General features: G+C 33.3%; 22 protein-coding genes and 3 pseudogenes across 34 annotated transcripts; 15 read left to right on the top strand and 10 right to left on the bottom strand.

Annotated features, from left to right (window-relative positions):
• Nucleotides 1–82: 82 nt before the first annotated feature.
• Nucleotides 83–1,200, bottom strand: LOC136414360 (uncharacterized). The gene has a single exon (XM_066398337.1). The coding sequence runs from the start codon at nucleotides 1,198–1,200 to the stop codon at nucleotides 106–108; it is 1,095 nt and encodes a 364-aa protein (XP_066254434.1). The 3' UTR covers nucleotides 83–105.
• Nucleotides 1,181–4,243, bottom strand: Dcps (Decapping enzyme, scavenger). The gene is made up of 4 exons (XM_066398338.1): nucleotides 3,852–4,243; nucleotides 3,652–3,797; nucleotides 3,291–3,512; nucleotides 1,181–1,474 (listed from the first exon to the last, which is right to left on the bottom strand). The coding sequence occupies exons 1-4, from the start codon at nucleotides 4,189–4,191 to the stop codon at nucleotides 1,181–1,183; spliced, it is 1,002 nt and encodes a 333-aa protein (XP_066254435.1). The 5' UTR covers nucleotides 4,192–4,243.
• Nucleotides 4,244–5,197: 954 nt separating this feature from the next.
• Sec24CD (Secretory 24CD) lies at nucleotides 5,198–10,701 on the top strand. The gene is made up of 2 exons (XM_066398100.1): nucleotides 5,198–5,740; nucleotides 7,021–10,701. The coding sequence occupies exons 1-2, from the start codon at nucleotides 5,320–5,322 to the stop codon at nucleotides 10,083–10,085; spliced, it is 3,486 nt and encodes a 1,161-aa protein (XP_066254197.1). The 5' UTR covers nucleotides 5,198–5,319; the 3' UTR covers nucleotides 10,086–10,701.
• A 1,958-nt stretch (nucleotides 10,702–12,659) lies between these two features.
• LOC136414381 (uncharacterized) lies at nucleotides 12,660–17,737 on the bottom strand. 3 transcript variants are annotated; one of them, XR_010752541.1, is made up of 4 exons: nucleotides 17,353–17,737; nucleotides 16,971–17,295; nucleotides 13,156–13,386; nucleotides 12,660–12,946 (listed from the first exon to the last, which is right to left on the bottom strand). XR_010752541.1 is itself a non-coding variant. In XM_066398368.1 (3 exons), exons 1-3 carry the CDS (start codon nucleotides 17,360–17,362, stop codon nucleotides 13,380–13,382), a joined length of 342 nt encoding a protein of 113 aa, XP_066254465.1. In that variant the 5' UTR covers nucleotides 17,363–17,737; the 3' UTR covers nucleotides 12,660–13,379. The 3 variants fall into 3 exon arrangements, 2 of the variants coding, with proteins under 2 accessions (XP_066254465.1, XP_066254464.1); XM_066398368.1 differs by having other exon boundaries at nucleotides 12,660–13,386; XM_066398367.1 differs by lacking the exons at nucleotides 12,660–12,946; nucleotides 13,156–13,386 and adding an exon at nucleotides 13,908–14,095.
• A 1,904-nt stretch (nucleotides 17,738–19,641) lies between these two features.
• LOC136414505 (polyribonucleotide nucleotidyltransferase 1, mitochondrial-like) lies at nucleotides 19,642–27,262 on the top strand (annotated as a pseudogene).
• Nucleotides 27,263–27,475: 213 nt separating this feature from the next.
• Nucleotides 27,476–31,159, top strand: NC2alpha (negative cofactor 2 alpha). The gene is made up of 5 exons (XM_066398414.1): nucleotides 27,476–27,634; nucleotides 27,701–27,773; nucleotides 29,374–29,511; nucleotides 29,901–30,059; nucleotides 30,336–31,159. Exons 1-5 carry the CDS (start codon nucleotides 27,593–27,595, stop codon nucleotides 30,698–30,700), a joined length of 777 nt encoding a protein of 258 aa, XP_066254511.1. The 5' UTR covers nucleotides 27,476–27,592; the 3' UTR covers nucleotides 30,701–31,159.
• Nucleotides 31,160–46,328: 15,169 nt separating this feature from the next.
• LOC136414407 (histone-lysine N-methyltransferase SETMAR-like) lies at nucleotides 46,329–47,441 on the top strand (annotated as a pseudogene).
• Nucleotides 47,442–52,434: 4,993 nt separating this feature from the next.
• On the top strand, nucleotides 52,435–53,646 carry LOC136414507 (jerky protein homolog-like). The gene is made up of 4 exons (XM_066398554.1): nucleotides 52,435–52,719; nucleotides 52,762–53,019; nucleotides 53,093–53,578; nucleotides 53,623–53,646. The coding sequence occupies exons 1-4, from the start codon at nucleotides 52,435–52,437 to the stop codon at nucleotides 53,644–53,646; spliced, it is 1,053 nt and encodes a 350-aa protein (XP_066254651.1).
• A 2,113-nt stretch (nucleotides 53,647–55,759) lies between these two features.
• LOC136414508 (serine/threonine-protein kinase Genghis Khan-like) lies at nucleotides 55,760–60,065 on the bottom strand. Its single transcript, XM_066398555.1, has 11 exons — nucleotides 60,043–60,065; nucleotides 59,539–59,692; nucleotides 59,327–59,481; nucleotides 59,252–59,282; nucleotides 59,027–59,200; nucleotides 58,785–58,965; nucleotides 58,091–58,279; nucleotides 57,686–57,871; nucleotides 57,523–57,631; nucleotides 57,292–57,463; nucleotides 55,760–55,975 (listed from the first exon to the last, which is right to left on the bottom strand). The coding sequence occupies exons 1-10, from the start codon at nucleotides 60,063–60,065 to the stop codon at nucleotides 57,376–57,378; spliced, it is 1,290 nt and encodes a 429-aa protein (XP_066254652.1). The 3' UTR covers nucleotides 55,760–55,975; nucleotides 57,292–57,375.
• A 1,571-nt stretch (nucleotides 60,066–61,636) lies between these two features.
• On the bottom strand, nucleotides 61,637–68,190 carry csul (protein arginine N-methyltransferase 5). The gene is made up of 11 exons (XM_066398193.1): nucleotides 68,037–68,190; nucleotides 64,572–64,816; nucleotides 64,307–64,515; nucleotides 64,076–64,246; nucleotides 63,787–64,022; nucleotides 63,102–63,168; nucleotides 62,884–63,048; nucleotides 62,665–62,821; nucleotides 62,299–62,498; nucleotides 62,009–62,239; nucleotides 61,637–61,885 (listed from the first exon to the last, which is right to left on the bottom strand). Exons 2-11 carry the CDS (start codon nucleotides 64,810–64,812, stop codon nucleotides 61,697–61,699), a joined length of 1,866 nt encoding a protein of 621 aa, XP_066254290.1. The 5' UTR covers nucleotides 64,813–64,816; nucleotides 68,037–68,190; the 3' UTR covers nucleotides 61,637–61,696.
• Nucleotides 68,191–69,379: 1,189 nt separating this feature from the next.
• Nucleotides 69,380–72,487, top strand: Pex3 (peroxin 3). Its single transcript, XM_066398391.1, has 5 exons — nucleotides 69,380–69,618; nucleotides 70,175–70,425; nucleotides 70,595–70,801; nucleotides 71,418–71,597; nucleotides 72,057–72,487. Exons 1-5 carry the CDS (start codon nucleotides 69,540–69,542, stop codon nucleotides 72,381–72,383), a joined length of 1,044 nt encoding a protein of 347 aa, XP_066254488.1. The 5' UTR covers nucleotides 69,380–69,539; the 3' UTR covers nucleotides 72,384–72,487.
• A 520-nt stretch (nucleotides 72,488–73,007) lies between these two features.
• Nucleotides 73,008–89,790, bottom strand: Socs36E (Suppressor of cytokine signaling at 36E). 2 transcript variants are annotated; one of them, XM_066398194.1, is made up of 7 exons: nucleotides 89,533–89,790; nucleotides 79,011–79,274; nucleotides 78,719–78,958; nucleotides 78,277–78,472; nucleotides 77,928–78,098; nucleotides 77,691–77,869; nucleotides 73,008–76,843 (listed from the first exon to the last, which is right to left on the bottom strand). In XM_066398194.1, the coding sequence occupies exons 2-7, from the start codon at nucleotides 79,213–79,215 to the stop codon at nucleotides 76,365–76,367; spliced, it is 1,470 nt and encodes a 489-aa protein (XP_066254291.1). In that variant the 5' UTR covers nucleotides 79,216–79,274; nucleotides 89,533–89,790; the 3' UTR covers nucleotides 73,008–76,364. The 2 variants fall into 2 exon arrangements, with proteins under 2 accessions (XP_066254291.1, XP_066254292.1); XM_066398195.1 differs by having other exon boundaries at nucleotides 77,928–78,095; nucleotides 89,533–89,789.
• A 684-nt stretch (nucleotides 89,791–90,474) lies between these two features.
• On the top strand, nucleotides 90,475–115,186 carry LOC136414267 (calcineurin-binding protein cabin-1-like). Of its 2 annotated transcripts, XM_066398183.1 has the most exons (22): nucleotides 90,475–90,626; nucleotides 90,689–90,834; nucleotides 91,414–91,647; nucleotides 91,702–91,803; nucleotides 91,860–92,068; nucleotides 92,139–92,361; nucleotides 92,419–92,700; nucleotides 93,778–94,045; nucleotides 94,937–95,202; nucleotides 95,256–95,817; nucleotides 95,877–96,207; nucleotides 96,277–96,422; nucleotides 101,496–101,665; nucleotides 101,787–102,084; nucleotides 102,143–102,476; nucleotides 102,534–102,726; nucleotides 103,064–103,311; nucleotides 103,380–103,957; nucleotides 105,274–106,178; nucleotides 108,667–110,655; nucleotides 113,468–113,547; nucleotides 114,452–114,582. In XM_066398183.1, the coding sequence occupies exons 2-21, from the start codon at nucleotides 90,760–90,762 to the stop codon at nucleotides 113,522–113,524; spliced, it is 7,470 nt and encodes a 2,489-aa protein (XP_066254280.1). In that variant the 5' UTR covers nucleotides 90,475–90,626; nucleotides 90,689–90,759; the 3' UTR covers nucleotides 113,525–113,547; nucleotides 114,452–114,582. The 2 variants fall into 2 exon arrangements, with proteins under 2 accessions (XP_066254280.1, XP_066254278.1); XM_066398181.1 differs by lacking the exon at nucleotides 113,468–113,547 and having other exon boundaries at nucleotides 90,476–90,626; nucleotides 114,452–115,186.
• Nucleotides 115,187–117,449: 2,263 nt separating this feature from the next.
• LOC136414285 (zinc finger protein Paris-like) lies at nucleotides 117,450–123,743 on the bottom strand. 2 transcript variants are annotated; one of them, XM_066398207.1, is made up of 9 exons: nucleotides 123,576–123,743; nucleotides 123,131–123,382; nucleotides 120,525–120,750; nucleotides 120,221–120,341; nucleotides 120,041–120,153; nucleotides 119,154–119,325; nucleotides 118,936–119,097; nucleotides 118,714–118,881; nucleotides 117,450–117,648 (listed from the first exon to the last, which is right to left on the bottom strand). In XM_066398207.1, the coding sequence occupies exons 2-9, from the start codon at nucleotides 123,272–123,274 to the stop codon at nucleotides 117,558–117,560; spliced, it is 1,197 nt and encodes a 398-aa protein (XP_066254304.1). In that variant the 5' UTR covers nucleotides 123,275–123,382; nucleotides 123,576–123,743; the 3' UTR covers nucleotides 117,450–117,557. The 2 variants fall into 2 exon arrangements, with proteins under 2 accessions (XP_066254304.1, XP_066254303.1); XM_066398206.1 differs by having other exon boundaries at nucleotides 123,131–123,399.
• A 760-nt stretch (nucleotides 123,744–124,503) lies between these two features.
• LOC136414276 (proteasome assembly chaperone 2) lies at nucleotides 124,504–125,290 on the top strand. Its single transcript, XM_066398196.1, has one exon. It carries the CDS (start codon nucleotides 124,525–124,527, stop codon nucleotides 125,248–125,250), a length of 726 nt encoding a protein of 241 aa, XP_066254293.1. The 5' UTR covers nucleotides 124,504–124,524; the 3' UTR covers nucleotides 125,251–125,290.
• A 516-nt stretch (nucleotides 125,291–125,806) lies between these two features.
• On the bottom strand, nucleotides 125,807–145,835 carry LOC136414271 (condensin complex subunit 3-like). The gene is made up of 16 exons (XM_066398190.1): nucleotides 145,470–145,835; nucleotides 142,837–143,052; nucleotides 140,478–140,615; nucleotides 138,260–138,382; nucleotides 137,444–137,581; nucleotides 137,178–137,392; nucleotides 136,926–137,123; nucleotides 135,654–135,844; nucleotides 134,901–135,028; nucleotides 134,606–134,845; nucleotides 133,471–133,638; nucleotides 133,052–133,273; nucleotides 132,038–132,158; nucleotides 126,523–126,731; nucleotides 126,267–126,434; nucleotides 125,807–126,125 (listed from the first exon to the last, which is right to left on the bottom strand). The coding sequence occupies exons 1-16, from the start codon at nucleotides 145,596–145,598 to the stop codon at nucleotides 125,970–125,972; spliced, it is 2,760 nt and encodes a 919-aa protein (XP_066254287.1). The 5' UTR covers nucleotides 145,599–145,835; the 3' UTR covers nucleotides 125,807–125,969.
• A 660-nt stretch (nucleotides 145,836–146,495) lies between these two features.
• Nucleotides 146,496–151,542, top strand: lin (protein lines homolog). 2 transcript variants are annotated; one of them, XM_066398191.1, is made up of 2 exons: nucleotides 146,496–146,749; nucleotides 146,885–151,542. In XM_066398191.1, exon 2 carries the CDS (start codon nucleotides 146,915–146,917, stop codon nucleotides 149,072–149,074), a length of 2,160 nt encoding a protein of 719 aa, XP_066254288.1. In that variant the 5' UTR covers nucleotides 146,496–146,749; nucleotides 146,885–146,914; the 3' UTR covers nucleotides 149,075–151,542. The 2 variants fall into 2 exon arrangements, with proteins under 2 accessions (XP_066254288.1, XP_066254289.1); XM_066398192.1 differs by having other exon boundaries at nucleotides 146,496–146,669.
• Nucleotides 151,543–153,309: 1,767 nt separating this feature from the next.
• Nucleotides 153,310–214,071, top strand: gek (serine/threonine-protein kinase gek). Of its 6 annotated transcripts, XR_010752535.1 has the most exons (34): nucleotides 153,310–153,685; nucleotides 176,863–177,162; nucleotides 177,232–177,488; nucleotides 177,541–177,704; nucleotides 177,767–177,917; nucleotides 180,139–180,193; nucleotides 180,287–180,492; nucleotides 180,572–180,780; nucleotides 180,877–181,000; nucleotides 181,057–181,207; nucleotides 181,335–181,549; nucleotides 181,784–181,932; nucleotides 182,084–182,210; nucleotides 182,265–182,378; nucleotides 182,492–182,641; nucleotides 182,831–183,041; nucleotides 183,710–183,884; nucleotides 184,013–184,116; nucleotides 192,059–192,103; nucleotides 196,408–196,610; nucleotides 196,675–196,876; nucleotides 197,502–197,594; nucleotides 197,761–197,954; nucleotides 199,034–199,271; nucleotides 199,395–199,504; nucleotides 201,493–201,666; nucleotides 201,728–201,908; nucleotides 202,413–202,601; nucleotides 202,838–203,023; nucleotides 203,078–203,186; nucleotides 203,246–203,417; nucleotides 204,734–204,970; nucleotides 208,369–208,450; nucleotides 212,400–214,071. XR_010752535.1 is itself a non-coding variant. In XM_066398184.1 (33 exons), exons 2-33 carry the CDS (start codon nucleotides 176,919–176,921, stop codon nucleotides 212,514–212,516), a joined length of 5,256 nt encoding a protein of 1,751 aa, XP_066254281.1. In that variant the 5' UTR covers nucleotides 153,311–153,685; nucleotides 176,863–176,918; the 3' UTR covers nucleotides 212,517–214,071. The 6 variants fall into 6 exon arrangements, 5 of the variants coding, with proteins under 5 accessions (XP_066254284.1, XP_066254285.1, XP_066254281.1 ...); XM_066398184.1 differs by lacking the exon at nucleotides 208,369–208,450 and having other exon boundaries at nucleotides 153,311–153,685; XM_066398185.1 differs by lacking the exons at nucleotides 153,310–153,685; nucleotides 208,369–208,450 and adding an exon at nucleotides 172,993–173,013.
• Nucleotides 158,084–159,810, top strand: LOC136414264 (tigger transposable element-derived protein 6-like). Its single transcript, XM_066398176.1, has one exon. The coding sequence runs from the start codon at nucleotides 158,472–158,474 to the stop codon at nucleotides 159,783–159,785; it is 1,314 nt and encodes a 437-aa protein (XP_066254273.1). The 5' UTR covers nucleotides 158,084–158,471; the 3' UTR covers nucleotides 159,786–159,810.
• Nucleotides 161,029–162,605, top strand: LOC136414509 (piggyBac transposable element-derived protein 3-like). Its single transcript, XM_066398557.1, has 2 exons — nucleotides 161,029–162,211; nucleotides 162,568–162,605. The coding sequence occupies exons 1-2, from the start codon at nucleotides 161,029–161,031 to the stop codon at nucleotides 162,603–162,605; spliced, it is 1,221 nt and encodes a 406-aa protein (XP_066254654.1).
• LOC136414510 (piggyBac transposable element-derived protein 4-like) lies at nucleotides 165,592–166,973 on the top strand (annotated as a pseudogene).
• A 1,375-nt stretch (nucleotides 214,072–215,446) lies between the features above and the next one.
• On the bottom strand, nucleotides 215,447–220,458 carry LOC136414388 (uncharacterized). 2 transcript variants are annotated; one of them, XM_066398377.1, is made up of 5 exons: nucleotides 220,003–220,458; nucleotides 219,622–219,946; nucleotides 216,442–216,494; nucleotides 215,943–216,173; nucleotides 215,447–215,733 (listed from the first exon to the last, which is right to left on the bottom strand). In XM_066398377.1, exons 1-5 carry the CDS (start codon nucleotides 220,010–220,012, stop codon nucleotides 215,726–215,728), a joined length of 627 nt encoding a protein of 208 aa, XP_066254474.1. In that variant the 5' UTR covers nucleotides 220,013–220,458; the 3' UTR covers nucleotides 215,447–215,725. The 2 variants fall into 2 exon arrangements, with proteins under 2 accessions (XP_066254474.1, XP_066254473.1); XM_066398376.1 differs by having other exon boundaries at nucleotides 215,447–216,173.
• A 1,109-nt stretch (nucleotides 220,459–221,567) lies between these two features.
• LOC136414511 (uncharacterized) lies at nucleotides 221,568–226,442 on the top strand. The gene is made up of 6 exons (XM_066398558.1): nucleotides 221,568–221,659; nucleotides 222,092–222,321; nucleotides 223,637–223,789; nucleotides 224,030–224,176; nucleotides 225,083–225,204; nucleotides 225,819–226,442. Exons 1-6 carry the CDS (start codon nucleotides 221,568–221,570, stop codon nucleotides 225,828–225,830), a joined length of 756 nt encoding a protein of 251 aa, XP_066254655.1. The 3' UTR covers nucleotides 225,831–226,442.
• A 3,340-nt stretch (nucleotides 226,443–229,782) lies between these two features.
• LOC136414424 (uncharacterized) lies at nucleotides 229,783–233,536 on the bottom strand. Its single transcript, XM_066398427.1, has 3 exons — nucleotides 233,150–233,536; nucleotides 232,766–233,093; nucleotides 229,783–229,898 (listed from the first exon to the last, which is right to left on the bottom strand). The coding sequence occupies exons 1-3, from the start codon at nucleotides 233,157–233,159 to the stop codon at nucleotides 229,847–229,849; spliced, it is 390 nt and encodes a 129-aa protein (XP_066254524.1). The 5' UTR covers nucleotides 233,160–233,536; the 3' UTR covers nucleotides 229,783–229,846.
• A 967-nt stretch (nucleotides 233,537–234,503) lies between these two features.
• LOC136414438 (uncharacterized) lies at nucleotides 234,504–237,956 on the top strand. The gene is made up of 3 exons (XM_066398448.1): nucleotides 234,504–234,579; nucleotides 234,636–234,960; nucleotides 237,828–237,956. The coding sequence occupies exons 1-3, from the start codon at nucleotides 234,570–234,572 to the stop codon at nucleotides 237,877–237,879; spliced, it is 387 nt and encodes a 128-aa protein (XP_066254545.1). The 5' UTR covers nucleotides 234,504–234,569; the 3' UTR covers nucleotides 237,880–237,956.
• Nucleotides 237,957–240,299: the final 2,343 nt, after the last annotated feature.

Raw genomic sequence — 240,299 nt, forward strand, 5'->3', positions numbered from 1 at the left:
CAAAAAAAGATATAGTCGATAAATTTTCAAATGAACATCCTGTATAATAAGAGCAATAAGGGGGGAATATAACCAAAAATAATTTTCAAATTAGATACTGTCACTTTATTCATACATAAACAAATAGGATACCAAAAAACCATTGGACTTTGCGAACTCAGCAGGAAAGAGCTCATGACATTTATATAAATGTTTTAACACTTCCAGCATCATATTTTTCGAGACATCGACCAACTCGACAGTCTGGTCATTCAACCACTGTTCCAACACTTCATGTTTCTCGCTTTCGAGAAACTTAAACAATGCTTTAGCCACCTCCACCTCTTTATCTAATGCGTCTTTGTCACTAAAACTAATTTTAAGTTGTTTCTCTAAAACCCACAACAGCAGAAAATTGCTGGCACCATTCGACTTTCTATACCGAAAGACTGTCCGCAAGGAGTTAAATAAGCTATTTCGGAAGAGATTTGCAATTGTCACAAACACATCTGACAAACCTTTTGTCTGAATAACGGTTCCTCCAGTGTCAGTAATTGTTACTGTATTAAACCACAACCTTAGAGTGGAACTTTGACTATGAATCCCTAACCAATTAAGGCAAAATTTACAAGCCACAACTTCGTTTTTCGACAGAAAATTTTTTATACTATTCTTGCTAAGATGCATGTAACAGGCAGTATAAAAGAAGTCATTTGCAGTGGGTTCCAAATCGTTAGCTTGTATTTGATTTGAGGCATGTGCATGACAGAACCATTCACCTTGGTCTAGAGTTTCAGGTAGGGGCAAAACTCTACGAAATGTTAAAGTAGACGAACATAAATTTCTTTGGCAATTAACGCAGGCAATAGTGTAAGAAATGTTAGGTTGAATATCGTTAAAACGTTCAGATTTGTCGCTACTTGAAGTGTTTTCGATAAGTTCAGTTTTAAAGCTGCCCGAATTTGAGTGGGAAGTGAAGAATCTAAAAGAGATGTACTTTTTTGAGATTTTCAATGACGACAAGGTTGAAGCCTCTGCCTTAAAGTCTTGCAAACACGTCGAAAACTGCTTATTACCACTTAAACTTACACTAAAATTGTTTTCACTTAAGCTAATGCTGGTTGTTTCAGGACAATCCTCCTTCAAAACAATAAAAACGTTGGCGCTTCTCAGCTTAGGTCTTAGTTCAATAACCACTGAGCTATACAACCGATTTTCCATTCTGCTTTTTCAATATACCTTTTTCTTCAAATTTAGAAAACCACCCATCGTTTTCTCGCACAACAAAAGGAATTGTCACTTTCTGATAATAATCAGACATTAGTTCTAAGTTGCTGATCACAGTGGCTAAAAGGTGTGCTCTTTCAGCTAGGATTCCTGGTGCCTCGTGTCGTAAATAGGTGAAATGAACGTGCAGATGGTAGAAAGACGGTTGATAGTGTAGATAAATTCGTAGTTGGGAGCTGTCCAGATCGTATTTTGTTTGGATTGCTTCCTGGAATAAAAAAAGGTTTCATGAAATTACCAGAAATGTTTTGTTTCTAAGCTAAAATATGCAATAATAGAAAGTATTTTAATTCAAAAAAATTATAATAATTTTTTTTCATTTCAATTAAATTTATGCAATTCAATCGTTATTCAACAAAATTTAATTATACATATACAGGAGGTCCGTTTCTGCAACTTAACCATAGGGATCTCGGTTATTATAAGAGACACAAAGTCGGTTAAATTGGGGTAAAATTGCGTCTTAGGGTGGACAAAAATATGCCACTGAAAAATTTAAAGATTTTTCAAAGGTCGCCGAAATTTTTGGAAAAAACTGAAATATTGATTTTTTTGTTTTTATTTTTTTAGCGAAAACGGATAGAGTTGGATATTTTTAACCAGTACATTATTAGGACACTTTTTCAAAAAGAATTTGAAAATATTACTAGAATTTTCAAGGCATTCTTTGTTTAAAAGTTACGACACCCAACTTTGTTATTCCTTATGGCCGCCATATTGGATTTTTGCATTTTTGGATTAAGCTATTTTTTCTGATTTAAATGATGTGCGACACAATATGATTCAGATTAAAATTAAAGATGAAAATGAAAGGAAAAGAATTTGCATAATGTGCTATGGAATCAATATGGCGAAAAAAAAACTAGATATCAGTACCTCATTAAAGGGATTCGTCTAAATTGCGCAAAAATGTCTATTTCTAATGAAGAGAAACATGATATACTGGAACTTTATTATTATGTCACACATGGTTTAAATCAGAAAAAATAGCTGAATACAAAAATGTAAAAAATCCAATATGACGGCCATAAGAAATAACAAAGTTGAGTGTCGTAGCTTTTAAATAATGTTTTGAGAATTCTGGTAACATTTTTAAATTCCTCGTGAAAAAGTGTCCTAATAATGTATTGGTTAAAAATTTACAACTCTATCGGTTTTCACTAAAAAAATAAAAACAAAAAATCAAAATTTCAGTTTTTTCCAAAAATCTTGGCAACTTTTGAAAAATTTTAAAGTTTCTCATCAGCATATTTTTATCTTCCCGAAGACGCAACTTTACCCCAATTTTACTAAGTTCATATCTTTTATAATAACCGAGATCTCCATGGTTAAAATGCAGAAATGGGCACCCTGTATAATATTTTACAAACTTATTTTATTGGCTAAAACATTTTGCAATTTATCCTTAAATAGGTCTGCAATTAATAGATGGATTAATAGAAGGAAAAATCCAAATGTTTTCTAAACATACTATATTTTCACAAAATGTTTAAAATTTTTCATTAAATAATTGTTAGTTAAGTTTGTTAATATTGAACAAGCTATAATAAACAGTTTCAACAAGGTTATGCAGATTGATTTTTAGCATATGGGACATAGCATAAGATAACCCAAACTTGCTTTTATAAAATACTGCTGGTTTAGAAAATACTCCAGGAATATCCCAAAAAAAGGAGGGGAGATTATTTACAAATCATCAATTTCCCATAACAATATGTTAGTATCTATGTATAGGTCTATTGGTTCTCAGATTGACAGAGTTGCTTGAAGGTAACTCTGCATCTATATTATACTCAAATAATGCATCAATACATTGTTTTTTTCTTATTAGTGGTCAATTCTTACTAAATAATTTGTTTTGATTCTTTCAATATCAGATTAAGATAGACTATGTGCTTAAAATATTATTATTATGAATATTTTGAAAATATTTTTGTTTTTATTTTCCCAACTACAGAGCTACAAATGAGAATTCACACAACATTCAACATTTACGACGCAACAGTTAAAAAATCTTTACTTACCTTTGTTTTTGTTTGGATATTCTTAAGCAATGGAAGATGATCACCAGTTAAATCACGTAAGGACTTCAGGTCTCTTCTATTGCATATTGCTAAGAAATATAAAGTATCAAGTTCTCCATTCCACTTGAGGTCAGGAACTGTTACAAAACCATCTACAGGGTCAGCATCTTCAATAAGAATCCTATCACTCTCTGACTTATGCTCTAATATGTTGTAAACCCACTAAAATAAAAATTGGCAACAATAGGAACAATGATCGAACTAAGAAATTATGATTATACAAATTTGCATAAATTGCATCCATACAATATATGAAATATTGGAAAATTAATTATAACTAAAAATATAAATGGGTACTTACTTGAAGATCAAATTTGTCCTTTGTAATATGAGGCAAAATTACACTGTTATAAATCTCAGGTGTTTCATCCACCATATAACTTTGCTGTATAGAATATTTGAGAATATGTTTATCTGTGGCGGGATGAATTATAGTTGTTTTTATAGCTAAAAATGTAACTAAGCCTTAATAACTGTTGAATCAGATACATTTCTACTCACTGTTTAATTCAGGTACTGGAAAGTACTTATAATCTCCATATGCATCATTATGGAAAACTTTAGACAATAGGCTCCGTTCTGTAAAATATTCACTCTCAGGAATTAAATTTTCCCCCGCAAAAGCAGTTTTTTCCAGTATCACCAATGCGTTTCCCTTCTTAGATTCGAAGGTTCCTTGTAAGCAAACCGTTTTTCGTGTAGTATTATTATGTAAAATCGTTTTTAGTTTAAAGGCAGATAAGTCTTTGAGAGAACAATGGATAGAATCTGATGAATTCTCATCTAATTTCTGCCTTTTGTTCGGTATAGCATCACCGTTTTCAACTTCAACAGCGGCCATTGTTTTGAGGTTGCACGTTTAGAAAATATTCATTAATATAGCCGCAGAAAAGAAAAGCTTTATGCAACTGTCCTGAAGTTAGTGTAAAACGTTCTAGTCCCATTTTCCCGAAAGATGGGGATTTCTACATTTTTCGAAATAATAAGAATGGGTGTGTCAACAATGAAATTGAGAATATCCAAAAAGTTTCGTACCATGAAAAGAGAAATTGACGTGATATTGAAAGATAGCATTGCCCCAAGTTCGAAAAATAAATTTAATTGCAAGTATCTACAGATCATACGTCGTCTATCCGGGATTTATCGGCAACAAAACCAGTAAAGTTTTTTTATTGTCCATTAACGGCATTTTTTGAAATTAATCTTCTAATTTTTATTTTAGATAATAGAGATCATTTTCACATAGTTAAACATGCTAATCAAGAAGATCCCATCTGATCAAAGTTTTATGACATCCAAGTTTTATTTAGGCATAATTAAAAAATAATGTGCTTAGAATGAAATAATTAAAATTATATGTATATAGAAAGTCTGGACCCGTATTCTGCGTATATATTTATTACTATTTTTGATAGTCCGGATGGACTTACCATGGATCTACTTTCATCGGGAACAACAAAAAAATCACTTACAAAAGTAACACAATAAACAAAACAAAAAAAACAGAACCGGCGGAATTCTTTTTGAAATTGCTATTATCAATACGTCACCACACCAAAATTAATTTGAATAGATTTTAAGTTTTTCATAAAATTGTTATTAACCGCTACCAGAACCAGACTTACTTGGGAAAAAACGACCAGACAAAATGGAAATGCAATCTATATTATCATTGTCACTACCATTAATCTTAATTAACAACTATTGTAAATGTAGTTGAGGAGCACAATTTGTACTAAAAACAGAACCTCTAGAACCCATACCATTTCCTCTCATACCAAAAAAATTGCAATAAGAAAGCCCCTTTGTAATTGTTTACGTTTTAAAGGTTCTGTCATCTTTGACAGTGATAGTTCCCATTTTCCCTTATGTGTAACCTTACGTGGCACGAATGAGTTGTTCCTGTTCTAGTTGAATTTTTGTTAACAGCAGAAAGAAAGGTTTAAGTGGCGTTTTTCTGCGGGAAATTATGAATTCCACGCACCTACCGCCTCCCCAAAACAGCTTCAATCCTCCATCCAACGGGTTCCCGTCTAGGCCCAACCCCAACGTCCCAATTGGACCCCCAACAAAAAATGGTCCACCACCAGTGAGTTCTCCCAGTCCCAATTTTGGGTCATCTAATGCACCCCCTGGCCAAGACATGGCCAGAGGCACTCTTGCTGGGAACCCATCTGTACTGCACACTTATCTACCTAATATTCCACAACAAAATGGACAACAGTTTATAAAAGGGAATGCGCCTCCACTACCACAATCACCATATTTAGGAAATAATGAACATTTAGCAAATAACCCTTCACCCCAAGCTAGGCCTGGATTAGGTCCACCAGGTCCACAACCTTCTCAGTTTATTGGAGGAGGTCCACAGATGGTACCACAAAAACCCGGTAAGTAGATTTACTACTTACTTTTGATAAGTAGTTTAATCCTTATAGTTATAAGTGGAGGAGAGAAGTTAATTCTTAGTCTTAATTTTGCAATTATATTCATCTTTTATTATTTGTTTTATCTTTTGGTTTAATGCTCAATTTAATTTTTTAGCCATTCACTTCAGTTTAATAACCACCAAGCAAACATCCATTTTGCAATTTCATTAATTTCTTCATATCTATTATATCTAATTTTGTATGAATGCTAAAAATTCCAAACTTCCACTATTTCTCTTAAAAAATAAATCTTCTGTTCAAGTAAACTCCAGGTTTTAGTGCCTAACAGGTAGTTTTTGTAAATACTTTTTTTATTGAGGCAAATGGTGTAGTTTAATGTCAGTAGAGGTATTAGATCTTAAAGTAATTATTCTTATCCACTTCAAATTCATTTTTATTTCATTTAATTTCTAACTTTTAATTTTGAATTCACCACAGTTTGATTAAATTGTGAGAAATTGTGATTTTGTCGAAAATACTTTAGATACCAAATGAATTCATTTCATAATAAATTTTCCTCTATGTTTCATTATCTTATCTCATTGTGTTTATTATAAATTTGTATTAGGTTAATTTAATATAATTAAATATTTTTCTTTTTTGATTAAAATTCTCAAAAAAATCTTTGATTTTTTTATTAAAACTTAACTTCATTACAATTTAACCAACTTGGGTTTTTGGAGTTTCAAATAATTTTCGACAAATTTAACTAATAAAATTTATGGATAGAAAAATTCCTACTATAATTATGTATTTTTTCATTAAAATTTAATGTTATAGATGTAGATAGCCTTGTATTTAAATATAGAATCTAATTTTGTATTGTTTTATAAATCTTATTGATGGACTCTAATGTTACACTCTTAACTGAGAAGTATTATATTTTTTAATTTATTTCCAAAAGATATTATAGAAACTAAATTTTGCTGTTTTCAATTCCATTTAGGAATAATCAAATCAGGTCTTAATTGACCTGGTCCATATTCAATTGCATAGGATATTTTTGATGCTATTTCCTTAATATATACATTTTAATTTATATATTAATAATAACTATTATTACTAATATATATTACTAATAACTAACACTAATTAATAATTTTGGTTTAATTATTGTAGAAAAATTTGTACTTAAAAGTCTTACTTTTTGTCTGAGCAGAAATATTCACACACAAAAATATGGAAGTTTTCCTTAAACTTTTTTTTAACCATATACAATTTATTCTTTGTTTTATTCACAGGGCAATACCCAAATGCAAGCACACCATCAAGTTTGCCACCCCAGATGCCCCAGAAACCAATACAGCAACAACCTCAAATGCCACCGCTTCCTCAACAAGGTGTGCCTCCACGAACTGGTCAAATCCCATCATCCCTAGCGGGCCAACATGTTCCTGGCATGCCACCAATGCCTGGTCAGCCTCCCTCAATGCCAGTGATAATACCACCTGGGTCACAAATACTACCAGGACCTCCAATTCAAAACAACATGCAATCTAGACCTCCTATGCCAGGACAGATGTTACCACCTCAAAGTCATATACCGGCACAAGGACAAATACCACATGTTCAAGGTCAACTGCCACCTCACCAAGGTCAAATGCCACCTCATCAAGGCCAAATACCACCTAATCAAGGTCAAATACCACCTCACCAAGGTCAAATGCCACCTTTGCCTAGTCAGATGCCCCCTCAAGGTCAAATGCCTCCTCTTTCCAATCGCATGCCTCCATTAGTGGGTCAAGGTCCCCCAATGCAACCAGGACATATTGATTCAACCAGTCACATGGCTAATCAGATGCAAAACATGTCTTTAAGTGGAGCGAGGCCTGGCCCTCAAATGCCTCCACCTCTGAATAACCAGAATTACATGCAGCAACAACAGAGGCCCATGCAGCAAGGACCTCCAGGATATCCTCCGATGGGACAACCAGGGATTGCTGGAGGTTATTCTCAGCCTGCTCAGCAACAGAAGCGATTAGATCCCGATCAGATGCCTAGCCCTATACAGGTAATCCAGGACGATCAAAAGACCAGGAGCGGGGTGTTTGTGACAAATCAGAAAGGACTTGTGCCTCCATTGGTTACCACTAATTTTGTGGTACAAGATCAAGGAAACGCCAGTCCTAGGTACATACGTTCCACCATGTACAATGTGCCGATTTCCCAGGATATTATGAAGCAAACCGCGGTTCCTTTTAGTTTGGTTATTAGCCCCATGGCCCGCTTGGAAAAAGACGAGTATCAGCCTCCAATAGTTAATTTTGGGGAGCTCGGGCCTGTGCGGTGTATTAGATGTAAAGCCTACATGTGCCCTTTCATGCAGTTCATTGATTCTGGTAGACGATTTCAGTGTTTGTTTTGCAAAGCCACCACTGATGTCCCTGCTGAGTATTTTCAGCATTTAGACCATACTGGCCAACGCCTGGACAAATATGAACGGCCAGAATTAGTGCTTGGTACTTACGAATTTGTGGCAACGGCTGATTACTGCCGAAATAACATGTTGCCCAAACCCCCGGCCGTGATCTTCCTTATAGACGTCTCATATAACAACATCAAATCTGGCCTTGTGTCCCTTATATGCTCTAGAATGAAGGAAATTATCCAAAACTTACCTGTAGATCAAGGTCAGGACAAGAGCAATATGAGAGTAGGTTTCATCACATACAACAGCTCCGTGCACTTTTACAATATAAAGGGTACCTTGGCCGGGCCTCAAATGATGGTCGTCGGAGACACTCAAGAAATGTTCATGCCCCTTTTAGATGGATTCTTATCCACTCCTCAAGAGTCTGAGGCTGTAATCGATGCTTTAATGGAGCAGATTCCCACAATGTTTGCGGAGACTAAGGAAACCGAGATTGTACTATTGCCTGCCATTTTAGCAGGACTGGAAGCTTTGAAAGCTTCAGAAACTGTTGGAAAATTAATGGTGTTTCACTCAACTTTACCCACCGCAGAATGTCCGGGTAAACTGAGAAATAGGGACGATAGAAAACTGCTGGGAACTGACAAAGAAAAGACAGTTTTGACTCCCCAGACTCAAGCATACAATCAGCTTGGACAGGACTGCGTGGCTTCTGGTTGCTCTGTAGATTTCTTCATATTCAACAATTCTTACATAGACCTAGCAACAATCAGTCAAGTTTCCAGACTGACCGGAGGGGAAGTGTTCAAGTACACCTACTTTCAAGCAGACATTGATGGTGATCGATTAGTTAACGACATAATAACCGACATCAGCAGACCTATAGCTTTTGACAGCGTTATGAGAGTTAGGACATCTACCGGAATAAGGCCCACCGATTTCTACGGATACTTCTATATGTCAAACACCACCGATATGGAACTGGCCGCTTTGGATTGCGACAAAGGACTCGCCATTGAAATCAAGCACGACGACAAATTATCTGAAGAGGAAGGAGTATACATTCAAGCAGCTCTGCTGTATACGGCTTGTTCAGGGCAAAGAAGGTTGAGGATTATGAACTTATCCTTGAAGACTTGTTCTCAAATGGCTGATTTGTATAGAAGCTGTGACTTGGACACTTTAATTAATTTTATGGCCAAGCAAGCCACATACCGGCTGCTAGATAGCAGTCCTAAGGCTGTGAAGGATGCATTGGTAAACAGAGGAGCTCAGATTTTGGCCACTTATAGGAAAAACTGCGCTACTCCTAGCAGCGCCGGGCAACTAATACTTCCTGAATGCATGAAACTGCTTCCACTGTATGTTAACTGTCTCTTGAAAAGCGATGCTCTTTCCGGTGGTTCTGACATGACAATCGACGACAGAGCATTCGCCATGCAAGTCGTGTTGACCATGGATGTATTGTCTTCTGTTAATCATTTCTACCCAAGGCTAATACCAGTGCACGAAATTGACTTGTCTACAAACCCACTAGAAACGCCAGCGCCCATTCGTTGCACCGTAGAGAAAATGAACGAGCAAGGAGTGTACATTCTGGATAATGGCATTCATATGTTCCTTTGGGTGGGACTTGGGGCCAGCCCGGAGTTTGTGCAGAATGTCTTTGGGGCGCCTTCAGCGATTCAGATCGATATTGAGAGACCGTCCATTCCAGAGTTGGACAACCCCCTCTCATTGGCAGTACGGAAGATAATAGATGATATAAGGATAGAAAGACATAGATTCATGAGATTGACTATAGTACGGCAAAGGGAGAAACTAGAGCCCGTGTTCAAACACTTCTTAGTGGAGGATCGCGGTACGGACGGTTCGGCGAGCTATGTAGACTTTCTGTGTCATATGCATAAGGAAATTAGGTCGTTGCTAAGCTAGTTTTAAATATTAGTTAAGGAAGGGACAATAGAGGATTAAAACGAATATGTTAGTGGTTGGGCTTATATTTCTGTTATGTGCAAAGATCAACCATCAGGCGAATTTTATCTAGCGTCAAAGACATTAAGTATCTTAGCTGTCTTTCTTTAAGTTGTCTGATATTGCAATTAAAGTGTATGTTTATTAGCAATCACAATATAGGAAATATTGAAATAACTGAAATATTAGGAAAATCTAATTCTAAAATCAAACCCGCCGGTGTCTCTAGGATCTGATTTTTTATAACGAACATTCAATCATATTTATTCCGGTATTGCTTTTCTCTCTGAAAACTACAAACAGAAAAGCAGATGAGACGATCTGCAAACCGCGTTACAATGCCCACAATTCTGTAAATTCGTAAATTTTGTTGTTTTTAAGTTCGTGAGATTTTCGAAGAGACGTAGTAAAGTGATGAAAAGGGTTTAAATTGTAGGTTCTTATTTATACTAGAAATTTGGTTTTTCATTTCCTGAAACTCTTTTCAAGTTAACATCAAGTTTATGTTTATAGTTATATTAGTTATTATGTTTTGTATATATGTACTACTTTTTCTAAAAAACAAATATATTTTATTTTATTGGACTAGTTGATTCTCTTTGTAGATACCTACATCTACTAGAAGAACTTAAATTTTTGCCCTATCAATTCGTCGTTTAATACGATTTCGACTCGTTAGTACTCAATTTCTTAAATTTATTTTTGAGAACAGAAATCCTCTTCGTCGCGACAGAGAAGGTCAAAATCAAATAATGATGATGTCTTTTTCGTCCAGCTTCAGATTTTCTGAGTTAGATACTTTTTTGAAAGTGATTGCTCTAACCCTGCTCGATTCAAAATACTCCGTCCTCCACATATTGAACAGACGCTTTCCAGGAGTGGATTGCTTTTACAAGTTTATTAATTTAATGTTATATAACTTTTGCGATTGTTCTTTGTAGTTTCTTTGAAACTCTACATGTTTCAATCGATGTTTTTTCAGTAACTAAAATAACTAATTACCTAGAGTTACCGTCTCGACGCAATTATTTGCTAAAAAGTGTTCTTTTGGCTGTACAATGCTTTTATTTAAAGAGTGGATATCTCATTATTATTTTCGTTATGAAAAATTGGCCTACATCAAAATAAACGTGGCAAGATACATATATTTGAATTGAGCATGAAAAGCCTTATTTATTGAAATAAAAATATACAGGGTGTTGTATCTATGAAATGTGTTTAAATCAATAAAAATGTTTGGAAAACGCTACATAACGCTCACTATTTTAAAATGTAGTTGAAGTAATCAGTTTTCTTCCTGATCAATATCTGCAATAGTGTAGCCACTCTGTATATATAATGTATGTGGAGATAGAATATAAAAGAGACAAGCCAGAAATGAATATGAAGCAAGTAAAAGCTACAAAATGGAAATTTGTAAACACATCTGCTTTGTGGTAATTTTTTTATTTTATTCTTCTGCCAAAACTTAAAACAAACAACATTAAAACCATAGTAATGCATGCTAAATGCTTAGACATTTAGCCATGAATGCAAGTTTTCCTAAAATTCCATTAACATTTAAGATAAATATGACATTATTTTATACTAAAATGAAAAAAACTGAATTTTCTTTCGTCATAAGTCACAAAAACACGCCATCCTATTTGAAAAAAAAAATTGAAATGATTAAAATTAAAGTTATTGTGAACACTGTAAGTATTTTTGGTATAATGAGTATTCATGCCTGCTAAGGTGAGCTTATATGAAAATTTATCCTAACATCAAAATCTGACTTAAGTTAACTGAGATATTAATTTTTTTATGAAGCATTTGAAATGTCTAAAATTTTTTTTAAAATGTCACAGCTTCGAGTTGCTGCATCCCAAGGTAAAAAATCTAGGAACTAATGTACTCTCAAGAAAGGATTTTAGAATGTCAAGAAAAACAGGTGATCCCATTAAAAAAATATATACTTTATGACTCTCCGCTTTTTTGGGACACTTAAATTTTTCATTTAATTTTTTTACCACTGACTTCTAACAGGTGCACACAGTTAAATTTGTGCAAAATTTGCTTGTGAAATAATTTTTTTATATTTCGTTGGTTTCAGCTCAGGAATATGGGAGTTATGGTTACGTTGTATCCAGGAATGCCTCCAGCCTTGCTGCACAATTCGCAATTGGATAACACAAAAGTGCGTATAAACTTCGGTTTGTTCAGTTAAAAAGATTACATTCTGTGGTATTTAGATGAGACATTCGTCAGCTTTAGATTTAGAAACAGGGTAGGAACTTTAAGTTAAATACACTGACCACCAAGAATAAGGAGTCAACTGTAAAAATAGTTGTAGTTAAAAAAAATTATTATAATTTTTTATTTCATTTTATCTAGGGCTTTCCGCTATAATTAACGCACACTTTTTGTTATTTTATTGAAAAAACATTCTGACAAAAACGGGAAAGTGGTGAATGTAATAAATGCAATTTACGATTTTAACAAGTTTATGAACAAAAATAAAAAAATAAAAAATGAAAAATAAGACAATAATAGCGTGTATGGGCTCTAATTCGTCGAACTTCTGCACGTCGTCGAGATATGCTTTCAATGACGTTTTTCAACATTTGTTGATCGAGCTGTTCCCATTCTTTCAGGCGAATATCTTCGACATGTTGAAGATTTTTGAGTGGCTGACGGTGGAGCAAACGCCGTCCAAGTGTATCCCAAATATGCTCAATGGGATTTAAATCGGGACTCCTTGCTGGCCAATCTATAATCTCAATATTATGGACAGTAAGAAAATTTTGCACTATCCTGGGCGTGTGGGATGTAGCATTATCGTGCTGAAAAACAAATTCTAGACCCATATTTTCAGCAAATGGTTCAACAAGTGGCTCAAGAACTTCGGCGGTGTACCTTTGTGCCGTCATCGGACCTTGTCGAAAAACTACCAAATCAGTGGGGCCATTTAAAGTTATTCCGCCCCAAACCATAATTGAGCCGCCACGAAAAGCTTATTTTTCTTGAACTGTGAAATTTAAAAAGTACTCACCACTTCGTCTACACACTTTAACACGCCCATCAATATGGTTTAGAAGAAATCTAGACTCGTCAGTAAAAATAACATTACTCCATTGATTCATGGTCCAATTTAAGTGTTCTGCAAAGAAGCGCCTCGCTTTACGATGCGCAGGGCTTAAAAGGGGTATTCTAGTTGGCCTTCTTGCATTCATTCCACGTTTGCGAAGTCGATTTCGTGTAGTTTGAGTACTTACTCTAGAACCTGTAGCAATTTTTGAAAAAAGTACTACAATTTTCGGATACTCCTCGATGACAGTAATTTTATAAGGGTTTAAGTAGCTCATAACTAAATTTGCAGAAAAAGAAAATATTAAAAAAAAATAAATTGGGCGTTGATGGGTCAAAATGGAAGGCTTGCAGGAGATTAAACTTTTTCTAGGTATTAGGATATATAGTATTATAACTAGTTTCCATAATTGAATACATATGTATATACCCTCTATTGTTTAGCCCTACATTAAATTAGAATAAACCATTAGTCGTAAATATGGAGAGTCTGTTTATCATCTTGGCTAAAACATGAAATGCAGAGAACGGCTCAAATATCAGTTTTGTCCTAATATAAGTGTGAATAGAATGATTGAGGGTTGCGAGCGTGGGAAGAAGGTGGAATGGTATGTGCTAATTCTTTTGAAGATAAACAGATGCACTCGGGGGTGACCCTGATGCATCTTTGGGTATGTTGGGCATTCGATTCCCGAAAAGGATAGAATAAAATTGTTTGAGGACACGTGCGTGTATTTTATTAAAATAAAACCTACCCGTTCTTTAACAATAGGCAAAAAGAGCAAATTAGTTTAAAGGCTATATTTGCAAATTATTTTAAACATCTTTAATACTTTATTAACTATTAACTACCTTCGGACGATGTATTTGTGTTCGATTCCGGCGACTCGGACGTGCTTTCGTCACTATAAAAAATACAATGATTCATTACACAACACAATATAAACTACAAAACAGGTTGCATTCAAAATAATTAATAAGAGCATCTAACCAATACATTTAGCGAACAAAACTACAGTTAAACATCAATGACACTTATTAAATTTTCATTTCAACTATTTGCATAGGTACATGCTCATAACTGAAAGTTACTACAGTAAAACTCGCTTAATACGAGATCACGGTTATAACGCCCAATTTATAGAACCCTGTTAAAAGTTCCATATAAACACGTGTATTTGTGTTTGGTTATAACGAGGTACCGTTTAGAAGAAACACATTTGTAAGTCCTAATGTGGAAATAACAGCAGTTTGCAGTGTCTCATGCTTAATCATTTTTCTCGAAAACAGTTCATTATCGATTTTAAACCAGACTACCTTTTTTGTGTATTTTTAAACAAACTCTAAAAAGAACTGACCAAATATGCATTTTGTCCACGCACAAAAAAAATTTGCCGCAAAAATTTCTAGGCCACCCCTGGCTATTTGGTTACCATAGCAACTAAAAATAATGTACTCATCAATAGTTGTTGCACCCGTCGGCCACATCTTGTGTACCAACTTTCAATAAAATCGCAAAAGCCCTTTGGATGAAAATAATAGAAATATGTTTTTCCAAACTATCATAAGACGCCCCATATCTTTTTTTATTAAGCATTTTTGGATACACATTAATATAGAATTTCTGGCATAAAATAATCTAATCTACTTTCCATATTAATTTGGCACCATAATTTAGAAACAAATTCAATAATAATTAAGATATCGACACAAAACCCTTCTAATTGATAAGTTTAGATATAAATATGGTCTAAATCAGTTATAGGGCAGTTCTTATAGAGAAATAAGAATGTCAAAACGTTAATTATAATAGTACCAAAACCAAGGGACGTTTTCATTATTTTCTTGCATCGAGGTACATTACACAATTTTCAAAATTTTTCCGGTAGTGGAACAGTGAACTTAGGAAATAGTCAAAAAAATGTTATTAATTGTGCATAACTATCCCGCTCATTCAAAAGTTGAGAATTTAAAGCTAATTAAGTTATGTTCATTGACCCCAAATTGTACTTCCATTTTACAACCTATGGATTAAGGTGTTATGCATTCACTGAAGACTCCCTACCGTAAAATGCAACTTTTAGAAATGATAAAAAAATAGAACTAGGAGAAAAAATCATTATAACACTTGTAGATGCTATTCTGATATCTGCGGCCTGGGAGAAGGTTACTCCTGAAACAATTCAAGGTTGTTCTTCGACATGCAGGTTTTGGAAAAAATAGTACAAATGACAAAAATGATTCTGATGATAAAGACAACATTCTCTTAGCACAACTTAGGCAACTTAACAATACCGCTTCAATATTAACAGATAATGAGCTACTTGAATTCATAAATGTTGATAACAAAGTAGAAACCCGAGAAGACTTAAATGAGGCTGATATTTTCAAAACCATTGTCACTGATATAACTGAAGCAGTAAAAGGGAGTGAAGAGAATGACAATAAAGAAGGGGCAAATGCAATTCCATCATGTATCAAGGCCTTCGAAGCAGTTTCAATAATAAAAAAATTTGTTATTTGTGAAGGTTTTGACGACTAACAATTACTAAATAGCATTTCTTTTATTGACCAAAAACTCGAGAATTTGTTTTGAAAAATGTAAATGTGCAAAACAAAATAAAGTAACTGTTGAGTTATGGACATTTAAGCAATTAAAATCGCCAAAAACTTAATCAATGGTACGACTAAGATAAAGCTTTAGATTTATATTATATTTAGGTTTAAAGTGGGGAAGAGACACTATTCCTGAAATATGATATGCTGTTGACGGTTTTAAGGTGCTTTTAGTAAAGCCATGTGTGTTACATACATATAGGGATGATACAAAATGGTATAGTAGTGTGGTGTGGACTTGCTTTCCAAGCGGTTTAGAGATGAAAAACAGATTATATAAAAGAAACCTATTTGTGTTATATTTTTTATAGCCTACTCCCTATAGTAACAATTTTTTTAAGGTTTTATAATCTTGTGTACAATACACATGTAGATAAGTTGTATTAAATAAAGTATGTAGGTATATATTGTATTAAAAATGTATTAAAAGCAGAATTTTTATACACATGACTTAAAGAAAATTTATTTTTGGATATAACAACCAACGGCTATAACGACCTAATAGCCATGGTCTCTCCAGTATCGTTATAACTAGATTTTACTCTATAATAAAATGAATAAATTAAAAAAAAATAATAATATCATGAATTGAGAGGCAATATGCCAGAATATCTTTTAAGGGAACTGATAAATCAAAATTTGGCAGGAATGAAAAAATTAAGATAAAAAAATATTTAGTTTAAAAAATTAAATAAATTCACTATTGGCAAGCACAAGAAAGAGTTGTGGGGGAGCGAGGGAGGCACGTCTATGATCCCCCAAATTTCTCCACTCTGGTTTCAAATTTTTTTGCCCAACTTATAAGAAAAGAGTGTCTCATTGAACTGTGCACCACTGCAAAATTTCATTAAAATAGGTGAAGGAACATCAAAGTTATTAACAACTTCAACACCCTGTATAGTGAGTATGAAGAGTTGAAGAAAAGTCATATAAGTAAAGTCTAATTACTTTCGCTCAAGGAATCTGTAGTTAGCAAATTGACCTACTAATTTGCAACACCCTCTATATGCCTGCATAAGTACACATACAAACATTGGAAATACAATAGACCAAATACAATAAGCAATCAGTTATGGCAAGTAAATTGGCCTTTCCCTTGGGTCCTTGTATTAAGCAAGTTTTACTGTATATTAAAAATTAAAAATGAGGTAGAATGTTACATACCTTATTAAAATCCTAATTTTTTGAAGTGCCATATCTCGTTCCCTTGTTGAACGAAAATAAATAAGGAACGATGGTTTCCCAAACTTCCGGCTTATTCTAATGCCCTTACTGCCTTCTTCGTCAACTCCATTGAGGTGATATTCGTCGAAAAAAAATGGCGTTATTTGATGATCATCGGGGCGAATGCTGAAGATTTTTGTAGTTATTCGAAGGCAGGCATAGTAAGACTCTTCCCCTATCTGAACTCTAACGCGCTTGACGCTCATGCTTGAAAGTTTCTGTTGTTGAAATTCGATCCAATCTTCGACACAAGTATTCATTTTATCTGAAAATTAAAAAAAAAAGTTTTTTTTTTCACTTTTTATAATTTAGGTATACATACCGTTCCCCATCTTGATTATACTCCAACAAAAAATTGCAAGCAGAAAGCGGTGTCGAGATTGTGTGTGCGTTTGTTTACCGATTGAGATGTCGGTGCACGCTCCAATGCAGTGTGCCCCTAGAGTGAAGGGGTTCGTACTGCGTTATAGTTCCCGGTGGATACACAGAAAAGATCAGTATTCAACCCGACAGAGAAACTGCTCCAGTAGATTAAACAAGCGCTTTTCCTACTAAACCACTTTATTTTGCACTAATTATCACAGTTTAGTATCACTAATACTAAGGGTGACGTTGTGGTACTCTACCTCGAGAGAGTTCAGGGCAGAAAGAGAGATATTTAGGGGTCGTTTTTCTCTTTTAAAGGCTAACAACCCTTTTGGTTCATTTTCTACTGTCACTCGTCAATTGAGACTTCCTGACAGTATCACTTGCCGGTGCAGGTTCTTGGAGTGAACGATCTCTCGAGTGGTGCACCACAGCGGTACGACTTCAGACAACTGATCGAATTGACAGTTGGCAGTCAGTGCAGCTGTTTCGTTTGGCTGGATAAGCGTTTTCGTTTGTTAGTTACGCGAACGTAACTAACAAACGAAACTCGTACAACGGGAACTTTTAATTTGTATATTCAAAACTTAAAATAAATTTATAACTACTGCATACAGAGTATTTGTGTTACTTAACGTTCACCAGGTATTGGATGTGTATTGAGAAAAGAACAGCGCTCAAAAAAAGAGCGTTGGTGATGTGACCAACGGTTTTATAGGACTTCGGAAAAATGTTTCCCGCCGGCTGTTTGAAATCTCCATAGAACCGAAAGGTCGCTCTGGTTCGCAGTGTACTGTCACTGCCACTAACAGACCGGTGTCAATGCACCGTGCTGTTGATTTTGCCACACAGCCAACAAGTTAAAATTTAAAATACCTGTTTCTAAAATCTGTTTACTGTGTTGCATATGTAGTTAGAATTGATTTCCTGTGGCTTAATTATGTCCTCCATAAGGGCTGTATTGTCCAAATGCTGTGACGAAAGAGAAATCTTCTAAAAAAAATATTTCTGTGGTGCACGTAATTTAGGTCAGGTGCTGATTGTGAGTACCTGATTTACCTCCTTACTTGTTCTCTTTTAATTGTTAATAATTAGTTTATTTATAGGTGTATTATAATCTGGTTGTTGTCATAGATAGGTCTGGCAAACCACCAATTATTATTATTTTTTAGAGTATTTGTGAATAGTTACTTTTTGTCAAATTAGTTTATTTAAGTAGTTGTCAAGATTAAATCAAAACAGTTCTTTACTACATTCGCGATCATCAACATCTTTTAATCACAAGGACATTTCTCTTCAAGTTGCTGTGATGCATTAGAAGTTTCTTCAACTTTCTCAGCTTCAGGGGATGATTTAGTGATAAATTGGGCCTTTTTTACATTTACAAGTCTTACCTTTTTCATTGCTTCTTTGCCACAGTCATTTCTTTCTTCTGCTTCTTCATGATTCCTTTTACCATTAACTGGGGCTAAATTTTCACATTAATAACTTTCTTAACTCTAAACCAATAATCTAGCAGTAATACAAATTGATCTCCATCATTTAATTCACTTTCTCGACTTTTACTTAGTTTTGGCAAGATTCTGCCATTGTTGGCTTTGAAGAAGCATGGATTGAGATGCACTTGTGTAGAAGTGTTTTAGAAGTTGTAGAAGAATGTTAAGTCTTACTGAAGTTAGAGTTATTTTATCAGGAGCTACAAGAATGACGGCATGATTGCAAGATACTCTTTTATTAGATATTTATAAACAAAGCTGAGTAGATGTGGATATTGTGCATTTAAATATTATAAATAAACCTTTAAAAGAATTCCTCGTCTTAACAAATGTTTGTGAAATAAAGTGGCTAGTGCGTTCTCCTCGTGGACGTCTAAGGAAAAGATGTTTGATAGGGTCATTGCTGAAAATGAGGCAAAAATATATTACTAAGTACCAACATATTTAGTTTTCTTTTTTAATTGAAAACCTTTAGGAACGTGAATTTAAAAACAATGAATAAGGAAAGACTTTCAGTCAAAGTGAAACTTAAAACAACTTATCACATGAAAGTACTTTCATCCTTTTCTATTAAATGCGCCTAAAGGGAAATCAACTTTCCTGAATAAACAAAACAACAAGATTATCCTCCTTCTTTGCGGTTGGATGGAAACCAACGTTGTCATCGCTGCCTTTCACCATTTTCTTGAATCGCCGTCAATGTGGCAACACTTTGTGGTTATGTGACACGATCCAAGCTTGAACATTTTATGATAAAAATACTTCTTTTCCAATGGATGTCCCATGTAAAACTCTTTCAAATTCACAAAACATGTCTAAGGTACCCTCGAAGATATCTCAATAACACATCCAAAATCCCCCAAACTGCTGTAAATTTCTCCAATGAGTAAATTGACTTTTACATAAAAAAACGCATCAGTTTCAAGCCCTAAGTAACGACGATTAGAAGGAATTTATTACTTTCCTCGGGTCAATATACTCGACTCGCAGATGGATGCGTGGTGGGTTCCATAGGGAACACCGCAGTGATAGTAGTAGTGGTATCAAAAACTAAACCAAGCTCCAGTAACATTCTGCCAATGGTTGTCGATTTTAGGCAAAAATTTGCAGCTGCAGGCCGGATTCCCGCGAATTATGTTAGGCGAGAATAAGGCTTCACTGAGAAAGATATCGACTTCAAGGCTTATTGATACGAGCGTGTGACCATGGTTTTTGGATAATTATTGGTGTGAAACTCAGATATTTTGAAAGCAGGCTATATGTGAGATTATTTACAAAAAAAAACTCACTGCATGTATTCTTTAATTTACCAAACTTCAACTTATGTCTTAAATATACAGGGTGGAGCACCAAGAGTGCCTCAGGGGATTACGTCCTTATCAATGATTTTGGTAGAAAATTGTTTTTAAAACTGTGGAGAATCCAAAAATGTAATAATATACAAGGGGTTCCATTAAAAAAAACACAACTTTGATACTTTTAGGGTTTTTGAGACACCCTGTATAATACGAAAATAATTTTAAAAAGTAGCCATAATTGTCCTCCATATAATCCAAAAGTAAAACTTTTTGAAAGCCTCGTATTTTGGCCCCAATATTCCGTGCTGCATAGCGTGAATAACCTTGTATACAGGGTGTTTTCACATGGGTTGCCTATACCTCAAATGGACCAAATTTTGCATTTTTTGACAAAAACTTACTCTATTTTTTATTTTTAAGCAAAATGTTACTCGAAGAAGTTGCTTAGAATTACTTTGATAGTTAAAATTCAAAATTTCATTTGTTTTTATTTTTAAATTGGTAAATAACTCTTAAGTCGACTAAAGAAATAAGATACTACTAGGAATAATAGATATTGCAACTGTTTATTATATTCGGAAATCACTGAGTTCAACATATTTTTTCAAAAGTGTTTGGAATTTTTCATAAACAGAATGAATAATGCTTTCATTTATTTTTTTTTTAATTATTTTTATTTTATATATTTTTGATGAAATATTTCAATAGCATTATGATAAGAAATACCACCAATACCGCAGCACTTAACTAAGTAAATTCGATGCTTTAAAGCGAGGATTTCTACATCAAAATTAAAGTATAAGTGCAGTTTATTTTTTAAAATGATGACTGTTATGTTTAGAATACCTGTTGAATCCTACTCATCAATTGTTCACAAGCACTTATCTGCCTATGTACAACGTGAGTCACGAGAAACAGATGTTTTTCAACAAAGAACGGCTTTTGTATGTTTTATTTTCTTAATAACCATTAAACTATGCCATTTTATACGCCTAACTACGAAAAATAATATCTGACTAGTGACGGCCATTTTCACGAATACAAAACTGAAGGCGTTCTCGAAAGTTTGCTTTAACTTTTCGCAACGTTTCTGGGTTGATTTCTGCAATTTTTTCACGTATTCCTGTCTTCAGGCCCTCCAATGTTCGGGAGTTTTGCTCATATACCCTTGATTTTAAATATTCCCATAGATAAAAATCGTACATGGAAAGATCAGGCGAGCGCGATGGCCATGAGGTGTCTCCAAAAACGTGAAATTAGACGATTAGGAAATGCAGTATAAACAGCAGCCATGGAAGCCCGCGCTTCCTCGTGTGCGGTTGCCCCATCCTGTTGAAACCATAATTCTACCCTCGTGCGCAAGGTTCGGGTAAGAAAAAAGTTTCAAACATATTCACATGGCAGTTAGAATTAACAGCCACCGTTCTTTCGTTTTCTTAAAAAGAAAGGGTCCAATGATTCCAAACCGTCCAATCCCGCACCAAACAGTAACTTTTGAGCTATGTAGCGATTTCTCACGTACTCCCCGAGGATTATTTGCAGCCCAATAACGCAAGTTTTGTTTATTAACTGCCCCTTCCAGATAAAAATGGGCTTCGTCGCTCATTATGATATTTAATTTTTTTTTAATTAATAAATTTTTTTTTATAGATAAAAAATACCAACTGAAGAAGTGTTGAATACCACTTTCCCCACTTATCTACGATTTACACAGGCCGTGTACTATCCGTTCTAAACACAACCGTTTCCCGTGGCTCACTCTGTAGTAGCAGTATCTTATTTCTTTAGTTGGCTTAAGAGTTATTTATCAATTTAAAAATAAAAATTGAAATTTTGAATTTTTATTATTAAAGTAATTCCAAGTAACTTCTTCAAGTAACATTTTGTTTAAAAATAAGAAATAGAATTAGTTTACTTTTAAGTCAAAATTATGTTTTAAAAGGTTCCGAGCTCCCCGTAAAATATTTTTTTAAATTTCAGGATGAAAGGTGTTTTTGGATCAAGCAAACTACTTTTATGAAGAGTGACTTTTTGTCGAAAAATGCAAAATTTAGTGAATTTGTGGTATAGGCTACCCTATCTGAGGATACCCTGTATAAATATAATTATAATTATGTCGAAATTGAAATTGAAATTTCGAATCCAAAGAGGCAAACTAGTTTATAATGCTTCTCTGTCAGGAGTGCCACAACTTTAGCTTTCTTTTTTAGGTTGTTTGTGGCATACTTGCAGTTGATGGCATTAACAACCCTGATATAATTTCAATAAATGCCGCTTCTGCTGCCTCTCCCTCAGCGATATTTCATAGCATGGTCCTGTAGGAACAGTATATGTAGGCATAATCAATGACGAATTAATAATTAACCCCACTAGAAAAGAGTTGAGCATCTCGAGGCTCAATTTAATATTTCAGTGTTGAAGAAAAAAAACATGGTAGTAATGCTTGAAGGGAATGAAGATAACATCCTCCTAAATTACTTGCAAAAAGTTATTAAAACAAGCACCAGAGAGGCTCAGAATGTGATTAATGAAATTGAAGTATTGCAAAAGCAGTTTGGTAAGCCAAAGAAGGTTATTGCGTCTGGGACGATTTTGAGTGAAGAAATTTCTGAAGCTTTAAGATCGTTCTCTGAAATGAGAGTTAAAGAGGTTTGACAACATTTTTTTCTGGATAAAATAGGAACGGATTTGGCGTTAAATGAAGTGCGCACGAACACATTAGATAAAATCAGATCTTCATTCCCGGATGTGGACTCTAATCGGATAAGAGAGGGCTATAGTAAAGTTGTAAAGCAGATATATATATATATATATATATATATACAGGGTGTCCCACAAGTGTTTCATTATATTTTAGTGGGTAATAGTACATTGAAAAATAATATGACTCCCCATATAAATCATATTCCAATAATGCTTCATTAAGAAGGTACAGGGTGTTAAACTTTACTTAAAAAATCCAACTTTTATTGATATATTCAAAACCGTTTGAGATATGTAAGTGAAATTTGACACGTTTTGAGAGTTAATGTAGACGCATTTATTTATGCAAAAAGGCTATTTTTCATTTTACCAGTGGCGTGCGTAGGGACACCTCTCAGCACATTTTTAAAGAAAAAAATTGTGCGCCACTGCTTTTTATCAAAATAAAAATTATTTTTAGAAGTTTAATTTCATTTAGAAGAGAAATGCTCACTTGACTCTTTTTCGTCCGATGCATCGTTTGCCAGTAAAAAATTGAATACCGTCTACATGCACAAATAGTATGCATATCGGCAAGTTCAACTAATAATAACGATTGACTTAAATCCAGATAGCTGTTAAATCTGTTAAATCCCTCGTGCTATTGCTTTTCGCAATAATCAACAGCAATTTTCCATAAACATTTGGGCCGGAATTTTAGGTGATAACATAATTGGTCCTTATCTGCTCCCACCTCGTCTAACTAGCCATATTTACGAACAATTTTTAAGAAATATTTTACCAGTGCTTTTGGAGGATGTGTCACTAAATGTTAGACAAAGAATGTGGTTTCAACAGGATGGAGCACCTGCGCATTTTTCCCTGCTTGCTCGGCAACATCTTGATCAGGTTTTTCCTAATCACTGGATTGCCCGAGGCACAAATCCACAACACAGCTGGAATATTTCAACGTATCAGAATATCAATGAACAGGCGAGCTAAATTATGTCTTGAACAAAATGGCCACCAATTTGAACAATTTCTGTAATATTACGGCAAATAAATAATATTTAAAACACACTTAATATTATTAAAACCATTTAGAGAATATCGTGCATATAGACGGTATTCAATTTTTTACTGGCAAACGATGCGTCGGACGAAAAAAGTCAAGTAAGTATTTCTCTTCTAAATGAAATTAAACTTACAAAAATAATTTTTATTTTAATAAAAAGCAGTGGCGTACCATTTTTTTCTTTAAAAATGTGCTGAGAGGTGTCCGTATGCACGCCACTGGTCAAATGAAAATGTATACATAATACATGTCTATTTTCTCATCTTTGGAGAAATATCATCCCATTTTGATAAGAATTAAAATTTACTTAATTCACAGAAGAACAAAACTCACTTTTTTACTAAATTTCTTTTTAAATAAAATTATGTTGACATAGCAACCAATAATATTGGGTACTTGACTTATGTGTCAAAGACAGTCAGTAACTTGGTAACCAATTATGACCTTGACAAATTCAGTGCTACTTGAATTTTTCATTAAATATTTAAATATTTTAATTTTTATTGTAAAATAGTTCAGAAGACCCTTGTGTTGCACCTCGCCGAAACGGAAATCTTTCGTGTTTTTCAAAAATGCGAAAATCCAATATGGCGTCCATAAGAAAATCGAAAGTTAGTATTATTTTCACGTAAACTAGTAGGCCTAGGATATTTTTGACCTTTCCATATTGAAGACACTGACGGAAAATATAGAACACCCAAGTTTCAAAATGATTGTATGAAAAATAAATAAGTTATAGACAAAAAAAGAAAATCGACTTTTTTGGTATTTCTTTGATATCTTAGTAATTACATAAGATATTTCAATTTTGCTTTCAGCTTTTTGCAGAACATAAAAATACGAAACTTTTTCTCCATTTAACCAACCTTGTATCTTTAACCGTTTCGAAAATCCCCATAGAATGCGTCGTAAAAGTGACCACCCTGTATATATATATATAACCTGAACTAACTTGATCTTTGACAAGGAGTTAAGATATGATGGAAGAAATCTTGATTAATTGCACAATATATCATGTGAAGTTGATTTGTATAAGCCTCTACATGGATCTGCAGTGTTCACCAGGGGGCAAACTCAAGTTCTATGCACTGTGTTAAGTTTATATTAAGTTTATATGATTTATTTTCCACGATTAATGTGCCCTGATACTGCACCTATGTAGGTATGTGTATATAGTAAATTGCAGCTCTGTTCTCGAAAATCACTGGGTTTTTTTCACCAGATATTTTTAGCAATAGTCACGTTCATTCAAAGAATTCCCAGCGTTAGCGTCCACCCCAGATGGAGGCTGCTTTATGACTGGGATTTGCAGTAATAGTCTTTGTCGGATCTATAATTTCGATCCAATTCATGTATCGCTCAGCCGGCATGACCAATGAAGGTTCAATCGGTTATTCATCTGGACTATGCACGTTAACACAACGAGTAGCCGAGAAGCCGACAATTGCTTCCTAAATTAAAGATACGCATATGAGCGCCGACCTTTAAATTAGTATTTAAGATCTAGAAATTTAGGAAACAGGACATTAAATTACGATAGATATCGGGATGAACATCACAACCACGACACTGTGAGATTCTTCAGCTACGTCGCGCTCCTTCCGGTTCTATAACAAACACTCCGGGCGCGAATTGTCAAGTTAATATTAAGTGCATTACCTTTGTGTATTGTTTAGTAGTACAATAAATAAATTGTAAAGTACGCCCGAGTGTATTGTCCGAGAGTCACGTAATCGTGTAAAATATAATCAAGAGAGTGGTACTCGAGCCAAACTACGAACGAACCCCTATTCCGAACACACTGACTTTGGATTCACACGAGAATGCTATGAGGCTTGATCCTTTAAGTGTTATTACTAGGTAAGCTTCACATGAAAAGTTTAATTTCAATTATAACGGTGTTTTTCTGGTGGTGTTAAAGAAAAAAACAATTCCTGCTTTATGAATTCCCACTTTTTGCCATCAAAGAAACGGGTAGAATAGAGCCGATAAGCAGGTGAGAAATGGGGCACGGGGCTTTAACGAAAAAAAGTCTATTTCCTATAATTCCCAGAGGTTTTCCTTTTGCCATTATACTTACTCCTGAGGTCCCAGAAATCAAACGGTAAATGCATAATTAATTTGAAATAAGTTTTCACAGATTCGCAACAATGCCTTCCATTTTTGTCGACAATATTACACTCGCACTAGCTAGTAGAGATCATTGGAATGGTGGAATTGCACTTAGTTTAGATCAGTTGAGAATAACATTATTCTTTACCAAGGGCTTGAATAAGGGAACGATAATTGAGAAATCCGGCTTTGGAACCTAGGAAAAACTGTTATAGAGACGAAAGTAATCTCAGCTAATTTTACTTCAGAATAGTGTGTAATTCCACTGCTTCAACAACTTCTACTTGTGTGTGGTGTTATTTTTAAAATACATTTAGGAAATAAATCCATGTTTAACTTATAACATATAGAACTTTTGTCATTCCTTGGAATCGTAAGGATTATTGAGATAATTTGACATTTGAAGATTCAAGCTCAATGGCGAGCGAATGCGATGGTAGCCTCGCCCTTAAGGATGGAAGTGTTCCTGTGTGTTCTCTGGCTGCAGGCGTGGCCATTGAGCTCGTTACACGGTACGACAAAGAAAAAAATAATCGAGGGTTATAAAGTCCTTGCCGACATCCTCGGTATCGAGGACTAAATGAGTGAAGTGGATTTTAAAGGCGATTTGCTCAAAATGTTTTAAGGTTTTATTTCAATTTTTGTTTTAGTTGCAGGAATTTCTAAAGACTTTACAACGTTACAGGTCGACATTAAATTACCGGATCTTCTTTTAAAAATCATCAAGAAAGCAATGCAGAAAGCTTCAGATGCCAAAAAGAAGATATTCAGATAATACATCACTACTTAGACAAGCCGTGGAGGGGGAACAAAGATAATTAGCCAGAGCCTTATAAAAGGACAAAATTATTGGGCATGGGAGGAGTCAATATGAAGAAACTTTTTGTTTAAACTGAAGTGCAAGTATCGAAACTCGCAAAAGACACGACTTTCTAGATTTTTGCTCCTAATCAGGCTGCTATCGACAAGGCCAAGGAAATTATAGAGAATCATTTGAGCAGCTAGAAAATGCCAGAACTAGAGTTTGGAGAGATTTATAAAGCACCGATAGTCGATCAATTAAATTATTATAAACTGTAAAGAAGCAGATTTATGCATCAAAACTACCTGCACTTAATTTAGACACCCTATAGGATTATTACTAATTTTAAAATTCATCTTCGTTAGTCTCGTATACATTCCCATAATTTATTTTTTTATTAAATCACAAATAAACTCGTAAGAGTCCGAGGGGCTGTTAAATGTACGCTCTGTATGAACACTTAATTACGTAAAATAATGCTGTCAGAATTCAAATCAACCCTTATTGTGGAAAACGTGAACCGGCTGCCATTGAATAATTGTAAACACCTAAATTCGTTTAAGCGATTGATGTGAAATTCTAACCTAAAACAGGGATTTTATCCTGTCACATTTGTAGTTCCTTGTTACATTACAATTACATATTTATATTTGTCGAAAAAAAAGAGCAAAAAGTTTATTTATTAAAAAGCTCAGTAATCGTTACTTAATTAATTTTACAAAGATATAATAATGCCTTCGAAGAAGAAAAAGTACAATGCCCGTTTCCCGGCCGTAAGTCACTGAATCCCTCATACAAGGAGCTTACTATGAGATACACATTTAACATATCTGTTTTAGGGTCGCATCAAGAAAATAATGCAAACCGATGAAGAAGTGGGTAAAGTAGCACAAGCAGTACCAGTCATAATCTATATCCTTTTTAAAACATTTTCTTGTCTAACTTGTAACTTAAACTAATATCCAAGCTAATATTCCTTCAACTTGCAGCATGTGTCATATTTATATTGCATTATATTCTGTATTTACATGTTTGAACATAGAATACATGTTTTTGAGTGAATTTAAGAAAATGATAGTTGTTTATAAGAGAAGATGCATCTTGATAAACTCCAGTACCTACAGTAGTGTGCACATTTGCAACAATATGTGTAATTTTTCCACTGTTTTTTATGTTTTGTAACAAGTTAAAGTAAGACAGTTAGTTTTTTTCCCTGAATGTGCACTAATGTAAGTATCTGAATGCATGTTGGATTTTGATGTGCATAAGTGTTAGCTAATGTAATGATGTTCTGGTAAATGGTAGAAGTACCCACATGATATGCAGAATATGTTTCTTTTGCTGTCAACATTCTGCAATGAATTTGCTAAAAAATTGGATTTTAAGTAACTTTTGGGCATAAGACTAACATAAATGAGAATGAATATTAATTCCACTTTATTCAAATTATTCTAAACAATTTAGCGAGTAAAAAAAAATAGCTGAATAATTTTTAAACATAATATTGTTTGAAAGTTGAAAAATAACAGATAAATATATAAAATTGATGACTTACTAAAATTGAAAAAACAAAGGGATTCTGTTGATTTTTTTAAGTTGATCTAGGTCAATTATTATTAGTTTTAAGGAAGTGTAAATTCAAAAATTGTGGGAAATGCTATCTTGAATAAGATATACTTATCAGATTCTTTTAGCATTTCAGTAGTCATTGACGAGAAAAATAAGGCAACACAACAATTCCATGTACCACTACATTAAAATTTGGTATTAAATCCAAAAACATGTCTATAGATCTGTTATTTTAAAAATTGCTATATGATTTTTAGTGTAATTTCAAAACCTAGAAAAAGAAGAAAAACAACTTTAAGATTATGACTTAGAAAAATAATATTCTACTGCACTTTTTATTGAAAAAAGTAAGTTTGTCATCTTAAAAATGACAACTGTAAGAAAAAATCTGATAAGTGTGTCTCATTCTGGGCAACATTCCCTATAACTAGCACTTATTTACCTTATTTACCCTTATATACCCAAAACTAACAATAACTCGATTAGATTGATTTAAGAAAGTTGACAAAACTGGGTTGTTGTTAGTAAACAATTAACTTCTTTAAAAACACAGATGGTTTTAAATTGGTTTTCTAAAACTAAAATTCTTTCCCCATATAACTGACTTTGTAGTTGCTAGTCTTCAAGGTCCCTTCACTAAAAATCAAAAACATCTTGTCTTGTATACTACTATGTTCTTGTCATTACAACCTCAAAGTTATGATCATTTTAATAAATATTAATAATTACCCATTTTGTAAGTTGAAAATGATATGATTTATGTTAAAAAAACACTCTATAGTAATTGTCCTTTTTTATTCTCTGAAATGCGTCCTTAGAAGAGAGAAAATTGAAAATATTGTAATACAATTAACAATGAGTGTGAAGTAGCATGAGAATTACCAGCAGTAAAGCCCAGTTCCACAATCTTAGCTTTCATGATTTTTTCCTTAACCCTTTGCACCTAAAGCATTAGAAATGTTCATTGAATCCCTCCTAAAGAAGTCATCAGAAATCACACAAAATCGGAATGCAAAAACGTTAACTCCGTCCCATATGAAACAATGCATTCTTTCAGAGAGCAGATTTGATTTTCTAAAAGGTAAGTAAATTAGTACGGAAAATAATATTTTCATTTAATCTGCAACGGCAGAAAATTGTATCAGCATGGGTTTACCAGAATTAACATCATGTATCTCAATAAACAAATATTTCTGGACGTATGTATTGTTGATTAAAACAAGTTATTCAGGAAAATATCGATAAGTTTTTATTTATTTATTTAATGACCAAATAATAACCAACTGAAAGTTACGTAATCATATTATAATGTTTTGAGCTTTTTCAGCATGCTTATATATAATATAAACTTTTGTCACATTCATTTGAATGTTATCTTTTTGTCAGTCACTGAATTATTTAATTGCACAAGGTTTACTCAGGTTAGTTGAATATTATTAGTTAAATATTTGAGAATTATTTTTCCTTTAGACTTGGTAAAAAATATTCCCGACGCCAGCATACAGGAAGATAATGAAAATAATGCCCTAGCTGAATCTAATGTGGACTTTGGGATTATTCCTGACGATCCTGGAACACCAATTGAACCACCTCCTCCTCCTAAGGAGAGGAGAAAAGATCAAGTTCCAAGTGAGTATTTAATTAAAAGATCATTATTTTAATTTAGAAGCCAAAATCTGATTTTTTATTAGTTGCGTTATACGAACGATAAGTCCAAAGAATAAGAAACTCCGAGCAAAAAGTCACTTTGAGGCCCCCACTTAAGAGGTCACTTTCAGAAAAGTATTATGTAGTAATATAATTTTACTTGCTCTACGTTCGGCCTAAATGAGCCCATTTTTTCAGCATCAAACACCTTGTATATTAATTCTTTAACGGTTTCTCTCATTAGAGGCTCTATTGCAGCATTTTACTCCGAGCAAAGCAGTTCCAAAGCCAGTTCCACAAGTAGAACGCCTGTAATCCAGTTCGGTCCCAATGTTTCAAGGCCGGAAAGTTCTAAATTCAACTTTTCAGTAGACAATTTATTAGCGAATAAAGATAGCCATCAAGAACAGTCGAAACTACACGTCACCATCGCCTCACAGGAACTATCGCGTTCCCAACCAGACTCAAACCCAGCGACCAGAAGTCATTCGATTTCCAAAACTGGATCCTCGTCATTCGAGGTGATGCCCTCTTTAGTGCCACTTTCTGCAAATATGTATGGTCATAGTAGTAGTAGTAGTACAGGCGACAATTTGTGTATAGACGAGGACTATGACAATTAATGAAGAGATTGTAGAGAAACATAAAGGTGAACAGGTAACAAGATCTTTTATTTTATTTTTACCTGATCTCAGTCATCCGTATAATTATTAGAACTACCGCTATACATGCCTACTATTGGTTTGAATCTACTTCTTAATGTTTTTTGAGTTCGAAGCCGAAATGTTATATTTATTATTACTTTTATTTGGTTTGCTTAACAAATTATATTGCGTAGTAATAATCTTTAAACGACATTCAGATGAAAAGTAGGCAAAAGAGATTTTTCATCTGTGTAATTATTCGAAATTATTGTTAATGAAGTTACACTCCTTACTATTTTACGACTTCGAACTCGAAATCATAAGAGATGAATTATGTCATTTTGACATTTTCACTGAAACAAATCTTGTTACGCAGTAATAATCTTTAAGCGAAATTGAAGTGTGTTTATAGAAAAAATAATAAAATATTTTCGTGTATTTCTAGTGAAGTATTTTTTCTACAGTGATGAATAGATATTATCTTATTTATTATATTAGTTGTATAAAATGATAAGTATCAAGTAGGCAAACAAAAAATATTTTTCAGGCTTACATTGTCTTTAATGCGTTCAGATTTTATCATTTGAATGGTGGTATATTCGTGTGAGTACTGAGATTAATTCAAAATCAACTCCAAAAGATGGTATAAGTCAAAGTCAACGTATTCAAATAAATGAATGGAATAACTTACCTATTTTTTCAAGGATTTTCAAGAGAAGGTGTTACAACCGTTGATTTGATGTGTTGTAATTTTGAAAGGAGTGCTTACAATACTCCTACAGCACCACCCCAAACTCATTAATTTTGACGAAAAGCTCTTTCCCACTAGGTTTTTTTGTAATCTGAAAATTACAGAAATTATACGAACTTCTTTCTTTAAAATAAGCAAAAAAATGAAATTTGGTTCTGAGTTTCAATTTCAAATTCAATCATTGGAATAACCGCCAAGCCATGCAAATTTCCGTTATCTGATTTTATTCACTATATACACATATGTGTAAGTAGATATAGAGTTCTGGTTCAATAGCATTAGCGGGTAAATGATGTCCGTTAACTTTATTTTGTGCAGTACGAGAATTCCCCGTGCGCTTTGATGTAATTGGAAAAAAAGAATGTTGATGGAAGATTGGAACCCAGTGCCGTTTTTTTGTTTGGAATTACAATCGCATCCAGGCCGTCGCCGCCAGGTGAGAGGGGGGGGAGCAGATGTGCTATGGGATTTTTGACTCACGTCATGGAGGTTAATAATCAACTGTTTTGAGTTAGAACATTTATTACACATTTCTTGGCTCACTCGGTATAGATAATTGTTTAACTGACGAATCGTGTATATCATGTGTTAGGGAGGTTTTTATTTAATTAAACGCACTCACGTGTTCTCAACAACTTTATTTCGTCTTTTTCGGGAATCGAATGACCCACCATACCAAAGATACATCAGGGTCATCCCGAGTGCATCTATTTATCTTTAAAAAGAATTAACACCCACCATTCCACATTCTCACGCTCGCAACCCTCAATCATTCTCTTCACACTTATGTCAGAACAAACTGATAGGTGAATCGTTTTCTGCATGTTATGTTCCAGCCAAGATGATAAACAGACTCTTTGACGACAAATTATTTATTTTAATTTAATACAGGGCTAAACAATAAAGGATATATATGTACTTAATTATGGGAACTAGTTATAACATATGACAATTTGATATGATACATGCGAAATATTTGTTGCTAATGTGCTCTGTACACATTGGATGTTACATGAACGTCGGCTGTGGAGACCATTCCCAACGGAATTCATCTATATCTATGAGCTGTGGTTGACGTGCAGCGGAGAACTTTTGCAGAATGTTCTCCAGGAAGTCCGTCAAGTTCTTGCCCCTCATATTCATGTCGGAGGGCCCGAAGGCGAGTAGCTTCCAGAAGCCATGAGTCGCAAATTAAACACTGTAATGTACCTATCTTATGAATTAGGATAAATTAACTGATATTCGAGCTTATTTGTATTTCTCATGAAGAATTGTATTTGTTCTGTACTAACTCGGCCTTTAGCCCAACCAATCATACTAACTTAACCTTGGCCCCACAGATAAAGTAATTAAGCCAAGGTCCGGAGTTTTTCCAATAGACATTGCATAGTAATTAGTTTTGTAATCACCCCTCTATTTGATTAGATATATACATAAATACAGCTTGGGGGTAAAAACACGCACTCTTCCCAATAGAATCTCGACCAGAATAGTTGATTATAGTAGTGACTAGTAGAACCAACGTGTTTTTGTTGTCAAAACCTATCTCCCTGGATCGGGGGGGTACATAACAACACTAGAAAAGTCGCTTATTACCACTAACTTATTACTAAGAACGAATGTCACTAAGATTATACTAATTAATATTTACACGAATATATACCGACTATCGTAAATGGTGATAAACGTCTTATGCCAATGATCTCTTTACAATGGTAGAGCGTATGTAAAATTGAATTATAGGATGAGAGACTTGACAATCCGGAGCCAGTCCTCTCAATCTTAACTCTCATTAATTACCATTTTCCCTTCCTACTTTCCATTTCTTTCTTTTCTTTATTCGCTGGCCCCGTTTTGCTCCTCTTGAATGTTAAAAACAAGTGTGTCTCTTATTCCCGGGGTTCCTGGAAGTCATACCATAAAGAATAACAATGAATGCTTTAGGTTGACAGAATAACGAAAAACCAGAACCTCGATCGATTACATAGGGTCCTGCCAATACAAGAAGTCTTTCTGCCTGTCTACTTAGGGGTATTCACTAAATTTATGGTGGCGCTGACATACACATAATCACATCCACAGAGCTTATTGTCGATAATTTCTTCCAGTTCATCGTAGAGGGTGATACCTGCGTTGTAAGGGAGTCTATGTATGTGGTGTACTGCGTGGTTTACCAGCCGTTTGTTTTGCTGCGAGAGAGAATGGTACAGTGCAGGTGTCTCGAACAAATAGTGACCTATTTTAACCCCATCTTTTATGACTACTTTTTTCGCGTGAAACACTGGGCTGGAGTCTGAACTCAAATGAAAGCCTTGTATGTCAATGGCAAGAACTTTCATTTTTGTTGGTATTTAATATGTTTGATGTGAGTGGTTAGGAATCAAGAGAGAGACGACTAACATACGATTGGAAAAATGAGCTCTATTTAAATTACTGTACGAGGTGCGGTTAACCAGTGATAGTACTAATTTTGTTTTATAAAATAAAATTCAGATATACAGATTGCGGCGACGATTAGTGTCTATATCTATGTAATGTGCCGGGTTGGAATAACTATACGCGAGTCAAAAATATAACACTTTATTAACTTCTCGATGATACAAGAGTGGGAGCGAGGCGTAAAGACCCTCTTATGTAAGTGTTTTGTGAAGATGAGTCGTGAAGGTTTCTGCTGGACTTGAGCTTGACTGCCTTTTTGTTGTATAGACATACCCTATTTATATACATGATATCTACTTGGACTTTGCTAAAGTACATTAATAAGGGTAGTTTGAACCTTAAACAGTACTGAGACTTTGAGTCTCAGCTAATTACGATTTGATGGGTTAGTTAGACAAAGGAATTGTGTTTCTACGTAAATATACATTCTAATTAAGTTCTAATATTGTCCTTAGGTTTCCATGAGAAAATAATATAAGTGACAATGTAAGAGGTCAATACATATGTATATAATACAATAATACATATGCGTAACCTGGGGTGCTTTACAATGTTATTGAAATATTCCACCAAAAATGTATATAATAAAAATAATTAAAACAAAAATGAAGACATTATTGATTCTGTTTATGAAAAATTCCAAACACTTTTGAAAAAATATGTTGAACTTGGTGACTTCCGGATGTAATAAGCAGTTGCAATATCTTGCAATTATTCCTAGCAGTATCTTATTTCTTTAGTCGACTTAAGAGTTATTTATCAATTTCAAAATAAAATCAAATGAAAATTTAAATTTCGACTATTAAAGTAGTTCTAAGCAACTTCTTCAAGTAACATTTTGCTTAAAAATAAGAAATAGAGTGAGTTTTTGTCACAAAATGTAAAATTTGCTCTATTTGAGGTATAGGCAACCCCACCTGAAAACACCCCGTATACAAGGCTATTCACGCCATACAGCACGGAATATTGTGGTCAAAATACGAGGTTTTAAAAAAATTTTACTTTTGGGCTATATGGAGGACTATTATGACTATTTTTAAAAATTATTTTCATATTATACAGGGTATCCCAAAAGCCTTAAAATTACAAAATTTGTTTTTTTTAATGGAACCCCTTGTGTATTATTACATTTTTGGATTCTTCGATCAAAATAAGTATACATATATATAATACATACATATACAAGGTGGGACACCAAGAGTGCCTCGGATGATTACGTCCTTATTAATAATTTTGGTCGAAAATTGTTTTTAGAGGTGTATGTAGGACCTTACAAGGTACATTTTAAATATTTTCGTTTATACAGGGCGTGTAAAAAAAGATACACTTCTAACATGTTTTTTTAATAGAACACCCTATATTTTATTACATATTTGGAATTATAAGAAGAAAATAGAACAAGAATATGTTATCAAAAATTAAAATTTCCACGAGGAGAACGCGCTAGGTACTTTACTTTAAGAACATTTGTTAGGACGAGGAACTCTTTTAAAGGTTTATTTATAATATTTAAATGCATAATATCCACATTTACTCAGCTTTGTTGACAGATATCTGATAAAAGAGCATCTTGCAATCGTGCAGTCATTCTTGTAGCTCCTGATAAAATAACTCGAACCTCAATAAGACTTATCAACGTTCTTCTAAAACACTTCCACGCAAGTGTATCTCAATCCATGCTTCTTCAAGGCCAATAATGGCAGAATCTTGACCATACCACATAAAGGTCAAGAAAGTGAATTGAATGATGGAGATCAATTCGCATTATTGCTAGATTATTGGTTTAGAGTTAAGAAAATCATTAACGTGAATATTTAGCCCCAGTTAATGGTAAAAGGAATCATGAAGAAGCAGAAGAAAGAAATGACTGTGGCAAAGAAGCAATGAAAAAGGTAAGACTTGAAAATGTAAAAAAGGTCCAATTTATCACTAAATCATCCCCTGAAGCTGAGGAAGTTGAAGAAACTTCTAATGCATCACAACAATTTGAAGAGAAATATGAAATTTTTCTTTCGTTACAGCATTTGGACAATACAGCCCTTATGGAGGACATAATTGAGCCACAGGAAATCGATACTAACTACGTATGCAACAGAGTGAACAGATCTTAGAAACAGGTATTTTAAATTTTAACTCGTTAGCTGTGTGGCGGAACCAATAGGGTGGTGCACTGTCACCGGTCTGTTAGTGGCAGTGACAGTACAATGCGAACCAGAGCGACCTCTCGGCTCTCTAAAGATTTCAAACAGCCGACGGGAAACATGTTTTCCAGAACGGTTTTCGGCAATACATTTCAGATTTTTCGGCCGAAGTTCTATAAAATCGTTGGTCACATCACCAACGCTCTTTTTTTGAGCGCTGTTCTTTTCTCAATACACATCCAATACCTGGTGAACGTTAAGTAACACAAATACTCTGTATGCAGTAGTTATAAATTTATTTTAAGTTTTGAATATACAAATTAAAAGTTCCCGTTGTACGAGTTTCGTTTGAACGTTCACGTTCGCGTAACTAACAAACGAAAATGCCTAGCCAGCCAAACAAAACAGCTGCACTGACTGCCAACTGTCAATTCGATCAGTTGTCTGTAGTGGTACCGCTGTGGTGCATCACTCGTGTCCTGGTTGTCTACGTGGGGTTTTCAGATCGGCTGTCTAGGAGTGGCTAGGGCGATCAAAACACACGACACAGGATCGTTCACTTATTTTATAACGAAAATAAATATATTGAAATAATAAAGATAACTGACTAAATCAATCAGAATAGTAAACGTTCAGCAGCGACGTGTATAGCACGAAGGTCGGGTCAAGAGTCTGAGGAAGAAGAGAGCTTCCACAGGGCTGTTGCTCCTTTTAAAGGCAACCAACCCTTTCTACACTTCCGGGTACTGTCACCTATCCAGTGTCGCTCGAGTGAGTGTCACTCGTCGGTGCATGTTCCCGGAATCCATAGCTGTAGAGTAAGTAATCCATTACAGTGCTGCTGTCTCCGCCACAATACTCCCCTCCCAGATACGGAGTACCGCCTTACATAACCCCAAAATACAAAATGTCACTTATAACTAGGATGCCTAAAGCTATTACAAATTTTTACATTTGGAAGTTCAACAGGCATAAATAGCGAAAATCTAGCACAAGTTGAATCGTACCCGCTTCTGACTTGGGTTGTGAATAGGGTCCGATTGGGCATAAGAATGATCATGGGAGGTAGGGTCTTGACTTAGGATAAATGCTGGTTTGAGTCGGTCTTTGGAGATATTGACTTCCCGATGGTTGATTGAAATCGAGAAATATTTTTCAGCTCGTCTAACAACAGGGAAGGGACCTTCGTATGGGGGTTGTAGTGGCTTCCTGACTGCGTCGTTACGAACGAAAACATGCGTGCAGTTGTTGATTTCTGGAGCCACAAAGATCTTCCTTTTGCTATGGTGTTTGCTGGGCACTGGTTGTAAAAGTTGCATCCTCTGCTTCAATTGGGAAACGAATGAAGTGGGATCTGTGGAGGACGGAGCGGACTCAAAAAATTCTCCTGGGAGACGCAGGGGGGTGCCATACAGCATCTCTGCTGGCGAGACACCAATTTCGTCTCTCAAGGTGGCGTGTAAACCCATCAGGATGGTAGGCAGGACTTCAGTCCAGCGTTCAGTTGCATAGGCCATTATTGCTGCCTTGAGAGTACGGTGCCACCTTTCCACCTTACCATTGGTCATAGGATGGTATGGGGTGGAACAGGCTCGTGAGCAACCTAGAAGTATGGACAATGCTGCAAAGAGAGAACTTTCGAATTGACGACCTTGGTCGGTGATGATCTTGCGGGGTGTACCAAATCTACAGATCCAATTGTTGTAGAATGTGCTGGCAACCGTGTCGGTCGACATATCTTTCATGGGGAATGCCTTGGCCCAGCATGAAAATCGATCGATACAAGTGAGACAATATACGAAACCATTAGAAGGGGGTAGTGGACCAATTATGTCAATGTTAATGTCTTGGAACCTAGCATCGGGAGTTTGGAATTGTTTCAATGGGGTGACAGTGTGTTTGTGGATTTTAGCCTTCTGACAATTGGTGCAGGCTTTAGACCAGTCACGGATGTCTTTGTTCATGGCAGGCCAAACGAAACGTGAGGTGATGAGCTTAGTAGTTCCTCTAATGCCTGGATGTGAGAGATTGTGAAACTTGCTGAAAATCGTTCTTCTGAGATTTGTTGTGATAAAAGGCCTGATCTTAGAACCACTAACGTCGCAGTAGATCAAAGAATCAGAACCTGGTATGTTACATTGTTTGAGCTGCAGTGAAGTTGCTTTCTGATTTTTGAGGATCTCTTGTAACTCAGTATCGGTGGACTGGTATTGACTTAGAGCTTTGTAATCTATCGCTTGAGGTGTGGATATTGAAGTAATCCTGGAGAGCGTGTCAGCAACAATATTGCTTTTGCCACTGATGTGTCTAATGTCAGTGGAGAATTGCGAGATGAAATCAAGGTGTCTGACTTGCCTTGGAGAAGCTTTATCAGACTTTTGGAAAAAAGCAAAAGTAAGAGGCTTATGATCAGTGAAAATTGCAAAGGATCTGCCTTCTAGGAGATATCGGAAATACTTGACTGCCGAATAGATGGCGAGTAATTCCCGATCGTATGTACTGTAGTTCCTTTGGGTATCTGAGAACTTGCGAGAGAAAAAACTTAGAGGTTTCCAAATGTTTTCTTCAAATTGCTCGATGACCGCTCCCATTGCGTAATCTGATGCATCGACAGTGAGGGAAATTGGGGCTGTGGAGCTAGGATGTACCAAGGCGGTAGCGTTGGCTAAATCCAGCTTGCATTGGTTGAATGCGGCTAATGCCTCCTCCGACCAGACCAATGGAGTTTTGTCATTCCTCTTGCAGTTGTTATGCATTTGGTGCAGAATGCCTTGATGGTGAGCTGCTTTAGGGATGCATTTCCTATAGAAGTTGAGCATGCCAAGAAATCGTCTGAGTTGTGAAACCGTTTGGGGGACAGGAAAGTCGGAGATGACAGCTACTTTTTCGGGAAGAGGTGTGGAACCTTCCGAAGAAACTAAGTAACCAAGGAATTTGACTTGTTTCTCACCGAATACGCACTTGTCAAGGTTGATAGTTAACCCAAATTGTTGCAAACGGGAGAAGACTGATTTGAGATGTTCCTGGTGTTGTGCCTCGTCCTTAGAAGCGATAAGAATATCATCGATGTACGGAAAACAGAAGTCTAGTTCTCCGAGTACTTCGTGAATGAATCTTTGAAAGGACTGGGCTGCGTTTCTCAGACCAAATTGCATCCTGGTGAACTCAAATAAACCGAATGGGGTTATAATTGCTGTTTTGGGGATTGACTCTTCTGCGACTGGGATTTGGTGATAGGCTCGTACCAGATCTAAGGTACTAAAGACCGTTTTCCCTTCTAGGAAATGCGAAAAATCATGGAGATTGGGGATGGGGTACTTGTCAGGCACTGTGGCTGCGTTTAATCGGCGGTAGTCGCCCACCGGTCTCCACTCACCCGGGGCTTTCTTGGTAACCATATGTAAGGGGCTGGCCCAAGGGCTTTTGGAGGGTCGGCAAATACCCATATCGCAGAGGTATTGGAACTCCTGTTTGGCTATCTGGAGTTTGTCAGGGGCTAGGCGTCTGGCTTTGCTAGAAATGGGAGGGCCGTTGGTGAGGATAGTGTGAGCGGCGCTATGTTTAACGTCGCTTGGGACTGGAGAGAATGTGGTGAGCTTTGGGAATTGTTGCAGGATATCGGAGTACTTGCAGGAAGAAGGAATAGTGTGAACCGAATAGGTGCTGAGGTATTCAGCTTTGCCTTTGTAATATACACTAGTTTTTTCGTCTATTACCCTGTTGTGCCTCAAATCGAGCAAGATGCCAAAATGGTGAAGGAAGTCGGCCCCTACAATGGCATGGTCGATGCGAGCGATTATGAATTCCCACGTAAATGATCTACGTAACCCTAAACTAATCGTTAACCGTTTGGTACCGTAGGTGGGTATTCGGGTATTGTTCGCTGCATATAAAGCCTGCTGGGATTGGCCTTGTTGATCCCTGATTGATTTGGGCAACAAGGATACGTCCGCCCCAGAGTCGATTAGAAAAACTAATCCTGTTACAGGATTCCTAATCATTAACCTACGACTGACTAGACTTACGTTACTTGAAAGTGTTAGTGATTGATCAGGGTGACGATTTGGTTGCCCCACGTCGCTGGTCACCTCAGGTGACGCGGGTTCTAGTTTTCCCCCTTGTAGGTGCACGGTTGTACACACTTCTTAGCTTTTGCTTTGAAGGTTGAGTGATACCAACAGTGTCCTGTTTCACTTGGTCCTCGATTGGGTGTTTTGGACCTGCTCCTGGGTCTCCTCCGTATTTTTAATTCCTCTATTTGCCTAGAGAGATGTTGTATAGCCTCCACAATAGCGTTCGTGCTTGAGTCCTGGCTGGTCCGTTTAGCCTCAAGAACGTGGGGCTGCTCAATTTCGGCTATCCTGTCAGCCAAGTTTGCCAATTCATCTAGGGGTATGTTGCTGGTGGTCAAGAAAGCCTGAACAGACTGTGGTAATTTCTGTAACCACAGGGTTCTCAGCCAGTCAGATGGTTCTGACACAGAACCTAGTCTCATCATTTCATTGAGCAGATGAGAGGGTTTTTTATCGCCCAATTCTGCTTGTGAGAGTAATCTCTTGAGCTTCTTCTCCTTTGAATCAGTATATAACGTAATCAACTTTTGCTTGATAGCCTCATACTTGTCACTGGTAGGTGGGCTTCTCATAAAACTTATCACCTGAGTCACAACTTCGTGGTCGAGGGCTGCGATTACGTGATGATACTTCGTCGTGTCGCTGGTAATATGAGCCAGAGCGAATTGGGTTTCTAACTGCCAGAACCATGCCTCGGGTTCCGCCTTCCAAAACGGCGGGGCTCGTAGAGTCACCCTGTCCACATGTGCGGAAGAGGCTGCGGCATCGGACACAGCGGTAGTGCCGGTGCCCTTGTCCATCGACATGTTTTGCCAAGGCTAATTTCCGGGGTTCTGGGTCTGCGTGGGGCGCCTATCACGTCGGGGTCACCAATGTCCTGGTTGTCTACGTGGGGTTTTCAGATCGGCTGTCTAGGAGTGGCTAGGGCGATCAAAACACACGACACAGGATCGTTCACTTATTTTATAACGAAAATAAATATATTGAAATAATAAAGATAACTGACTAAATCAATCAGAATAGTAAACGTTCAGCAGCGACGTGTATAGCACGAAGGTCGGGTCAAGAGTCTGAGGAAGAAGAGAGCTTCCACAGGGCTGTTGCTCCTTTTAAAGGCAACCAACCCTTTCTACACTTCCGGGTACTGTCACCTATCCAGTGTCGCTCGAGTGAGTGTCACTCGTCGGTGCATGTTCCCGGAATCCATAGCTGTAGAGTAAGTAATCCATTACAGTGCTGCTGTCTCCGCCACACTCGAGAGATCGTTCACTCCAAGGACCTGCACCGGCAAGTGATACTGTCAGGAAGTCTCAATTGACGGGTGACAGTAGAAAACGAACCAAAAGGGTTGTTAGCCTTTAAAAGAGAAAAACGACCCCTAAAAATCTCTTTTTCTGCCCTGAACTCTCTCGAGGTAAAGTACCACAACGTCACCCTTAGTATTAGTGATACTAAGCTGTGATAATTAGTGCAAAATAAAGTGGTTTAGTAGGAAAAGCGCTTGTTTAATCTACTGGAGTAGTTTCTCTGTCGGGTTGAATACTGATCCTTCCTGTATGTCTACTGGGAATTACAACGCAGTACGAACCCGTTCACTCCAGGTGCACACTGCATTGGAGCGTTCACACCTCCGTTCATCTCAATCGGTGAACACACGCACACATAACCTCGACACCGCTTTCTGCTTGCAATTTTTTGTTGGAGTATAATCAAGATGGGGAACGGTACGCATACCTAAATTATAAAAAAGTGAAAAAACCTTCTTTTTTTTTAATTTTCAGATAAAATAAGCACATGTATTAAAGATTGGATTGATATTCAAGAACAGAGACTTTCCAACATGAGTATGAAACGAGTTAGAATAGAGACAAATGGGGAGTCATATTATGGCTTCATTCAAATTAACAATATAGTCTTAACCATTGTTCCAGACGATCCACTTATTTTGGGAAACGTGTTAAATGAACCCCCTCTCGAAGTTGTAAATGAAATGGGAAACAAATAGATAAAGATTGTTCAGAGGTTTGGAAGACCCTCAATACATATATATTTTAAATCTACCAAAGAAAGGAAAGTGATCTTAAAAAAACTGAGAATCTTAATAGGGTACGTAACATTCTACATCGTTTTTAATTTTTAATATACAGTAAAACTTGCTTAATACAAGGACCCAAGGGAACAGCCAATTTACTTACCATAACTGATTGCTTTTTGTATCTGATCTATTGTATTAGGTGTACAACTTTGCTTCCGCCGTTTTTTTTCCGAATTTCGCGATTTTATTGTAAAAAACTAACCTTTAGGATCCAAAGTATTGTCCATCGCTGGCCACTACTTTCTCCCATCTTTCGGGCAGCATACGAATCCCGTGTTGAAAAAATTGGACATCTTTTGAAGCGATCCACGATTCTATCCAATTTCTTACTTCTTCATAAGACCGGAAGTGTTGGTCAGCTAGCCCATGTGCCATGGATCGAAACAAGTGATAATCAGAAGGAGCTAGGTCAGGAGAATATGGCGGGTGGGGTAGGACTTCCCATTTCAATGTTTCCAAGTATTTCTTGACCACTTGCGCAACATGGGGTCGAGCATTATCGTGCTGCAAAATCACTTTATCATGTCTCTCGTTGTATTGCAGCCGTTTCTTTTTCAATGCTCGGCTCAAACGCATTAATTGGGTTCGATAAAGAGCACCTGTGATTGTTTCAGTTGGTTGTAACAGCTCATAATATATTACGCCGAGTTGATCCCACCAAATACAGAGCATGATTTTGGAACCATGAATAGACGGTTTGGCCGTCGACGTGGAAGCATGGCCGGGATATCCCCAAGTCTTTTTGCGTTTGGGATTATCGTAATGAACCCATTTCTCGTCCCCAGTCACAATACGATGCAGAAATCCCTTCCGTCTTTGCCTTGCAAGCAACTGTTCACAAGCGAACAGACGCCTGTCAATATCTCTTGGTTTCAACTCGTACGGCACCCAATATCCTTGCTTCTGAATCATTCCCATGTCTTTGAGGCGTTTTGAGATTGTTTGTTGAGTCACTCCCAATGATTGTGCCAATTCTTGTTGACTTTGACACGAGTCTTCGTCAAGTAATGCTTCCAAGTTCGCATCTTGGAAAACCTTCTTTCTTCCACCGCTATGTTGGTCTTCGACGTGAAAATCACCGTTCTTGAAGCGCTGAAACCACTCACGACATGTCCTTTCACTAATAGTGGCTTCCCCATAAGTATCTGAGAGCATTTGATGAGCCTCAGCAGCAGATTTCTTCATATTGAAGCAGAAAAGTAAAACCTCCCGCAAATGACGAGAATTTGGCTTGTACACTGACATTTTCAATTGCGAATAACTTTATGATGAAGACACAAATAGACTAATATTTTTATGAGGTTATGTTAACAGGTGCCCAAGGCTCCTGCATGCCCACATGGGGTTATTTATTTCGATCATTACTTACCGCTACATACATCTATTCAAAAACGGCGGAAGCAAAGTTGTACACCTAATATTTCCAATGTATGTAGGCATATACAGGGTGTTGCAAATTAGTAGGTCAATTTGCTAACTACAGATTCCTTGAGCAAAAGTAATTAGACTTTTTTCTTCAGCTCTTTATACTCACTATATAGGATGTTGAAGTTGTTAAAAAAAAATTGTTAATAACTTTGGTGTTCTTTCATATATTTTAATTAAGTTTAGCAGTGATGCACAGTTCAATGAGATGCACTTTTCTTATAATTTAAGTTTAAAAAAATTTAAACTAGAGTGGAGAAATTTGGAGGATCATAGACTTGTTTGCCCCCTCCCTCTCTCCCACAACTCTTTTTTGTAATTGCCAATAGTGAATGTATTTAATTTTTTAAACTAAATATTCTTTTATCTTAATTTTTTCATTCTTGTCAAATTTTGATTTATCGCTTCCTTTAGAAGATATTCCAACATATTGCCTCTCAATACATGATATTATTATTATTTTTCATTTATTTATTTTATTATACAGTACAATCTAGTTATAACGGTATTGGAGAGACCATGGGTATTAGGTCGTTATAGTTGTTGGTTGTTATATCCAAAAATAAATTTTCTTTAAGTCATGTGTATAAAAGTTCTGCATTTAATACGTTTTTTATGCAATATGCACCTACATATTTTATTTAACACACAACTTATCTACATGTGTATTGCATACAAAATTATAAAGCCTTAAAAAAATTGTTACTATAGGGAGTAGGCTATGAAAAATATAACACAAAGAGGTTTCTTTTATATAATCTATTTTTCAGCTCTAAACTACTTGGAAAGCGAGTCCATATCACACTACTATACCATTTTGTATTATCCCTATATGTATGTAACACACATAGCTTTACTAAAAGCACCTTAAAATCGTCAACAGCATATCATTCAGGAATAGTGTCTCTTCTCCACTTTAAACCTAAATATATTAAATCTAAAGCTTTATCTTAGTCGTACCATTGATTAAGTTTTTGGCGATTTTAATTGCTTAAATGTCCATAACTCAACGGCCCTATAACTGATTTAGACCTATATTCATATCTAAATTTATCAACTAGGAGGATTGTTTTGTGTCGATATCTCAATTATTATTAAATTTATTTCTAAATTATGGTGCCAAATTAATATGGAAAGTAGATTACATTATTTTATGCCAGAAATTCCGATGAAATAAATGTATGTCCAAAAATGCTTAATAAAAAAGATATAGGGCGTCTTATGATAGTTTGGAAAAACATATTTCTATTATTTTCTTCCAAAGGGCTTTAGTGATTTTATTGAAAGTTGGTACACAAGATGTGGCCGACGGTTGCAACAACTATTGATGAGTACATTATTTTTAGTTGCTATGGTAACCAAATAACAGGGGTGGCCTAGAAATTTTTTCGGCAAGTTTTTTTTGTGCGTGGACAAAATGCATATTTGGTCAGTTTTTCTTAGAGTTTGTTTAAAAATACACAAAAAAGGTACTCTGGTTTAAAATCGATAATGAACTGTTTTCGAGAAAAATGATTAAGCATGAGACACTGCAAACTGCTGTTATTTCCACATTAGGACTTACAAATGTGCTCCTTCTAAACGGTACCTCGTTATAAACAAACACAAATACACGTGTTTATATGGAACTTTTAACAGGGTTTTATAAATTGGGCGTTATAACCGTGATCTCGTATTAAGCGAGTTTTACTGTAGTAACTTTCAGTTATGAGCATGTACCTATGTAAATAGTTGAAATGAAAATTTAATATGTGTCATTGATGTTTAACTGTAGTTTTGTTTGCTAAATGTAGTGGTTAGATACTCTTATTAATTATTTCGATTGCAACTTGTTTTGCAGTTTATATTGTGTTGTGTAATGAATTATTGTATTTTTTGTAGTGACTCAAGCACGTCCGAGTCGTCAGAATCCTCAAGTCCCGAAGAGAATTGATCTTTTGCAATCCATTAAAAAATTATATTTTATTAAATGTATTATTATATTATTATATTATATTAAAACATTATACTCAGCAAAAACAAAAGACCTGAAAACCCTAATAAAATAAAAGAAAATACAGTACAATAAAAAATTGCCTAAAATAAATACTTATATCGTTAAAAAAATATTGAATTTATTTAAAACTATAAGTATAGGCTTTGATTTAAAGTAATTTGCTCTTTTTGTCTATATATCCTAATACCTAGGAAAAGTTTAATCTCCTGCAAGCCTTCCATTTTGACCCATTAACACCCAATTTTTTTTCTATAAATTTAGATATAAGCTACTTAAACTTTTATAAAATTACTGTCATCGAGGAGTATCCGAAAATTGTAGTACTTTTTTCAAAAATCGCTATCTTAAATATTGAGTTACGAAGGTGAAAATAAAACGCACTAATTGCTAATGATTTTCTATTTTCTTAATACGCGGTCCTATAGATTTAAAAGAGTGTTTTATTATATCAAGACGTAGAAAAATGAATTAATTTATTAAGCATCGCTCCAGACACACACACATCGAATCTGTGTGTTTATATTAGGTCGTGTAGTATGAAATGAGTAGATTCTCGAAATGCCACATTCAACTGCGAATAACTTCACTCTAAATCTATATTTGAACTTGACTTTTTTATGTGGAAAAGGCACATTCTTCCTCTTTCGATCAGAGTTTAAAATGTTAAAAATGATTGAAAACTTTTATTTTTATAAAAATTTTTGTGCAGCCATGCAAAATAGTGAAATTCGTGTGTTAATGAAATATGAGTTCCACCGTGGAACCACAACAGCTCAGACGGCTCGCAATATTAATGATGTGTTTGGTACTGAAGTTACTTCATAGCAAACAGTATCTCGTTGGTTCATGAAATTTCGTTCAGGCAATTTTGACCTAACAAATGAACCACGTGGACGACCTGAAACTCAAGTGGATAACGATCATCTGAAAGCTGTGGTGGAAGCGAATCCACGTCAAAGTGCAAGCGAATTATCGTTAATATTCAGTGTAACCAAAAAAACAATATTGACTCATTTGGCAGAAATTCGTAAGGTGAAAAAGCTGGACAAGTGGGTACCGCATGAGTTGAGCGACATACAGAAAGAACGACGTCTCGAAGCTTGTGTTTCTTTGTTGTGCCGGTATAATAACGATCCATTTTTGAATCGGATTGTTACTTGTGATGAGAAATGGATCCTATATGACAATACCAGACGTTCATCGCAGTGGTTGGATCAAGATGAACCACCAAAACATTGTGCGAAAAAAAATCTTCATCAAAAGAAGCTTATGGTGTCCGTTTGGTGGTCCAATGCAGGTGTCATCCATCACAGCTTCGTGAAACCTGGTGAATCGATTACGGCTGACGTCTACTGCCGACAACTGACCGAAATGATGAGGCAACTGACGGTTAAGCAGCCAAGATTAGTCAATCGAAGCGCACCGCTATTGTTGCATGACAATGCTCGGCCACACACCGCACAAGTCACCTTGGCCAAGCTACAGGAGTTGGAATTGGAAACTCTTCGTCATCCACCGTATTCACCCGACTTAGCACCCACTGATTACCACTTCTTTCAAAATTTGGATAACTTCTTGGTAGGGAAAACATTCAACTCCGACGAGGCTGTCAAAGCTGCCTTCCAAGAGTTTATCGACTCCCGGCCTGCAGGCTTTTACAGCAGGGGAATCAATGAACTTCCCGTTAAATGGCAGAAGTGTATTGATAATGGTGGTGCATATTTCGATTGACAATAAAAACATTTCATATGAAAAAAAAATGACTAAAGTTTCAATTCAATTCTACTCATTTCATACTACACGACCTAATATATTTAAAGCAGGATTTAGAATTTTGGAAAACTGTTATTTTTACTGACGAAAGTAAATATAACTTGTTTGGCAGTGACGGAAGAATAAATGTTTGGAGAAAATCAAATGAAGAGTTATTATCTCAACATTTAAAAAACACCGTAAAGCACGGAGGAGGAAACGTGATGGTTTGGAGATGTGTAGCTGCCTCTGAAGTCGGGAATTTACATTTCATCGAAGGAAATATGGGCAGATTTATGTATTTAGATATTTTGAAAACAAATCTTGAAGCTAGTAGAGAAAAATTGGACTTAAGTGGTAATTTTAAATTCTATCAAGACAATAATCCTAAGCATTCCGCAAAAATTGTGAAGGAATGGTTGCTTTATCATTGTCCATGAGTTATAAAAACTCCTGCTTAATCACCAGACTTGAACATAATTAAAAATGTCTGGTATAAACTCGACGTAGAAGTTAGAAAATATCATATTTCCAACAAACATGACCTGAAGAGAGTTCTATCAGAAGAATGGGCCAAACTAGATCCAGATTTTTTAAAGAAATTAGTTGAATCAATTCCTAATCGTTTAAAAGAAGTAATTAAAGCTAAAGGTGGAGCTACTCGATATTAGTTCGTAATAGAAATTATGTTTTTGAATATTTTTCTTTATGCATCATTTTGATTGTGATCATCATTTTTTTTATTAAATTACGTTTGCAGGGGAGCCGCACAAGTTAGAATAATTCTTTATATGACTAGTTAATCTTGTATTAATTAAAAATAAGATAATGAAATAAAACAGAAATAAATGTTTCTATTAAAAAAATTAAAACAAAATAATCAGTAAAAATTAGTTGCATTATTTTGACTGTGAGCCACTGTATGTGTATGTATGTAGGCATATACAGGGTGTTGCAAATTAGTAGATCAATCCGTTAATTACAGATTCCTTGAGCGAAAGTAATTAAACTTTACTTATGTGACTTTTTTTTAAATAAAAAATTGAAATAAACCTTTTTTTTAATTTTCAGATAAAATAAGTACATGTATTAAAGATTGGATTGATATTCAAGAACAGAGACTTTCCAACATGAGTACTAGAGTCAGAATAGAAACGAATGGGGAGTCGTATTATGACTCCTTTCAAATGAATAAAGAGAATTTTGTGCTTATACCAGACGACCCTCAAAAATTGGGAACGCATTTAGATGAACCCCGCCTCGTCGGCCTGGACGAGGTGGGGAACAAAGGAATAAAATTCCACTTGCGATTTGGAAGACCCGCAATTGAAATTTTCTTTAAAACCACCAAACAGAGGGATGTCACGTTACAAAAAATAAGGACAATAATAAGGTATGTAACATTCTACCCCATTTTTAATTTTTAATATACAGTAAAACTTGCTTAATACAAGGACCCAAGGGAACGGCCAATTTACTTGCTATAACTAATTGCTTCTTGTATCTGGTCTATTGTTTTTCCCATGTATGTATGTGTATGTATGTAGGCATATATAGGGTGTTGCAAATTAGTAGGTCAATCCGTTAATTACAGATTCCTTGAGCGAAAGTAATTAAACTTTACTTATGTGACTTTTTTTTTAAATAAAAAATTGAAATAAACCTTTTTTTTAATTTTCAGATAAAATAAGTACATGTATTAAAGATTGGATTGATGTTCCAAAACAGCGACATTTAAAGACGGGTAGTAAACGTGTTCGGGTAGAAACGAGCAGCGGAGAGTCCTATTATGGCTCCCTCTGTATTAATAAAAAGTATTTTAATATTGCTCCGGACGATCCTCAAATAGTGAGAACCTACTTAGATGAACCCCGCCTCGATGGCCTGGACGGGGTGGGGGACAAGGCTATACAAATAAATCAAAGATTTGGGAGACCAATGATTAGATTATTTTTTAAATCAAGCAGAGCACGAAACATAATTTTACAAAAATTGAGGATAATAATAAGGTATGTAACATTCTACCTCATTTTTAATTTTTAATATACAGTAAAACTTGCTTAATACAAAGACCCAAGGGAATGGCCAATTTATTTGCCATAATTGATTGCTTATTGCATCTGGTCTATTCTATTTCCAATGTATGTACAGTGTGACCCATTTGTTTTGGGGTCAGTCTGTAAAAAGTTTATTAATTATGCGATTTAGCCCGGATTTTTTTTAATTATAGAGCTTGAAGAACTACACATTTTCAGCAAAATTGGCCTGGTTGATATAAAATTCAAGGCCTACTATGGCAAGCTACTACAAGCAAAATTTTAATAAATCATATTAGCGATTTTTTAAGAAAAAATCTGTGCACGCCACAGGATTGAGCACCCTTCAAAACGGGCCTGTACAAAATTTCATCGAAAAATTTTAGGTAATAACGATTTTGTAGAATAATTAAAAATGCACACCAAGTACTTATTTATTTTCAAAAATTCATAGTTGGCTATGGAAAACAATTGAAGTGTTTATATTAACTGTCAAACACATAAAGTCTAAATCGATATTAGAACTTGTTTGCACTTAATATAAATTAAATTATTAATTATTATAATTATAGAAAATTTAAGTGTAAGAGAAAAAACAGAAATTGTTCGTCTTGTTGGCGACAACGTGCGCTCGGCAGCAGAAGCTGCGGCAGAATTCAACATCAGACATCTAGATAGATCAGTAAGTCGAAGTACTGTGCAACGCATAAATAATACTTTCGATGAAACTGGATCAGTTTCCAAAAATTTGCTTAAAACGAGGCAAAATGGACGTCGTGGACTTTTTCAAAATAACAATCAAATTTTGCAATATTTTAACGACAATCTCCGAAATAATATTAAAACGGCTAGTTTGGACCTTAATATACCCAGAGAAAGTATAAGAAGATGCCTGAGACAAAACAAAATAAAAGCTTTTAAGCCAAAATTTTTGCATACGTTGGAACCAGGAGATGAAGAAAGAAGATTAGAATTTTGCTATTGGCTGCAAGGAAAATATCTAAACAATGATAACTTTTTAAACGAAATTTTATTCACCGATGAAGCCACCTTTACCACAAATGGGGTGGTTTCGAGTCAAAATTGTCGTCACTGGTCAGGTCAAAATCCAGAATTCATCATAAATGCAAGGAGACAATATTCTCAAAAAATTAACGTTTGGTGTGGAATAATATGCGACAGAATAATTGGTCCCTTTTTCTTTGACGGTAATTTGAATGCGGTTGGGTTTTTTAATTTTCTTGAAAATGAGTTTAGGAACGCATTAGATGATTTACCATTAAGGTATCGCCTTAATTTAAAGTTACAGTTAGATGGTAGTCCTATTCATAATGCTCGTTTGATAAAAAACTGGCTAAATGAAAATTTCGAAAACTCTTGGATAGGGCGAAACAGTCCTTTCTGTGAGTGGCCACCGAGATCCCCGGACTTAACCCCGTTAGATTTTTTTCTTTGGGGTTTACTTAAAGAAAAAGTGTATAAGTCAAGACCCCAAAATTTACAAGGACTACAAGCTAGGATAATCCGTGCTTGTGTGGAAATTACTCCACAGCAAATACGAAATGTAATTTTGAACATACGCAAAAGGAATGATAAGTGCATTGGAGAAAATGGTGACTTGGTAGAAGCTGCAAAAATGTAGTTGTTTCTTGTGATGTAATTTTCATTTTTGTTTTGTTTTATTTGTTCTGTATAAGCCTAAGACTATAACTAAATTGTTTAATGTTACAATTTGTTTTTCCATAGCCAACTATGAATTTTTGAAAATAAATAAGTACCTGGTGTGCATTTTTAATTATTCTACAAAATCGTTATTACCTAAAATTTTTCGATGAAATTTTGTACAGGCTCGTTTTGAAGGGTGCTCAATCCAGTGGCGTGCACAGATTTTTTCTAAAAAAATCGCTAATATGATTTATTAAAATTTTGCTTGTAGTAGCTTGCCATAGTAGGCCTTGGATTTTATATCAACCAGGACAATTTTGCTGAAAATGTGTAGTTCTTCAAGCTCTATAATTAAAAAAAAATCCGGGCTAAATCGCACAATTAATAAACTTTTTACAGACTGACCCCAAAACAAATGGATCACACTGTATGTAGGCATATACAGGGTGTTGCAAATTAGTAGGTCAATCCGCTAACTACAGATTCCTTGAGCGAAAGTAATTAGACTTTACTTATGTGACTTTTTTCTTCAGCTCTTCATACTCACTATACAGGGTGTTGAAGTTGTTAATAACTTTGATGTTCCTTCACCTATTTTAAAGAAATTTTGTAGTGATGCACAGTTCGATGAGACACTCTTTTCTTATAATTTGGGTAAAAAAATTTGAAACTAAAGTGGGAAAATTGGGGGGTCATAAACGTGTTTGCCCCCCTCCTCCACAACTGTTTTTTGCACTTGCCAATAGTGAAGTTATTTAATTTTTTAAACTAAATATTCTTTTATCTGAATTTTTTCATTCTTGTCAAATTTTGATTTATTGCTTTTGAAGATATTCCAGCATATTGCCTCTCAATACATATTACAGTAGGCGCTCGTTTATCTGAATACTCCATTATATGAACTATCCAATATAATGAACAATAAAATTTTAACATGATGGGTTCTATAGAATGAACAGCGGCAACCTCGATTATATGAACTTCTGGTAGTTCACCGCAGAGGTTTCGGGAACCCCCGAAAAGGTTTAATAATGTATTATAACGGTATAAAATATGTACTAATAGTAATTTCCACAGCAAGCTATAGAATATAACAGGCTTATTTGATCCGCCGAGTTGCGTTCTGTCGTCAAAATATGAAGCGCAAAGTATTGACATTATCAGACAAAAGTGATATTATAAAGAAGTTGGAAAGCGGTGAAAGTGTCACAAATCTCGCAAAAAAGCATGGTATTGCAAAATCCACTGTTTGTCTTATAAAAAAGAATCGAATTAATATTTTGAATACTTCATCCGAGTGCTATGGTTTGAGTTAAAAAAAAACTTTAAAAACTGGAGAAATGCCTAGAATGGAAAAAAAATTATATGAATGGTTTTGTAAACAGAGATTCAGAAACCTTCCGGTAACAAGTGAGCTATTAAAGATCAAGGCAAAATCATTACATGGGATTTTAAAAGAAAAAGAACACTTTAATGCAAGTGATGGCTGGTTGCAAAAGTTTAAACGTAGATTTGGCATTAGATTTTTGAAAATATACGGTGAAAAACTATCAACGAATCCTGAACTTGTACCTCCATTTCAAGAAAATCTTCGTTCACTTATAGCCAGACTTAATCTTACAGATGCACAAATCTATAATGCAGATGAAGCTGGTCTCTTTTGAAAGTTGCTTCCCGAAAAAACGTTAGTAAGGAGAGATGAAAAAACTGCTCCCGGGAGAAAAAGTGAAAAAGTTACACTTACTTTTCTTGCCTGTACAAACGCTACAGGAGATCATAAAATTAAACCCCTTGTAATAGGGAAAGCAAAACGTCCACGATGTTTTACAAATTTTTCGTTGCCAGTAGACTATGCTTACTCTAAAAAAGGCTGGATGACTTGTACAATATTTGAGAACTGGTTTCATAAATGTTTTGTTCCTCAAGTAAGCTAAAAAGATAACATATGTATATAGAATATGTATTTTATCTTACACCTTTGCATGCACGATTTTTTAGGTTGAAAAATATTTAGATGAAAAGAAATTACCTTTACGAGCCATGCTTTTGTTAGACAATGCTCCTAGTCATCCGATTGCTGAAAAATTATGTTCTAAAGATGGAAATATTTTTGTAAAATATACGCCACCAAATATAACCCCCTTGATTCAACCAATGGATCAGAATGTCATCCGCCTTACAAAACTGTACTATGGATCAAGCTTACTGTCAACTATAGTATCCTCTAAATGTGAAGACATATCAAAAGTTTTGAAAGAGTTAACAATCAAAGATGCTATAATAAGTCTTTCTATAGCTTGGAATAGAGTTGAGGCTGAGACAATAAGAAAATGTTGGAAAAACATTTTAAATTTTCGTGAACATGACGATGATTCGGATTCGGAAAATGATGTTCCTCTTAGTCTTCTCAAAGAAAGATATGAAAACAAATCAGAGGAAACAATTGAAGAAGTTAAAAATTTGCTTACTGAAATTAACAGTCAGGTAAACTAAAAAAATGGATCTTATATGATCATTTTTTCTTGCAGCTGTTATATACCTTCCTATATTGATTGTACTCTATGCTACTTTCTCATAGCAACCTAATAACATGCTATCAATGTTTTACCTAACTATCTATGAAGAATAATCAACTTCAACCAAAGGTCGAAGTTCTGTTTAGTTCCAACTAACCACCCCTAATGCGCTAATTTAGATAAGTTAGATGTCATAGTCTTCCCTATATATATATATCGAGTATGATTATAAGATTAGAATTAGTATTCCGACGGAGGCCTTTTCAAAAACGAGTAGTCTAGAGTGAAGTGTTGCTGAGTCTAAATTCATACCATTTTGAAAACCATCACAAGAAATAAACAAGTTGTTAGTGAGTTACCGAATCAGTGAGCTGTCTTATTCCGGACTAAAACAACCCCGTGGTGCCCACCACGTATAAAATACCGGCTGGTGTCACAACACTACTATAATTAACGTTTTGACGCTCTTAATTATTTATAGGAACTGCCCTATAACTGATTTAGACCTATATTTATATCTAAACTTACCAACTAGGAGGGTTATTTTGTGTCGATATCTTAATTATTATTGAATTTGTTTCTAAATTATGGTGCCAAATTAATATGGAAAGTAGATTACATTATTTTATGCCAGAAATTCTATATAAATGTGTGTCCAAAAATGCTTAATAAAAACGATATAGGGTGTTTTATGATAGTTTGGAAAAACATATTTCTATTATTTTCTTCCAAAGGGCTTTTGTGATTTTATTGAAAGTTGGTACACAAGATGTGGCCGACGGGTGCAACAACTATTGATGAGTACATTATTTTTAGTTGCTATGATAACCAAATAACAGGGGTGGCCTAGAAGTTTTTTCGACAAATTTTTTGTGTGCGTGGACAAAATGCATATTTGGTCAGTTCTTTTTAGAGTTTGTTTAAAAATACACAAAAAAGGTACTCTGGTTTAAAATAGATCATGTACTCTGTAAACTGCTGTTATTTCTCATCAGAACCTATAAATGTGCTCCTTCTAAACGGTACCTCGTTATAACCAAACACAAATACACGTGTTTATATGGAACTTTTAACGGGGTTTTATAAATTGGGCGTTATAACCGTGATCTCGTATTAAGCGAGTTTTACTGTAGTAACTTTCAGTTATGAGCATGTACCTATGTAAATAGTTGAAATGAAAATTTAATATGTGTCATTGATGTTTAACTGTAGTTTTGTTCGCTAAATGTATTGGTTAGATATTCTTATTAATTATTTTGAATGCAACCTGTTTTGCAGTTTATATTGTGTTGTGTAATGAATCATTGTATTTTTTATAGTGATGAAAGCACGTCCGAATCGACGGAATCCTCGAACACAAGTTCCGATGCCAGTTGACCGTTTTGCAATATATTTATGATTGAAAATATTCAAAATTATTTCTAAATATAGGCTTTAATCTAAACTAATTTGCTCTTTTTGTCTATATGTCCTAATACCTAGAAAAAGTTTAATCTCCTGCAAGCCTTCCATTTTGACCCATCAACGCCCAATTTATTTTTTTTTTATATTTTCTTTTTCTGCAAATTTAGATATGAGCTACTTAAACCCTTATAAAATTACTGTTATCGAGGAGTATCCGAAAATTGTAGTACTTTTTTCAAAAATCGCTACAGGTTCTAGAGTAAGTACTCAAACTACACGAAATCGAATTTTCATCAATTTTGAAACTAAATGTTATTTCATAAAATGGCCTGTTTTGACATAAGTGGGATCTTTTTTTAATGCGTGGAAATATTAAAAATGGCCTCTGGTTCGTAAATAAACGTTTGTATTTTTGTTACCCCCTCTATGAATGACTTAAATTTTTTCTCTGGCGCAAGCTGATTTTATTTTAAAACTGTTTTGTTTCTTGTAAAATTTTCACCAGGCATACAGTTTCTCTATAAAAAAATATTTACGATATATTGCGTACATTTTATATGCCGATAAATAGAAATATTTTATCAATCATTTCAGGGACACCCTGTATAACTTCCGTTAAGTGGGCGATGTCACGCCAACGGGTCTGGTCAGTGATGGATTTCATCGAAGTGCATGGACGAATAAATGAAAGTGCTCTAAACTTAAAATGTCAACAGTCTGTTACCTTGATGATGTCTTGTAATGACGACATACTGCCTATGCTAGCAGGATCGGGCGACGGAGACGTATCCGAAGGTCGTGGCAACGCCAGTGGCAGATCGCGGGGACGCGGCGGTGCCGCCCTTTTGGCGCCATTGTAGACGGGCGAAGCTGGCCGCAATGGCATAGGATTTGAGATTTCTAGGTGTGGTCTCGACTTACCCGAAGAAGGAGCTGGAGGTAAAGGTGCTTGTTTCGTGGGCTGAAAATAAAAATATATACAAGATTTCTCTATCGATATTTTATCCGGAGTTTAAAAACTCTATTATGACAATCTAAAACATAAGAATTTCAGGATTTTACTTGAATCATTCGAATCTGGCAAAGAAATAAATAACTGTTAGAGAACGACAGAAACAATAGATCGTACTGTGTACATATACTGTAAACACAATGTTGCAAAATGTCCATATCAAAAATAAAAAAAAAAAATCTGTAAAAATACGACCGGAAATAGATCGGCATCAAAATACAGGATAAAAGTTTGAAACAGGTTTTCAATATTCGCTTGGCAGTTTCTAAAGTTAAAAAAACATTTAGTTCACATTTAAAGAAATTACTGTTCAGTAGCAAAGATAAACGTGACATGACATCTCAGTTAGAGTTGCTAATTTATGGGGTAATAATTGTTTTCGTGTGTTCCAATTTTAATCTGTGTCTTTTCAGGAGGTTATAGGAAATGGCCAAATAAGACGATTTTATAACAAAACATTATTTGAGAAAATCATATTAACCAACTTGTACGGTATCAAGCATTAATTTTTCGTTTTTTTGCAGCTTTTCCACTTTTGAGATATCAACTAGTCTCTAAAGCCAAATAAAAAATGTGCAACATGACATTTTTTAAAGAGTCAGACCCCTTTTTACAACTTCAAACTTTGTGACAGACCCACTGACATTTACTAACAAAAATTTTCAATGCTCTGTTAATTTGAAAATCTCTTTGTTTCCTAATTTTTACAAAATTTTGCGAAATATTCTTGGGTAGATATTATGAAGTTTGTAATACCTACTACTTTTATTTCCAATTCACATGTGCGATTCTGCCCTTGGTGACACAAAGAATTTAAAAATTTAATATTAAATGACAATCTAATTAGCGATCCAAATTTCAAAATTTTTATACTTACCATGTTTTTGGAATATAAACATAACTTTCGAACAGGACATCTCATTCAAGAATACACAGGACGATATCTGTGACTTTCCTTGTATGATTTCAAACATTTCAGATAGCCATATTATGTTACAAATGCTTTTGAAATGATATTTTTGGTTTCTACAAAGAAAAATACGTAGAACAGCTATCTTGGATTTTTGAATTGATCCAAGGAACCCCAAAAATATAGCCTTATTTCGTCCTAGATAAGACATCCTGTACATGAATGTTTGTAAGCGTCTATAACGGTTAATTTGTCAATACGTTGTTAACTTTAACTACAATATAATTTCAAGTATTGGTTAGAGTTTTTGTTTTAGTGGTTTTTCATATTTTTACTGGGTAACCGAGATACTTACCCTGGGCTGAGGCGTAGGTGGTCCATATGAAGCTTGATCGGGAAGTTGGTCGACAAGCCTCGTAGTTAAATCGATCAGTCTTTGTTACTGGATACTATCGCCTGGCCCTACATGGCTAATATGATTAAAATTCGTCGGTGCCGATATCAGCTTAGAACGCCTATCCGTATTTCTATGGAAATAGATAAAAGTAATATTACTTTATAGTTTAAACTGAAGCCAAGTGCTTACGTCCTTGTGGATCGGTTTCCCTCTCTAATTGAAAATCTCCTCCTTGGTTTCCGTACCACTCGCCCTTCTGTATCTAAAGCAACTATGTTCTCCAAATTTAACAGCTCTCCTAGCAAACAGTTTAATTAATTAGATTTGTACATATTATGGATCAGATACGTACTTTGATGGACATTAGACAGATACAGGAGATGCGGTAGGTCGTGCAAGATACACAAAGTGAGACTCCCGCTATCGTTTAAGGGCTTTGCCCTTTTGATATTAAGAGTTTGAACCCATTCTCCGGTCGCGCAATTGAATATGTCTATGTGGGTTTCGCTATAAACTACCAGATGGCCGTCTCTATAACCTAAAAAAGAAACATTCTATTTTATAGCCTTTCGCCTGGGTTGGTCAGGTTCTAAAAGCCCTTAAAATCACCAACAATTTTTTTTTTAATTTCCAAACTTTCAAAGCATCTCAAATCAAATTTCTATAATATCTGTAAAGAAAAGGCAATTAATCACAAAAATAAGGTTTAAGGTTAAATTGTTACAAAGGCGAAAAAATATTTTTAAAAATAACTTACTAATGGCAGTGGGCACCGCGGGATACATAATCTCTCGATCTCGGGACTTGCGACCGTGCTTATCGACGTAAGCAGCCAAAGTTCCGAATACCAACAGGTACTCTCGCCTCGGAAGTTCTATCACTCTCAAGGCGTCCACTGCACTGCAGGTTATGGTGGCGTATAGAGGATTTTCTGGGTGCAGCAGAGCTAAAAGTGCAAAGAGTGTTAAATATGTGACTTACTTAATTATAAGATAAAAGTTTTACTTACAAATACATACAAATTAATATAACATTGAAGCTTGCCGACACATTTTAATATATAAAATAGTGAATCTGAACAAAAGTCAAGAGATGACTTTCACGCAGTTTTAATTACTATATCATGAAACCGTACCAGATTAGTAAAAAAGGCTCTTTACGGGCTATATTATATAGACTCATTGCCTTAAAATAGAGGAAGAAGTAATACTCTCAAGTTTGGTCACATACTTAATTAACACTCTGCATATTATTACTAAACTACTTCGTTTAAATTTCGATAGAGGGAGTATTTTAAAAGTAGATTCAAGGAAAAAAAGGATTTTCATTATTTTTTATATGTGTTCCAGAAAAAATTGCTTTTGAGGACGGAAATCCCTCATAAAACCACCTTTACCTACCAAAACCACAATAGGAGATTTGAAAAAGAAAAAAATCCATTATTCACTCACAAATAAACGAATCTCCGCTCTGAATATTATATACAGTGAAACAGGATAGTGATCCAACACACAGCCGACCATCTGAAAGTATCTGAAGCGCTTGAACGCTAACTGGGATGCCGATTTCGTGTACTCTTTGGTGTCTCGTTCTCGTTCTTGTTATTTCGTAAATAATGATTACTGAGGAATTCTAAAAAATGCACTTCTGCATAGAGAGAAAGCTAATGTTTTGGCACACACTATAATATTACTTGTTTTTTGATGGCAATACACAAACAGAACGTCAAAGGAGCTCGTAGAACAGGGCCAACAGTTAATACTGCACATCCCTTGCTTTCCGTCACTTTAATCCATTCTGTGTCGTCACCGTCTAAAGCTCTTATAGGCACTAATCTCACTTGACGCTGTTTGCCACTAACCACAACCTGAAAGATAAAATGTTACAAAATCGTTTCACATAAGCGACACTGTCATACAATTTCCGATTGTACAGTAAACGGTAATCGACTTAATGTTTCGTAGGATTACTAAGATAGTAATAATGGTAACACTCTAAAAAGGCGCCCAGTATTGGCTGATCTGCTTTATAATACCAAGACTTCACCAAACGAAAATTAACATTAAAATAAAAAAGTTTATTACGGAAACTTTTTAATGTTGCCATACAAGATGTTGGGTTTGCGGAGCTAATTAATTTAATTCCAAGCTATAATACAGATAAGTGACTAGCAATTCAAGAACACTCCACTGCACTGTATCGTACTCCTTTGAAACCCGTTGAAAGAGACCACGTGCTACTTCCCAGCAACCTTTTATAGTATGTGGCCGTGTTTTCTAGAAAGGCCTGATCCTTCTCGAATTCGCCGGATAATGCGGGTAGATCCACGTACCGTCTAGACAGTGGTGGGGAGAGAGAGCTAGAGTGGCGCGAGTGCAGTGAGTGAGAGAGCACGAGACTCACACCCAATAACAGTCTCAACACAAGACGTTAAAGTGGCAAAAAACAAAGAGCCTAAAGTATAACATGCAGTCCAAACTTAAACTAAATATCTCAAAAATTGGGCGTTGGTGGATATATACAGCCTTGGCCAAAATGATTTGCCACCCCTCTCAATTCTTAGAAATTCAATTTTTTTTGACTCTAAGCAATTATTTTGTATTTTATTATTAATCGGTGCGATCACCTGAATAACGTAAATAAAGTATCGTATCATAAACATGCGAGAACAAGTCGCGACACGATTACAGCAACAAACTTGAATTTTACTCGGTCACTCGTAGTGTGCACATCGATTAACAATTATTAGCTTATAGTCGTTTATTCTAAAGAAAACTCTTATTTTTTGACAAAAATGCCAAAAACGAGAGAATTAGATTTAGCAAAACGTATAAAAATTCAATTACTTTTTGAGGAAGGTAAAAACAAAACACAAATGGCAAAAATAGTCAAGTGTCCTCATAGTACTGTTAGATATACATTAAAACGTTATAAAAAATCAAAAAGTCATGAACATTTAAAAAGGAGTGGAAGAAAACGTGCTACAAGTGCAAGAGAAGATCGGCAATTGGTACGCACTTCTTTACAAAATCGGAAAGACACATCTTCTGAGCTGGTTGCAAAATTATTCGGGGGCACTGAGAAAAAAGTTTCTGCCAGAATTGAAGCAGTCTCAGAAGACGGCTTCAATATGTAGGGCTCAAAGCTCAAAGTTGTAAAGCGAGGAAGAAAGCGTGGCTATCAGAAAATAATAAAATTTAACATAAAAATTTCATTGAAGAGGATTGGTCAAACATCATGTGGTCGAACGAGTGTAACTTCGAGGTATATTTATTTCAATTACATTATAGTGATAGAGAAACAAGTAAAATTCCTATTAGTCGTCCTTTAAATATTCAATTATTTTTGTAATAATTTAATGTTTTTGGTACCGCGAGTGCAACCTTTGTTAGACGCAGAATAGGCGAAGAATACAAGCCAGAATGTATCGTATCAACCATAAAACACGGAGGAGGAAGTATAATGGTATGTGGTAGTATGTCGGCATACGGGGTGGGCGAAATCGTTGCGTGTGAGGGCCGAATGGATTCAAAAAAATATATTCAAGTACTGGAAACGGCACTAGAACCGTCTTTCAATAAAATGTTTGGTGACACCAACATGGATGACGTTCGTTTTCAGCAAGACAACGCGCCACGTCACAAAACGCGAACGACAATGAAGTGGTTCTCGGATAATGGGATGGAGGTCATAGATTGGCCTCCTCAGTCGCCGGACCTCAACCCCATTGAACATCTTTGGGCGATACTGAAGCGCAAAATTAGAGAACACTCTATTACATCAAAGGAATCACTAAAAAATGTTTTGATTCGGGAGTGGCATAATATTACTCCACAAGAATGCCGACGTTTAGTCTCAAATTTACCCGAAAGAATCGTCGCTGTTATTAAAGTTCAAGGTTTTTCTACTAAATATTAATGTTTAATGTTTTATTTTAATAAATATTCCTATTTTGATCAACTGGTATTTTCCTTTTATCTGGAATATAAAATAATTTAAAATTATTGAGTTTTAACATAAGTGGCAAATACTTTTGACCAAGGCTGTACCTATTTTAATTTATTGCTTTTTCGAAATATAAAATAACACAAATTGAAGTTAATGAGGTCGTAAACAAGACAAACACTTCCTTATTTCACTATGGATGTAATCAAGCAGTTTCGGAATTTTTTAAATTTCAATATAAAAATTTGATTAGGTAAGGTAGCACCTACCCCATTCTATGGACACACATAAAGGTACGCGTGGATTGTGTAAAGTAACTAAAAGGGAAATAAATAAAAATATTTGTTGTACAAAAAACATTTATTTCAATTATAAAAAAAGAATTATAGCGCTTATAAATTCAAAACTTTCCTGGAAGTCAATGTTTTTTAATACTATACGACCGGCCATTCGGGTTCATTATTGGTGTTTTACATGGTGACTCTAAGCACCATTCATACCATACTTTGTCCACAGATTCTTCACGCCAAAAAGACACTCGCACAACATCGCCTGCTTTCAAGTGAATGGGCGATGCGAGTGGAAAAATTATTGGGAACCATGACACCTAAAATATTATGAAACGATTATTACAACCCAGAAGAACATGAATTCTAAATTTGTTAAAACAATTAGATTTGGTCACTTGAGGATTGAATAATATTAACACAACGCATAAAATAAAACTTACCATATCTGGTGTGTGCGTTTTAGGATTCGTAGACAACGTAATGTTTCCATAAAGTTTTGTTTCAAAAAAACCTGCCAATCCAGTCAGCACCGCTGCTTTGGATATCGGGGGAAAACGAATGGATTTATGTCGTGTATTATTTATCTTTTGACCATTTTTCGGAAAATTAGGATGATTAAAAACAAACAACTCTTCTGTTGGTCCCAGTTGATAATAATTGGCCAAATGCACCTACAAACAAAAACAAACAATTTAAAACTTTTAAATACAAATTTTTTCCATATACATACTATGTATGGTGTTTCATAACACTGTCTTAATGTTTTATCTGGCAACCGATTATTTTTTATTTCATTAAAAATTTTAAGAGATTGTACGGGTGTTATAAACGACGTGTATTGATGAGGAATTGAGATTCCCGTCTCTGGTCTCAAAAAACGTTGAGCGCCATCCAGACATTCTGGAGACAGTTCGTTATCACCAAAAGACCCTGCAACCTCACACTTTAGCCAATTACAAAAAATACATATACCCAGGTGGTCTGAGAAGTCTCCGATCTCAACATGAAAAAATAAATGAATAAAAGAAAACATTTTTTCTATTTTTATTAGGTCTGAAACTTTTTAGACCACCCTCGTATATACTTAAAAAATCACCCAAAAGTTCTGAAATCATGATATCAGCAAGCTGCGGTGCTTGCCAACTTCTCATATCTTCTTTAACTAAAGTCACTTCAGAATTCCACTCATATTTATTACGATGAACCAAAGTGTTCATGGCGTATGGGTTTTTCTCTACGGCATACACTTTGACCTAGGTTAATTGAAAGATGTTACATATAGATAATTTTACGAAAGATAAGGATTTGCACTCACTTCCTTTGATAAGATATTTGACACATTCAAAACCGCTTGAACTAAAGGCCCCCTACCAGCTCCCACTACCATTACTACTGGAACTCGGTTTTCTGACCATTGTTCTAAGACTTCATAAAAGGCTTTCCGATACATGTCGTACTTCACCTGGTCTTTTTCAAATACCTAAATTAAAAGGCCTTGAATGGAAATAAATGTATATCTATTGTTGCCTCTACCTCATAAACTGTGCTTTCCAAATGTTCAGTAAGCGGTTGCAGGGGGTTTTGTAAGTAATCTTCACACCTAAAACATATGATATAAACAAAAATATTTCCTTAAAAGATTCTAAATATCTACCAATTTTATTGCTAATTTCCTTTTTGGGTATATTGTCTTGTCAAACATGTCATCTCTATTCATTCCCTAGGAAAATTGGCAACTGTTTTTAAACGTGGGTTTCAAACAGATTTAACTTGAAATTAACGAAACACTAGTTAGTCAGAGAGTCATTACTACCTGAACTAGCTTTTCTGACCATAATAATTCTAAGACCCTTAAGATAACGAATTAATAGATGAATTTATCCAAGACATGCTTCTGATATTTCAATGCTCACAAGGCATGATCTCTGTGTTCTTAAAAGCTTGACTTTTTTTGGTATCTTCAGAAATATTACCACCAAAAACTGTTCAATCGACGCGTTCTGGTGTCATTTTCTAGTTATCTCATGAACCGACACTTCTATCTGACCACACAATTTGAATTAAGTCAATATCCCTGACTACAGTTTACTAATAACATGCCATAAATACATAATAATATTAGTGATGGTAAAGATGACATTTGTAAATAAAATACATACATAGTTTTATCAATAAAACAAAATACCCAAAATATGTTATTGATTAAACGTCAACTAACCCTTGCACAAATTCTGCAGTAGCATCACAAACGTAGAGCTTTTTTCCTAGAAAATTCATATACTTGACATAGAGACTGGGATCTCCTTCCACGTCCAAGTGGATAATGTACTGCACATCGATTGTCATAAATCTTTTAATAATTTCCTGATGCACCTTCGGTAAAACGGGTTTTCCGTACTGATTTATTAGGAAATAAGAGGCCTTTAACACGAGAGCTTTTACAGGTTCACCAACCTAATTTCCAAAGGAATCGTCATCATAAGAAAAACTTTTCACGTAATTAATACCCATCGATCAAGTTCTTCAGCAGATGGCAGATGTTTAACATCGGGAATTTCAAGAACAAGTCCGACCCTTTTATCGTAATCGCAATAAGTGCGAAATTCATTCCACCAATCCCATGTATCATGTTCGATTTCCCCCATTGGATTGTCTCGTGATATATGAACTAAAGGAATCTAAAATGTTTGTTTATTTATTATTTAAACACTAGTTTTTTCTTATAAAAGACGGCCTACTTGAACCCAAATTGAGTATGCGAACCCGGAAATTAATTTATCATTTATGATTCGAGCCAACTGGATATTTTTAGGTTTAATAAGATCTATTAGGATAGCTGGCAGCCCTAAGTGAGAGGCAAAACCAAGTTCTTTTTCTAGAATTTCTTTACTAATCTGCTTAATTTCGTTTACGTCACTGTCCACATCTAAATTGGTACTTAATTCTCCTAAAATCAATATTGGTATTGTGTCTGGAGAAGCATGCTCTTCAGAAACGACTTACCTACAATCAGCCTACCCCATTCGTTTGCTTTTAACAGTCTGTCGTTTCGTCCGATAACATGTTGAGCATCGGGACCCTCAAAATCTTTAATAAAACTTGGGTGTGTTAGTTGGGTCACAATGAAATGGAAGCAATTATCCAGGGCTTTTTGAAGTGCCATTGTAAGGTCTTCTGGACAGTCGCTGTATACCCCGCAGGACATACGCTTTCGCTTCTCGTCCGATTGATCTAATCCTTCCATTTTTCTGAAATATATTTTAGAGGACTATTTGTAATCCGTTATGGTAACGTGCGTTTAATAAAATGAAACCTACTTAGCGTAGCAAATGCAATTGCGCGTCTGGGATTAAGTAAACAAATATATATTTGTTATTATTTGTTGAAATAAGATTTATTAAAATTTGAACCTATATCAGATATGCGGCTTCTAACGGGTAACCATATGTTTTTTAGTTACATGTTTAACATCGACTTTCATATTGAGTAAAATTTTAAAATTGTTTAGATTTGCTGCAATTACTGGAGAACCATACTGTATATGGGGTCTTATTACCAGTTCATTTCCTGGGTTGGAAAGATTATCAACTATTCCATTAAAATCACTTAGACCCTCTAGGGGTTTTTCTATAGGTCTAGCTCTTAAATATACAACAATTTTGATGAGAATTGTTTTACAAAATATACATATGTAACTCTTTACTTTTTTATTTTTTTATTCCAATAATGGATATACATAATGAAATAACTTCAAAACAGATTTGCTAGGAAATTTCCATTCTGCAACTTTTACTTCCTTAACATTCATTTCTGTCTTTTCTTTACTAATTTTTTTACATAGGAAATTTGATAATTCTGATAGGTGAATTAAATTCAAACATAATTCAACATTTCATTAATCAAATTCTTTTAATTTTAATTATTAATTATTAATTACTAAATTAAATACTGGCACACCAGGTTTCTCAGTAATAAACCACTGGTGAATCATGAAATGGTTTAATATGGATTCTTTTTCTCCTTTGAATCAAGTGAATCACTATGAGCCCAAGTGATGAATATTAGACAGGTGGTAAAGAAGTTAAACAGTTGGGGCCAAGCAGATTTAATAACACAATCCTTATTACTCTTCAAGCCACCAACAAAGTACATAATGATTCAATACATACACCCTTTTCACTAAGTGGTCCACCACGTGTTAAAGTAGAGGATACTGTGACAGACACAAAACAATTGAATACATATATACAGTTAGGTGCAGAACTGAGTCAATACTTATAAAATTCGTATTAATGGTGGCATAAACAAAATATCTAACAAGTATTCAAAGGAAGGCTTTTATTTTCAAAAAGTACATTAACATTAACATTAAAACCATACAAAACATTTGCCGAAAATAAATGGGGTACATCAAATAATCCTAAATAACATTGGTTCAGTTTTGCTCCACTAATATTAACATTGAACACTTTGGTCGACATTGACACTAATATTTGGTCCAGAGACCTTTAGCTTTTTTAACAGCTAGTAGACGTCTTGGCATGCTTTTTGTTAGTGTTTCACAGAAATCAGGTGGAATTTGGTCCCATACTTCTTCTATTCTCTCCCATAAAACTTTAAGTGAAGATGGTGGCGAATCGTAGTCGTCGACCAGATGATATTTCACGTAAGCCCATAGATTCTCAATGGGATTTAGGTCGGGACTTTGTGCCGGCCACTGCAAAACCTGAAATTTTTGGGTACCCAACCATTCCTTCACAGATTTTGCGGTATGCTTGGGGTCGTTGTCTTGTTGGAAAATTACTTTGCTAGTGGGATAAGGCATATTATTAACAGTATCTATTAGGTGATCATTTAAAATGGCTTTATAGATGTGCTGGTTCATTATCCCATCTATTCTCTTCAATGGGCTAACCCCATATCCCGACATACAGCCCCAAGCTTTAATATTTCCTCCCCCATGTTTCACCGTCAGAATGAAATCTTTTAGTTTCATGGATTCTCCCTCTCGTTTCCAGCTCCAATGTCGACCATCTGTTGCATATCTGTTAACTTTAGTTTCATCAGACCAAATAACCTTCATCCAATCCTTCTCGGTCCATGCCTCATATCTTTTTACAAAATCTAGTCGTGCCCTAATATTCTTCTTAGAAAGTAGGGGTTTCTTCTTCTTCTCCACAGCAACAAGTTTGGATTGATGTAAAGCTCGTTGGACTGTCCATTTGCTCACCGATTTCCCAGTATCCCCTCGCAGCAACACGGCTGCTTTGGAGGCCGAAGAGGCTTCACCACTGCCCAAATATCTAATTACTCTTCTAGTATCTTGCACAGACATCTTTTTTGGTTGGCCACCTTTATTTATTTTTAAGGAAATTTTGCACTTATTTTTTACCCTTTGTACTGTGGATTGACTTATATTTAATTGAAATGCGATTTCCCGTGTGGATCTTCCATCAATCAGTGATTTTTCAATTAATTTTCTTTGAAACTTTGAAATCGGCTTCATTGTTTAAAGATTTTGAATTATGATGTTTATTAACGGAGGATATGCGATTAAATGGTTCGTACTCGTCTATATTAGCTGCACACTGCATTTTATGGCGAGTTTCTACTTGTTTGTCGACTAGTTTCTCGATCGTATCGTTTTTGTTCATGGCTGGAATTTGACGGTGCAAAACTGAACCAATGTTATTTAGGATTATTTGATGTACCCCATTTATTTTCGGCAAATGTTTTGTATGGTTTTAATGTTAATGTTAATGTACTTTTTGAAAATAAAAGCCTTCCTTTGAATACTTGTTAGATATTTTGTTTATGCCACCATTAATACGAATTTTATAAGTATTGACTCAGTTCTGCACCTAACTGTATATGGCTCACTATTTACCTCACAATCTAATCATTCACAATTTGACCATCATCAGTTTATAGTTGTCATGGAAATAACTGTCAAACAAAAAGTTACTAACGATTTTATGATTCAAAATGTGTCTTTTTGTATTTAATATTTCGTTCATGTCTAATTTAAGACTGTTCTTTGTAATTTTATAAAATTTAGTAAAATCTAGTAATAAAAAATGAAAGTTCAATCTAGTTAAATCAACACAGTTGGGAGATGCTTATGGCGTACACCCCTTGCATCCTGAAGCAAGATGTTCAGATTATAATATGCTATGTATAATATTATCTCTAATTAAGGGAGACTATATAAACCTGGCAGTGGTTGTTACCTAACTGACTGTTGAAAAACCCCTCCTAAGAGCTAAATCATTAGTATGCTGTTAACTTTTAAATCAATCTACTTTTTCAAGTAGAATTTAAAAAATCAAGCTTCTATAGTAAGTAACTTGATTTTAATGTTAACAACACATATTTACATATACAGATAATTTGATACTAAAAGATGGCAGGTACATAGCGTATTGAGACACAAACCTACAGAGGAGTGAAATATTTATGAAAACTTACCCTTGATGGTTTGAAGCTGGGAGTCTGACGACAGTAATTAGACTTACGTATCTTAATCAGATGAAGAAAATAAGCTGCTTATATATTATATAAATATCGAAAATATTGAATATTGGAAAATCGGCGTTCGCGATTCCTCAACCTCAAAAAATTATTAAATTTCAGGTTATGTTACTAGGGATGGGGCGACACACGTAATATCAATATACGTTAAGAATATATCATTATAACTGTATTAAATTTTTATTGCGAAATATAGAAAATACATATCGAAACGATTTACTTATATTCTATAACTTTACAAAATGAAATATATTTAATCGCAAATTCCATAATAAAAATATCACAAATAGTGGTGACAAATTCATTTGAATCGATCAAAAACAATATAAGGAGCATATATTACACCTGTCGTATATTCAACATAATAGTGAGTCGTAGTGAATTTCTTATTGTACTTAAACATAACGACGTCTTTGAAAATACTTCAAAAATAATTTAATTTCGATTTTAAATTTAATTTAATTACATTAACGATTATATCGACAATTTCAAATTATATTTTTCTTGTGATGTAAAGAACAAATCACTGCTTTGTTTATAGTTATCCTATTCGGTATTCCATTAATCGACATATTTTTTTATATATTTATATATAATATCGACATATATAATCGATGATAGTATCGATATATATATATATAATCGATATGTTTTAATCATATATTTTCTAATTTGTCCATCTTCGGTTATGTTCACAATTAACCTATGTTCGCTTGAGCCCTTTGTATACTCTTTAAGGCTTTTTTGCCTGAAAGCATTAACTCTGGTTTACAATCCATTTTTGACCCGTTCACCATAACGTCAAGGACTTTTTCATCTGTGCGTTTTATTAAATTGTATCGTAGAAATTAAAAATTTCGCTAGTATCCCGTTTTCTTCCAATTTTAAAAATTTTCACGTGGTAAACGAAAAGCAAATTGAAGATACTTCCGCGGGCATGAAATTAATTTCATTATACGATCTCCAGGACAGAGGAATCTGTCTTGCAGTTCCGACGCGGCGGGAAATTTCGCCAGCATTACGAACAATGGGAACGGTAACAACGACAACTAAGTCACACGCCTTAAATTAGCAATTAATTTTCTAATCATTTATTAGATACTGGGCAATGGTTTATCTTAACACATAAAAGAGGTTATAGGATTTGCCTTAGATGAAATAATTTGCGTGCAATAATCAAAACTACGCGCCGAATTTGATTTGTCAAATTATCATTTGTCACTTTATCAGCTGATTAAACAATTGTAAGATTTTTTCCTGGATTCTTATTGGATGAGACCCGAACAACATTGTCAGATTAACAATGTTCATGTTAGTTAAGCTCTACAATTAATTTGTTCAGGTAAAAGGTTAATTTATGCTAAATCAATAATTGTGGCAATTCAATGAGCAGGGTCTAGTAAATTGCTTGAACGCCCATATAGACCCGAATTTTAAAAAATGTCTGTGTTTTCAAAAATCAAAGGATTTTTGTCCAGGAACAGGAATAAGTTTGTAATTGGCGGCATTATAGTAGCGGGTAAGTGGAAGTAAAGCAGGAACATTTCATCCAACAACTAAATGACTTGTTGCCCCATAAGCTTCTCTGTAAATTTTCAAACATTTGCCTTAATTTTTTCCACAATACAGAGTGATCCAGTAGTAATATGACGTAGTTCTGCATCTATATATCTGTCTTTTAATATAATTTCGAAGCTTATTTTCCTTTATTACAGGACGTCTAAACCATGTTCAGCTGAATTTATAAACTCCACACTGAATTCAAATTTGCCATTTACTTTAGTACTTAAAGATAAATTTTCATGAATCTAAAATTCGACCATTTATGTAAATCCCTGGATATGCAGTTATCTCTGAGGCCCCTTTAGACTATCATTGAAGCTAATTCAGTTTTAGGTTTTTAATATTAGGGTTTTAAGCAAACCTGTAGTATAGTGACGTTAACCAGTAAAATCAATCAATGAAGACACATAGTCATGTTCATGAATTTTGATTTTTTAAAAATTTATTTTCAAAATTATAAAAATGGATTTACAGTAATTATCAATTAAATACATTACTACTTCTTTTGACAGGTTCAATATTCTTCACAAGGTATGCACAACATAGATTGCGACAATGGCATGAAAAAGAAGCAATAGAACTTATTGAAAGGAACCGCAAACAAAGCCATTTTGAAAGCATAAATCGAACCTGCAACCAGACAGTAATCAATTTATCCACATCTCTGCTTGAAAAACTGTACCAAACTATTAACACCGATGAAACAATTAATAAATTAAAATCAAATCCTGGGAATAAGTTAGAATTGTGGATTTTGCTGAAGGTAAGAAAGTATTTAGTTGCTACAACTACTACCATTTCTTCAAATGATTGAACTATCAAGAATGGAACTGTCATTTCAATTTGTATTTTTATACCCTTACTATTATATTCATATAAATGTAGCAAATCCATGTCTTAGGTTTTTCTTTAGATTAACACTCTTTTTTTAGAATGAATTGTTTACCAAAGCAGGCTGTATTATATACTCCCTAGTGATATTAGTGATAACTTTAAAATTGCAACTAAATATTGTTGGGGGCTATTTATATAAAGATCCAACAAGTGTGCCTGCAGACATTCAGGAAAAATACCTATCACTATGTGAAAGTTTTCTTAATTCTGGTGTTTGTAAATTGGCCAAATTGATTGAAGAAGAGGTAAGGGAATAACGACTAAGCATATTTTCTGTCATTGTTTTAAATGGAAAAGTCATAAGAAGTTGTGTTGCTTAACGATCCCTCAAAAATATTACAAGTATTAGTTTGGTTTGATTTAACCTGGAAATTGAGTCTACAAAAGAGAGAAGTAATTGTTGAATTAATAGAGTGAGAAATAAAATTGTTGTAGGCCATTTTAAACAACTGACTTCTTTTCATTAATTCAATTCTTGAGTTATACCAAACCTAACCAACACTCATAATGTTACTAAGAGTGTTTAATTAAAACATTTTTTTCTTTTAATTGCCATGGACGCTTAATGTTCGCAAACACTTAAACTGAAATTGCAGTGTTCACATGTATAGAAATCAAACTAATATATCAGCATTAAATAAACAGTACATTTATATTTTTTCTATTAAGATGCATGCAAACTGTTATCAAATAAAATCAAACTTTTATTAATTGATATTTTAATGCATATGAAAAATTTATATTTTTGTAGAAAATTTGGAAATTTAAAAATTTTAATTTGGGAATATCATACTTCTTTTGACTTTTCAGTTAGAAGATTAATCAAATATTAAAGATTTAACCAAAAGAAATCCATTTTAGGTTGTAAAGCTATTAGAAAATGTGGACTTTAAGAAACAAATGAAAATAAGTGATTTAGAGGCAATATTTTGGTCATTACAAAGTAGTTTGGGCGCAAGTGATGGTAATCCAGTAAATGAGTTAAAGAACTATATCTTCTCAGATGATCTGCTCTCTGGAGATGGCGTTTATAATAATATGGTAAGCTTGTAATCCACAGCCACCAAAAATGTATTGTTTTCAAACATAAATTTTTGGTGGTGTGATACAAAATTATCTCATCAAAAACAACGCATGAAAATGTTACTATTTCTACTACAAAACTAAAATTGAATAAGGATGAGTGATTTCTGAAAAAAAGTATTTCTTCTCAATCAAATGTGTCTTACAAGAGATTGGTTTAATAGCATAATATACGTACGCGAAACGCGAGTTACATGTGTAGAACATGACGATTCGTCTCTCACACTGGCCAAGTTATGGAAATCTTTATTTATCCAATTTCAAAGAAAAGAGAAATAAAGAAGCAACTTAAGAAAGTGAGAATGGTCTCATTGAGTACTTAACTCCTTTTTGCGAAAAGAGGACTACATTTTTATCTTTTAACCCCATTAACTGTTCAATTAAAAATAAAAAATAATTATAATTCAAATATTTCAGCTTAGAGACACGGCAGACTTACTAGAAAGCGAAGAAGTGAAATTCCTAATAATTCATAACATTAATACAGGCTTCGTACTTCTTGGAGATCAACTTTCCGAATTTTTCAACCAAAGCACACCAAACTTAACGGAGGTAACCCCGAATGGAGAACCAGACCAATTCCAAAATCCTTTTATGAACAAAAAACCTTTAGCTAAAATACTACCTATCTTAAACGGGCTGTTGTCTAAGCAGTCCTTGCCTCACAATTTGATGCAACACCTGATTACAAACGAGAAGTTACAAACATTGTGCGCTAATGTATATGAAAGTTTGTTGGATTAATTTGTTGACTATATAGTGATTGTTTAAGGGTAATATTTATTGTTTTTAAGTTTTTATATGTACATGATCATAATTATATTTGATATATTTGTGCCGTTATCTTTGTACCTGTGCTATTTAATTTTCACCTTTTACCTACAACATTTAGAAAAAAGAATATCTCGAATACTTTGAGCACATGTGATAATGTAAAGGATTTACGCGCGATACTATTTGAAACGTTGAAAAGAAAACCAATTGTTAGAGGTGTGTTAATCCAAAACGGTAAAAAAGTTTTTTCTAAAATAATGTACAGGGATTAAACTTTTATTATTTACAATTGCTCTGTTTAATGAATAGTTTTTTTTAAACTTAGTTTTAGTATAGTGCTTCAGGACGTTATTCCCAAACAAAAAAATAAGCCTCAAATGTATAGAACATTTTTAATAAACAAATGTCACAGTTACTTTCAGGCTATCAATGAGGGACACTGTCAATGTCAATTTTGCAGCGAAATGCAACCTTTCCCGCAAGTTAATATAGAAACAACTAGGTAATACTAATTATAATAAAAATTTAAATTTAAATATGATAAAAAAGAACCTTGACTTCTCCGTCTTTATTTATAATTAAAATAAAAAAGTGTTATCCTCAGTCTGCACGTCTTTATTCACTTTACGGCTATATAAAAATATACAAGAAAATTATATACAAATTTAAATTAACGCGAATTAAAAAAGCTATTTAAATGTTGCCGAAAACCATCTAGAGTATTACAGATTCATACTGATTCGATAGTAATAATTGCCTAGCTAACTGTACAAGTGGTAAAATGCAACCTAGAATTCCATTTATCCAACTCGATTGGCATTCAGATACTTCCTAAGCCACAAAGAGTATTTCAATTGGTTAATAGTTAAAGCTCTAAAATTTTTGCAATATTGAGGCGATCGGTTGGTAGAGAGCAGAAGAACCCAATTAAATGATATGTTGTCAATATTTGAGGATTAATGTAACTAATTAATTCAAAATTACTAGCCTCATTTGTAACAGCGTACTAGGGTCAGATTTTATTTATTGAGAGCAGATATCCAGTTGATTACACTACCGGCCATAGTTTAGTTAAATGAAAATTTCAGTATAAAACTGGAAATTAATTTAGCAACGCTACATACTTTGCACATGGTTACGTTGTCAGTTGAAGGAAAATTATAAGTTTATTCAAAACACTAAACCGTTTTGGTATGATGTGTTCTTGATGGGTAGGTACGTCAATTAAAATAATGTAAATTAGCTCTTAAATAAATTTCAATAAAAAAATTAAGCCGTTAGTTCTGAATAGAAGATAATTAACAGAAACATTGAATGAATGCAAGGAATTTGCTGCGGTCGGGTGCTGATGAGCAATCTAAACTTAAATTATTTCATTGTTTATTTGTCTGATAAGCGCTGTTAATTTTATTCTGTAAAATTCAAAATTCCTGCATAATATGCTTCACCGCTTTAAGTCAACATTACAGTGAAATGCAAGCGATAAAATAAAGGGCTGCTGTTCCCCGAATGGGTGTATTACGATTGTTTTTTCTTTTTTCAAGATTTTTTTCAAATATTTTCATTAGTACGTATATGCAAGAGCTCTTTGGGGTTGGAAATTGCAAGGCTGTTGTTTGCTTAAGTACAGGTGAATTTTAACTTCTATTACTTCCAAGAAGCAGAATCTCTTCCATGTGTGTGAATTTGATGAAATGGAAATAGTGGTCGGACAATATAAATTTCATTCGATCTACAGTAATGGACAAGTATATAGACAAATGAAAATCTCTTTATAAATTTTATATATACGAAATTTTTAATTCTTTGTTGGAAATGTAAATATTATTGCCTTAAATGCAAATATATTTGTAAGGTTTTTCTTTTTTTATAGACAAACATTTTTTTTCCAAAAATTATTAGTTTTTGCTTGGACAAAAGTATATAGACTCCCACTTTGAATTCAATATTTCATGTCTTAACACATTAATCGCTATTAAAATTACAATGCAGAAGTCTTCTAAGATGTCCAGAGGCCCACAAATAAGTTTAGAAATAAAAAAAAGTTATTGAATTTTTTAATAGTGGTATGTGCCAAGCGGATATTTCAAGAAGGTTGGATGTGAAAAGAAGGGCAGTTTGTGCAATAATCCATAAATACGATCAACAGGGCACCACTGAAGTTTCCCCTCGGAATGGTCGACCTAGGAAACATAACGAAAGGACTGTCAGATTAATAAAAACAATTTCACTTCCAGACCCATTCAAAACACCTAGGCAAACAAAAAATGAAATTTCCACCGAAGGAATCCTCAATGTTTTAACTAAAACTATTAGTCGAAGGTAAGATAAATTAAATTTTTTTGCACGTCGTCTTATTGAAAAACTACTCCTTAGGAAAAAGAATAGGAAGACCCAATTAGAATTTACCAGAAAACACTTAGTTGGACTTTCCACGATTGGAAAGGGGTATATTTTTCTGATGAGTCTAAGTTCAATCTAATGGGATCTGATAAAATCAACTACGTTCGACGTCCTTGTGGTAAAAGGATGGATCCCAAGTACATGTTATCCACTTTTAAACATGGAGGAGGATTTCTGATGGTTTGGGGTTGTTTCTCGGAATTTGGGATGGGTTCGTTGCATAGAATTGAAGGCATTATAGATAAATTAGGTATATAAATATACTCAACAATGTCTAGTTGCCTTATATGGAAGACTATATGCTATTACATTCCATATTTCAATACGAAAATGACCCCAAACGTACCTCAAGTTTGGCAAAACAATTTTTGGTCAATGAAAAAATACGGGTTTTGGAGTGGTCACCACTGTCCTCAGATTTAAATCCTATAAAGAATCTGTGGGACCATGTAAATAAACTAATTCGAAGGAGGAACTATAATAACAAGGATGAACTTTGAACACAATTGAAAGAATCCTGGTAAAATATAGACGTGGGTTACATTAACAAACTTCTGGAATCTATGCCAAGAAGATGCCAGGTTATAGTAGATAACAATGGTTATGTAACAAAATATTAGGGGGAAGTTGTTCCAATAAAACGTTTTTCAATTAGTTTAGTTGATTTATCAAGTAAATATTAATAAATTTATGATTTGTCTATATATTTTTGTCCTTCCGATATTATCCAACTAACTTGTATCTTTCACAGTTGATGATATAAGAAGATATACTTTTAAATTTCTACGTATGTTTTGTCATAGAACTTTATAGTTAAACTAAAGTTTTGGTCAAAGTACCTACAGGAAGATTTTTATACAAAACCCGTTTGCTTATATACTTTTGTTCAATACTGTATGTTTGGCAATCAACACCACAATAATTCGCAGTGAACTCTCACATGCACATATGCCTATTAAAAAAATTTTCAACACATATTCCATGCTGAGAAGTAGCAAAGATTTATGAATATTTTTTGATACTTCGTTCTAGCGCAAATCATCTAATTTACTTCTCACACACCTAGAGTAAATAACGCTATTTTACTTTAAATCTCGAATATTTTCTCTGATTACTATGCGTGTTCATGTATACTTTCTAAACTCGCAGAGTATCTTTTACGTAAATTTTTAGCCATTTATGCACATCAAAAATTGGAAGATTATTCCTTTTAATCTGAATCTTAACCAAGCTTGAACAAAAGCTGTTAGATATGCACGTACCTATCTATCAAAAAACAAAGACACCTGAACAACCTAATTCCTATAAAATCCACCGACAGAGAGAAATGAAGAAAACCCTAAGCAATTGTAACTAACGAACATAACCCTCTGACCTAAGAACGAGCCGCCTACAATCCCAAACTGAGCACCTTAAATAAATTGAATACTAATGATATAATACAACAACAAAATAAAAAAACCTAAAAAATATGAAGGACGTAGGGAAAAACACCTTTAAGATCTTTCAACTAAAGCCGAAATGCAGGCAATAAGAGACGTTGCTAGGTCAAGGAGGCACGTTCCGTACTTCCAACCACTGAACATCATCATCAAATCTCTCCACTCGCACCTTTTGCCTGTAATGGTACTCTTTTAGATACGCTTTTAGGGTTTTGGGCAACTGCAAGTGATTTATATTGTCGTACGTCAGTCGATTGACGATAACCGCTCGCGAGAGATGTTGCAAGGAAAATGTGAAATTCCTATGCAACGGCCACGTAAGCATCGGCTCGAAAAACATACAACTGCTCGGATCTTTGTAATGTTCGATCAGCCCGCACACGGTGTCTGAAGTGTATACTCCGGGATCGTGAGAGTCAAAGCTGAATCGGTGGTTCCATTGCTCAATCCGGGCGTGCAAGGAACGGCCATATTTACGGAACGAAACGCTGAAAAGGAATTCTTCCTGGGCGGAATCCCGCAGAAGGAATGTGCCTTCCGGTTTTCCTTCGAGTAAGCGTTCGGCTTCGTAGCGGTCCATTTTACCTGTAATAAAAACGATGGCTAAACAATTTATATTAATTTTGGAGAAAAAAAATTCAAGTTTGGTAAATTATACCGTGATTGTAAATAAGCCCCCCCCAACTCCGTAACACAATAAGTTGAAACTTGGTATAACGTAATAGGAACCTTACAAATATTATATTTTGACGTCAAAATAAAAAAATGACAAATGACAGTTAGCTCTGGTATTAATTTGAAAAATTTTAATGTTCCTTAGGCCATTTGCTGTTACATACAACAGAATGTGATGAAAAACGGACTATGGCAAAAATTAAAAAAGTCATGTTATGTTTTGGTTTGAATGGTTAATTTAAATTAATTTTTTAAGTTGCGCCTCGATTTGTTTTTGTTCACATTTCTTTAGAGTATGACAACCTTCAAAACTCTTAAAACTTCAGTTATAGCAAATTCTGTTAGTACAGTCAATCCAGAACTAAGCAGAAAGGCCATTATTTAGTTGGAAAGTACTATTAGTGTTATATTACGCCATAACTCGACACGGTTTCCTATGAAGGCGCAGCCGGGAGTTTTCTAGGAGCGGTGGAACTGCACACTATTCTTGGCTAAAATTAACTGAGAATAATAATATCAAGACTTTCACCACTCTAAGAATAATTGAGGGTGAGGCGTTATTTCCTAACCAAATAAAACAAAATAATTCATTTGCATTATTATCCAGAACATGTTAACACTATTACTGTTACGTATTTACGGTATTCTTGGAACGCACATTTGAGAATTCTAACAAATCAGCTTTTTGTGATAATCACAGTTTTATAAATGCGCTATACCTGCCACGAAAATACTTCTATTATCAATTATTACTCACCCCAATAAAAACTACAATTTGTGATGTTTAACAGATCAGGCACGAGGCAGTGAATAAAGTCAACCTGAGTATGGCAGCCCGTGATTGAATCCAAGGGACAGGACCTGAGTTGGACGTGATTTTGAAATAAGGCTCGTAGCGATTCGACATTTAAATCGGGGGGGCAAACCAACTGTAACCTATAAGTAATCGACATGAACTTCGGAAGAGTAATGTTTTGTAAGTTTGAATGGATACCTCCTCGGCGGGGCATGAGATTGTCCGTTTTCCAAGTCGGAGTCCGAACACAACAATTGCCATCTTCTCACCGAACGGAAATTGGCGGGGGGATCCACGCCTTGCTCTATCTCTCGAGCTCTTGCTAACCGGGCGGCTTCGTCACAGTCTTCGTGAATCATTCGCATCCTACTTAAAGCATTTAATCAGACACTCAAAATCTTAAGGCCAAACAATGCTATAAGACACAATAATATAATTCACCTCAGCTATTCTAGAATTAAATAAATCCTATATAAAACAATTTAGCTCAAGATGCAATTAATTTGAAAGTTTAAATTTTATACTGAGAATACACATTATTACTCACCAAGGAGTATCAGCGAAAGGTGCGGTGATAAGAACTCCGGATGGCGTTCCATTTCCACTCAAGGCGGTGCCATAAATTCCTCTAACACCTTCGGCTTGTTCCACCTGAACGTGCGGTACTTCGGGATTGGCCACGGCATTTTGTGGGACGGGTTGAACTGTGTTGTCGTCGTTGGTCGGATTCGCGCTTGTCGCTTCTGCAAGTAATAAAAACTATAATTATGTAAAAGAAAGGGTTAAGTATGTCTGGTCAATTATATTTAGATGTATTTATGAAATTTCCATAAACACAAATATTGTTGAATATGAACTCGTATTTTGCAAATAACTCCAAGGTTAAATATTGCCAAGAGCACAGTACATACTTATTGATCGCTTCAAATTAAAAACACTTAAGGATGTAATTGGTAATGCGAGTTATTAGTAAGTGACTGATAACTTACCCTCCGTCTCAGAAGGCGGGATTTCTTCCACAATATTGCTTGACTGCGCAGCGCTAGTTTCCTCTCTACTAGCTAGAGATAACGAAGAACCATTGTCTTCATCTACACCTTTAAAACAAGTGCATCTGCAACACGACCTACTATCCGGCCCGGAAGACACCATTTCGGATTCCTTCTTGCCCGTACAATTGAATTTAATACTCCATTTGGCGGATTTCTTAACTAAATTAAAACAAACGCCTGAAAAAGTGTTCGCTTAATAAATTTCATTTGCAAATTTGTAACACCCTACTATTAGAATTGGAACTCTGATTGGACTGTGACGCCTTTTTGCTCCTTTTGGCATTGAACTGCAAAGACCTGCCTTTGCGCAGATTTAGGAAGCTGATTTTGCTGCGTTTCTCTTTAGCTTGGGCAGACTCGGAATAGCTGCATTCGCTCTCTTGGGAGAGATCAGTTCTACTACAGGAACACTTGTTTTGGTGATCCGGCTCCATTTGTGGTGGTATCTCTAACCCAGATATACAATAGAACCACGCGGCTGTTACATTATGACCTGTAAAGTCAGTACTTCAAATAAAAATAATCAGAATTAGACTCCTATTAAAAATTCATACCTCGTTAACCGTGAAAACGAAAACAACAAATATTTCCCAGAATTGAATAACGACTAAAACATCTTTAACAAAAACGTGTATATATACAAAAACATAATAGCTTAATTAACTGCCGACCTTTCGTTTTGGAACTCTCAATAAAGACTGACGCTATTTGAGAGATATAACAGGATAATAATGAATGGGTCTATATCTAAAGTGTTTATGAATGAACCGAATGGGTTTAGTACCACAGGAATCAATTAGGTTTTACTATTGCAATAAGGTTTATCGGAATATTTATCTTGTTTGCTTATGCTAGTCGTTTATTATGAACGGATGCTCCGATAACAGAAACAGGTTTGTATTGAGAAAAACTTATGTAATAGAATCACTTTAGGTGATGCAAATTAATGACGGTTGGGTTTTTTGCCAATGTCTTTGTCGTTAGACGATAAATTAATAATGGTTGGAAATTAAAAAATATCGAAATTAAATGTTGATAAAGTTAAACGAAAACGGGTGAGAAAGGTTAACGAGCTACTAAAAATGAATGATATAAAAAACCTGTATTCCATTAAATTTTTCAATCTTCACTCACGAATCATAAAATAAACACTTAATAGTTAATTCTCTATTTGGTTGAATTTAATATTTATCTACAGTTTGGTTTGAATTAATATTAATGAAATATATACATATCTAGATTATTAAAAAAAATCATTTAATTCGTCTCTGAATATGTTAAGACATTACATACATAACAACTCATAAAAGAGATAATGCTCTTGTTGTTCAACCTGCCAATTCTTTCCAAGAACATTAATTTAGCGAATAAAAATGAAAGCGCGTAGTCATGTTAGCATTAATTTAAATTTACACATAACTATTTTAACGCACATGGCAATTAGTATATGTATATAGAACACAGAGACAAAGCTAACAATAAAAATAAATATAATTTGGGCTTTCTTTTAGGAAAGGAAGACATGAACACTTTATTTGAAGACAAGACTGAATGAGGTAAAAATTCAAAAAAATAGATAACAATAATATTCATGTGGTAATCAGAATCAGAATAGAGTAGTGCTAAGAACTCCATGAATCGAAGCAAAATGGCACCAAAGTGCAAAACAAATTAATGAAATAACTGACACTTTAATTAGTATAATTCCCTTTCTCAGCGACATCAATTAATACGTCAAAATATATTTTTGGGCTTATTTGTTTTCATGCACATCAACTAGGACCGAAAAATCGACTCAAAAATCTATAGGGCGATTTGAACGGATTTATTTTGGTGACTGCTTAACACCAAAAACCATGTTCTTTGATCTCTTAGAACACTATACGGCGGTAAATGGTGGTCACTTTGGTTCGGGTTAGCTTCGACATAAATTAATGATTTAAGTAATAAATGGAATCCTAAAGAAAAAATCTAAAGGGTTTAACTCTGACGACGATGCCGGCCACTTTATAGTCCACGTCTTCCCTAACCAAAATTAGGTTAAATATCATACAACACAAAACACCTTTAAACTACCTACAGATAATAAAGTGATATGATCGATATTGGGTATGGGATTTAGAAATGATTTCACACAAGATATTTCAATTTAATCTTGCTTTTATTTAATAGCAGTCAGAAGGCACGTTTGTGTTAACGTCACAGAGACTTCTAACGTACTATACAGGGTGTCCCGGAAAATGTGGGCATGCTTTGGGATACCTAAACAGGGTGTCAAAATAACGTGATAAGTTCCTATAAAAATTTTTTTTACAAACCTTCCCTACCAAGATATAGGCTAGGGAGAAACTTTTTGCAAAGAATTATGTTTCATTCCGATGAAATAAGAAACAATGCTGGGATTTTGTAGCGGATGAAACAATCCCCAATTCGTCGTGCGCGAATATTAGACTACAATGAGCCTATGTTGAACCCACTTCTAAAGTTTTTAATTAAATAATTAAATTATCAATTCTTCATTTCGATTTCGAAAAGGTTTAATTTAATTAAAATTAATTTAACTAATAGGCGTTTTCTGGAAAACGATTCATTTTATCGATGTCAAACAAAAGTTTTTTTTTTAGTTTAAGCTTCAAGCCATCCAAAAATATTTTTCTTATATCTTTATCATACAGGGTGTTAAAAATATGAGTATTAATATGTACAAACTAGTCGGTTCTTGGCGAACTCAAACAACAAAATGGGTTTCAAAGATGCTACTTTAAGGGGCCTTAACTAGTATCTATCATATTAAAAAAATTATCAAATTATATCAAGTACTTTAAAAGTTATTTAATAAAAAATTATTTTTAGGAACGTCTTTTAGAGGCCCATATCTTGGTAAGAAGGGTCTATAGAAATTTTTTTTATAGAAACTTGTCGTGTTATTTTGACACCCTGTATATGTGATTAGCAAATTTATCACCACTCTATATTTCGGAACCAATACTGCAGGCGCTCTTTGATTTATCACCTCGGTCATCTGGTTTTCACATGAGGAAAAGATAAACTTTCAAGTGGTCAAAAATAAAGAAAGAACGTTTTTCACTTGTTTCTGTATAATAGAGAAAGAAACATATATTAAATAAACTTGACTCTTCTGGACAGTAAATTAAAAGAAGACATAAAGATTATTGAATTTTGGACGTGATTGATTTTTACCAGAAATTCAACAATCCAAATAAATCATTTTGTCCTTGAAAATTTATAAAACTATCAAGTTTTATTACAGGTAATGCTATATAAAATTTCCAAAATTGTCCCCAAAATTGAATTTAAAAAAAGTGGATGGTTAAAGAAATAACTTATGATATTTAATCTGTTATATGAATATTCATACAGTGAAATTTTACAATTCACACACATACACTCCAATCATATCAAGTACTTTTAAGAATATCAAAAACGGATCAAAAGGATTATTTGTAGGCACATTTGTGTCATGTTGATGAACTAATACACTAGTCTAAAAAGTTTGGAACTATGAATGTCCAAAGTACAAAATTTGTGACGCATGAAAATCTTCCCAACTAAAGCAAATTCATTCAGCTCAATATAATCTTTTACACATACCTACATGAAAAAACAAACAAAATCCGATTAGCACATAAAAAAGTAGATCTCATTGGCAGGCCAAAAACGAGTTAGTAATTTCAAATCTCACCGCAAAAAAGTGAAAATAAATATGCAAATGAATTATTAAGAGTGTCGTTACCTACGTGGTATGTAACTTATATAGTTATCTATGAATTTGAATTTTACGATAAACATTTATTTTTCACATCGGTTTAATATTTGCCTTTGCCATTTCCAATGTTATTGTATATGTAAATATGTCTTTTTGGTAGGTATACCTAAGGATCAACTAAGCGCGAATAACACAGTAATAAAAATAAACAATAGATAAAACCCGAATCTAAATATTTGTAAATAAGTAAGTCATTTCCGATGTGAAAAATTGCTCTTTTCGACTGTAAAAAGGCACAAGAAATATAGCAAATTATATACAGGAGACCTATTATATTAGAAAAAAAGGTTTTCTAAAATTATGTAGGCAATTTTAAGTAGGTATTTTCTCTAAAATACAAGTCTCATATCTTTATCTCATTTTAACTACTTTTGCGATAACGTAGCCTACAATTTTTCAGGTATTGTCAGTCTGTATGTAATCCCTTTTCAGAGCAGTTATTTATTGTTATATTATGTTTTCTTGCTATAAGTTACAAGTTACAAATTCGTACTTACCTATGGGTATCTAGATTCTGAATCACTACATAATACGCATATACAGGATGTCTTTTTTTTCAACTAAGCCAAAATCAAAATAACGTACTGCACAAAGTAATTAATTACGAATATGGTTTAGGTAGTGCATTTCAATTGGTCGTCACAGAAATGTTTAATTAAAATGCACACTATTCCTGAAAATACCTCGTATTTTTTTAACATTTCATAGAATCCAGAGCAATAATGATATGTAACATATAACAGGTAATCACCCTTATAATGAAACACTCATGTTACAATACACGGAAATTATTATGATACATAGAAATTTTAGTAAGCCTACTTGCGACAGACCGTTTTTATACTAAGCGACGCTTAGGCTCATACTCAAATGAGCGTGACTTCTATTCAAATGTAATATTATAGGAGCCACTCAATTAGTATGAATACTCTGACGTCTTTTTATTGTATTAAATTTTGAACTTTACTTGAGATTTTTAGGGCCAAATTTCTGCTCCATTCTAGGGGTTAATAGGACTTTAAAAATACTAAATTACCTTTAGAAATATTATAAAAACCGGTTAGGTACTTTGGTCTATAAACTTGAAGAAAAAAAAACCAAAATGGAATAAGGTAAAAAAACGCCCTTTAAGGCTGTATGTAAAAAGTGTCCTGTTTTTTTGTAGCAGAACTTTATTTGCGTGTTCTACACCTAAAACCAGTCTTACTTATCTATATGTATAAACTATATTTGAAAAACGCTTTGTTGCCGAAATACAGGTTATTCAAAATTCAGATTTTTAAAAATTTATTTCACCACTGCTTCATTTTTTGGGATATCAAGTTATAATTTTGTACGTATATCACTCTTTTAACTCAAGACAATCGTAATTCGCAAACTGTCGACAATTAGTACAGAGCGCTAGCTTTGTGGTGGTCAAGGTTCGTTTTACTCATCCCAAACTCTTTCTGCGGTCACCACTGTGTCTCTATTTTCTCTATTTTCCGAAGTTTGAACTCATTATTTAATTTAAAAAGTCTTTCTTCTCACAGTATTTCCGCATCAGTCATCGGTTTTCAGTTATTTGCAAAAGTATCTAAGAATGCACATGATACTCCTGTAAGAAGAGCACATGCTTTTGAATTTCCAAATACGTAAAAAATTATAGAAAAAATATTATATTTTTAATAACGTAATGGAATTAGAAAAATCACCCAATTTTTCTGTAATTTGTTACATAATTGAAAATCTAAATTGGAAAACACATGAAGTATATGCATTTCTCGTGAGGAAGTCACGTGCATTCCTAGATAATTTTGCAAATAACTTCAAGCGGTGACAAATACAGGAACAATACATTCGGCAAAAAACTTCCATTTTAAGTTTTGCAAACTACACGGTCAATGATATCCGTCAAAAAAATTCGAGGTGGTAAAAAGAACTTTTACATCTGAAAAAGTTTCACCCTGTACATTTTAACAACAATTTGTAAATTGTTATCATGTAGATCCTAATAAGTAATGTATATGCAAGATTTCAATTTGATTTCTAACTGTTTGGTCGGCTGATTAGGTTTGAAATTTACCGCATACCTAATAAAACCTGACATTAACAGAATTTCTAATAACGCTCATTTTCTAAATTTTTAAATTAGAATAATTTACATGTAATAATATCGATCCAGAACTCACCCACAAATAAAATGAACACTTACACTAATATTTACTTGCTTTTACGTTTTTTGATTTGTATTCCTCTCTAGTCCCATTTTTTAAACATGTATACAATGTCGGATTTCTGGTAAAAATAAATCTCTTCCAGAATTCAACAAACTTTTTGTCTTCTTCTAATTTACTGTCTGGAAGCGTTAAGTTTATTAAATTTATGACTATTTTTCTATTATACAAAAAGAAGTGAAAAACGTTCTTTCTTTATTTTTGACCACTTGAAAGTTTATCTTTTCCTCATGTGAAAATCAGATAGCTGAGTTGATAAATCAAAAAGTGTCTGCAATATTGGTTTGTAAGTATAGAGTGGTGGTAAATTTACTAATCATTAATAGTTTTGTTGGAAGTCTGTGTAACGGTAACACGGACGTGCCTTCTAACTGCGATTAAATAAAAGCAAAATTAAATTGAATATATCTTGTGTAAAATCATCTAAACCTCATATCCAATAGTATGAAATCCTCGTTTCACAATAGAAATACCGTAATTTATTAAGCATATTTTGGTAAATAGGCTTTTGACGTTCAACAATTTTAAATAATCTCAATTTATTTTGAAGCTCGAATGCCGGATTAAAGAAAATATACGATATTTCACTTTACACTGGGTATGAATCCAAACCATTCTTATAATATATAATTTTAGATAAACAACCTTGCAAATTTTTAATAAATCAACGCAGAAACAGGATATAGGTGAAAATGGAAGAATGGTCTGCTGATTTTTGTAAATTGTACAGTTTTGCAGAGAAGCATGGTGTTTTTGAAAAAATTGCCAGACAAAATTATTTTTGAACGAATTTAAAAAATGTGTTCTTTTTTATCTAACTAGTGCATTACTATGTGAGAATACATAGCAAGGAACAAAAACAGAAAATAAATAATCAACTAAAAAAGCACATCAGTGAAAAAATGAAAAAGAAAAATTATTAAGAAAAAGCATATCTATAAGGTGAGCACTATTCTTCTCAAAACTTCTTAGATTGGTACCGAATTGTCTATCTTCCCTAAAAAAATATATCAAAGCTGTTTCAGCGACAGTGTCGTAAAGAAATACACAATATACTATAAATCAAGACAGCATTATAACTAATTACTGTTAGTAGTATGTATTATTATAATCTCTCAATGAGAAAAAGTCAACAATTTTGAAACAAAAAAAAACAAAAAAAATCCATCGCAAAACACAAAAACACTATACGGCCCAGCTGCACCCTGTATAATCTTCCAAAACAGGTGTTGCTGGAACTATGAAAATAATATGGTATGTTCAAACGTATGCGCAGTGCTATTTTGTAGACTATAAATAGTAAAACAACCTAAATAACACGTACCCATAATAATACTTTTTTTGATCAAACGATTTCAATATAAATAAACAAGAATAAAAATATTATTATAAAACACTCACGGTTGTGAATGAGCTCTTGGAACAGTAAAGACACAAATGGGCTTAAGTTCTATGATTAAATAATGATGTCTTCATTGCGCCGATTTATATGGCCAACAAGTCTCAACTTGCTTAATGATTCAAATTGAGGGAAAGTAAAGCGATGATAAAGGAACAGCATGCGGTTATTTTGTCAAACGTAGATAAGAACCAACTAATTATGTAAATATTGCATGATAAACCTGTTTAAAAAAAATTGTTTGCTACTTTTTTGAAATTAATATTGATTGTTTTATTTGAAAGATAATTAACTGTTAACTAATGTTCGCCTACATTGCCAACATGGTGCTACAAATTACTAAAAGCTACCTAGGTACTCAAAATTTATATATGCAAACAAGTCATAAGACTTGATAAGACTTAGCACTTTATAAGGCGGTGGCTCCATTGAGGACCTTCGAAGGGTAATAACTGCATACTTGACTATAATTGTATTAATTTATTTTATTGATTTTATCACCAACTGATTAAAGCAAGGAGCATTTTTAGCAAAGCATCAACATATTCCATTACGACATTAACTTTTTGTTATTTTTCTGAGATTCAGACTCAAATTAGATTTCTAATTTGGGCTAATTTTCAAAAGAAATAAATTTAGATAAATATATGTATATTAAAAAATCAGAAAAAAACTCCATTTGTTAGACATAAATAAGCTATTCTGACATTTAAGTCCTTAATAAATTAACAAATATTGCACTTTAATATAATATATTAGTTACATTTATTCTTTTTTTAAATATTAATGTAGATTCATTTAAATTTTATTTAAGTTTCAATAAAACTTTTTTTATGAATAATAACCATTAAAAGCACTTAAAAACAGCAGCGAGCAAAATCTGAAACAGTTCTGTTAAAGGTTTTCTTTAAAATCAGCAGTAACAAGTGCTACATTGATTCTTTGCTTGTTGAAAATGCTACCTTATGCTATAGTTTTAGTTTTTTGTTTATGTCAAAGAAAAATATTAACGGAAGATTGGCTGCTTTTATGTTGAGAATTCAGCAGCTAAAAGCAGAGTTGTGAAAATATTTAAAAAAAGATATTTTAAAGATTAAAGTGTTTAGACAAAAAGTATCTACAGTGTGTCCAGGTTAAGGATTTAACACTTTCGTAAAACCTTTAGTTCTTAATCGATTTTGACGTTTTTTTTTTGTTAATTAGATATTCAAAATGCGCATTTGTCTAGTGGATACGATCCCTCTTTACCCATAATCATAACCAATTGCGTGCATTTTTATGGGATCAAATTTCGGAAAATAGTATTAGGGTTTTTTTGGGATAAAAACGAAAACAGATTCTTAATTAGAATGACCTAAAACTTACCTGTTCCGATTTTCATTTTTCTACTGTACAGGATTTTCGAGAAAATCAATAAAACATGTTTTTTACGTAAACAAATTTTAAAATTGGCAAAAAAATTTATTTTAACAATAATTAACTAAATTTTGGTATTTTCAATTAACCCCCCAAATTCTTGTATACATTTTTCAATACGTCGACGATTATTTCTCAGTACTTTACTTAGTTGTTGTGGAGTTATGCTCTGACAAGCTTCTCTACTAGTAATACGAGCACAAAACGTAAGATTTTTTTTATTCCAGAATACAAGTTGTTGAAGAACATTGCAATTTTGTTCTTTCAATTATGCCAAAGTGTTTTAAACATTAGACAGATATTTTTAATTCATTACTTTGCTTCCTTTTTCCTTTGCTACCTGCAATATATGCGGTATCCACAAGTTAAGTGTGCTGTGAAAACGAACAATATATTGCTATGGTTACGAACTGTTAGGTACTAACTGTTGGTTTCCTGTTCGTAACATAATCAATTTCACAGAAGTAAAAAGTTCGAAAAATGTCTTATTCGCTGCAAGAAAAAGTAGAAATAATAAGATTAGTTGGTTTCGTTTGGGGAACAATAAAAAATAAAGTTTATGCCACAAGACTCTGGACCCGAGAAGAGCTTTGTGCGCGTATTAGAGAGACTTGTCAGAGCATAACTCCACAACAACTAAGTAAAGTACTGAGAAATAATCGTCGACGTATTGAAAAATGTATACAAGAATTTGGGGGGTTAATTGAAAATACCAAAATTTAGTTAATTATTGTTAAAATAATTTTTTTTGCCAATTTTAAAATTTGTTTACGTAAAAAACATGTTTTATTGTTTTTCTCAAAAATCCTGTACAGTAGAAAAATGAAAATCGGAACAGGTAAGTTTTAGGTCATTTTAATTAAGAATCTGTTTTCGTTTTTATCCCAAAAAAAGCCCTAATAGATTTTCCAAAATTTGATCCCATAAAAATGCATGCAATTGGTTATGATTATGGGTAAAGAGGGATCGTATCCACTAGACGAATGCGCATTTTGAATATCTAATTAACAAAAAAAAAAAACGTCAAAATCGATTAAGAACTAAAGGTTTTACGAAAGTGTTAAATCCTTAACCTGGACACACTGTATATACAATTGAAAATATCATAGATTTCACATTGTTTCTTGATTAAAATTAAGGTGCTTTGTTCCTCTTGCAAAGAAGACCACAAATAATTGCTTTTAGTGAAAAAATGTAGATAAAATCACAATTATTAATTATTTAAATCAGCATAAAGAAGCGCATCTGATAGAATAATAATATGCAGAGAGTCACATACAGTGTACCGTTTGGTGTACCATTATTTAAATTAAAATTTTATATTATATCTGATATTAAATCATCTATAAGAATATTCTTAAATTCTATGTGTATCAATGTACAAAATGGCTATTTTCAATTTGTTTAATAAATTACATGATTCAAAAAAACCATTATCCTACTTGAAAATTCGTATTAAAGCTGAATTACTTGTGTTACTAGTTTTTGAAAAAGACTAATATGTTCTGTGCCATCACATTATTCATGTGATTGATATGAATTAAACATTGAGCTGTACTGACTGCACTTGGTGCTATGGAACTTACTGCTCGGCTGTAAACAAAGTTTAAACGGTTGGTCTGATTTCAATTAAGCTGGATAATCATAAGCTAACTAATCAAGGGGAACAATATAGGAGGCGACGAGATGCCAGTCATAGTAGATTCCATACAATTAAAGAAAATTAGCACAAAAGAAAAATTCCTGACTTCTTCATCCACAGTAAGTCAATGAACTCACAGTTCTCCTTTAATGGGCTTATTGTTCCTTAAATAAGTCTCCTGGCACAGTTATTTTAGAGATTAAACTAGACAAGGAATTCTCGGAAATCGAAATAATTAATGAAATTCTATTTTCAAAATAAGACTATCAAAACAAATTACGTCAGACATACCTTACAGTGGGTTGGGCATCCCTCTGGGCTTCTCTTCCTTAGGACTACTTTGCAAAATACACTGCACTACTGGCTTCCCCAATTAGTCGTCTCATTTAATTTACCTTATTTATTAATGTATATGTTCTAATTTCAGATTTCAGTCTTCAATATTCTTAATGAAGAAACCCGTAATTTCATGTTTTTGGTACGACAGTCGATAGTAGCGAGTAGATATGAGTAGTAGTAAAATGATACAAAATGTATGAATAAAAATAGCACTGAAATAGAAAGAGGAGTGACAATTGATAATGACAGAAGTGTCAAAACTGTCAAAAATTGTTACGCCTCGATGCTGGAAATATTAAAACGCCAAGGCGTAGACGCCGTCATTTTCAGCGTCCTAAGCGCTTCTTGTGTTACGCGACACGACGTAGCTTTAGTATCTCGATCGTGAAAGATTTCTTCACCCCCGAAGTTGCGTAATAAATTAATTCCCACTGTCACAAGTTCCTATAGGATCCGGTTCTGGAACGTTGTTCTATAAGAACCAGTGAGAGTGAAAATTTTTGTCCAATGAAATTGACGAATAAAATTTTTTAACCAATCAATATTCCCAAAAAGTTCGCTCTCTATCTCAAATATCGCTATCAAGACTCAATTCAGACTCACTTTTCATTATTTTGTTAACGGCATGCGGGAGTCAGAATGAAAGTTTTGTCCATGACGATTGGTTAAAAAATTTCATTGGACCAAACTTTTATTTTCACCTTCACATGTTCCCAATGACGTCGACACGATGACGCACTCGTTAAGTAAATAGTTGAAAACAGCACAAGGTGCTGTAAATGGTAATATATTTACCTGATATTTACCGACTATTCGCTGATTTGTTTTCTCTGTATTTATTGCTACTTATTTTTGTTCTATCTTTTTTTTGTATTAAAATTTTCTAAAACAATACTTACAATAGCTGTCCAAGCTTATAATAAATAATTGTAAAATAATTATAAACAATAAAATTAGCATTTATGTAAGTATTTTTTCAATTCTTTATAACTCGTTCAGTTTTTGAACAAGAGGCTGTGCCACTTCTGTTGAAGCTGACACTCTAGGTATGTTCTGTTTCAATGTGCACACTGTTGATCTAATTACAGAATACTCATTCAATCTCCAGGATTTACTCGGCATACATAATATGAGTTTATAATTAGCAAGACCTGTAAGGAAGCAAATTTATTTTCAACTATGCTGAAAATTAAAGCCTTAAACCAAGAGTTATCATCAGATGAAGAGGTTCCAACAATTAGAAGAGAAGCACAGGTTTGTAGTTCACTGTAGTAGGTGCAGTGTATAGTTGGGTCCAGAGTTAGGTATTTAATAAAAATATGTGGATTCCAAGTATAATGTGACGATGGGTTTTTTTAGAGTTTAAGTCTGATATATCTCTCTACATATACCTTTTTTTTCATATTTTAAAAACTGATGAAAAACCTGCCACTAGCCAAAAAGATGTTTATGGTTGATCCTCCTGTGCACATAGGATGACTGTTAAACTTGAAAAAGTTTAAGCATGAGTGTTTTGATTATTTGTAGAGTTAGGAGGTCAGTTCAATTACAGTAAACTTGCAAAAATTTGAATCTCAATAAAGTGCTATTTTGAAATTTGTAAAATTTTAGTTTATTTTCAAAATATCTAAAAAACAATTAAAAAAAATAGCTGTAGTGGCAAATTTATTTGTTTTTTAGTACTCTGTGTAGTTTTTTTTATTGAATACATTTTTTTATCAATTATTAGTTGTGTATACATATTTGATAATGCGAATTTTTAATCAACATTGATGAAATAATATATAGGACTATTTATCAGTAACTTTATACAAATATAAAATTTACTTTCAGGAAGAAATTGCCCTTGAATTGTACAATAATGCCTTGCGTGCTTTGGCTCAAAAAGATTTTGAAAAATCTGCTATGAGTCTCAAATTGCTTCTGGAGGAAAATATTCCACAATTAGAAAATAATGGAGGATTGCCAAAGTCGATGTCAACATTGAAATATTCTTGCTATGTTAATCTTGGTAATATCTATTTAAACCAGGAGAATATAAATGAAGCTTTAGACTGTTTTACTAATGTAATTGTTATTGTTAAATTTCTGTTGATTCTAGAATATAACTAAGTATTTTAGGCATCAGAGTTGGACTCAACCGATGTGACTTTATGGTTTAAAATTGGGAAACTTTCCTTAAGAGTGGATAAATTTAATAAAGCTGCCTATGCATTTTCAAAGGTGTGTAATTTACATTTGAAAACTTTTCATCTTCATTTTCTATTTTGAATATTTAGGGCCTTGAGTGTAGTGAATCCCATTGGCCATGTTTGGACAACTTGATCTCAGTTCTATATGCAATTAGAGACACTATTTCTTGTCTAGTTTATATAGGAAAGGCCTTAACATTAGATGGAGAATATACAAAGGGTGTTGTATTGAGAAAACAAATTTACAGGGACAATCCAGCGACAAAAGAATATTATCAGCTTTATAATCCTGATCAGTGAGTAAGCTCAAAACAATGAGTTTCATATTTAAATTTGTTCTCATCTTATGAAAACCATCCCTTTTAGTATTTATGAACCGTTAGTAGATATTAAAGTGAATAAAGAGGAAGAAGCAGATATTCTTAAGGAAGCAGAGCTGTTATGTGAGAGGGTAACTGAGGTGGAGACAAATTTTGGCCCAAAGCCTTTTAACACCATACCACTACCAAAATCGTTAGAGGAGTACACTTGGGTCTCATTAACTAGGTGCATCATTTATTGTCATCAGTATATTACTGATCATAATATGGTAGGTTTGCATGGTATGAAAATTGCCAACACAAAGTAAAGTTTTAACCTTTTACAGAGTCATTTTACGATTTTTGATACAAGCAAATGTATGAGTCAATCAGGTGAAACCACAGAAGTACTAAAAAATAAAATTATTGACGATGTGCCGATAATCAAAGGTAATAAAAGTAATGAGAAGGAGTCAAACGAGAACGGCATTGAAACTTCAAACGGAAATGAGGAGAAAATGGACACTGAACCAATTTTAGCTGCAGTGGAAAGAAGGTTTTCTCAAACTAGCGAGAATACTGCTGGAAATGAGAATCAAGATACGCCAAGTCAAACAGACAATGATGAGGTGACTCTTTAAATTTTATAGAAATATCCTTTATAATATTCTTTATATTCTGCCAAGTTAAGAGGAAAGGATACTTTATACATGCCTTGTATATCTGAATAATATGGCAGGAAAAGTGTTCAGCTAACAAAGGACTTTTTATTATATATTTAAAATTTTTAAAACATACTAATCATGAAAAGACTGGTTATATTTTTGTATTTTTTGGTGATTTCTCATCGAATTTCTACATACGACCTAACTAAAATTATTTAAACGATATATATGTTAATATATATGCACATAACCCCTGTGCCTCGCCCAGTCCATTTTCTTGAAATTTTTCATATGCATTATTTTACTTATGAAAAGCGTCGAGAAAATAAGTGATAAACAAGTTAGGTACTGCCTACCACCTAAGCCCACTAAAAGTGGAAAATATGACCACATATAAGAGGACATATACAAAAAAAGTTTGATATAACATCATATATCATTGCATCCTGATATGGTTAAATGAAGGGTTAAACAATTTCATACAATTTAAAAAGTAACCCACCCCTTCCTGAGTCGCCATTTACTTCAAATTTAGTAGGAAGTAACTTGAACGAAAGATGTCACTAAAAAAAATACATACTCAAAATTTGGTTGTTCTATATGAAGACATTGCTGAGATACGCTTCTTGTATTTTGAATTTTTGACGACATTTTCTAAGGCCAATATCTCGACAACCATAGGCATAAGAAAAACATTTTATATGAACAATCGACTCGTTTTGAGATCCTTTGCACGCTTCTATTAGTTCATTAGGTTGTGAATCGCCCTATTTAATCCTGTCGATTTTAATAATCACTTGATTCATCTAGTAGTGTAAAGAGAAACGAACATCTTACAGTCAAACTTAAAAAGAAATGTTTCAAAGTCTGCCTCAGCTGACGGCGACATTGATCTCGAAAACTAAGTATACAAGATTATTAATCTGATCGTAAAATGGGTACTATTTCAAAGCGTTATAATCAAGTTCTGTTACAAAGATAATGAACATGCTGTACCATAGAGAACCAAAATAATACTGGATTATAAAAAAATCCTTTCAGGAACAAAATATGGACCTGGACAATGACAACGAGACAGACGGTGACAACCAAGGAGAAAACCTAGACACATCAGATGTTACTCAGCAAAGGAAAAAGGGAAAACGGAAGCGAGATGTGCTTTCAGATCTTCAAATTTGGGGTTGGCACAGCAAACGGAAACCACCGAAAAAGGCAACTAGAGATTTTACAGTTGAAGATGCCCTTAATAGAATTATACCCAAACATTTGTTGAAAACAAAGATAACTAAAAACCAAGTACAACAATGCGGTAAGTAATTGTTTAATTTATTACTTGTAAATTTTATTATTTTGTTTAAGAATGGGAATTTAACGTTCTATGCCGTTTGCAGTCTGCTTGGTTAAAAAACAAAATTTACGTACTTTTCTAAGCATTACTTTTGAAAATTCAAGCAAAAATCCTTTTTAAATCTGGATTTTGAACTGCATTAACAATGACAACTGTCATAATCGTCAAATTCTTGTATCTAACTTAAATTCAACGCAAAGCGGGAATTTTATATTGGTTATCTCTGAAAATGATTATACTGATATAGTATTCTAAACTAAAAACTAACTAGGTGTTCAACCCACCTAATTCTAAAATAAATAAGACAACTTAAGTTTCACATTTCGCCTAGATACTTAGTTGGCATTATTACGAGTGTATCGCTTTGAAGTTAAATCGTTAGATTTGAATATTGCACTAAAATGGCATCAAAACTGAACTAAAGTGAGTTCAATTCAAACCAATCCTATATTATTTTGGAATTGACTTAATATTTTAAATCAGCTTGAATTCTTAATCTTAACGTTTATGACAGTATTTTCAGTTTATTTTTTCAGTAGGTTTGAATTCAATCTGGGTTGAAGGTAACTACATAAACTAATGCTAATAAGAAATTAAAATATCGAAAAATAGATTGGGCATTTCATTTAAAATTAGAATTTTGTTGTAATGGCCAATTTAAATGGTAGTGTACAAAAAATCGATTAATACTTTTTTAAAATGTAATTTAATATCCTATCCCTGACGTGAAAATTTCATTTTAATCAGCGCAAAAACAAAAATTTTTATGGGCAAACCATTTCTCAGAGACTTCTAATATTGTACTCTGTACTAGTATTGAAATTTGTTATGATTCCTCATCATTTTTAATAGGAGAAGAATCGATGAATACAATGGACGTATACAACATGTATATAGAAAATAAGGAACTAAACTTTTTATCCCCTATTCACTCTCCGAAATCAGTTAATTTCGAAGCATATTTCGGTACTGACCGTGAAAGTTTCGACGTGGCCAATTTTTGGATTAAAAAACGCACTGTTGTTGATGCTGTAGTGTTAGTCAAAGAGTTGGTTTTCGAATTAGCTAAATTGTGGAGGAATGAGTGGCCCAAGGAGCTCATACCTTTATACATCAAGGTATTTTACATTTAAGACTCTGTTCCAGTTTGCAACAACTATTATTCTTTTAGGTTTATAAAATGTTTAGAGAGCACTGTGACCAGCCGCAACTGTTTTGTGGTGACCATTCATTTGAGCAAATCAGAGAAGACACTTTGGCAACTCTTCTCTATGGTGAATTACTAACCTTCAGTACAGAACCAGTCGAAACTGTGCACCCCACGATTTTAACCTACTTACAAATTGTGAGTAGTTGGAGTGAGGATTGGAAAGACGAATACTCAATGTTTCTTATCCGCTTTTATTGGCTTCAATCGCACTGCTTCAGGAAAAGCGAAGCAAACGAATTGGCTATTCGAGCGTTGGAAACTATTTTGGACGATATTAACAACAGAGAGAAAAATAGTTCTGAAAAGTTTTCATTCAATGTGCCAAACAGCCTGAAATATGGATTCATATCTAGTGAAGTTATTGAGAAAATTATGAAGCACTTAAATATGATTAATTCACTGGGAAATATTGAGAATTTGTTTAATGCCCAAAAGTATGGTGAAGTGGCCGACGTTTTGAAGCATACCTTTAACTCTGGGAGCTACTCGAAAGTAGGTAGGATGGGAAGACCGGCTCAGTTAGGTATGTAAACTTTTCACCCTTTTTGCATTAAAAATATTTCAAATAAGTTTTTTTTTAAGGTATTTTAATGCATTCGCTATGGTTTACCAACTGGGAGGAATGCTTTATTTGGACAGAGGAATGCTTGAATGAAGCAGTATTAAATTGGGGCAAACCCAATACTGACCAAGACAAATGGGAAAAAATAATCGAGAAATGTCTCGGCATATTCCAGGAAATTATCAAAAAAGAGACAGTCAGTATTATTGATAAGCTTACTGAAGAGAAGCGTTCTCGGTTAGTTGAAAGCTTAGCGAAGATCATTTCTAAGCAATTGAATACCGAAGGAGTGACGAAAATTCCTTTGGGCACAATCACGGGTTGGATTGTGTTGCATTATGTCTTATTAAGGTAGATTAAAATTCCTGAAAACTTGAAACAAAATGACTATTTATACCATCTTTATTTTGCCTGACATAGAGAGGAACAACGCCAATATGCCAATAAGAGGTTAAACCAAACAAAACGAGATAAAATTGATACGACTAAAGAGAACCTTCCAGAAAGTTCTGAGGAAGAATTGCCTCCGTCGATTGCCATTCTTTTCTCAGCTCATGAGTTTTTGGGTAAGTTTGGTTATTTCAGTTTCATTACTTTTCTGGAACCAGGAGACATTGATTTGGATAAAATCCAAATCAGATAAATCGTTGCGTGGAAACATACATGCAAATGCACACGCACACCATTTGTATGAATGTGCGAAACACTCTAGCATCGGTATAACGTTACGAAACGGATAGTCGACTTTAACCAGACCTCGATACATACGATAAAATTCAAGCACACATCAAACAATAGTTTAAATTTATTTGAAATTTTGTTTACCCGATTTAAAGATAATTTACCTCTCTGAAATCTAGAATAACACCTCTACTTATACAGGGTGATTCATTGGGAATGGGACATGGCGAAACCCAAGATAGAGGACACCAAAATATGACGATTGGACGCAACATGCCTTATATCAATGTTGCGCGTTTCAGAGTTACAGGGTGTTAAAAGTTAAAATTTTATTTTAAAATTCCTTAATAACTTTTTGTGTTTTCATAGCATCAACACCAAAATTGGTGTACTTAGGTTTTGTAAGATGCCAAATAAGGATTTTAATCTAATTTTTACGAAATTTCTAGAGGGCGCTAGTTACAACCCACCGCTTCGGTATATTTGGTCATATTTTTTTATGAGTGCAACTAAGGTCAAATTTTATTCAATATATTGAAAGAGCGTATATTTTTACGCAAAAAAGGTATTCTTATTCAATCCCGATATCTCTCTTCGTTTACGAGATTTTTACCTATAAGCTAATTCGTGTCGTACCATTTCAAATCCTCAAAAACGGAGGTGGCTGTGATTCACTTGCATAGCAACGCATTACTTAGCAATTGTTACTTTAGCTTGTCAAAGTAATTAGACTCTTTTCTTGTCATTTGCTCTTTTTAAGTAAAAAATATTAGGTGTACAACTTTGCTTCCGCCGTTTTTTTTCCGAATTTCGCGATTTTATTGTAAAAAACTAATTATACCTTTAGGATCCAAAGTATTGTCCATCGCTGGCCACTACTTTCTCCCATCTTTCGGGCAGCATACGAATCCCGTGTTGAAAAAATTGGACATCTTTTGAAGCGATCCACGATTCTATCCAATTTCTTACTTCTTCATAAGACCGGAAGTGTTGGTCAGCTAGCCCATGTGCCATGGATCGAAACAAGTGATAATCAGAAGGAGCTAGGTCAGGAGAATATGGCGGGTAGGGTAGGACTTCCCATTTCAATGTTTCCAAGTATTTCTTGACCACTTGCGCAACATGGGGTCGAGCATTATCGTGCTGCAAAATCACTTTATCATGTCTCTCGTTGTATTGCAGCCGTTTCTTTTTCAATGCTCGGCTCAAACGCATTAATTGGGTTCGATAAAGAGCACCTGTGATTGTTTCAGTTGGTTGTAACAGCTCATAATATATTACGCCGAGTTGATCCCACCAAATACAGAGCATGATTTTGGAACCATGAATAGACGGTTTGGCCGTCGACGTGGAAGCATGGCCGGGATATCCCCAAGTCTTTTTGCGTTTGGGATTATCGTAATGAACTCATTTCTCGTCCCCAGTCACAATACGATGCAGAAATCCCTTCCGTCTTTGCCTTGCAAGCAACTGTTCACAAGCGAACAGACGCCTGTCAATATCTCTTGGTTTCAACTCGTACGGCACCCAATATCCTTGCTTCTGAATCATTCCCATGTCTTTGAGGCGTTTTGAGATTGTTTGTTGAGTCACTCCCAATGATTGTGCCAATTCTTGTTGACTTTGACACGAGTCTTCGTCAAGTAATGCTTCCAAGTTCGCATCTTGGAAAACCTTCTTTCTTCCACCGCTATGTTGGTCTTCGACGTGAAAATCACCGTTCTTGAAGCGCTGAAACCACTCACGACATGTCCTTTCACTAATAGTGGCTTCCCCATAAGTATCTGAGAGCATTCGATGAGCCTCAGCAGCAGATTTCTTCATATTGAAGCAGAAAAGTAAAACCTCCCGCAAATGACGAGAATTTGGCTCGTACACTGACATTTTCAATCGCGAATAACTTTATGATGAAGACACAAATAGACTAATATTTTTATGAGGTTATGTTAACAGGTGCCCAAGGCTCCTGCATGCCCACATGGGGTTATTTATTTCGATCATTACTTACCGCTACATACATCTATTCAAAAACGGCGGAAGCAAAGTTGTACACCTAATAGTAATTTAAAAGTAAAAATGCCAAGGCATAATGACTTTTCCTTTAGTGAGATGCGCGATATGATTTGTGTTTTTGCTAAAATGCATTTTAACAGTCGTGCTGCAGCACGTAGTTATTTTGAATTATATCCCAACCGACAACAACCCAATCACAAATTATTCAGAAACCTGTACAATCGTTTGGAAGAAACAGGCTCTTTTCGCCCTCAAAGCCAAAACAATGATGCTCGAAGGACTATCCCGGTTGAACAGGAAGAGGAAGTTTTAGTACGAATTGCTGAAAATAAAACATTAAATACACGCCAGTTAAGTGCAACGATGGGAATGAGTCAATCGTCTGTCTGGAGAATTTTACATAAAGAAAAATTCCATCCATATCATTTAACACCCGTTCAAAATTTGTTCGCTGAAGACCGTTCTGCTCGCTTAAGATTTGCCCGATTTTTGCAAGAGAAACAAAACGAAGATCCAAATTTTTTGAACAAAATTTTATTTACTGACGAGGCAACTTTCACACGCCGTGGAATTTTCAACTGGACAAATAGCCATTTATGGGATTCTGAGAATCCAAATGCTGTACGAGAAACACATTTCCAACACGAATTTAAGATAAACATTTGGTGTGGTGTAATAGGTGACTTTTTTATTGGTCCTTTCGAACTTCCAGCCAATTTAAATGGCCTTCGGTATTTAAATTTTTTGCAAGGATAACTTAACGAACTTCTCGATGATGTTCCATTATATTTACGTCAAAATATGTGGTTCATGCAAGACGGAGCGGCTCCACATTTTTCTCTCCAAGTGCGCCAACATTTAAACGATGTTTTTCCACATCGATGGATCGGTCGTGGAAGTGAATTTCCGTGGCCTGCGAGAAGTCCAGACCTCAACCCATTGGACTTCTCAATATGGTTAAGTATGAAAGCAATTGTATACAAAGGGACAATTAATACTCGCGAAGAATTATACCAAAAAATTCAACAAGCAGCTGATGAAATCAAGAATAACGTCGATATGCAATTTAGAATAAAAAGATCTTTGAGAAAAAGGTTAGTAAAGTGCATTGAGGTGGAAGGTGGTTATTTTGAACAGCTGCTTAAATAAAACTTATTTTTCATTTGTTAATGGCTTTTCATTTGTTTAATGCGGCAAAATATTTATTTGAAAATTAATAAAACCTAGTTGAAATGGAACAACACGAATTAGCTTATAGGTAAAAATCTCGTAAACGAAGAGAGATATCGGGATTGAATAAGAATACCTTTTTTGTGTAAAAATATACGCTCTTTCAATATATTGAATAAAATTTGACCTTAGTTGCACTCATAAAAAAATATGACCAAATATACCGAAGCGGTGGGTTGTAACTAGCGCCCTCTAGAAATTTCGTAAAAATTAGATCAAAATCCTTATTTGGCATCTTACAAAACCTAAGTACACCGATTTTGGTGTTTAAAGTTATTAAGGAATTTTAAAATAAAATTTTAACTTTTAACACCCTGTAACTCTGAAACGCGCAACATTGATATAAGGCATGTTGCGTCCAATCGTCATATTTTGGTGTCCTCTATCTTGGGTTTCGCCATGTCCCATTCCCAATGAATCACCCTGTATACAGCGTGTCCTCGAAGTGCGTAGCCAAAATGATACCGCAGATTATTTAAGTAAAAATAAGTCGATTTAACTAAATTTGCCTCAGTCCAAAAGTTGATAATCACAGATTACACTATATCACAGTTACAGGATGTTAAAGTTGAAAAAATAGACCGCATTTTCTTTAATATCTTTCGATTCCTTTGAGCTAATTTCACGAAATTTCGTATCTGAGGGTGTTTTAGAATGCCAAATTCAAATTTATTAACCATTTAGTTGTATTTTCTAGAGGGTACCACAAGCGACCTTTAGAACACATTTAAACCTCTGTAACATTTTTGTGCCATAGTGTATGTCCTCCGTTCTGTTGAAGACACAAATTAAGACGACTATGGAAGGTCTTGTAACCTTCTGCAATTCATAAAAAAATCGAAGGTGGCTTTGAACAAATTCGAAAAAAAATTTCGAACACATACTTTAGATGGGTAATGGTTGTAAGATAATTATAATTATAAATTAAGTCCTATAAATAATTCGTTTGTCATAGCAACCGTGGTTTTTTAATCAATTTAATTACTATTGGAATGGTTTTCCGCGAACAACTCTCGAAGTGTTAAGAATTGCAACAGACATGTAATTCGAAAAATGTTTGTTTTTGAATTCTGCATCGAACTAAATTAAAATATACGGGGGTCCCAATTTAAAATAAGAAAAATAAAACACTTTGAAGTTTGAAAAATGTGACGCTAAATTTTGGAGACCCTGTACAATGTCGATCATCGAAACTTTTTTAATAAAACTATTAAACCATGCTTAATAAGCATCTTGAGTAGTTTCTTTACATAGACATTATCTCTATTTTTTATTATTTTTTCAAGGTAGAGGCGCAAATGTAATTTTTTTCAGTTTTTAATTTTTTTCGCTGATATTATTTAACCGATTTCAACAAAATTTTAGGAATATGTAGACAATTATAGAAAGCATTTAAATGTGAAAAAAAGGGTGTTCCATTAAAAAAAAAAGTTCGGTATCGTCACACTTTTTTGGGACACCCCGTATAATTAGAAATATTTTCCTGGAGTACGTCCTAAGACACAGGTAAAGTATACAAAATATCGAAATCCTACTGTCAATGATAACCGAGCTATAGGAGACGGGAGGTGAAGTGCGCCACCCTGTATAACGTATATGTATATTTCATTTTATTCTCATTTCTATTTTTATTTACTGCCTTAGAATTGGGTGAAATATTCTTAGGCCGATGGAGGTTGTCCATTCATTTTATAATATTCGATGTTGTATTGTAGGTCCCAAAGGGTGGTGTTTAACTAGAGACGGTGAGTTGCTTCATTTTATTTTGGACACCATTCTGGACCGGCTAGACACACCAATTTTTGAAGCGTCTCGGGATAAAATTGATATACATATTGAACAAGCCCTATTTTGTCTTTACTTGTATCCCAGCAAGAAAAATAAGGTGAGGTGATTTACATAGACCTAATGTAACTATCTAATAAAAAAATAGCTGTCTAAGAACAATGGTACTTTCTATGCTAATCCAGTTAGGATCATGATATTATTTTATAATAATGTTCTAGATTTCTCGCCATTTAGTGGACCACGACGTGAACCCAATCCCCTTAACATGGGAGCGTTCATTCCAACTCTACCAATATTACGCCCCCGATAGTCTGCCCGAATTCAATTCTTACAAAAATCAATCAATATCTGCCGATTTGGAACAGCTTTTCAAAAGAATTATCTGCCTTGTTCCTACCGTCACAACTCTACGGGACCAATTGCCTAAAATTACAGATTTTATACAGGGAAAAGTAGAACAATTGCCTGAAACTATAGATTTTCCTGGAAAAGTGAAAGCTATTTACTACTTGTTAGGTAAATATGCAGTATAATATTGATATCCATTACCAACAGTTTCTTTCTGGACAATTAGGAGACTATTATTTCAAAGAAAAGGAATTCACTCGATGCATCGAGTATTATCAACTGGACATATGCATAAATCCGATACGATTGGACTCCTGGGCGGCTTTAGGCTTAAGCTATGCTGCTCAGGTCGAAAACTCACTTAATTACTGCGAAAAACTGAAAAACGAGTCTGATTTTTTCGACAAGGCAAAATCGGCACAGAATTGCTACCGAAAAGCTTTGGAATTGGACTCAGAGAACCTAGTTTTATGGATCGAATGTGGCTCTTTTGAATACCTCGTCCACTCATTCTGTTCACGGCTGATTAAGTTTGAATCTGAAAATTTTAGCATGGAAAAGTGAGAACTACATATATATTATCAAATTGCCTTGCAGGGAATTTGTATATTTTCCAGGTTTGAGTTGTTGGAGACTCAAAAGGACAGTTATCTGGACAGTTCAGGAAGCAGTTTGGAACACGCCATAGCCCTTTACACAATTGATGATTCTAACGAGCAAGATGAAAGGTGGCTACAATACTATATTCTGGGAAAGATTGCCGAAAAAAAGAGGAAGGAACCTTCTGAGTATTTGCAGCATTACTTAACAGTGAGTTGCAAAACAGTTCTCAATTATTAAGTAAACATAAGTATTATAATTTTATCGAAAATAGTTAAATTTATGGAAATATTAGTTGACATGAATGAATATTAGTGCAAAATATGTAGTAATGAAATATTAGTAACTACATACCTATATTTCAGTACTCATTGAAATTCGAAATTTTTAGTGTAGTGGGCATATTGAATATGAAGTAAGTAATCTTTAATCGCTTAGAGCTGAAGCCAAAAAAATGTAAATTTACGTCAGAAATTCTTTATCTTTTACAAGAGCCTTGCTTTATTTATAGAATGAGCACACTGTATGCATCGTTTGTTGCTTTTAGGCGTGCAATTTTTTGAACGAAAATCAAGCCACATACCCTATGAAGATAAATTACAACTCTCCGCAATATTTGTCAGTGGAAGCCTTGGAACTTCATTACAGAGTTCATGCCTCCGTGTTAAAATACCTTGAACTTCACGAAGGTAAGGACATACCGAATACTTTGGGCACATATTTCAAGAAATGCCTCAGTTCAACTGCGAAACGGTACGAAGTTGTTGTACCTTCATCGTCAGCGCTACCAGAACTGTAAGTTCGGAATTTGAAAACGTTGAAATGCTGTGTTTACTCATAAAATTATTTATGAATTTTGCTAGAACACCGGCTCCAATGGAAACCGAAACAACACTCCAACCACCGTCCTCAACCACAACATTCCAGAACCAATATCTCAATTCTTTAAAAAGTCAATCTAATGATGGATCTACCTTGGAAGAGGCTAAAGAAATAGTGAGGGCCTGTTTGGAAGATATTTTGGCAAAAGTCGAAGAAGCAGTTAAGGAAAGCACATCAACTGAATCAACCGTAGTGGTCGAAGGTGAAAAGCAAGGAGATGCCAAAACTCTAAAGAACGACGATACTGAAGACATGGATGTAACCATAATCGAGAACGATGATGTTGTGATGATAATTTCGGATTCAGAAGATGAAGTCGAATGTATTCTAAAAACGCCTATTAATAAAGATGAATTAAAGATGGAAGTTGAAGATCAAAAAGAAGTATCGCATGATGATGTTCAATCTATGTTGGACAAGATGATGGAAGCTACAATGACGGATCCAGATAAACTGGACAATTCGGATACAAATAACAGTGGTGCAGAGCATTTGTTGGCGACGAATAACACTAGTGTTGAGGAGATTGTAAAAAATGACATTGGCCATCAAGTTAAAGGTAATTTATTAATTTTTATTGTTAATTTTCATTGTCCAATATGTTATGTTCAAAAGATAAACCTGTGGGTTCAATTTTTTAGGGGGTTCTTAACAGTTTACACCTAATCTTATTGTTTATGTGAACAGTTGGAATGTAAGTGAAGTAAAACCGCAAAGCATGTTTCATTTGACCTATGCGAAACACAGTAAAATGTGACGTTGCAACTTTCTAGGCAAACATACAGTGCGAAAAATATTTCGTAATTGGGGATACAATAATACTTTGAATTCAAATTTCATATTTGGTGGCATTGTCATGTGTAATTTAACATTTTTCCCTTATTTCAATCGGAAAGAAAAGCTGCCAAAAATGCTTCTTGTCAATTCTCTCGAGTTTGGGGTTAACATACTTTTAAAAGACAATAGGATCTCACCGCATCTGCAATATTTTCTCACATGCAAGTACGTTCTTATAGGTATTTCGACAGTTTTTAGTTCGTACTTTAAAATTAATGAAGATGGGTTATGTTTGATCATTGAAGCTAAAATTTTGCATCTAACTCTATATTTTTAAGTTCGTAATTTTTAACGTTTTCGCAGAAATAAATATAAAAAATACGAAGTAAGTAATAAAATTACAAGATGGAAATTTGCAAGCAAATCTATTTTGCGATCATGCCACTGGTTGCAATTATTATAGATAGATCGAGAACAAAATAAAGTAGATCATTGAAGAAATTAAGCAGAAAATGAGATTTGGTATGGAAATGTGAGTCGACAACAACATATGAAATAAATGGATAACAAAAATTACTCATTTTAACACACAGTTACTGTAAAATTACTTTGTGCATGTGCGTAAATGTGCCTGTTCCATCAGTGCTCATCACTTTTTCTAAGTTTTAATAATAGAATTGATTCACTTTTTAGAACTATGAAAATTGTCATGGAAAAAAAGCTTTATAATTATTTAACTTGTGTTTTTTATAATTATATTAATTACACTAGATTCATTACATTTATTTCTCACAGAAAACAAATATTCTACGCGAATAAGTTTGTATTTTTAGTTTAGAGGATTTGTTAAATTTTTCATTAACTCATATAAATTATTGTCACTGTGTATTGCCAAGTAATTGTATTTTGGATAAATTCAAATGCTTTAAATTAATGTCTGTTTAAATTATTACAAATTGAGAGTGAAAACAATCACCCTTTAGGAGGTAATATATTTCAAGAATGTGTAAGCTCAACACAACATTTCAATTCATCGAACTCTAGTTAGCTCTAATTATATCCCAACATGATTTTAATACATAATCCTTTCAATTGCAGTTACCACACCTCCAACCAAAGAAAGCACTGAAAAAAGTAAAATCATTACAGACCCAACTAATCCTAAACCCAATGGCTGCGAAGTAGATACCGAAAACAAAAAAACAACAGTCGACGAAGAAACTACCAGCTCCTCTTCATCAGACAGCAGCGAGAGCGGCAGCTCCGACTCAGAGAGCGATGATTCTGATAGTTCTTCTAGTTCCTCTTCAAGCGACTCGTCTAACGAACACATGTCCCATAGCGAAACTTCACAATTGGTCGACAAGTGCATACAGGGACTTGAAATTTGTATAACACGACTACCTCAGAACTATAAGGCTCTCTACAGGTTAGCGCACCTATTCTTTAACTATAAAGGACGCAAGGATTATGTGAAGTGTAAACAATTACTTCTTGGGGAGTACAAGTGCAAAAACGAAGTGACGGTAAACGGGTTGTTTTTCGAGAGGAACAGCAAGAATTTCTTTAACGGAATTTGGAGGATACCCTCTACTGAGATTGACAGGCCTGGGTCTCTTGCTGCACATATGAACCGTTGCATCTCGTTAATGCTCCAAGTCCTGAGGAATACAAACGACACCAAAACGTTAATGGAGCTGAGCATGCAGTTACGCAAAGTACCAGATAAGGACAAAATTTACATCCGGGATAGTGATAGGATAAGTTTCTCTGAACAAGCCATGGAGATGTGCGTGCAGAGCTTCCGGGCACAGATTAAGAATATTCCGAATATGCCGAAACCACAAGTGATTAAGCTCCTGCACGACGTATTCAGGGTGTTCCAACGCGTTCAAAAATATCTCGTCAGTAAAGAGCCTGTATTTTCTGGATTGCTTACGGAGATTTACAAGTGCTATGCTGGGGACTCCATTGCTGATAATGCGAATGTGTTAGAATTGGCGGTAAGTAGTTTGGGGTTATTATTTACTAATTATATTATATAGGGTGGTATCCACTTGTAAATTGAATCTAATTCAAATTTTGACTGTCATTTGGATTTAAATATGTATGTTCTATATATTTATGGCGGGTTGTGCATTTTCTTTAAAATTTTTTTGACAATATCGCCTTGCACATAAGAAGAGGTTGTTAGAACGGTGGAATTGCACAGTATTCTTAGTCAAACCTAACCGAAAATAACATTCACCCTCTATTAACGGTCCGTTAACATTTGTTAACGTTTTGATGACAAATCTGTTGCTGCCTTCAGAACCTAGGAAAAAATTATTATAAAAACGAAAAATAATTAGATTGTATGGATTCTGAATATGAAAAATTTGGGAAACACTCTGATAATTTTTCGTATTAATCGTTGAGAAATGATAGTTTTTGAATATACACTGAGTTCCAAAAAAAGTGACTCATCCTATTTTTTTATCAAATTCGAAGCTTATCACTTTTTTATACCAGTTATTCGAATTAAATTATTTTTTCGATGTTTTATAGCCTAACCCGTTCACAATTAATGTAAATGGAAGAAACGGATTTTGTTTTTTTCTTCATGAAAGTTAATGAAAAAATTTAAATTCACGTTCTTTATTATTTTTTTTTAATCACTTTGTGCATCAATATAGCACTTGTGTTAAAAAAATTTAAACTTTGTTAGAAAGTACCTTTTTTGGCAAACATTTTGTTTTTCAATTCATTGTTTTACCTTAAAAATTGTCAAAATCACAGCATTTTTACTGGAACCTTGCATTTAGCAAAGAATCAGAAATTGTCTCCATATCTGACATTTGACACACCTTGTGCTGGTATAGTCGTTATCACAAAAAGTAATTTTGCGACAATGACGTGAAACGAAAAAATGCCTATTATACTTGAACAAACGGTGAAATTGGTTGCTTTAGCGAACGATGGTCGTAGTAAATGATATGTTGCTCGTGCAATAGGAATTTCTTTTACCACAGTGCGTAGAGCTTTTCAAAAGTACGGAGAAACTGGAAACGCAGCTCGAAAGGCGGAGCCCCTGAAAAATAACCCGTAGAGACGAACGGTTTATGAGGCTACAGGTTTTATGTAATCGATTTAGCACTGCAGTGAAGGCGCAGCAAAACTTCCGACAAGTTCGAAGTACTACAGTTAGCAAACAAACTGTTTGTAGACAACTGCAGGAAATAAATCTTAGAGCAAGAAAGCCTGCAAAAGGTCCTAAATTATCTCCAGAACACCGCACAGCGCAAAGAAACTTTGTTGTAACCTATGGACAAGGAAACCTTCATGAATGGTCCCGTGCCTTATTTATGGATAAATTAAGGTTTTATCTTAATATGGTAGATGGCCGAAAGTGAGTGTAGCAAAGATTGGGCGAAAGGTTAAACCAAGAGTTGTTTATGGAGCGCCAGAATTTTAATAGAGGCTCAGTCATGGTTCAGAGTGGTATTTCGATAAACGGGCGGATATCGCTTCATGTTTTCACTCCTAGGCAATCAATGATAGCGCAAATCTACATTGACGACATCTTATAATAGTATGTGTAACCGTATATTGCATTAAGTGGTCCTAATTTTATCCTAATTCATGATAATGCCAGTCCACGTGTATCAGGAATCGTTGGAAACTTCATAGAAACTGCTGGCATCAACACATTACAATGGCTTGCGTAAAGTCTAGGTATGAACCCAATTGAACATCTATGGGATTAATTAGGGCGCAGGGTACGTTCCCGCAATAAGCCTCCAGCAACTATAGAAAAAATGCGTGATGCATTAATTGAAGAGTGGAACATCATACTAGACCAAGTTGTGCTAAATTTAATTTTCAGTATAACAAGATTAGAATCTCTAAAAGTTGCTAGAAGTGGCAATACCCGCCACTGAGTTTATTTTATTTGGTGATTTTGCCTTGTTCACAACATAATTTTTCAGTAAATATGTTAATTAAACTAGTGACTTTTGTATTTACAATAAATTGATTTGGATTGGATTCTTGGCTAAATACAAGGTTCCAGTAAAAATGCTGTGATTTTGACAATTTTAAAAGTAAAATAATGAATTGAAAAACAAAATGTTTGCTAAAAAAGGTACTTTCCAACAATGGTTAAATATTTTTAACACAAGTACTGTACTCATGAACAGAGTGATTAAAAACAAGAGTAAAGAACATGAACCTAAATTTTCCATTAACTTCCATGAAGAAAGAAACAAAATCTGTTTCTTTTATTTACATTAATAGCCAACGGGCTAAACTATAAAACATCGAAAAATTATTGAATTCGGATAACTGGTATAAAAGCTCGAATTTGGTAAAAAATCAGATGAGCCACTTTTTTGGGACTCAGTGTTTTATATCTGTATAGTAATTTGTTGTTAATATGTTGTTATTATATAATATCGATTCGCTAAATTTTAATTTGATTTTATCAATAATGACATATTCACTTGTGTTTAGATGAAATTCTGCCAACAACACAGACCTGTGGAAAAACACCGATCAACAGTCGCTAACAGTCAAAACACCGCATTCGCCGGCAGGGGACCAGGAATAGGTGCCAACCCAGTGCTTCCACCTCCCGGTAATTTAACATCATCACAAAAACTTCTAAAACCACCAGGAATCAGCAGACCCAGAGGACGACCCCCACTACCGAAAGTCCCCGGACAAGCGCGTCAATCACGTGCCAAAAGTCCCAGCGGTAGTTCATACCCCTGGCAAAGCACGATGTTCGGTTCTAATATTAACTATGAGTATTTGAAACACTATCAGGAGGAATTGATTAAGCAGTATAGTCAGAATTTAAATCTTACTCAACTGCAGCAGCTGACTAGTTATTTTAGTTCAGGAAGGGTAAATAGCCCTGGACATAATTTGACCAATCAATTCCTGGCTCAGACGAGTCTTCTTAATTCCAATCTGCTAAGATCCGGGGCATCCGGTGTCGGCAGTGGAATTCCTACAAGCGCTTCATCATTTTTGGATCCAAATTCGCTGCAAAAAGGATTCAACACTGCTCAGGTGCCGTCTTTGGCCAATCTTACTCAAGAACAAATGAAGTTTTTGGAATCCATGTTGCCAAGTCTGGCCAAGCCAGTTTCTAGTGTCGGTTCTAGCACCACGACGCCATTGTCGGTACCCAAAGCAACATCTAGTGCGGGAAGTAAAAGTAACACTACCTTGGCTAGTACCAAAATGCCAGCGAGTAAGTTTAAGGAGCCTCTAAGGTCCAAATCGGGGCCAAGTGAAGTGAATACCGCAAATTTGCTTATGAAAGATCGCCCGAATATTTCAATTATTCCTGTTGGCCTACCGCCTACCACCGCCACTGATTTTGGAGGCAGTCAGAGTATTGCCACTAAGACGGGAGGTGTTGCGGCTTCCATAACTCAGTCTTCAGTCCCTTCAAGTTTTACTTCTTCTACTTCTTCCAGACATAAACCACTAGTTCTTCCCAGTTTCGGTGCAATTAAACATCCTTCAGTAACTCACTCCTTTAGTTCTTCCAAACATTCTTCGACATCCTCAGCACCTCCAAATTACGGAGCAGCTAAACCCGCTATATCATCGACAAAAACATCCACTTTCAGCTCCTCTAAGCACTCTTTGTCGTCATCAGTATCTTCCTCTCCTTTCGGTTCAACGAAGCATCCCTCAGCAGTATCATCGACTTTTAGTTCGATTAAACATCCATCAACAGTAACCACAAATTATAGCTCAACTAAGCAATCAACAACAACAACAATATCTCCCAGTTTTAGCTCAACTAAGCACTCTTCATCGATAGCTCCTAGTTTCTCCTTGAGCAAACAACCACCCACCGCGTCAATTTATTCGAGTTCCGATTTGAATAAACCTAAGCTAAATACTGATGTAAGCCGACCTAAAGCTGCTTACATGCCAACCATCACAAGTGCAAGGACATTCTCCAAGCCCCAGTTCTCAAATACAGTGATGCAAGCCCCTGCTGCGCACACAAGCCCCAAGTCGGTGCATTCTTTGCCCGTTACACCACCTCCTCCACCGCCGGTTTCTAGTCCCTCGTATTTAAAAACTGCAAGTCCTGGGAAGACGCTGCAACAGAAGTTGGCTGAAAAGAAAAAAGAGCAAGAAACGAAACAGTTGATGAAAAATATCGAAGCTGAAGTGTTTAACAGTAAGCTGCCACACCAAACCGCACCGCCTTCTAATATCTTGAAAGGCCTGAATATTCCGAGCATTCCTTCATCGCTAACAGTATCGCCGAGTATGGCGCCTGTTCATCAAGTTCCTCAATTGATTCCGGAAAAACAGTCCAGTTTTCCGAGCTTCTCTACTAGTTCAAGCCGCATGGTAGGCCGTGTAGGAGATATGAAAATTCCCTCCGGACTGAGTGTTTCCCAGACACTGCCGCCTCCAGTATATACGCCTAGGTTTCCTGCTGAGTCCGGAGTGTCTCTAAGTCAAGTGAGTAACGTTATTATTTAGTAGGAATCAATTTATCTGTAAATATAAGGTAATGAGTTACTGTATATTTTTGCTTCTAAGATTAAGAGCCGGTGGATGCTGGCGCAAGTCTAGTTTGACTCAAAAATGAATACCTATCATAGTAAATTGTAGAAGAAAAAAGTTTATTAAATGAACAATTTTTGTCACTGCCTTAGTAATAGGGTAGGATGAGGCACTTGTTCATACTGATTGGCTTTTATGTGCAGAAACATTCCATTATTTCGAAAGGGCAGATAAGTACATCTTCGTGAAGTAGAAGGAATACGGTTTAGTTAAATTGTGGCAAACTTGTGCTATTGGTTACTCAACAAAGATTACCAGTGCCTATAAATATTCGGAAAAAATTACAAGATCTATTTCGGGTCTGTAGACTTCTAGTTCACTCCTATTAACTTTTTTATTTTTCGAACGATGAAATTATTTTTTTAGACTATGTATTATTAAAATTACATAAATATTTGAATTTTAAATTGTACAGTTTGTAGAGGATATGCCAACAAAATGGTAACTCTCTTTATTTTCTCATGTACAAAAGATGGGGAGATTTTACGCATGATGTATCAAAACCTTCAGTGAAATTCGTAAATTACATTACTAATTATTTATTTATTAAATAAAATCATCACATGTAATAATACATTCGCTTTTTCATAAACACCAGCTTTACGATTTACAGTTACAAAATTGAGCATACATATGTTAAAATTATAGAATTTCTTAAATAATCATCTGAGATCAACGCATTTAGTTTTTATTGTCAACATTGATTTATGTGACATTTTAGATCATAAAAGATAACAAAATATTTGAATATTTTTCAAAATGAAGAATTAATACACCAAATTGTCAATATAAATTGTTAAATGGTGATAAAAAATTGAGCGTACACCATATTAATAAACACGCAATTTAATTAAAAATAAATATAAAGTTCAACTTCAATATTCCGTGGAGTTTCCCCGGGAATCTTAATGTCTTGAAGTCGTCATAGCATTGATTGGATTAATTTAAGTGTGCAGTCAGGTGATATTTCCTCCCATGCAGCAAGAATTACATTTTTAAATTCTTTATTTTTGGCTTTTTATTTTGAATTTTAGTTTTTAATAGGTGCCATAGATTTTCGATGGGGCTTATGTCAGGACTCTTTGAGGGAGTTTTCAGTAATTTCGGCACATTATATAATAGTCATTCGCGAACTGTTAACGCCGCACGTTTCGGGTCATTATCTTGCTGAAAATAATAAACCCTTGGAATGTTCATTTTTTTAGCTGAGGCTCTCAAATTTCCCCTTAATATATTTATATAAATATGTCTATCCATTATTTCGTCGGTGAAGTGTAATTTTCCGGTACTGCTGGCCGACGTGCACCCACATAAAATCGCAGACTGTCCACCGCGCTTAACAGTCGCAACAATGTTTTTCAGTTCAGTATTCAGTTTTCTCCATACAATTTGTTTTCCATCCGATTCAAAAAAAATCATTTTGGTTTTGTCAGAAAAAATAACTTGCTTCCAAAAATTCAATGATTTATTAATGTATTCCCGAGCAAAATTTAGTCGCTTGATTCTATTTACTTTAGAAATGTATGGTTTCTTACGAGCTACTCACCCATTATAATTATTTCTTCTAAGTTCTCTGTGGACAGTTTCTGTGGATACTGATTGTCCAATCCTTGAGATGACCTCCGCAGTCAGCTTAGGAACACTCTGTTTGGGATCCCATTTAATTTGACGCACAATAAAACGTTCATCACTAGCACTAAGAATTCTTTTTCTTCCTATCCCGGTATTATTCTTAAGTGTTCCTTCGCATCGAAATTTATCTATAATTTTTTTAATTGTGAAATGCGTTTTACCTGCAATTGTACCCATTTCTCGTATACTCTTTCCTTGTGAAAAAAATTTAACAGTTATTTTCCTTTCGGATTCACTAGTTTCACATCGCTGAGTTTTCACCTTGAAAATTCTTATTAGGCTTTTGACTATTGTATTGAAACCGAATTGCCTATAGGGTGCTGATAAATCCAAATTGTTTATCACTAACATTCCGATCGATTTTTTGCCTTTCTTTAATTTTTTGTTGTTATTTGGTTATGTACGCTCAATTTTGGGTGAGAATATCAAGAATTTTTAAATTATCTTGCCCTATTGACTCCAACATGTTATTTTTATTTTTTTCTTTATTTGGAACATTGATCTTTTGAAAGAAATAATAATTGCTTTAAATTATTTGGCGAAAATATTTATTATGAACAAAATAATAAGACACAATTTATAGCAAATGATCGAGTACGCTCAATTTTGTGATTAACTGTACGACGAACTTAGTTTAAGCTGGAAAAGGTTCTTTTTCGTTTTTAGCCCAAAATGATGTGCAAATTTCACAGAGCTGTAGATAAAGCCCTTTTAAGGCTGTATGGGACGTTTCAGATAAAACAACTTGCTTCGTTTTTTCGGCTGATAAGTTATAAGTTTTTCTCACAAATGCTCCCAAAAACAACGCATAAAAGCTTATTAACTTCTACAGCAAGGCGATAACAGATTATACTTGAAACTTATTAATTAAATCGTTTCATCGAAACTTAATGTCAGGATATAGTACGTTTCGCTATATTGTCCAATCTTGCCAAGTGTTATTTTAAATTCCAATTATTACTGAGCTCATACAGAACATAAAGTTGAATGATCGAAAAGTTAGAATAACACTAGGTAGGTACCTGCGACGTATCAAAAGAACACACATTTACACAAAGTAATATTTCTGTAATAGACACAAAATGCACCTCAACCCCCAAGAAAACCGTACATTTGGAACCCCTCATTCTAAGTTAGAAAAAGATATCGGAATAAGTAAGTGACCCGAATGAATTTGAAATCTTATTAAGTAGTTGCATTGTAGATTGGTTTTCTTAGTTGCACTGCGTTGCAAGGCACTCTAGTGTGTTTGATATAGTTAGTTTTTACTATGGGCCTGAATTATCTATTATGTTTCAGTAGAATATGTGAGTAAATATGCGAGTAATAAGTATTTGTATTTGGTTGGTTTCTAGTTCGTTTCCATACATTTAGTAAAACGTTAAAACATAGAGCTTTGCATGCATGAATCAAACCTCAAGTCTAAACGATATACATAAGTACAAATCTGAAAGTGTGAGCTTCAAAAGTTGTGTTGAATGGGCAGTTCAATGTGTTTATAACAGCGACATTTGGGATAATGATAACTGTGCCCACACTATTTTCTTTTACGGTTATTATAAGTAGGTAAATAGTTACGGTGCATTTTTGCTTTGTAGGCATGAAATGGTAAATTTTTAGTAATCATTGTCAAAAAGGAGGTGCTGGTTAGTATACTTTCTCTTTCATGAAGAGACATACAATTCCAAAGAAGCTTATTTTAGGACTACTTACTGAAATTGATAATTGAATTTGGGCATTAGGCATGCATTAGGCACCTGAAAATGATATTATGTTACGATGGCATAGAGAATTTGAGATTGACACAATTGGATTTATTTTTATGACTGCACCTTTTAAATACAGATCATAGCCCAGCGTATTATTGATATCTATTTATTACACGCTAAAGCTTTACGTACAAGTAATACTAAATCTTCAGAAATTAACTCATTAACAATCATTAAATGGTGCGAGAGCCTCTGCAGAAACACCACTCACAAAATTACTGTAAAAACCTTATTAAACACTGAATGTCTTGAAAACTAAACAAAGTAAATTATTTTCGGATCATTTCTAGATCTCATCCACTAACTCACCCCCCAAAAAGCGTGGCCTCCCTGGAACAAACCGACCTATTTCCGTGGACAGGTCTGTGGAAATCTCTACGGTACGATCTCATTCAAAAAGCAGCCATTCTTTAAATCCCCTCAAAGATTCTAAATCGCAACTAAAGAAAAGATCATCAGAACTGAGCATGTCTCGATTTAAACATGACCCAAGCAGTACAGTCACGAAGACTAATTTGTCCAAAAGCAAATCTAAACATGAAGACGCATATACTACAAAATTAATAGGGAGTTATAAACAAAGACTTATAGAGGCAAGCGAAACTAAATCGCGCAGAGGTGCGTCTGAGGATTTCTCCCATAAAAACAAACATGCAAGAAGAGACAGGGAATCCGAAAAAAGAAGATCCAAAGAATCTTCAAAATCTTATTCGAGACAATTTGCTTCTAGTTCTAGGGCTACACATGCAGAGAAAAATGATTCTTCGGAAAAAAGAAAGCATGAGTCTCAGGCCTTATCGGTGATAAAGAAACTGTCGTCGATTGATATTACTCCATTGCCTTCGCATTCTGCAGATAGCGCGAGGAAAATCGGGCAAAGTGACGACGACGTTATAATTTTAGAGTGAAATAAACGTTGTATTATAAATTAAAGATATTTATTCTTGGGGTGATTATTTTTAATTCTCACGTCAAGGGGGTAGTTGTGCATTAAAGGTCAGAAAGGTCATTGATCCTACATTTCTCATCTTTTTCATTTACATGTTTAGAATTTCATATTTTTTAATAAAATTTAAAATAAAATGTGAAATATATTAATCTAGCAGTTTTTTTTTAACTTTAAATAATAAAATAGGTACGTGCCGTATACCATTACTTCAACATTCAATGACTCTCTAAATTGATCAAATGTTTGTAGTATTATCGAAAATTGATCCTAAATCGAAATGTTGTTCGTCAATATGTATTTATTATTGGTCAAAAACTTTTTGTTCAGTCTTCTATTATAATCCTCAAACACATTCCCATCTTCGTTTTAAACATAAAACATTTAGTTCTTTTTATAATTCTCACAAGATCACTCGATCAATTTTGTGAGTTTCAATCGTGCTATTAAAATAACATATGAATAATAATTAAAAATTTCCCCAACATCTAAAACAGTAAGTAAGAACGAATTTTGATTTTTGTTCACAATTTTGTATGCAATACGATATATTAATACTAATGGCTTTACAGTGAAGTCGAAATCGGAAAATATTAGGAAAGGCTTTCCAAATGAGCTTTAAAAAAGAGCTTCCCACCGTTTTTTAAGTGAAAAATATGGATACTCATTAGGGACTACAAGTAACATTCGAGAAATGAATGTAATCCATCTGAAAGCGGTTGAAAAGAATAAAGCTGGTCGTAAACTAAAACTTTCAAATGCCTACAAACGTGGTATTCTTCGTTCAGGCGAATTTGATAATGCTATTCAAATACAACGGAAGTTTAACAGGTTTGATAATATCGACATTAGCGCAGAAAGGTTCGCCGTGTCTTAAGGGAAGCTGGCTTGGGAGGAAGGGCCAAAGTTAAGAAGCCACTATCAACAGAAAGATATAAAAAAATTGAGATTAACTTTCGCCAAAAAATATTCCCACTACATAGAAAATGATTGATCAAATGTTGTATGATCTGACGAAACGAAAATCAATATATTTAGGTCGGGTGGCACAGAGTGGATGTAGAAAGGGCAAAATGAACAGTTACAGGCAAGATATGTTAAACCAACAATAAAATTTAGGGGTGGTAGTATAATGATATGGGGATGCATCATGTCAAAAGGAGTTGGTTTAATTCAGAAAATAGAAAGAAGAATGACTGTAGTCGACTATATTCGGATTTTAAAACATAGTTTGATAGGAAGCCTTGAAAAGCTCAATAAACGTAAAAAGGGCATCCTTTTTCACTAACATAATAATCCTAAACATACCACTCGTGTGACAAAAATATAGCTTGACAAAAGTAGGTTTAATATCTTGGAATGGCCACTGCAATCTCCTGACTTATACCCCATAGAGAACCTCTGGACTCAGCTGAAGAATTCTGTCACTGATATTATTGCTTCGGTATGCAACACGAAGGAATTGTAGGAGAATGTTTTGACCAACTGGCATTAGATCACACCACAATAATGTAAAAAGTTAGTAGAATGTATACCAAGACGGATCCGCGCTCTAATTGAAGATGGTATACTAAATATTTAGTTAATATTTAGTACTTGTAAATTAATAATATTGATCATAGATAAAAAAAGGAAATGTTTAGTTCTTCTGAGTAAAAAAAAAATGTTCTGTTCATTTTTTTGTAGTTTTTGTTAATTTTACTCTTAAATAGTAATTTAGCAACAATGTTGTTGCAACTTAACTGGTATAACATGTGAAAAACAAATTGATCTATCGTTAGTCACATGCGATTTGATCAATTTCGTGAGTTACTGTATATAGATAGGCTACGAAATACCTATTCATGCTGAAATAGCTCAAAGAATAACTAAATTAGTATTGTCTACACCTGAAAGAACAGCAGAATGAACTCTACTTCACCTCGATTGGTAATGTTCTCAAATACAGAAAATTATTTTCGACAGGTAGAACACTTTATATACCTTTTCTACGACTATGCACGATATAAACGGTAATTAAATTATTAAACAATTTGTGCATAGTTAACATTGCTAACAGTACTAGCACATGTTGTGCTTGGATTATGCACGATTTTATTGTAGGTAGCTACATTTAGACAAAGTCAACAAAACAGTCAATAAGCAACATTCATCAATATCCTCATGTATGGAGAGCTGTGTTCACGCGTCACTCTCACATCTCATAACGTTGCCTTTCGTCTAAAAACGTGGATAGTCTCTCTCTAGAGTGAAAACTATGTTTTGAGTTACAGCAAAGAATATCATGAAAGTTGCCTTTTTCACATGGTTATAGAAAAAAATATTATTGTCATTATAAAAGTATATTTACAAATTGGAAAATTTGATAAATTTGCATGTTTGCAAATCACATTCAGAACGTCCTATATCTCTAGATTTATTCTTTATTGCTCCAGGTACAATTTAAATAATCAGATAAAAACTGCTTCCAGAGATGCTTTCTTTACTTTAACGTTATGATCTTCCTCAAGATGCCTACGCAAAGTGAGTTTCGTACGAAACCTGCAAAAATTACAATTTCAATCTTCAATTTAATGAACTGGAACGGCTATTTATGCGATCAATAAAAAACAATTTTTTGTGTAATCAGGAACCTAGTGAATTTGGCAAAATATTGCCAGATAATAGAGAAAAATAGTTACACATACACAGGATATCCCTGAAATAACTGTACAATGCTTAACCAAAATTTTCTGAACCAAAAATAAGACGTTCTAGGCAGATATACGTATACCCAATGTTGCTTTGTTTTGCTGCCACAAGGTGCCAAAGTTCTTAAATTAATATCGTTTTGTCGAAATAATTGCTAAATTAGTTAATTAATTTTTACTAATTTTGAAACTAAGGACTACTACATAAAATAGTTTGTTTTGACGTGAGCGGATTGATGGATCTTTTTTTAATGCTTGGAAATATTAAAAATAGCTTGTAATTCGTAAAGAAAATTTTGCGTCTTGGTTACCCTCTGTGCGAATGACAATTTTTTCTCTGCCATGAGCTGATTTTATTTTGAAACTTTTTTGTTTCTTGTAAAATTTTCCTCATACGACGACATCAAAACATGCCAATTTATGTAGTAACTTTTAATCCCAAAATTACTAAAAATTGATAAAAGCGTTTAACAATTATTTAAAAAAAACGATATTAACTTGAGAGATTTGGCGCCCTGTAGCAGAAAAACGAAGTAACACTGGATATGGGTAAGTTTGCCTAGAATGCATTATTTTTGGTTTAGGAATTTTTGGTCAAACGTTGTGCAATTATTTCAGATACGCCTTATATAATAAATAAGCGTATTGTACAAGAATCATGTCGCATCCTGAATGATATTGAAGAAGTGGTCCAGAAATCCTTGTCGGCTGATTTCCAGTGTATAATATTATAACAAAAATAGATTCGTACTTTTCATTGGCATAACTATCCCTGCAGCTGCCAGAAGAAAAGTGCCAATGTACTGTTTCTTGTACTGAATAAAGGAGTCAATAATGATCGCTTATTCTAACACCCAGATTATGCAATTGTTTCGACGTGCAAAATTCTATTATCCCCAGTAGTTAAAATTCTTACCGCTTTTTACAGAAATCACAAACGTGTTTAGGGAAATGCACTTTTTGATGCCTTTGCACCGATCCCATCTGAGTAAATTGCTTATCACATATTTTACACGAAAACGGCTTTCGTTGTTCATGAACTATTAAATGCTGTCTTAAATGAGCGGTTTGTAGAAAAGACTTTCTGAAAATTATTTAACCCTCAAACAGACATATCAACGAAGACAAAGAAACATACCCGCAAAAATTGCATAAATAGGATTTAATTCCTCTATGAGATTTTATATGGACACTCAAAGATCTCGGATCATAGAAGCTTTTGTTGCAATCACTGCACTTTAGAGGCTTTTCTCCAGAGTGTTTTCTTTCATGTATCCTCAAGTAATATTGATCAGCAAAACTAAAATCATATAGTTTTATTGTATTCATAAAAAACATAAGTTTTTCTACACAAACCATTGGTCGCAGAGTTTACAAACGTATTTTTTCTCTCGAGGAATTCCTAAGTGGTTACGCCTCGAATGTTTGGCCAAATCCCAAGCCTCTACAAAGGATTTGTTGCAAATAGTACACGTATGAGATTTTGTTGTCATATGAATTTTGATATGCCTTTTTAAGCATTTCATGGCTAGAAGAAAAATATTTGGCTTTACTTATTATACACGGTAGCTCACTCGCAACGTACTGGAAATTTTTGCAACAAAAACAATCCATTAAACAGACCTTTCACACTTAATATGCCAATTTAAATCTATAAGAATATCCATCGTCCAATCGAAACAAAATTCTACCTCAAACGGTTCTGAAGTTACGGCCTTCAAAAAGGTAAAAATTGCCATTTTTCCGACGAGCATATCTTGAAAACTATTAAAAGTCGGAATATATAGGGTGTTTTTGAATAGATGGTAAACATTTTAATGGGTGAATCCTGAGTCAAATTTAAAACGAAAAATTCATATAAAGACATGTCCAAAAATGCTTCGTTTTCCATCTACAGGGTATTAAAAAACACTTTTTTTTTCGTTTTTTTTAATCACTTGTTAATTTTTTATCAAAACTTGTTCAAAAATTTATAAATATCATACCCCGAGTGTTTCCTACAAACGGATTTTTTTGGAATTTGATTTCGTATATGGGGTGATGTGGATTGATGGGTCTTGAGCTCTCATTTATCACATATTATTATATATTGAATCCTGCGTTGAAAGTGAGCAACCTTGCATAAGTCGCAAGGTATTATATTGGGGAAAAGAATATGTTTAAATGACAAATAAGTAAATTAAATGCATTAAGCATTTTTAAAAATTAAAGCTAACAAACGTGTGAGTGTCATTACTACTTACACTGGAAAGTTTTGCTACAAGCATTGCATCTATGCCCGTTTACGTGTATCGATTGATGAATATAAAGGTCGTTTTCATTATTGAATGAGTTTTTGCAAGTATCGCACTCATATCTGTAAAAAGAAATTCCGCTTTTGGTTAAAAATATTTGATAAAATTATCCTGATTCAAACCACCCACCTATAGACAGTGGGACAATTTAAAATGTCTTCGGTATTGTTACTTTGTTCTTCTAATACGATCGAATCTCTAATGGTATCACTGTTTACACTAGGAATAGGTCCCTGTAAGGTATTTGAATCTAAAAGAATAATGTTCAGGTTAGTTACACAGCTCTAAAACAAGTAACACGATTTTGTGTTATTAAGGTTGGAATGGATCAATGCTCTCTGAACTTGACATTTAAAATGAACTTATTTTTCCATTATAAAAAATGTCGCATTCCTACTTTTGTCTATGATTAGATAATTTAAATGAATTTTACCGCAGATATCGTCGCAATTAATCAAATTATCATCAGGCTCACTAATCGTTACATCAATTTGTTGATATTCAATTTCAGAATTCAATTTTCTTGAAAGCGTCTCATCTAACAAAGACTGACAATACACATTCGAGGAAATACAGAGTTGTTTTAACTTGTAGCTTTGTATTACGGCTTCATGACACGTCAAGCACACTTTGTTTGGCAATTCATCTCCTTCAAACACCTAAAACACATTTATTATAAAATTGTCCGTTAATGAAAAATATGGTGTTGACGGAAATGCCAATTGATCATAGAAAAACTACAATTGAGAAAAATATGAAAATTCCACTGAAAAAAAGTACTTCACGGTAGCTTTGAAAATGTAAAGAAGTGTCTGCAATAAGTGCAAGTATGAATACATTTGCATTCATATATCAAAATGAGGAACGTTAAAATATCAACTTATTTAAGACATGGAGTCACATTTCCAGTGCTTAATAAGTCACTATATCATACAGTTACAAATTACTATTGCTGCTTTTGTAATCACAACAGACTACTTATTAAAAAAAAACTATTATTTTGGAAAATCATGAGCATTTCTTAATGAACACGATTATCCATTTCTGTAGACGTGCCACAACTAATGGTATCGTACTTGTTACTAAATTTTTTGCAAAATGGAATTAGAGTATTTTCAATAATCAAAAAGTAGCGTGACACTTAAACGTAAGATATGTATATGCTTAACATTGGCAAAGATAGTGGTCTGAGAAAACACTATAGTCTGTTGTCATTTGTAATTTAGTCACAATTTACTCTTCAATTTTTAAAGATATAGTGTCATATCTTGAACTGTAGTAGGTCAAAAACTTCTGATAATTTAAATAAAACATGTAGGTATAAAAAAAACTAATGTTAACCTGGCTTCAGTCAAACAAAAATTGCATTTTCTATGGTATCCAAGACAAACATTTAAAAATATATGCTGTCAATTAAATTGCAAGGCAGGCATAGTGGAGTAGATGGAATATCTATAAAAATGTTGAAGTTATCATTGCCTGTCTTCGACTACTTGTCCACACTGTAAAATTCTCCATGGAAAATGAATACCCATATTATTGTTTTTTTTTTGCATACTAATATTACCCTTAATATCCCCAATTAAGTCTAAATGAATGCAACCAGTAATTGAGTTTTCAACCAGTATACAAATTCACTTCTAAAAATTACCAATGGTCCAGATTTGACTTTTGATGATGGTAACATATAGTTAACTGTAATAATTAACGTGACCAAAGCATTTGATGGCATGGATATTAAAAAGCTGTTGGCTAAAACACATGACCATAAGAGGAATGCAAATCTCTTTGTGACCCACAGTAGGCTGTCAGAGAAACAGGAGTTAATATGAAAACAAGAGTGTTAAACTGAGCCCCAATGATGTTGATTTGATGTTCCCCAAGGATCAGTTTTTGGCCCTATTCTTTAAATTTTTTTATCTGTGATTTTATTACTTATGTTCAATATTCAAAATATCATATGTATGCAGATAATTTTGCAAACCTACTTAGCATCTCCATTATCATGCCAATGCCAAAAGCAATTGACTTTATTAATAAAGATCTAGCATATATTTGTAGTTGAACTTGAGCAAACTCATTAAGTAATAATCTTAACAAAACCCAGGAAATCTTGTTCTCTAGGCCTCATATTATTATAAATCCACAGACTATAGTGGTGAAAAGCTTAAATTTGTTCATGAGCGATTAAAAACTTTACATGAATGAATATAAGCAATTTTTCCCAGCTAACCTAAGAAACTTCTTGTTGAAAGCTTGGTGTTGTCTATTCCAAATCACTTTGATATTGTATATGGGCCATTTTTCATTTCTTACAATAAATATTAAATTTAGAACTCATGTGAAGGATTTATGTACAACCCACAAAGTAAAGATCAACATATTAGATATGTAATATGTCAATGGATTTAAAAAATTTTATCTCCTTGAGGTACTGGTTTATAAACTAACAACTGTTAAGACTCTTACATATTTAGTGGATTCTTGTTAGACAAAGGATAAAGTCCAAATACTAATCTGCAATTTTCAATTAATATCACTGTACCTTAGCATCAAACTCAATTTTTTAAATGTCAAAATTGTTCATGTTAAATAGTGTACACTAAAGGCCACAATGTTAGAGCTTGCTACCTTTCATATATAACTTTTTTTCCTTTAAGATTTGTTGACTTATTTAAAAATTAATATTGTGAGGTTGATTGAGCCAGCAGTTTACTTGTATTTGATATGTCTCACTTTATTCACTGTTAAAATTATTGAATATAATCACGATCAATAATAGATAAATTTGAAAAATTCTGAGGCTCATCCTGTCAGTCATTTTTGGATATTCAAACAAATGTGGCCTAGTCTTTTAATTGATATGAGTTTTCTTCTCAGTTAAAAATAAAACTTTAATTTCAAAACTGTCCAATTAGCATGTCATGTATATGTTGCTCTTTTTTTCCGATGAAATAAATAGTTATTAGGTTTGTTTTTGAAAAATTCTATTTCATTTACAGAACAACCAGAATATATTCATAAATTTCATCTACCTACCTCTAAAAATTGACAAAACTTTAACATTACTGGGACATTGGTTTTGAATAAATCTCTCAATTCTTCTTTAGTTTTTTCAGTTTTTAGGCAAATTCTACAAACAGAATCAACTTCTAATTTTTCTGCAGTTTTAGCTTCAGCCATTGGATTCTAAATTCTAGCATAGGCTATAGAATTAAAATTTGTCCACATGGAAGTAATCCTGTTTTATATGTGATATGTCGCCTATTTTCTTCCCAACCTTGATAAAGCCTAAAATTTCTTGGAATCTTGGCGAAATACTTGGGATGCTCTATCAAAGATCTTATAAAACTTTTGCTAGTTTGCTGATTTAATATTTAACGATTACTTTGTTGTTAGAAGTATTGGGTGGTTCCACCATACTTATGTAGCTGAAAATAAGCAAACTAACAGAAGTATTTGGCAAGACAGAAGTATCTAGTACCTATATGTTCAGATCCAGAGAATCATAACATGCATGTAGTTAAGTTAAGGTTCTCACAAACCACTACGTGGAATCGAAAAGAAAATTAAATAATTAACAATTAAAATATCTAAATAAATAACAGTATATTGACGGTAAATATAAAATTATAGTACGAAATAGTAAACATAGTAAAAACATATGTTCGGGATTCCCATTCATAATTCTTAAGCTGTCATTAGTGTCACTTGTATAATTGGATACTGTCAATGGCGCCAAATTCAAATTTCAATCCTATCTACACCACATCGCTTAAAAAAAAAAGTTCTATGAAGCGAGTGCTCAAAATTACATTTCAGATGTATTTTTGAGAAAGTCAAAAACCCAGTTTGAATTAACTGAGAGTAGTAAAACAAGAATGCTATAATTTTTGAATAAAAACACGTTAAAGCGCCAAGCATCAGCAGAAAAATTTTCCACAGGAATATTTTTTTACTCTGAAAGTCATTTTTACAATTTTTTTTAGTCATTACAATACAATTACAACTTTTACATTGAATTTCTAATTAAAAGAATAAAATATTGTAGGTTCAGATAGTTCTTAAATTCAAAGTTAGATTTAAACGTTCTTGGTTGATCAAAAATTTAGAAAATAATGCGATGGAGATAGGGTTCAATCTTAAATAAAAATTTTTCCTGACGTCCGAAATCCCTTACAGAGTGGATTGCAAATTGAATTAAAAAGCCATATGTCTAAAACGCTTTATTTTATGTATTGAATTTTAGAAATAAAGCCAGAAAAAAATAAGGTTAGTTTTAAGTTATTTCTTATATGAGGTTAGGATTGTTTATAAAAGTGATTTGTGTTTTTGCTGCGTCTTTTTCAAAATTGGAACTGCATATAAGTAAAAACTAGTGCTTATAATACTTATAATAGTGCTTAAAATACCAATTCATCTACAACAACAAAATGAAGTTACTAAATTTCAACAAAGACCTCGATCTTTCAGGATATACCCTCTTGATACCAAGTATATCTGTAGGAAATGTGCCTCAACTAACCATAGATCTCCTCATAACCACTCTGAAGCTCAAAAATGTCGCCACCCTATGGCACCCAGGAATTGTTCCATTAATTGGACCTGACCCTTTTAACAACAGCCTCAATGTTATATGTTCTGCATGTGAAATGTATGTGAATGAAAACTTCAAATTGGCGGCCCTACAGTTTCGATCCACTATTGAGAAGAAGCTAGTTCTAAAGTTCATAAGTAACTTGGTTGATTGTTTAGTTGAAATGAAGTTAAAGGGAGTCTACATTTTGGCAACCGGGTTTGACTATGAGTTGCACAATATAGAAAACAGAGGCAATTTTTATTTTGCCACAAATGAAAATAATAGTGAACAAGTTATAAAACAAACCTCTGCACAACTATTGAAAACTGACCACAGGGGAAAGTTTAATGTACATGGAGCAGGCTTTGGCATAAAACTGTTTGATTCAATTGGTACAAAGATAAGTGCTTGTATGATAATTAAATATGTATCAGAAGGTGATAACATTAATGATGCCATGTTGTGTTTTTCAACATTGCAGCGGTTTATTGGAATTGATGAGAAAGCTGCTGGAACTATGTCAATTCCTTCATCATGGAACTATGTTTATGGAGCCTTGCCACCTTTGGGTCTATTTTAATTTAAGGATAATAGCCATTATTTAAATTTTAATCTCAATAAAATCCATTATACAGAACCACAGTATTTATTATTTTTGTCTTAAGCAAAAAACTTTCATTCTAGAAAAATGAAACTAATCAAAATAACCAAAAATACACATTGCATTAGCAGAATAACAAATATTATTTTGAAGTCCATATTATAACCAACATAACCAAAGTTATTACTATGACTAGATTTTAGGCATATTTTGAATAGATTACTAAAAAATTGATCAAAGTGTTAACTGATGACTTACTAAAGAAGATACCTTCTTTAAGTAACTTATATAATAATTTTAAGATCAAAACAGGCCAGAAAATATCAAGAAATAAGAAAAAAATATCAACAAGCTTATTTCCAACATAAAACACTTTGTTTCTTTCATTGAAATATAAAATTACACGAGGTAGTTAGTTTATTATGTGTATAAATCATAATAAAACCCACTCCATTAATTTTGGGACATCCTCTATAATAATAAGCATTTTCTTTCTTGTGATCTTTGTATATTATGTATAACAAAAATAGATAGGTAAAAAAACATTTTTTATATACTTCCGTGATAAGACTTTAGATACATAATGAAAGTATTATTTCATTACTTAATAAAAATTCAAGTTTTTTATCTGGACAAATAATGTCATATTTATATTAAATGAACAAATTGTAAGCTAATTGCTCTATATTGAATTACTTTCATACCTTCTCAACATCCTTAAGTTCCTCATCGTCCAGTGAAGCTAACAAAGGATCTTCCACTATTACAGATACATCTTTACTTTCCCGAATACGTTGTGATAATATACTGAGGAATTTGGTAACATTTTTTAAAGTCAGCTTTTCGTTTATGTACTAAAACCATTTCATATTTAATTTTACCAAACACAAAGTAGAACACGCCATGTTTTATTTTATGTTTGGTATTAAATAAATTAATTTGGTCGAGTGAAATCATAAATTAAATTAACAAAAAGCTAATAGAGAAAGGCTTACCTCGCGGGCATCATCTATTATTACGAACATCTCTTCTAAAGCACCTTTATCCTTTGGTAAATCTATCATTAACAAGATTTTTGAATACGAACTGTTCATTTTACATTCTGGATTGTTGTTAATTTTTTGGCATAACGAGAAAGCCAAGTTGCAATGAATAGTTTGGCCCTACAGTAGAATAATCAATAAACAAATATTAAGAACTTTAGGTACTTATTCTTTCTGAGTGTTTTTTTACGTGAAATATGTAATATACCTTTGAAGACACTTTACATAGAGCCAGCAGAAATTTGGTTATATTAAAGATATCAACTCCTGATAAGGGGCTTTTTGGGGGGGCATTCAGTAAAGTCTCTATGGTGGGCAATACCGCTTTTTCTAATTGTTGAGCCCCGTCAGATAGGTGCGGTAGCATTTCCAGTACTTCACCTATATATTGCTTCAGGCAGTCACCTTCAAATTTATCTGGAAAAAAATTATTTGGAATCAATCAGTTTTGAAATATTTAAACAGAGAAGACCGGTCTCTAAGAATGTAAGATCGAGTTATTGCATTATGGCTTAAGCTTTTTTCACCTAAAACCAATCCTTGTAAATCTTAATGTCCATAACAGCAGAATTGCTGTCACAATGACAGAACACTGGCATAAACAAATTTCTTATGAAGTGGTCACTTTTACAGTAACCATCATTGAAATCTCCGAAAACGTGATAGTTATAGGAACGTTCAGTTAGGAAAAAGTTGGACATTTTAATGCTCATTCAAAATCGACATTGAAAATAGATTTATCTATCATGGTATATAAATAAAAAAAGTATTACGCCGCAAAAATTTTCAAACTTAATTTGTCAAACGATGTCACAATGTTTTAGCGATTGGTAATAAAAGTAATAATACAAAAAACAACATTTATCACAAATTAAAAAACTTATGAATTGCCAATAATGCCAAACTTTCTAATGTGAATGCAACACACTATTTGCATCGACATTTATGGAAAAAATGTAATTTATTAAGGATGTTTTTTCAATAAAAATAAGCCGTTTTATGTCAACAAAATATGTTGCATTGACCATGACAAATCTAAAAAGGCTAGAAGAAATTTGTCAATGAAATGCAAAGTGCCATCACAAGAAATGTCAATAATTCAAATTCCATCAAATCCAATTCATCAAAATCGAATTGATACTTTTCGCGATATAAACATTTTGTATATAGGCACGTTGCCATTTTCATTCGAAATATTTCAGAAACCACCAACCTACTGTTAATTCAAAGTACATTGTTAATAAGAATTAAAATACTCGACTTGCTCTTATTATAACCGATCTTCTAATTGTCACAATCTAGACATTCAAATGGTGGTCATTGTAAAGGTGACTACCCTGTACAGGGTGTCTCAAATCAAGGAGCCACTATGGGGATCTCGGAAACCGTTAGAGATACGAGGACGTTTAAATTATGGCAACGTCGTGCATTTTTATGTTGAATAGAATACCATTTCAAAATCTGAAGAATTCCGACTGGTTCTAAAGATATACGAAAAAAACCGAAGCTCTGATAATTTTATTTTACTTCCTTTTGACGTTATTCCCATAAACATTGGAAAATAAATAACAGATTATTAGGACGTAGGTAGCTGTGAAACAAAACATGTTAAATTATAATGGCTGATTTGTTAAAAGAATTATTTATCTACTTTCACTGATTTTTTCATTTTAAAACTTCATTACAACCAATGAAAAATGGTATTTTCAAATTTAGAAAAGCGTAATATAATATGTCACAAATTTATTACTGTTGGATAATGCTTTCTTTCATAAGGCAAAATTTATGAAAGTATCACTTCCATCAGACACATAAATTACTTTTCGATAGATATGTTTGGTCTAGTCCCTCCAGGATTATATATATAAACACACAGGTTCGATGAATGGGTGTCTGGAGCGATGCTTGATAAATTCATTCTTTTTCTACGTTTTGATATAATAAGACACTCTTTTAAAATCTATCGGACCGCGCATATCAGAAAATAGAGAATCATTAGCAATTAGTGCGTTTTCTTTTATCCTCATAACCCAATAATTACTCTTCTAATAGAAATGCGAGAATTGCAGGTCAACAATATTTTAATCAGTATTTCAATCGGGAGAAACCTCATCAAAAGTTATTTTCTAAACTGAATTAAAATTTGATAAAATTTGGAAGTTTTAGTAAACCCATAAATAATTATGGTAATAGAAAAGATTCACAAGATTTTTTTTTAAATGCCGTAAATTTTCAAAGATATAAACATTATATATACAGGGTGTTAGTGAAATAACTTTCGTAAATTTAACCAGTTGTAATGTACCCTTAGGCTACGCCTATGAATTTTCATTACTTTGGTGGTATGTCCAGGATGGCCATATATTGGGAACCCATTATCTTCCAATAAGGGTTACCCTTCATAAAAACTTTCACTTCTTTTCCTCGTCAAGACAAAAGTCTAAAATATCCACATTTTACTAAAATCTCACTATAGCTACAACACCCCCGTAAATCATCTTTCCTTACCATTATCTTGACGTTACGGGTTAAGGATTTAGAAAGTTACCATCTGTGAATTGTCTTGTTAATTGCCTAAAACCGGAGTACGCCTATGGGTACTAACCCCCAGATTTGGTACTTAAGATACCCCGAAGCTGGTAAAAGGACCATAACTATTTTGACCATTACGATTATAATAATATAACTCGACGCTCCCGGAATTTTGTCACTTCCCTCATTAACTCATGGCTCTCTCTATTGAAATGCCAGTTTAATTCCGAGATCTTTAGTTTTGTAAACGATTAAGGGTTGTGTGTGTCATAACGAGTGGAATAAAAATCTACCAAAGTGTTCCCGAGTTTTGTTTCGCGAGTTCCATTACACAGTGATTAAGAACATCATTTTGAACAAAAAAGTTCCTTACAACAAGGATCGTAAATACAACCATTTTCCTGGAAAATCAAAAAAACATTTTCTGAGAATTGGCAACGTCGCCTAGTTTTTATTTCATTTTCACACCTACCTAAGTAGCCGCATGAAGTGGGTTTGCTTTTTACACGTTTTTTTGTAGGTCTAATAGATTTTACAGTACATAATTAATAAAATGCACTAAATTCATGGAATTTAAAAATTGTATGATTCTTATTTTATTATTTTGAAAAGCCATTTACCTTGAAATTATTATTATCATCTTTAATTAGCTTAACATGACACGTTACACATTTTACACCACTCACATCACATTCAAAAACACAAATTTATTATTGTTTTTGGTACATTAAATGTTCTAAATGTTCACCATTTGAGTCCATGCACGCTCTACTCCGGGTACTCCTTATTGAACTCTTTTGAACAAGGTTTAAAATTTGTTCTTCGGCTTCAGAACCAACTTCTCTCTGTCGACCTCGTGCCCTTGATATAAAGAAACAACACTCCCTGTATCCAGAAGATTTTGGGAAACTCGCACAAATGTTTATCGAGCTGGAAGTTTTCTTTCTGGATAAGGATTACCGTAAATGTGCCTAACTTCTTCAGAATTTTGTAACGCCTCTACGTAGATCAAAAGCATGTCATGATACTCGCGTACAGAATACATTGTCACTTAGGTACTGTTAATAAGTCGGAATAAAATCACTTAAAGCTCGCCCAAATTAACTTTGCGGATAATCTGTTACGTGTACCGACAGAAGATGCATTCAACGAGACCGAAATTACACTAAAATATTAAAAGTATGGAAGGACATTCAGTCCATGACAAATTTGAAAAATAAGGGTGGTTTTTGTCTTGTCCCTTCTTGATGGTCACTAATGAGCTGCACATGTCCATGACGCCAGGCATCTTTGTCCAGGATCATATGTCACATAAAATGGGATAAAGTGTAGATGGTTACATAACTCATGTACTATTGAGGTACTATGTCAATCTGTTTACTGCGCATTCCAATGCCTTATCACTTCACCCGCAACGTGGGTGAGCGACCCTCATAAGGGCCATAAAAAACAACCATAACGAAAATAAATTTCTCTTTCTCAGTAACGTTCAGTGCGGCGTTGCCACTTACGTTTTTTTTACCGCTTAAGTTATTAATTAAGTTTTCAATTGCTTTTAGCAATGTTATTGTTGAATAATTTTAAGTTTTTTTTGTTACACGTCAAATAACCAAAATGTGTCAAGTACATTTTTCCACATTTTATTCAAATTTTAAACCTTATCATAGCTTTTCAGTTACCAACTTTGACATTTTTTTTTTTTTAAACTATTAGGCTTTCGACCCCTCTTGTAAGGAATTTTTTTGTTTAAAATGATGTTCTTAATCACTAGTTAAATTTACGAAAGTTATTTCACTAACTCCCTGTATATTATTGAAATTTTTTTCAAAGATAAATAATACCCCCCAAAGGTCTCTTAGACATTTCGAAAGAGAATTGCAAATTTCTAGAATAAGAATATGGCAAACTTTGTGTTCTGATAAATATAAACCATATAAAATCCACACATGCCATGCACTTAGGCCGGGTGACAATATTAGAAGATTGGATTTTTATCATTGGCTTCAGAATAAAATTACTGAAAATAACGGCTTTTTGTCAAATATAATTTGGACCGATGAATGCTCATTCTCGACGAACGGAATCATTGATGGGTTGAAAATTCAAGACAAAATGTAGAAGTTATACCACAAAGGCGAATGTCATTTAATGTCTAGACCGGTATGTGGCGCAATAGAATTCTCAGCCGTATAATACATCTATGACGGCACTTTGGCATCCAAAAGATACTTATAAACTTAAGAACTAATATTACGTCATATTCTGGATCAATGTGAAGACGAACCTTTCATTATTCTACCACAGTTATAGTGGCAACATGACAGTGGTCCTCCACACGATGGACGAGAATTAACAATTTAAACAGGATTTTTCTAAAAAAATGGATCGGAAACCAGGGACCTGTAAGGTGGCTTACTAGAAGTCCTGACTTGAATCCCCTGGATTACTTTCTGTGAGGATACTTTTAAAATAGTTTATACCGTGAAATTCCAAATAATATTAATGAATTACGACTGAATTTAATGAAGGAACTACAACGCTTCCCCATCGATCTATCTATTCAACGTGCGATATTAAAATTATATAAACTGAGTGCAAAATGTATTGAGGCGAATGGCTTTCAATTCGAATGCCTTTTATAATTTTCTTTCATTATTTTGATTATTATTAATAAAAATATATTTTTAAATTTCAATTAAATTAATATTATTATGAATATAAATAAAATTGATAACCTTTTGTTATTTTTTTAATTAACATTTGTCAAATTAGAAAACTACAATAAAATATTCAGGTTCATATTAAAATAAAAAATTGATAATGGTCGCCAAATGACAAAACGATAGAAATAAAGTCTGATTGTGTCATCTTCTTCATCAGAAAAAGAAGCCCTAATAATCTCTCTTTGACTTTCCGATATTAATAGAAATAACGTCAGAAAAAAGCGCAATTGAAATATCAGAGCTTCGGTTTTTTTATATATCTTGGGAACTAGTCCTAATTTTTCAGATTTTTAAACAGCATTTTATTCAGCATAAAAATACACAACTTTGTCATAATTTAAACATCCTCGTATCTCTAACAGTTTCCGAGATACCCATAGTGGCTACTTAATTTGAGACACTCTGTACAGAGGAAGGGATCGAGCAAGGACTCAATAACTTAGCTTAAAACGGATAAATAATACAAACCTTCCTCACACGGATTACACCATTTTAAAATCAGCCTGGAAATTACCATTGGCGATTGTATTCGTTCTCCTAAAACTAATTTGCACAGTCCCTCGCAGGCTTTTAGCTGTATGTCGTATTCCTAAAGAATAGAAAAGAAAAACTTTTCATAAAAAAATAGGGATCAATTTTCGCTTTTGTAAAACTGTAAACGTGAGGCGTTGTTTAATAAATTTATTATTTGCCATCAAACATATGACTACCTTTATATCCATGTCTATCTTTATGTCTACCTATGACCTATGACTACCTTTATGTCCATCCATTATAATAAAGGGTGATCATTAAAAAAACTTCAAGTGAGCGTTGAAATATCGGAAGCATATCTTAGATATATTCAATTATTATTTTTTGTCAGTCAGATGTTTGACAGTAAAAAAGCTTCATCAACGCCCTACATTGTCGGTTCACCACCTACTGCGAGTTTTTTAAATCTTTAATAATTTTCTCTGCATTCAATAAATTTAAAAACAATTAACAAATCTAAACTAAATCATCTGTTATTACTGCTTGTTTTCTGTGGAAATGTCTTTTTACAGAACTTTTCTTTACACTTTCGTATAACTGAAATCGTTTTTAAAAGTAACTAAATAATATATGACTTGAATATATCATAGATTTTCTTGTGTTATGCTTGCGTAAGAGCGATGCGAAGGAATACATGAAAAAAAATTACATTTATTTACCCTCTGTTTGACTGAAATCTTATAAAAGATGCTTGAATAAAGGTTGTTGTAGCAAATTTTAAAAATACATAAAAACATGTATTTTTTAATGTATTTTTGAAAATAAAATGAAATAAAAACTACAGGATTTCCGTAAAATAGCGTCATTAATTTTGTAATTAGCAATTTTATGAAAAACCAACGAAAACAATTTCAAGTAGTCAATGATCAATTAATGACATGATGGGTTTCAAATTAAAAAAATTGACCCAAAAATTGAAGAATCGTACGTATTCGTTCATTTATTTACCTCGTCATCCATTAAATCAGCCAACCCCTGAACCAGCGAACTAAACGAAGTGCCGCCGACAAAGACTTTTTCGTGTTCTTCATTTACGCTGTCACTTAATTGATCGTCTTGTGGAACGGTTAATAGATCATTGCCGTAAATCCATAGTAAATCCGAAACTGCAGCTATGCAAATCAATAAGAGTTGCGTGCAGCATTCTTGTTCTGTTTGGTAGTCTGAAATCTGAAAAACAAATGCTTGATTTGTCATTGCATTACCTTCTTTTTACAAATATTTGGTAGAGTTGCGTTATTTTATTGTTTTTGTTATAACAATACGAAAATAACCAATTCAATTTTAGTATCTTTCCTGCAATTTTGCGGTAACGGTATATTATAAATTTTAGCGCCGTTCTTGAAAATGGCCCGTATTACACTTACCGGTATTGCAAAAATGTGGATACCCTGCCGAGCAGTGGGCTTATCATAGATACAACAAATAGCGAAGCATCTGAGGGCTTTTAATCTCACTACTTCGTTATCATGGCTCAGTAGATCCGGCAAAAATTCGTCTTTTAGAGATCTCATTGTGGGTGTTAAAACACCTGCCTGAAAGGCAGATCATTATTATCGATAAATACTGGATCTTAAAGAAAAACATGGCCTAACGTACGACCATTTTTCCTCTGGTGAAAATAGGCATTGAAGTCAACGCATTGAATCTTAAATAGTTTTATACAATTTTTGGTTGGAGTGAAAGGCAAATGTTCCTTGCCTACACTAAGAATAATGGATAATGACAGTGGTCGTATTTGACAATCGTATGTGGCTAAAAATTCAAAAAAAGTCAAAAACATTTGCATTCCATGGTAACCCGAAAATTTTAATAGTCAGAATGGCATATACTATAATACATACATTATAAATTGGTACATTAATAATAGAATTACACAAAATAATGTGCTATATGCATGTACATATTACATAAACTTTTTTGGCTTCTGGTGCTAAATTTGTAAATTAAAGCATTGAAAATTCAATATGACATTCATAGAAGTATAAAAACTCACGTGGGACTTAGCATACAACCAAGGATTCTATCAAATTCTTTCTATTTTACTATACCTAATTGGAAATTCAAACGACAAAACAATCTAGTAGCCTAAGCATACAGGGCATTCCACTAAAGTAGACGAGAAAAGACACCGATCAATTTTAGGAATATTCTCTTTTGAAACCTGAAGAAACATGTTAAATAATGGGGGCCATTCAACAAAAATCTTTTCCAGTTATATGGAACGTCCGGTTAGACTGCAAGTAAGTAGCAACCTTCTTATTTGAATAGGACACCCTCTATATTTTTACTTGCAGTCTAACTGTACGTACCGACATCTTGCATGAATATGTTGGTTGAATGACCCTTGTCGCCTTTGATATTCTACCAAATTTTTCAGGGGTCTCCTAGTTCCAGTTCTCTCAAGATTCATTTCATGCCTCGCCGACTTTAGAGAATACATGCAATATTGAATTTAGTTGTGATTTATAGCGCCGTCCCATTCAAAGTCTGCATACTTACATTGGTTGTACGTAAGGTTGCCCAGGCAATATCTAAACATTTACAAAGCGTTGGAACATCTGTGCGACCTGCGGTTTCTTGTTGAACTGGCATAAGAATCGAATTTTTTAAATTAGTGAGTTGGAACGAAATATCCTCTATTACATGCTTTAACCGTTCTGCTTCCATATATTCTTTAAGTTGTAATGCATTTTCTTGATCTGCCTTCAACGAGGCCAGTTCAACTTTCAATTTGGCAAGCTAAAAAAGAATATTACGAACTAACTACATAAATGCTTCAATATAGGAGATCTACCTGAAATTTTCGTTCTTCTTGTACCTGCGGTTGATCATTTGCATCGATAGGATGTAATATATCGGATATTAATTCCATTGCAAACTGAAATCGCTGCTCAGGTTTTGGCAAAATTTTGTCCATAATTCCTGCAATGCATTAAACAAAAACTAAAAAATTATATATAGAAATACTTAGAGCACGCACTTACAGTACTAAAAACGATGCACTATAAATTTTAACTAAATATTAACCTATCTAACTTTTGCATTCTTTTTCAAATTTCTTTTTATGCATGAGAGAAAAACAATTTAAGATTAATATTAATCTAAATTGTCCAACCAACCTTCATGTATATCCAGTATACAGGGTGGAAAAATTTCGATTTTTGTATAAGAAATCTAAGTAGAGAAAGAAACAGTGTTCTAAAATAAGATTAAAAAAGGAAAATTTTGTATTTCTCCTTGTATTGGATATGTATTCAACTTTTTCGAAAAAATCTTGATTTTTTCCTCTCAGTTGCAAAAAAAAATTTAAGCGGACATAAAATATAAAAGTTGTATAATTCCATATTTTATTTAAATTTATGCTGCTCCGTTTTTAGTGCCGGTGGGTGTACTGGGTGTACAGGCGATATTTCGGTTAAATTTGAAAGCATATAAAATAATTAAAATATTTTACACGCCTAGTTGTAATTAAAAAAACACATAAAATCAAATAAAAATAAATCAAGATTTAATTTAACTTCGCTTTGATTTTATTTCAAAATCTTACCGATAATAGTTTCGACGACGTCGTCTATTAAATCCCCAGATTTTAGCAAAACTTCTACGAGTCGCCGTACAGATTTCATACAGTGGGTGTCAGAAAGATCAAGCAATTTCAGTGCCAAAAAAAGCTGTTTGATTATGTACTGTTGCTCTAAATAACCAGTTTCTGTTGTAGGTATATAAGATTCAACATACCTATAATATAAGTAATAAATTTTAGTATTATTAAATAAACAACTTGATGGTCCTTCAATTGTCTCACCCATCCGTGACATGACATTGGGTCATAGATGGGAAATAGTGTTTTTCTTTTTTTCTATTCTCTTCCTAATACTTTTCCGTTTAAAGCTTCAAATTTGAAGTACTTTTGCGGATCTGCGCTAACGCCAATTTATAAACACTACGCAAAATCGGATTATTTGCACTATTGAATGAGTTATTCAGAAGGAACAGTGTCGCTCTAGAGACTAATTTCAGTCGTTGTGGACCTTCATAAAACCTAACAAATAGGCGCATTCTAGGAATGAGAACAAGACGGTGGAGACGTCACGCAGCGCATTGACTGAGAAAAAAATACAAAATATATATTTGCTTTTTTACATGAAAAAATTATCCAAAGAATTTAGTTATATTCAATAAACATCATAAAAATGGCAATAAATGCGAAAGTTGCCTTGAACAGGTTTGTTTAACTTGTACGATTTAAAGTTTAAATTCCTATCAAGCACGTATTCTAAATATTTAGTAAAAATTTTATTCGTATTATTCTTCTGATAATGGCTTAAAATCTGATCAAGTGTCATATGTATAAATAAAGTACAATTAGACAATGTATTTTACTATTCAATTCTGTTAAAGAAATATTTGGGTTAGAAAGATAGAATATCCACTTGCTGAAGGATAAGCTTTGAACTATCAGTACCGATAAAGTGTAAAACCACGTAATATCGTCAAGCTATAGTTTTACTAGAACCCCATAAATAAACGTGAACTATAGAAATGGCCGTTACAAGCAAAAAAGAAAAGAACTTTATAGCAGTTTTTTACTTAAATTTAAGAAGGTATTGAAAACAATTGATTTGAAGATGTATTATTATTGAGTCTAGTTTTTAACAATTAAGTTAATCAAAATTTTAAGATTGAGGTTCAAAAAACAGGCATTCTGCATAAAGAAAAAGTGAAATTGCATTTTAATTTAAAAAAATCGAATATGACTGTGAAGAATGTAGATAACAAATAAATAATTCTAGATCAGCTTCATAATAAGATTACTTACTCTTTTATATATTGACACAAAAACACTACTTCCGGCATCAAGGCGTCTAAATCAATTCCATTTTGCAACTTTCGACTAACAATCTGGGACACCAAGACTCGCCAATAGATGACAGTTTCCCAATTCAACCTATTGTGTGGCACTAATTTTTCATTAGTTAATTGCAAAGGATCCAGTATTTCATCTCTACTCTTATTTCTGAAATATTAAAAATTAAAATTTAGTTACCAAACACCAATATCGGTAAATTACTTAAAATAGAAATCGTTTAAGATATGTTCATAAATTTTAATAGTAAGTTCAATGTCCTTTTCATCGGCATCCAAGCGAAAGGCCTTTAGTAAGGTTATTATGTTACAGTCATTAATCTGCAACCAAGAAGCTAATAATTCCTGGCAAACATAATCTCTTATTGTTTTCACGGTGTCTAACATGGCTGACAGAAACACTGTTCTTCGATCTGCAATCTAAATGAGCCAGAAGAGTAAAATTTTTTAAATCAATTATTTAATATTGACCTTAAGGGTTTTAACAAGCTTTGCGAGTCTCTTATAGGCAGTCACTCGAACTTCAGGATTAACATCTCTAGTTTTTTTGATTATGTGTTTAGAAACATTTCGAGTTAAAGCTATTTTCTCCACACACAGCTGACGCACCTAAAATCATGTCATAGTTTTTTTTATGTATAAACTTTAGCAAAATGAAAATATATCCATGGTGTTGATTAAGTATGTAGGCAAACTTTAAGTAGTGAACTTTTAAAGAATTTTAAGATAAAAAGTTCATAGTAACATACATCAGTAACGGCTAAATTCTAGTGATGCAAGGTATTGAAATGAAAATCTTTATTTCGCTTTCCGATTAAATTTTTGGACAATAACACGATACTCTAACGAAATCTTGCGTATCAGGAAAGTCGATGATGAGAAACGAAAATATTTATACACTGTTTTTCGTAACGTTGAAGGATGGTGCATAATATGTTACACCTACATTTAAATACCCGTAACTTTTTTTGTAGTTCCCGGTATGTTATTTTTTAATAAAAAATGTATTTTTCATTCATACAAAACAAAAAACTGAATAAATATTTGAGTTTCTCTTCAACAACTTTCCCGGTATAATCAATTTCGTCAAAATGTTACGTAGTTGTCCACAAATACATATGAACAAAAAACAACTATGTTTTTAATTTAAATATTCTATAGCCTGAGACCTTGTCCGTTGCGAACTCATATGAATATGAAATTTTTGTGCTAAAACTACAAAGTTTTACCCCTTAAAGTTTGTCTAAATACTTAACACTCTATATAATAGAGAAATTAATATATTACTTGCGCCTGGCTATCATAAAGCGATTCCATTAATTCAGTTATTACCGGATTTTCAGGATCGTTTGGGTCTTGGAACGGATACAGAGCTTCTACTGCTTGTAACCGAATAGCCCCTTTGGCATCCTAGAAAAGGAAACTCAGTTACTAGATCAATATGTAGGATTGGTTTTTATGCTCCACATTTACCCCTTTTCATAAAACAAAATATTTCATCAGAAAAATTTTGCTATTGAGACCTTTTCCGTGAGCAGTTTATTTCCACGATATTTTAACCAGCCGTGGAAGTCTTCATAATTTGATTATTATTTCGATACAAAAAAGTAAAACAAAACATCGGATGTGCTGAAGTGTTGGAATAGTAGTTTCTCCATTCAAATATGGAAAAATATGTATGGTATCCAATTTAAAAAAAAATTAATTTACTAGCCATGAAATATAACTTCATAAAATACATTTAGCGCCGTGGAATTTTATGTAAAAAAGTGCTTCGAATAAGTCTTCAGAGAAATCTAACGTTTTGGACGGAAAAATCTATAGATAATTTTAAAAAACGCACGTTTTTGAAAAACAATCTACATCTAAAATAGTGACAGAAATCTAAATGCGGTTTTCACAATATATTTTGCCATACAAATAGTCTCAGACACCGCCCTCCATTTTTTTCTAACTAGTCTGGAAATAGGATTTTTCCTTTGTAAGCGTTCGATTTGGCCCACCTTGTACACCTGTCTTTTTTTCAATGATTTCCATAAAAAAACTTTACAGAAATTACTTTGCACTTATTTACACGAACATTACGGTTGTATATACAGAGTGTTTCAGAATTATGGTGACAAATCGATAGAGGTAACAGATTAACGAAAAATAAATATAGTTTACTTAATAAAAGATTGTCTTAAGACCCGTCATTTCTGAAATACAGGGTATTAAAATTCTACTTTTTTTTAAATTTATTGTAAAACTACTGGGACTATTGAAATGAAAATTGGTGTATCTTTGTTTCGTAATCCGATAAATTTGATGGGCATAATTAAAATTTTGTACATGATAGAGGACGCTAGTTACATGTGTATCATTACATATTTTCATCCAAAACTTTTTTAAATTTAGATTTATCGGTAAAAGAGTTCAAGAACATTAAAGAACAGTCAATTCTGCATAAAAAAGTCACTCTTAGTAAAATACTCTAAAGTGAACGGTTGTCCAGAAAAATGATAATTATTGTCATATCGACTTTAAACGCTTTTTTTTTAAGGAAAGTCTGAGGTTTTTCTATCATTGCTTTTAATACTATCTAATTACAATGAAATAAACACTAATATTACAATAAATGTTCAAAGTGATGACCGCGTTGATCAATACATCATATTGGGGTCATGTGAAGGGTTTAGAGTACACGACACCAGTAATAAATGTTGAAGAATTAACTGAAAGAATTTTCAACGCTTTTGATGTGATTCGGAATACCCCAGGAATTTTCCAAAAGGTACAACAAAACTTGTTACGACGGTGCAATTTATGTATTGATCAACGCGGTCATCACTTTGAACATTTATTGTAATATTAGTGTTTATTTCATTGTAATTAGATAATATTAAAAGCAATGATAGAAAAACCTCAGACTTTCCTTAAAAAAAAAAAAGCGTTTAAAGTCGATATGACAATAATTATCATTTTTCTGGACAACCGTTCACTTTAGAGTATTTTACTAAGAGTGACTTTTTTATGCAGAATTGACTGTTCTTTAATATTCTTGAACTCTTTTACCGATAAATCTAAATTTAAAAAAGTTTTGGATGAAAATATGTAATGATACACATGTAACTAGCGTCCTCTATCATGTACAAAATTTTAATTATGCCCATCAAATTTATCGGATTACGAAACAAAGATACACCAATTTTCATTTCAATAGTCCCAGTAGTTTTACAATAAATTTAAAAAAAAGAAAAAAAAAGTAGAATTTTAATACCCTGTATTTCAGAAATGACTGGTCTTAAAACAATCTTTTATTAAGTAAACTATATTTATTTTTCGATAATCTGTTACCTCTATCGATTTGTCACCATAATTCTGAAACACCCTATATATATATATATATATATATGTACATTTAATATCCGCATTTATTTATTTCAGGAACTGATTCAAATAACTGTAAGTAGGGCAGATATGGAGCATTAGACTCAACACATTAATAAAGAAAAAGGAAACTTACTGATAAACGATCTTTTAAAACCTGAAGCATTTCTTGGCACAAATTTTCACTTAATTCGGAGTCTGCCAAATGTTCAATGATTTTGTTTATAAGTTCACAGGAACGATAGCTTACAGTATCGGATATATTGTTACTACACTAAAATAAAAATATAACTAGGTAATAACACTCAGGCTCAATTATACGATTGACGGGAGCAGTGCAAAAATTAGTCATCTTCCATTTGTGACAAATATTAGTTATTATGCAGTCAACATCAGAAGTGGACTTGAACCACTCGGAAAAATAACAACGTTGTCCCAAAAGACAATAATCTTGATATCACAAAAGCAGGGTTGTACTCAAATTTGATTTCTCAAGTATGATTAACTGACAATGTTTCTATTTTCATAATTTCAAACAATTTAGACTACCTTGTATTCTTAGCAAGACATGATTAAAGAAATTAAATAACAAACTAAAGATTTCTCTACACAGCGTGTACTATATCATGATGGAGATATTTCAGGGAGCAATAGTACGCTACAAAATAATTAAAAAAATATATATTAATAGATTATCATGGTCAAAAATACACCATTTTTAATATATGGTATTGCAAAGTTTCACATTTTTCTAATATTTTGCGTTTTTCTCATATACAGGGTGGTCACTTTTACGACGCATTCTATGGGGATTTTCGAAACGGTTAAAGATACAAGGTTGGTTAAATGGAGAAAAAGTTTCGTATTTTTATGCTCTGCAAAAAGCTGAAAGCAAAATTGGAATATCCTATGTAATTACTAAGATATCAAAGAAATACCAAAAAAGTCGATTTTCTTTTTTTGTCTATAACTTATTTATTTTTTATACAATCATTTTGAAACTTGGGTGTTCTATATTTTCCGTCAGTGTCTTCAATATGGAAAGGTAAAAAATATCCTAGACCTACTAGTTTACGTGAAAATAATACCAACTTTCGATTTTCTTATGGGCGCCATATTGGATTTTCGCATTTTTGAAAAACACGAAAGATTCCCGTTTCGGCGAGGTGCAATACAAGGGTCTTCTGAACTATTTTACAATAAAAATTAAAATATTTAAATATTTGATGAAAAAATCAAGTAGCACTGGATTTGTCAAGGTCATAATTGATTTTCACGTTACTGACTGTTTTTGACACATAAGTCAAGTAGCCAATATTATTGGTTGCTGTCAACATAATTTTTTTTTTTTTTTAATTGAGTAAAAAAGTGAATTTTGTTCTGTAAATTAAGTGAATTTTGATTTTCATCAAAATGTATCAAAAACAGTCAGTAACTTGGAAATCAATTATGACCTTGACAAATCCAGTGCTACTTGATTTTTTCATCAAATATTTAAATATTTTAATTTTTATTATAAAATAGTTCAGAAGACCCTTGTATTGCACCTCGCCGAAACGGGAATCTTTCGTGTTTTTCAAAAATGCGAAAATCCAATATGGCGCCCATAAGAAAATCGAAAGTTGGTATTATTTTCACGTAAACTAGTAGGTCTAGGATATTTTTTACCTTTCCATATTGAAAACACTCGCGGAAAATATAGAACAACCAAGTTTCAAAATGATTGTATGAAAAATAAATAAGTTATAGACAAAAACAGAAAATCCACTTTTTTGGTATTTCTTTGATATCTTAGTAATTATATAGGATATTCCAATTTTGCTTTCAGCTTTTTGCAGAGAATAAAAATACGAAACTTTTTCTCCATTTAATCAACCTTGTATCTTTAACCGTTTCGAAAATCCCCATAGAATGTGTCGTAAAAGTGACCACCCTGTATACCTCAAATTATAATATATTTTTTAATTTTCATACAGCTATTTCTTTTAATACCTTCTACAACACAATGTCAAAATTGTTGGTAGCCACATATAGTGTGTTATGTTTTTTTGAATATGTAAATCTGAAACTTTGCTACTCTATATATTGAAATGGGGCATATTCAATCATGCATCTATTAGAATTTTTTCATTATTTTACAGATCATTACCTGAAATATCTTCATGATGATATGTTACACACTGTATAGAAATAATATTTATTGTCAACTTGGCTGAATTATGTTTTTGTCATTAAAAGATTTCACACAAACAGGGAATTAAGTATCCACAACATGTATTTAAAGTATCAAAGTCAGTATATGTATACATCATTCTTATTAATTATAACTATTAAATTTAAAAACTCTGATAAATTAATACTATTGTTATCTATTGTTTCTTTTTGACTATTGTTGCTTATTATCATCATCTATTGAAAATAACTGCTGAAATCCATGATTATTCAACAAAATTAAGTGAATAAATATTTACTTTCCAAAAGTAATAGATACTAACCTGAAGTAAGTACATAAAAACTTTGACAATTAAGGGGTCTTCCAGAAAAGCCTCATTATTATTACAGGGGGTTTTTTGATTCCTGGCAAAAGTGGCACAGAATTTCCCTAAGAACTCAATAACTCTATCAGCATATCGATTTGTGTTCTTGAATTCTGTTGTCAAAATCACATTGATTGGACGGACTAGTACATTCCAGAATACTTCTAAATTAGACTGGAAATAATAAAATTATAAATTATGATGCTCTAGACCTATAAATGCAGTAAAAAAAAGTTAAACTCACACCAAAAGTATAGTGCAACCATGAAACACATACATAGATTTAAAAAAATCTAATTCTATTTAAATATCATAAAATTGTTACAAATAATCCTATAATTAAATAGGTAGAAATTTCAAATAGTGTGAAACTGTAACACATAAAATGAATGTGTAATTCAGTATAATGTAACACCACAAATGTATGCACTTTGACTATTTTTGTTACAATTTTTATTGGGTGGAATCCTTTATTTCATATAATATGAAATGATCAACCACTAGAATTAATATACAAATGACAAGGAATACCTATTATTTGAGATATTATCACAAAACTATTAAGCCACTACCTTTTCTTTATATCAATCTCAGTTTAAATTACAAATTACAATTATGTTATAAAATCTTCTAATTTGTATCTCAAACTTATTTAAAATCCACATAGAGTTTTCATAAAGAAACAAGTTGTGTTAATGTGCTGTAGGCAGACAAACAGCCATTGTAATGTTAGTTGATAAAATGATCATTCTAAATTTCCTAGTTTATTGAATAATAGGTAATTTTATAGTATCATTCCAAAAAAAAACCATGCTGTATAATACATTTTATATATATACTGCGTGACATAGAAAAGAGAACACCCCGTAAAAATGATTTGATTTAAATAATTTTTGGTATGCATGTTGTTTACGTCAAAACAAATACTTCATTAAAAAGTTGAACAAATTTAATTGTTAAAAACTAAAAAAAATTTAATAATTTGTCGGTCCTCCGCGGTGTCTTTTACATTCCTGTACACGTCTAGGCATGGATCTAATGAGGTGATTGATGTCCTCTTGGGGGATCTCATTCCAGGCTAACTGGACAGCATGACACAGCATCGCTAGGGTTTGCGGGGGATGGGGTAAATTATGCAACCTTCTACCTATAATATCCCATACATGTTCGATCGGTGAGAGGTCTGGAGATCAAGGTGGCCAAGGTAGCAAATTGACTGCATTTTGTTGGAAGAAGTCCATAGTCACTCTAGCCACATGTGGTCGTGCATTGTCTTGTTGGAAAACTGGATCAACAAGAGTTTCCAGATAAGGCACAAGATGAGGTTCCAGGACTTCTTGGATGTATCGCTGGGCTGTCATACTGCCTCTGACGAAAAGTAAAGGTGACCTGCTACCATATGCAATGGCACCCCAAACCATTACCCCAACAGTCTGATGGACATGCCTCTGTATTGCAAACTGAGGATCCCATCTTTCACCCTGTCTCCTTCGTATTCTTGCCCGACCATCATGCATAAAGAAACAGAATCTGGATTCGTCACTAAACACGATATTATCCCATTCCAGAGTCCAATGTATCCGTTCTTGGCACCACTGTAGTCGATTTTGACGATGATTTAGGGTGAGGGGTAACACGAGATAGGGACGGTAGGAAATCAATCCAAAACTTTTTATGCGGCGATAAATGGTTCGTATCCCAATGGGCCTTCCATACTCAGCGAACCACTGATCCGCCAGCGTCCTCGACGAGACGAACCTATCTCTTAGGGCCATAATTCGGAGTCGGCGATCTTGGCGTTCTGTAGTTCTTTGAGGTCGTCCAGTACCTGTTCTTCTGCCTGTTTGCCCCTCTTCGAACCATCCCTGACAGCATCTCACTATAGTGTTTACACTACGGTTCAATCTAGTGGCGATTTCCCTAAATGACAGACCAGCCTCTCGTAGACCCACTATTCGACCCCTCTCAAACTCGCTCAATTGATGAAAATTTCGCTCTATTCTGGTTCTAGGCATATCTCTACGCAGTTTCTAAGCACACTACACTCCAATAAATGTTATTTTCCAGTTGTATTGTTGATATTTTATTGCAATTTTTATATTTAAAAAAAACCTAAAATTCCGAATAACTCGTAAATACGTAGATAAATATGAGTGAAATTTTGATCGTTTCTGCTATACATATAAACAAACATGCATACCAAAAATTATTTAAATTAAACCATTTTTACGGGGTGTTCTCTTTACTATGTCACGCAGTGTATGTATTATATATATCTTGCCTAAAAAAAAAACATCTATATAGCCTAATTCCTAAGCCTGCTTTTTTCAGTCATCTTTTAGGGAATATCCTATTGATCTCCATCAACATTTTATGGTTACCCTTTAAAGGCCATAATATAACCTTTCAGACTATGAACAATACACAGAGATTATATCATTTCCAAAAAGTTTATAAGTATTTAAATTTAAATGCAGATTATCAATATCCTTAACTTCTTTTCTTGCCTGTATTTTTATAATATAATAGAAGCAGATCTGTTTCTTTTAAAAAGAGACAAACATAATCAGGTCAGGTCCCAGCATACTCACTTGGCTATAAATTTTTTTCAATAGAAAAGAATTTTTTTGGTGACATGCTGCAGTCTCCTGTGAAGTCGAAAATATCTTCAAAACTTCTTGTACAGTTTCGTCTCTTATGTGTTCTCTTTCTATTTCCATTTTAATATTTTTAAGAACTAATTATCATGCCTATTTTTTAACTTAAGAAATATAAAATGATATAAAAAGAAGCAAGTAAATCGCAAATTTAAATTAAAACTATATTATCATTATCTATTTGTATTCACTGTTTGCTGTTGCAATTTATATACGAGCTTTCACCTGTAAAGGAAACTCTTAACTTAAAAAAGTGAAATTGTACTCGGTCCCATAATTTTATTGACTTAATAGATATTTATTTTATTCCCTAAAACTCTTGAATTAAACATTCAAATCAAATTTAAACTCAAACGGAAAAATAAATCAAAACGTAAACAAATATTAATCGTTACACGAAATGTCAACGCCAAATGTCAGTTATTTATTTAGGTGTGTCAAGTTGCGATTGAAGAGCGATGATCATCGGTGTTGATTGTAATCGACAACCTTGAAGCCAAAGTAGAGTTGCCCACAGCGTGGTATACAATAAATAATGTTTAAATAGAGGATAGAAAAAAAACGGTTAATTATAATTAGTATTTTTTTTACGACCAACTATGGTAAAATAGCCAAAACTGTTCCAAATTGGAAAAATTATAAAATGCTAACAAAGTATCAATAAAAGTCAGTCGTTAGTGGTTTATTGTGCAAAAAGGGTGTAAACTGTTCATATCCAATCTACTTAAATTGTATAATATATTTTTTTCTACAACTATTAATTAAAAGTGACATAATTTTTTTCTACATCATTAACAGAAAACGGAGTTCCTGTAGTAATATATATCAAAGCGCAAAGCACATCACAGAATCACATCGATATTACCATCGATATCAACGTTTCATAGTCCTTTATACTCTGAGTGTATTTTGGCAGATTGGTATTGTTATGTTTGTCAACTGTCAAAAAAGTCAACAGGTTAATGATAGTTGACGGAATATGTCTTCCTCATGAAGAAGGCAAATGGAGTCTATTCTCATGTAATTTTATGTTTTTATAAACAATCAGTTTTTCCCTTATTGCCTTTTAAATCACAGCATTGCGATGGAAATTAGTGGTTCCAAGGGAAATGACCAGTTTTCAGTGCAGATACAGTAAGCACTCTCATTTAAAATGCGTGGATTACAACATCTAGAAGTGACTACTGGATGAAGTTACCCATTTATTGTAAATAGTAAGTTTTCCCTACAAAACGTCGTTCCAATTGACGGAAACACTTAAATGTTACGTTCATTAACAGTTTTTTTAATGGGATAATATGTAACCCAACCACAAATAATTTAATTAAATATTTACCTAACTCTTTCAGGTCAACCCGAGGCTGCATCCACCAGTTCTAATGGTTCTCAGGCAAAGAGAGACCACAATGTCATCAGATCAACCTGTAAAAAAGAAGCCAAAACGAGGAAATAGCTCAGATGCAGATGAAACAGATTTCATTCATAGTTTACATGACAGTGAGGTTCAATCTGACCTACAAGCATTACACCTTTCTCTGTCTCCAGATGTCAATGAAGACGAAATCACGTTAAATTCCGTAAATTTAGAGTATAATGGCAAGAACTTTTTGGTGGCTAGTGACAGTGAACTAGAAAAAAGTGTGAGTGAATCAGAACAAAGTGAGCCAAGGAGTGAACTTACATCATCTGCTAGCATACAGTCAGATAGTTTTTCCATTCCCCCCGCCCCAAACATAAATTCTGATCTGAGAAATGAGCCTGGATCAAGTGAAAGCCCGGCAATTAGCACTGGAGATAGTACACTTAACGAGTTCCAACAAAGCCTTATCAGGCAGTGCTTATGTGGAGTGTCTGAGACAATATTGTGCCAGCCTTTGCAACAACTGCCAAGAGTTTTGGGTAATGAAAGCATTATTTTATTAGAGTGGGATGATAGTAAAGTTTTACAGTTTCTTTCAAATCTTCAACTGTTGTTTGATGTATTTTTGAAGCAGAATAACAAGGGATTTATCTGCTCAAAAGTTATAGCCAATTGTGAAATGATCATTTATAACAGGTATAACCTTATTGAGCAGATAATCTCACTTTGTGAAACTAGGAATAAGTTTGTGCATTATTTAGCAGCTCGAGTACTGAGTAGTTTCTTAATAACAGCAAAGACAAACATTAATAATGAGTGGCTAGAAACAATGATTGGATTTTTAACTTCAGAATCTTTAAATTACCCAAAAATGAATTTTTCTCTTGAAGTAATAAAGCGAGTTGTTGAGTGGAAAGATATTGAAATACATGTTCTTGAAGACACAGATTCTCAAGAAGCACCAAGCAATGTGAATGCTAACTGTGAAACAGTACCTTTCCGTGATGCAGAGAGTTTTGACACATCAGCCATTAAGGGACTAATAATAAAAAGTCTGGAGTCAAAGTGGCCTGATTTAATTGCCAAGATTCAAAATATGATACTGAATAACTCCTCTATTGAAATACAAACCTGCAGTCTAACATTTCTCATGTTGTGGGAGAGAATCATCTCAGTTAAAGCCAATTTAAGTGTAATAGATATTAAACCCTTTTATGCCCACCTAGAAACCTTTGTTGCTTTACTAAATAACAATTTACCAGCAATAATTTGGAAACAGTTACTGTCCCTTTTCAATGAAGTTCTTTGTTATGGTAGTACTTTGGCTTTACAAGATATGGTTCCAGATGATACCTGTCAGTTAGCCCACTTAATTGTCCGCTATGTGAAAGATTACAGGCTCCTTGATAGCTTACCTTATCGAACTGAGCCAGGCAGTACTGTAAACAGTTTTGTAGGAACAATTCCCAGCATTGAAGCATCTCAATCAAATGTTGACAGAACTTTGCTTCAACAGATGGTGTTGTTAGTTCTAAAAGCTGTAGCTGTAACTGTTAAAGAGACTCGATCAGATAGTTCAGATTCAAGTGTGGGTTCAGATGATTTTGACTTTTATCAGGACATGCAGTTGATAGAAAGATCTATTAGAGATGTCTTAAAAAAGGTGGATGCATTTGTGAAAAACGCCTCTGACTTTCACCCAGAGACTCCACTTTGTAATACCATGGTCCATCTGTTTAGTGACCAAGATAATTATCTTATAGAATCCATGGTGTCCACTTTAGATATTTCTGTGGGCATTTCTTATAGAAATGCAGTTTTTCCTGATCTGGCAGTTTTATTAAATCCCATTCACTCTTTCATAGAGTTCCTGAAGATTGTTAGTCATGATTCAGATGTATTACTCGATTACTTGGTTGGTAGTGAAACTTGCTTTTTGTTATATTTATTAAGATTCCTGAAGTATACTCGAAGAAACTGGGCAAAGTTTGTCAGCAGTTGTGGTGAGGGAAATACGTCTCGAAGCAATGAGTTGGATGACACTATGGCTGTGCTAATAAGGTTAAAAATGCAAATCAACCGGTTGGTGTCTAGGGATCTGTTTCCTTATAATATCAACCCTATTTTGAGACTGCTCACCATGTGTGAAAATTTGTATGATGGGAATGAGTATAGCTGATATCAATAACAAAAAAAGGTGTTCAAAGACAAATAAAAACAGTATCTATATTAGTGAGGTTTATTAATATTCTGAATAGTTAATAATTATTAACTTATTTAAGTAATTTAAATAAACATACAAAGATAAAACCACAACATAAAAATGAATAGACAAAAAAAACGTCATATGTAAAATTTCTTACGAATGTGAGAAACTTTATATTGGCAAAACATTCAGTCCCTTAAAAATAAAATTAAAGAACTCCAAAATTATATTAGAAATACAGAATTTCATAAGTCAAATATGTGCCAGCATGCCTTTGATAATGGTCACAGTTTGTCGTTTTCCTCCTTTTTTTTGTTCGTCAGAGGCCTTAGTAAAGAGTTAATGTTTCTTTCAGTTTTAATTGAGAATAGTGTGCAATTCCACCGTAACAACATTTCCTACTGGTGTGTGAGGCGTTATTCCCAAAAATTTTAAAGTGAATGAACAATCCGTCTCAGACGTGCCTCGTCTACAGTTTTTGACAACTGTACGTACACTCCTGCAACTTAAACTGAAAAAAGTATGGGTACACACGTGCCTTGTTCTTGTGTGCCTTATTCTTGTTTGCATTGTTCTGCGTGCATTGCACTTATTATGTTACTCCTGATAATTGAATACCAAACTTCCTGGTAACTTTTCTACGTAAGCTACATATAAGTCCATATTTCCGTCCACTCATTGTTAATGCTTTGAATGATCTATTTGAACGATTTTTTAGGAACCGTAGTACCCACCATGATTACAATGAATTTGTAAAAATTAAAGAAAAGTTAGTTGTATTGTTGTCTGAATACTAACTTAATGCTGCATTTAAGTACCAGCAGGAAATTATTTTTAAAAAGTGTAATACTTAGGTATAGGGAGTTTCAAAGCTATACCTACGTAAGTGTATAAGAGACAATGTTAGCTGGAATTTTTGGATCGAAAATGTATAATAAAAATACATCTACAGACGCTTTTTCACAAATGCAGGATGTTCCATTTGATTAGAAAATATCATTTACTATAAATTTTTATTTTTTTCACGTGAATAGTACGTAGTTAAATGCGTATTAACAAGCCTAATAGTTAATGTAATATAGGTAAAATACATATTTCATTTCTCCTTCACGTTTAGAACGTTTTACATTTTGATTTGTAGTACAAGTGTCTCATTTAAACTGACCAGATTTTTCTTCTTTATTGTAGGGATTTTAGCAGAAATTTTCTGGACAATTTAAACATCTCATCAAAAAAGTAATTGTAAATTATTTTTTTGGAAAAACTTATTTCCAATTTGTTTTACATATGTTGATATTATTTCCAAGTTAAACCTAAGTATATAAAAAAACAAATATAAAGAATCATATTTCTTTGAACATGTTATCAACATGTATCAAAAAATTTCAAAAATGTTCTTTTTTTCAAAATCAGGTTTTCCTCTATTTTTTCGAAAATTGAAGTTCAATTGTTTTTATGACAAAACGTTATAATTATGCTTCACTTACATGAAACATCCTGCACATGCCTACCTGCAAATTTTCATACCATTACATTCAAACTTATTTTCAAATATTAAGAAAAATTGGAAATAACCGTAGTGTTTTACAATCTCTTTGTCTAAAGTAAACTCAGGCTTTCAACTTGAAATTTTTTTTACGTCTACTTAGGACAGGTAGACATCCTGACTGATTTGGTTAAGACCTGAACCTTATTATTTTCCTCAGCTCTCAAACCCAATTACAATATACATTTAGTACACTGCCAGTAACAAAATGGAATATGAAGTAGGTGCCATAGAGTTACTAATCTGCTGTAAGAGATCTTGCCAGAATCTAGGTTAACAGTTGGTATAATATTTAATGATATTGTAAATATTATTTTTATTTTTATTGAATAGTTATTCCTATGAGTATGAGACGTTCGATATTTCTCAGATAAGATTTTTTAAAGTGAATTTTTAAGAAAGATGCAAAAACGTCGTTTTCCTTCTACGTTTATGGAAAATGCTAATTTCCATTTTTAACTCATTTCCAGTATTCATGAATAATATGTAGCTACATGGAATTTGTCATATACTTATTTCCACATGTATCCACATCTATTTCGTTTTTAAAGAATCATTTTATAGGTAATTAACCGGGCTAGCAGAATACCTCTTCCTGCTCAAAACGTTTTATCCTTAAGCAACTTAAAAATACGTTATTTTGACGTAACTATTAGGTGTGTGTGTTACAATAATTATTATTTATAATGTTATTATTTACTGCTTTTTACTGCAGGGTATAACATTTTAAGGCAAGTTTCTTTTTTAGTTAATTTAATGTAAACATACTTCACTCGCCATAGATTTTATCTAAAATTAATTACATATATTTATAATTTATGTGTAAATACTTTAAATTATTTTTGTATTGTAAATAATATGTACCTACTAATATTATTGTATTTAATATAATGAAACTGTGCCTTTGCAAATATTGTTTAAATGTTTTTTTAATTCAATCAAATAAGGTGATTCCAAAGAATCGTTGAAAATCCCTCCACAAAGTATTAGGTAGGCCCTTCTTTCTCAAATAATACAATATTTTTATGCATAATATTCTTAAGTCTCTTACGAGAAAAGTTGCTGCTTGATTTGAGCTACTTGAAGGCTAACTAGTTCTGAGAAATAACCTTTTCTATCTACCAAGAAATTTACAGTGAGATGAATTGTCCATATGTGCGCTGTGAATTCACGGTAATGATAGGAGTATCACAATTTATATTCCCATAATTTCAAGAGTTAAACATTAAAGGATCTATGATTTGGAAAAAATGAAAATGTTGACCTACCTTTGACAGAAGTCTAAGATAAGATAGCCCACCCTCTTATTTAGATTCCTAGCAGATCTTTGAAAAAATATAAAATGGAAAAATTATACAGTTCGTGCTGAAATAATTTTATTTATAAATGGGCATTTACGAGGCGTATCATAAAGTCGTGGCATTTTACAACAGAGTGACTCTTAAAACATAGTATTACAATCTACTTTACTGGAAAATTGAAAAATCTGAATTTACTTGACTTAGCGCTTTTGCTATGCTTTCTTATAACCATATTAATTTTTTTTATTGATACACCCTATATATAACTACATATCTGGATACCCATCTTACGCACGAGTTCCACGATGTCAGATTTACTCAATGTTTCTGAAATATTCCATTATATTTTCAAAAAATGACAAATTTTGAATTGCATAAAAGAAATTAATTTATCTTAATATATTTAACTACCCTATTTGCTAGCAAATGTTGTGACTTCTAGTTTAGATATTGTAAACATTTTTTGCTAAAAAACATGTTTTTTGATATTTTATATTCAAATATATTTAAAATATTAATAAGGGAAAAACACAAGAATTGACGGTTTATATCTGAATTCAAAATGTAAATTTTAAATTATATTAGATAAGCAAAATGATCGTCATTTACGGTAATGCATGTTGTAATGAGTTGTAATGCTATTCAGATATGTAATATATAATATACAGCGTACATCACTGAAAAAAGTTATATAACTTAAATGGAAGAAAATGTGGCAACTGCACAAAATGATTTAAGCAAAATCAGATTTGTCTGCATTCCATTAAACCAAACTGAAATTATCATATTTTAGGCAAATATCTGATTCAAAACGACATTGAATTACTAATGGATATGTACATATGTATGTATACAAAAGTAGCTATTTTCTTGAATACTACTTCGATAATTTCAAACGGCCCATCAAACCCAATATCATTTAATTCGTCTATAAAAAGGCTATAATATACAAAGGTAATTATTAATATTATTGAAAAAATAAAAAACATTAATATCAATTAAAATTAATAGATCTGTTAAAACTAGTCCATCCCTGGTGAAGTAAACGAAATCTATTTAAAAAGCATCGTTTTGAGTCTTAATAGAGATCACCATATTACAAAATGATTTTTTTATATTCGTTACTCTAAAATATTTTCAATAGAAACTTTCGAAAAAACGACGATTTTAGTCTGGGACACTCTGTACAAATGAAAGATGTGGTGGTAATCGGTAATACAATTCACGTGCGAGAGAATCGAATTGTTAGAGTAACATACTTGAAAGCACTAACAAATTATCGATTTTTCGCTGCAGAACTCTGTAATCTGCAATCAATAGCTTGTTATTAGTATTTAACTATAGAGGGCAAGAGTTGTTAATAAAAATAAATGAAATTCCAATCCCCAATCCAATTCAAATTTTAGGAATTCCTTTCAAAATATTGTGAATTTTCAAAAAGGTTCGTTTAATTTCTGATAAATATTTATTTCTTAATGGCCGAAGCCAAGCCGTTCTAAAGTTTATTGGCGTTAATGAAAATTTGGCCACGTTCCAAAGGCTGAAATAAAAATCCTGACACTTCACCTCGGTGGGGGAGTACGAGAAAAATGGCCGCCGAAAGTTTTCTAGGAAATGTACTTGGAATGGAAAGTTTACGGTGGAAATAATGAACTTTTAATCGATTTGCGAAAGGTGCTTAAATCTATTGTGTTTACCGTTGTTTACGTGCCCTTATGCTGTACATCTCGAGAAGAGGTTTGTCTATTTTCAGTACCGTAAGTTATATTTAGGTTAAACTAAACTTCGTCATTTCCCGAATTCGCAATTTTTCCCTTCGTTTTCCTTAGGAAATCCTTGATAAAATGCTGTGAAACTGATAGTGTAGGAAGTGTGTTGTTGTTGTCGATAAACATTACAAGCCGATAAACACGTCTGCTAGTTAAATAAGGTAAAAATATGTGTTTCTTGGAAAGTGTTGCTGCTGAAATGGCTTTTTTTTCTCACGTTTATAGGTGATTGTGATACTGCATGTGTAGAATTCCACAGTAATTTTAGATCTCTTCTTAATACTTGGAAAACTATTGCCATATCACAGTCACAGTATTAATTACATGTTTAATCTTATAATCAGTAGATTACACATGCATTTTATATTAACAAACTACAATGAGTAATGTTTATCTTATTATTTTTCTTTTTGGGAGGATTTTAATAATGTTTATTTCAGTTAAAAGTGCTAGTTATTATTTATTTGCTCCAAAGGGAGAACCAATTTGTTCCAATTCAAATTATTATGATGAGAAATTAAAATTGTAAATAAACATTTGATATTACTAATCATTAATGATTTCCAAGATGTCTTCAATTTAGAAAAAACATGTGTTAATTTTTTGAAATATCTGATTTCTTAAATTTCTTTATGGTTTTCAATAATTTCAGTGAATTTCTTGATAAAACATACAGAGATTTCTTAGATGGGACACCCTTCATTTGATATTAATGAATACTTAAGGCAATTTAATGTCATTTACATTGTATTAAAATATAGATGATCAAGAATACTTTGACACATTTCATTTGCAAATAAGATAGCTGTACGAAAATTTCGATATAGAATTTATGTTTGTCAATATTTGCCTACCATTCTTGATGAAAAACTTTTTGATATGTTGTTATCTCACAAGAATTGCCTTATAAACGACAGTTTTAATATACAAATATTTCTGAAATTTTCATTAATATGCAAGCAGTGAGGTAAACCCTGGGCCTATTCAATTTTAAAAATATTTTTATTAAAAAAAATTTTTTTAAACTCAATAAAAATACGCTAGACTCGCGATTTAATAAACTCTGCTTCAAGTGAACTATCCAATAAAGTAAACACACAAATTTTATCATTACTTTGTCATTCAGTATAACATAGTAGAATATAGTGATTTATTTGTGTTGTATGATTTAAGTAAAAAAATAGTAGAAATAAACCTGAAGAAAAAATTTAAACAGCCGAAAATAACGTAATTTTTTGCGTATGGTCCATAAAAATATCATGTTTTAAATGTCGTTTTCGTATTTTTTTATAAACCCTTAATTCGTATGCATTTGAATAAAATAGTACTGTGATTTTTGCAAAATATATAATACATATTTTTTTCGAATATGTGCTCTTAATCTCAAACTTTACAAAAGTAAACACCCTCGAAATAGTAAAATTGTTTTGCCAAAAAAAGTTCTCTAAATCGCGACTCCATTGTAGTTTATTAAAATTTAGAAGTATTTGACATTATATTTACAGTTTGTATATTCACTTCACAGAATAAAATTCAATTTTATCTTACAGATTGAGCACTGTTCAAATAAAGAACTCGATATTTTGAATTAGTGCACACAAATTATAGTCGTTCCTCGATTCTGGTTCCTGTGTTGCCCTAAGCTATTTGTATAATGTCTAATTAATAAAGTAAAAATTAATATGAAATGGTTGCAATTAATGTGAAAATATCTCTTAATTGCTACCATGAGGAGAAAATTAGTCAATTTAATTCATGGCTTTTTTAAAAAAATTGTTTGATTTAATTCAAAAATTACATATATCTTTTCAATATTTTTCAAAATTCCACATAAAATAAATTACAAGTGAAAAAAACATGGAAAATATCAGTAATAAATTATTCATATTGATAAACATGGCCCTTGCACATGAAAAATAGGGATAACTAATTTGCATACCTAATTAATTTCTATACAGAATGTTTCAGAATTGCCCGGGACTATTTGAGTTATGTATTCTCTGATACAAAATAACGAAAAAAGTTCATATAAGCATGTGTCCTATCTCAATCGATATCAAAGTTACAGGATGTTAAAAGTTAAGAAAAAATTTTAATTTTTTATTTTGTTGTGTTTTTTTTTAATGTAAATAAAGCTTTCAAATTTTATATGCATATTAGGTAATAGATGCTGCTTAATACGAGTATAGATTACCTCTAACTACTATACAAAATAATGTATTTTCTTAGGTCTTGATACATAAAACCTTTTAGAAAAATTTGCTCGTATGCTACTGGCGTATGTTAATATTTTTCTTAAGATTATCTATTTATTATTAAAATTTTATCTCTTGATTTTTGGTCGAACTCCATTTAGTTTCCTTATAAATTAATTTATAAATTTAATTGAATCTATGGATCCCACGATGTTTCAGAATTGCATGACACTATTTGAAGTATGCATCTTCTATTATGAAATAAAAAAGGCAATTCATGAAAGCATATGTCGTAAGTCAATTCATTAGCGAGATATTGAGTATTTATATTTATATTTTATGCTGCATTGTATAATAAATATCTTTATCCCCCAATATCTCGACAATGAGTTGACTTAAGACATATACTTTTATGAATTTTCTTCATTTTTGTAATAGAGAATATATACGTACCTCAAATAGTGCCGTGTAATTCTGAAACATCTTGTATTATGAACAGGTAGGGTCACCCAACCTGTTCATTAAAAGTTTACTAGGATTTAAAAGTGATACAAATTTGAAAATTAGGAGTTAAGTTAACTTCGAAGTGTACTGTTTTTTTAAAATATTTTCATCTTCCTGTCACTTCCGGTTTAACCGGAAATAGCTGTCAACTTGCTTATTTCAAATGGGACCCCCAGTATATTATTTTATTTTTAAATCCTGTGTAATATTTGAGGCATATTTTCTGTAAAATATCCTATATTTAGGTTTTACCATTTTTGAGATATTTAACCTGGAATTAAAAATGCGCCTTACATAGTCTTAAGTTTAAACTTTTATTATTTATATGGCTTAATATCAAATAGGGTGTTCAAAATTTAGCTTCTAACATTTGCATTTTTGAAGTTGCAGAAGTCTGTTTTTTAAAATGGGACGCTGTATAATTTTAATCAATATCTAGCAGAGAATGTAATTCTCTGTCGAACTATATTAGGGTTACCTATATCTTTTCCAAATCATTTTCCAAATAATTTAGTTTTACGTGAAACTAGTAGTACATATTAATATTGGTAAATAACGTAAAAACAAAAAAAATTTAAAGGTAAAAAGGTACAATGCAAATAATAATTGTCATTATTTCTTTTCCATGGTTACCTACGTGAAGAATAAAAATTTACCAAAATGAATATGTACTACTAATTTGACGTAAAACTTAATTATTTCAAAAATAATTTGGAATAGGAATAGGTAATCCTAATACAGTTTAACAGAGAATTACATTTTCTACTTGATACTGCTTAAAGTTATATGGCGTCCCATTAAAAAGAAAACAGACTTCTGCAACTTCAAAAATGCAAATGTTACAAGCTAAATTTTGAACACCCTATTTGATACTAAGCCATATAAATAATAAAAGTATAAACTTAAGACTATGTAAGGCGCATTTTTAATTCCAGGTTAAATATCTCAAAAATGGTAAAACCTAAGTGTAGGATATTTTACAGAAAATATGTCTCAAATATTACACAGGATTTAAAAATAAAATAATATACTGGGAATCCCATTTGAAATAAGCAAGTTGATAGCTATTTCCGGTTAAACCGGAAGTGACAGAAAGTTGAAAATATTTTAACTCATCAAGGACTTGCGTTGCCAAATGGCAACGCAGAAATTGTACCGGGTAATTCCCCTGTATCACTAATAGGTAATGTTTACGTTTGAAACAGTTATTTTGGAATACGCAGTAAAGGTCGTTTTTCTAGTTCTCAGTTTTTTCAGTGATATTTTCCCAATATTTTCTAGAACATTTATTACGCTTTTTGTGTCATCAAAATGGATGTGAGTTTTGTGCAAGTACAGTGAAAGCTCCCGTAACTGGCAGCTCTAATAAGCGACCATCTCCCTTAAACGGCCAAATTTTTTGGAACCGATTTTAGTTCTATATTTTAACACATAAGGCACATTCCCATAAGCGGGCGCTCCTATAAACGCCCGCGGGCAACATGCTTCATACCCAAAACTAAGAAAATATCTCCCATAAACGGCCACGAAGCTCCAATAGCCGGGCGAATTAGATTTTAACGTACTATTACGTTACATGCGTTATGGGGATGCTTTTGGCTGTTGCCTGTTGTGGCCATTTCTTTATTTGACATATTTTATTTATAATGTTTACATCGAATGCAGTTGTCATTCATGTTATAATTGATTAATAGGTATTATGTCTAGCAAATAATTCTTGTTTGTTGTTCTTCGTAGTCTTGTGGTTCCCCGGTACTTCTAATACGGAATTATATTTGGTCTAGTGTGAATGATTCATGATTATAATGAAAACAGAGAAACCGATAGCAAAGGTTGCGGGCAGCGTGATTCCTGCAACCTAAGTTTTGTAGGGCATTCAATTACGATTTCTGGACAATTAAACTTGTGTCCGAGACGAATCGATGCGTACATTTTTTAAGTTCGGTGATCAGTGATTTCCCTTGAATTTTTGAGAATTTACCGTTTAACTTTAAAACGAGTTCTTCTTTATCCTTTGTGCTCTAAAGAATCGAACGCTGCGTTTATTACATAATAATGTCACCGAAAAAAAGAATGTTAACACTAAAAGAAAAGATGGAAATAGTAAATGTAATTGACAAAGAAAAACTATCAACTCGAACTATAGCATCGCGATTTCACATAGGAAAGACGCAAGCTACGATGATAGCAAAAAATAAAGAGGATATCCGATGTTTGTGGCAGTCTGGTGCAAATGAACGCCAAAAAAAGAGGTTTTTCAAAACTGAAGGCTGGAACATTGACAAGGCATGTTTCGAGTGGTTTATAAATGCTAGAAATCGAAGGATTCCTATATCAGGTGGGCTTGTAAAAGAAAAAGCTAAAGAAATTGCGGAAAAATTTGGCTACAAAAATTTTAGTGCATCTGATGGATGGCTTCAAAAGTGGCGCAAAAGACACAACATTAGTTTTAAATGCATTTCTGGTGAAGCAGCTGATGTAAATCAAGAGACAGTTGATGAATTTTTGGAGAAACTTCCTTCTTTGTTACGCGGATATCAATGCGAAGATATTTACAACGCCGATGAAAGCAGCCTTTTTTTTCGTGCGTTCCCCGATAAAACGTTGGCCTTAAAATTTGAAAAGTGTTCAGGAGGAAAATTGACTAAAGAAAGACTAACTGTGTTATTTTGCGCAAGCATGACTGGGCAGAAAGAAAAACTATTGGTGATTGGAAAATCGGCTCGTCTTAGAGCATTGAAAAACATAAACATTAAAGGTTTGCCCGTTATGTGGAAGTCAAACAAAAAAGCTTGGATGACTCGGGACATAATGGGTGAATGGTTAATCGAGCTGGATCGAAAAATGGGCATTGAAAATAGGAAAATTTTGTTGTTTTTAGACAACGCTGCGTCACATCCTCGAGAATTACCTCTAAGAAATGTAAAAATTATTTTTTTGCCTCCCAATACAACCTGTGTTTGTCAGCCACTGGATCAAGGTGTCATTCAAAACTTCAAGTTTTATTACCGAAACCAGATTTTAAAACATATTTTATCAAACATGGATTGTGCTAATTCATTATCTGAACTTTCAAAAAAAAAAAATGTTTTGGAGGCTGTATGCTTCATAAAAACGGCATGGCAAAAGGTTGATCCAGCAACAATAGAAAACTGTTACAGAAAAGCTGGATTCAGAAAATCGGATACGAAACTTCCCCATTTTGACCCCGAAGACGACTTGCTGTTATCTGTACTTGTGATAATGATGAGAGCTACTAAAGAGTTGAATGTTACCAATGACCAGAATTTAGAAGAGTTTATAAACATCGATCAAAACACACCGACTGAAGATGATGATTTCGAAAATCAGGTTACAGCATTCAGTTAACATAATGAAAACAACGAGACACATGACGAAATAGAGGACGTTGAAGAAGAAGAAAATAAAGTGCTACGATGAAGCTTTAAATTACATTAGAGAACTGAAAACCTTTTCTAAGGGCGACTATGTGGCTTTTGAACAGATTAAGAATTTGGAATGTCATTATCAGAAGTGCCGTATAGAAGAACAGCGAAGAAAGTTTAAGCAGCCGAGTATTTTAAAAATTTTTCAAGCTGCTCCTAAATAACTTGTTTTTTTTTTTTAATTTTTTTTTACAATTTTACATTTTTTTGTGTTTGCATGTCCATATTATATACTATATATCACATATTATGTATGTATTGTACATATCATACTATGTGCATTTATCAATAAAAAAACTAATTCCTATTTAATAAAGTTTTCCCTTAAGCGGGCATAAAAGTTGGAACCGTGACTGCCCGCTTATGAGAGCTTTCACTGTATTCACAAATACAATAATAAAAATGCAATTTTTTCCTTCCCCTATATTATTTTATTGAGTCAGATAAAGTATTGTATTACTTTAGACGGAAATTATTATAATAAAAAAAACTTGTACTTAGTTTTTGTGATTCTAAATTGAGTGTTGCCATACGGCAACGTCAGTCCTCCAAGGCGCCAGTATTTTTTTTGTTATAGTGGTGGTTTTACCCTTAAAGAAGCGCTTGAAGTAGCCTTTGAAGATGATTTAAATGTTGCTGCCATTTATTTAGAACCTCCGGATGCAGGCGAGAATACAGATGAAGACTCGGGTGATGAAGATGGTGGGGGTCAAATGGATAATTTATCGTGAAACCAACTTCTGGCACCTGCTTCACTTGCAGTTTTGCAAGAACCTTTCGTTGACAACGAAGAAGATGAATCCAGTAAGGAATATTTTGAAACTCAGCAACACCAACAAGAAAGTCAACAATTCACTTTAGCAAAAAAGATTGATTACTCTAATATTGATTGGATAAATGGAGATCTCCAAGCAAGAGTTTTTGACTATCCTCAGACTAATTATGATATGTATCGAGCACTAACGCCTATTGAAATGTTTGAGTTGTTCTTTGACAATGATATTATTTCCTACATTCAGTCAGAAACCACAAAGTATGCACTCTTTAAAAATTCGCCAAACCCGCAAATAACAACCGATGAGATTCGTTTTTTTTTGGGCATCCTTATACTAACAGGGTATCATTGCCTACCTGGGAACAAGTTTTAATGGGATTCAAGCGAAGACATGCGTTGCAAAATGGTGTCAGATGTAATGCGACGCGATCGGTTTTTGAAAATTTGGAAATTCTTTCACTTAGCTGACAATACAAAGGTAGATGCAACAGATAAATATTATAAATTACGACCACTAATTGAAAAGTTACAAAGCAAGTTTGCTCAATTCTATGTACCTGAGAAAAATCTAAATTTCGATGAATCGATGGTGAAATATTTCGGCAGGCACTCATGCAAGCAGTTTATCAAGGGAAAACCAATTCGATTTGGTTATAAAGTCTGGTGTTTAAACGGAAAAAGTGGATATTTAATAAATTTCAATATATGCCAAAGGAAAGATCCAAAATTCAACGAAAATTACTCCTCAGTATTTGGCGCATGTGCTGCTCCTTTTATAACAATGATGGACGAATTACCAAACGATAAGAAACATTTGCCTTATTCCCTGTTTTGTGACAATTTGTTCACCAGCTTTCATTTACTCAACCATTTCAAAGAGAGAGGTTACGATGTGACAGGAACCATACGAGACAATCGGATTCCTAAAAATTGTCCGATCGTCTCGACAGCTATGATGAAGAGAAAACAACGAGCCGAAGCGACATCAATCCTCGATAGAACAAATGGAATAATTCTTGTTTGCTGGGTAGATAATAATGTTGTGACAATAGTATCAACTAGTAGCGGTGTGAATCCACAGTCCATGGTTAAACGATATTCAAGAGCTAGCAAAAAAGTAATTAAAGTGCTCCAACCTCACCTAATCACGAATTATAACAATTTCATGGGCGGAACTGATTTGATGAATGAAAATATCAATCGTTTTCGCATAGGACTTCGTTCAAAAAAATGGAATTGGGTCTTATATACATGGCTGTTAGATGCTACTATTCAAAATGCCTGGATTCTGAGTAAAAAGTCTGGAAACAATCTCACCCAACTTCAATTTAGAAGAGAAATTGTGAAAGTGTATTTAACAAAGTATAAAACTACACCTAAACAAGGGAGTAGGTCAGAAAGTTCTGCTTCCAGCAGATCATTTTGCAGAGTGTCTGATAATGTCAGATTCGATGGCCAAGGTCACTTATTAGTACCTGTCGCTCAGAACAAAAAAATTCGATGTGCCGGTGAAAACTGTAGCTCCATAATGCGTACGAAATGTGTAAAATGTGATGTTGGACTTTGTAAAAACTGTAATTTAGTTTTTCACACAAATATATAATGATTTTATACAGGATACGTTTATTACACTATAACATTATATATTGATGCATAAAAAAATCTGTTCAATTTTCTCATATCCTGGTTTCAATTTTTGACGCTGCCACTAAATACTGGCGTTGCCATATGGCAACAGGCAATTACTAAGAAAATATTGAATTTAAAATATTTATTCACTTATTTAGTTGTAACTTATTCATAATGCTACCATTTGATGCCCCAAAAATTTTATTATTTTGATTAATCAAAAACTCCGTCCTTGCTGGGTTAATAAACAGCAGACGTCTAAGTTAACTTAACTCCAAATTTTCAAATTTGTATAATTTAGACCCAAGTAAACTTTTAATGAATGGATTGAGTGAATAACCCTGTATATATTTTAATTGTTTACTTTTTTCTAGGAGTTGGCTTAATTAAGATTTTTGCTTTAATGTGTTCAATATAACATAAGCTTTTTAACTATGTCAAGAATAACCCTACAAACCATGGGGCCAATTTATTTGTTGGGAGATTTACTCCACTCAGACGGATTAAAAAAAAATCCTAGACCATCGTTAAAAAATCTTAGACATACTTATTAAATATGGCAGGTTATCAGTATATTAGTGTTGTAATATAATATTTAGTATCATAATATAACAACCATAACATGACGTCAATAATACTTTTCTACATAAGGATGATTTTGGCCAACAAAACACATGAATGCTTATTGCATGGTAAAATTTTATTTATTTCTATTGTTTGGTTGGTAGCCATGAGTGGTTTGAAGAGGAACATTTGGAGTTCTGACGAGAGCACTACTCAGTTGATCGGGTAAGAGGAACTCGACCAGTGGCATACCAAAGTTAAAATTTATGATTTTATTAATATTTTCCTTTTTAAAAAACCTGTTACTAACACGTCTTAAACGTTCCGAAATTTGGCCCACTGTACGCTAGAAGTCGGGGTTGTTCAGACTACGGCGACAGTTTTAAGTCTGAGAAAAACAAAAAAAAACTAAAGTTTCGATTTTTATGAGTGCAGAATCCGCAAGGGGGCGAAATAAGTGCCGTATTCTGAGATGAATAGAGACCCTAAAAATGTTAGGGTTGAAAAATTGGATGTAAAAATTGATGAAATTTTAAACGCTTTTCCGTTCCTATTTGGGTTGTAAAGTGTCTAAAAAAAATCTTCCTCTGTAGTCGAAGAGAGCACCGAGAGAGAAAAAACCTAAACCAATTCATCAATAACTGAATTAATCAATTGTTCAAATATATTGCGTCAATACCAAAAGGTTCACAAGTGCGCGTTTGATACTTGTTTTTACTTTTAAACTTATTTATTTTATTTGATTTTTTTTTTGTTAAATATTTTTTTGTTTTCAACTTTTCCTAACTTTCTTTGTATTCTTCAATGGCATGGATCATATTGCAATTTTTCTTTATTTTATTTTCAATTTAAATTTTAATTATAGAAATAACTTTTAAAAAGTATGTATGATTATCCAGCCTATTCTAAGTTAAATGCGTACCATTGGTAACTTTTTTATTATTATAGATACAAAGTCAATTAAATTAGCAAACTTGTAGCATTTTTCCTGTTTATTAAGATAGTGAAAATTGAAAATCAATTGAATGTGGCGTTTAAGAAAAAACGAGGAAAATGTTTTTTTTTTAATGGACCACGTTGTATATTTTTACTCTAAGATTGGCAAATCATCAACGAAAAAAGATCATATGCAATACTGGTTTAAAATTGAAAATAGTCGAATTATAAGCAGTTTTCTTTTAGACTAGTTGACTGTATATTATCAATTTCCTCTTTTTTTATTGTATTTAATTGAAATATGTTAATAGAATTTGATCTAAATATGCTTCTAGCAATTCTGACAACATATCTATGTATCTCCTCCCTGTTGAAATGCTTTCATAGAAAATTTATTAAAATTAAATTCTCCAAAACGTACATAACTTTAAACCACTGTCTTTTGTTAAATCTTTGATTGAATTATTTTTGTACGTTTTGAAAGTTGCCAACACATTTACTTCTACTTCTTTATCTATAAAAAATTGTAGGCCCATATCACTTTAGCCCAATAAAAATGAGTTATTTCTTTTTTGAAAAAATGACTTCTTTGATATTTTAATGCGTGATGTTTTGCAAAAAATTGCGGATTTTTTTAATTATTATTTTTCATATAAGTATCTGCGGTATCTGTAAGCTTTCGGGACCGTAGAGTGAATTTGGGTGTTGGGTGGGGTAAAATAAATCAAAAACATAGTTGGATAATGAATAAATCTTATAATGAAATTAATCCAACCCAACCGAATCGTAACCAAACCCACCAAACCTTTCTTGTACAAATGAAAATAATTTAAAAAAATTGTTAATCATCATTTAATATTCAACATTTATTTATATTTATGTCACATGTGCCTTATGTTTATTACAGTCTATTTCAAAGTGTGCGACAGGACAGAATATCAATAAACACGAATTTATGCTAACACAGTGAACCGCCAATATTTGGAAATACAAAAGACAGTTTGCATTGTAAACTGATAATATTCGCAATTTAAGGTCGTACTCATCCCGCACTTTCAAAGAACACAATAGATTATAAAATTTCATATAGTGCAGGTGAAATGTATTACCAGTAGCAGAGTTTAAAGAATGAAAATGTTTGAAATTTATTAAAAAACATTTATAATACACAATATTTTTTGGGAGTATTATAGCACATGTGACATAAGTATAAATTATTATTTAATATTGAATGATGATTAAAAATAATTTTTTTATTTTTTATTGTTTTTATTTGTGCAAGAAAGGTTTAGTTGGGTTAGTTTGGGATTTGGTTCGGTTAGTTTAGGGTTTGATTACGGTTAGGTTAGGTTATGTTAGATTAGTTTCATTACATGATTTATTCATTATCCAACTATGTTTTTAATTTATTTTACCTCATCCTCACCCCAATTCACTTCACGGTCCCGAAAGTTTGCAGATACTGCAGATACTTATATGAAAAATAATTAAAAATAATGAAAAAAAAAGAAAAAAATCAGTAATTTTTTGCAAAGAATCATGCATTACAATATCAAAGAAGTCATTTTTTCAAAAAAGAAATGATTAATTTTTGTTAGGCTAAAGTGATATGGACCTAAAATTATTTTTGAGTTCTAGTTTCCACAAATACTCTTTCATTAACCCTGCGGCGGTCGCGCAGCGGCACCTCGTGCCGCAATTTTAAATAAGTTCGGTTTTTCCCCAATCTATTAGGTCCACGCACAGCGATACATAGGTATTCGCAAATGGTTATATTTTGCATCGTCTGGCATTTTCCAACTTTATTTTTATGCTATGTGATAGTATGCTTTTAGGCGTTAAAGTGGTAAGTGCGGAATTGCGGTACTCTGTGCCACAACGCGACTGGTCATGTAAGTAAATTTTTTGAAGAAATATATTTTTCTTTTTAAAAATTACTAGACTTAATTTCACGATTTTATTAAAAATATTTTATGTTAAAAATAACTTTTTGATATTTTAGGTACAAAAAACTTTCAAACCCCTTATTTGAAGAGGAATTTCAAAATATTGCTCAAGATCTTTCTGATGTCGATGAAGATATTGTTGACTTTGACAGTGAAAGCAGAGAAGAAGTTATTGTAAAAGTCGAGCATAATAGTGACTCAGACCAGTCTTCTGATGAATCTTTTGACAATATAGAGCCGTTATTACAGGCTTATCAAGATGATCATTTTTATATTGGTAAAGATCAAGAAACGATTTGGAAGTGCTCCTGTAATGAGAATAACTAAAACGAGTGCCAAAAATATTGTCAAAGTGTCTTCAGGATCGACAATTGCCACAAGAAATATTTCAAGTCCCATTGACTCGTTTTCTCTATTCTTTAACAAAAATATTATAGATAACATAGTATTATGTACCAATATATAGTATATAGAAAATAAATGTGCAAAAGCTGCATACCAGAGAGACAGAGACTGCCAATCAACTTCTTTCGACGAAATTATTGCATTGTTCAGAGTGCTTTATATAATATCTGTAAAAAAAGGGAGCCACGTCAACGTAGAAGAACTTTGGGCTAAAGATGGAACCGGAATGATATTGTTGCGATCTGCGTTTAGTTACAAACGTTTCTTGTTCATACTTCGTACCCTGCGCTTTGACGATATTCGAACAAGAAAAGATCGTGAAAAGATTGATAAATTAGCAGCAATTAGAACGACATATGAAGAGTTTATGACGAATTGTATGACAAATTATGTTTTGAGAGAGTTTATTACAATAAACGAAATGCTGCATCCATTTTGAGGGAGATGTGGTTTTGTCCAGTATATGCCACAGAAACCAGCAAAATATGGAATAAAACTATATGCCCTCTGCGATAGTAGAACTTATTACACTTGGAAATTCGAGATATATTGTGGAGCACAACAGGAGGGATCTTACAAAGCTTCAAATAAGCCATTCGACATTGTTCAGAGACTAGTAGAACCACTACGAAACACCAATAGGAACGTAACTACTGACAATTACTATACTAGTTATAGTTTAGCGGAGTATCTATTAGAAAATGGACTCACTCTTACCGGTACAATGAAAAAGAACAAAAGGGAGATTCTACCTGAATTTTTACCTTACAAAACACGGGCAATTGGTTTTTCTCTATTTGGGTTCCAATTTCACAAATGTTTAGTCTCGTATATAAATAAAAAAATAAAGCTGTGATTTTGCTTTCGACCATGCACGATCATGACGAAATTGATGAGGTTACAAACAAACCAGAAATAATACTGCATTACAACAGAGCACAATGTGGCGTCGATACTGTCAACCAAAAATGTGCTACTTATTCAACTTAAAGGATCACCAGACGATGGCCTCTTGCAATTTTTTTTCGAATATTGGATATTGCCGGCATTAATTCTGAAGTTATATACAACGACATCAAATGTAAAGATTTGCCACCGAGAAGGAGGAAGTATCTTACAAATTTAGGTTTAGGAGTCATGGCCAATCATCTCAAGAAACGCGCACAGATTCAAACACTTCCAAGAGATATCAGAAAATTTCTATCTAACCACAGCAATCTTGGTGAAGTTCTGGTTGTCCAAAACCAGACACGTAGCGGTCGCTGTCATGTATGCAGTGCACATAAAAATAGTAAAACTACTGTTAGTTGTAGTCACTGCCAAAGATTTGTTTGTAAATCTCACTGTGAAAAACCTGTCCAATGTCATACGTGCCTATATTCAACGATTGACGAAGATTAATTCGTATTTTTTTTTATATTGATATTACTATTTTATTATATTATTTATATTATTATTTTATTATATTGATTTTATGTTTTAATTATAATTTTTTTTTAATTTAATTTTATTTGACTGAAAGAGAATGTTATTTTTATTTTTTTATTTTATGAGGATATTATATTATATTGTAAAATTTCAGACATCTTGTTTTATTTTATGTTTAATAAATTCTTTTTATAAGTTTAATAACTACTATCACTAATTATAAATTAAATGTGTTTATTTTCATATACTTATACATTCCAAGATTAAAGGCTATATTTCGACTGAAATTCAAATTGTTGCGTAAGCGGCATAGAATATCGCAGCGCGACCGCTCACGTGATTTTTAAAGACGCACCCGCCGCAGGATTAATCCTAAATTTTTTGAACAATTTAAAAACATACCTCCTCTCTTAATAATTACATTCAGAATATATTTGAATATATTGTTCCAGTACTCGGAGACTATTTTTTCTCGATACAAGATATGTCTCTAACATATCGCATTTTTCTGAATGACTGAACTCCATTTTGTAATAGTAATAACTTAACTAAAATGCAGTTCTTTTAAATAATAATGCTCAATTTTAAATCAAATTTAATATGTTAATGTATTAATTAACTTACTTTTTTTGACACGAAATTAACTTATAATGGCGCATGAAACGAAGTTTTTATTTTATTGTTAGACATACACAGCCACCTAGTCTAAAAGAAAAATGTACCGATATTTTGAATATTTTCAATGTTAGGCCAATATTGCATATGGCCCTTTTTGTTCTGTTTGTGTTTTGCCAATGTTAAGGTAAAAAATATAGAGGGTGTTCCATTAAAAAAATACATTTTTCTCATTTTTTCTCTTTTCACCTTCTTAATCAGCGGGATAAATGCTACTAGTTTACAAATTTAACCGATTTTGTATCTATAATAATAAAAAAATTAGCAATGGTGCGTATTTAACTTGTATAACCTAACTCAACTTGTAACACCCTGTATATATACACTTAATGCAAACATACATAGAGGACCAAGAGTCCCATATAAATTCGTTAAAAATTGAAAGACATATTTTTCATGAAAATGCTGGAACGCATCAAATATTGCTTTAGTTTTACATCTTTTGACGTAACAAGCTTGTATACAGGGTTGTTCATGTAGTAGATAAATGTACTTTTTCATTCCTTTTTTATGAAACCCAATGTATATTATAACATTTTTGAGATCTGAGAAATTCTGAACATGTTTCATATAACAAACACATCTCCAAATTCAACAGTTATTGAAATATTTGCGTAATATGGCAATTACAGTGGCCTGCTAGATCGTCTGATCTCACCCTTATAGACTTTTTTATGGGGTTATCTAAAACATATGTATTTAAATAAACCCAATACCATAGAAAAGTTAAACATTTGAATTACTCAAGAAGCTCAACGTACCTCCTCAAATGATAAAAAAAGCCCTTGATTTGAATTGCGGCTTGCCCACTGCCAAATTAGTTCAGATTAGAGTTAGGTCAATGAGGCACAGTTTGAATATTTCATACCTTAGATTATAGTCATTTATATTGTTATTTTTTAAGTACTAATAGTTTTATCGATATTTCCATTTTTTGTAACTTTTTTCGAAAACCGTTGAATTTAGACATGGGTATGTTACATGATATATGTTTAGAATTTCTCAAAGAACTTGAAAACGTCATAATATACACGAGATTCCATAAGAAAAAAAATGAACTAATACTTTTATCTACTACATGGGTAACTCTGTTACGTCAAAAAAATATACAACTAAAAACAATATTTGGCGTGTTTCAGCATTTTCAAGAAAAATATTTCCTTGAATTTTTAACGAATTTTTGCGAAACTTTTGGTTCTTTATATATATACATATACAATTAAAAATTTTCATTACGTACGATATATCAAAAGCAAACTAATTCACGGCAGCCGTTATACTTTTCGTTAGTGTAAAGCGAGCGGTAAGGTCATGTTTGTATCTAAGAGAGTAAGTAAATTTCCCGGTAAAATCATTATTTGGCGTTTTTTTTTCGGAAACACTAAAGTATGTTTTACATTGGATTGTAAGAAAAAATCAGTAATTATTTTTCAATATTTAAAAAAATTACTTTTGCAATGGCCATGAAATAAGTGGGATTTGGCAATCAATATCATATTCAGTTTTGTCTAGAGGAGTTCAAATAAACTTTTTCCAGTGTGGCACTCAATTATGACAAATTTAAAAACACTCCTATTAGAAGCGTAGAATAGAATTCTCGATGCACAAATCACATTCGAGTGAGAATTTCATGACCCAAATGATATTTATTTGTAGCACTTGTCCAATTTTTGTGTTATAGACGTTCCCATATACTTTCGTAAAATGTTTCCAGTTTCCATTTAAAAGCGTTTTTATAAGTGTTCTTCATTATTGATTGCCATATTAGGAAATGGTTTTTGGAACTTCTTAAGATAAAACGAAATGTAATATGGTTAATCCCCGTTTGTTTTTTGGCCATTGCGAAAGTGAAGTAATGAAAATATGTATGTTGGTAAAATGTAATGGAAAATGAACGAAATTGTTAAACAAAAAGTCGGAGGCTGTTTTGAATTTATCGAGTAAAAAATAAGAAAACGCAGAAAAGTGAACTTTCGACTTTGAGTTGATGCTGACGCCCAAAGATTATGTCATGTTTACAAAGTCGCAATTTTGCCAAAACACATTTTTCTTGCATATATCGCTATAATTTTTATCAAATCGGATTGGGATAGACTATTCTCTGTAGCACTCAAGCTGGAATTACCGAACTTGATTTAAACGAAAAACGTATTTTATTAACCTCTTACGTTCGCGGTTCACTGCATGGTTTTTTTTTAAAGATTACTCGTTGCGTTATTTATGTATCGACTATGTATCGTTCAACATATTTCATTATATCGTTCCTAGGGTTCGAAAAACGTTCTACTAGATTATACAAACATCCTTCCACTTCACTTGCTATGGGGAAGGTGTGTTCGTGAAGAAATTTGATAGTCATGTCAAAAGCGTAAATACGTGAGAGCACTTACGAGATTCGTAAAATAAAATTGAAAATCTGGATATTTTAGAGAAAATCGAGAAGAGGCACTGTAGGATTTACTTGCACATACAATACGTATACTACATACATATAATGGCAAATACATGTATACAGAGTGTTTCATAATAGTATGTAAAATTCAGGGAATGAATCTATGGGTAACTTTAAAAAAAATATTTCATATCAATATGGGTTCGTTTTCCCTTTTTGTCTGAAATACAGGGTGATAATTTTTATTTATTTGTTTAGTTTTTTCCTAATAAGTCCGTTTCAGTATTAAATATATTAATAAAAATTGAGAAACCTAAAATAGGTATAGAAATGCATCTTTTATTAGAATTATTAATTATTTTTATTTAAAAAATCCAGTAGCGTATCATATTTTTCGTTTAAAATGTTCAGGGTCATGTCAATGGGGACGCTACTGGTGAAAGTATAAACATTATTAAATCATCTAATAAGTATATACATTTTTGTGAGTGATTTTAGCCTTGATGGCTGCTGTCTATTAATCATTTCTATTTTGAGATGTCATGAATGTAATTAAAAATATGGGGAACATGGACGAAAAAATATTTTTTCTATAACCTTTATAGAAAATGGAACCTTTCTTCTTCATCTAAAAGAAGACTTTTGCTCCTTAGAAAAGAATATACTTGGTTCTTTATTGAGCTAAACTATTTTCCTATCTATACGTTTTCTATGACACTGATTTAGAGGCACACAGTATAACGAACCGTATACTTTTTTCGACTTTTCAGCTCCAATTAGAAAGACAGGTCTTCTGAGGGTCTCTTTAACAGTTGAGACCTCGGTTGAGATATATTCAAGTTGTTATTCATTTTAGCTCATTTAATCGTTTAATAACTCACATGACAATAGGTATTTTAAAAACAACCATTACACCAGCCTGTATCCCATAAGGTCATCGTATGCTAGCTCCATAGAAGCTCGTATCTCAAGAAATATGTCTTATAACGTCGATTGAGTGAAACTAATTATTCACTTGAGATTTTAGTAGATAAAGAATGTTTATATCCCAATCTTCATTTTCTAACACTAAATAATTTGGAGATAATATAGTCGATCGACAGTTTGCAGGCAAAAATGTTGACATTAACCTCAGTCCAGCCATTTTAAACATGTATTTCTGTGCCAAATAGCTTATAGTGCGATTGATTATATTGGGCCCGTTGTAAACCATTGCTTTTTGATTTTCAGCTGCACGCGTGCACCATCAGTACAGTTTAAAACTAGATATTTTAATAAATCCAATTATCTATTTGTTATCATTGATTCGATTAGCCGTCGTTCCTTTCAATGTGAGTTTATTAAAATCATATGTAGTGGTTTTACGATGAGTATGGAACCCTCTCCTTTATTTCAGGAGAATGTGAAAACATTTTTTGGCAACATGCAGGTGGTTTAACGTCGGATTAGTGTAAATTGGGCTTTCAAGTTGTTGAGTGGATGCTATGTTTTTCAATAGAAATTTATGGGCGTAAAATATTTCCTATTTATTGGAGGTAAGTCTGGTTATTTTTTAGAAAAAGTTAAAAGAAGATGGGCATACAAGAAAAAAAAAATGTGCACATAGTTTTTTCAGGTTTTCCATTGTGTTGTTTTCTGGTAAAATTTTCTTCATATGTATATCAGGAAGTTATATAAGAAGCATAAAAGCGCACCCAATTAAAAAAAAAATGCTATTTTTAATTAAAATTCTCTCATTATATTCATGTTACCGTCTATTTGTTAAAACGTATTTAGCATATTGCACGAGTTCTATTGAAAATCAAGCAGTCCTTATGATACCTGTGAGAACAAAATAATTTCATATACTGCACGGGAGAATTTCATCCTGACATTTCAATGCTAATTTTAATCATTGTTCTTTTTGTTTTTGTTCGAGAATTTGACCTCTTTAAGTATTAATCTCGAACGGATCGGCATTTGAAGCAGTTAGCTTTGTTGGCCCAATAATAAGCCGCATTAGTATTCATGTACCGCATAGGATCTTGTGTGTTAGTGTTGTAATTGGAGTTTTTGGTGCTCGAGTCTTCTTTAGAGAAGAAGAACAGATGTTTGCATTTCTTATATTGGCCGTGCAAATGTAAACAATTAGTTTGCCGAATTGTATCCTTAGAAATTATTTCCATTAAACAATGCATGTTTTCTTTGCCTGGATGTTCCGTAGTTCAATTATTATTGATAAAAATAATTAATTATATTAAATATTAAAAAAAAAATAGGTGAAACCTGTATGACGATTCGCCAGAATTAAAAAGGTTGTATCTAATCTGTCATTAATCATTTTTATAGATGAGTGTTTTGGTATATTTGTATTGCAGCATGGTATTAATATTGAAGGGAATCTATTCACACTAAAGATTAGGTAACAACTAATTGAGGAATTTTGTCAGTAAACATAGGAAATATATGTTTCTAGTTACATGAGCACGCTTCAAAAATATTTGTTAAAATAATTATTAGCACTGATAATTTGGAACATATAAGTAGATTTATTATTGTTTACAGTAATTGAGGTGTGTAATGAAAATGCGGGAAAAGACTAATTCCTTTCATGTTGTAATGGAACTCGCAAAACAAAACTCGGGAACACTTTGGTAGATTTTTATTCCACTCGTTATGACACACACAACCCTTAATCGTTTACAAAACTAAAGATCTCGGGATTAAACTGACATTTCAATAGAGAGAGCCATGAGTTAATGAGGGAAGTGACAAAATTCCGGGAGCGTCGAGTTATATTATTATAATCGTAATGGTCAAAATAGTTATGGTCCTTTTACAAGCTTCGGGGTATCTTAAGTACCAAATCTGGGGGTCAGTACCCATAGGCGTACTCCGGTTTTAGGCAATTAACAAGACAATCCACAGATGGTAACTTTCTAAATCCTTAACCCGTAACGTCAAGATAATGGTAAGAAAAGATGATTTACGGGGGTGTTGTAGCTATAGTGAGATTTTAGCAAAATGTGGATATTTTAGACTTTTGTCTTGACGAGGAAAAGAAGTGAAAGTTTTTATGAAGGGTAACCCTTATTGGAAGATAATGGGTTCCCAACATATGGCCATCCTGGACATACCATCAAAGTAATGAAAATTCATAGGCGTAGCCTAAGGGTACATTACAATGTGTAGGTATTGCTCTGATTGACTTGGAATATGTGCGTTAAAGACAAAGAAACAATAGAATGATTATTTCCTTTAAGGCCCGGTTTTTCAAACTTTTGGCGGTTGCCAGTAGGATAATGTGCGTGAAAATGGAAACCTTTTATTGATTTTGTTCTAACTCTTTGATAATTGGCAAATTTGTCAGTTCTGATAGTTTTTATTAACTGGATAAATAAACGCAACTGCGATTCCGTGAACTAATAGTCCATATCTAAATCACGATTTCACTACTAAACGATTTAATATCCCTTATTGCAATTGTTAATTGTTTCGTTCTTATAGTTGTATTGATCTTAGACTGACTCATTCTTAACAGCGGTCTCCTTATAAAATGATCCTATGACTAGATAATTCCACAATTTTTTGCAAACATGTAATATTCGATATGTACAAAATGTGCAAATAAATCATTTCCTTGAATACTCACGATAAACCCTTTTTTTGTCCCTACCTTTCACCTGCGGTGGCCGTACGCCCCCATAATGATGCCTCCGTCTTAAAGCAATTTATCCTGAATAGATAAACCTTCACGATATCTAACTAACTGATCCGAATTAACGCCCTTTATCTTTATCTGGTATTGCACTGGATCTTGTAGATCACATGATTGTTGGATTTGGGAGATAATAAGAGGTACAACTTAGAATGAAATAACTTTATTATCTAAAAATTAGAGAGGACCAAGAATCGTGTACGTCTTGTAGATGACAAATCTTCAGACTACTCTTATATATAGAACTAACTCTAAGAAGAAAAATATACGATCATAACTGCCAAGGTGTGCATTTCTGTCGAGTTCCCCAAATTAATAGTTTATTGGTACGTACAGTCAGCGGCAAAAGTGAGTACACACCATAGAAATTCAAAGAATAATGTATTTAAGATAAACTAAATAATGAAAAAGATTTTATAAACATTAAATATAGGTACATATGTGGTTACATTAAAACATGGTAATAATTGTAATTACCTAAATGGATTACAAATCGATTTATAGATGATTGTCTTATAACAGAGCTTTAAAATAGAGGCAAAAGTCAGTACACAATATTACAAATCGGCGTATTCCAATGCATTTTGTTAACATTAACGATAAAAATTAATACTTTGTTGGTCCACCATTGGCTTTGATGATAGCTCTTAATCGTTTGGGCATAGAATTAATTAAATTTTGTGTAACAGTAGGCAAAATTGTATCCCATGCTTCAAGTAGTGCAGTTTTGAGAGAAGTTGCGCTTGTAATTTGTTTAGAACGCACCTTCCTGTCCAATATTTCCCACAGATTTTCAATGGGATTGAGATCTGGAGACTGGGGTGGAGTATAGAGTTGTTTTGGAACGTTGTATAACAACCATTCCTTGACCACATGGGCAGTGTGCTTGGGGTCATTATCTTGCTGAAATACCCATGACCTCTGTAAACCTAATTTGACAATACTGGGCTGTAAATTAGCTTTTAGGATATTCATATATATTGTTTTATCCATTATTTTGTCAATAAAAACCAACTGCCCTACTCCAGAGGCTGCCATTGCACCCCAAACCATTACGGAACCACCCCCGTGTTTGATGGTGCTCAAGAGATTTTTGGGATCCAGCTCAGAATTTTTCGTTCGCCATATTTTTGACCTCTTTTTTTGACCAAATATCTCAAATTTACTTTCATCTGTAAAAAGAATCGTGTTCCAAAATTCTAGTGGTTCTGATAAGTATTTTTTTGCAAAGGCCACTCTGAGGGTTCGATTTTTAGCACTAATAGCTGGCTTTTTACGGGGTATACGACCATGGAAACCTTGCGGATTGAGTGCTCGTCGAATAGTACTAACATTTATAGAAGTCCCCTTCTGTTCTGATATATCCGCGGCTAATTGAACTGCACTGGTTTTAGGATTTTTTTTAACCGTCCTTGTTATATCGCGTATATCAAAAGGTGTTAATTTCCGTGGACGTCCAGAACGAGGTTTATTGCGCACACTACCCGTAGCTTCATACTTATCCCAAATTTTTTTTATAGTTCTGTAATGTCTCTTCACTATATTTCCAATTTTCCGAAAAAACTTGCCCTCTTGCCGCAATGTTACTATAAGTTTGCGTAAATCTTCTGATATTTCAGTTCTTTTATGATTTTCATTACGTTTTGCCATGTTGTTACTTATTGGATATTGTATTAACAGCCAAACAATTAACAAATCGTACGAATTACTTCTTCACTGCATGCCACTTAATTTTAACTGATCTCTAATAAACAGACTGTGTACTCATTTTTGCATCGTATTTTATGGAGTCCTGTGATTCCCCAAAGTCTACCTTGTTGCCAATTGTATATAAACATGTTTTTAAGCGGTAATTATGAAGACAATAGAACGAACATTCTACCGTATTCATAACTTTAAATAAGGTTTTTGAAATATTTTTTACTACGAGATAAATTGTACAACTTTTAAGTGTGTACTCACTTTTGCCGCTGACTGTATATGTGAAATCAATTCGCTTGTCTTTAGACGCCGCTAGAAAAACTGTTTATTATTAATTTGGATGACTTATGGTTGAGCATAGGATTCCAACAATGATCATTAATTTTTTTTACGACCATAAAAGCCTTCCCAATTTTGGATCAGTTAGGGCCACTTCAGAGCAGGTCATATCTCGCCTTGGCTCGATCACTGGCGATTCTCAATTTATTCTTAACTTGCTCATGGACAACGTTTAACCTCTCCTTTAAATCCTTCAAGAAGTCCGCTGAGTTGAATAGGTCTTTTTATGGTGTAACCGTGTGGTGTGGTTTTCTGGTTCAATTGTAAAGCAAATTTACTGCATTACACTTACAGTTTTTTCCCCTGCAATTTTTCTTTTCCAGCAAGAAATTGCACAGCTGGTTTTACAATTTGTGATTGTTCTTTTCTCGTTTTCTGCAATAAAACTCCGTAACTAACGGTATATGTATTCTGTGCAAATTAGAGTTAAGTTTATAAACATTTATTTAATCAAACCACCCCATTTCGATTAATTTGAGACAAATAATTATGAATCACTCTTTTTGTTTCCAGATTTAACAATGTCCATAACAATTGTCTTCCCAATCATACCACCACTTCAAACTTGAATGATTCATTCCCTTTTACCGATCGGAAACACAATGGGCGATTTTGATGTCTCTGAAACTGCGGGGGCGGTGGCAGAGCGCCGTCTTCGTCAACTAGAGACGCTCTATTTGAGCGGTCCTCTAGCCGCTCATGGACAGGCCCTCAGTGTTGAAACCCTCATAGATGTTATGCTAGTTCTTTACGATGAATGCTGCATATCGAGCCTCAGGAAGGAGAAGACTGTTTCGGATTTTTTAGAATATGGTATGTGTACTATGTTGATTATTGAACAGATTTAATTTAATTTAATTTAATCGAAATATCTCTTTTCAGTAAAACCGGTAGCAAACGCAGCTAAAACTCTTCGTCTAACTCGGGATGATTTCGAGATTGTTAAGGTGATAGGGAGGGGTGCATTTGGGGAAGTATGCGTGGTGAAGTTACGCGGGTCGGAGAAAGTATTCGCCATGAAAATACTTAACAAATGGGAAATGTTGAAGAGGGCCGAAACAGCGTGTTTCAAAGAAGAGCGGGATGTTTTGGTTTTTGGGGATAGGCGGTGGATCACACATTTGCATTACGCGTTTCAGGTTCGATTTTTAGGTTAAGTCCCTTTTTGTTTGCATAGTTTTGATTTTATAGGACGAGTCAAATCTATATCTCGTTATGGATTATTATTGTGGGGGCGATTTGTTAACATTATTGAGCAAATTCGAAGATCGTCTTCCAGAGGATATGGCGAGGTTTTATATCGCGGAAATGGTACTTGCCGTCGATTCGATACATAGACTGAAATATGTACATCGGTTAGTACTACAAACATGTTGTCAAAAACACACATATAAAACGTCCTGACAATTTATTTTAGGGATATAAAGCCAGACAACGTTCTTTTAGATGCTAATGGACATATTAGGTTAGCAGATTTTGGTAGTTGTTTGAAATTGAACGATGATGGCATGGTGCAATCAAATGTAGCTGTAGGAACCCCTGACTATATTTCACCCGAAATTTTGAGGGTAAGTACATTACTGTGTTAATTCGTTCTTTTAATTAATTTTTCGTCTTAAAAAATAGATCATTAAACGAATAATATTTGGTCATGCAACAAAAATTAAAATATTAAATTTATTTCATTTTTGGTATTCTATTAACGATCTTCTAGCCATGTAAAGCGTCAGTAGTTAAAAGTAGTAACTTTAAGGTGTGGTACGTTTACGTTAATCATTGTTTTAAGGCGATGTAACTTCTGTCAGATTACGGTGATTCAAATTCAATGGCCTTCCGTTCAAGTTATTTCCATGCTTTGTACATTGAATGTTAACATTGTGTTGTAAGTGAGCGAAGGAAAAGACATTTTCGGCTTTTGCAAAAAACATTTAGAGATTTGAATTAATTAAATGGTTTCAAAATCTCTTACTATTGTTTGAGTGTCTTATTATAAAAAGGGCCATTTATTATAGGACAAGAAATGTGCAGAGTGTTTTAAAATGATAGGAGATCCATATACATAGGAATGGATTCTATTCATAAAAATAATTTTAAAATTTCACGTACATGTAATTTTGCAAATGTTTCGTCATCTAGATATGGGATCTCACATTTTGATTTTTTTTGTATTGGTCTTGCAGTTTTTGAGTTATTTACTTAATATACATATTTGTACTTAGAATAGTTTTTATTATCTCCATCAGTAAGTTTACACAACATTTCTCCTAGACTGACGATACGGAAAAGCTGTTTCAGGGGTTTTGAGTAGAATATCCCAAAAAGTACACTTCCTGTTGTTAATTGTTTAAGTTACTCGCCTTATTCTATTCAAGCCTGACTAATTTATAATTACTTCTATTCGACCAAGGCAAGTAGTAGTGAATATAGTGATATTGAGCTGTTGGGAATTTTAAATGAATCTTACATCTTAAAAACATTTTAAAACCACAGATTTTTTACTCACATTGAAGCTCTTTCATAGTTTGTTAATTTCCCTACTAGTTTTTCTTCCTACATTGTGTTAATATGATAGATTTAACAAATAATTGGTGTTGAAGGAATCACTTTTTTATGCTTTGAACCGTTGGAAATTGATTCTTCCGTTAATGAATACCATTAATTTATCGGTACTAGTGCTTGTTTTTCTGGGCCTTCCTGGTTACAAAATATTAGCCTCTTTCTTGATTTAAACGGACAATTTTATGCAAATTTAAATACGCATGCTGTACTGTCCAGATCGTAAACGTTTCATTGTAAGGTTTGGAAAATTTCATCGCAATCTTGCAAGACAAAACATCAGTACTCTATCAAAAGTTTTGTTAATATTAATTTGTCAGATATACATATCGATATTTCACATAGAAAAATTATTGTCTTGACCAACTATTTAGAACTAATGGGTCGATTTTGCATAATCGATCTCAATAACAATCAACTACACGACATCGCTCAATTTATGCATTTTCGACACAGTTTTGATATTAAGGAATCGTTGCAACTTTTCCTAAGGTGATATAAGTCGATTGTGTCTTTAAAACTCTAAAGAATTTATGGAGAAAGATTTTTTAAATTTTTAACTCAAATTTATAATTATTTTTTCTGTCTTATAAGTCCCTCACTTGTGATATCTGTATACGTAGATAATATTGGTACTTAAAGCAATAAAATGGCAGTTTTACCATTATTTGTGAGAATGTGTGTTTTTGGTGACTTTATTTTTTCTAAGTTTACGATTCATTGCTGAGTACAAGGTTTTTTTAATGATTAACCGTTATGAATGGTTCGAATAACGAAGGGATCGCCCCTTTTTTACGCCCCTCTCACGTCTCAGATTCCTGTTTGAACTGTGTACTCTTTAAACGGTGGATGCGACATAGTAAATTCTATAAGGTGGATCTTGAGATAAGAGTCATAATATGCCACTTTAAAGTTGAAAATTAAAAAAAAAACCCACTTTAAAATCAAAATTGCGTACTTGCGCATTAGTCTACTTCTTATAGGTGTTCTGCCATACCGCTATAGTGAATTTGGCAGATAGTAAAGGAGTGTTTGAAATATTTATATCAATACACTATATTCAAACATTTTTGAATTTTTATCTTACTCGTTAGTAAAATTTGACCAATGTCGTTGTTCATTGCTTATATGCAGGCTTTATATACGGCGACCCACAATTTTTAACAAGTTTCAATATCATATTCATGTAATTAGTCTGTTTTTCATTAATTATAATATTTTCTTCATTTTAAGGCCATGGAAGATGGTCAGGGGAGATATGGACCTGAGTGTGATTGGTGGTCATTAGGTAAGATTTTCTATATTTTCCTATATACAAAAAATTATATTTATACTTGTATTTATTTGAATTCCAAATCGACATTTTTTACTCTTCTCGCAGGTGTATGTATGTATGAAATGCTGTTTGGCGAAACGCCATTTTATGCAGAAAGTCTAGTCGAAACTTACGGTAAGATAATGAATCACAAAAACTGCTTCGATTTCGCGATGGATGTGGACGTGTCCGACGCCGCGAAGGATCTCATCAAACGATTGATTTGCAGTCAGGAATTTAGGTTAGGTCAAAACGGGATAGATGATTTCAAAGTGAGTTGAATCACCTTTAAATATTGCCATTTTAAGCAAACGACCATGTTTTCGTTAAATAACTATGTTTTCATTTCAGGGTCATCCGTGGTTTGAGGGGGTCGATTGGGATGGAATCCGGGATAGTAACGCACCCTATGTCCCTGAAGTGTCCAGTCCCACGGACACCTCGAATTTTGATGTTGATGACGCAGATATTCGGTTATCTGATGCTCTACCACCCACTGCCAATAGCGCCTTTACAGGTCTTCATTTGCCTTTTGTTGGGTTTACCTTTACTCAAGGAAGGTAAGTGCCGTTTATGATATAAACTGAACAATAATTAACCCTCGTGATCCAATATAATCCATTCTTAGTGTATCATATATTATTATTCTTTTTTAGCTATATTTGCGACTTGAGTAATTTGTACTCATTTAATTCGTCGACCACGACAACAATGACTGAAAAACAAAATCAAAGGAATGATATAATGTCACTAGGTCAAGCAACTAACCAACAAAACCAGGTTAGTTTAACTTAAACCTGGAATAATAACCAGTTATGATTAATGTTCTTCTGTAGCGACCTATAGAAAACGAAAAACAACGAACATCTCCTGACGGCACTAGAAAACTTCAAGATGAAATCAACATGTTGACAAAGCGAAATTGTGAACTGGAGTCGCAACTGCGCAGCCTGGAGACCACAGATACTTTGGACGGAGGCGACAAAGGTAAGGGAGATTAATAAATTTGTGACTATTTTTTGTTAACTATTCCGAATATCTTTAGTAATTTACCAGCTTTGAGATTAATGTTTATGTCTGGTTCTGTCTAATTTTATTATGACAAATTTTGTAGTGAGAGTCCGCGAGTTGGAAAAACTGATAAGAGCGTTAAAACAAGAGAAGGATGAAGCAACGAAGGACAAACAGGACCTTCAAGAGAAACTGAAGTTCCAGGATAAAGAGCTTAAAGATGCCGTGGCGCAAAAGAAATTAGCTATGTCGGAGTATGCTGAAGTTACCGATAAGCTTTCGGAATTACGGGCGCAGAAGCAGAAAATTTCTCGACAGGTAAGTCTATCGGGTAAGACTTTCGAGAGAGAAATTTTTCGAGTATTTTCAAATTTGTTAATTTTTTAATAAAATTATCGACAGCTGTTCCCAGGGAAGAACTATTATACTTTCAAAATTTGGAATTATACCTTTAACTTAGATAATTATGCATTGACGATTTAAGCGAACTTATTTTAAATGTAACCCATAGGTATAAAATCCAGCATTACAAAGTGACTAAACCGATTTCAGGTTCGGGACAAAGAAGAGGAATTAGAGACTGTGATGCAAAAAGTAGACGCACTGCGCAACGATATTAGGCGCGCCGAGAAACTCAGGAGGGAATTGGAATCCAGAGTAGAAGAGGCACAGGCAGAAGCGACGAAAGAGCGAAAACTGAGGTTTGTTCATGTTAAAAACAAGTTTATTTTTATTACTTAAATGTTCTTCAGAGGATAATCACTTACCGTTAAAAAAATTTAATTTATGAGATTGCAGTTATTGCTAATTAGCGCCATATCTTGTTTTATAACGTCTTTGCACATATTACAGAGAAAGATCTGAGGAATACTGCAGGCAAATGCAGGCCGAATCGGACAGGCTCAGAGTGCGATCCGAGCACAGCCCTAGGGACCAACAAGATACTCTAAGGTTGAAGGCTGAATTAGAAAAACTGGAGGTTTGTAGTCTGTTGGTTTGGTGTGCGCTAACGCCAATAATCGTGTTTGATTAGGTGCAATATAACGAAAGCTTAACGCAGCAGCAAACTCGGTATAACATGGAATTGACATCCCTTCGGGAACAACTACAGGAAGCCGAATCGCATCGAGATCTGTTAGAAAGAGAGGTTTGTGCTTTTCTATATTAATTCTGCCATGCAATATCATTCTTTATCCACTTCGTGTTTATTGTTTTTAGTTTATTTATTTATTTATTGTATTGTATCAATCACACATATAGCTTCAATCATTGAAAGAGAAGTGGGAAAAATCGAAACTCGAGTCGATAGCAGACACTGAGCAGACCTTAGTGGAGCTGAACAGGAGGCATGAAAGAGATAAGCAAATATTAGGCGAAGAGAACAAGAAGTTGTCATCAAATGTTCAGTTTGTGAGTTTTTATTTTTTTTTATTTCGTCCTTTTTCGTTGCACTCATCAATGAGATCCTTATTGGAAATTCCAGTATTTGAAGCGAGCTCCAGAACTTACAATCGAAATGGTGTCCCCTAATTCCCTAACATTTGTTTAAAAAAATGTTCAATTTCTGCGCAAACTTCGATGCTTTCTTTTTTTTTCTAGTTAAGTGAATCAGTGAGCAGGCTTCAATCCGAACGCGCCACCTTGGAATCAGAGTACGAGGTCTTGCGATCCAAGCAGGATGCCTTGGGACAATGGGAGTCGCAACTGACGGAAATCATCCAATGGGTCAGTGACGAAAAAGATGCACGGGCGTATCTCCAGGCTTTGGCCACTAAAATGACAGAGGAGTTGGACTACCTGAAACATGCGGGTACTCGTATAAAATTTTTGTTGATTTGTGTGTATTATTAAACTGATCCAGATGAATCATTTTATTACTGTTGAGCCAAATACGATACAAAAACATATCAGTGAAAGTAAAATCCACGGAAGTGAGCTTATTTTGTTTAACGTACTTGTTCATTGGCGTAATAAATTGGTAGAAAAGTAACGGTTAAGTGTGTGAAGGTGATGTCACCTTCGTAGATTTGGCAACTATATAGAATCGAATTTGTTGAAATTTGTATTACAATATGCAAAATACTTCGGAAAATTATTTGTCCAGTTCAGGTCATTATCAATCGTATCTTTGACTTTTATGTTCATTTCCATCGGAAAATTTCGTTAGTAATTTGGTATCAGGGAAGCATTAAATTTTAAGTTCAAACCCATCTGATATACGTTATTTGAATTTTAGATTTTTTTCTTTTTTGTTTTTCATTCTCACAACCAAAAATCTGATTGATGTACCAGGCTAAGTAACAACATCAAAAAATTATCAAATTACACAAAAGTGATTGCATAATTTGACATGAGCTGCATATAAATAATTTTTATTCATTATTGTTTTTGTTATCATTTGGTATTTATTTGCCATTACCATAAACCTTATATATAATTATATGTTTGATAATATACTAATTCGGTACATTTGTTTAGGTGTACCAAATAGCGTCGGTGGCCCCGACAAGAACTGGAGGAACAGACGGTCTCAGAAACTCGATAAAATGGAGTTACTCAATTTACAGAGTTCTTTACAGAGCGAAATTCAAGCCAAACAAGCAATAAGCGAAGATCTTAGTAAAACAAGAGAAGCCCTTCTAGCGGCCCAAAAGTAAGAAGATTGCGTATTATTTAAGTACTTCTCAGTAATTACTAATTAACTTACGTATCTATATCGTTCATTAATTAATTTATTATATGTGAAATGATTGAAGAGCTTTAAAAGCGATATTTTATTAGGGACCTCCGCGAATATCGACAACGAAGCGAGGCCTTATCGCTTGAATTGAAACGAAAAGAGAAGCAAATGAAAGACCTTCAAAATAGACTGGACTCAGAAGGATGTAAGTACTTACAATTTTTTCTATTATCTTGTTTACTTTTACTTTTTAAATTTCTTTTTATTCTTCTTTTTGTTACTTCTTTTTGTTTCAACAAATTACACAAAGACATTTCGTTGAATTTGAAACATTGGGGTTGGTTTCATGATATTGTGTTAGATTTGGAGAGCTTGGATAACGGTAATTAATTAAGACTAAATCTTAAATCTTCTAATAATAAATAAATAAAAACTCATAAAAGAAATGCTTTATGTAGGTGCATTAAAAAAAATGAAACTAAAGCACGTATTACTTTACATTTCAAGATTTAAACGAGAAAATTTCAACATTAAACTACCAGCTCTATTTCTTACACAATTCAAATCAACCCAGATGTATATTAGCACTCTGAGGCGGCCCTTGTGGTAATTGTTTTTATTGTGTATGCACACGCAGTCGGTTCGTGGTTCAAGCAACTACCTTTGGTCATCGGTATCACCTCGTGCTTCTGGGGAATTATGTTGGTCTACCTGCGATTCTATGATTGACGTTTAAAGAGAAAAGTAAAATTTAGCCTTGCTTTCGTTTCGCATTTTTTTATGGTGACAAGTCCAGACAAGGAGATTAGAGGCGCATAATTGATTACATTTTTATAAAAAGTTAAATAGTGCCATTTGTCTCTTTTGTTCGGAATTGTATTTGGGAGACACTAACGTAAAGTGAGTCAAGTTGTGTACGTTTTTTAACGTGTGGAGGAGTAGGACACATATTTTTAGACTTTTATAAATGTTTTAAAGGTATCTCGCTCTTTTATAATGTCTAAAGAGAAAAAGCAAATCCTTTGATATAAAAGGGGGGTGGTGAAATTAAATCCAATATTTTAATACTATAAAAAAAAATTACGGGTATTTTTTACTGTACACAGTGCGTTCAAAAAAATATGTGCAACATAATATTTTGCTTATTAAAATTTTTAGTAGAATTTAAAGATATGAAATTTGACACTACTGCGCTAATAAGGTAATTGAGTCAACAAAACTTGGAAAAGTCCTAAAAATCTTTTTCGTCGATCATTTATTTATACAGGGTATTTCAAATTCGACCCTCACCATTGGGATCTCGGAAACTGGAGGAGATACGAAAAAGTTGAAATGGGTGCAAAGTTGCGCAATCTAGTGCTTGATCGAATACCGTTTTCAAAATTTTAATTTTCCGAATACTTCCGAAGATATCCGAGAAAAACTAAAAATTGGAGAATATATTTTTATTTTTTTTTAGCGTTATTTGACAAGAAAGGTTAAATCCGTAAGCACATTTTCATTGCCACTTTTTCTCAGCTACACAATAACATATTCAAATTTGCGATCCAACGTTTCGTCTTTCGGCTACCATCATCGACTTTATTTTTTCTTATGGGCGCCATATTGGATTTTTCGACAAAAAAATAGTGCGTTTCATTCTGAATTCATTGATGTAGAACTTCTTATAATTTACTTTTTTAAAAGCCGAAATATTTAAATAAAAAGAAATATTACATAGTTGGTCTTGACTCCATCGAAAGACTTTCTTTTGTTCGCGTTATATGACAGAACTTCTCAAACGAATTTAGAGCGTGTGCAGATTTCCAATGAAAATGAGTTTCCGAAGTGAAGAAAAACGAGATATGTTAAGACTTTATTACAAATTTGATAAGAACAGTACGAAAACAGTTCAAATGTATTTTGAGTTATATCCGGAAAGACATCAGCCGCATAAAACATTATTTAAAACTTTGGACGAACATTTAGCTGAGTTTGGTGCTTTTGAAAAACCTAGGATGAAGTATGGAAGCGGAATGGAAGAAGATACTAGAAATAACCTACTGGCAGAGACAAAACTAAATTATTATTAAATGTTACAACAAGTGCTCAAATTGACGACCTTCCTCCTGCATACATAAACGAACACGTCTATTTAAATTAGTGACAGCCCTAATAATATTTCTCCTTCTGATTGCTCTACATTGTGTAATGATGTTTTCCTTAAGTTCTTCTATTGTGTTATAATCTCGATTCTCATATATTCTATTTTTCAAAGTGCCCCACAAAAAAGTATCCAAAACTCTAAGGTCGGGGGACCTTGCCGGCCATCTTACCGGCCCCGAATTTCCTATCCACCTAGGTGAAAATATATTATTTAAATAGTTACAAACGGCTCTAGTATTATATGGAGGGGCCCCGTCATGCTGAAACCAGTATCTATTGTAATTGGCAAGGGGCAACGCATCAACATAATCTTCAAATTGTGTTGTCAAGAACTGTAGATATGTTTCACCGTTTAAGGTTCCGTTGAAAAAATAAGGTCCGAGTATTTGATCGTTACAAATTCCAGTCCATACATTTAAACAAAAGCGAACTTGTGGTCTGATTTCTCTAAAGTATCTAGGGTTATTTTAACTCCAAATATGTTCATTATTTCTATTAAATACACCACAATTTGAAAAAGTACTTTCATCGGTCCAAATAATATATTTTTTTTAATCTTGAGGATCATTCTTATTTGAGAGCCAATTGCAAAACAACATTCTTCTCTCAGAGTCACCAGGATGTAGTTTATGGGAAATGCGTATTTTATAACATTTCAAACCACTTTCTTTGAATGGTCTCCAGGCGCTGGTATGAGGCACATTCGTATTTAACGAAACTTGATAAGTTGATTGTGAAGGATTTGCATTTATCTAAAACAAGCACGAAAATGTTACATTTTTTTAAATATGAAATTTAGTTATACCTCTGCCAGTAGGTTATTTCTAGTATCTTCTTCCATTCCGCTTCCATACTTCATCCTAGGTTTTTCAAAAGCACCAAACTCAGCTAAATGTTCGTCCAAAGTTTTAAATAATGTTCTATGCGGCTGTTGTCTTTCCGGATATAACTCAAAATACATTTGAGCTGTTTTCGTACTGTTCCTACCAAATTTGTAATAAAGTCTTAACATATCTCGTTTTTCTTCACTTCGGAAACTCATTTTCATTGGAAATCTGCACACGCTCTAAATTCGTTTGAGAAGTTCTGTCATATAACGCGAACAAAAGAAAGTCTTTCGATGGAGTCAAGGCCAACTATGTAATATTTCTTTTTATTTAAATATTTCGGCTTTTAAAAAAGTAAATTATAAGAAGTTCTATATCAATGAATTCAGAATGAAACGCACTATTTTTTTGTCGAAAAATCCAATATGGCGCCCATAAGAAAAAATAAAGTCGATGATGGTAGCCGAAAGACGAAACGTCGGATCGCAAATTTGAATATGTCATTGTGTAGTTGAGAAAAAGTAGCAATGAAAATGTGCTTACGGATTTAACCTTTCTTGTCAAATAACGCTAAAAAAAATAAAAATGGATTCTCCAATTTTTAGTTTTTCTCGGATATCTTCGGAAGTACTCGGAAAATTAAAATTTTGAAAACGGTATTCGATCAAGCACTAGATTGCGCAACTTTGCACCCATTTAAACTTTTTCGTATCTCCTCTAGTTTCCGAGATCCTAATGGTGAGGATCGAATTTGAAATACCCTGTATACAGTGGCGGCCACCTATTTAAAAACGATCCAAAATTTAATTTACCTGGAGAACTACATTTTGTAATTTTACATATGATATTTATTTATAAAGGTTAGATATGTACAACACATTTTACCCCAAAACAAACGTCATTTATAAAAGAATTTAACAAAATTTATTTTGTTTTCAAAAAACCAATGGACAACAAATTAAAAACGATTTCTATATTTTAATTTTTACAATAAAAAAGTTAATATTTGGTAGGATAGCCTTTAGCTTCTATTACTGCTAGACATCTTCTTTGCATAGACTCAATTAGATTTTGACAACGACTGACTGGGATGGAATACCAAGCTTCTTGAATACCTTTCACTAACTCGTCCATGTTTTTAAATTGTTTTGGTTGAATCATTTTTTTTAAGATCATTCCACAGATTTTCTATAGGGTTAAGGTCTGGACTACATGAGGGCCATTCAATTACATCAACCACGTTTTGCTCAAACCACCTTTTTACTGACCGTGCCGTATGTTTAGGGTCATTGTCTTGCTGATATTTCCAGGTAACGGGCAATTTTTCTTCTGCATATGGCAGCATCACATTTTCTAATATATATTTGTATTTCTCTTGATTCATAATTCCATCTATTTTATAGATTGGTCCAACTCCATACCATGACATGCAGCCCCACATCATGATCGAACCACCCCCATGTTTAACAGTCAATTTTGTGTATCGTGGATTATATTCTTCATTAGGTGGCCTTCGTACGTACGTACGACCATCTGATCCAATGCGATTAAGCTTTGTTTCGTCCGACCAAAGTATATTTTTCCATTGAGCAAATGTCCAACTCGAATGGTCGCGTGCGAACTGCAATCGGATTTTACGATTCTTTTTTGAGACAAGGGGCTTCTTTCTGGAAACTCTTCCAAATAGTTGAAACTCATTAAGGCGGCGACGAATCGTTCTTACTGATGGCTTTGGATCGTTTTCTGCATACATTTCACGTCTAATATCTACTGCTGTTAAATGGGGCGACTTTTTCGCCATACGTACCACAATTTGGTCTTCTCTTTTCGTTGTTATTCTAGGCCTTTTTTTCCTAGGAACATTTTTAACAGTACCATGGGTTTTATAATGTTTAATAGCATTATACACCATAAACTTGGAACACTTTAGAAGTGATGCAACTTTACTATAAGAATGACCTTCTCGAATCAAATTTAAAATTATTTGCCTTTTTTCAGAATCACAATTTTTCTTTTTTCCCATAACGTATGTTTTCTTTGAATCATGTACTACTAAGCCAAGACACCAACTGAATAATAAATACCTTCTACACATTGCATTCGACAAATATGGCTAAAATACAGGTAAAAAATAAATCGTTTTTATTTAGTTGTCCAAGATATTTATAAATTGTTTATATATAGGATACAAAACATTTTTCAATTCTATGTCTTTTTACATATTCAGACTTAAAATGAAGTGATAACAATATTTATGTATAAATAGAAAATATACCATACGTATTATAACATAAAATATTGAAAATTGCATCGTTTTTAATTTGTTGGCCGCCACTGTATATATATATATATATATATATATATATACTAATGGACAAAACTAAGGAAACTTTTCAATATGCACATATATTTTTAGTACCTTTGAAACAAATCATATATTTTTATAAAAGTATTTAATTAACAAATAACAAAAGTTTTTAACATAATAATGCGTTGAATATCTCCAAGAAGAAAGGAACAAAAAAAAAGCGAAAATAGGTTGGACAAAACTAAAGAAACTATTTCAAAAACAACAAATATTTGAACATATCACAATAAAAAAACAAAATAAATTAATAATGGGTAGAATGTCCCTTATTTGCAATGACTTCTGCGCATCTTTTTGGCATTGATTCAAGAAGGGTGTTGATTTTCAACATATCCATGTCCCTTCATGCTTCTTGAATGGCTTGCTTTAAATCTGCTTTATTTGAGATATTTTTTTTCCTAACCTGAACTTTTAATTGACTCCATAAGTTTTCAATTGGATTCAGATCCGGACTTTGCGCTGGCCAGTCCAAAACAGCAATCTTTGCTTCTTTAAGCCAGGAAGTAACTATTGCCGCTTTGTGTTTCGGGTCGTTGTCATGCTGAAATATCCAAAAAACGGGCAGATTTTCGTCACAAAATGGTTCCATTGTATTTTTAAGAATATCTAGATAAAGAAATCTGTCCATTCTTTCATCAATAAAATAAATTGGACCCATTTCAAAACCCGAAAAACATTCCCAGAGAAGAACTGAACCTCCACCATGTTTTATGGTAGGTAGTGTATACTTTGGGTCATATCTTTTGCCCACTGGTCGCCTTATCCATGAAATCCCATCGGATCCAAATAAATTGACTTTTGTCTCATCGCTAAATAAAACTTTTTTCCAAAATGTCTGATTACAATGTAAATACTTCTGTGCAAATGCAAGTCGGGCCTTTCTGTTTTTTAAAGAAATAAAGGGGGTTTTAGCTGGTCGTCTGTTTACTATGCCAACTTCATTACATCGCCTTTGTACAGTCTTATAACTTTGATTGTCTACACCCAATTTGTTTAAAATTCCTCTTGCAGACAAATTCGGTTGTTTCATGGCTATACGTTTTATCCGTCTGTCTAGATTTTTGTTGGTTTTTCTTGGCCTACCACCACCACGTCTACAAATAACCATGTTTCCTCGAGTCTTGTACCTACGTCTTGTAAAACTTTAGATAGCACAGATTTATGAATAGAAAAATGTTTTGCAATATCAGTTTGCTTTGTTCCATTTTGAAAAGCTTCAATAATTTTTGATTGTAAATCTTGAGATAAATACCTTCCAGCAGACATTCTCAAAATATTATAGCAAATACTGTAGCACTCAAACACTGTGGTGAATATGAATATATTTTGCAAAATAGAATTCAACTGATAATGCGTTTTGCCAAAAAGTTTCTTTAAATTTGTCCCAATAAATAAACAAATAATGAAAAATTATTCTTATCACTGAGAATTAAAAAAATGTATATGGTACGTATTAAATAAATATTTCCTCAGAAGTAAATAAGATACACAGAAATGATGTACAGGGTGAAATTAAATTTATTTTTATATATTTGAAAAGTTTCCTTAATTTTGTCCATTAGTGTATATATACAACAATATAGATAAACAATCTTTATTTCCTCGGAAAAAACTATCAACTAAGCTGGTCTTTCTGCCCATAGTACAAACTCTTAACTTTAAGGGACTACATTATTACAACTAAACTTATAAGTTACATCTGGAAGTGTTCCAACATGGTGGTCGGCAGAAAGAGGAAATAGGATTGTCTTTTCAGTCTTGTTAAGCAATATGGCTTCAGTACAGTCGAGTTGTGGCAATCGGTCTTCCGCTTCTTCTGCAATTGTAATAGTCTTTTTTGTCATGTGTGAGCGTTTGTATAGTACTTGGTTGAATGGGTTGTGTAACGAGTTTTCGGGGTATGTTATTTTTGTAATTAATCTTGGTACAATTTGTTTTGTTTGTATATACCGTTTAGTTTTTTCTATTGCATTTGTCCTTAATATGTGTCCGTAGTCTAGCAGCGGTCTCCAGATGGATTTTTATATTTTTGTTGTAGTTTTAGCGCTGCCCCCTTTATCCTTGTATATTAATGTTCGGAAATGTTTTGTCTTTTTGATCATTTCTATTCTGATGTTTCGTACATGTTTAGTTTTTCATTTTAATTTTTTGTCGATTGTTATTCTCAGTCTTACATGTCATTCTTTGATTCCGTTGTGTGTACATCTGTTACTATTATTGATGAGTCGACTTTAAATTAGTGGTTTAAGGATAGAAGTTGGTTTTTGGTGGCATTCGGTGTTAGTCTTCATTTACAGAATCATTCCAAATTAACATTTGTCAAATTTCATAACTTGAATTCTAGTAGAACAGGGTTTTTAACACGAAAAATCCTATGTTGCACTTTAAAAAAACATTACCTATTGAGTTCATATATTTACTGGTTAAGATGTTAACAATAAGATTTTTGTACAAACTTATTTTTCAGGATACTTGCTCAAAAAACCTCACATCTATATATTTTTAACGCGCTACATGCCACAACACAACTCTACACTAATTACGTTGATATGTTTTTGATCGCTTTATTTGGATTTTTATGGATTTGTTTTTTCCCAGTTTTGTTGACAGATAAGTTGTTAAAGTTTGTTTGAACTGAGAATAAATAATAGTTTAAATATTTCGTGGTTTCTTTTTGGAAAGTTACTGCATTTAATTTTTATGAGAAGCTCTTAAGTTCGCCATTGCCTAATTGTTGAGAATGTATGAAAATCTGAGGCACGGTGATATTTTCGCGTTTCTCATAATATTTTCACAATTTCATGCAGCAAGCATAGGAATTTCTTCATTCATCAAACGTCACGTACCGAAGGGTTAGTTTTTCATTTATAGCTACGTTTGTGTTGGCGCCTGACTAAAATCATTTTGGTTTGAGAAAAGGACTAGACGTTGATTATTGTGGAAAGCAAATTCAACTCAGAAGTAGTCGATTTCATAGTAATTTAAATAATAATATATACAAAAAAGTAGTAAATTGAAATAATCGTTTTAAAGTTTCAATTAGTGGCCACAGATTCGATGATGTCATATCTGGTACAGGTGTGTTAAACTTAACACCGCGAATTTCGAAAATTGCATATTTACGGGAACAATCAAACTGGGCTAATTTTTGTATCATCTATCATATATTTCATTTTGGCATTATAAATCGGAAATGCTCTGTACAACTAGAGACAAGAATTTTAAACTTTAAGGCCTATTCCTTCCATTAAGATGTAGCTTCACTTTTCTATACCTGACCCTCGAATATTTCGATAACCAAAAAAATACATTGATGTCAATATGACATCATAGAATTTCTTTTAACTAGCAGTGATACCCGAGGGTTAACGGTAGGGAAAAATTGTGAACTGTACTATTTCAAGCTGTGCCGCGTTATATAGATCATAGAGTGCATAGATGTTTTCTTGTATTTAGAATGCTTCTTGTGAGTCATTAGAGATGGAAAAAACCTTAAATATAAAAGTCCCTAAATTATAAGAAAATGTTATTGTGTCAAATTAAGGAACGTCGTAAAGTTAAAAATAATAATACAAAGCTGATAAAAAAAAGTAACAGGATGTTATAGGAACCACTTTTAAAACATGGATACCATGAAAGTAAAACGCGAAAGCATTAGAGTCTAATAGGTTCAGAAAGTCAAGCAGGAAGGGGAAAAACAAGAAGAAAGTTCTATAAAAATATAAATAAGCGTAGTATAAAAAGTTGAAGACGTATCAGAGGATTTTCATCAAGTTGTATTAAAAGAAGCAATTGAAAGAATTAATAAAGGAGCAGCGAAAAGTGTGAAACTTGAAAAATAAGTCTTTGAAGATAATTGGTAAAAGTGCAATATAGACAGAATTGGGGAAGATAGTGAATTGTAGCAACAAAAAATCTCAAAAGGGACTGTGTAAAACCATAAATATGCTTTAAATTAAGCCCCATATTCTAGACCTCAAAATAGAACGAAAACCTCGTATAATCATGTATCCAACGATTCTTCGTTTTTCTGTGTAGCGCGTGCAAAGTTAATTCCTAAGGATGATTTTTAATTTATATTTCCAAATGTGTCCAAACAAATTAATACAATTTTAAACGTTGCATAACTTTTTCTGCCCTTTGTGCATGAACCTGTAAGACGGGCACATTTGTCCAAGGGCGTTTTGTATGTACTATTATTGATAATTTAATAGAATTAATGACAAATCTTAAAATTTATACATAAAAAGATACTCTCTCTGAAATTCGACATCTGCAATAGTTTTCATGAACAATGAATTTGTGTTTCGTCAATAACATATACATATATGTGAACAAAGTGTCTCCTAAACATATGATAAAATTTAAGAGGATATTACTTCGGTAAAAATAAGAAAAAAAGAATTTCTATAAACACATGTCCAGAATCGCTTGATTCCCGTACAAAAATTCAACACATGAAAACATTTTTTCTTGTGTTGAATTTTTTCTTTCAACTTCAACTCTGACACACTATATTGGTTTCTAAGTAATAACTATATTCGTTTTAAAGCTGAGAATTATTATCTACTTATTTCAAAATGCTCGTAAAGTTAAACAACTTTATGGATCTGAGTAAACGTACTTTTCTTGCTAGTTTCATCCGAATTTTTAAAGATATTTTTATATAGATTATTTTAAACATATTTTTGTCCTAATCTCCTTTAAGAAACCTCTTCAAATAGAACAAATACATAGAAATTGACATGGATAAGGTTGGTCAAAAAAACATTGTGAACTGCAGTAGTAGGTCTGGAAGTTGCGTTAGGTTAATTCGGGTAGTGTGTATGTATGTAAGAAATATCGTCATAATTAAATTTTCCAAAACAAGTATTCTTTTATTTTATCAGTTCATGGCTTAAGCGTACCAATATTCTTTGTGGATTTTCTCCTAAAAATATTTTATTTCATTATAATTATTAAAAACTGAATGTGTTAATAATTTAAATCGTTTATCCCCACTAAAATTTAAGCAATTTTGCTTAATGGAGATATGCATGGTCTTTCTAGAAAACGTTATTTTTCAGAATTTTTTGAATTTTTAATTTCAAATATAAAATAAAAATTATTCTGATACATTCTTTCTTTCATAATAGCAAAACATAAAAAGATATCATAAGGTGTAGTAATGGAGAGTCGGCAGTGAAACGGGAACATTAAAATCAAGAAATAAAGCTAAACATAAATAAGCATTTTATTTTGTCCATTTTTTCGGAAATATCAAAAGTAACGAAAGTATGAAATTTTACGATCTTATTGAAAAAAGCAAGATTTATTTATTTCTGCGAAACGGATTGAAATATTTCAATGAAATTTTATGGGTGGTGGTAGCTAAACACATGTTTTTCAATAATAACATATTTTTTATTCCACAAGTGGTACGTGTATCAACAGGTCATTCAATAATTTTGAATGAACCGCTGGTTTTTCGGAAAATGCAAATTATTGTTCATTTTTTTTATTTAATTCTAGAGGAAATAGAATTAAAAATACTTTAAAAAAATATACCACAACCCCCCTTCTAATTTGACAATTTTGAAGGAGTAATCCTCAGGAATAGATGAACGAAGATTAAAAAATGACTTATTCACCAAAAAATGTCTCTTTAACATCAAAGTTGACGTGCTTTTATTTTTTCTTAAAAAAGAGTAAACCAAGTTGGGCCATTTGGCTTGAGACGCCTTGAATTCTAAATTACGGATATACAAATCGTAACTATTTCATATTAAAAAAAAAGAAACTCGCAAATGTTGTACAAAAAGAGGAAAAAATTTGAAAATTAAGGGTAAATTGATGAGTCGGAATCTTAGGGATAAGTATAGCAGACACAGTGCTGGGTCGAAGGGTAAATATTTTAATATCACAGTAATGATTAGATTAAAGAACAAACACACTATTTGAGTTCTTGGAAACTCGGAATTATAAAATAAAATTATGGTTTTCGTGTTAAGTTATAATATTTAAGTTTAACCTAAAGATCAACATCTTCAAGTGTAAGTAATTAAAACTCGTTAACTTAATGTCTGATTGTGGTGCATTAATGAATTTATTTATGTTACAAGTTTTGCCGTGCGATTATCATTCCAATAAAGATTGTTAAATATTTTAAATGAACTAAATGTATTATTAAAGTTTCGTCAAAGATTCTTTCCATAGTACTAAATGTTTAGTCCTTTTTTGCTTTAAGTGATCCCTTGTTAGTTACTGCTTGGAGTGCTAATATCTTTGTATTTGTTTAGATCTTTTATGCAGCTACATTGACTTAAATTAACCATTCAACTGAAAGGAAATTGAGCTCACAAAGCTGCGCATTCAACCCCCCTTTTGTCTTTGCGACTTTTCATGCTACTATGTCAAAAAACCCTTTGATTTTATTGTTTCAACTATAGGTTGCCCTACAAGTTTGACTCAGTCTATAGTTATACTTTGTTAATCGTAAGTTACCGTTTGGGTAGGAAAGATTTTCTAATACAATTTTTATTACTTACCAAAAAATATGTAAATATAATCACTAAAAAAATTGTAAATACTTCTAAAACCGGATTTGGGATAACCCTATGCTCTGTTCTCATAGCAATATTCTAAATGATTTCAGAGTTAACCATAAGAGGGGATACGCATGGAATTAAGTAACATGCGGTTAAATTTAGTGAAAAACAAAGACATTTATTGAATTTAGATTATTGACCAAAGACAATTGCCAGTGTTTTGTCTTGTTTTTTTGTTAATAGCTCTTGTGGTGTTACATCGTTTTAATGCATATCTTAATACAGTATTAATATCCATTCATCCTATTCGTATGTCTCATCAGCAACAATGAAATGTGTCTTTCATGTTAACTTTACAAGTTATGTCTCTGGGAAATTTGATTTTATGTAGTAAATGAACTTAGTGTTTCTTCTTTATCTACTCGTTAAAGTTTGTAATCAAAATAGTGCTAACTTTGTTCAGCTTTTTAGTAACTCATGAGTGTAGAAGTAAACCATCACCTAGAACATGAGGTAATAGCTTTGACCTTCGGAATATTCATGATATAAAATATAACTTTGAATTTAACATGAAAGATTGCGACTATCGTTGCAGTTTAAGCTGATGTCCGTTTTTTGCACTTTCTTAGTTCTGGAACGACCGTCGTCACAAATGTCATACCTGGATCAATTCCTGAAGGAAACTAACTCCTCCTCCATTCAAAATATGTATGATAACGTACCGCCGCAATTGTACCAGGGAGGTTCGCTCGAATCCGAGGATGGTGATATCGAAGATAATAGAGCACCTAGTATAGTGAGTTCCAAGAGCAATTTGTCAGAAGTCAGTGTGGTAAGCTTTGGGCGAAGAAGAATATTGTTGGATTAGTTTTAATGACTGTTTCCTTCATTTCCAGCACGAGTCTCCGTCCTCAATGAAACATAAGGCGCATCAATTTCTGGTGCGTACATTTTCTAGTCCGACGAAGTGTAGTCATTGTACGTCATTGATGGTGGGTTTGATGCGGCAAGGCATGGTGTGTGAGATATGCGGGTTCACCTGTCATACGTCATGCTGTCCACATGTTCCCTCAGTGTGTCCGGTACCGCCTGATCAGAGTAAGTTTTTTTTTGCTAGGAATTAAAATACTTTACCGCACGTATTTGCAGCTGGAATCTATCCACTATCCATTTACCGCACATGTTCGATGGTCATAATAATTTATGTAACAAGTTTTCAGTGTTTTTTCTACAAGCGCATGTATGTTGACTTTGTTGTTTTCTACAAGTTTAGTAGATATCGCACACCAAATCGTGTAAAATATCAACAACACTAGCCATTTTGAACATCAAATAGTACATAATTTTATGTTAGGCAGTATATTAATCTCTTCCCCAAACTCAACCAATTTTGCAATTGCTCTTGGTCACTTCTGTGATGGCATTATTAGTCTAAAGAAATAAAGGTTATATAATTTTTTTAATTACAAGTGCAGCAATATTACAACTATTGAATGCATTTATACGTGTGTATAACAAATATCATGAATTTGTCAAACTTTTTAAATATGCCAAAATTGAAATACCCATAATATTATTATTTCCTTAGTAACCATACATGCATTATAAAGGATGGTTTATACACGTTGCGACATCGATTATAATACATATCATAGATATCCCTTATTTATTCTGAATATATTTATATTTGTATATTTGTATATATATAGTGATTTTATTTCAGCCAAACGACCATTGGGAATTGACCCAACTAGGGGAATAGGGACAGCTTATGAAGGCTATGTTAAAGTTCCTAAACAAGGCGGTGTAAAAAGGGGTAAGGAAAGTTAAGAAGTATTATGATAAATGAATATCTATATTTTCTTATGTAAAAAATTACTCCGCGAATAAATATCTCTAAATAATATTTATTAACTGAATATTATTTAAGCTACTCAGTAGTAGATGTATGTGGGATTGTAATAAAAAAATTTGTTTTAAAGGTTGGGTCCGTCAATTTGTGGTAGTCTGCGACTTTAAACTCTTCCTATATGACATATCGGCGGATCGCAATGCCTTACCTAGTGTTCATGTAGCACAGGTTTTAGATATGCGCGACACTCAGTTTAGCGTTAGCAGCGTGAAAGATTCCGACGTCATTCATGCGAATAAAAAGGACATCCCTTGCATTTTTAAGGTTTGTTTTGTTGATAATAAGTGTTTCAGCTGGGTTTTTTGATTCTACCGCGCTGGCTGTTAATTCAAATGCTGAAGAGGAATAATAAACCAGTTCTCAACAAGTTGGCATTGTGGTTGTTCCTTCAAAGCCTATTTATATCTCTTTTTCTGCATTTTCAAGAAACCTAGCACAAAACCTTCAGGGGGTCCCAAAAGGATATAAAAAATTTTGATCTACTAATGAAACTAACAGTTTGATCTACACGTCAAAATAGCTCAAATTTGTCCTGTAAACCTTCTATTTCTAAAATGTTTTTTTCATTAATTGAAGTTTTAAATGAATACTTATTTACTCGTTGAATTTTGAAATAGATTTTCTCGAAAACTTGAATCTTAGCAACACTGATGTTTATGAACTTAAAAGTCAAATTGCAGCGAAACATGACATTTTATTCATGTAATATCTCTATAAGTGAGAGTTTCGCCTACAGTTGTTTATATTTTTAGTTCAGAATCACAAATAACGTATAAATTTGAGGCAAATACCAACATTTCAAAATTGTAATTTTAACCATTCTAAAGTTAAGAACAAAAAAATCTCTTCAAGAGATCATTTAAAAGGGCAAAAGAAGCATTTTGGAGAACATTTTTATAGAATAGTTTTGTTTTATTTTTGTTTTTTGTTATGTATAGGTTAAACTATTTAAACGAATTAAACTGTTAGACTTTTTACTCATTTTTGGGACACTCTACAGGATGAGTCATAATCCGGTGCGAAGCTTTCCTTCGACCAATTCCTCATCATTAATCAAAATTTCGCATTATTACTGAAATCATTAACTAAAATTTCTATAAATTTTGATCAAAAAATATCCGTGTCCGAAACACACCGAATTCTTTTAAAACAAGTAGAAATTCTAACCATGAGCGTGTATTATAGAGTACTATAAAAAAATTGGGCCTCAAATAAGGGTCTATAGAGACTTTTTAAAATTTTTTGAGTGGAGGAAGCGACCCTTATAAACTTCGAACCTAATTACGACTCACCTTGTATAGAAGCACATTATACGTGGCCTTTACTTAACTATCTTTACACAGATTACCACTTCCCTAATGGAACCACCGGGACCAAGAAACTCAATGCTTATGTTGGCAGATTCGGAGGCGGAAAAGAACAAGTGGGTTGTAGCGTTGGCGGAACTGCATCGTATCATGAAACGAAACAACTTGCCTAATACCACAGTGCTTTTGGCTCGGGAGCTGATAGACAACTCCTTGGCAATGCTCAAGAATACCCTAAGTTCAGCTATAATAGATCCTGATCGGATAGTTTTAGGTAAATGCTTCTTACGGATAATGATTCCCAGTTACTTATTTCTAATGGATTTTAGAGTTTTCTTGGATATTTCAAGTTAATAAAAGTATAAAATCATTTACATTATTGTGATTTAACTTCTAGGAACTGAAGAGGGTCTCTACTGCCTAGATTTAGACAGGACCGAAATTGCTAGGGTAGGGGAGGGGAAGAAGATCTTCCAAATAGAATATATTAGTGAGGAGCATTTATTAGTAAGTGTAAATCAACATATATTAGGATTTTTATCAAACATTTTCTCTGGTAAAAACGTATTTAATATTTTAATGAGTAATTACAAATCTTTATTATGGAAACGTACTCAGACTATACGATATAATATATGTATATTATGTATATAATATATATATAATATAATATATAATATACAGGGTGAGTTTTTTTCGATGATTAGTGAAGGGATCTTGGAAACTAGCGGAGTTACGAAATCAGTTAAATAGGGAAAGAATTGCAGTTTTAGGAGACCAATTTAAAGCCACTTTTAGTTTTTTGAAAAAGTCCATGGCTTGCTAGATATTTAGCAAAAACCAAATTTTGTCGATTTCTTTTAATTGATCTTGTCGTCTAAATAGTGGTTCTAGAGTGATTGTGTAAACACGAACATTGTAAATAATTTTGCCCCGAAAAAGATAAACTATCTAGATTTTTTTTGACAGCTGTCATTTTTGAGATATGACATAAACTTGCTTTTTTTTAAATGGAAAGCATAGTAGGTAATGAGTTATTTAAAAAGGTATTTTACATACTTTAAAATGATACCAATAAGCAGAAAGTTATTTATTCTTACAACAGTACGCTGAGAAGTTCCTGCTTCTTCTGCAGCTTGCCGTGTTGAAACCGATGGATTTTGATTTATACAAGCCAGCACATTTGTTTCTGTAATTTCATTTATGTTGTTTGATGAGTCCCTTTGTTTACTGAAGGAACCGTATAGTCCTAGATTATCATACAACCTTCTAAATGTACACAGTGCAGGCTGTCGACGATCAAAAAACTGTTCAAAATATTGATCTGCAGCTCGAACAACGTTTAAGTTACACCGAATATAACACTCTACTATATCCCTCTTTTCTAGGTTTGAAAAATTCATTTTAAAAACTTATGCGCATTTACTAATAATTCCTCGTTTTGAAAAATTCTTTTCGAAGCAATTAAAAAACTTAAATTTATATCTGATTTAAATAATGCGAGCTGTCAGTGTCAAGCAAATAATAAATCAATACGAAAGATTTCATGGCCAACTATCTTAAAATTGCAATATCGGATTTAAAAAAGGCTATAAGTCCGCCATTTTGAAAAATAACTTTCTGCTTATTGGTATCATTTTAAAGTATGAAAAAATACCTTTTTAAATAACTCATTACCTACTATGCTTTCCATTTAAAAAAAAGCAAGTTTATGTCATATCTCAAAAATGACAGCTGTCAAAAAAAATCTAGATAGTTTATCTTTTTCGGGGCAAAATTATTTACAATGTTCGTGTTTACACAATCACTCTAGAACCACTATTTAGACGACAAGATCGATTAAAAGAAATCGACAAAATTCGGTTTTTGCTAAATGTCTAGCAAGCCATGGACTTTTTCAAAAAACTAAAAGTGGCTTTAAATTGGTCTCCTAAAACTGCAATTCTTTCCCTATTTAACTGATTTCGTAACTCCGCTAGTTTCCAAGATCCCTTCACTAATCATCGAAAAAAACTCACCCTGTATATATAATATAATATATAATATATATATAATATATATATAATATATATTATATATTATATATATGTATATAATACACTTTATAATATCAAGCATTCACCATATGATAGATGTCTATAAAAATTCTTACGTAAATCTATATTCACTAACGCCCAATTTTTGATATATTTAGTTTAAGTTTGGACTGCATGTTATACTTTAGGGTCTTTGTTTTTTGCAACTTTAATGTCTTGTATGGCAACATTAAAAAGTTTCCATAAGAAACTTTTTTCTTTTAATGTTAATTTTCGTTTAGTGAAGTCTTGGTATTATAAAGCAGATCAGCCAATACTGGGCGCCTTTTTAGAGTGTTACCATTATTACTATCTTAGTAATCCTACGAAACATTAAGTCGATTACCGTTTACTGTACAATCGGAAATTGTATGACAGTGTCGCTTATGTGAAACGATTTTGTAACATTTTATCTTTCAGGTTGTGGTTAGTGGCAAACAGCGTCAAGTGAGATTAGTGCCTATAAGAGCTTTAGACGGTGACGACACAGAATGGATTAAAGTGACGGAAAGCAAGGGATGTGCAGTATTAACTGTTGGCCCTGTTCTACGAGCTCCTTTGACGTTCTGTTTGTGTATTGCCATAAAAAAACAAGTAATATTATAGTGTGTGCCAAAACATTAGCTTTCTCTCTATGCAGAAGTGCATTTTTTAGAATTCCTCAGTAATCATTATTTACGAAATAACAAGAACGAGAACGAGACACCAAAGAGTACACGAAATCGGCATCCCAGTTAGCGTTCAAGCGCTTCAGATACTTTCAGATGGTCGGCTGTGTGTTGGATCACCATCCTGTTTCACTGTATATAATATTCAGAGCGGAGATTCGTTTATTTGTGAGTGAATAATGAATTTTTTTCTTTTTCAAATCTCCTATTGTGGTTTTGGTAGGTAAAGGTGGTTTTATGAGGGATTTCCGTCGTCAAAAGCAATTTTTTCTGGAACACATATAAAAAATAATGAAAATCCTTTTTTTCCTTGAATCTACTTTAAAATACTCCCTCTATCGAAATTTAAACGAAGTAGTTTAGTAATAATATGCAGAGTGTTAATTAAGTATGTGACCAAACTTGAGAGTATTACTTCTTCCTCTATTTTAAGGCAATGAGTCTATATAATATAGCCCGTAAAGAGCTTTTTTTACTAATCTGGTACGGTTTCATGATATAGTAATTAAAACTGCGTGAAAGTCATCTCTTGACTTTTGTTCAGATTCACTATTTTATATATTAAAATGTGTCGGCAAGCTTCAATGTTATATTAATTTGTATGTATTTGTAAGTAAAACTTTTATCTTATAATTAAGTAAGTCACATATTTAACACTCTTTGCACTTTTAGCTCTGCTACACCCAGAAAATCCTCTATACGCCACCATAACCTGCAGTGCAGTGGACGCCTTGAGAGTGATAGAACTTCCGAGGCGAGAGTACCTGTTGGTATTCGGAACTTTGGCTGCTTACGTCGATAAGCACGGTCGCAAGTCCCGAGATCGAGAGATTATGTATCCCGCGGTGCCCACTGCCATTAGTAAGTTATTTTTAAAAATATTTTTTCGCCTTTGTAACAATTTAACCTTAAACCTTATTTTTGTGATTAATTGCCTTTTCTTTACAGATATTATAGAAATTATAGATATGATAGAAATTTGATTTGAGATGCTTTGAAAGTTTGGAAATAAAAAAAAAATTGTTGGTGATTTTAAGGGCTTTTAGAACCTGACCAACCCAGGCGAAAGGCTATAAAATAGAATGTTTCTTTTTTAGGTTATAGAGACGGCCATCTGGTAGTTTATAGCGAAACCCACATAGACATATTCAATTGCGCGACCGGAGAATGGGTTCAAACTCTTAATATCAAAAGGGCAAAGCCCTTAAACGATAGCGGGAGTCTCACTTTGTGTATCTTGCACGACCTACCGCATCTCCTGTATCTGTCTAATGTCCATCAAAGTACGTATCTGATCCATAATATGTACAAATCTAATTAATTAAACTATTTGCTAGGAGAGTTATTAAATTTGGAGAACATAGTTGCTTTAGATACAGAAGGCCGAGTGGTACAAAAACCAAGGAGGAGATTTTCAATTAGAGAGGGAAATCGATCCACAAGGACGTAAGCGCTTAGCTTCAGTTTAAACTATAAAGTAATATTACTTTTATCTATTTTCACAGAAATACGGATAGGCGTTCTAAGCTGATATCGGCACCGACGAATTTTAATCATATTAGCCATGTAGGGCCAGGCGATAGTATCCAGCAACAAAGACTGATCGATTTAACTACGAGCCTTGTCGACCAACTTCCCGATCAAGCTTCATATGGACCACCTACGCCTCAGCCCAGGGTAAGTATCTCGGTTACCCAGTAAAAATATGAAAAACCACTAAAACAAAAACTCTAACCAATACTTGAAATTATATTGTAGTTAAAGTTAACAACGTATTAACAAATTAACCGTTATAGACGCTTACAAACATTTATGTACAGGATGTCTTATCTAGGACGAAATAAGGCTATATTTTTGGGGTTCCTTGGACCAATTCAAAAATCCAAGATAGCTGTTCTACGTATTTTTCTTTGTAGAAACCAAAAATACCATTTCAAAAGTATCTGTAACATAATATGGCTATCTGAAATGTTTGAAATCATACAAGGAAAGTCACAGATATCGTCCTGTGTATTCTTGAATGAGATGTCCTGTTCGAAAGTTCTGTTTATATTCCAAAAACATGGTAAGTATAAAAATTTTAAATTTGGATCGCTAATTAGATTGTCACTTAATATTAAATTTTTAAATTCTTTGTGCCACCAAGGGCAGAGTCGCACATGTGAATTGAAAATAAAAGTAGTAGGTACTACAAACTTCATAATATCTACCCAAGAATATTTCGCAAAATTTTGTAAAAATTAGGAAACAAAGAGATTTTCAAATTAACAGAGCATTGAAAATTTTAGTTAATAAATGTCAGTGGGTCTGTCACAAAATTTGAAGTTGTAAAAAGGGGTCTGACTCTTCAAAAAATGTCATGTTGCACATTTTTTATTTGGCTTTAGAGACTAGTTGATATCTCAAAAGTGGAAAAGCTGCAAAAAACGATAAATTAATGCTTGATACCGTACAAGTTGGTTAATATGATTTTCTCAAATAATGTTTTGTTATAAAATCGTCTTATTTGGCCATTTCCTATAACCTCCTGAAAAGACACAGATTAAAATTGGAACACACGAAAACAATTATTACCCCATAAATTGGCAACTCTAACTGAGATGTCATGTCACGTTTATCTTTGCTACTGAACAGTAATTTCTTTAAATGTGAACTAAATGTTTTTTTAACTTTAGAAACTGCCAAGCGAATATTGAAAACCTGTTTCAAACTTTTATCCTGTATTTTGATGCCGATCTATTTCCGGTCGTATTTTTACAGATTTTTTTATTTTTTATTTTTGATATGGACATTTTGCAACATTGTGTTTACAGTATATGTACACAGTACGATCTATTGTTTCTGTCGTTCTCTAACAGTTATTTATTTCTTTGCCAGATTCGAATGATTCAAGCAAAATTCTGAAATTCTTATGTTTTAGATTGTCATAATAGAGTTTTTAAACCCCGGATAAAATATTGATAGAGAAATCTTGTATATATTTTTATTTTCAGCCCACGAAACAAGCACCCTTACCTCCAGTTCCTTCTTCGGGTAAGTCGAGACCACACCTAGAAATCTCAAATCCTATGCCATTGCGGCCGGCACCGCCCGTCTACAATGGCGCCAAAAGGGCGGCACCGCCGCGTCCCCGCGATCTGCCACCGGCGTTGCCACGACCTTCGGATACGTCTCCGTCGCCCGATCCTGCTAGCATAGGCAGTATGTCGTCATTACAAGACATCATTAAGGTAATAGATTGTTGACATTTTAAGTTTAGGGCGCTTTCTTTTATTCATCCATGCACTTCGATGAAAATCATCACTGACCAGACCCGTTGGCATGACATTGCCCACTTAACGGAAACTATACAGGGTGTCCCTGAAATGCTTGATCAAACATTTCTATTTATCGGCATATAAAATGTACGCAGTGTATTGTAAATATTTTTTTATAGAGCAACTGTATGCCTGGTGAAAATTTTACAAGAGACAAAAAAGTGTCAAAATAAAATCAGCTTGCGCCAGAAAAAAATTAAAGTCATTCATACAGGGGGTAACAAAAATATAAACGTTTATTTACGAACCAGAAGCCATTTTTAATATTTTCACGCATTTAAAAAAAAGATCCCACTTATGTCAAAACAGGCCATTTTATGAAATAACACTTAGTTTCAAAATTGATGAAAATTCATAAAATTGTTAGGAATTATTTTTAAAAAAATGATATTAATTTGAGAACTTTACCGCTCTGTAGCGGCAAGATTAAACAACGTTGGAGATAGGTAAGTTTTCCTAAAACGTCTTATTTTTGGTCAAGCGTTGCATAGTCATTTCAAGGGCACCCTATATAACAGTTACGATAACTTTAACTTTGGTACTAAACGGTAAATCATAAAAATCGCTCGATTGATAGAGTACATCAATAGTTGAAGTGTTGGGATTATAGAATACGATGCCACATCTATCGGTCAGAGAAAAAGCGCAAACTATGAAATCAGCTGTCATTGTTGAATAAAAGAACACGTTCTTAATTAAATTTGAGATTGTATAATCTTTATTCTTTAATAGCTTTATTTTGCCCATTTCGGTTTAGCCACACTGAACGGGAGTAATTTTTCTGCAATTGACCTTTTAATAACGCTCAACAGACCTGTTTTGGGTTATTAGTCACTTTTTGGCTCTATCACTTTTTTCATATGTAAGAGAAAAACGAATCAATCTGTATGAATGCACGAAATTACAAAATTTACTCGGCAAACTTGCAAATTTAGTGCCTTAACACAACAGTAACTTAACATTTGTACAGAGTATTTAAAAAAGCCGCTACAATATTTAAAGGGGTGATTTCTCAGGTCATTTTGTAAAAGAAATCCTATAAACATAGGTCCGGAAATGCATTGTTTCCAAGATACAGGGTGTTAAATTTTTTTTTGAATAACGGTTTTTGAAAAATAATTCAAATATCTTGTGACCGATTTTTTTAAAATTTGGTAACATCGTTTGTAGTAATGAGGAGCTAATTTGGCCCTAGCTAGATTAAAATGATTAAATCCGGTGGCGTCAGGGAAGGACATCTTAACCTTTATTGACAAAAGAAAGTACGCCATTGACTTTAATTAAATTTCTATATTTTTTTGGGATAAAGTAACTAAAAATACAACTTTTTTGTCTCTTGAATTTTCGTCGTTTTGCTTCATTTACGCGATAAAAAATAAAAACCATTTTATTGCATGTCCATTTATCATACAAAAACATTTTCAAATATTTTAGGAATATTTGCAAATAATTTAACTAAAAATAACTGTTTTATTCACTAACTTGCTAGATTTTAAATTAAATGGTAATGTAAATTTGAATGCGTCTCGTGATTAATCATTTTGTATTTGTCGAATTTGTTAAAATCCTTTATAATGAATCACTATATGAATGCCGAGATGATCGACATGCACTTCATTTATGGACTTGCTGAAGGCAATGCATTAGAAGCTAGGCGGTTGTAGATTGAAAGAATCCCTGACTGTATTGCTCTAGATAGAAAAATTTTCGAAAGTATTCATCGACGCCTTCATAAAACGGGCACATTAAAACGAAATGCAGGATTAAGAAGGCCAAGGACAGCAAAAACGGTAGACCTGGAAGAGAATGTGCTGAAATTATTAAAAAAGATCCAGGTATTTTATTCGAAAAATTACTGATGCTTTGAATATAAGTAATAGGATCGTTTGGCACATTCTTAAGGATAATTTGTTGTAACAATACCACATACAATGCGTTAAAGCACTTCTTTCTGCTGATTTTCCTCCATGTATTGCATTCTGTTAATGGCTTTTGCATACATTGGTGGAAATCCGTCAATTACTGATGTCGATTCTATTTACCGATGAAGCGAGTTTTTCAAGAAAAGCGATATGGAATTTTCGTAATAACCACTTATGGTGTGATGAAAATTTACATGAAATATCTGAAGATTGTTTTCAACATCAGTTCTCGTTGAACGTGTAGATTGGGATTATGGATGATTCCCTAATTGGACCGGTATGTCTGCTAAGAAGACTGACCGGAGAAGTGTTTCGTAACTTTGTTAAAATGCACACTCGTTGGATTTCTGTAGAATGTACCATTGGAAATAAAAAATGCAATGTGGTTTATGCACGAAGGCGCACCAGCACATTTCAGTCTGCTTGCTCGTGAGTTTTTAAAACAAACATACAGAAATCGCTGGATTCGGTGGTCGAGATGGACCTCATTTATTGTCAACACAATCATCGGATTTAAACCCCCTGGATTTTTTCCTGTGGGGCCACCTGAAGTCTTTGGTGTACGTTACTCTATTAGAAAATGTGGAGGACCTAAGGAATCGAATCATTGCTGGGTATAACTCAATTAGAAACGACCCTGGTGTTTTTGAGAGAGTTCGCCAGTCACTGAGGAGAAGATTGGATTCTTGCATCTCAGCTAGAGATAGTAATTTTTAACAGTTTTTGTAATTTTTGGTAGATAAGGAGAAATTGTGATAGTGGTATCGTAAACGAAGCAAAACGACGAAAATTCAAGAGGCAAAAAAGTTGTATTTTTAGTCTATGTAAGTCTTTATCTAAAAAAAAAGAAGACATTTAATCAAAGTCAGTGGCGTACCTTCTTTTGTCAATAAATTTGGTTAAGGCGTCCTTTCCTGACGCCACCGGACTTAATAATTTTAATCTAGTTCAATAAGGGATCAAATCAACCCCTTATTACTACAAATAACGTTACCAAATTTTTAAAAAATCGGTCAAAAGATATTTGAATTATTTTTAAAAAACCTTTATTTTAAAAAAATTTTGCACCCTTTATCTTGGAAACAATAAATTTCCGGACTTACGTTTATAGAAACTTTTTTTCATAAAATGACCTGAGAAATCACCCATTTAAATATTGCCGCACCTTTTTTAAACACCCTGTATATAATTTTCAACACGGCTATGAATATGGCTGCGATAGGAAATTTGCCGATTGTTCACTTTGTGAAGTAAATAACTTCCCCGTGGCAACTTAATAATATTATATGCTCGTCGAATATATATGTATGTGTGTGTCTTAAATTTCAGTGTAGCTGAATTGAAAACTAAAAGTCGAAAAATGTATTTTTTTTCTAATTTATTTATTAGGTGGGAAAACCAAAAACTACTTTATGACAGTTAGGGAAAATGAGAAGAAATGTGTTTACAATATGCCTTCATTCCAATTGACGTAGGTTTTATTGTGTTTGTGCTTCCCGTGTGAGAACTAAAATTTTACTAACAAACTGGCTCATAGATTTTTTTACACATATTTTGGAATTCGGAAAGCGGATCGTTTCGCTAAATTACAGCTTATCCCCAGAAAAAGATTCACTTTCTTAGTTGTAGAATATGACATATTTTTGTGATTCAATTCTTGAAATTCAAATGAAAGTAATACATATTCGACAAATGTATAAATTTCATAAAATTCTTCAATACGGAACATCAATCAAATTTAGAGAAGTATTTTAATAACCAGTTTAGAAAGGGCAAGAGCGCTTGATATGTAATAAAAGGTCTTTCAAAACAGTATTAAAGATCAAAGCATTGGTGAACTAACAAACGTTTTTGTACTTTTATTCTTTTAAAATAATAGTAGAAGATAACCAGAACTAACATAACGAAACATCCCTTTTAGTATAAAGACCCATTATTAATAACTTATAGTCAAGATACAAATTGTGTGTTTAACGCGTCGATTATGATTTTTATAGGTCTGGTGGACAAAATGTAACCGTAAGAGAGCAAGTCATTCTGACATTATGTTTGATATTAAGGTTATGATTTGTTACTCGTTTTTCTCAGGTTGTTTTGCAGAACGGCCTTGTTGTCACTAAATATCATAAATAAAATTCATTTCATAGCAAGGTATTAAATCAATTCGGCAAACCAAAATTGATACTGTAACCATTCATGAAAACAGCGTGACATACTTGAAAACTTCTCACGTCAATGACAATTGACAGAAGTGCAAATTCCTGAAGGACATAGACAGGTACCCCTTAGATTGAATATGTTGATAACGTTAATGCCTAGAAACGGGCAAGAAATGAAGCGTCTCAGGCAGTTACAAAAATCTCGCAGGTCAAAACAATTTTCCGGTGTATTTCTACAGCGCAGCATGTGCTAGTGCTATTTGAAAAATTACTGATTTGCTGACATCAATTAGTCAAATTAGACACATGCACAATTCACTCTTTTTAAACTTTATTTACCTGAACATGGATAGTCAAGTCAAGAACTTCTTAACCATTTTTTTCTTAAGCTACGTAAAAAGGATATTTTGTCTCATTGTAAAAATTGTTTTCTGTTTCATTAAGTACTTGAATTAAAATAGTAAATACTCAACAACCACCTTTGGGCATTATCAAGATATACCGCCTTGTGTCTTAAAATTTTCGCAAAGACTGAACATTTAGCCATTCATCCATTCAGCATTTCACGATTGTGGAACACATTTTTTGTTAAATCGGCGAATGAAGTATCTGTTTGAAATAAACATGGTCCACTACACAACCCTCGCGAATTTCGATTAAGCGATATCTTGTAAAAATACGACAGAGACATATTGGGATTTTACTCGTATCACTTTATTATTTCATAATTTTCATCCATCTAAATAATTTTGTCGATTTTAGAACAGAGTTTGCGCGAAGAACTTCCGACAAAACATGAGTATTTATAAAACTCGAAAATGTCACCGATGACATATTATAGCCAACAAAACAATTGAATCGGAAAGCTGCGTTACCGATGAGTCTTTAGTTACATGCGCAGTTAAGAGCATTCATGGCATATGTATAAACTCTAGAATCGATAGATCCTACGGCTCTCGTGTATTTTTTCAAATCCCATAAATTTCTGGATGTTTGTTAATTGATATTACTTAAGGCCGCGGGTGTATTTCGGTTCACCCGGTGAAATTGGACACTATCTCCTTCTTGTTTGTTTTTCTTATTTTTTTTCTCCTTAGGCTCGACCCAAGTTGCATTCGTTCCATCTTAACGAGGTGTCCGAGTCAGAGCCTTATTACTAAGCAATTATTATACATCTTTTATTAAAGAATTTTAAAGTAATTCCTGCCAGTGTTTTCTTATAAAAGGGAAAACTCGCGCGCACAGCATACTAGATTAATTTTGCATTAATATTTGAAGAAGTACGCAACTTTTTACCCAATAGTTAAATCTATACATGGTGCTCGGAAATAAGTGCGAGAGATTTTAGTGGGTGATTGCTAAGGTTTTTTTAAGTAAAAAAAATCATATAAACCCAAGTTCGAAAACATTTACTTTCCAAGATACAGAGTGTTAAAGTTCTTATACGGCCATGCCATTATATATTTTTAAGGAAAAAAAGGCATGCCAACGATTTTTTTCAAATGTTCCATTAATTGTTAAAAAAAAAGACCAAAATTATTTTGAAACTAAGTATAATTATAATAAATGTTGACAATGACTGCCCTCAGCTGTGATACAAGAGTCCTAATCTTTTCGCCTAATTAACTGGCGTATTTGTTGAAATAATTTTTTATCTTGAAAACGGCTACATAAATGACAAAGCACTAAGAGGTTTTTTTTGTTAACAATTAATGGAACTTTTGAAAAAATCATTGGCGTGCCTTTTTTTCCTTAAATATGCAGTATATCAAAGTGAAACTCGTACACCTTAAAATTTTCTAATATGTCCTTCATGTTTGTTTGTTAAAGGATTATTTATATTTCTCTGTGTACATTTCGGAAAGAATAATCAAGAATGACGGATTCTTATCACAAATTTTTTCTTTCAATAACGTTTTTTCCTTGACCATTTTTCACGAAATATACATAGAAACGTATAAATAAATCTTAATAAGCAAACAAGGACATATTAGAAAATTTTAAGGTGTATGAGTTTCACTTTGATATACTGTATGTCATGGCATGGCCGTATAAGAACTTTAACACTCTGTATCTTGGAAACTAAGCGTTTTCGGACCTGGGTTTGTATGAACTTTTTTACTTAAAAAAAACCTCAACAATCGCCCATTAAAATCTTTCGCACTCGTTTACTAACTCCCTGTATACAGAGTGACATTTTAAAAACTTGCAAATTACTATATTTCAGAAATTAAAAAAGATTTGAAAAATTCCTCGAAACCATTTCTATAATAAGTAGATAGAACCAAAATTATGTACTAAGTAATCTACCCACGTCTACCCTCTAACCCTTAGGCACCCCAACTTTGTAATTTTAAATGACGACCCGCCACTTGTAATAAGTCATTCTAAATCTCTTTGAAAATGTTTTAAGATCGTATTAACTAACATCACAGTTGCTCAAGCAGTTATCAAATTGTTAAATAAAAAAAACTAAAAAATAAATATTCAGAATCATATTAAAGCGCAGACTAATATTTCCAATAATACTTTTATCGTTTACTCAAAAGTTGTGAAGAATTTAGAACTATTTACATTGATTTTTTTGTGGAGACACCTAAAACGTATTGTCTTTAAAACTTAGCCAGACTGGATCGAGGAGCTACAAGAAAGAATTATTCAGACATGCCGGGCTATATCGGAGAAAACTTTGGCCAATGTTTGTCGGGAATTTGAAAATAGGCTCTATTATTGTCTGGAAAATAGCGGACTTAATTAAATAAAAGGTAAATTCAGAAAATCTATTCCTTTTTTATTTCACAATTCGATAACTGCTTGAGCAAATGCGATGTTAGTTAATACGATCGTAAAGCATTTTTAAAGAGGTTTAGAAGAAGCTATTAAAAGTGGAGGCTTGGCATTTAAAATTACAAAGTTGGAGTGCCTAAGGGTTAGAGAGGGTAGATGTGGGTAAGTTAGTACATAATTTTTCAGCTTATTATTGAAACGGCTTCGAGGAATAGCCATTGCAAGTTTTTAAAATGTCACCATGTATATTAAAATTTGAGACGACCAAGTTAGACATCTTTATTTGGATACACTGTATACATAGAGTTTTAATCATATACATAAGTATTTACTTGTTTAATCGAGTTACGAGATTAAGATAAACCACGCCTCCTGTTTTGGCATGTTGGCACCTAACACGAGTTGTAAACTAACCTTGCAGTTGATTACTTCTGGCACAAATGTCTCTCATTAAATTTAACATTTTTGAAACAGGCAACAGAGGCGAAAAGCAGCCCCCGTCACTCAATCGCCAGCAACAACAGTTCGAATCTTTCCACCCCGCCATCGCCGCAGGCAGACCACCACAATAGTTCCAGTTACGACAGTTAAAATTATCTTAATAAACCCGAATGTCGACTTACCCCCCACCCCATTCACCCATTGACATGTCCCATTGTTCAACGTCAGCGGTAGTAATTTGGACCATTTCGGGAGTTTTATATAAGTAGAATTTTCGAATAATATGTAGTTGCCATTCCATACTGTACACGTTTCTCGTTATTTAGGCCTACAGTGGGTAACTGAAATGTCCTTTATTCCGGACCGATCCGGGCAAATATTTACGTTTGTTGAATGTGCCTTATCGAATTTGAGTTTTGACCCTTTTAATTGATTATATGTAATTGGTATATGTATGTTGACCGTTTCGTAAAGAAAAAAAGCAATAACTCATTTCATTTCTCACATGTACAGGACACTTCAGTTACCTAATATCAGGGCGAGTAGTTACCTCGAGTTTACGAATAAAACTAATTCACTGTTAAGATGATGATTACAATATTACGACAATTATCGTAGCATTAAGGCCTGGCACTGTACTTATTTCCTTTTTGTATGATATTTTTGTATTATTTGGATGCATTCTTAACGTTTAGTTGTTAGTCTTACGTAGTGGTAAGTATTGTAAAAATGCAAGTCAATTATTACGTATTCGTGTGGGATTATTTTTATCAATCCGGATAATTGGTGTAAAAAAGAAGCAGAAATGCGATTGGGCCGCTTGTATGAAGTAATTTCTGAAAATTCATTTTGAGTCGTAATTCTAATGACAATAACACCGCGCATAGACCCAAAAGTAACATTGATCGCTTCTGAAATAACCAAACGAACTGAAAAAATTCTAAATGAGTTGCAAGAAACAGGTGTTATGTACCTTTTATTAAATTAATTTGTGTTTAATTCTTTTCCATTATTAACATAAAGATATCGAGTTAAACTAGCAATTTATCGTAGAGTGTAGAAGTCACATTCGAGTAATATCCACCATGTTTAGGAATTAGAAGTAAACGGGCGCTCGTTTTAGTACCATTTCAGTTGAATATATTACAAAGACGACAATATGGTATTTGTGATAAGTGACGGAACTGTAGAATTTTTGTACTTTTCTCGGTGTTAAACAGTAACTATGAAGAAATTAGAGTCACTTTTCCAAATACACTACTTTATTTGGAGTTTTCTGATATTTTATTATGCAAGCATTTTTTTCTTGTTCAACTGGGAACTAAAGAAGTTATATATACCAAAAAAGGAAGATGCCTGCAAACAAAATCCCGACAAGGAGAAAATAAAGTGGTAGTTCCTGGACGAATATAATTTAGTTGTGATGAGATTAATAACGATTAAATTTTTACGAAGTATTCTTAAACACCCAATTAAATCGTTAAAAGTAATAATATACTATAGCTATTTATTTTATTAATAGAGTAATTTATATTAACAAAATATTATACAATTTAATAGTATTATAAACCTGAATTATGGTTGTGTTTTTCACTCTCTGTGTGTGTTATTTTGCTCTGCTTTAACTATCTACTTGTCATAATTTTCATGTTTATTTTTATTCCTGTATAATCTGATTCTACTATAGTAAAGATTTAAATCACAATGGATAATTTTTTCCCCATGCCTCGTGAACATATAAACGGAAAGTGTCACACAATTCTATGAATTTCTATTTGGTAGTTTGACACTTTAGAAAACGATAGTAATGGATTACCTGCAGTTAAAATAACAGTTGCGCTGTCATTTTTAGGCTCATGATCGACATTCCGTATGTTTAGAAAACTTCCTGTGCTTAGAATACTACAAAAAAGTTCTGGTTGGTAGAAGTGGTAGGAGGGTTTGACATCAGAAAAAATATCACCCAGTAGATTTTAAAATCATTTTGGCATTCCAATCATGGCATCCATTATAGTTAATCTCCAATAAAAAAATTCTGTGAATTATACCAAAAGCAAGAAATATTCAAAAATTAAATAAACCTGGATTTTAAACAGTACGAAATTTATAACAAATGATGTATTTGTTTTACTCGGCAATAACGCAAACTTGCCATTTTAACTACTTTCAATAATTTTGCGACTTTTTCGCCTGGTGATTATTTACCTTTGAAGACGAAAAAGTAACAAAATTATTGTCACAACGGGATTCATAGTCCAGTCGGGAGAAAGCTATGAAGAATCCGGGTCGAAGATAAAGCTATGAAAAACTTCCTGCTTTCTGTCATTCAAGATCTTTTTTCAATGGGAGAAAAGCAAATTTTTATAATTGAATTTCTTCCGATATTAAGAACCTCGAGATATGTTTGGTACATTTATTATGAAGGCTCCACAACATAAATTTATAAGGTTTTTTTTCTAGAAAATGGTAAATTTTGGTAGAAAATCTTTAGTTCGTTAAAGGTGGAATGAGGAGTAGTATTTTTGCAGAGGTAGTGAATATAAGCACCAAAAATATTACAAATACACAAGTAGATATACAAAGAGTTCTGGCTTAATAACGTTAGCGGGTAAGTGATGTCCGTTAACGTTATTTTGTGCAGTACGAGAACTCCCCGTGCGATTTGATGTAATTGAAAAAAGAGTGTCAATGGAGGATTGGAACCCGGTGCCGTTTTGTGAAGTGCGTATAAACTTCGATTTGTTTAATTAAAAAGATTACGTTCTGTGGTATTTAGATGAGACATTCGTCAGCTTTAGATTTAGAAACAGGGTAGGAACTTTAAGTTAAATACACTGACCACCAAGAATAAGGAGTCAACTGTAAAAATAGTTGTAGTTAAAAAAAATTATTATAATTTTTTATTTCATTTTATCTAGGGCTTTCCGCTATAATTAACGCACACTTTTTGTTATTTTATTGAAAAAACATTCTGACAAAAACGGGAAAGTGGTGAATGTAATAAATGCAATTTACGATTTTAACAAGTTTATGAACAAAAATAAAAAAATAAAAAATGAAAAATAAGACAATAATAGCGTGTATGGGCTCTAATTCGTCGAACTTCTGCACGTCGTCGAGATATGCTTTCAATGACGTTTTTCAACATTTGTTGATCGAGCTGTTCCCATTCTTTCAGGCGAATATCTTCGACATGTTGAAGATTTTTGAGTGGCTGACGGTGGAGCAAACGCCGTCCAAGTGTATCCCAAATATGCTCAATGGGATTTAAATCGGGACTCCTTGCTGGCCAATCTATAATCTCAATATTATGGACAGTAAGAAAATTTTGCACTATCCTGGGCGTGTGGGATGTAGCATTATCGTGCTGAAAAACAAATTCTAGACCCATATTTTCAGCAAATGGTTCAACAAGTGGCTCAAGAACTTCGGCGGTGTACCTTTGTGCCGTCATCGGACCTTGTCGAAAAACTACCAAATCAGTGGGGCCATTTAAAGTTATTCCGCCCCAAACCATAATTGAGCCGCCACGAAAAGCTTATTTTTCTTGAACTGTGAAATTTAAAAAGTACTCACCACTTCGTCTACACACTTTAACACGCCCATCAATATGGTTTAGAAGAAATCTAGACTCGTCAGTAAAAATAACATTACTCCATTGATTCATGGTCCAATTTAAGTGTTCTGCAAAGAAGCGCCTCGCTTTACGATGCGCAGGGCTTAAAAGGGGTATTCTAGTTGGCCTTCTTGCATTCATTCCACGTTTGCGAAGTCGATTTCGTGTAGTTTGAGTACTTACTCTAGAACCTGTAGCAATTTTTGAAAAAAGTACTACAATTTTCGGATACTCCTCGATGACAGTAATTTTATAAGGGTTTAAGTAGCTCATAACTAAATTTGCAGAAAAAGAAAATATTTAAAAAAAATAAATTGGGCGTTGATGGGTCAAAATGCTTGCAGGAGATTAAACTTTTTCTAGGTATTAGGACATATAGACAAAAAGAGCAAATTAGTTTAAAGGCTATATTTGCAAATTATTTTAAACATCTTTAATACTTTATTAACTATTAACTACCTTCGGACGATGTATTTGTGTTCGATTCCGAGGACTCGGACGTGCTTTCATCACTATAAAAAATACAATGATTCATTACACAACACAATATAAACTGCAAAACAGGTTGCATTCAAAATAATTAATAAGAGTATCTAACCAATACATTTAGCGAACAAAACTACAGTTAAACATCAATGACACTTATTAAATTTTCATTTCAACTATTTGCATAGGTACATGCTCATAACTGAAAGTTACTACAGTAAAACTCACTTAATACGAGATCACGGTTATAACGCCCAATTTATAAAACCCCGTTAAAAGTTCCATATAAACACGTGTATTTGTGTTTGGTTATAACGAGGTACCGTTTAGAAGGAGCACATTTGTAAGTTCTGATGAGAAATAACAGCAGTTTACAGAGTACATTGTCCATTTTAAACCAGAGTACCTTTTTTGTGTATTTTTAAACAAACTCTAAGAAAAACTGACCAAATATGCATTTTGTCCACGCACAAAAAAAATTTTCCGAAAAAATTTCTAGGCCACCCCTGCTATTTGGTTACCATAGCAACTAAAAATAATGTACTCATCAATAGTTGTTGCAACCGTCGGCCACATCTTGTGTACCAACTTTCAATAAAATCGCAAAAGCCCTTTGGAAGAAAATAATAGAAATATGTTTTTCCAAACCATCATAAGACGCCCTGCATCTTTTTTATTAAGCACTTTTGGACACACATTTATTTCATCGGAATTTCTGGCATAAAATAATGTAATCTACTTTCCATATTAAATTGGCACCATAATTTAGAAACAAATTCACTAATAATTAAGATAACGACACAAAACAACCCTCCTTGTTGGTAAGTTTAGATATAAATATAAGTCTAAATCAGTTATAGGACAGTTCCTATAAATAATTAAGAGCGTCAAAACGTTAATTATAGTAGTACCAAAACCAAGGGACGTTTTAATTATTTTCCTGCATCGAGGTACATTACACAATTTTCAAAATTTTTCCGGTAGTGGAACAGTGAACTTAGGAAATAGTCAAAAAAATGTTATTAATTGTGGATAACTGTCCCGCTCATTCAAAAGTTGAGAATTTAAAGCTAATTAAGTTATGTTCATTGACCCCAAATTGTACTTCCATTTTACAACCTATGGATTAAAGTGTTATGCATTCACTGAAGACTTCCTACCGTAAAATGCAACTTTTGGAAATGATAAAAAAATAGAACTAAGAGAAAAAATCACTATAGCACTTTTAGATGCTATTCTAATATCTGCGGCCTGGGAGAAAATTACTCCTGAAACAATTCAAAGTTGTTTTTCGACATGCAGGTTTTGGAAAAAATAATACAAATGACGAAAATGATTCTGATGATGAAGACAACATTCTCTTAGCACAACTTAGGCAACTTAACAATACTGCTTCAATATTAACAGATGAGCTACTTGAATTCATAAACGTTGATAACAAAGTAGAAACCTGGGAAGACTTAATGTTGAATAAAACAACTCTAATGACAATTAGATTTGAAGTCATTATACTTAAAATAAGTTAATAAGTAATTACCGCGTTAAAACAACTCAGTTTGGTTATTTATTTCGGCAGATCTAAAGCGGTTGTTGTTTGATTATTTTTCGGTGAGATGATTATTAAAAAACGGCATCACAAGCCAGTCCAGCTCCAGCAATCATTCGTATAAGCATAATATAACGGGAACAATCCCTTTTTTGTAATAGAAATGCGTTTATTAATAAAATAGTTATCACTGTGTCCACCTTTTATCCTTTTTATGGCAACACTTAAATGGGGCTGATATTTTCAAAACCATTGCCACTGATATAACTGAAGCAGTAAAAGAGAGTGAAGAGAATGACAATAAAGAAGGGGTAAATGCAATTCCATCATGTATCAAGGCCTTCGAAGCAGTTTCAATAATAAAAAAGTTTGTTATTTGTGAAGGTTTTGACGACCAACAATTACTAAACAGCATTTATTTTGTTGACCAAAAACTCGAGAATTTTTGTTTTGAAAAATGCAAATGTGCAAAATAAAACAAAATAACTGTTGAGTTATGGACATTTAAGCAATTAAAATCGTCAAAAACTTAATCAATGGTACGACTAAGATAAAGCTTTAGATTTATATTATATTTAGGTTTAAAGTGGGGAAGAGACACTATTCCTGAAATATGCTGATGATATGTTGTTGACGGTTTTAAGGTGCTTTTAGTAAAGCCATGTGTGTTACATACATATAGGGATGATACAAAATGGTATAGTAGTGTGGTGTGGACTTGCTTTCCAAGTGGTTTAGAGATGAAAAATAGATTATATAAAAGAAACCTATTTGTGTTATATTTTTCATAGCCTACTCCCTATAGTAACAATTTTTTTAAGGCTTTATAATTTTGTATACAATACACATGTAGATAAGTTGTGTGTTAAATAAAGTATGTAGGTACATATTGCATAAAAAACGTATTAAAAGCAGAATTTTTATACACATGACTTAAAGAAAATTTATTTTTGGATATAACAACCAACAACTATAACGACCTAATAGCCATGGTCTCTCCAATACCGTTATAACTAGATTGTACTGTATAATAAAATAAATAATAACATGTGTTGAGAGGCAATATGCTGGAATATCTTCTAAAGGAAGCAATAGATCAAAATTTGACAAGAATGAAAAAATTAAGATAAAAGAATATTTAGTTTAAAAAATTAAATACATTCACTATTGGCAATTACAAAAAAGAGTTGTGGGGGAGAAGGAGGGGGCAAACAAGTCTATGATCCTCCAAATTTCTCCACTCTAGTTAAAATTTTTTTAACTTAAATTATAAGAAAAGTGCATCTCATCGAACTGTGCATCACTGCTAAACTTCATTAAAATAGGTGAAGGAACATCAAAGTTATTAACAACTTCAACATCCTATATAGTGAGTATAAAGAGCTGAAGAAAAAAGTCTAATTACTTTTGCTCAAGGAATCTACAGTTAGCAGATTGACCTACTAATTTGCAACACCCTGTATATGCCTACATACATTGGAAATACAATCGACCAGATCCAACAAGCAATCAGTTATGGTAAGTAAATTGACTGTTCCCTTGGGTCCTTGTATTAAGCAAGTTTTACTGTATATTAAAAATTAAAAACGATGTAGAATGTTACGTACCCTATTAAGATTCTCAGTTTCTTTAAGATAATTTTTCTTTCTTTGGTAGATTTGAAATATATATATATTGAGGGTCTTCCAAACCTCTGAACAATCTTTATCCCTCTGTTTCCCATTTCATTCACACCTTCAAGACGGGGTTCATTTAACACGTTTCCCAAAATTAGTGGATCGTCTGGAACAATGGTTAAGACTATACTGTTAATTTGAATGAAGCCATAATATGACTCCCCATTCGTCTCTATTCTGACTCGTTTAGTATTCATGTTGGAAAGTCTCTGTTCATGAATATCTATCCAATCTTTAATACATGTGCTTATTTTATCTGAAAATTAAAAAAAATAAGGTTTTTTCACTTTTTTATAATTTAGGTATGCGTACCGTTCCCCATCTTGATTATACTCCAACAAAAAATTGCAAGCAGAAAGCGGTGTGGAGATTGTGTGTGCGTGTGTTTACCGATTGAGATGTCGGTGCACGCTCCAATGCAGTGTGCCCCTGGAGTGAAAGGGTTCGTATTGCGTTATAGTTCCCGGTGGATACACAGGAAAAATCAGTATTCAACCCGACAGAGAAACTGCTCCAGTAGATTAAACAAGCGCTTTTCCTACTAAACCACTTTATTTTGCACAGAATTAAGGTTTGCACTAATTATCACAGCTTAGTATCACTAATACTAAGGGTGACGTTGTGGTATTTTACCTCGAGAGAGTTCAGGGCAGAAAGAGACATTTTTGGGGTCGTTTTCCCTTTTAAAGGGTAACAACCCTCTTGGTTCGTTTACTACTGTCACCCGTCAATTGAGACTTCCTGACAGTATCACTTGCCGGTGCAGGTTCTTGGAGTGAACGATCTCTCGAGTGGTGCACCACAGCGGTACGACTTCAGACAACTGATCGAATTGTCCCGTCGTCCATGCGGGGAATCACTAGGCGTTTTCCATTGAGTGTCAGAAATAGGATTACCACACAGAATTCGTAAAACAGGAACTTTATGTGTTTTATTACGAACTTAGAATATACTTATACAGAGCATGTTTGTTACCAGTTGGAGTACATGTGGAGGGGGCGAGGCCCAAAAGAAAAAAGAGAGACCGTTGGTGGTGTGATCAACGGTTTTATAAGGTTTTTGATCGAACTATCCAGAATGTATTTCCGGAAACCGTTACGGAAAATGTTTTCCCGCCGTTGTTTTAGTTCTCTACAGAACCTAGATGTTGCTCTTGTTCGCGGTGCACTGTCACTAATAGACGGGTGATACTGCACCGCGCTGCTGGCTCCGCCACAGAATTGACAGTTGGCAGTCATGTCAGGAAGTCTCACTTGACGGGTGACAGCAGAGAACGAACCAAAAGGGTTGTTAGTCTTTAAAAGGGAAAACGACCCCCAAAAATCTCTCTTTATGCCCTGAACTCTCTCGAGGTAAAGTACTACAACGTCACCCTTAGTATTAGTGATACCAAGCTGTGATAATTAGTGCAAACCTTAATTCTGTGCAAAATAAAGTGGTTTAGTAGGAAAAGCGCTTATTTAATCTACTAGATCAGTTTCTCTGTCGGGCTGAATACTGATCCTTCCTGTGTGTCTACCAGGAACTATAACGCAATACGAACCCCTTTACTCCAGAGGTACACTGCATTGGAGCGTGCACCGACATCTCAATCGGTAAACCTTCGTTCATTCATTTAGTGGGCAATCATAATCTCAATCTTTCCCATTCCATTTAGTTTTATCTTTTACCTCACAATATTTTATTTTACATTGAGAAATAACTCTCATCCAACATTATAGGTTGTTTCAAGATTAAAGTGTTTGGCTCTTAGCTCTTTTTAAAACTGTGGTACTACTTTAAACTGTGATAATAAAAATTAACCGCCTCTCTTTTCAATAATAAGGAAATCCCGATAAGATAGGTACCTGAATGCAGCAGTTCTCAGATTATATTCAATGAACGAAACACACTTAGAATATCTTGACATTTTTGATAAAATAATCGAGAATTGCCATCACTTCTTTTTTCACCCTGTTCTACGCAAAAGGTAATTTTCCTCAGTTCGACATTGAAAGCTAGATTTTTAAATTCTTTTGCTTTTTACACCTGAGTAGGAAAAGTTTTGTTTTTTCAAAATTGGGGAGATTAAGTAGATATCGCAAATTATTATTCAAAACATTTCTTCTGTTCATAGGTGTCGAATTCTATATATGTTCAAAACCAAAATCAAGAAGGTCTTATATGAAATTCATTAAAACATATTATGTTGTGTATATCGCATCGTTTTGCCATGATAGTCTCTTAGTACAAATTACATTTCCCAACTAAATACATAAATAGTCATTTTCACGTGTTCTAATATATTTCTAAAATTACAAGTTACTGTTAAATAGATTCGTAACAAATCTCAGTTAATCGGTTATAACAAATTAATATCTAAATTCTAAAAGCGAATTGAAATTTTAAAATAGTAAAATAGTTTAATATTGAATGTTTTATCTCCATTTTTCTTCCACAAAGAACATCAGAGAAATTTTCGACCAGGGTTACGTAGACCTTACGGCCCAAGAGGAGGTCGTTTCGGTAGATACCCACCCCAACGTCCTGGTTGGAATAGACCGCCTCCAGCATGGGGCAGAAAAGATATGCGAGGACCGCCGGGGCAGTTTCGCCAAGGTGGACCTGTGGGATGGAGACAGCCACAAAGAGGTGAGGTTAAATACCTTCAATTTCCCGGTCAAAATATGTTCTTAATTAAATAGTGTTTTCGTTTATACCCAGCATGTATTTTACAATTGCTGTAGTAATAATTAAATAATTTTATTCGAACATATTTTTGAACATTTGTAACTAAGAAGACACAAAAATTCAGTAGATAGTATTTCCCCCTTTAAAACACACAAAGCCAACAATAGAAGCCTTATGTTATATAATTTTTATTATGCACCTCTATGTTATTGCATCTCTTGGATGGATAAAATCAGATTCTCCCTTTACTTATTTATGTATATCCCCATTTTATTATGCATCTATTATGCGTTACTCAGATATCGCTATTCACCTATTAGTTAAATTTCCCTCTAAATATTCCAAGACATCACTTGCTCGTAAAATTCATAACATTGTCCACATTTATCAAAAACGACAGTTGTGTAACTGTTGTAAAACTTTTGATGTCATTTACCATTTAAATGTATTTTAAAGATAACTTGTCACTCATCAAAAGTTCTGACAGTTACTCGTCTATCAATTGGGGCCAATCGCTAATATTTAAACATATTTGCAAAATGTGGATTTTATTTGACATGAAATATAGAAAATAAACAAACATAATGCATCGAAAAAATATTTGGATTCAAAAAGTAACAATTTTTTTTTCTATTTATTTTAACATTTAATTGTATGTAGAAGTTCACGAACTTATTTACTAATGCATTGGTCATTCATACTCAAAGGTGTCTGCAGTTTATTGGTGATGCCAATTTCCAACACAATTGGTCATAACAATAAATACATACTTTTCAGTTACTATTTCCAATTATTTTAAAACGGGTGTCACTAATTGAATTGGGTTTTGGGTAACGAGATTAGAAGAAGTTTAGTGTTTTTTATTATTACTTTACAAACCGATCGCTTTTCGCACGACTTCAATTTCTATTAGTCCTCATATAGTTTTTATTGGAATTAAGTCCAGAGGAAAAAGAGTAATAAATATTTATATTAAAACGCTTTCTGGCGTTCTTGAAATCATTTCCAAAAGGCAACTTGTGCATTGAAGATTCTAGATAATTTTAGATCAATATCTATTCATGCAACGTGCTCTAAATTGTATCGATCATTTTTAATATACTTGTTATATTACTTGTGAGAGTCTATGCTTAAATCTTGCTCATTCTGTGTTAAAGAGACTTTATATAGACCTGCCCATGCATTATATTTTTATTTTTATTAACCAAAGTTAAAATCTTTTGTCATTTCGTATTGAAGTAAATTTTTTCTAAATAAGTCTTTTTTGGTGAGGCAGATCAAAACCGACCTCGTGATAACCGTATTGGTGGTGGATACGGAGGCGGACGTAATAATCAGGGCGGATATCGCAATAATCAAGGCGGCCAACGCAACAACTCTTGGCAAGGCAACGGAGCCGGAGCTTGGGGATCTGGCGGCAATCAAGGAGGTATGAAAAAATAATTTCATTTTTATTATCAGTATTATCGAATTTTACATATTACCAATATTCTTAACGAAAAATATATTACCGGCAGTTTTGCATCACTAACAATAGTTGATCGGACTAGTTCTGAGAGCTGTGGGCTGCGTGTCTATGTAAAACATGTAACACAAAACTAAAACAAGTTACATCATATGCAGTTATTCCCTATAGGTTGTTTTTTTAGAGTTTTATTTTCACGTTTAGGTTGGAATGCCTCTATGTATGGCTCTCACGGATATGGTGCGTGGAATCAGAATAACCAAACTGCCCAACAACAGGCGGCATGGAAGTACGGTGCCACACAGAATACATACGGTAACCAAGGACAACGTGGATATGGAGGATCTCAAGGTAAGATCACTGATGCACAGGATGTTCCAGATTTCTCCTAATTATAGTTTTCACTTAATCAAGCGATATCTTGCCTCGCATTACCTTTTGGCATTTTATTTAGTATTTTTGTCTTGTCTAGTGTGTCATGCAAGCAAGGGCTTGTTGCTAGATATATTTTTAGAGGTAGATTATAGGTAGATTTTTTTGAAATTTTAATGTTTGTTTACCATAAAGTCTCTAAGTAGATAACTGAAAGTTTTCTAAATTATCTGGCGCCTTTGAGAAAAGAAGCCATTTCTTACCTTTCTGGAAATTTTCAAGTTTGGGGTATTTAAAAGGGAGTCATTTTTCTTAAACTACGATGCCAAATAAACCCAACTACATATATACCATTGATAGTGACATCAGAGTCATAACCGAGTTTGTGATTCAAACTTTCGATTTCGCTTCTAATTTCATTTGTTGTAAGTTTCTGGTAGACTTATTACGAAATTATTAAATATTCAACATACCAATATAAGCATGGACAATACAGTACATAACAAATAGTCTTGAATAATGAGGCTAGAGTAGAGATCTGTCCGGAAAAAGTACCAAATTGTCATATTTCATCAATCGGTATGTCGAAATTAATAGAAAATTGAATGCCTCCCACGTCATTATCCCATATTACTTTTATTTTAATCCCATATTGATATTAAATTGTTGATAGAGTAATATTCAGTGTGTCAACGAATACTTTATTATAGTCCTCTTCCATTTAACTAGACAGATTTTGCTCAAATTATGGTTATAGCTGTAGTACACAGCGTGGATGAAAAAATTAGAGCAAAGTCAATAAAATCTGTATAGTGCGTTCCGACATATCAAACGTCGTGATTGTCGTAAATATAACGTCATTTCCTCTTTTTTATATTTTTAAAGGTAATCAAGGCTACGGAACACAGGCTGGATACGCTGCTCAAGGCGACTACGGTCAGGGTTATGGTCAAAGCTGGAACTATTACGGACAGTATGGTCAACAACAGGGTTGGGGAAATCAACAGGTAAGGTTATTCTTCCTAACTGCCACAAGTTTGTGTAAGTGGAAATAAAAAATTACCTCACGTTTCGAATAGAGGTGCAGTGCGATACATAATAAATAAAAAGTTGTCCGTTTCGAATTTCAGTGGTTAGAGAGGCACAACTAACTCGCAACCATAAAAAAAATGCCAGCCTTATGTAAATTCAAATCTTAATCAAATTACAAAATTTTGAATTCAGATTTTTATTAGTGGAGTATTACTTCAAAAATACATCAAAAAGTGTTTCCTTGTTTAAATCACTTTTTTGCGAACGCAAACCTTGTCAAAGGATCTATTATTAGTATGCCTAGTTTTATTAATAGCATTTCTTGTTAAAAGTAATATATTAGGTGCAAGAGACCGTTATCCCCCAGTTTCTTTAGATTTTTATTACTCTAATAATTTCTTTGTGGATTGAGGGCTCATATTGAAAAAAAAATCCCTTGACAGCATTTGCATTAAACCTACTTGATTTTATTTTAAGCAACCCTCTTTTCTTCCAGCCTTTTGCGAACTCGTAACTATAATTTTCGTAATTAAATTTTGCTTCCATTAATTGTCAAATTCTTGACATTATTCCTTCTTTTTTCTTTCAGAAGAAGCAATAGATCATCTCTTTTTGACCACCATTTAAAAACTTGGAAGTATCCGTCATGAAACACTAGTCATTGTTTGACAGTGGTGAACTTAATAAGCTCTTTATGAAAAAAAATATATTGTGAGAGAACCGAACATTAAAATTAGCTTAGTAGATTAGAGTCTGTACGAATCTTTTGGTAAAAACAAAAGATTAAAAATAATTTCTGGGATATCCCTACAATGCTATAGAATTAATAGTTAGTTTGTTTCACTTCAATTAATTTTGATATCCATTGAATAGTATATTTAATATCATTAAAGCATCTCCTAAAGATAGTGTCACGTTTTTGTGAGTGTAAAATTAATTTTTTTTTATAGCGATATTATTATTGGTTTCCACTGAATCGTTACTTTAGAAGAAAGTATCAAATGATAACCTTTTTTGTGGAACTTCTTAGTGATAAGAGGTTTTTTCAGATGTATAATTTTATTACAATTGGCCAACATTTTTTTCGTACATTATGTATATTCAATTTTATAATAGGTTAAACCCTCATATTTCCGTCGTACGGTCAAACATTTTTAAGTACAGTAGTATTAATCTCACTCTGAGATATTTATAGTATACAAATTAAAAGGTTTTGCTAAAAAATTGAGTCTTAATTATCGAACCTTCCTTGAAGTGTCGCACCTTAATGTCCATATTCTCCGTTTGCATCCTGTCATTTGTGCACTCCACTTGAAGTATAAGTTCAGCGTTAATAGTAATTTCATGCGGCATAATGCTTCAAACTAGGCTTAAAAAAGTATCGTATGCGTCTGCGTAGGTTTTATGGAAAACTGATAGTCTGTACGGAAGAAAAAATATTTTAAAATGCTAAATAACTCGGTAGCCAACGAAAAAAAAAACTTCAGCTTGCTCGAATCTTCAAATTATGGCAGAATTTCCAACACTAATATCAGACTGTTACACAATTAAACCAAAAAACAATACAAAATGCTTGAGAGTCCACAAATCGACAAAAAACTGAAATTCACTAAACACGTTCGAAGTATGAGAATTGAAGTTAATAAATGGACAAAACACTGCAAAAAATTCAAGCAAGATGAAAAGACCATCGTCACAAGTGGTCCATTGGAAACTTTGTTTGCCTTACAAGGCAAATAAGACAATCCCGTTGCCCTTTCCCTTCAATCACTACAAGAAAAATTCCAAATATTTATATGTAAATGAAATAGGTGTAATAGTAAAGTCGATATCCCCTTTTTCCGAAACTATAACTTTATTATAAAATATATCTAAGTGTGTCTCAAAGCTAGACACTGGAGATTCCACACTTGGATATCAAGCTGCTTTCAATCATGACATTCTGCCGAATATTAACAATATGAATATCAGTAAGACCAATAGAAGAGCGCTGTGATTCTGATGAAATTAAATTTAAGGGTTGAATATATTTATATTTAGTCTATATTTAATTATATAATAAAAGTCTATATTTATCTGAAGGATTTTGGAATTTTATTGTTAGTGTAAAATTTTAGTTGTAGTAGTAGTAATAATCTTGATTTCAATTAATCAATCAAGGAATCAAGAATTACAGAAACAGGCTACCGACCTATTGATCTTTTTACCCTCTTAACATCTTATGTAATTTACAATATGGTATATTATGGGTATGCACTATTTACAATGGTGTTCATACTTATTCTAATATACTGTATAGTGTTTACAATACTTGTTGGCTCTGTTCCAGTACGGTGGATATTGGCTAAACAAAACAGGATTATCTTGTTTGCCTTGTTAAGCAGAGAGGGATCAGGATGGTTCAATTGTGAGAGATGTTTTTCCATTTTGTTTATAAATTCGCTAGTTTTTCTTTTATCCTCGTCAGATTTGTACCTTCGTATATCATTTGATTGGATAAACTGTATAGTGGTGAGAATTTTATTTTATTAGTATCTTTATTGTCAGTAATTTTTGTGTAAATGGTTTACCTACTATAGTTAAGAAGTTGTGAAAGTGTTAAATTTGTATACTCTAAACACATACGAACACTATATTAATAAGTTCTTGTTTTTAAGCTTCCATTTTTTCAATAATTAATTTATGTAAAAATGCACTTTATGTCAGGCATACGTGGTAACAAATTTATCTGATTAACAAGCGTGCTGTTGTTGCCTATTTATTATTTATATATATTGCTTAATGCCTATATTGCGCTAGATCACTTAAGTTAGAGGACATATTCCCTTCGGTAGATTCTATACTACGTCAAACGGCAAAATAATATGTGAGGGTTTTATTTGAAAAATGATTGAAAACAGTTTTGAAATGTACAATTTTTACAAGCTAAACTTGGATTATAATAGAACATGGTACATAATAGAACTTTTTCTTTATTGTATAGTATTTTTATATAACTGGCAATAAATTTAATAGCACACTATGACTACCAAAGAATTCTTAGATTATATTTAATTTTTTTGGGTCACAGCAGGTATATTTTTCAGCTTTTAATTTATGTTTCTTTAAACTACTGAACTCTTCAACACCTAAATGAAATTCGTAGTTCTAGTGGGTAGTGTTTCAGGACCCTGTATAAAACACATTAGGTATACAACTTTGGCCAAAATTATTTGCCACCCCTTTCAATTCTTAGAAATTTAATTTTTTTTTAACTCTAAGAAATTATTTTGTATTTTATTATTAATCGGTGCGATCACCTGAATAACGTAAATAAAGCATACCATCATAAACATGCAAGAACAAATCGCGACACGATAACAGCAACAAACTTGAATTTTATTCGGTCACTGGTAGTGTGCACATCCACATCGATTAACAATTATTAGCTTATAGTCGTTTATTCTAAAGAAAACTCTTATTTTTTGACAAAAATGCCAAAAACGAGAGAATTAGATTTAGCAAAACGTATAAAAATTCAATTACTTTTTGAGGAAGGTAAAAACAAAACACAAATGGCAAAAATAGTCAAGTGTCCTCATAGTACTGTAAGAAATACATTAAAACGTTATAAAACATCAAAGTCATGAAAATTTAAAAAGAAGTGGAAGAAAACGTGCTACAAGTGTAAGAGAAGATCGGCAATTGGTGCGCACTTTACAAAATCGGAAAGACACATCTTCTGAGCTGGCTGTAAAATTATTCGGGGGCACTGAGAAAAGTTTCTGCCAGAATTGAAGTCGTTTCAGGAGACGGCTTCAATATGCAGGGCTCAAAGCTCAAAGTTGTAAAGCGAGGAAGAAACCGTGGCTGTCAGAACATAAAAATTTCATTGGAGGATTTGTCAAACATCATGTGGTCGGACGAGTGTAACTTCGAGGTATATTTGTTTCAATTACATTACAGTAATAGAGAAGCAAGTAAAATTCCTATTAGTCGTCCTTTAAATATTCAATGATTTTTGTAATAATTTAAGGTTTTTGGTACCGCGGGTGCAACCTTTGTTAGACGCAGAATAAGTGAAGAATACAAGCCAGAATATATCATACCAACCATAAAACACGAAGAACGAAGTATAATGGTATGGGGTGGTATGTCGGTACACGGGGTGGGCGAAATCGTTGTATGTGAGGGCCGAATGGATTCAAAAAAATACATTCAAGTACTGGAAACGGCACTAGAACCGTCTTTCAATAAAATGTTTGGTGACACCAACATGGATGACGTTCGTTTTCAGCAAAACAATGAAGTGGTTCTCGGATAATGGGATTGAGGTCATAGATTGGCCTCCTCAGTCGCCGGACCTCAACCCCATTGAACATCTTTGGGCGATACTGAAGCGCAAACTTAGAGAACACTCTATTACATCAAAGGAATCACTAAAAAATGTTTTGATTCGAAAGTGGCATAATATTACTCCACAAGAATGCCGACGTTTAGTGACAAATTTACCCAAAAGATTCGCCGCTGTTATTAAAGTTAAAGGGTTTTCTACTAAATATTAATGTTTAATATTTTATTTTAATAAATATAACAATACAATTAATAAAATATGTTTTTTTAATGGATTGCAAAAGATCAATTGGCTTCGGGACTTGAGGATTCTGGCGACTCGGACGTGCTTGAGTCACTACAAAAAATACAATAATTCATTACACAACACAATATAAACTGCAAAACAAGTTGCAATCGAAATAATTAATAAGAGTATCTAACCACTACATTTAGCAAACAAAACTACAGCTAAATATCAATGACACATTAAATTTTCATTTCAACTATTTGCATAGGTACATGCTCATAACTGAAAGTTACTACAGTAAAACTCGCTTAATACGAGATCACGGTTATAACGCCCAATTTATAAAACCCCGTTAAAAGTTCCATATAAACATATGTATTTGTGTTTGTTTATAACGAGGTAGTACCGTTTAGAAAGAGCACATTTGTAAGTCCTAGTGTAGAAATAACAGCAGTTTGCAGTGTCTCATGCTTAATCATTTTTCTCGAAAACAGTTCATTATCGATTTTAAACCAGAGTACCTTTTTTGTGTATTTTTAAACAAATTCTAAGAAAAACTGACCAAATATGCATTTTGTCCACGCACAAAAAAAATTTGCCGAAAAAATTTCTAGGCCACCCCTGGCTATTTGGTTACCATAGCAACTAAAAATAATGTACTCATCAATAGTTGTTGCACCCGTCGGCCACATCTTGTGTACCAACTTTCAATAAAATCGCAAAAGCCCTTTGGATGAAAATAATAGAAATATGTTTTTCCAAACTATCATAAGACGCCCCATATCTTTTTTTATTAAGCATTTTTGGATACACATTTATATAGAATTTCTGGCATAAAATAATCTAATCTACTTTCCATATTAATTTGGCACCATAATTTAGAAACAAATTCAATAATAATTAAGATATCGACACAAAACCCTTCTAATTGATAAGTTTAGATATAAATATGGTCTAAATCAGTTATAGGGCAGTTCTTATAGAGAAATAAGAATGTCAAAACGTTAATTATAATAGTACCAAAACCAAGGGACGTTTTCATTATTTTCTTGCATCGAGGTACATTACACAATTTTCAAAATTTTTCCGGTAGTGGAACAGTGAACTTAGGAAATAGTCAAAAAAATGTTATTAATTGTGCATAACTATCCCGCTCATTCAAAAGTTGAGAATTTAAAGCTAATTAAGTTATGTTCATTGACCCCAAATTGTACTTCCATTTTACAACCTATGGATTAAGGTGTTATGCATTCACTGAAGACTCCCTACCGTAAAATGCAACTTTTAGAAATGATAAAAAAATAGAACTAGGAGAAAAAATCATTATAACACTTGTAGATGCTATTCTGATATCTGCGGCCTGGGAGAAGGTTACTCCTGAAACAATTCAAGGTTGTTCTTCGACATGCAGGTTTTGGAAAAAATAGTACAAATGACAAAAATGATTCTGATGATAAAGACAACATTCTCTTAGCACAACTTAGGCAACTTAACAATAACAACAGATAATGAGCTACTTGAATTCATAAATGTTGATAACAAAGTAGAAACCCGAGAAGACTTAAATGAGGCTGATATTTTCAAAACCATTGTCACTGATATAACTGAAGCAGTAAAAGAGAGTGAAGAGAATGACAATAAAGAAGGGGCAAATGCAATTCCATCATGTATCAAGGCCTTCGAAGCAGTTTCAATAATAAAAAAAATTTGTTATTTGTGAAGGTTTTGACGACTAACAATTACTAAATAGCATTTCTTTTATTGACCAAAAACTCGAGAATTTGTTTTGAAAAATGTAAATGTGCAAAACAAAATAAAGTAACTGTTGAGTTATGGACATTTAAGCAATTAAAATCGTCAAAAACTTAATCAATTGTACGACTAAGATAAAGCTTTAGATTTATATTATATTTAGGTTTAAAGTGGGGAAGAGACACTATTCCTGAAATATGATATGCTGTTGACGGTTTTAAGGTGCTTTTAGTAAAGCCATGTGTGTTACATACATATAGGGATGATACAAAATGGTATAGTAGTGTGGTGTGGACTTGCTTTCCAAGTGGTTTAGAGATGAAAAACAGATTATATAAAAGAAACCTATTTGTGTTATATTTTTTATAGCCTACTCCCTATAGTAACAATTTTTTTAAGGTTTTATAATCTTGTGTACAATACACATGTAGATAAGTTGTATTAAATAAAGTATGTAGGTATATATTGTATTAAAAATGTATTAAAAGCAGAATTTTTATACACATGACTTAAAGAAAATTTATTTTTGGATATAACAACCAACGGCTATAACGACCTAATAGCCATGGTCTCTCCAGTATCGTTATAACTAGATTTTACTCTATAATAAAATGAATAAATTTAAAAAAAATAAATAATATCATGAATTGAGAGGCAATATGCCAGAATATCTTTTAAGGGAACTGATAAATCAAAATTTGGCAGGAATGAAAAAATTAAGATAAAAAAATATTTAGTTTAAAAAATTAAATAAATTCACTATTGGCAAGCACAAGAAAGAGTTGTGGGGGAGCGAGGGAGGCACGTCTATGATCCCCCAAATTTCTCCACTCTGGTTTCAAATTTTTTTGCCCAACTTATAAGAAAAGAGTGTCTCATTGAACTGTGCATCACTGCAAAATTTCATTAAAATAGGTGAAGGAACATCAAAGTTATTAACAACTTCAACACCCTGTATAGTGAGTATGAAGAGTTGAAGAAAAGTCATATAAGTAAAGTCTAATTACTTTCGCTCAAGGAATCTGTAGTTAGCAAATTGACCTACTAATTTGCAACACCCTGTATATGCCTGCATAAGTACACATACATACATTGGAAATACAATAGACCAAATACAATAAGCAATTAGTTATGGCAAGTAAATTGGCCTTTCCCTTGGGTCCTTGTATTAAGCAAGTTTTACTGTATATTAAAAATTAAAAATGAGGTAGAATGTTACATACCTTATTATTATCCTTATTTTTGTAATGATATCATTCCGTTCCTGGGGTGACCTAAAGTAAATTGTAATTGATGGTTTATCATGCCTTAGTAATAGTGTTATCCCTTTCTCCCCCACCTCGTTAACCCCATTGAGGCGGGGTTCGTCTAAATAGATACCCGAAACATGGGAGTCGTCAGGTATAATAATTAGAAATGTTTGTGTAATATGAATTGAGCCATAGAATGACTCCCCGCTACTGGTTTCCACTCTTGTTCGCTTTCTAGACATGTTTGAAACTCGCCGTTCTTGAATTTCAATCCAATCTTTAATACATGTACTTATTTTATCTGAAAATTAAAAAAAAGAAGGTTTTTTCACTTTTTTATAATTTAGGTATGCGTACCGTTCCCCATCTTGATTATACTCCAACAAAAAATTGCAAGCAGAAAGCGGTGTGGAGATTGTGTGTGCGTGTGTTTACCGATTGAGATGTCGGTGCACGCTCCAATGCAGTGTGCCCCTGGAGTGAAGGGGTTCGTACTGCGTTATAGTTCCCGGTACATACACAGGAAAGATCAGTATTCAACCCGACAGAGAAACTGCTCCAGTAGATTAAACAAGCGCTTTTCCTACTAAACCACTTTATTTTGCACAGAATTAAGGTTTGCACTAATTATCACAGCTTAGTAACACTAATACTAAGGGTGACGTTGTGGTATTTTACCTCGAGAGAGTTCAGGGCAGAAAGAGAGATTTTTGGGGTCGTTTTCCCTTTTAAAGGTTAACAACCCTTTTGGTTCGTTTACTACTGCCATCCGTCAAGTAAGACTTCCTGACAGTGTCACTTGCCGGTGCAAGTTCTTGGAGTTGTCGGGTTTATAGGTGTTTGCGTTTACCGATGGGATTCGGAGTAACGCAGCGTGTTGTTGGTGCGAACGGGGTGATCTATTCTCCCGTTACGAGTTGAACACGCTCAAGAGACCAGTATTCTAACCCGGCAAAGATACTAGTCATAGATACAAAATACGCGCTGATACTACTCGACTGTCTTTATTTACACAAAACTATTGCTACGTTTATTATCACAGTCTGTATGTTCTATACCGAGGGTGATAATCGTGGTACGTTACCTCGAGAGAGCTAGGAATAAGAGTATAAGAGTTCAAGAGCTTAAAAGCTTTTTGGTATAAGAGCTTAAAGGTACGAGAGGCTAAGTGTGTAAGAGAGATTTTAAGGGTCTTTTTTGGTTTTTATAGCTAACCAACCCTATCGCTATTTCCGCCCCTGCTACTCGTCAACTGTCACTCCTGTGAGTGTCACTTGTCGGTGCAGGTTCTCGGTGTGAACTACTCTCGAGTGTATAATGCACCACAACTCCAAGAACCTGCACCAGCAAGTAACACTGTCAGGAGGTCTCACTTAACGGGTGACATCAGAGGACGAGCCAAAAGGGTTGTTAACCTTTAAAAGGGAAAACGACTCCTAAAAATTTCTCTTTCTGCTCTGAACTCTCTCGAGGTAAAGTATCACAACATCATCCTTAGTATTAGTGATACTAAGCTGTGATAATTAGTGCAAACCTTAACCCTGTGCAAAATAAAGTGGTTTAATAGGAAAATAGCGAATTTAATCTATTGGATCAGTTTCTCTGTCGGGGTGAATACTGATCCTTCCTGTGTGTCCACTAGGAACTATAACGCAATACGAACCCGTTCACTCCAGGTGCACGCTGCACTATTGCCGACATCACAATTGGTAAACGCACGCACACATAACCTCGACACCGCTTTCTGTTTGCAATTTTTTGTTGGAGTATAATCAAGATGGGGAACGGTACGCATACCTAAATTATAAAAAAGTGAAAAAACCTTCTTTTTTTTAATTTTCAGATAAAATGAATACTTGTGTCAAAGATTGGATCGAATTTCAACAACAGAAACTTTCAAATATGAGTATCAAACACGTTAGAATTGAAACTGGGGAGGATTCCTATTATAGCCGCCTTCGGATTACAAAAAAAATCCTCAGCATTCGTCCAGATGATCCTCAGAAAAGACCATATTTTTTCGAAGAATGCCACCTCAACGGAGTTGACGAAGCGGGAAGTAAGGGCATCAGAATAAGTGAAAGATTTGGGAAACCATCGTTCCTTATTTATTTTCGTTCAACAAGGGAACGAGATATGGCACTTCAAAAAATTAGGATTTTAATAAGGTATGTAACATTCTACCTCATTTTTAATTTATAATATACAGTAAAACTTGCTTAATACAAGGACCCAAGGGAAAGGCCAATTTACTTGCCATAACTGATTGCTTATTGTATTTGGTCTATTGTATTTCCAATGTATGTATGTGTACTTATGCAGGCATATACAGGGTGTTGCAAATTAGTAGGTCAATTTGCTAACTACAGATTCCTTGAGCGAAAGTAATTAGACTTTACTTATATGACTTTTCTTCAACTCTTCATACTCACTATACAGGGTGTTGAAGTTGTTAATAACTTTGATGTTCCTTCACCTATTTTAATGAAATTTTGCAGTGATGCACAGTTCAATGAGACACTCTTTTCTTATAAGTTGGGCAAAAAAATTTGAAACCAGAGTGGAGAAATTTGGGGGATCATAGACGTGCCTCCCTCGCTCCCCCACAACTCTTTCTTGTGCTTGCCAATAGTGAATTTATTTAATTTTTTAAACTAAATATTTTTTTATCTTAATTTTTTCATTCCTGCCAAATTTTGATTTATCAGTTCCCTTAAAAGATATTCTGGCATATTGCCTCTCAATTCATGATATTATTTATTTTTTTTAAATTTATTCATTTTATTATAGAGTAAAATCTAGTTATAACGATACTGGAGAGACCATGGCTATTAGGTCGTTATAGCCGTTGGTTGTTATATCCAAAAATAAATTTTCTTTAAGTCATGTGTATAAAAATTCTGCTTTTAATACATTTTTAATACAATATATACCTACATACTTTATTTAATACAACTTATCTACATGTGTATTGTACACAAGATTATAAAACCTTAAAAAAATTGTTACTATAGGGAGTAGGCTATAAAAAATATAACACAAATAGGTTTCTTTTATATAATCTGTTTTTCATCTCTAAACCACTTGGAAAGCAAGTCCACACCACACTACTATACCATTTTGTATCATCCCTATATGTATGTAACACACATGGCTTTACTAAAAGCACCTTAAAACCGTCAACAGCATATCATATTTCAGGAATAGTGTCTCTTCCCCACTTTAAACCTAAATATAATATAAATCTAAAGCTTTATCTTAGTCGTACAATTGATTAAGTTTTTGACGATTTTAATTGCTTAAATGTCCATAACTCAACAGTTACTTTATTTTGTTTTGCACATTTACATTTTTCAAAACAAATTCTCGAGTTTTTGGTCAATAAAAGAAATGCTATTTAGTAATTGTTAGTCGTCAAAACCTTCACAAATAACAAATTTTTTTTATTATTGAAACTGCTTCGAAGGCCTTGATACATGATGGAATTGCATTTGCCCCTTCTTTATTGTCATTCTCTTCACTCTCTTTTACTGCTTCAGTTATATCAGTGACAATGGTTTTGAAAATATCAGCCTCATTTAAGTCTTCTCGGGTTTCTACTTTGTTATCAACATTTATGAATTCAAGTAGCTCATTATCTGTTGTTATTGTTAAGTTGCCTAAGTTGTGCTAAGAGAATGTTGTCTTTATCATCAGAATCATTTTTGTCATTTGTACTATTTTTTCCAAAACCTGCATGTCGAAGAACAACCTTGAATTGTTTCAGGAGTAACCTTCTCCCAGGCCGCAGATATCAGAATAGCATCTACAAGTGTTATAATGATTTTTTCTCCTAGTTCTATTTTTTTATCATTTCTAAAAGTTGCATTTTACGGTAGGGAGTCTTCAGTGAATGCATAACACCTTAATCCATAGGTTGTAAAATGGAAGTACAATTTGGGGTCAATGAACATAACTTAATTAGCTTTAAATTCTCAACTTTTGAATGAGCGGGATAGTTATGCACAATTAATAACATTTTTTTGACTATTTCCTAAGTTCACTGTTCCACTACCGGAAAAATTTTGAAAATTGTGTAATGTACCTCGATGCAAGAAAATAATGAAAACGTCCCTTGGTTTTGGTACTATTATAATTAACGTTTTGACATTCTTATTTCTCTATAAGAACTGCCCTATAACTGATTTAGACCATATTTATATCTAAACTTATCAATTAGAAGGGTTTTGTGTCGATATCTTAATTATTATTGAATTTGTTTCTAAATTATGGTGCCAAATTAATATGGAAAGTAGATTAGATTATTTTATGCCAGAAATTCTATATAAATGTGTATCCAAAAATGCTTAATAAAAAAAGATATGGGGCGTCTTATGATAGTTTGGAAAAACATATTTCTATTATTTTCATCCAAAGGGCTTTTGCGATTTTATTGAAAGTTGGTACACAAGATGTGGCCGACGGGTGCAACAACTATTGATGAGTACATTATTTTTAGTTGCTATGGTAACCAAATAGCCAGGGGTGGCCTAGAAATTTTTTCGGCAAATTTTTTTTGTGCGTGGACAAAATGCATATTTGGTCAGTTTTTCTTAGAATTTGTTTAAAAATACACAAAAAAGGTACTCTGGTTTAAAATCGATAATGAACTGTTTTCGAGAAAAATGATTAAGCATGAGACACTGCAAACTGCTGTTATTTCTACACTAGGACTTACAAATGTGCTCTTTCTAAACGGTACTACCTCGTTATAAACAAACACAAATACATATGTTTATATGGAACTTTTAACGGGGTTTTATAAATTGGGCGTTATAACCGTGATCTCGTATTAAGCGAGTTTTACTGTAGTAACTTTCAGTTATGAGCATGTACCTATGCAAATAGTTGAAATGAAAATTTAATGTGTCATTGATATTTAGCTGTAGTTTTGTTTGCTAAATGTAGTGGTTAGATACTCTTATTAATTATTTCGATTGCAACTTGTTTTGCAGTTTATATTGTGTTGTGTAATGAATTATTGTATTTTTTGTAGTGACTCAAGCACGTCCGAGTCGCCAGAATCCTCAAGTCCCGAAGCCAATTGATCTTTTGCAATCCATTAAAAAAACATATTTTATTAATTGTATTGTTATATTTATTAAAATAAAATATTAAACATTAATATTTAGTAGAAAACCCTTTAACTTTAATAACAGCGGCGAATCTTTTGGGTAAATTTGTCACTAAACGTCGGCATTCTTGTGGAGTAATATTATGCCACTTTCGAATCAAAACATTTTTTAGTGATTCCTTTGATGTAATAGAGTGTTCTCTAAGTTTGCGCTTCAGTATCGCCCAAAGATGTTCAATGGGGTTGAGGTCCGGCGACTGAGGAGGCCAATCTATGACCTCAATCCCATTATCCGAGAACCACTTCATTGTTTTGCTGAAAACGAACGTCATCCATGTTGGTGTCACCAAACATTTTATTGAAAGACGGTTCTAGTGCCGTTTCCAGTACTTGAATGTATTTTTTTGAATCCATTCGGCCCTCACATACAACGATTTCGCCCACCCCGTGTACCGACATACCACCCCATACCATTATACTTCGTTCTTCGTGTTTTATGGTTGGTATGATATATTCTGGCTTGTATTCTTCACTTATTCTGCGTCTAACAAAGGTTGCACCCGCGGTACCAAAAACCTTAAATTATTACAAAAATCATTGAATATTTAAAGGACGACTAATAGGAATTTTACTTGCTTCTCTATTACTGTAATGTAATTGAAACAAATATACCTCGAAGTTACACTCGTCCGACCACATGATGTTTGACAAATCCTCCAATGAAATTTTTATGTTCTGACAGCCACGGTTTCTTCCTCGCTTTACAACTTTGAGCTTTGAGCCCTGCATATTGAAGCCGTCTCCTGAAACGACTTCAATTCTGGCAGAAACTTTTCTCAGTGCCCCCGAATAATTTTACAGCCAGCTCAGAAGATGTGTCTTTCCGATTTTGTAAAGTGCGCACCAATTGCCGATCTTCTCTTACACTTGTAGCACGTTTTCTTCCACTTCTTTTTAAATTTTCATGACTTTGATGTTTTATAACGTTTTAATGTATTTCTTACAGTACTATGAGGACACTTGACTATTTTTGCCATTTGTGTTTTGTTTTTACCTTCCTCAAAAAGTAATTGAATTTTTATACGTTTTGCTAAATCTAATTCTCTCGTTTTTGGCATTTTTGTCAAAAAATAAGAGTTTTCTTTAGAATAAACGACTATAAGCTAATAATTGTTAATCGATGTGGATGTGCACACTACCAGTGACCGAATAAAATTCAAGTTTGTTGCTGTTATCGTGTCGCGATTTGTTCTTGCATGTTTATGATGGTATGCTTTATTTACGTTATTCAGGTGATCGCACCGATTAATAATAAAATACAAAATAATTTCTTAGAGTTAAAAAAAAATTAAATTTCTAAGAATTGAAAGGGGTGGCAAATAATTTTGGCCAAAGTTGTATACCTAATGTGTTTTATACAGGGTCCTGAAACACTACCCACTAGAACTACGAATTTCATTTAGGTGTTGAAGAGTTCAGTAGTTTAAAGAAACATAAATTAAAAGCTGAAAAATATACCTGCTGTGACCCAAAAAAATTAAATATAATCTAAGAATTCTTTGGTAGTCATAGTGTGCTATTAAATTTATTGCCAGTTATATAAAAATACTATACAATAAAGAAAAAGTTCTATTATGTACCATGTTCTATTATAATCCAAGTTTAGCTTGTAAAAATTGTACATTTCAAAACTGTTTTCAATCATTTTTCAAATAAAACCCTCACATATTATTTTGCCGTTTGACGTAGTATAGAATCTACCGAAGGGAATATGTCCTCTAACTTAAGTGATCTAGCGCAATATAGGCATTAAGCAATATATATAAATAATAAATAGGCAACAACAGCACGCTTGTTAATCAGATAAATTTGTTACCACGTATGCCTGACATAAAGTGCATTTTTACATAAATTAATTATTGAAAAAATGGAAGCTTAAAAACAAGAACTTATTAATATAGTGTTCGTATGTGTTTAGAGTATACAAATTTAACACTTTCACAACTTCTTAACTATAGTAGGTAAACCATTTACACAAAAATTACTGACAATAAAGATACTAATAAAATAAAATTCTCACCACTATACAGTTTATCCAATCAAATGATATACGAAGGTACAAATCTGACGAGGATAAAAGAAAAACTAGCGAATTTATAAACAAAATGGAAAAACATCTCTCACAATTGAACCATCCTGATCCCTCTCTGCTTAACAAGGCAAACAAGATAATCCTGTTTTGTTTAGCCAATATCCACCGTACTGGAACAGAGCCAACAAGTATTGTAAACACTATACAGTATATTAGAATAAGTATGAACACCATTGTAAATAGTGCATACCCATAATATACCATATTGTAAATTACATAAGATGTTAAGAGGGTAAAAAGAT

Source organism: Euwallacea similis, chromosome 17 (assembly GCF_039881205.1).
Source record: "Euwallacea similis isolate ESF13 chromosome 17, ESF131.1, whole genome shotgun sequence".
Classification (NCBI taxonomy): domain Eukaryota; kingdom Metazoa; phylum Arthropoda; class Insecta; order Coleoptera; family Curculionidae; genus Euwallacea; species Euwallacea similis.

What these genes read in the sequence shown, in the direction of transcription:
- LOC136414360 (XM_066398337.1), bottom strand. Translation starts at nt 1,200, where the DNA reads ATGGAAAATCGGTTGTATAGCTCAGTGGTTATTGAACTAAGACCTAAG.
- Dcps (XM_066398338.1), bottom strand. Translation starts at nt 4,191, where the DNA reads ATGGCCGCTGTTGAAGTTGAAAACGGTGATGCTATACCGAACAAAAGG. An exon ending in AGGACAAATTTGATCTTCAA is followed by an intron (nt 3,513 to 3,651) that starts GTAAGTACCCAT and finishes TTTTTATTTTAG; the next exon opens with TGGGTTTACAACATATTAGA. An exon ending in ATATCCAAACAAAAACAAAG is followed by an intron (nt 1,475 to 3,290) that starts GTAAGTAAAGAT and finishes TTTTTATTCCAG; the next exon opens with GAAGCAATCCAAACAAAATA.
- Sec24CD (XM_066398100.1), top strand. Translation starts at nt 5,320, where the DNA reads ATGAATTCCACGCACCTACCGCCTCCCCAAAACAGCTTCAATCCTCCA. An exon ending in GATGGTACCACAAAAACCCG is followed by an intron (nt 5,741 to 7,020) that starts GTAAGTAGATTT and finishes TTTTATTCACAG; the next exon opens with GGCAATACCCAAATGCAAGC.
- LOC136414381 (XM_066398367.1), bottom strand. An exon ending in AAAATTAGGATTTTAATAAG is followed by an intron (nt 14,096 to 16,970) that starts GTATGTAACATT and finishes TATTTTTTATAG; the next exon opens with TGACGAAAGCACGTCCGAGT.
- NC2alpha (XM_066398414.1), top strand. Translation starts at nt 27,593, where the DNA reads ATGCCTTCGAAGAAGAAAAAGTACAATGCCCGTTTCCCGGCC. An exon ending in ACAATGCCCGTTTCCCGGCC is followed by an intron (nt 27,635 to 27,700) that starts GTAAGTCACTGA and finishes TATCTGTTTTAG; the next exon opens with GGTCGCATCAAGAAAATAAT. An exon ending in GAGAAAAGATCAAGTTCCAA is followed by an intron (nt 30,060 to 30,335) that starts GTGAGTATTTAA and finishes GCTCTATTGCAG; the next exon opens with CATTTTACTCCGAGCAAAGC.
- LOC136414507 (XM_066398554.1), top strand. Translation starts at nt 52,435, where the DNA reads ATGCCTAGAATGGAAAAAAAATTATATGAATGGTTTTGTAAACAGAGA. An exon ending in CCAGACTTAATCTTACAGAT is followed by an intron (nt 52,720 to 52,761) that starts GCACAAATCTAT and finishes CTCTTTTGAAAG; the next exon opens with TTGCTTCCCGAAAAAACGTT. An exon ending in TTACTGAAATTAACAGTCAG is followed by an intron (nt 53,579 to 53,622) that starts GTAAACTAAAAA and finishes TTTTTCTTGCAG; the next exon opens with CTGTTATATACCTTCCTATA.
- LOC136414508 (XM_066398555.1), bottom strand. Translation starts at nt 60,065, where the DNA reads ATGTGCACACTACGAGTGACCGA. An exon ending in TGCACACTACGAGTGACCGA is followed by an intron (nt 59,693 to 60,042) that starts GTAAAATTCAAG and finishes GCGCCACTCTAG; the next exon opens with CTCTCTCTCCCCACCACTGT. An exon ending in TTTCAACGGGTTTCAAAGGA is followed by an intron (nt 59,482 to 59,538) that starts GTACGATACAGT and finishes TCTGTATTATAG; the next exon opens with CTTGGAATTAAATTAATTAG.
- csul (XM_066398193.1), bottom strand. Translation starts at nt 64,812, where the DNA reads ATGGAAGGATTAGATCAATCGGACGAGAAGCGAAAGCGTATGTCCTGC. An exon ending in ATGGGGTAGGCTGATTGTAG is followed by an intron (nt 64,516 to 64,571) that starts GTAAGTCGTTTC and finishes TATTGATTTTAG; the next exon opens with GAGAATTAAGTACCAATTTA. An exon ending in CAAATATCTTATCAAAGGAA is followed by an intron (nt 62,822 to 62,883) that starts GTGAGTGCAAAT and finishes CAATTAACCTAG; the next exon opens with GTCAAAGTGTATGCCGTAGA.
- Pex3 (XM_066398391.1), top strand. Translation starts at nt 69,540, where the DNA reads ATGTCTGTGTTTTCAAAAATCAAAGGATTTTTGTCCAGGAACAGGAAT. An exon ending in CCAAATTGATTGAAGAAGAG is followed by an intron (nt 70,802 to 71,417) that starts GTAAGGGAATAA and finishes AATCCATTTTAG; the next exon opens with GTTGTAAAGCTATTAGAAAA. An exon ending in ATGGCGTTTATAATAATATG is followed by an intron (nt 71,598 to 72,056) that starts GTAAGCTTGTAA and finishes CAAATATTTCAG; the next exon opens with CTTAGAGACACGGCAGACTT.
- Socs36E (XM_066398194.1), bottom strand. Translation starts at nt 79,215, where the DNA reads ATGGAGCCGGATCACCAAAACAAGTGTTCCTGTAGTAGAACTGATCTC. An exon ending in CCCGCCTTCTGAGACGGAGG is followed by an intron (nt 78,473 to 78,718) that starts GTAAGTTATCAG and finishes TATTACTTGCAG; the next exon opens with AAGCGACAAGCGCGAATCCG. An exon ending in AAATTGTAGTTTTTATTGGG is followed by an intron (nt 76,844 to 77,690) that starts GTGAGTAATAAT and finishes TTTTTATTACAG; the next exon opens with GTAAAATGGACCGCTACGAA.
- LOC136414267 (XM_066398181.1), top strand. Translation starts at nt 90,760, where the DNA reads ATGCTGAAAATTAAAGCCTTAAACCAAGAGTTATCATCAGATGAAGAG. An exon ending in CTGCCTATGCATTTTCAAAG is followed by an intron (nt 91,804 to 91,859) that starts GTGTGTAATTTA and finishes TTGAATATTTAG; the next exon opens with GGCCTTGAGTGTAGTGAATC. An exon ending in TCGTCAGCGCTACCAGAACT is followed by an intron (nt 103,312 to 103,379) that starts GTAAGTTCGGAA and finishes GAATTTTGCTAG; the next exon opens with AACACCGGCTCCAATGGAAA.
- LOC136414285 (XM_066398207.1), bottom strand. Translation starts at nt 123,274, where the DNA reads ATGGCTGAAGCTAAAACTGCAGAAAAATTAGAAGTTGATTCTGTTTGT. An exon ending in AGTTTTGTCAATTTTTAGAG is followed by an intron (nt 120,751 to 123,130) that starts GTAGGTAGATGA and finishes AATGTGTTTTAG; the next exon opens with GTGTTTGAAGGAGATGAATT. An exon ending in TGTGATTTCTGTAAAAAGCG is followed by an intron (nt 117,649 to 118,713) that starts GTAAGAATTTTA and finishes TAATTTTTGCAG; the next exon opens with GTTTCGTACGAAACTCACTT.
- LOC136414276 (XM_066398196.1), top strand. Translation starts at nt 124,525, where the DNA reads ATGAAGTTACTAAATTTCAACAAAGACCTCGATCTTTCAGGATATACC.
- LOC136414271 (XM_066398190.1), bottom strand. Translation starts at nt 145,598, where the DNA reads ATGGAAATAGAAAGAGAACACATAAGAGACGAAACTGTACAAGAAGTT. An exon ending in TTTTAAAAGATCGTTTATCA is followed by an intron (nt 138,383 to 140,477) that starts GTAAGTTTCCTT and finishes TTCCTTTTCTAG; the next exon opens with GATGCCAAAGGGGCTATTCG. An exon ending in CTGATTTAATGGATGACGAG is followed by an intron (nt 132,159 to 133,051) that starts GTAAATAAATGA and finishes TCTATTCTTTAG; the next exon opens with GAATACGACATACAGCTAAA.
- lin (XM_066398191.1), top strand. Translation starts at nt 146,915, where the DNA reads ATGGTTCTCAGGCAAAGAGAGACCACAATGTCATCAGATCAACCTGTA.
- LOC136414264 (XM_066398176.1), top strand. Translation starts at nt 158,472, where the DNA reads ATGTCACCGAAAAAAAGAATGTTAACACTAAAAGAAAAGATGGAAATA.
- LOC136414509 (XM_066398557.1), top strand. Translation starts at nt 161,029, where the DNA reads ATGCGTTGCAAAATGGTGTCAGATGTAATGCGACGCGATCGGTTTTTG. An exon ending in TGTTGGACTTTGTAAAAACT is followed by an intron (nt 162,212 to 162,567) that starts GTAATTTAGTTT and finishes TGTATAATTTAG; the next exon opens with ACCCAAGTAAACTTTTAATG.
- gek (XM_066398184.1), top strand. Translation starts at nt 176,919, where the DNA reads ATGATTCATTCCCTTTTACCGATCGGAAACACAATGGGCGATTTTGAT. An exon ending in ACGAAAGAGCGAAAACTGAG is followed by an intron (nt 181,933 to 182,083) that starts GTTTGTTCATGT and finishes CACATATTACAG; the next exon opens with AGAAAGATCTGAGGAATACT. An exon ending in GAGATCTGTTAGAAAGAGAG is followed by an intron (nt 182,379 to 182,491) that starts GTTTGTGCTTTT and finishes TCACACATATAG; the next exon opens with CTTCAATCATTGAAAGAGAA.
- LOC136414388 (XM_066398376.1), bottom strand. An exon ending in AAACTGAGAATCTTAATAGG is followed by an intron (nt 216,495 to 219,621) that starts GTACGTAACATT and finishes TATTTTTTATAG; the next exon opens with TGATGAAAGCACGTCCGAGT. An exon ending in CACAAATACATCGTCCGAAG is followed by an intron (nt 216,174 to 216,441) that starts GTAGTTAATAGT and finishes AAATTGCTACAG; the next exon opens with GTTCTAGAGTAAGTACTCAA.
- LOC136414511 (XM_066398558.1), top strand. Translation starts at nt 221,568, where the DNA reads ATGAACGAAACACACTTAGAATATCTTGACATTTTTGATAAAATAATC. An exon ending in ATGGAGACAGCCACAAAGAG is followed by an intron (nt 222,322 to 223,636) that starts GTGAGGTTAAAT and finishes TTGGTGAGGCAG; the next exon opens with ATCAAAACCGACCTCGTGAT. An exon ending in ATCTGGCGGCAATCAAGGAG is followed by an intron (nt 223,790 to 224,029) that starts GTATGAAAAAAT and finishes TTTCACGTTTAG; the next exon opens with GTTGGAATGCCTCTATGTAT.
- LOC136414424 (XM_066398427.1), bottom strand. An exon ending in AAAATAAGGATAATAATAAG is followed by an intron (nt 229,899 to 232,765) that starts GTATGTAACATT and finishes TATTTTTTGTAG; the next exon opens with TGACTCAAGCACGTCCGAGT.
- LOC136414438 (XM_066398448.1), top strand. An exon ending in AAAATTAGGATTTTAATAAG is followed by an intron (nt 234,961 to 237,827) that starts GTATGTAACATT and finishes TATTTTTTGTAG; the next exon opens with TGACTCAAGCACGTCCGAGT.